Source organism: Eulemur rufifrons, chromosome 2 (genome assembly GCF_041146395.1).
Source record: "Eulemur rufifrons isolate Redbay chromosome 2, OSU_ERuf_1, whole genome shotgun sequence".
Taxonomy (NCBI): domain Eukaryota; kingdom Metazoa; phylum Chordata; class Mammalia; order Primates; family Lemuridae; genus Eulemur; species Eulemur rufifrons.
In genome coordinates this window covers 60,261,638-60,480,282 of record NC_090984.1, presented here as the reverse complement: position 1 = coordinate 60,480,282, position 218,645 = coordinate 60,261,638, and the positions used below count along the sequence as shown (strand labels likewise).

Genomic DNA, 218,645 nt, shown 5'->3' with positions numbered 1-218,645 from the left:
TATTTCATTTTTAACTTTATACATCATTCTTTTTACAGGTTGCATGATTTGATTAATTACCTTACTTTAATCAATCCCATATTGATGTACATATATAGTTTTTCCAATTTTTAACTATTGCAAAAAATGCTGTAATAAACATTTATTTATCTTTGAGCAATCATGTCTAAAAGTAATTTTCTAGAAGCACAATTTTTCATTGATCATACACATTTTATAAATATATCTTGAATCCATTTTTACCACTCTTGCTTTCTTTTAGTCCTTCTTTATGCCTTGTTCTGATTCCGCTGATGGCCTCCTAACTGTTCCTTGCCCCTAGAATTGCCCAGCCCCATTCCGTCCTACCACTGCTACCAGATCTAATCACTGTTCCGCCTAAACTTACCCAACAGTTCAAAGACAATTTATTGACCATGTCACTAAACTCTTCATGATCTACATTTCTTTTTGCTTCTTTTACCAAACTTTAGTCACATTGAATTTAAGTCGTACTCTCTCACTTGTGTGCCTACATACAAGTGGCTTCCTTTGCTTGGCATATTCTCCTTATTAACTACTTTTCTTTGGAGACAGGGTCTCGCTCTGTTGCCAGGGCATGAGGGCAACTCCTGGGCTCAAGTGATCCTCTTGCCTTAACCTCCTGAGTTTCTGGGACTACAGGCACTTGCCACCACATCCAGCTAATTTTTCTATTGCTTGTAGATATGGGGTCTTGTTATGTTGCTCAGGCTGGTGTTGAACTCCTGACCTCAAGCAATCCTCCCGCCTCAGCCTCCCAAAGTTCTAGGATTACTGGCGTGAGCCACCGAGCCTGGCCTCCATTATTAACTTCTATTTTTCCTTCCAGGCTCAGCTCAGAAACCACTTTCTCCATATGCCTACTCTGACCTGCCCAACTGAGATGTACTCTAAAAATATCCTTTGCATTCTCTATCATAGCTCTTGTCTCACTGTGTTATAATTGTTCATTAATCTCTCTCTAACCAGGCTGAGACTGTATCTTCATTTTGGGATTACCAGACTTTCTATGGTGTTTGATATGTAGTAGATGCTCAGTAAATATTTGGGGAACGATGGGATATGAAAAGAAATGACTGGGGAGGATCTTACTCCACTTCCAGACCCACGTTAGCATACCCTAACGGGAATACATCTCAAGAGGAAAAAGAAACTTAGGGATAAAATGAAGAAGATTGGTAGTTATGTAAAGTTGCCACCACTAGGTAGCCTAGGAGAAGGATCCATCTAGCAATTTTTCCATTCGTTCAGCAAATATTTCCTGAGCAGTTGTCATGGACCACGCGCTGTTTTAACCACTGGGAATATAAGAAAGAAAGCAAAGTCCTGGCTCTCCTGGAGTTTACATTCTCCTGGGGTTCTAGTGGGGTAGTTTTATCTAAGCTCCCACTGTCTCCAAGGCACAAAGCTAGGTGGGGGTGGGGTACAAAGACATAAGAAATATTAATATCATCTATTCCTTCAAAAAGCCTATTATCTAATTGGGAATCCAAATGTACATTACAATTTCACATACTACAGAGTATATGATAATTTCAGAAATATTAATTCACCCAGTCAACAAATATTGTGCTTCTATGTTATGTTTCAACTGTACATGGTAACAGATATGGTTCTTGCTTTCAAGGTACTTCCAGTAGAATAGAACAGAAAGACTTTTTTTAAAAAAACTTACAAATAAATATGTAACCATTAAGCATGTTAGGTACTGTGATAAAAGACAAAACACCAGGAACTATGAGAGGATATAATTTGGGAAGACTTCCCCGAGGAAGCATGGAATACTGTGAGAGCCCAGAGAAAAGAAAGATCAAGTCCATTTGGGCAGATTTCCTACAGGAACAGGTATTTGAATGAGCCTTAAACAATGCGAAAATTTCATCCCACAGAGATGGTGGGGAAGGGCTCTCCAGGCAGAGAAACAGCATAAGTAGAGCATTAATATGGTCAAAGATAGGGTGGTCTAGTGTGGCTGAAGGAACATCAAGAGGGATGGTAGAGATGTTATGGGACAAAACTGGAGAGAAAGATTAAAGCCTCCATACGGGAGTTTAGACTTTGTTTTCTGAGTTGGTGGTTCCCCCAAGCAAAAGGCAGATCCACTGACTTGAATCTCAGAGGGAATTTTGTGGATAAAATGAAGATTGGCCATTGCAGGAAGTTGCCACCAGAGGGTACCGCAGGAGAAGGTCTACCTGAGAAATTATTGAGCACTTGCCTGGGCCAAGGACATTCTTAAAAGTTCTTTGGCTGATTGGGATGCTCACCCAGCTAACTTAGGACCATTGCTTTGTGCAATGGGGAGCCAGGAAAGGCTTTTAAATAGGGCAGAAACATGATCAACCCCATGTTTTGTAAAGCTGCAGTCCCCAACCCCGGGCCATTGGTCGGGATAGTTCAGTGGCCTGTTAGGAACCGGGCTGCACAGCAGGAGGTGATCGGCAGGAGAGCTAGCCCATGAAGGTTCATCTGTATTTACAGTTGCTCCCCATCGCTGGTATCACTGCCTGAGCTCCACCTCCTGTCAGATCAGCAGTAGCATTAGATTCTCACAGAAGCATGAACCCTACTGTAATCTGCGCATGTGAGGGATCTAGGTTGCCTACTCCTTATGAGAATCTAATGCACCGCCGTCCATGAAAACATTGTCTTCCATGAAACCAGTCCCTGGTGCCAAAAAGGTTGGGGACCACTGTTATAAAGCATAACGCTGGGGACAGAATGAAGGGATGGAAGGCCACAGACAGGGAGATTAGTTGGTAGCCTACTGCAGTGGGGCAGGAGAGAGATGAGCAGATCTGGAATAGGGCAGGGCGGCAGCTATGGGATGGGAAAAAGGACAGCTGTGAGACAATTTTCAGAGGTAGGACCAACAGGACTTGGTAACTAATTGGATACAGAGCTTAAAAAGGGAAGAGGGAGGGAAAAAGACAAAAGTCTCCAGCCTCAGTGATTCAGAACACAATGCTGTGGCTACGGCTGGAAATGGGAGCACAGGAAGAACAGCTTTGTCCGGGGAACTGAGAACAGTTTGGCTTTGAACCCAATGACTAGGATGTCCTGGGCTTGGAGCTGGATCCTAACTAAAGTCTTCTCACTCTAGGACCCTTTCTAGGAGATAACATCAGTGACCACTTCTTGTATGCTTTTGTATCTGAATTTTTAGCCTAGATCTTTTTCAAGGGCTACAGATCCCATATCCAGCTGACCACCAAGTGTCACCACTTATATGTCCCATATTCATTCATTCAGCAATTTTTAATTGACTGTCTGCTTTGTCCCAGGCACTGTACTGGGCTCTGGAGACATTAGTAGGCCAAAAAAAAAAAAAAAAAGCCTTTGTTCTTGCACTCATGGAGTTTGCAGTCTAGTTGGGGAGGTAGGCATTAATTATAAAATAACTCTAGTTAATGCAAGCACTGTATAATTAATGTATAATTACAAATGAGTACTCTGAAACAAAGAACAATCTAGGGCAGGGCTGGGGAGGGTGGTGACTTCTATGAGAAAGTAACATTTTTGCTAGATCAGAAGGATGAAGAGAAGTGAGCCAGGCTAAGAGGGAAGAAAAGCTCTAGGCAGAAGGGCATGGGCAAAAGCCCTTCGGTAGGTTCCTCTGAGGACTGGGAGGAGGCTGGTGTCGCTGTGGTGCAGAGAGCATCGTGAAGCAGAGTGGGCTTGGAAGCCAGCCAGAGGTTGGGCCATGCATTTTGGCATGATCACTCAAGCCACAGTGAAGAAAGCGGGAATGGAGGTGCTGAAGAGGGAGCAGAGAGAATAATGATGAAGAGCTGGTTTATTACAAAGGAGACAATGGGAGAGTCAAAGGATTGGTAGTTACAATCACAAGAAAATTTTCAGCTTCTGGTAAAAGGCAGTTTTTTTTGTTTTGGGGGTTTTTGTGTGTGTGTGTGTGTGTGTGTTTCTGAGACTGGGTCTTGCTCTGTTTCCTATGCTGGAGTGCAGTGGCATGATCATATCTCACCACAACCTCAGACTCCTGGGCTCAAGGATCCTCCTGGCTCAGCTTCCTGAGTAGCTGGGACTACAGGTACATGCTACCATGCCCGGCTGGGGTTTTTTTATTTTTTGTAGACACAGGGTCTTGCTATTGCCCAAGCTGGTCTCAAGTGATCCACCCACCTGGGCTTCTCAAAGTGCTAGGATTACAGGCATGAGCCACTGCACCCAGACAAAAGGCAGTTTTATACAGTGCTTAAGTATCTAGGCTCTGGTCTGGCGAGTAAATGCTAAGCCAGGTGCTCAAGTCCCTAAGGAAGTTTTCAGAAGTCAGTAGATAGCAGCAGTTGAGGATGTGACCAAGTAGTACAAAGTATCCAGGGAAGAATTGAGATATAGTAATGGGACAATTGTCTGAAAGTGACAGGGATGAAAAGGCATGTTGTCCCTTCTTTCTCCCATGACTCGGTGAAAAGAGCAAATGCAGTGGCATCAGTTAAGATTTAGAGTCAGATTATGGCTCTGCCACTGTGTGTGTCCTTGGAAAGTCATGTAACCTTTCTGAACCCCAGGTTCCTCATTTGTAAAATGCAAAACAACAGTGTTTACGTTGAAAGGTTGTTTGGGAGGTTAAATGAGATTAAAACATAATAAGTGCCGTGCTCCATGAAGTGTCTGGCCCTGGGCGGTCTGGCCCCGGGCGGAATCTCTTCCACCATCCAGGCCTCATTAGAATAGGGCAAGGACCCACCTCTACTTAAGTGTATTGGGAGGGTGGTGCTGCTGTCAGGGGAGGGTAAGGTTTCATTTATGGTGTGTAGGTCCAGGGAGTGTTGGAAGAAGATACTGAGCACATGAGATTAGTGTGTGAAGAATGAAAGAATTAGCACTAAATGGGATTACTGAATAGAAATGAGACCATGATGAAGGAAGAGACAAAACAATTGAGTCTCTGAGTAGTGATGGTAAATGATAGGAACCAAGGAGATAGGAAGCTTAGCAGTGGACAAGGAAGACATGGTGAAGATGGGCTACAAGTAAAGCAGCTCCCCCATAGGCTAATTCATTTACATTAAATCTTTCATGTTTCCTAAATCAATAAGACTTTACATTTACCTCAAAATACTACTTTAGCTGCAACTCACAGGGTTTTTATTTGTTTGTTTTTGTTGTTGTTTTTGGCTTTTGGGTATTTTTGTGGAGACAGAGTCTCACTCTGTTGCCCTGGCTAGAGTGCAGTGGCATCATCATAGCTCACTGCAACCTCAAAGTCCTGGGCTCGAGAGATCCTCCTGCCTCAGCCTCCCGAGTAGCTGGGACTGCAGGCACACACCATCATGCTCGGCTAATTATTTCTCTTTTTAATAGAGTCAGGATGTTGCTTTTGCTCAGGCTGGTCTGAACTCTTAAACTCAAGTGATCCTGATCCTCCACCTCAGCCTCCCAGAATGCTAGAATTACAGGCATGAGCCACCACACCCGGCCTCATCTCACAGGTGTTTATATGCAATACTTTCATTGTTGATTAACTTCTAGTTATTTCATAATTTTCATTATTATTATTTAACCAAGTTATTTAACTCATTTTTTAATTTTCCAAATGTGTTTTTTTACCTTTTTAATTTTAATTATTGATTTCTAATTTAGTTGCATTGTGACCCAAGAATCTGTGTGATAGATGTGTGCTCCCAAGTCTTTGAAATTTCAAGAGTTCCTTTGTAACTCAATAAATGAAAATGCTTGAAATATTCCATGCATACTTGGAAATAAAGCGTATTCTCTATTTTCTCCATGCAGGGTTCTTTGAAGAGCTATTAGACCAAGCTTGCTAATTGTGTTATTCAAATACTTTATATATTTACTAATTTTTCTTTGCTGCTTGATTTACCAGCTTCTAACAGAGGTATATTAAAATCTCTCCCAATGATTACAAATTTTTCAAATTTGTTTTCTGATTCTATCGTTTTTTTCCCTAGCCACTAGACAATCAAGAACAATTCTATCAATTTTTGCTTCATATATTTCAAGTCTTATTTTTAGGTTCATGGGGGTTCAAGATTGTATTTTTTTAATATATATATATTACAGAGGGCCGAATTTTTGTGTAGATTGCTATATCTTCTTGATAGTTCTTTTTATTATTTGATGTTGGCCTCCTTTATACAAATTGATGCTTTTTGGTTTAAATTGCAATGTGACTGCTAATACCACTGTTTTTTGCTTAGTACTTGTCTGCTATCTATTTTTCCCTTTTCTTTTTAATTTTTAAATGACAGTACAAAAAGTCACATTACACTATAAAACTTATAATAATTACCCCATTCTTCCCCTCCTTTCATCTTTCCTTAATTTTTTGTTAAATCTTCTATCAGTATACATTATTATGTCTAAGTATTGTTCATTACTGAGTCAAACTCAACTTCTTGAAGTTAATACACACCTAATATTTTCATCTACTTGGTTTTCTATGCCACTATCACTAGTTCTTCTTAGACTCATTTGATCAAAACATAAATCTACCCTCTGTATCCTATGTTGCAGGCTTGAAAACATCACGTAATCCTCAGCTGCATTTTTTCATTTCTGGGAGACGTCCTCTTGTGTCCTCCATTCTGCTCCATCTCTAGAGGAGTGGCTGTCTAGGCCTGCTAAACACTCTCATTCTGAGACTTCCCTTTGAGTGTCTCTGGTTTGGAATACCTTGTTCTTGGAACCAAGGATCTTCCTCCTCCTTTTTTTATTCCCTTGTTTTGGTGGTGCACATTCCTCAATAGCTTCCTGAGAAAGGATATGAGGGAGGCAAATTTGAGATCTTGTGTTTTGGTTTTTTTTTTTTTTTCTTTTTTTGAGACAGAGTCTCGCTTTGTTGCCCAGGCTAGAGTGAGTGCCGTGGCGTTACCCTAGCTCACAGCAACCTCAAACTCCTGGACTTAAGCGATCCTACTGCCTCAGCCTCCCGAGTAGCTGGGACTACAGGCATGTGCCACCATGCCCAGCTAATTTTTTGTATATATATATTTTAGTTGTCCAGATAATTTCTTTCTATTTTTAGTAGAGACAGGTCTCGCTCTTGCTCAGGCTGGTCTTGAACTCCTGACCTCGAGCGATCCATCCGCCTCGGCCTCCCAGAGTGCTAGGATTACAGGCGTGAGCCACCGCGCCCGGCCTGAGATCTTGTATTTTGAAAGAGATTTTATTCTATACCCACACTTGACTGATAATTTGGCTATGTATTATTTTGTAAATTGAAATTCGCTTTCCTTAAAAAATCTGAAGACATTGTTCTATCCAAACATCTAGTATTGCTGTTGAGAAAGGCAATGTCATTCTGATAACTTTTTTTTTTTTTTTTTTTTTTGAGACAGTGTCTCACTCTATCACCTGGGCTGGAGTGCAGTGGCATCATCATGGCTCACAGCAACCTCAAACTCCTGAGCTCAAGCGGTCCTCCTGCCTCAGCCTCCTGAGTGGCTAAGACTATAGGAGTGCACCACCACGCCCAGCTACTTTTTCTATTTTTCATAGTAGAGATGGGGTCTTGCTCTTGCTTAGGCTGCTCTCCAACTCCTGGCCTCAAGTAATTCTCCTGCCTCTGCCTCCCAGAGCGCTAGGATTATAGATATGAGCCACCACACCCAGCGCATAACTTACTTTTTGGAGGTATCTTTTTTTTCTTCTCTGGAAGTTTTCAGAATTTCTCCTTGGTCCTCAGTTTTATAAACTTTCTTTGTAATGTGCCTTGGTGTGGGACTTTCTTTTTTATCTTTCTATTGTTCTAGGCATTCAGTGTGCTGTTTCAGCCTGAACACTCATATTTTTCAGTTCCAAGAAATTTTTTGGCATTATTTACGCTATTTCTTTGCTTTTTTTTTTTTTCTCTCTCTATTTTCTCTGTTCTCTCTCTCTCTCTTTTTTTTTTTGAGATAGAGTCTTGCTCTGTTGCCCAGGCTAGAGTGCCGTGGTGTCAGCCTAGCTCACAGCAACCTCAAACTCCTGGGCTTAAGCAATCCTTCTGCCTCAGCCTCCCGAGTAGCTGTGACTACAGGCATGCACCACCATGCCCGGCTAATTTTTTTCTATATATATATATTTTAGCTGTCTAGATCATTTCTTTCTATTTTTAGTAGAGACGAGTTCTCACTCTTGCTCAGGCTGGTCTGGAACTCCTGCCTCGGCCTCCCAGATTGCTAGGATTACAGGCGTGAGCCACCGCACCCGGCCTGTTCTCTCTTATTTTACTCTTATTAGTCAGATGTTGGGAACTCCTGAATTACTCTAATTTTCTTATATTTTGTCTCTTTTTAAAAAAGAGATTAAATTAAATTTGAGATTTCTCAACTTTATATTTTCTAAACCTTCTATAGAATATTTTAGGCCGGGCGCGGTGGCTCACGCCTGTAATCCTAGCACTCTGGGAGGCCGAGGCGGGTGGATCGCTCAAGGTCAGGAGTTCGAGACCAGCCTGAGCGAGACCCCGTCTCTACTAAAAATAGAAAGACATTATATGGACAACTAAAAATCTATATAGAAAAAAAATTAGCCGGGCATGGTGGCGCATGCCTGTAGTCCCAGCTACTTGGGAGGCTGAGGCAGTAGGATCGCTTAAGCCGAGGAGTCTGAGGTTGCTGTGAGCTAGGCTGACGCCACGGCACTCACTCTAGCCTGGGCAACAAAGTGAGACTCTGTCTCAACAAAAAAAAAAAAAAAAAGAATATTTTAACTTCTCTTATCATATTTTAATTCATTCATTCCTTCCTTCCTTTCTTCCTTCCTTCCTTCCTCCTTCCCTCCCTCTCTCTTTCTTTCTTATATAGACAGAGTCTCACTCTGTTGCCCAAGCTGGAATGCAGTAGCACAATCATAGCTATCTGTAACCTCCAACTCCTGATGTCAAGTGATCCTCCCGCCTTAGCCTCACAAGTAGTTGGAGCTACAGGTGTGGGCCAGCATACCCAGTTATTTTTTTAAAATATATTTTTTAGAGACAGGGTCTTGCTATGTTGCCCAGGCTGGTTTTGAACTCCTAGGCTCAAGCTATCCTCCCACCTTGTAATCCCTCACAAAGTGTTAGGATTACAGGCATGAGCCACCACACCCAGCCTAATTTCTGAGAACCTTCCATTGTTTTCTTTTCTTTTGGTGTTTTTTTCTTTTCTTTTTTTTTTTTTTTTTTGAGATAGAGTCTCGCTCTGTTGCCCAGGCTAGAGTGCCGTGGTGTCAGCCTAGCTCACAGCAACCTCAAACTCCTGGGCTTAAGCAATACTTCTGCCTCAGCCTCCCGAGTAGCTGGGACTACAGGCATGCACCACCATCCCCGGCTAATTTTTCTATATATATTTTTTTAGCTGTCCATATAATTTCTTTCTATTTTTAGTAGAGACGGGGTCTCGCTCTTGCTCAGGCTGGTCTCGAACTCCTGACCTCGAGCGATCCTCCTGCCTTGGCCTCCCAGAGTGCTAGGATTACAGGCGTGAGCCACCAAGCCCGGCCCTATTGTTTTCTGATATTTCTGTTTTTGCTTCATGGAAGCAATACCTTCTCTAATGTCTCTGAGTATATCAATTATAATTTGGGGGAAGTTTTCTTCTTCTAGCATCATCTATGTTTGCTATTATCTTTGGCTTTCATGCTGGAGCTTTCCTCAAATATCTAGTGATCTTTTTTGGTGTCTCCAGGTAACTAAGCTGTACCTGGACTTCAGGAGGAAAGAGAAAGATCTTGTTTGTGTTTAAGGTCTGTGAATTTCTGGAAGGCAGTCCTTGTTCACCATAATATCGCATTGTCTAGTACAGTAAATAGTTGATCATTAATGACTGAATATGCTAATGAAATTAATTGACAACACCCAGGTATTTACAATCCAATTTTTATTAAAATTTCTTTCTCTAATTGTGCAGCATTGGAAATCTCCTAGAAGACCACATTCTTTTACCATGAATTTTATATTCTATACCAGTGACCTCTAAACTACAGTCTGGAATAATTTTCAAGAGACTGGGTCCATAAATTTTCACCTAACTAGACTTTTGTGTTTTCTTCCCAACTTTGCAATACATTTCAGGTATAGGAGAGTACAGTTAATTATCATGATTTGATGAGAAAGAGGTAAGACAAATAAAGCTATATTTTTAAAAATTGGTCTTACAAAGAACAATTAAAGGCATAGCTATGACCACATTTTTGGCGTTCTCAAAATTAATAATAGTATAATCTTGGATGTGTGGCCTGGAAGGGCAGTCTCTTTGTAAAATATTCGTTTGGAACCTACAATTTAGATTTCCGATAATTGGAAATATATGATTAAAATTTATCTTTGAGCTGGGTGTGGTGGTGTGTGCCTATAATCCCAGCTACTCGGGAGGCTGAGGCAGGAGGATTGCTTGAGCCCAGAAGTTTGAGCCCAGCCTGGGCAACATAGCAAGACCCTATGTCTAAAAAAAATGTTTTTTAAATAAAAAAGTTTAAAATTATGTTTATCTTGAAATACACCTCTGCTTTCCTGATTCAATATACAATCAATATTGAATAAATATGTATTTATTGAGTGCCTCCTATATGCCAAGCACTGCTCTAGGCATTAGGAAAATAATGGTGAAGAAACAGGCAAGGGTTTTGTTTGTTTGTTTTTTACTATGGAAAGATTTAAATATATGCAAAAGTAGAGAAGACAGTATAATGCACTGTTAACCCATCATGCAGCTTGACAATGTAAACTCAGCCTTGTCTTATTGATAACCCACTCTCTTCGCCATATTATTTAAAGCAAATCCAAGATGTCAGATTATTTCATCCATAAATATGTTGGCATATATCTCTAAAAGATAAATACTCTTTAACAATAACCACAACATCATTAACCCACCTAAAAAACAGACTGACAACCACAAATAATCTGGAGCTTATGAATACTTTTTTCAGTGCCTATTTTGAACTAATGGAGCTTATATTTTAATAGGAGAGACAAGGAACAAATAAGCAAGCAAACAAACAGATAAGTAATGATAGGTATTAACAAAAGCAAGATGTAGGTGATGGGAGAGACTGCTTTTCTATTGGGTGGTCAGAGAAGTACCCTGTGAGGGGGTGACGTTTGCTGGGGACTGTGCATAACATGAGGGAGCAAGGCATCCCTTGTGACTGTCTGCAGGAAGGGTGTCCCTGAAGCAGAGCTTAATGTTTAAGGACCAGCCAGGAGGCCTAGGAGACTGGAGGACTAAGGGAAAGGAAGAAAAGAAGGGCATAAGTTTACAGTGGTCACCCAGACCATGATAAAGATTTCAGGTTGATTCTAGTTAGGTGTGAAGGGCAGCCAGTGGAGGATTTTGAACAGGGAGTGACAAGTTATTTGTGATTTATGATTACAAAGGATCATTCTGGCTGCCATGTAGAGAATAGAGTGTAGAGGAACATTTGTAGGAGGAAAGTGTGCAAACAGGGAGACCAGTTAGAAGGCTATTGAAATAGCTCGATGAGAGCTGATGGTGAAGTGGCCATGAACCAGGTGGTAGCTGTGGAGATGGTAAGAAATGATTAGTCTGTAGATGTGATTTGAAGCTATAGTTAATGGGATTGGCTGACAAAGCAAATGTAGGATATGTGAGAAAAAGATAAGTGAAGAGTGACTCCAAGATCTTTGGCCGAACAATTAGTGCCATTTACTAACGTGGGGAATACTGGGGGAAGATCAGGTTTGGAGGGGAAGCATGCACCCTCTTTTGGACATATTAAGTTTGAAGTGACTATTAAACATCCAAACAGAGACATCAGTTAGCAGTTAGATAGCTTACTCTAGAGTTCATGAAAGAGATGAAGGCTGGATCTATACATTTGGGAAATATCAGCATATAGATGCTGCTGAAAACCACGAGACTGAATGAGATCACCCAGGTAATGAGGAAGGATAGAGGAGAGAAGAGGTGGGAAGAGAAAAGGATCCAGCCAGGAGCCCAAGAAGAGACCAGTGAGGTTGAGGAGAGCCAGGAGAGTGGGTGCTCTGGGGCCACTGACTGGCCATATGCTGCTGTGAGATCAATAAGATGAAGACCGAGAAATGATCATTAGATTGGACCACATGGTGGCTATTGGTGACCTTGACAAGAATGGTTCCATGGGGCCATGGGGACAAAAACTTTGGTGTAGTAAATGCAAGCAGGAATGGAGACAAGGAAGTGGAGACAGGGGAGCAGGGAAGTTGGGTGAGCTGAAAAGGAGTGTGGAGTCAAGAGAAGCTCTGTGTTGTTGTTGTTGTTTTTTTAATGGGAGTTATTACAGCATGTTTGTATGCTGACAGAAATAATTCTGTAGAGATGAGAACCTGATGATGCAGGAGAGAGAGGAATAATTCCAGGAGCAAAGTCCCTGAGTAGGGAGTTAGGATCGGGGATCCAGTGCACAAGTCAGAGAGATACCAGGAGCACTGACAGCACAACCACATCCATCCAGAGGGAGGGAAGGTGGAGCACATGTGTAAAGCTATAGGCAGAGGGACAGATTTAGTGGATGGGGGGTATGGAAGTTCTCTTCTGCTAGTCCTATTTTCTTCATGAAACAATAATAGTCAAGAACATCAACTGGAAGTGATGATTTGGGGGGTGGTGTTGGTTTGAAGAGAAGAGAAGGTGAATGGAAGGTTCAGTTGACTACAAGATTGTGGTAGTATTGCTAGGCGGTTTTGAGGGCCTGCTTGAGGTCTGTGCTCTACATGAAATCATCTTCCAAGTCAAAACTTTGATTGCGTTTTTCTCCTCTTTCCACGGTCTAGCCCCTGTCCAGGCACTGAGGGCTACATCTTACTGCAATTAGTTGGTACATTAACCCGTCACTTGGAAATTATTTTATTTATTTATTATTCATTAATGTACATCAACATTCATTCATTCAATCATATTTATTGAGTGACAGGCACCATTTTAGGTACTGGGGTGATTGCGGTAAACAAAGCAGATCTCTGCCCTCAGGGAACTTATCTGCTACATCTTGAAAGACATTGAGCCCTCATCTTGGTAAGCATAAGAAAAACCAGTTAGGAAGTAGAAGTTTCCATATTTAAGTACTCATAATAGGAGTTGCATAATTCCGTAGAAATAAAGAATTCCTTGACAGATTGGGCCCAGAAAAAGAGTCAAAGAAATACAGGCTGCCACAGGAAGTGCATCTTCATTTCTTTCCCACTAGTACTGGGCTGGCTCAATGGAATCTGACCAAGTGCAGCAGACAGGGGCATAATCTGCTGGAATTTTTGTCTCTAGTGTCAGAGCATAGATTCATCATTATCTCCAGAAGAGCATGACTTAATTAACCACCATAACAAAGCAGAGTCTGCTCCATCCAAATTCTCAGGACTGCGTAAACCTTAGAATATACAACTTCCTTTGAACTTACGAATATGTCCAAAAGACAAACAGAGTATACACTAAAAAGAGCTTATTAACTGACTAAGCCTCCTCATTTTATCTTCCTTCCTTTCTTTCTGACCTGTTTTGGCCTTTTATTTTTTATTTCCTTCCTCTTTTCTCGTTAATTTTCATTTGCTTTCCATTTTTAAATGAAACAAAAGTTTCTAGAACCACTGGCTCAGGAAACCCCCATCTAATTGACAGTGGTCCCTGGGACTCTGCTTTAATTTAAAGCAGGTTTTCCTTCCGACCTTGGGTGTGTATATATGTGGGATCATGGACTGTGAGCTGACTCTGGGGATAGATGTGGGTCCTTTGTTAGTGACCTCAACTTCACAACTCTGTTACAAAGAACAAGAATAAGGCGCTGCCTACTGGAATCCAGAAAAAAAAATCAGGAAAGGAGTGGATGAGCTCTGTGCTCTATTACTTTGCGTTAATAGACACTTCTTAGCTATTGTTTGGAAAAGGGAATATTGGAACATAACAGTGTTTTGGTTTAACTATTTTAAGCAGCAAGTCCACATGCCATATCCCGTTTTTCCAGTAGGTGTCAGCCACACACAGCCTTTCTATTGCTGAATCCACATTTGTAAGAAAATGACCCTTTCACCCACCGTTTCCCTGGTTAAAGAGATCAATTTCTTCCTATCTTAAGCACCCAAAACAACTGAAACAGTTGTTCAGATATTGGAAACAGAGTACCTGGGATGTGGCCACGCTGAGAACTGTATGAAGGGGTTGACAAAAACACGGAGGCATGGCCATGATCCAAAGTCCTCTGTTTCCCTCAGGTGAAAGAAAGTCAAGGCTTTGACCAGTAGCTACAGCGTCTTGGTAAGTGATGAGTGTAAGCCATTGATCTCCCACTTGCCTTTGACTAGATTAAGTGTCTTTGATCTCAGGTAAAACACTTCTTTGAGCCTCAGCTTCCTAATCTTTAAAATAACTGCCTTATCTACCCAAGATACTTACTCAAGAGAGAAAAAATTGAGATATTGTTCATGAAACTGTTTGTAGTCTGTAAAGCACTATTTAAATATAAAAAGTAGAATAAAAATATGAAGGTAAATGTAGAATAGAGTTATGAATAAAAAGAATTCATTAAAAAGTGCTCAAAATTTAATGAACTTCAGTTAATAATTTCCTGCAGATTTTTCTCAACATACATTACACCAAGACTTTTCTTTCTTTCCTGTGTTAAATGTTAGTCCTGTCAAATTCTGACACACCTTCGAGTTTATATCACAAAAAGATCCCAACCTAAATGGTACTTAATATGAATACTAGTCCCTTTGAAAGAAGGGAGATTCCTTTCCTAGCTTTTACATCGCACCACTAATAGACAGTCATAAGGCACTTGTAAATTCCAAGTGCTAAAGAAACAGAAATTTTAATCTTCAACCACCCTTTGCAATTTTGCACACTTAATACCACTATATCTCAAGAATGTATTTGATCCCATAAACCCCGCTTTGCTTGTTAGTTCATAAATTGAGAGGGCTAAAGCTTACCATATTGTTGTCAGTTTGCACTGGTTTTGTCAAGAGACCTCAAATTCATCATATGCATGTTTTATCCCATGTTAAGTCTTCAATCATTTAAATTAGAACTACAAAACATTTCTGAAAGAACTCCCATTTGAGAAGCAGAAAGATTATTTGTTTTATACCTTAATGTTGAAATGTGAGCAGAAGTCTTCAGATCAGAATGTTTAAAAATGAATCCATCAAGTTTTTCCCTCTATTCTTAATAAAGTTGTCAGGACAGGCCAGAGGTGATTCAGAAATTTTTCATTTCTCATGACTCATCTCCTCCTGTGGAGTTTTGGGCTATATATTCCCTGCTTTGTCTGGTTTTTTTTTTTTTTTTTTTTGATGTTTTTGAAAATCCTTTCTATTCTACCCCAACTTTTTTCTTTTTTTTTCTGCTGAGGCTTTCAATTTGCTATATCTTGAACTAGCAGAAGGAGAAGGAGAAGAGGTTGAACTTTCAACCTTTGAAACCTCTTAATACTTGCTGAGTGATCAAGCGGCAGACTCAAAAAAAAAACTGCTGATCGGACTTTACCCCATTTGGAAAAGTCTTTGCTACAATAGCTCTACCAACCTCATTTTAAGGAATTAAGTATTTATTTTCCTTAAAACCCCAAAACCTTTGGGAACATTTTTCAGAAAACGAGGCCACATTTTTATAGTTAGTGGTCAGTATATATAATATATTAAATAATATTTAAAATAACTTTATTTTAGACAGAGTGTTGTCTGCTATATTGCTTCCTGCTGTTTTTTCAAAATACTTAACAATTATAGATAGACATCATTGCTTTTACCTTGAGGCAGCATTTTCTGAGTGAAATTCTCCAGGGAAGCAGCGGGACAATATTAATATGATAATAAGTTAGTTAGTCTCTTAACATCAACAAGTCTGATGGTCATTGAGGTGCTGATAATTCCCCATATGTTACTGCTTTTCAAATAACTTACAGATGCAAAAATATTAGAAATTATGGGAGCGGGTTAGAGTCATTTCTTTCGTGTTTCAACCACCCCTAAATATAAGCTGTGAACAACCAGGTTACCACCTTTTCCTGGTGATTTTGTTTCCTCTGTACTCTTCATAGCTCACAATTACACTAAATGAACCTCTCTTCCATTATTCTTGATTCCTTCCGTTCCCCTCCCCCACCCGCAGGTTCCTCCTACTTTCAAGAAACTTGAGGATGATGTCCTACAAGCTTCTCTCCTGTATCCTCAAATGATCCAGACCTAAATATTTTAACACATTGGCCAGTTTATTTCTGATGGCATTAAAAGCGTCTGCACAACTGTTTCCTTATTTATAAAGCTCACAAATGCTGTATGACCTGTAACGTTATACTAGCTAATGAGCTCTCCCGGAACAGTTGACGTGAAAGGATTTTACTTCCACTTGGTTACAAGGAGAAGGATGGAGAAAAGGAGAGGCGATTACAAAGAGAAATCATTTAGTCCGTTTTCTCAGTGATCTCTGGGGGCTATGTGCTAATATTTAAATTGAAGAGGAGGGAGGAGACGCGACTGAGGATGGAGAGGAACCGAGGAGGAGGGGGCGGAGCCTTGTTCCGCAAATAAAACCCCTCGCTAAAAGGGAGTCACGTTCGTGTGTGGAGAAACCACTCTGCTGTAACCCAGAGGGATGGGGCAATCTGTGCCGTAGGACGGCGATCGGAAGAAGGAAAACAAGGACAAGACGATCAGCGAGAAAAGAGGACATCTGGAAGAAGCGGAAGCAGAAGACCGGGCAAGGAAAAGAACCCCACGGCAGGTGGAAACCAGATTTAGAGCAAAACGGTCAGGTCCACGGTTTTCTGTTTTTCGTGTTTCTGCAAGAGAAGAAAGTACCTGAAGATTGCCTCTTTTTCCGCTCCCCCCGCCCCGCTTCTACAGTTCATGAAAACTACTTTTGTCCTCTTCATAAAAGAAAAGACTAAGGGGAGGTAAAGGCGGTCTCTGTTTTATTAGGAGAGCTGACGGGAAAGCCAGACTCTGTTTTTGAAGCGCCTGAGATAAGCCACTGCCTGGTACACAGAGCAGACCATCCTGGTTTCCGAAGATACATCCCTCTCGGCAGAATCCCAGCCGGAGTCGCTGGTACAGTTCTATTTTTATGTTTAAATATACCTGTCTTTCCCGCCCCTCTTCACCCTTTAGGCAACATTTTCCTTGTTTTTAAACACGAGTGACGAGAAAGCGTCAATCCGGAGGAGGGATATTTTTCTTTTTCTTTTTTATCTGCTTGTCCTTTTTAGAGGGTAGGAGCGGTCCCTGTTTCGGGAAAGGGCGTTTTAATTTAAAGGCTCCCTCTCAATATATTTACACGCACCCGCATTTAGAAAGAGAGACAGCTTTTGGAGGTTGAAATCCTAACTGAGAAAAATGGAAAAAGGAGCCAGGCACCGAAACAACACTGAAAAGAACCACCCAGGTGGGGGCGAGTCGGACGCCGGCCCGGAGACTGGTTCCGGAGGGGGCGGAGTGGCCCTGAAGAAAGAGATCGGATTGGTCAGCGCCTGCGGTATCATTGTAGGTGAGTTCGAGTCCTCTTCCCACCGAGGACGCCTCTCCCTCTCCGGTGGTCCTCTCGTTGGACCTTAACCCTTCGAAAGCACTCCTTAGAAATGGGTTGTCAGTCACCTGTGCTACAATCTACCTCCGCTGGCTACGTCGGAGTGGTGTAGGAAACGATTTACGTCATACATCTGTTCCTCCCAACCAGGCAAACAGTTCTGCCCTGTGTTCACAGAATGGTGCAAATAGGGGCCGCGAACCTGGCTGATTGGATCAGAAACTTGGCGTTTCTGACGCAATAGGTTTCAGGCGGGCTGAGGGACTTGCATTTTTAACAAGCTTTTATGCAGCCACCCTCACCAGGCTGTGCACTGGCTTTGAGACATATTTGGTAGATATTTTGCTGTTTTATGTTATATGAGACTATGGGATAGGTAATAAATATAGCAACAACGATGCCCTTTTATAGCGTTTTCCTTCTTACGCAGCATTCCCACTGTGTGGAAGAGATGTGACAGGGCTGTTTATTCCCATTTCACAGATGAGGAAATTATGGAAGAAAAGAGGGACAGCCTGTACCTTTCTGTAAATGAACAGTTTGTAGTTTCTCTAGTTGCCTGGTGGGATTCACCTGGCTGTGAACACCCACAACAGACCCTGTGAGGGTCTCAAAGAGTATTGGCAGTAACTACAATGTGGAGTTGAGGAGGAACTGATGGTAATGCGTGTCCCAGCTGGGAGGCTCTGAAGGTAGGGAGCCCGGGTGGCCCTGAGAGTGCCAGTGTGGGCCACTCTGACACCGCCCCCCACCCCGCCCCCCCAACACACACACACTGCACTCCACAGGGCAGAGGATCCCAAATACAGCTTTGCCTCTGGACAACACATCCTCCTCTTTCCAGAGAAGCCCAGGAGATTGATGGCAGGCAGTGGTTCATTCCTGCCCTCACTTAAGAGGGTGATAGTTTCTTCTGCTCTCTTTGGTAGAGGGCTTTACCTTCTTCCCAGAGAAAGGGGTGCAGGACCATCAGGCCCAGGTATGTTTCTGTGTCATCTCTCCAGAGTTACTTTGTGAAGGCTTATTGTGTCCTGGTGCCCATGAACCAGTTTCTCTGGATGACACCGTGTTCCGTGCAGTAGCTAAAGACGTTTTGGCACCTGACAACAAGAGTGACACTGGAGAACACCCTTGAAATCAAATAAAATCAGAACAGAATTCAGATAATCCTCTTCACTTTTACACCTAGACTTTGGTGATCATATTATATCCAATCTCTTTTGAAAATGGAATCCCATTTTATCTAATTCTCTGACTCTGGGAGGTTTTCAGGCATCTATAGTTATAAGAAGGATAATGGTATAAAAAATTATAGTCATGATCTGAATCTCTCATTACTTTTTCTCATTACATTTTCTTTTTCTTTTTTATTTCAGTCTTGCTGAATTAAACAGAACCTTTTCCTCTTTTCCTCTCCTTTACTTTATCTCAGTTGCTGTAAAAAATGAGATCAGCCAAGTATCCAGTATGTATAGCACGTGGCAATTTAAAGTCTATAAATAGCCCAGAGCCTGTTACCTCTTCACCAGTTTGATAGATTTAAGCATTTTCCTCCCTTTGAGAAGGTTCTGATTTACAAACAGATATGCATGCCCACATGCACACAAGCACAAACTTCTTTCTTCTTGCCTTAGCGATTTTCACCAATCCCAACATATGTGCAGGTATTCAAGGATAGAGGGTATTTTCCTATATACTGAATTTTTTGTCTCTGTAACATTTTTTTCTAAAACTATGAAGAAATAAGAGTGTTCAGGTATAATAAGTACAATATCAGTGGGGTGAATGTTACTACTGATTTGTCTATGACCTCATGGGTGGTACTTCAATGTGAGAATTGTCCCAAAACTCCCCTTGGTGGCATTACAGTGACAAGAATGGCAACTCTGGTGTTCTGTGGTGAAAAAGATTCCAAATATGTGACTTCAGAGAAATCAGTATATTTTTCCAAAATGTGAGAATACTTATAGGGTTAATAGGCACTATTCTGCATCCCTTCAAGCTAGGATGAGACACAAATTTCCCTTTTAGGGTGATATAGGGGCAAAATCCTTTCTGCTTTCCCTCCTGCATGGCTATTGAGTTGCAGATGTGCTGAGGAGCTGCCCTGTCCTCCTCTAGAGGAGTTTCCACATGGATGATAGTGATTCAAGTTTTTTTGAGACCAAATACAAAAATAGAAATGGCATTTTCCATGCAGAATAAAGTCATTTGGTGTTCACATCCATCTATCTCATACCCAACTGACTTAGATAAGTTAAACTATGTGCGTCATATAAGCTCATAAATTTAATTCATAATCATCATGGATGATTGAAAGTAGGAATAACAGAATGGCAGGTGTCATGGGAATATAGAATACTAGTAGAAGACTCGTGCCATAGAGTGACTTATAATCTGATTGGGAAGATGAGACTCATAGGCATTAAAGAGAAAGCATTGAAAATCAATGATATGGTTTAGTGGTGTAAGAGCTGAAGGAGGGAAAATTTAGGTGATTGCTGGGAAGCAGAAGGAAAGAGAGGTTCTCACCAAGAACTAGATTAAGAAGCATCTTAGGCCAGTGCAGTGACTCACCCCTGTAACCCAGCATTTGGGAGGCCAAGGTGGGAGGATAGCTTGAGGCTAGGAGGTAAAGACCAGGCAATATAGCAAGTCTCCCTTCTCTACAAAAAAATTAAAAATAAATAAATCAGCTGGGTATGGTGGTGTGTGCCTATAGTCCCAGCTATTCGGGAGGCTGAAGAAGGAGGATCACTTGAGCCCAGGAGTTTGAGGTTGCAGTGAGCTATGATGACTCCACTATACTCTATCACTGGCAACAGAGTACACTGACAACAGAGTAAGAGACCCTGTCTCAGAAAAAAAGAAGCATCTTGAAGCATCTTTTTTTTTTTTTTTTTTTTTTTTTGAGACAGAGTCTTGCTTTGTTGCCCAGGCTAGAGTGAGTGCCGTGGTGTCAGCCTAGCTCACAGCAACCTCAAACTCCTGGGCTTAAGCGATCCTACTGCCTCAGCCTCCCAAGTAGCTGGGACTACAGGCATGTGCCACCATGCCCAGCTATTTTTTTTTTTCTATATATATTTTACTTGGCCAGATAATTTCTTTCTATTTTTAGTAGAGACGGGGTCTCGCTCTTGCTCAGGCTGGTCTCGAACTCCTGACCTCGAGCGATCCACCCGCCTTGGCCTCCCAGAGTGCTAGGATTACAGGCGTGAGCCACCACGCCCGGCCTATCTTGAAGCATCTTAACAGATGTGGAGAAAGGTGTAGGGAAGACAATTCTGGAAGATTTTGTAGGTAAAAGCATGATGACTAAACTGTTATTTCCTTGATCAAAAATTGTGTCTTACATATGTCTGAATCTTTAATGCTTAGCAGAATGCTTGATATGGAACAATTACTCAAGTAATTGTTGAATTTAATTGACTCTTGGACAAAAATCTGAAGACAGTGGTAATAAGAAGTATTTATGTAAAGGGCTGTTGGGAACCTGGCTTGAAAATCTTTAAGCTGGGAATAATTTCATCAACCTGGACAATTAGGTTGGGCCATTTTAATTTTTTTAAAATCACCCTTGCCCTAACCTAACCAGGCTTTTGCTCTCCATGTACTTGGGTAAGGAAACCTGATGGCAGCAGATGAACTTAGATTCCACCATGAACTTGGAGTCGTCCCTAAAATCTGAAGAGGGTGTGAAGGACAGCAAAATTCATTTGCTAATGGTACCAAAGCTACTGCTAGTTGTTATTACTAAACACTTACCAATTACCTAACATACCTTAACTTATTTGTGCCTCATAATAATCCCTGTCTGGTAGGCCCTTATTATCTCTTCCCCCAGATAAGGAAATAGAGGCTCAGAGGGATAAGCAACTTGCCAAAGGTCATACAACTAGAAAGTATTGGAGCTAGTATTCAAACCCAGAGCTTGTCTGACTCCTGAATCCAGCTCTTAAGCATTATTCTCTACTATTTCTATTTTTATCTCCTAAAGGGGTATTTTCCTTTAGAACCTGGACAGAGGTCCTTATTGGTTTTTGTAGATGAAATAATTAATGTTGCGTTCCCAGTGAGGAAGGTTCCTAGCATCAAGGGGAGCTGGGCAGTCAGCTGGGAATGGAAGAAGGTAATGTTCCTGGTGCAACTGCAGGAAGACTTGGAGCGAGCCTGAGGTGCATCTGGCCAACACAGACCACGTTCCCATTAACTCCCCCACATGCACACCTTTCCTTTATGGCCCAGTGTTCTTCCCAGTCATGTTAGAGATACCCACAGAGTTCCTGGCTGTTTGGGTAGCTTTATACCAGTCATGTGTTTAGATATGTAACCAGAATCTATGTCTTAAAGGCAAACAAGCTGGCTTCAGAGCCTAAAAGGAAAGTTTAAGTTGGGCTCAGTGGCTGACAACTGTAACCCAGCACTTTGGGAGGCTGCGGCAGGAGGATAGCTTGAGGCTAGGAGTTTGAGACCAACCTGGGCAATATAGCAAAAAAATAAAATTAAAAAATCTCTACAAGGCCGGGCGCGGTGGCTCACGCCTGTAATCCTAGCACTCTGGGAGGCCGAGGCGGGTGGATCGCTCAAGGTCAGGAGTTCGAGACCAGCCTGAGCAAGAGCGAGACCCCGTCTCTACCAAAAAAATAGAAAGAAATTATATGGACAACTAAAAATATATATATATATAGAAAAATTAGCCGGGCATGGTGGCGCATGCCTGTAGTCCCAGCTACTCAGGAGGCTGAGGCAGGAGGATCGCTTGAGCCCAGGAGTTTGAGGTTGCTGTGAGCTAGGCTGACGCCACGGCACTCACTCTAGCCTGGGCAACAAAGTGAGACTCTGTCTCAAAAAAAAAAAAAAAAAAAAAAATCTCTACAAAAAAATAAAAAAATAAAGCAGCCAAATGTGGTGGCAGGCACCTATAGTCCTAGCTACTCAGGAGGCTAAGGTAGGAGGATCACTTGAGCCCAGCAATTCAAGGTTATGAACTATGATTGGGCCACTGCACTCCAGCCTGGGCAACAGAGTGAGACTTTGTCTCTAAGACAATAAGAAAGAAAAGTTTATAATTTGTCAGACCATTTTGTTTTCAGCACAATATATGTTCATAGGGGAACTTGGGATGTAATGTATGTTCATGGGAGAACTCGGTATGTTTGCTGTAGGACAGCACTGGCTGCAAGTCTAGCTACTAGACCACTATCTCTCAACGAACACAAACTTTTTTAAAAATAGTATTTATTGAGCTCTTACTAAATGACTGTTCCTGTGCCATATACTCTTTACATATTTAATCCTGACTACAATTCTATAAAAGTAGATATTATAATTATCTCTATTTTAAAAGTGGGGAAATTGAGTTACAGAGCTGGTAGGTAATTTTTCCAGAATCACACAATTGATAACCGAAAGGATCTGACTCCATAGCCAAAATGCTTAACAAGTCCACATTTCTAATTGGTAACCAAGAGAGGCGGGAGGAAGGCGGATGTATATGCAAGAATCTCGAGGTCATGGAGGAAGAAAACCCTGAGATCGGAGTCTAGAAAGACAGTGGATGTCTGCTACGGAAAAAGTTGGTAAAAAACATTTTTTAAAGGATATTTGTCAACAGAGAAATGTGGCTATAGGAATAACTGTACTAAAATGGCACTGGGCTGACTTAGGAATATTTCAAGTCTAAAAGATTTCAGACCCATGTGATCCATACCACTTTAGAAGATTTTACATTTTAGTTTCTAATATGATGTATTAGCTTCTAATCTCAACAATGTTTATTGGATGTCGACCAGAGAGAGTGTGAAAACTACTCCTTGAGTGTGTACTTCAATTAAACACACACACAAAATATGGAGGGATTAGGATTTGGTTCATTCAGGATGAAAACATGATTAAAATTCTCATTGTTCTCAACGAAAACTCTGGGACAGAAGCCAGCTAGGAGTTATTTCAAAACAAACATATCTTGGTGAGTAGGGAAAGGCTATACTTGGCAGTGTAATAATAATAAGTAGCTACCACTTACTGAGCACTTACTATGCACTGGGTCCATGGTACCTGATCAGTACTTTATGAATATTATCATCTAATCTCATGCAATAGCTACTGTTATAGAAATGAAAGGTCAAAATAGGTAAGTAACTGGTAGGGCCCAGATTCCCCCCGGTCATTGAACTCTGAAGTAACTGGGCTTAACCAAACAAAATGCTCCATAGCATGGAGCGCAGGGTGGCTGGGACCAGGGATCCTGTTGCATGCGTCCTGCCTCCAGGAATCAGAGGGCTCAAGGAGCAATTTGGTTGAATCTGTTACTGTCAGGGCTACAATATGTTCCTTCAAAGAGCAGAGTTATGCAGAATGAGTGGCTAGCAGGAGACGCTTAGAGTCAGGGAAAGAAAATAGAAACCCAGCAGGTAAAAACTGTGTCCAAAAGACAGAACCAAGCAGCCCATTTTATTTAGGAAAACAACAACAAAAACACCTTGTACCCAAATCAAATGATCTTCTCAGAGAGGCCAGCACCATATATACAACTTTTCTGAATTAAATCGGCTTACTGAAATGAAGGAGAGGTGCATATTGGTGGGGACTTCTCAAGTTGCCAGGCTACCAAGGTTTTCTGCTTTTTTTGAGTGGTAATCTAGCGGTATGGCTGCCTACAAAGAAATGCCTTAGGAATTTCTGGTGTTGTTTTGTTGTTCTTGTGGGGAGGGGCTGGATTTAGAAAAGCAGACGTGAGCAAGTGATCCCAGGAGTATATTCTGAACTACAGAAAACAAGAGCCATTCAGGAACCCAGGAGGCTAGAAATCGTTCCTTTCCAATTTTTAACTCCCTCCTGAACTTACAGAGTAAGGAGGACAATGCCTTGTTCCCCTCCCCTACAGAAGAGGCCCCTGAGTCCCTTCTCCCTGGAGACTGGGAAATGGCAAACTGCAGGCTACTCCCTGGGACAGGGGTGAGGGCTACTGGTCATAGGATTCAGGTTTGTTCCATATTCTAACAAGCACTCATTGAGCATATTATATGCTAGGCCCTGTGTTGAGCACTGGTGAATTTTATTTCTGAGAAGCAAAATAATTGCTCACATCTATTTTAAGCTGTTTTATTTATAGAATGAGTGAAGTTTGAACTGAAAAGCTTTATCCATCACATCTCATCCCTCATCCTTTGTCACCGTCACAAGTCTTCCCATTGGTTTGCTTCCTGCTTTAAATATCCTCAGCGTTAGCAATGATGTCACTTCTGGGGAGAAGGTTTCACAATATGTCTGAAGATGTACCAGGCAACCTCACGCTGAGCTGCACGTCATGAAGGCATATTGCTCAGAGAGTATCACTGCTGCAGAATTATTAGTGTTCTTTTCTCATCTATGTGCATATATATATATATATATATATATTTTAAACTAGGCAGCCTCCAGAATCACAGCAGAATCAGAGAGACTTCATCACACATTTTTTTAAAGTGCCTGTTTGTACATCTATGAAACACATAAATACTTTTGCTGCTTCTTTAGAATACAGTTCTGCGTAAGATGTTTAGTAGCAGTTGATATACGCAGGTCAGGTTGCCTTAAGGAGGCATCTGGGCCCTGATACTGGAAGTAGAAAGCTTAACATGGATTTCTCCATGACTTGCATCAGTATGTTGTAGGAAGGGAGGACCCACCCATGATACAGCAGAAGAGAGTGGGCTTTAGAGATAGTCTTAGGCTTCCAGTAAACTGCTTCCCTCTTTACAATCTTCGTAACCTTGAACAAGTTAATGATCAGTTTACTTAGCTGTAAAATAGAAGTTTCCTGTGAAGTATTAAAACAAAGTGGCCAGGCATGGTAGCTCACACCTGTAATCCTAGCACTTTGAGAGGCCGAGGAGGGAGGAGCACATGAAGCCAGGACTTCTAGACCAGCCTGAGCAAAAGCAAGACCTGTCTCTACAAAAAATAGACAAATTAGCCTGGCATGTTGGCAATGCCTATAGTCCCAGCTACTTGGAAGGCAGAGGCAAGAGGATTGCTTGAGCCCAGGAGTTTGAGGTTGCAGTGAGCTATGATGATACCACTGCACTCTAGCCCAGGTGACAGTGTAAAACTATGTCTTGAAAAAATAAATAAATAAAACAAAGCCCTACCCTATGGTCTATGTTTCATAAAGATTGATTTCTTTCTCTCCTTGAGCTCATCCTCCACCACCCCCACTTCCCCTCCTACCCCCAACCCTCACACTCAGTAATTCTGGTTCAGAAATTTAGATTGGATTGATCAGGTGATGAGAAGAACTGACTATTCAGCCCAAGCCTGATCTGCTTAGCAACCAACCAATTGCTTTTCCTTTCCTCCCTGTTAAATTGAGTTTACTTACCCATCAGCATCCATCTTGTGCTTCCCTCTTCCAGGAAGCTCATTCTGAACAGTCTGTGCCAGTGACCTTTTCCACCCTAATATCTTGTCATATATTGTAGTAGCACTCATGCAACTTCTGCTCTGCCTGGTGATGTCAGCTCTGTGTCTGCACGCATATCTTCACTTTTCCACACGGTTCCTTGAGAGCAGGGACTGAGTCTTACTTTCACATCCTATAGCCTAACACATGGTGAGTGCCTGCAAAGTATTTGTGGGGCCAGGCATGGTGGCTTATGCCTGTAATCCTAGCACTTTGGGAGGCCGAGGTGGGAGGATTGCTGGAGGCCAGAAGTTCGAGCCCATCCTGAGTAACATAGTAAGACCCCATCTCTACAAAGAGTAGAAAAATTAGCCAGGCATGGTGGCACACGCCTGTAGTCCCAGCTATTGGGGAGGCTGAAGCAGGAGGACCGCTTTAGCCCAGGAATTTGAGGTTGCAGTGAGCTATGATGACACTACTGTACTCTAGCCTGGGCAACAGAGCAAGACCCTGGTTTTTTTTTTTAAAAAAAAAGGAATTTGTGGAATAATAGCAGTCAGTCAAAAACAAATTGTCCTTTAGAGATTGTTTCACAACAATGTCAATATACTTAACATTACTAAACTGTAGCCTTAATAGTTAAAAATGGCAAGTTTTTTAATGTGTTTTTACCACAATAAAAAAAATTGTTTTAGTTTAAAAATGAGTTATTCCCACGAACAATACATGTTTGTGCTTAGCAAAAAAAAAAAAAATCCAGGGAAGGGATTAGGGATGAACCAAATGATGGCATTGAAGCTTGAAAGTAGAATAGGGTTTCTCATCCTCAGCACTATTACCTTTTGGGCCAGAGAGTTCTGTGTTGTGGGAGGCTGTCCTGCTCATCGTAGGATGTTTAGCAGCATTCCTGGCCTCTACACACTAGATGCCAGATGCACCTCCAGCTCTGTTGTGACAATCAAAAGTGTCCCCAGGCATGGCCAACTGACCCCTTAAGGTAGGGGGGCAAAATTGTCCCTAGTTGAAAACCACTGAGGAAGACAAAGCCTCTTACTGTAGGGGCCTGGATCCCCAGTCTGGCAGGGAAATGCTGGAAGTAAGAGGTGAGTCCTTCATGGGCTTATCTGAAGGCTCAGCACTCTTGGCCCCTCAGGCTACAATGCCTGTCTGTCAGTGGCTGATGAGTGGGTTGTTGGCTCCATCTGTTTCATTAAAAGCCCATGTGTGAACAAGTGCTTCTCAATTATCTTCCAAAACAGGCATGTACAGAGTGGGTGCTCAATAAATACTTTTTGAGGTGCAATTACCTGCTGCCCACCCACCTGCAGCATCTAAAAATTATACCTAGACAAGCAGACAAATGACTCAGAGAATACTTCATGGTCCTGGCTATACAGCACTGTTTTGGAGCCAAGCCTCCAAAGGAAGCCGGCCAGATGCTTCTAGGACTGGTCTCTGTCCCTACTGCTACAAATCCTAGTAATTGCTTCTATTTATTAACATTTCACAAATTATAAAGTACCTCACATATTTATGCTCTCCCTTGATCTCCACAACAACCTTGTGAGGTAGGCAGGGCAGGAACAAATATTTCCATTCTGCAGACAAAGAAAGTGATTCTCAGAAAAATTCAGGCCACATGGCTTGTGGGTAGCAAAACCAGGACTCAGTGGCTCCTCCAACTCTAAGTCTAGTGCCCTTTTCACTCTTTCAGTAAGGATCCAGAACAGCAGAGTCCTGCAGCACCTTCCACATCTGTTCTGTAGGAACTGGCAACTCCTTAGGGCATGTGTTGGAGTCACAACCTGTTCACACCCAGGTAGCTGTTTGTACCTGTATGCATGGTAAGAGGCATGGTGCACTTCCCAGGCCTGGTGAGAAGCTCAAAGCCTGGCCCCAGCATGCCAGGCCCTGCTCTCATTCTCTTCCCCCAGTCCTGAAAAGCTCTGAGATCCTCCCAAACATTTATGGAAGGAGCACACAGCAGATTCACCTCAACTTTCCCTGGACATCATGGAAATGGCCAGAACTTCCAAGTCCTGGGAGGAAGTTGTGGCTAGATTTCAAGACTAGCATGAGGAAGGAAGTAAGGCCATAGCCTTTTAGATCTGAGGTTCTGCTGGGCTCTGGAAGTCTGTAATTCCATGCCCCAGGAAATTCTTTGATGGCTACAGCATTCTAGTGTGGACAGGCCTGGGTGTGAGTAATGATTTTATGGGAGTCACATGCATATTGGCCTGCAGATGGGGTAGTCAGTGATTATTCATGGCAAACATGGATTTTCTCAATTCTGGCAATTTTTCTAGTAAGGACTTGCCGGCTGATAGGTTTTGGCCCCTTTTTAATGGAATGAATGGTTTGCTTGGCTTTCTTTGACAGAACAAGCCAAGCTGGGCCTCATTGTCCAGGCATCCTAGAATCCATTTTTCACTAAGGAAGATCTATGCGATAAGATGATTACTTTATTAATTGGGGTAGATGTAAGTAGGGCTAAAATCCTGACCTTGAGTACTCTGGCAATGCCCGATGGGTATGCATCTCATTCTTAAATGGCTTTATAGACAATGGAGACAAATCTCTCCACAATAATCAACTTTCTTCCTATATCTCATCAGGAACTTTTCATCATCAAGGTAGAAAAGATCTTTCCCAGTTCTTTTACAAAGCCGCTCCAAAAAAGTCTCATTTGGACAATGTCCAAGTTTAAAAACCCTGCAGTTAAAGTGTCTGTTGTGCAATTTCCAGAGGTTGAGGCGGCATGGAGTCGAGGAGAAAACCCTGGGCCAGGAGTCCAAGGCCTCAGCCTCTTATCCCAGCCTTGCTACCTGAGCAGTGCATGACTCTGATCAAGTCCCTTCACCTCTCTGAGCCTCAATTTTCACAAAGGTAAAATAGGAATGATAGTACCTGCCCCACACACCTAAGAAAGTAGTTAAGAGAATCGAGTGAGGTGATGGATGTGAATGTTTTGTAAATCACCACTGAAGGTGCTGCTGTACTAGAAGGAAGGAATCAGATCTGTGTTCCAATTCTTTAGTAAGTGCCTTCTGTCACCTATTCTCATTGCTTATGGAGTGGAGAGATAAGACTGACCCCAGTGTATGTAGGACAACCTTTCATTTTCAGGGAAAAGCTTGAGGCTGTGACAGAAGATTTAGGTTCCAATTCAGCTATTTCTAATTTACCCTGTGCTTTAAGCAAATAACTACCTCTCTGGGTCTGTCTCTTCCTCCATAAAATAGGGATAATAATACCTCCCTCATTTCCCCCATTTGGAAAGTGAGAATAAGTTGTCCTACTTTCTTCCCCTATAAATTGGAGGTGGTATTGATAGCCAATCTACTCTCCTCAGCAGTGAAATAAATGGGTTGCTTTACTCATTTGCCTACAATACGCACTCAACATTCTCACAGGATTTGGAAGTTCCAAAGAAATAGGTATATTAAATTCCTCTGTGGAGATGCTATAAGTGATGTCAGACACTATGTATTCATTAAGCATTTATGGGATGTCTATTAGATCAGTGGTCCTCAACCTTTTTGGCACCAGGGACCAAAAAGACAATGGAAGTTTCATGAAAGACAATTTTTCCACGGACCGGGGGGCATTAGATTCTTATGAGTGCATAGCCTAGATCCCTCACATGCACAATTTATAGTAGGGTTTGCGTTCCTATGAGAATCTAATGCGCTGATCTGACAGGAGGCAGAGCTCAGGCAGTGATGCAAGCGATGGGGAGTGGCTGTAAATGCCCATGAAGCTTCACTAGCTGCTAACTTCCTGCTATGCAGCCCAGTTCCTACCAGGCCACAGGCCAGTACCCATCTGCAGCCCTGGGGGTTGGGGATGGCAGTGCTAGATGATCCTTCACAGGTGAGGAAAGCAGCATAGTTCCTGCTCTCCTAGCACTTACAGTCTAGTGGGGGACATAAATATTTATTAAATAATCACACTAAAGATTCCTCTCCCTGTAGAAGTCCCAGAGGCTGCCATGGTGGAGGAAATCTTCTCAGATTCTGGTTTTCTAGGCAGTGGTTTCGTAAGAATCAGAGAGAGGCACCCCTCTCTTTCCCTGTTCCCTGGCACTCAGTGTAGGCTAGCGTAGCCCAATTTCTTTTTTAGCTTTTATCTTTGTAATTTTAATTTGGTCAAAATTAAGATTTTTGGAGGGTAAGAACGCAGTTTTTACAAAGTGAGGACTCTTATCCCAATGCCAATCTACTATGACTGTCACAATCACTCTGGCAGCTTCCTGGAAGGTCATGGAGCCTCCAAGAATAAGTGGAGGCAGGAAGGGGGTCAAACCCTTCACAGGGCGGTTAGTGTTGCACATCCCATATTGCAGTGGCTCCTGTGACCCAGAACCAGGGAAAGAGCATGCACACCACGGAAATGTCAGAGCAAAAACATAAGAGAAGCACTTACTGATTCCGATTTACTGATCCTATTGCAGTGTTTGTTTCCCAAGAACCCTTAGTAGAACATTGACATTCTTCATTCCTGAAAAGATCAAATCTTTCAAATAACACCCACCCCCGACATTTCCCCTTGCAACAGCCATTGTTGTATCTAAGAAATGCCTGGCTGTACACCCCTCCCTTTTCAGTGCCTTAAGGACCAAAGTCAAACCTTATTTTTCTCCCGGTAGTGATTGTTTTTCTAACCCCTTGAACTGGTTTTATGACTCTAGTTCTATTGCTCTCTTCTTGGCTGGCTTTGAAATGCCCTATAGATCACCCTTTTGATAAATTCCTGCTAGGCAAGGAATTTACTATCATCTTTCAACAGTATTAGCAAGCTTGTCCCTAGTTTTCTTATTTCCCAGCACTTGGTGTCTTCCAGGGAAGAGCCACACATTTCGTTTTGGCAGGTGAAGCGTCACTGGACGGAGTGAACATGGCCTGAGTCCTAGGATACTACAGGATACTACAGGTGGATCGATTTCTTTCTTCCTTTCTTCCTTCCTTTCTGTCTGTCTGTCTTTCGTTCGTTCCTTTCTTTCTTTTTGAGACAGAGTCTCACTCTGTGACCCCGGGAAGAGTGCAGTGGCATCATCATAGCTCACAGCAACCTCAAACTCCTGGGCTCAAGAGATCCTCCTGACTCAGCTTCCCCAGTAGCTGGGACTACAGGTGTGAGTCACCATGCCCAGCTAATTTTTCCACTGTTTGTAGAGATGGAGTCTCACTGTGTTGCTCAGGATGGTCTCGAACTTCTGACCTCAAGTGATCTTCCGCCCTTAGCCTCCCAGAGTGCTAGGATTACAGGGGTGAGCCACCACATCCAGCAAGTGGGTCTTTTAGTCTCTGCTAACCCAACACTTCTGCAAAGCCCATATGGGGACTGATTGAGGAGAGCGGAGAGCTGAAAGATGTACTCTTGTTCCTATCGTAGGACTTTACATAAACCTACAAGAAAAGGAAGGGTCTGTAAGGACTGGTGGCACTCAGAATCTTCTTCTCTATCTTCTCTTGGACTGAGAGTTGTATCACAAATTTAATGATGAGAGATTTTTTTCTTCTTTTAGTTTCATTTCTATAATCAGGCCTGTTCTGTAGGGATAGACTGTTAGCACTAAAGGAAGGAAGACATGTTAGAGGCAGAAATGTGATTTCGTTTCATCTGTATCTAGCTTTGGCCTGTGCCCTCTGAGTCTACATTTCTCTTCTGGACCTCTTTCCCCTCCTCATTACTCATCTCACACTGCAATTTTTTAGTATGGAAAAGGAGAGCATACTCTGTATCCAAGAGGAATAGAAGGTTATTGCTTTTAGAATGTGAATGTTCTCTTCTCTTCCGCTTTAACTAAAAGAGCTTAATAAAAAACTGAATTTTGGTTTAGAAACAGAAGTTCATGACTGGATTGATGTTGACTCATGGTTGAGATCTGAAAGTCAGTTTTTGAAAGTGGAGCATAGAACCCTATAATCTCTATCTCACTGGTTCCAGACCACTGTAGAGCGATGGTGGGAATTTGAGATGTTCTCAGAACACTGTCAAATCCAACTGGCCTCAGCTCTACTCCAGCTCTGCCTTTCCATCTGGATCCATTTTGTCTCTGCTTCTCCCCTCAGGCATTGAGGGGTGCAGCTGGGCAGAGCATGAAGGGAGAACTTTCAAAGCACCTGCCCCATGGACCCTGACTACCACCTTTAATCACAAGAAGTGGACAAAGGAAAATTTGGGAGGAAGCGTTTCAGGAATGCCCCCCACACTCCTACTGCTCTCCTGCCCAACACACACAGCCCAGTAGCCAACTATTCAGTACCGGCCACTGGCATCTGCTCTCAGGAGAAAGCCAGCCCTCGCACACACAAGCAGAAGTGGATTAGCGAAAGAGCACTGTGTTAAGCATCAGGAGACTGACTTCTAGATCCAATTTTACCCATCAGTAACTGTGGAATTTGGAGAAAGCCACTTAACCCCTCTGTGTTTTAGTCTCTTAGTTTGTAAAACAGAGAAAGAAATACCTGCCCCTCCCCCTCTCCCTGAATTCCATAGGTTGTTGTGAGGGTCACATGAAACACTGGGAGACAATGAACTTTGAAAGAAGTGTTGAGGCTTTGCACGTACTGCACTTCTACACACTACCTCCAACCAACCAGGACTGTTTTTATGGGGTTATTTCATGTTCTTCACCAAGGGTGGGGCTGTCATGTCTGGAGTAGAAGCCAGCCTCCAGGAATCCTGTCCACACTCATAGGTCTTCAGAACCCCTAGTCATGGGGTGTGACCACAATCTGTCCAAAAGATATTGCCCTTTGGCTCATTTCTAAAGCCACCTAGCTGGCAGATGGTCTCTGAGAGCAGCCCACTTTTCCAGTCCTGCCATTTTCAGCCAATCCTGAGGCCCTTGTCACCTTGGGTGGACCAAGTGTAGCTGAGTTAGGGGATCCTGAGATTCAACACTTGTGCCATAACTTACTACTGTGTGGATGTAGGCAACTTCACTTGGAATCTCCGAGACTTTGTTTCCTCCTCTGTAAAATGTGAGAAATGATATCTGACTCCATAGGGCTGTCATAAGGATTACAAGAGACATGCAAAGTACCTGACCAAGTTCCTGGTTAATATGTGTCAGTTCTCTGGTCCTCTTTACCCTGACTTTAGGGAGAATTATTGCTAGGCAGGCCTGCCTAAAGATCATTTACACATCTCAGAGGCGCTTTAGAATCAGACCAGAGGTGAGACCACCTGCAAATGCCAATCCTTCTGGCTGTCCTGACTCTGCTGTCTCCCCTCCTTACCCTTGGTGCTTTGTGCAGGGAACATCATCGGCTCCGGAATCTTTGTGTCGCCCAAGGGCGTGCTGGAGAACGCCGGCTCTGTGGGCCTCGCCCTCATCGTCTGGATCGTGACAGGTCTCATCACAGTTGTGGGAGCCCTCTGCTATGCTGAACTTGGGGTCACCATCCCCAAATCTGGAGGTGACTACTCCTATGTCAAGGACATCTTTGGAGGACTGGCTGGGTAAGAGGATCTGCGAAAGCCTGAGTGATCTCGGAGAAAAGGAGAAAGATGGTACAGAAAGAGGTCAAATTGGAGGAAGCCAAGGCCAGGGGTTTCCAGTCTCCAGTGTGCCAAGGGGGACTAGAGAATGGGATTTCTCTTTTGCTTCCATGTCATCATTGCTAGTGTAGCCTTGTGTCCCCTTGATGTTTCTGAGAGTGACAGAGGAACCAGGTTTATAATTTTAATCTCTATGTTGATCTTAGTGGCAGAGATTCTATGAGTGCGAGCAAACAGAACTATATAACAACACTGACTGTAGACTCCCAGAGAAAGCACATCACAAAAACAAAGCCTTCTATCTTGACAAATGATAGTGACCACCTAAGATACAGTGTACCCTCTTCTCACATTACCAAGGATAATGACCTCCTTTTAGAGTCAGGCCCCGATCTTGAATTTCTCAGCTTCTGAAACCCTGCCATGGAAGAGCTCAACCCTCACCAAAGGGCCAAAGCGTGTGGAAGGTGCTCCTCCTGCAAACCCCCACTCATTGCCTCCCCTGGCAGCTGCTTAAGTAGCCACATGTTTAGCACGTCCTGGCTATCACAATTCTGGGGTTGCAAATTTTATATTTCTACCATTGGATGCCAGGGGCCAGAGCGGTAGAGAAGAGTTGACAAAAGGAGAGGGAAGAGAGAAAGGATGCCAAGACTTATGTTAGTGCTAGTTGAAACTTAGCTCTTCATCATTAAACCATTTTATGGTCATTGTGGAGCGCTGAGGGTGGGGGCTGGGCTCTTCAGCATCCCTGAAAACAAAAAAAGAAATGCATTGCTGCCTCTCTAACGGCGGCCCACCTACTTGCCCAACTTGCCCTGGCTTTCCCCTGATGACTCGGAAACCCTGCCATGCCTGCCAGCGGGGGTGTCCTGTTCCCCCTTCAGGTTCCTGAGGCTGTGGATTGCGGTGCTGGTGATCTACCCCACCAACCAGGCTGTCATCGCCCTCACCTTCTCCAACTACGTGTTGCAGCCGCTCTTCCCCACCTGCTTCCCCCCAGAGTCTGGCCTTCGACTCCTGGCTGCCATCTGCTTATGTAAGTGTCATGCGAGCACTGTTCTCAGAACAGCCTCTTTTAGCCTCCCTGGTGGTCCACATGTCTCTGATTCTTCTTTTTCCCCTTCTTTTTTTTTTTTTTTTTTTCCCCCATTACTTTTCTTTCAATTTCCTACAAGTGAGTTTTGGATGAATGGATTCTGCCTACAATTATCTGGTGTTAAAAATAGAAGAAACTTAAGTAGTTCCTTGGAGGCACAATAATTTTCACTGGCAGGGTTCTTTACATTATGCGAACACTTTCACCTATATTATCTGATTTGAGCCTCATGACAAATCCATGAGGTAAGCTGGCCAGTGTTAACATTTTCCTAGAACAGATAAGGAAGCGGGGAGCCAGGCAAGTGACTTGCCCAGGGAGGCAGGCCCCGAGTGGAGCGCAGGTCTCCTGATCCTGCTCTCTCCAGCACTCCGCACTGTGCCGGCTTCTCCCAGCCACTGATAGGAAGATTATTCCAGCTTCATGGAAGAGGGTCCATGTTTACTTCAACTTGCCAACTCACGCTTTTTAAACTCTTTTAGAGGAAAGTTTGCCCATGGTCCTAACCCTTGATGAGTTTTCTAACTGGAGAAAAAGCCATATAGGCAGATCTTATGCTTAGGATTCAATGGCAATAAAAATTCAGAAAGGGGAAAAGAGCTCTGTGAGCTGGAGTAGGTTAGAGAGGCTTTACAGAGAAGTTCTGCAGAGGCATGTTTCTAGGAAGTCTCAACGCTTAATCTCTGATATGAGTGACCTCAGTGGGTTGAGGTATTTTACATCTTTAATCAAAAACTAATTTCTAAAGTAAACACTTGGATATGTTGTAGAGACTCCACCTCTAGACTTAGTTCAGTCCCTGCCCTCCCACACCTTCCAACACACACTCTTAGCTGAGGGTAGTGATCCTCCTGGCCATACCCTTTCCTAGGTCCTGACACTTTCCTTCTGTCACTCACCCACCCCAATAGCCTCTCAGGGAGCAGATAGTTGGGATCTAAGAGTTGCTCTCTTTGGCAAGTATGCCCTCTTTGGCAGTGGTGGGTGGCCCTGGAATAGACCCCTGCCACCCAGGCCAACTGTAGTGTGGGGCTAAAATATTGTTTGGAGCATATTCCTTGTGCTTTATCAGGCCTGCTCACAGGTCTGGAGGCAGAGGAATGTGGGCTCCCAAACCAGGCTGCCTGAGCCAGCATCACCAATCCACCACTTTCTAGCTGCCTGCCCCTCCCCACTGTGAGATGGGCATTATAATCCTAGCTGCCTCAGGAGGTTGCGGTTGTAAGGATTGCCCTCAGCACAGTGTTGGGCACCTAGTACCCAGTCATGTCGGTCACCGAGGGTGGGCTGGCATGTCAAGCTGCTGGGGCCACCTCATCCTTGCATCCTAGCTGGATTCAGAGCTGGGGGAGCAGGGAGGAAGGAGGGCGTGGGAATGCAGGAAGAGTTACTGTTTCTACCATCAGACAGGCTAATGGGGGGCGGGGTGGGGGAACACATGAGTGCTGGCCACTGCTGTTTTGGCGTCTTTTGCACACAGACAGCTTCCTCTTTCCTGCTGATGCTGCTAAAGTGCCTCAGACAAGAGGCCACCCTGACCCTCTTACTAGAAATCAAGAACCCTGAGGCTGTTCAGTCCCTCCCCTAGGAGAGGAGCCAGGCCACAGGGTGGAGTTCTCTGGGTGGGTAGACTAGACCCCATGGCTTCCTTTGTGTTCTCCAAACCTGCTAAGAGTTTGAACCCTCACACAAAGATCCTCCAGAGTAGTATAGCCCATGGGCCTCCCCTCAGACCAGAAAGGTCCAAACCCTCCCAGGAGATAAGAATGGCTCCAGCTTGTAAGCCCAGGTCCAGAAAGACAGGTTGCACACAGTCATCTCTGCAGCCTACCCCTCACCTAGACCCTGTTGGCACCAAGCCAAGGGAAAATTTAGGTACTCTGGCTGATGACAAAAATGACAAGCATCCCCACTGCCCCCATCTCTGCTGGCAAAGATCCAATAAAGCTTATCTGGTCTGTCCTCTGCCTCCTAAGTAGAACTGCAAGGAAATTATCTCCAACTTAACAGTACTCGATCTTGTTCTCCAAAGAATTTTTCAATGTCCCTGAGATATGTGTTCAAGTATTTTTTTTACTTCATAAGCAGAAAAATGTTCTTAAACCCTTCTTATTCCCAAGCTTATTCCTCCTTATTTTCTTTAGGGGAAATAGAAACCAGCTCGGTACCCGCCACCCCCTGCAGTGTCCTTTCCTCCTAGCTGGGAAGGCCTTGTGGAGCCCCCACTGCAGTCCCCGGCAGGGTGCACACGTACACATCCATAGCCACACACACACTTCCTCTCTCCTCTTCCTTAAGCCAGACACTCCCAGCTGCTTTGAGTCTGTGTACAGAGGTTTTTGTTTTCTGGTTTGTTGAATACCACTTCAACAGACCCCTCAAATCATCTCTTAAGGTATCCAGTAAAACAGAAAGCAGATTGTCAGGAAGGCTTGGTGGATGCTGTCTTTCATTAAATGCTGATATCTTTTATTCCAGCATCACCCATCCATTCTCCTACCCCCACCATCATCTAGCCCACCCCATCCTCTTAGCAGGTGCCGGGCAAGCCAATTGCATAAAATAGGCCCAGCATTCCTTGGCAGTAGAGCCAAGAGTGGCCCAGCCTAGCCATACTCCTAAGAGAAGCAGTAGAGCGCTCAGGTCTGACATGAATGTATATTTCCATAGGAAACTGCTTTCTGCTGTCTCATTTTGTCATGCTAACAGGCTTGATCCACTGTGCCATGAGAGGCTGTGAGGAAAGGCCGCCCTCAGTGGAGAGGACGCTGGTGTATAGTGGAGGGCGCTGGAGGACAGGGCTCAGGGCCCAGCAGGGAGGGCCAGAGTGGCAGAGCCCCCAGTGAGGGTTTGCTGCAGGACAGAGGAGGTGAGGTCAAGTCTGGTTCTGTGGTGGGGCTGTTTTGGAAGAGATCTGATGAGAAATGAAGTTGGGACGAGCCAGATGGTGGGGGTGGAGAGGCGGAAAGAACCTGCTGTAACTGGCTTGCTTGCCCAGAGCCTGGAGGGGGTGGGGGAGAGGAGAAGGAGAGAAGGAACTGCAGATTTGGATCGTGCTTATGCAACTGCAGCTGCCACTTTGAGTTATTCTATTATTCAGGTCAAAGCTGATTATTCACTGCTGAGTCAGCACAAAATCCCTGGCCACCAGGCAGTTCAAAAAAGAAAAAGAGAACAGAAGAAAGTATTTTACATTTTAATTAAATGACAAGCCTTTCTCCCTTCTCCAGAGCAAGCATATTAGTGGGAGGGGGGAGGAAGTTAGGAGGTGCCTGGGAGGTGTTAGAACTTGGTTTTGGTGCCTTCTTTTGTGATTTGTTTGGGTGTTTCTCTTTCTCTCTCTCTCTTTTATTATTTCATAAGTAAGTGATTATATTCTCCACGTAAAAGATTCAATAAGATACAAAGGGAGTCATAGTGAGAGCTACCCTGCCCCTCCCCTGCCCAGGAGCCCGGTAATAGTGGATAGGTGTCCTTACAGTTCTAAATTAAACGCATGGCCTGGCGTGATGGCTCACGCCTGTGATCCTAGCACCCTGGGAGGCCGAGGTGGGTGGATCGCTTGAGACCAGCCTGAGCAAAAGCAAGACCTCATCTCTACTAAAAATAGAAAAAATTAGCCAGGTGTGGTGGCAGCCAGGAGTAGTCCCGGCGGCTCGGGAGGCTGAGGCAGGAGGATCACTTGAGCCCAAGTGTTTGAAGTTGCTGTGAGCTAGGCTGACACCACGGCACTCTAGCCTGGGCAACAGAGCAAGACTCTGTCTCAAAAAAAAAAAAAGAAAGAAAGAAAGAAAGAAAAGAAAAGAAAAAGAAATAAATAAAACGCATCTGCAGATGGACATATCTGCGTATAGAGACCTACATGTTGACAGACTATTTCTGCAGCTTGCCCTTGACCATGTAGCCGCATCTTTTGACTGTTACCTGGGTTTCCAGGCACAGTGACACAGTGGGGGCACCTGGCATCAGAGCCCTTCCTAGACTCTAGTCTGTGCGTGTTGCTTCCGAACTCTGGGTTTTCCTTTGAGATCTGTTTGTCCTCACTTTTCTTGGGGACTGGATTATCTTTCATTCAGACAACTCCTGGCCTCCTTCCTTCCTCTCTTTTGGGGCTGGGGTCACATCCACCATCTGAAGTAGAATTTCCATTCAAGTCTCCCTCTTCTCCCTGAATGTCTTTCCCCACCCACCCCATGGAAATCTCCTACAGAATAATTTTTAGTCTTAATGCATCACAAAAATGAAAAATGAGATTTTAGTCAAATTGATAATTGAGGTAAAATCAAGAGATTTTCGGTACATTTAGATTTTAAATGCTGGCCAGTTAGAAGATGTACAGAGAAAAACAGGGGTCTTGGATGTATGGGAATCAAATCTAGGCCAGTCTGTATTTGTCTGAATTCATATATACAAGGTTGATCAGACACCCAAAGAACTCTTTGGGGCCTACTGGGTAGGGGCAAGAAGGCAGCACTGCCTAGAGTCTCGCTCTGTTGCCCGGGCTAGAGTGCCGTGGTGTCAGCCTAGCTCACAGCAACCTCAGACTCCTGGGCTCAAGCGATCCTACTGCCTCAACCTCCAGAGTAGCTGGGACTACTGGCACGTGCCACCACACCCGGCCACTTTTTTGTTTCTATTTTTAGTTGCCGAGCTAATTTTTTCTATTTTTAGTAGAGACAGCATCTTGCTCTTGCTCAGGCTGGTCTCGAACTCCTGACCTCAAGTGATCCTCGCACCTGGGCCTCCCAGAGTGCTAGGATTACAGGCATGAGCCACCCCGCAGGCCTTCCTGAATGTCTTGATCTAAAGAAGCTCCTTCCCCTTCCTCTCCCTGAGGAGAAAGGAGTACTCTGCATGCATTTCACAAGGAAAAAATGCTTCTTATCTTGTTTTCTATCTTTGTACTGAGATGCCTAAGAGGCTAGTTTTCCAGGGCTTCAAATTACTCATTCTTCTTTGACCTATGTGGAAGGGAAAGGACTTCAATATTACTTCTACCCCTGAGTTGCTCTACAGAAAGCTCCCAGCTGCCTGGTGCAGGATGCTGCGACAGAGAAACATATGCAGGTTGTTTTGTAAGTCTCTTGCAAATTAATCAATCCCTTGACATCGGAGGCTTCAACAGTCTTTCCTAGCATCTAAATCCCTTAATCTCAGTTCCCTTGAGTTCTCTTCTCTAGTCCCAAACTTCTCATCCCCAAACACTAAACATACTGCCTCAGATACCTGGGCAGTGCTGCCTTCTTGCCCCTCTCCAGTAGGCCCAAAGAGTTCTTTGGGTGTCTGATCAGCCTTGTATATGTGAATTCAAATGCAGACTGACCTAGATTTGATTCCCATACATCCAAGACCCCTTTTTTCTCTGTATATCTTCTAACTGGCCAGCATTTAAAATCTAAATGTACTGAAAGTCTCTTGATTTTACCTCAATGGTCAATTTGACTAAAATCTCATTTTTCATTTTTGTGATACATTAAGATTAAAAATTATTCTGTAGGGGACTTCCATGCCTGGGCTAGAGTGCCATGGCGTCAGCCTAGCTCACAGCAACCTCAAACTCCTGGGCTCAAGCAATCCTACCGCCTCAGCCTCCCGAGTAGCTGGGACTACAGGCATGTGCCACCATGCCCGGCTAACTTTTCCTATATATTTTTAGTTGTCCAGTTAATTTCTTTCTATTTTTTAGTAGAGATGGGATCTCGCCCTTGCTCAGGCTGATCTCGAACTCCTAACCTCGCGCGATCCTCCCGCTTTGGCCTCCCAGAGTGCTAGGCTGCATGAATATGTTTTTTAAAAAAAATTTTAAACATAAAAACCACCGTATTGAACTTCTACACTGAGTGGAGATAAGGCATAATTTATAGAATTTTGGAAAAGATTAAAAGTCTAGTGAAGAGATTGGCATATAAACAAATAATTGCAATACAATGTGATGAAAAAATGTGTGCAACACAAAAAATGTGCTTTGAAGTTGGGAGGGGAGTGCTAGGGAAGGCTCCCAGATTGTGCTAAATCTTAAACAGTAAGTAGGACCAGATGGGCATACGGTGAGAGGACAGCCACGTAGAGGAAGGGCTCAAGCAACACTTGGGGTCCAGAGAGAAATGGCCTGTTTGAGGAAAGCAAGTACTTCTGTGTGGGTGGATCCTAGGACAGTGACAAGAAATGAGGCTGAACAGGTGGGCAGCAGCCGGATCTTGAAGAAGCCCGTATATCATGCAGAATAGAGCAGATTTTATCCAATGAACAGGGAATCACTAAAGGATTTTGAACAGAGGCATAACATGATTAGGTTCACATTTGGGTGAAGAAAGACCATGAAACTTGAGCCAGGGAGACAAGCAGGCCGAGTCCAGGCCAGAGTGAAGTAATGAGGATGGAGAGGTGACGAAAACAAGAAAGATTTAGTAGAATCAGCTGGACATGTTGATTAATTGACTACTGAGAGGAAGAAATCTGGTTTGTCTACAAATCAAAATGTTTCAACTTAAATGTGTCCAGCATCCATGATGGGCAATTAGTGTTCTCTCTATTTCTGCCATCCCTGTCCTCCCCAGAGGCCTGAGGGATGCGGAGCAGGTCTCTAGTTAGAAGTCTTCCCCAGGGTGGTTACCCTAGGATTCTGCTGGAAAGCCTGTTTTAGAGCAGCATTACTTAGAAAAGGATTGGGACTCTTGGGAAGTATATAAATGAAAATTGCAACACTTTTTTCTTTCAACAGACATTTATCAAGCACCCATGGTGTGCTAGATACTGTTCCTGGTCCAGGACAGACAGCAGTGAACCCAAAAAACCCTCATTCTCATTTGAAGCAGCAGCAAATTAAGCCTTCTCTCTTAACAAGTGCTATATAGAGTCCACTTGTGTGTCCTCTATTGATACTGAAGGTGACACAGAATTATTCAATCACTATCAAATATTTGAGTGTTCTGCTGTAGACACTGTGCTAGGCAGGAGGTTACGTCCGTAGCTGTACCAAGGAACTCACAGTCCAATGAATAATTCTGACAAGTATAGAGGGAATTTCATTTCAAAGTCGTACGTTCCGAAGAGGACAACATCCAGGGAGCTAACTGTAAGAGAAATGGGGGCACGGGACTGGGTTTGAATAAAATCTTGGAGAAAGTGACATTTAAGGCTGGGCACAGGCTCATGCTGTAATCTCAGCACTTTGGGAGGCCAAGACTGGGAAGGTAGCTTGAGATCAGCCTGGGCAACAGAGCAAGACTCTGTCTCTAAATAAAAAATAAAAAAGTGCACAGAAGGCCTTATGGACCATGCTAAAGAGATTGGGCTTTACCCTAAGAGCACTGGGAAGGCATTAAAGGATTTCAAGCGGAGGACTAACATTATCGTATTTGTATTGTAGGAGAGTAATACTGTCAGGGTAAAGGATGGATTGGTAGGGGAGTGAGATCAGAGGCAAGAAGACTGATTACAAGGCAGTTACAGGAATCCAGGTTAGAGATGACAGTGACATGAATCAGGGATGGAGCAGTAGGAGTGGAGAGGAGTAAATATATTTGCCATTTAGGAGGTATTAATAGAATTGGCAGGACTTGGTGATCAAAGGTGAAGGAGTCAAGAATGACACAGTCTTGTTGGGGATACAGGTGAAATAAATCAAGGACAACACTGGATCATATTTTAATGTTTTCTCATTGGTGTGGTTCAGATTGGTTGAGTTGGCCCCTCTATCTTTGCCACCTTCCTATTTACTCTCTATACTTAAGATCTGTTGCTGGGACTTAAGGAAGGTTTCCCCTGTGCTTTTGGACTCCTGTGTGTATAATGGCAGAGTAAACACCCATTCTTTAGTGCTATTTCACCTCCCTGCCCTATAAGGCCTCTGGAGTGTTGCTGGTGCCTATATCCTTGGGAATGAAGGTATTTCCGTTATCCTCATTTTACGTTTCTGTAACAGTGACTCAGTCTTGAGCTCCAATAAGAACAATTATTGGTGCAGTGCTTGTAGTTTATACATCATAGTAAGCAATTCCATCTATCACAGAGAATTTAAGAATTCTACAGAGGTCTTCTTCCCTGCAGATCCATTTGTGCTGCACTCTTCTGTCCATTGGTTTAAACCCTCTTCTCAGACCAGGCTTTCCTTCCCCTCCCCGCAACTGGCAACCTGAGAAGTCAGTCTTCTTTTTAGTTTTAATGTGGCTCAGTTGCTGGTTCAGATCACCTCCTCTTTCCTGACTTCCCACAGAATCTTCTCTGGTCTCCAGCTTTTAATCTCAGACCGAAGTTCTGCTGTTCAAGGGTGTGCCCATATAGACCAGGCACTGGAAATTGAGGAATGAAGGGCTTATTTCTGGGAATGTGTCCACCACTGCTAGGGAGAATAATGAATGGGACTGAGGTTCCCTGAAACAGGAAGTTTTCCTAAAGTTCAGCTTCCACCAAGTATGGGAACAATTTGCTTACTTTCTCAAACCAGCCTAAAAACTTAAATTCTCCTTTGGCCTTTTGGTGCTGACTTTCAACGATCACTGTTTTTCTCACAGGAGCTGGTGCCTGTGGTTTATGAAGTCACTCGCTAATTGTGTCTGGTGAAACTTTAGGGTTAATGTGACATATGAAATTCCTATCACTTACCCAAGACCATAAAATCAGAAGACTTATAGGAATGAGGCCCAGTGGTACTTAGAGCTTTGGGGGAAAGAAGAAAGGGCAAGGTTTGTTTTGATAGTTTAGCAAGTTTGAGTACTAGCTACTTTTGGAATTGGGTTACAACTGAACCATTTTGGAAAATTTTGCAGGCTAGGTCCAGGTTTGTTTTTTTTTTTTTGTTTTGTTTTTTGTTTTGAGACAGAGTCTCTCTCTGTTGCCCAGGCTAGAGTGAGTGCCGTGGCATCAGCCTAGCTCACAGCAACCTCAAACTCCTGAGCTCAAGGGATCCTCCTGTCTCAGCCTCCCGAGTAGCTGGGACTACAGGCATGCACCACCATGCCCGGCTAATTTTTTCTATATATATTTTTAGCTGTCCATATAATTTCTTTCTATTTTTAGTAGAGATGGGGTCTCGCTCTTGCTCAGGCTGGTCTCGAACTGCTGAGCTCAAACGATCCGCCCACCTCGGCCTCCCAGAGTGCTAGGATTACAGGCGTGAGCCACCGCGCCCGGCCCAGGTTTGTTTTTGATTTTTTTTTTTTTTTTTTCTTTCAGAATCTTGCTCTGTTTCCCAGGCTGGAGTGCCATGGTGTCACCCTAGCTCACAGCAACCTCAAACTCCTAGGCTCGGGCAATCCCCCTCCCTCAGCCTCCCGAGTAGCTGGGACTACAGGTGCATACCACCACACCTGGCTAATGTTTTCCATTTTTAGTTGCCCAGCTCATTTTTCCCCCCTATTTTTAGTAGAGATGGGGTCTCGCCCTTGCTCAGGCTGGTCTCCTGAGCTCAAGCAATCCTCCTGCCTTAGCCTCCCAGAGTGCTAGAATTACAGGCGCGAGCCACTGTCCCAAGCCTGGGTCCCGGTTTCTAGACCTTGGTGAACACTAGCAGAGCCCACAAGCCTTCTGGTACAAAAACCAACCGGACCTCCTAGGATCCACACCCTATCTTCCAAGACTGAATACAATGCAAGGTCAGACTAGGCCTCCTGGGTTCAGTGCAGACCCCACAGAACCCACCCTCATCCTCCTTGCTCTTTGTCTAGGATGCATCAGCCCTGAGAATTGGGGCATGAGTTCCAGGCTCCCCAAGGTGGCATGGCATGCCACCCCTGGCTTTCCTGGTGTCTTCAGTTTTTCTCTTCTCTACCACAGTCAGCTCAGGAGCCATGTTTAGCTAACGCTGAGAGAACTACTTGGCTCCTGGAAAATGCTGAGCTGGCTGCTCGGCTTCTTGGCTAAACTAAGTACTGAATGGTGATTCAGCAGAAAGTCCAGGTCCAGCAGCTGGCACGAGCAGGAACAGGATAAGAAAGAAGAGAAGGGGGAGGGGTGGGGCACTGGATGTGGGAGCTCAGCTGGAAGTGTCCAGCAAAGGCCCTGTGATTCGGGACCACAGGGCACTCAGCACTCATGGCTTCTCTGTACCCCTCCTCCTCTGCTGATTTGTCCTCGGAGGAGAGAAGCCCTTCTGGAAGGCTCAGAGCACCTCCTCTCCTTTAGAGGGGTTTCTGAGATTTCTAAAACTTTGTCAGTGCTTCCAGTTGAAAAGGGCTGCAGAAGGGGAAATGTTACTGTAGTATGATAGGCAAGATCTGTTTCAAAACCAAACTTCCCATTGTGTACTTTACAGAAGCTAGGATCAAAGCGTAGTTTACAAGGAAGGCGTGCTTTAATTTTTTTGGTTGCTGTTACATGTATAACTTCACCAGTCAAGTTATTTACATATACAATAGTACCTTTGTTTTAGGTAGGCAGGGTGCCTGAAGACTTTACAACGTGGCCCCTCACCCCATATGAGAAATGTCTTGGCTCTGGGGGAGCAGGAGGATTCTAGGAGGGTTCTAGGAAGCTGACTCCATGTCTCCTCACTCTCCCCAGCCCACACCAGGCCTTTCTGAGGTCTCTGAGGAGGAAAAGTGGCTCAGTCTGGCCTGCGAGGGCAGAACTGGAACCTTATCAGAGCCTTGGGTTGTGTGCGTTAGAACTCAAACAGGCCTGCGTATTTTTCTGGCCTATCAGTGCTTTTGGCAGCCGGCACTGGTTACCTCCTTGATCTGGAAAAGGCCAAGGTGGGACAGGCCAAGCTGAAGCTGCTTTGTCACAGTTGGAAACACGTGCCCAGTTCCTTCCAGGAGCAGGGAGGCCCAGGAGCCCCATCTAGCCTATCACAGAGCGGAGCGGCACCACACCCCCGCCCCGCAGGCTGGGCACGCCCACAGCTCGCTCTGCAGGGGCACTGGAGGGCTGTCGGAGGCTCTCCCTGTGCCCCAGAGGGGAGGGAGTCGGGGGAGCTGGACAGAGCCTGGTAGAAGGCAGAGGAGTGCACGTCCCAGCAAAAGGTGAGGCTAAGAAACAAACCCTTCTGGCAGGCCCATGACCCAGGTGAAATTTATGGCTGTTTCTGAGGGCTGGGGCGCTCCATCTTGGCCCATCCTGGAAAGGTGCCTATTTTGAAGGTCTGGAGAGGAACAGGGCGTTCTGATTTCTACAAGGTGGCGTCACTGCTTCCTTTTTCAGCAGCTGTCTGCTTAGTACATTCCATCTTTCTCTTTTTCTGTCCTGGACTCCTCTCTCTCTTCTGCTCTCGAGCTCTTTTCTCCCTCACTCCCTCCCACCTTGTTGTTTCTTATGCTCGCTCTTCCCTCTCTTCTAAACTGTCTGTCTTTATGGACTTTGGCAAGTCTGGACACTTCTTCTCCTTGCTACTGCCTGTTTTCACTTATCTGAAAAGACCAGGAGGAAAGGCCTGGTTCTGGAAATGTTAAAGGAAAACAAGCCTTTCCAAGCCGCCTCCAGCCCACCCCTGAGAAAAGTGCAAGCCAGCAAGACCAAGAAATCCAAATGGAGTTCCTGGAGTTTGGAGGGAACGTGAGACGGTGACTTATTAAGGGGGCTGGTGAGAGGGGACACAAGGCAGAGAAAGGAAACTCTCTGTGGGGGACGATTTTTCTAAAGCCCTGGGAGCAATGGATGCAAATTTCTTGGTTTGCGAGGAGTGGCCATCTTAGTCCTCCCCTTTTGCCATCTTGGCATCTTACTTCCTGCTGCCCAGAAAGCAACCTGGGTTGGGACCAGGCCAGTATCTTCAGGTGACAGACTCAGAGTCCCAAGTGGCCCTGACGGGAGCAGGGGGGAGAGATGATGTGGGAGTGGGCCAAGGGAAGGCAGAACAATGCGTACATGATAAAAGGGAGGTGGGGGTAATGGGAATTGGGGCCATCCCAGTCCTCTCTTTGCCACTGATTAGCCAGGGTCTTACTTCACTCACATATAAAATGAGTTTCTGGATCTCTAAGGTCATTCCTGGCCCTGATTGCCCATCAAGGCTGGAAACATCCCTCTGGGCAGTAAGGTGCAGTCTCCAATATTTAACTTTACAGTCAAGAGTTGGCCACAAGGAGAGCCCCAACTGGTTCCTTCTTCTTAGCAACTATTCTCATAGCAAGCAATCCAGCCCCTGTCCAGATGGCTGCATCCCAACTTTTACCCTGTCAGACCAGAGAGTGGGGTGAAGCCCTGCTTCATGGGGCTGTCCTGTCATGTAAAAAACCCTGATATTTATGCCCTAGAGCAGCACAATGGCTCCTATGGGCACCCTCCCTGAATGGGTGATATATCTATTTTCCACATAGATATATCCATCTATCCATCCTCCATTCAGCAAGCTTTAGCATTTACCATGTGCCAGACAGTATCACAGGATCTCAGCGCCACACTGGCCAGCAGGTGTTGTTTATGGCTGTGCGCTGCTGGCTGCAGGAAGCAAAGGGCACCTACATTTCCACTGGGCCTGAGGAGCAGCAGCGCTCTCGGCTTTCTACAGGGCATTCCTTCCCCGCACACAGACCCTCTTGACTTAGAATGCTCGGTGCAGTTTTCTCTGTTTGTGGAAACTGAGGCACAGGGACATGCTTGACCGTCTGGGCTCGAGTCCAGGGCCTCAGCCTACGTTCACCAGCCCCACAGCCCCCAACTTCATCCTAGAGCCGTGACACCCTCCCCACTTCAGACAGCGTGGGTTGAAGGACCCCAGAGCAGGTCATTGGTGGAGGAGCATCTTCCTGAGAAAAAGATGAAACAGATTAGAATTTGAGGAGAAGGGTCAGCGGTACAGGAGGAAGTGACAAAGGAGAAGCAATGCAACAGTGCAGGATATGGCCTGATGCGTGACACGGCCGCTCTGAAACCCTCCGAACCATTCCCTTTCCCAGCCGCTCTGTTTTGCCTCTGATTGTCAGCATGATTCTGAGCAAATCACATCCTCTTCTTGTTAGTCTATGAACAAAAAAAAAAAAACCACTTAATATTTTATGCAGCAATACACACATTACAGAGTATCTTCCCAGGATTAAAACTGACCATACATTTTACAGAGAAGGAAGGGAGGCTCAAAGAGTTAATTAACTTGTCCAGGCTCCCTGAGAGTAAGTGACTCAGCTGCGGAGGGCTTGAGAACTTGAGAACATTGAGTTCCTCAAGTTCTGAAGCTGAATGAATGATTCCTGAGTTCAGACCTGCCAGATCCCTCTGAGGGAGCCATCTCTGCCAGGCTGTGAACCATCCTCCTCCCCATTCTTACCACTTTAGTCCTCACACAAGCTACTCTGAGCTCTACTTGCTTGTTCTGCACTCGAAAAAGACACCAGAAACCCACATGGTCCTTCACTCAGCAGGTGCTACTAGGTAGGGCAGAGGGGAGAGTGATACGGCCTCAGCCCTGGCCCTATGATGATTGCAGGGACTCAAAACCAGCCCACAGCTCTCCAGTCCATCCTTAAAACTTTCTAAATGAAGATTTATTTGTTTATGCTAAAGATTCACTGGTGTTCTATTTCAAAATGCACTAGAGAGATTAATTTTAAATTGCCTCCTTTGCCTGGAGTCTATAATGCTGCCACACATGGATTAACAATGGGGATTCGTTCTGAGAAGTGCATCCTTAGGCAATTTCCTCATTGTGTGAACAACATAGACTGTACTTACACAAACCTAGATGGTATGGCCTATTGCTCCTAGGCTACAAACTGTACAGCATGTGACTGTACTGAATACATTGTAATACAGTGGTAAGTATTTGTGTTTCTAAACATATCTAAACATAGAAAAAGTACAGTGAAAATACAGTATTATAATCTTATGGGACCACTGTCATATATGTGGTCTATGGTTGAGCAAAATGTCGTTTTGCATCATATGACTGTATTTTAATATAAGGTAAAAATTCCCCAAAAGTGTTGCTCCTTTTCTTCCCTTCCAAAATTTATAATCCCCTAACCTCACGTGCCTCACCACCTACTGAATCAGGTTGTATTGACTCAGCCTAGAAAAATCACAGCGGGAGCTCTGCCAAGGTTTGTTTGGTGTTGTCCACTATAAACTAGTACACAGTGTGGCCACTCTGTACCCTCTAACTTGAGCAGTGAACTCAGACTCATCACTGTTGAGATCATCTTTTGACGTTCCGTGTTGACTTCCTTTGTGGACTTTCATTGTGGCCTCTGGTCAGTAAACTAGGAGACAAAAAAAACCACAGTGACAAAGAACAAAGCAATTGTGTCTGTGAACATCCTGGCTCTCTACTTGCCTTGCAAGAAGTTTGTAACCCTTGAGCTTGTGTTTGTATGTGTGTCTACATTGCGTATGTGGGCCTGAAGTTATACGGAATATGGAGGAGACTGGAGGAGAACCTAAGATTGGGTAAAGGAGAGATATTGTGTCTTTTGCCCTGGAGAAGAGAGGAAAAGCACTGCTAGAGTCATTATAGGACAAGACTGTTTGCTACTGTATTGAATTACCAAGGGGAGGAAGAGGAGGTAGTAACTTAACTCTAACCACAGCTCTATCCCAGCTAGAGTTGAGAAGCTGGAAGAGTTGGAATGCTGTCATGTGATGTGAGTTTGCCAACTAGGTTAGCACACTGATGACCTTACCTTCCCTACCCACTTCTAGAGAGCCCCACCACTTCCCTCCACCTGGTGTCCTGCAAAGCCTGTGGACAGAGACTCCTCTGGGGTCCTGGTGTGTGTTGCCTGGTTGCTCTCTAAAAGCTTTTCTCTTTAAGGATACGCCCTTTCTTTCTCGTCTTTCTGCTTGATGTCTATTTCTGTATTAGTTCCTTATTACTACTGTTACAAGTTACCACAAACTTAGTGGTTTAAAACTACACAAATTTATTAACTTAAATTCTGGAGGTCCGAGTCATAAACTCAGGCATTCGCAAGTTTGCCTTCCTTGTGCAGGTTCTGGGGAGCCTTCTTGCCTCTTCCAGCTTCTAGGGACCTCCTGTGTTCTTTGGCTCACAGCCCCTTCTTTCATCTTCAAATCTCTCTCTCTCTGATCTCTGTTTCCATCATCACATCTCATTTTGTAACTCTGACTCTCCTGTCTCCTGTGATTGCACTGGGCCCTTCTGGATCATCCAGGATAATCTCCCCATCTCAAGATCCTTAACGGAATCACATTTGCAAAGCCCTTTTGCCATTTCAGATAACATATTCCCAAGTCCTGGAGATTAGAATGTTGACATCTTTGGGAAGGCCACTGTTCTGCCTTCCACAGGCCCCATGACACCTGCAGTCTTTGCCAAAGGGAGGGAGTGAAGGAGAGGCTCCTGTGATCCCCCAAGACCGAAGTCTGAGGGCCAGGGCTGGGTGGGGCCGAGAGCACCTTCTCCGCAGGGAGCCCACCCGCTCTACAGTGGGCAAGCAAGCTGCAGGTTGGCGGCGATGATTCTGCATCTCTGCCGGTTCCGCAGCTTCCACGGGCAGGAGACGTTGAGCCACCTCTCCCACTTGTCAGCTGAGAGGGCTTGGCTGCTGGGCAGGGCTCTAGATTGCTGGATTCGGAGTTTCCCTCCTCCTGCCTCATTCTTTGTATCTCTCTCGTCATGTGTCATGTTGACATTTAGTTCTTCAAACTGGGTAGATTAAGTAACCAACCTCTGAATTCAGCATCTTCTTGAACTCTTGTCATCTTTTTTTTTTTTGAGACAGAGTCTCACTCTGTTGCCCGGGCTACAGTGCTGTGGCGTCAGCCTAGCTCACAGCAATCTCAAACTCCTGGGCTCAAGCGATCCTCTTCCCTCAGCCTTCCCAGTAGCTGGGACTACAGGCATGCGCCACCATGGCCAGCTAATTTTTCTATTTTTAGTAGAGATGGTGTCTTGCTCTTGCTCAGGCTGGTCTCGAACTTGTGACCTCAAGCAGTCCTCCCGCCTTGGCCTTCCAGCGGTCTTATCTTAATAGACTTTTCCTCTTATTTTTTACCCAGGTAGCAAAAGAGAGGGGAGAAAATGCCCAAGAAATGCAGATAAGCCTGGGATTCCGGGGGCTGGGGGGTGCCTCTAGAGAAGCAGTGACTACTCCGCAGCTAGATTAAAATGGACAAGAGCCAGAGTCCTATGCCTTTTTATTTTGTCCAGCTGGATGAAAATTGTAACATTCTCCATGTTGCTAGGGTCTCTTCCTCCTAAAGGAAGCATCTCTGACTCCCCCAGCCTAAGTCAGGGACTCCTCGCAGACCCTACCTTCCATAAATAGCTCTGCCGTCGCCACATTGTTTTGTGGTCATCTCTTAGTTCACCCATCGCCCCCACTACACTGTCAGCTTTCTGAGGGCAGGGACTTGTGTCTTGTGTGTCACCTCCCCACCTGCCAGAGTGCCTAGCCCATGTAGGCCCTGTGCAGATGATGGACAGACAGATGGATGGAACCCCCCACATTTCAAGCTGTAGTGGCCACTGGTCCCTATCTATGTGTGCCTTCCCTGAGGTCACTGTATATCCGGCAGGCAGAATTCAGGGTCTAGCTGAGAAGAGAGAGAGAACATAGTCTTGAGCAACCAAAAGGAGTGCCGGGTAGCAGACAGGGAGCAGCAGGACTCCTGAGTGGGGTCTTCACTCACTGACCCTTCCTCTCTGGATGGAGGCTCCGGTTTCAGCCTGCTGTGAGGGAAGCTGTCCTGTGGTACCGGGAGCCTGAAAGTGCCCTCTTTCCCCTCAGTCCCATGCTGTGATCCCCCAGCTGCAGGGCGAAAGGTCAGACCTGGGGCCTGCAGCCATTGTTCCAGGAAGACAAGGTGTCACAGGCAGCCTGCCAGTTCCCACCTCATTCTCAGAATTTCTCTTTTTATTTCTGAAAGATCTGTGAAGGTGAAAGGTTAAGTATTGTCATGGCTGGGTTCTTGGGAAGTTGTGGAGATGAGGTGAGGCAGGACGGAAGACACCCACAGAGAGATTATTTGACAAAGCGTTGCTGGCCTCCAAACATCTCTCCTCACCCCCAGGAGCACCGTGGAGCTGACAGTTTGAAGGAGTGAGTCTTTATCTGCCTCCACAAGGTCATCTTATAAAGAGATGATTTTGTGTTTTCTATCCCAGCACCCAGGGAGGTGGCCACCTTCCCCCTCCTGCTTGGAGGAGGAGGAATTTCTTTGAGTTGTCCTACTCTGCCCTTATTTTCCGTAAGTATTTTCTGTCACCACCCTGCCTGCCCTCTCTGCCCAGGTTCCTTATTCTGTAATCCTTACCTATCCCTGAGGCTCATGGGTTTTGTTTTCTCATCATCCCTCCTGTTGTTATAAGTCAGTCTCCTTTATCCTTTAGTCATTATTGCTGTGTCTGCCTGAATTCCTGGGTATGGGGACCCAGCCTCAACCCTGCATATCTCAGGGCCCTGGGGAAAGGCTGAGATCACAGACCCAGTTGCCGAGAGTGATTTGGGTTGGATTGTCACCAGGCACATGATCCTGAAATCCTTACTGAATTGAGTAAGATAAACCAAGGGTGTATTATCAGGATGTCTCCATCCATCTGGAACATTAAAGTATTTACAAAATGTTCTCCCTGTTCGGGCACTTAAAATCCTTCCTCTGACAACATGTTTTGCTTCTCCTTATATGACACCATCTTGGATAACAGCTCCTCCACGAGGAGTGAAGAGTTTCTACTCTTAAAGTCAAGCTTCCTGTTGCTCTTTTGGCCCCGTGAAACCAACTGGGGAATGTGTCTCCTTTTGATGAGATTCCTGGGAAGCAGGGAAGATTGGTGTGTGTTGTATGGAAGTGTAGACTGAGGTGATATTGGAAAACTAATGAATTGTGGCATTTTAAAATTCATTTATTGAATATTTGTTGAGCACCTACTATTTGCAGACAGCAATAATATGCCCTGGGATTAAAAACATGAAAAAAATCACAGTCCCTGCCCTCTTAGTCTACAAAGAGAGGGAAAATAAGACACAGACTATTTTAATACAAAGAAATAAGTGTGAAGATTGGATATAAACAAAGTGGTCAGGGATTGTTCTAGGGAAGAGGAACAAATTTTGTTCGTTGTCTATAAAACACAGCTGATATATCTTCCCTTGCAGGCATGTTGTTAGGAATAAATAAAATTATAAATTATAAAGACTCACAGAACAGGTGACATTTGAGCTGGATCTTGAAAGATGAGAAGGAGTTGGCCAGGTGCAGATGGTGCGGGAAGGAAGGTGGGAAAGGTTACAGATGGATAATGTCAGGACCTCCCTATCCTGCCAAAATGTTCTCAGAATTCAGTAAGGTTGGGGAATACTTGGAAAGTAAAAGCACAGTTAAAGGACAGAATATTGATAAAACTTGATCAGCCATTCAAGTGAAGTCAGAGCCCTGGTTAGAGGCTTGAGGAAACAGAAATTGTGTCATGCTTTTACATGTGTGATGTGTACCTTTTGAGGACTAGAAGGTGTCCTGGTGGCTGTTCCAGGAGAAGGAGAAACAAGAGGATTTTTTCCCCTTTTATTCTTTCTTTCTTTTTTTTTTTTTTTGAGACAAAGTCTTGCTCTGTCACCCAGGCTAGAGTACAGAGTGGCATGATCTTAGCTTACTGCAGCCTCAAACTCCGGGACTCCTCCTGCCTCAGCCTCCTAAGTAGCTTCTCCTTTATTCTTAAGTGTTGGGATCTCTGTAGGAACCCTGTCACTCCTGGGTAAGGAGACAGAGCTAACCCACCCACCCTCACCGGCCCCACCAAACAAGATATATAGATGGAAGGCAAATGAGCATATGAAAACTTGCTCAACACCATTAGCCATTAGGGAAATGCAAATCAAACCACCATGAAATACTACTACATGCATATTGGAATAGCCAGATTTTTCTTTCTTTCTTTTTTTTTTTTTTGAAACTGACAATACCAAATGTGTGCAAGTGTACACAGCAATAGGAACTCCCACGTGGCTGGTGGGGAGGTAAAATTATACAGCCACTTTGGAAAAAACAGTTTGGCAGTTTCTTATAAAGTTATACATATAATAACCATATGACCCAGAATCCCATTTCTGGATATTTACTCAGGAGAAATGGAAAACCCCACTCAAAGACCTCTTCATGAAAGGACTTCTATCCAAGTGTTTACAGTAGCTTTATTCATAATAGCACCTAACTGGGAGTAACCCAAAAGTCTCTTGGCTGGTGAATGGAAAAACAACTGATACATTCACCTAATGGAATACTACTCGACAATAAAAAAGAACAAATTACTAGTCTATGCAGCAACATGAATAGATCTCAAAAGCATTATGTTAAGTGAGGCCAGTGTGATAGCTCAAGCCTGTAATCCTAGCACTTTGGGAGGCTGAGGATTGGGAGGATTGCCGAGGCCAGGTGTTTGAGGTTGCAGCGAGCTATGATGATGAGACTGTACTCTAGCCTGGGGGACAGAGCGAGACCCTGTCTCAAAAAAAAAAAAAAAAGCAACAGGAACATTATGTTTTGTGAAAGAAAGAAACCACACACAAAGGGGCATATATTGTATGATTCCATATATGTGATATTATGGAAAAGGCAAAACTATAGGGACAGAAATCAACTTAGTAGTTGCCAGAGGTAAGGGGAGAAGATTGGCTAATTGACTGCAAAGGAGCATAACACATAGGGGAACTTTTTGGGGTGTTGGAAGTGTTCTACATATTGAGTGTAGTAGTGATTAAGCAATTAAATACATTTGTCAAGTCTCATCAATCTGTATATTTTATTTATTTATTTATTTATTATAATTTTTTTTTTGAGACAGAGTCTCACTCTGTTGCCCAGGCTAGAGTGAGTGCCGTGGCGTCAGCCTAGCTCACAGCAACCTCAAACTCCTGGGCTCAAGTGATCCTCCTGCCTCAGCCTCCTACGTAGCTGGGACTACAGGCATGCGCCACTATGCCCGGCTAATTTTTCTATATATATATTTTTAGTTGTCCATATAATTTCTTTCTATTTTTAGTAGAGACGGGGTCTCGCTCTTGCTCAGGCTGGTCTCGAACTCCTGACCTTGAACGATCCACCCGCCTCGGCCTCCCAGAGTGCTAGGATTACAGGCGTGAGCCACCGCGCCCGGCCCTAATCTGTATATTTTAAAAGGTGAATTTTACTAGATATAGGTTATATCTTAATAAACCTATGTAACAAAAGATTCCCCTAAACCTGTTCCCCCAAAATTAGGCTTGGGAAGGTGACATCCAGGATACCACCAGCTGCTCAGGGCTCTTCTTACAAAGATCATGACTTGAAGACAAAGCCCAGACCTGGTCAGATGCTAATTTTTTTCCCCCAAAGCCAGTGCTTACATTTCCATACCTGCTTCTGGCTTCCAGGCTTGGGCAGGACATGCTCTGACCAAGCTGTAATTTGGGGCATGTAATCCCTATTGGCATGTAACCCATTAACCTAGCCAATGTTTCTGGTCACCAGGGCTGAGCATGCCTACCTGTGAAATCCCACCTTCAGGAGCAAGGAGCACTTCTGCCTCTGTGCAGTGGGCAGTGTGCAGCCTCCTGTAGTCCCGGAGTGTATGTTTAGGGGGTCTCTCGTTTCAGTGCTTCTCACATGGGTCAACTGTTCCAGTGTGCGGTGGGCCACCCGGGTTCAAGACATCTTCACTGCTGGCAAGCTCCTGGCCTTGGCCCTGATCATTATCATGGGGGTTGTACAGATATGCAAAGGTGAGTGTCTTGGGAACAACAGGGGCACACCCAACTGTCCTCCACCCATTTCATGTACACACCCTGAGATCTCCCAGTTCTGGTCTTGAGTGACTTCTCTTCTTCATCTTCTCTTGCTTGACAAATGGGAAGAGAAACCATTTTCCCCAGGGTGGTTGAAAGTAGGAATTGCTTCCCCTAGTCTGCAAAGTTCAATCCTACCATGCTCAGCCCATGGCCCTAGCACAGCTGAGTAAAGACCCCAGCTCTCTGGACTCCTATTGCCCTTTTACCCCAACCAGAGGGAAGCTCCCTGTGTCTTATATAGTGTGTCTTGTCCATGTAAAATGGAGGACAGAAAAGGAGAATTTTATATGCTTCAAAATTACTTATAATCTCTGCAAGAGAGAGCTCTACATTCCCGGGGCCCCTGCCAACATTCCCCACTGGATTTGTTCCTTTCCAAGACCGAGTCTGTATTCGGTTTCCATGGGACCCGTGGCACCACGAGGCTCTGCCCAGTGTCACTGCCTCGTGGAGAAAGTCAGATGACAAACAGGGAGACCTCCCACCCGCCCACAAGCCCTGAAGGCAGTGTGGGGAGCCTGGGTTTTTACTCCAGGACACATAATTAAGTCTCTGCTATATAATGAGCCTGATTATTTTAATCAGTTGGATTAAGTGCCTCAGCAGGTTATATTGTTTTCAGGAATTTAGACTTAAGGAAATCACTGTGCTGTCATTTCAAAGATAGTGAGTCCCTTCTAATCTGGTTTCAGTTCTTTCTCCTGGTCACTCTAATTTCCTAATTTCCTGTCTAAAGCTGGATTACAGGTGAATAAATAACATATGGTCAGTTACTCTGTATCTCATTACAATCTTAGTTGGCAACCTGTTTTGAGGGCCCACTGTGTGCTGCACCTGTGATAAGGGCTAGGAAGGCAATTTAAAAGCTCTTTGCTAGGGGACCCCTGTTGTCAGGAATCTATACTTTGAAAAGAGAGACCAAACACACCTTAGAGATAGAAGGATATCAACAAAGCAAGCAAAACAACCTTGAACTAATATAGTGTTATGGAAGCTTATAGCTGAGAGTTTCTTGTTCATGATGCTTTCTTCATGAAAATGTACAAACTTAAGCTATCAGGGAAGGGAGTCAGGAGATTGCCGATGACTCCAATCCTGTTTCCAAAGCCCAGTTTACCTAGCCTTTCCTGCCAAGAACCTTTGCCTTTTACAAAAGGAACATCCAGAACTGTGCTTTGAACCTGACTCCCCATTTGGAGCTCCTAGACCTGTATTTCCCCTTCTCCAATGATTGGGTTCACTGGAGACAGGACAAAGAGCTGGCATTTTCACCACAGGAAGGAGTAGGAGACCAGCCAGGGGAGGCCAGGGGTTGCTGGGTCTCTGATATGTCTCTCTGAGCAGCCTCCTACTGGTTGTGTCCACAGGAGAATACTTCTGGCTGGAGCCAAAGAACGCATTTGAGAATTTCCAAGAACCTGACATTGGCCTCATCGCACTGGCCTTCCTTCAGGGCTCCTTTGCCTATGGAGGCTGGAACTTTCTTAATTACGTGACTGAGGAACTTGTTGATCCCTACAAGTGAGTTGAAATCGCCCAACTCTTCCCCTCTCCCTGGCTGGGCCACAGCACCTGCTGCTGGGAAGAGGAGACAGGTGTCCACTGCCTGCTTCTTCCCCTGCCCCATTCTGACTGTGATCAGGTCTGTCCAAAAATAACAGTTCATCTCCCAGGAACTTAAACCATGTGCCATCCACCCTGCCAGGAGGAGGAAAATGATCCAGTGACTGTCCCAGAACAGATTAAAAGCTGAAAACCATATTGCAGTTGCACCACTGCCTTAGAGAATGGACTGTGCCCCGAGAGGCTTCTGGGCATCTTACCTGTGTCAGGACAGGCTAGTCTTTGTGTCCTAAGGCAAGGAAAAAGGTGTATTATGGAGATTCGGGTCAAGAGGAGATCAACAGGTGTGGAGCATATTTCCAGCCTGAGCTGTTTCATTTCCTTTAAATTATCCTGCCCATATGGAACAAAACCCACCTCCCAGGGAGAGGAAGCATCACAGGAGGCCGCAGGGTCAGGCTCGCAGGAAGGTGGAGGGCACTCCCTGGGCCCCATGGCGAGGTGGGCGTCCGGGTGCCAGCCTCCCTCACCCCCTCTCCCTCCACAGGAACCTTCCCAGAGCCATCTTCATCTCCATCCCACTGGTCACATTTGTGTATGTCTTTGCCAATGTCGCTTATGTCACTGCAATGTCCCCCCAGGAGCTGCTGGCGTCCAACGCAGTCGCTGTGGTAAGCAATCAAAGTCCCGGTCTCGCACCCCAGGAGTGCTGGCGTGGACTTGCCTGTGTGGCCTCGTGGAAGCGGAAATCACCCCAAGTCCTCAGGGCAGAAACCAAGTGTCTTCACTGGGGCATCTTCAAGTGCCCAGGAGCAAACCAGTGGCTGGGTTGTAGCTAGAATAGCCACAGTGGCAGAACTGAGTCATTGCCACAGAGACTGCACTGTCCGAGAAGCTAAAATACTGACTGACCCTTTGCAGAAAAAGTTTACTGGCTCCTGATCTAGGGCACTTTATATGTAAGAGTGAGGATGGTATAAAAGAGACAGGCTCCTCAGAAAGACACGATCTTGCCAAAACACGCCATTTCTCTCTTCCTTCGTTTCCTCCTCTAGAAAACATGCAGCCCAACTCCTTCCTTCTGCAGGGAAAAGTGGGTGCTGGTGAGCGATTTAGAAGTAGGAATGGGTTGTGCTCTTTGGAGAAAGAGATTGCACAGGTCCGAGGGCCTGGGTCCTCTATATCCAAGAAAGACCTGGTATCTGTGTCACCCCCTCACCTGGTTTCAGGCTGGGCCACCACCCTACCCTGCCAAACCTGTGGCTTCCCTGGTCTTATCTCTGAAGACTGTAAAGAAAAGAGCCCTCCCTTCCCCCCAGGTGGCCTGTTCCTACGACAAACAGCCTTCTCCAGTAAAGTGCTATGATCCTGGCTCAGAGAATACAGAAAAGCTGGTCCCAGCCTTTCACAGTCCTTCAATACGTGAAGACTAGTCTCTAGCTTCACAATCTGTTCTTTCTCCGCCTAAGTAGGAGCTTGTGCTTATCATTTTATTCCCAATTCATCTGTTTCTGTGAATTTAGATATTCTCATCCTATGAATTAGAATTCACCCTGATTTTACAAACGGGAAACTAAGGCTCAGGGCCGGGCGTGGTGGCTCACGCCTGTAATCCTAGCACTCTGGGAGGCCGAGGCAGGCGGATCGTTTGAGCTCAGGAGTTCGAGACCAGCCTGAGCAAGAGCGAGACCCCGTCTCTACTAAAAAAAAAAAAAAAAAAATAGAAAGAAATTAACCGGACAACTAAAAATATATAGAAAAAATTAGCCGGGCATGGTGACGCATGCCTGTAGTCCCAGCTACTTGGGAGGCCGAGACAGGAGGATCGCTTGAGCCCAGGAATTTGAGGTTGCTGTGAGCTAGGCTGACGCCACGGCACTCTAGCCCGGGCAACAGAGTGAGACTCTTGTCTCAAAAACAAAAGAAAAAGAAACTAAGGCTCAAAAATCGTGAACCTTGCTCAAGGTCTCCCAGCGCCTAGATGTAGGAGTAGGATTTGAACCCAGATCTGCCTGACTCACAAGCCTGTGCCCCTTCCTTTGCTGGAGAAATCATGTAATGTATATGAGGCCTGGACTCACAGCACCTGGCTTCCAATCCTGTCCCCTCCACTCCCTGGGCGTGTGAGCTTCGGCAAGCTACTTAATCACTATGCGCCTCAGTTTCCTCAGCCATAAAATAAGAATAATTATTAATTCATTATTATTATTACCACCACGCACTGTCTCTGTCAGTTAATTAGCCCGAGACACGTATTGCTGCCCCCTGTGTAGCTGTTACTGTGGGAAGTGGCGGTTCAGGCAGGGACTCTCAGGGAACTTAGCCGGAGAGAACCTCAAGAGTGGAGATGGGGAGAAGCTTTCCCAGCCAGGACGTTTGCAAGAGGTGGAGAGCCGTCACCTTTCCTTCCCTGCTTATCCCTTTTGTTTTCTCTCCCAGACTTTTGGAGAGAAGCTCCTTGGGGTCATGGCCTGGATCATGCCCATTTCCGTTGCTCTGTCCACATTTGGAGGCGTTAATGGGTCTCTCTTCACCTCCTCCCGGTGAGTGCTGCCTCGCCCTTCCCGGGCCAGGGGCTGCTCTGCTGTGCACATTGCTCTATGCGTATGTGGCGGGCTTGTCTCTGTCAGTGGGGGTCTGTGTGGGCACCTGGATGGTGGACTTGCACCAGGCAATTGCTCATGTGAGGTGTGCGTGTCAGTGTGGACACTGACGGGTGTGTGCTGCCCATGTGGTCACCCATGACATGTGTGACACACAGATCCTAGGTGTTTCACAGGTAGTGGCTTACCTCATTTCAAAATTAGCAGAAGACTGAGAGGGCCTGGGGCCTGCCTGAGGCAGTCCCGGTCAGGGGCATGGGTAGCAGCTTGGCTGTAGTCCTAGGGCCCCCATCACCACTCACCTGGAATGAGGCGCTGCTGGCTAGAAAGGAACCCCACTCTGAAAGGGACCAGGAAGAAGACTTGTACCTGGGGCCTGTGGGTCTGGCCTCTCATGAATGTTCTGGAACCAGACTACAGGTGGATGGGATCACTCTGATGGCCCTGAGGATGTAGGGCTCCTGCCCGCTCAACAGACAGGCAGCTGGGAAGGCATTCATGTACCACCCGTGGGCCTTGGGTGGAGAATGTGAAGTGAGAGAGAGCACGGGGAGAGTGGAAAGAAAACATTCCTCCAAAGAAAGAACCTTTCAGCCATGACCTCCACCCCAAAACTCTCTGGGAAGCCAGAAGCACGAGTGGGCCCGGGAGTCCCAGCTCCTGCCTCCACACATCCAGGGACCCAGGCCCTCCTTTGTGTCCTTTCTTGCTGTCCTTAGACTGGACTGTTGAGACTGGCGGATGTTGCATGATTTCCATTTGCGTGGTTCAAGGGGTCCTCCCAGGGTTCTTAGAAAGCCCCCATCCCTCAGGGCACAGTCCTGCTCACAAGATGAGTCCCTGAGTTCAGCTGCTTCCAACACCGTCCCATCAGGCAGGAGTTCCTGTGAAATGACAAGGGAGTGCCATGTTTTCAGGACCCAGGGCAGGAAAGAGGTGGTGTGGGTATGCCTCGTACCCCAGGACCCTGTGACGCTCACCCACAGCAACCTCATGTGCGTGTTACACAGGAGCAGTGGCCACCTGGAGGCCCCAGCCGAGGGCGAGCAGTGGAAGAGCAGTGACCCATGAGGCTCCTGGGGATCTGTTGGAGGAGAGCGACTGGCTACAGTCGCTTTAGAGTGGGGTCTGCAGAGGCCAAGCAGCGGTCTGCATGCATGTGGTGTAGCTGCCTGTGCATGCAGGAGATGGCGCATGGTGTGCTCGGCCTCTGATTCTGAGGCCAGACCTCACCCACCCAGGCCTCCTTCGTTCATCTTCCCAGTTCCTTCCTTCCTTCCACCTCCTTCCCTCCTCTCTTTCTCTCTTGTCTTCTGGGGTATCGAGAGGATGGTTCTTCCTGAGGAGTCGGAGTGTGTAGGGGTGTGTGCTATGCTTAATGTCATCGTCTCCTCTGTTGTCGGCTAACTGGGCAAGAATTGTCTCTTGTGAACTTGACACTTGCAAATGCAGTTGGACCTGGGCAGTTACACTTGGTCCTGGCTGCATGTGGAGGAAGGATGTGAATGCGGGGCCCTGGCTATGTGCACGATGAGGCCCACAGAGCAGCTGGGGCTCTGTCTGGTGCATGAGGCTGCACTGTAGAGGGGGCAGGAGCATGGGGGGAGGGGCAAGGATGCGTGTGGCTGCATGAAACCAGTGATAGTAGCCTAGGTAGTTCATGATGGTCACTGCTCATGGGTACTTGGGGCACAGTCAACTCCCACACTGCTGATGAGCTGCTCCACTCTACCCATACACAAATTACAAAGTAAGTGACAATTCTCTTCAGAGCTCCCAGCGTGCTGGGCCTGTACCTTTCTGTTCCCATCACACTATCTCCTTCTTCTCATCCCTTAAGTGTACCTTTCCCTAGAAAAAAGAACAATGGTCTAATTTGCACTAATATATAAATGATTACTAACAGCTTGTAGTATTCTTTTTTTTCTTAGGAGTGGGAAGAAGTGCTGCTTTTTATGTTAAAATTGCTCTTTTTTATTGATACATAATAGATGTACATATTTTTAGGGTACACATGATATTTTGATATATTTGCATAATATGTCAAGTCAGGGTAATTGGGATAGCATCACTTTAAATATTTATATTTATGCTAGGAACATTCAAATTATTCTCTTGAAATTTCTCTTTTAAAAAATACTTTCAGGCACAATGGCTCAAGCCTATAATCCCAGCATTTTGGGAGGCCAAGGTGGGAAGATTGCTTGAGGCCAGGAGTTTGAGACCAGCCTAGGCAACATAGTGAGACCCCCGTCTCTACAAAAAATTTTTTTAAATTGGTGGGTGTGGTGGCTCGTGCTACTGGGCAAGCTGAGGCAGGAGGATTGCTTGAGCTCAGGAGTTCAAGGCTATAGTGAGCTATAATTGCACCACTGCATTATAGCCCAGGCAACAGAGCAAGATCCTATTTCAAAAAAAAGAAAAAAAATACTTTTTTTGTTTTATTTTGTTTTGTTTTGAAATTACTCACAATCCTACTACTCAGAGATAATCGGTTAGCATTTTAACATATTTTTACAGGCCCATAAATAATTTTTAAATTAATTGGAATTACAGTTTTCTGTTGTGCTTTTTTTATTTAACATTATATTGTGAGCATGTTCTCATGTAATCACTTTTTTCAAAAACATTATTATGACTATAATATTCCATCTTATACCAAATTCTTTCTTATCAGAATATCTTTGTATACGTACATTTCACCAACTCTGTTCATTTTTCTTAGATGGCTTCTTGGGAATAGCATAAGTAGCTTTAATGATATAAAATTTAAATACAATTTATATAAAATACACAGATCATAAGTGTTCAGTTTGATGGGATGTTTTTTTTTTAGAGACAGGGTCTTACTATGTGGTCCAGGCTAGCCTTGAACTCCTGGGGGCTCAATTGATCCTCCTGCCTCAGCCTCCCAATTATTAATAGCTGGGACTATAGGCACACATGCCACTGTGCCTGGCTCCAGTTTGATGAGTTTTGACAGCTGTAGACAGCCATGTAACCACCACCCAAAATAAGGTCTAGACTGTTTCTACCACCTATTCCCCACCCCCACAAAGGCAACTACTCTCTGACTAGGATAAGAATGTTCTTAAAGCTTTCCATGTACAGTTCAGTCCCAGCATAGCAGGGAATCTGTATCCCTTGGGGATGGGGAGGCACGCTTTTAAAGGTTTGAAGACCTTAGGCAAAAGAGAGAGGCTGCTCCTGCACCTTCCTCACACTGGCAGCAGCAGCCCGAGGAGTGACGGTACAATCGCCTGTAACCCTGAGCCACCCAGACCACACTCGGGGTTTCCACGCACCCGGGACTCATCCACATATCCACTGGCTGCCTCTGGTTTGCCTGCACCTGCATTTGTGAACACAAGTCCCGGGATTAGTGGTCTAGAAGGTGTGCACGCAAACGTGGGTACCTGGTTGGAGGGGGTGCCCCTACGTGGGCAGAAGGTAGACATGGAGGAGGGAGCCCCGGCTTGGTGGTCCATGGGCTACCCCACACTGACCTGCGTTTCTCCCTGCCAGGCTGTTCTTTGCTGGAGCCAGAGAGGGCCACCTTCCCAGAGTGCTGGCCATGATCCACGTGAGGCGCTGCACCCCAATCCCAGCCCTGCTCTTCACAGTAAGGGCCCTTCCTGCTGCCAACCCTCCACACATCTTCCCTCTCTTTGTGCCTACTCTAAGCTAGGGGTTCACACTTTCCACACCTGTCCCTTGCACCCTGCTGGTCTGCTCCTAGGTCTCACTGGGTCTTAGAGAATCTGACAAATCGATATTCATGAGCTTTAATAATATCATGGGATCCAGCAAGGAAAGACCCTGAGTCCTGAAACACCTAAGACCCTCAGCCTGGCTCATTTCCATTGCCCTGTCCTTTTGGGTCAGACTGAGCAGGCTGCCTCAGGATTTTCCAATCTGACAAAGAAACTTCTCTGCCCAGGTCCTCCTCGCACCTGTAACTGCAGGGTTGCAACACTGGGCCTCTGCTCCTGATTGGTCCTGGCAGACACCTGCCTTTCCCCGTTAGGTTTCTTGCATCAGGGCACCCAGTCTCTTGAGAAACGTCATTGAAACAAATTCAAGGTTAAGGGTACGTTAAATAAGAAAAATCATAAAGACAGGAAGACTGGTAAATTGAAGAGGGAGGAAAGGAAACTTGGGATGGGGAAGAAATGGGGGTCAAATGTGCCCAGAGTGGAACCATTTAGAGAGAGCTAAAGGAAGGAACAAATTGTCCTCACTGAGTCTTTTGAGTTATTTCTGTTCTCCTTATGGATCCTGAATAAAGCATTAGAAATGACTGGTCCACCAGAGAGGCAGCTACAGATCAGGATGACAGAGCCCTGGGGAGTCAAGAGCATCATACAACACCAGGAGGAATTTCAGAATGTTCGGATACAGGATGAAGGTCACCTTGATTGGTTAGTTGTGAAAGATGGCTGGAGAGATGATATGCCCAGTGGGCCACACACTTTTTTTTTTTTTCAGTTTGAGCTGTCGGTGCAGTACTGTGACTGCAAGGCAAGTACAGCAAAAATCAGGCCTATTCACCTGGTAAAATCTTCTCGGTTATTCTCTCCATCAGACCTCATGGGAGAACTGAACTTTTTATTGGCCTTCACAAATCATCAGAGGGAAAGAGTGTGGTTTTGAGAGAGAGCCACAGAGATGATTTTGAAGTTGCAAAGTAGACTCCATCAAGAAAACCTCATGGGGATGTTATGAGGGTTAAATGAGTTAATATTTGTAGAATGCTAAAAATAGGACCTGGCACATAGTAAGTGCTTTGTAACTGGTTATGAAATTAAGAAAGAGGCCGGCACGGTGGCTCACACCTGTAATCCTAGCAATCTGGGAGGCCAAGGTGGGAGGATCACTTTGAGCTCAGGAGTTCGAGACCAGCCTGAGCAAGAGGGAGATCCTGTCTCTGCTAAAAAAAATACAAAGAAATTAGCTGGACAACTAAAAATATATAGAAAAAATTAGCCGGGCATGGTGGCGCATGCCTGTAGTCCCAGCTATTCAGGAGGCTGAGACAGTAGGATCGCTTGAGTCCAGGAGTTTGAGGTTGCTGTGAGCTAGGCTGATGCCACTGCACTCTAGCCCGGGCAACAGAGTGAGACTCTGTCTAAAAAAAAAAAAAAAAAAATGAAATTAAGAAAGAGAGAGAGGAAAGGAAGGGAAGGAGGGAGGGAGGCAGAGAGAGGAAGGAAAATAAATTAGATGACTCAGCCAGGAGGAAAGGATAAGGGCAAGAATAAAGCATTAATCTGCAGTTAACAATCTTCCCTAGGGGATAAAAAATTAGAAATTAGCTTGAGCTATAACCAAGAGAGAAATGTGAATGAGACCAGGGCTGACAGAACCAGGTAACAGCAGTGTGGCCAGTTTGTGGCTAGATTGGTTAGTGCCCATGCTATACCAGTGGTTAAATATTTTGCTTATCACCCCTGCAATAAGAAAGAACTTCCAAGCAATGAAGGTGTTAGTAACAACCTGGTTACTAAGAGAGGTTGTAAAGTCTCCATTTTGAGACATGGCATCGTGTGCCTGGAGGCTTGGGAACAGCCGCTGACCTGTACACACTCCTCTCCACCAGTCTCTGAATGCCTTTGTGATCACTGATGAGCTCCTCCCCCTTCCCCAGTGCATCTCCACCCTGCTGATGCTGGTCACCAGCGACATGTACACACTCATCAACTACGTGGGCTTCATCAACTACCTCTTCTATGGGGTCACGATTGCTGGACAGATAGTCCTTCGCTGGAAGAAGCCTGATATCCTCCGCCCCATCAAGGTGAGAGAACCTCCCATGGGGGTCCCCTCCCCTTCCTCTGTGGTTCTAGCTGTAGGTCATATTTTTTTTTTTTAATATTTTTTCTTTCTTTTTAAAAAAAAAATTTTTACTTTTTTTTAGTCTACCTATAGATTTTCTACCTCAACCACACTGGAATGCATGCAGGTCATATTTTTAAATCACCTCTGTTTTTAGCTGCTGACCCCAGACCGTCATCTCTATGAAGGTAGCAGACCCTTTGGGAAGCAAGGATCATGTGTGAATGGGGCAGCCATGTCCGTTCTCCACGGGGAACAGGACCAGAGCAAATTGCAGCTGGGGAATAAGATTTAATGTCACTTTCATCATGTCATTCCTTTCTTTCCTACCACTCTAGGTCTTAAACTCCAACTGATTTTTTTCAAGATTCTCTTATCTTTACAACACTTCTCCCTGCCCCTCCAGATAGCCGGCTTCTCCATGTACTGTGTCTCTATTCCAGAATGCGTTTCCTCCTCCCGTCAGCCTATCCAAAGTCTAACCATTTTCCAAATGGGCCTCAAGTACTTCCTCTATCTTGAAGCTTTCCAGTTCCCTTTTACAGCCCTCCATGATCCTCCCTTTTTAACGTCCTGTGGCCCTACGCATAGCAGGCTGCTCAGAGAACCGAATGATCGCTGTAAGAACTAACTTTGCCGTAGGAATGAATGGGATTGCTCAGAACAAGATATGCTAGAGTGTTATGGGCTCTCCTACCAATTAGAACAGAGAATAGCCTGGAGCTATTTGAACAATCCTATTCTAGAAGCAGAAACTAGATGCTTCTAGAAGATTCTTCTAGCTGAGAAAGGCTCTCAATTCCCCACTGGCATTTTCACTGCTACTTTTCTCCCGCCCTTAGAAAACATGCTAGAGTAGAGGGCAGAGGAGGTAGAATGACCCCATGTCCCCACCACATGCCTCAGAGGGGAGGATGAGGAGGATGGCAGCTGAATCAGGGCTGCCCCTGGAGTCCTGAGGAGGACGCTCTTGGGAACGCCCGGCATGTGGTCAGCAAGGAGGGAACTGATGCTTCCTTCTGAACGGAAGTGAAAACCCCAGGCTGCTTTATCCTATGCTGGGTTTCCTGATTTCTTGCGTCTTGGCAGATTTTTCTCAGACTGCTTCAGAGAAACAGTTTGGGGATGATCTTGGTGTGAGGGACACTTGCCACGTTGTGTCCAGATGAGGCCTGTCTAGAAGTGGGCCAGGAGCAGGGAGCCTGGCTGACCTAGGTCACGTTCTTCCTGCACCTCTCCTCCCCGCTAGGGCCTCAGCAAACATGCACGGATGCGGGGCAAGCTTCTCAACCCCCATGAGCATCTCTGGCCGCCGCGGGCATCTCTGGCCGCCACGGGCACCTGGCCCCGATGATGAGGCCTTGTCTGAGGCCACCTGAGAGGGAGGACGTGGGCAATGAGGATCCTTCCTTCCCTAGTCCCCCCACCCTCTCCTGTCCCACTGCTCGAGTTATCAACATTGGTTGCCATCGCACCTGCCCTATCAGGGCTTGGGCTGTGGGAGCCGCAGAACTGAGTGAGGCCCAACCTTTGCGCTCAAGAACACTCCCTGTGGGGAAGAAGAGAGAGGGTGCCCTGAGCCTGGGGCTGCGGGGACCACACAGCTCACAGTGCCTCTTCTCCACAGATCAACCTCCTGTTCCCCATCATCTACTTGCTGTTCTGGGCCTTCCTGCTGGTCTTCAGCCTGTGGTCGGAGCCGGTGGTGTGCGGCACCGGCCTGGCCATCATGCTGACAGGAGTGCCCGTCTATTTCCTGGGTGTTTACTGGCAACACAAGCCCAAGTGTTTCGATGACTTCATTGGTGAGTTGCTGGAGGCTCTGGGGTGGCTAGAGCAATGGAGTGGTCAGCGACAGGGCGGGTGAGCCACCAGGATCGGGAGGTCTAGGCTCACCTTCCCCCGAGTCCACAGAGCTCTGGAGAAGGAGTTGAGGTCAGGAAAGGCAGATGTCTTCCCAGAGACCTCTGAGGAGTCTCCATGCAGACCTTAGACCCACAGGCACAGGCGACCTGTCAGCCCTCCTGCAGGAGCTGCCCCAGGCTGGGCGGAGACCAGCAGAGACTCTGGAATTGGGGTCAGTAGGCATAGGGAAGGCGGAAGGCTGGGCCTGGATGAGCGAGGGGCAGCTGACAGAAGATGCAGGAGCAGATGAGGTGGCCGTCCCCTGGAGAGGGAGTCTCCAAAAGGCATTGACTGCTGAGGCCACACCTGGGCGGGGAGAGCTGGGAAGGGCCAGGCTGGCGGGATGCTCAGCACCGACCTGGTTTCTGTGTGATCTCCTTCTACAGAGTTGCTAACCCTGGTGAGCCAGAAGATGTGTGTAGTCGTGTACCCCGAGGCAGAGAGGGGCTCAGGGACAGAGGGGACAAATGATGACATGGAGGAGCAGCGGCAGCCCATATACCAACCCACTGCCACCAAGGACAAGGACTTGGTGGGGCAGCCCCAGCCCTGAGGACTGCCTCCCTCAGCAGCTACTCTCCCCTTCATCCCCTTCCTGCCTTCCTTCCCTGCCTGGGTCCCTCCAACACACACACACACACACACACACACACACACTCCCCTCTTTGCTTCTGTCAGGCAGGGCAGGACCTGGGTATGGGTGGTGAGAAATTGTAAACAAAGACACTGACATTTGTACCCAAAGAACCTGCCTCTCACCCCAGTGCTGCCCACACTCAGCTTTTAGAGAGGAACGGAGAGCCAAGGGTGCCCGCAGGGCCTCCCTCCAGGCCACAGACTCGGGGGCCTCTTCAGGAACCTGAGTTCACGGCTGCCCTTCCCCGCTACTCCTGACCAAGGGAGGCCTCGCTTCAGAGAGCAGTGGCAGCCACAGTGAGTTGGCTGGGGGGACAGACTCAAGGAAATGTGTCACCAGTAAAGGTTGGCTGGAGAGACCCAAACCCCTCTCTGTCCACCAGGGGCCCAAAGTCAGGGGGATGCTGCCCTCTGCCCTCGTTGCCCCGCTCCTGCCCTACCTCCACCCCCCCCAGCCTGGACTCCCTGTCAGAGTAAGGCTCCTTTCAGGGTAATACCTCCCCACTGAGCAAGGGACCAAGGACAGGGAGAGCTGCCCCAACCCCTCCCCTCAAGCCAGGCCTGTGGAATGGATTGAGAAGGGTTCAGACTGCAGAGACCCAGCCCTGCCCCTGCCTCCTGCCTCCGGCCCCAACATGGTGCCAAAGCTTCTGGAAGCCAGAAAGTCTTCTTACGCTTAATGTAGTGGACATCTCTCTCCTAGTGACAAAGCCGCTCAGCAGCTCCCCTCCCACCCTAGGGAAGGAGCAGTCACCCTCAGCCCTGCAGCCACACCCCGGCACAGTCACCCCGAGCCAGCGCTGCCAGCCGCCCCCAGCAGGCCCTCATCCTCCTCTCTGGACCTTGGCTCAGGGACTGGGTGTGAAGGATCCCCAAGCCCTTCAGGCCTGAAATCAGAGCCAAATCAGCCTTAAATCGCACCCCCATCCAAGAACTGGGCCTAAAAATACTCCTTTATTTCTAACCCTCAGGACAGACCTGGTATTGAATGCCTCCCCCGGGAGGAAGGGTACTTTCCCACCTCCCCAGAGGGGCCCATTCCACGTCCTCAGAGACTGCTTGGGGAGAGCCGTTTTCCGAAGGCCAGTTGCCCACCCCTCCCTAAGTCAGATAACCCTCCCTCCTCTCCAGTCTCACCACCGTCCTGTCTTGGGGCAGGATGGGAGGGCAGTGGCAGGATGGCACCCACCACAGAGACCCTCAGAAAGGCCCCCTGTGGCATGCGGCCTTCTGACTGTCCCCTGTGCTCCAGAGGAAGCCTTGGTGTTAGCCCTGGGCCTTGAGGCCTCCCCAGCGACACCTGCTGTGCTAAGGACACAGCAGGATTCTCTCTGCACCCCCCTCTGCATTCCGTCTGCTTAAACTGGAGTACCCAGGAGCCCCTCCTGGCCTGGGTCATGCCCCCAGCTCCCCACCCGGCTTGCCTGCCCCATAGGTGGTGAGATGCCACGGTTGGTCCGAATTATGGCCCCTTCCATGTAGAACCAGGCAGGCTGGGGTTGGCCCCTAGAGGGTCAGGGGACCATCTTCCTGTTCCTTCCCATTCCTCCAACCTCCTCACCTCCTTCAATTATTATTTTTTTGTAAAGTGGATGCCTTACTTTTTGGATAAATATTTTTGAAGCTAGTGTTTCTATTTCTTTCGGATTTTTAATGTAAGGTTGTTTTGGGGGGTGGACTGAGTTAGAACCTTGATAATAATCTTCTGTCTTTAACTTGGTTTAGGTTTTAGGGTTGCGTTTGTTTTGTGGAGAGTTTTTTTTTTTTTTCTTTTGATGTAATAAAATTTTAAATGGAAATGAAGTTTGTGGTGTTGATAATTGAGTCAACTTCTGAAACAGGAATCACCAGGCATTTCAGGTGCCTTCCAGGGTGGCACTCCTAAAGCCGTGCTCTCCGTGACTTCCACTCTCCAGGCCTCAGTGCCAGCACATTCAAACAACTCTCTTTGAACCAAAAACACTGTCAAAAGACAAAATTGCAATAAATTTTTTTTCCCCACCCCAATAAATTTAGTTTAAAGATCTCATTGGCTTTATTCACAATTCCAGAATCAGGCAACACCTCATTCCATAAAATAGAGTAAGTGTTCCCATGAGCTGAGGGGAAGAGGTTGGGTTTATGGAGAAGGGCTGAAGAAAGCCGGTAACTTTTCAAAGTTAATTTTTATTGTAAGGGGGAGACTAGGGGACAGAACAATAGAAAAATAAGCGATGAGTTAACATCAGGTTACTTCAGGCTACCTTTTTTGTGTGAGGATTAAAACAAAGGGAAGTTCATTATCATGCTGATTGAAGATTTTTAACTGGTATGTTTGGGAAACTGTCTGTTATCTGTATCTCAGAGGTCCAATAGCAACTTAGTTTAGTCTTGGTGACATGGAACTTTAGCATGGGTGAGTCCGTTTAGATTTTTGGTCTGATCTGTGAGGGCCTCGTGCAGGAGCTTAGTCCAAAACAATGGCCTCCTATAACTTTTATCTAACAACACTCTCTCATTCCTTCTGTGGAGTCACGAAGTATTATTAAGTTCCTGCTCTGAGCACCATACTGAGAGCTTGCAAACTGGGAAGAAGAACTCATTATTACCCAAGGTGGGAATGTGGCAAGGCAGAGACAGCACCAAGGTGAGCTGGGGGAAGAAAGGCAGGGACAGTCCTTCCAAAGCCCAGCCAGCAAAGGCTTCTCACACCGAGACAGCCAGGGTGAATCGGGAGAGACTCAGGGTCCAAGGGGCTTGATGGGAAGGCGTGGGAGGTGGGGCTGGGTTCACTCAGCTGGAGACACCTGAGAGGAAGACTAGTAGGACCGTTGGACTAGGACCAGGGAAAAGGAGGAAGCAGGTGAGGTAGGTACTAGTACTTCCTGGTGTTTTGGGTTAATTGCTAGAGGAAGTTGATGGGATTAGACTCAGTCATCACTTCCTGTCCCTGCCTTTATGGGCAGCTGTCCCAGGGTCCTGTCTGGCATTATTCCAGAGCCAGCACTGCTGACAGACATGTGGAAGGTTGTTAAGACATCACCCTTCACCATCTGGGACACTGTGAGGACACAAACAAGCAAGACACCTCCTCTGCCAGTCTTGGCCTGGCCCCAACACATCTGCTTTGTGGCTGTCATTCCTCCAGACAGGCTGGAAGCACCATTCACAGGGGCAAACACTTGGCTCCTAGTCCCAGGCCAGCCAGTAAACAGCTGTGTGTCCTTGGGCAAGTCACCTCACCTGTTTAGCATTTTGAAGGGGGTAGGGTTGGACCTAATCTCAAACGGTTCCTCAATCTTCCAACTTCAGGTTGTCCCAAAAGGGCAGAGGCCAGTCTTGTGCAAGAGGCTGTTCTCCGAGCCTCGCATCCACCCCTCGGGACCCCTCTTCCCCGACACATGCACCTTTCCTTTCCCTGCCTGCACCGGGTCTCCTCCGTGTCGCCCCATTGAGGCGGGTCCAGCCCCCATCCCCTCCCACTCCACGGAGACATGTGTCCCCAGGGGACCCCTCTCTCTCTCCGTAAGATGACACCTGCTGATCTTTTCAAACTGATCAAATGGGCAAATGTGGGGCTCCTCCTGGGCAATATGCATTTATTTTTAACCTGGGCCTTCACCCTGTCTTGGCCTGTCAGTCACTTTAATGCTAGGAATTTCACATGCTCTGAACTTAGACTCTGGGAACTTTTTAGAAGTCACTGAAATCATAGCTGCTTGTGGATTCATTTATTAATATAGTCACACAACAAATCTTTCTGTGACCATTGTATCCAAATACTTTACTATATACTGTGGGAATAGCAAATTTATTCCTGGATTTTCCAAGTCAGCTTCAGGCATCAAATATTTTATTCCATGGTCCCCATAAGAATTTTCAGATGTATCGACCCACCTGTCCTTAATTTTTAATTCAGGAAATATGATCACCATAGCTGAAGAGGTCCAAAAGATGTATGTGACCCTACCCTCAAAGAGCAAATAGTGTGCGGGGGAAAGAAGCCAAGAATGCACATGGTGCACGTGTGCACTTCGTGGCATCACTGACCACCCACGCCACCTGGGAACCACCTGCCTGTGGACCTCCCCCTCCCCCGCTGAGCTGTGAGCTTCCACTGGCAGGGGCTGAACCCGACACATCCCTAGAGCCTGTGCAGTGCCTGGTAGCTCCGTGCTCAACAATTCTTGTCAAATTGAGGCATCGGGCAATAGGTAGTGCATCTGTTTAGGAGACACAGATAAAACCACAATGGGAGGTCAGAGGAAGGAGACTCAGCATTAACTGAGACCATTTGCTTTACAGACATTATCTTATTTACAGTTTCATTAAACAACATTGTGAAGCAGGCATTACTATTGCCACTTTACAAGTGAGATTAAGTAACCTGCCCAAGGTCATCAAGCTGGTCAGTGACAAAGGCCGGATTTGAGCCCGGTTCTCTCTGACACTTCACGGCCATGCTCGGCTGTCTTCCTGTTGGGAAAGTCTTGGCTCACTAAGGAGGTGGCACTGGAAGGAGACCTGTTACACAGTCACTAAGATAATACACATGCATTGTTTCAGTTAATCCAAACAGGTAGCGACTGCAGCGGCAAAGGGAAAATGACCCTGCTGCCTGGGGAGGGCTTCTTTCCTCTCCTGAGCAAGAATCCCCCAGCCCTTGACTGCCGCTGCCCACCCCCTTCCTGTCCAGAGTCCCCACCCTGCCCTGACATCCAGAGTGCTGCCCGCCTCGGCCAGACCCCTGGATGCCGGCACATGGCGGCAACGTCAGCGCCAGCCAGGGAGGCGAGGCCATCTCGCCACGGCCTAAGCTGCTGACTTTCTCGCCTCCTGCTGGCTCTATTTGCACACCTCCCTTTGCACACCTCCCGCTTCCTCCAGGGCCCAGTCACTGCCCAGGTCACTAGCTAGTGACGCAGACTTCCCCTCCCTATGGTGGCCCTTGGTGAAGAAAATTCTCTGAAAGGTCTCTGAGTCACACAGCAAACCCTTCCCACCCCTCAGTCCCAGGGCCGTTTCCAGAACAAGCCCAGGGCCCTTTCTTCCAAGGTGAACCAGGCATCCTCAAAATGACCTTGGGCAGCTCAGCCTCTCAGCCTTGTTTTCCTTGTTTATAAAAGAGGGATGAAAATACGGTCTGCCTTGCCTATTTTCCTACTTAACTTATGGTCAGCACAAAAAATCATATGTTTCAACAAGAGAAAAAGCGTTAATTTATCAGAAAGCGCAAGGCCTAACCATTGTCATTATTTCAAAGTAGGGGAGGGGACAGAATTTCTTCTCATTGGGACAGGCCCTGGGACCAGCATTCCCAGCCTGCCCTTTCTCCCTTTAACTGCCCTGCAGGCCCCCATGCCGGCCACGTTTCCTCTTCCCGCCTGGCGATGCCCACGGTGTCTTGCGCGCTGTGGGACGCTGCCCTCTGCTGTCCACCTGACTCCCGACCACATCAGCCCCTCGAGTCTAGACATTTGGACCGATGTTGCCACCTGGTGGTCAGAAGAGGCATTGCCGCCAAGCTGTCCTCAGCTTTGAAATGGGGGGCAGAAATCTCCCCTTCTGGTTCCTGAGATCTGTCTCTGGGACGCCCGCAGATCTCCCCACGCCAGCTCAGGACTTTCAGAGAAAGCAGATCTGGCCATACCTCAAGCCGTGCACAGAAAGCACCTGGGGTAGGGAGGATGGAAAGAGGATGCTAACCAGTTACATTTGCATTTTTTGTTTTAGTGTTCAATGCCACACATATCCTCTGCATTTGCCCCGCTGTGGCCCACTCACAGTGACCCAGCCCTTGGTGTGCCCAACTTGTAAAAACTTCTGGCCCCACAGGGCACCCATGGCATTTGCTGGTGATAAAAGAGCCAGTAATACATTCCTGTGTGTCCTTTTCTTTTCACTAGACCTACAGCCCCTTTTGGAGATGAAATCCAACAGGTTAAATCCACCACAGGTGCCTCTGGCAGGAAGGAGTGAGGAGTTCCCAGAGAAAAGAGAAAAGGGAAGTGGGGGACAGGCCCAAGAGGTGCAGAGAGGGAGGCAGGAGCTTCTCCTAAGAGACCCTACAACAGAGCCCCAGAAAGAGGTGATGACATAAGAGGCTTCTCAAGCCTCACAAGAGGAAGTAGACCCAAGAGACACACATTGGAGGTCAGAGAACGGCCATGCAAAAGGAAAGACAGCAAGCTGAGCAGCAGCGAGCTCCTGAGCCCTGCAGCCCAGGGCACAGGAAACGGGAGGCAGAGCCTCAGGCCCAGAATTGGGGGCAAAGTGCCAGCCTGAGCCTTGCAGCATAGGGCAGCTGGAAAAGAGAGGCGCTGGAGCCACCAGAGGAGGACATCTGTTCTGAGGGCAGCAGCCTGCCTGGGCCTGGGGTGCAGGGCCCAAGTCCTGACCAGGTGCCTCAGCCAGGCCCAGGCATTCAGGGACTGTTCCCGTCTGCTAGAGGTAGTGAGGGCTGGAAACACGTTAGTACGTGGGCTATTGCACAGACTCTGAAAAAACGTAGCAAATGAGCATACTCTGGACCACGACACAGGCCCCCATGTACGGCTTGTTCGTAGAACCTATCACTGCACCCTAAATCCCTCAAACGACATCCCCCCTGGTCTGCACCCAGGAGAATGCTCTGGGAGGTGGGGCTACAGAAGGAACTGACTGTCCCTGGGGGTAGGTGGAGCCCAGCACTGGGGGGACCCAGAGAAAGGCGTGTCAAGGGAGGAGCTCAGACCAAGCTGGGGGTCGGCACTGGAAGAGGGCTTCCTCTGTTCACTCTGACTTGGCACCTCATTCTGCACAGAACATTTCGGAAGTCAGAGGGAGGAGGACACTCAGAGTGAGGTGTTACCCTCGTTGAGGATTTGGAATCCCCTGGGCTTAACAGGGAGTGGGGAGGCATTCCCAGAAGCATCAGCTCCTGGGCATCTCCAGAAACCTGGCTTGGACGCTGACCAAAGGATGCCCCCAACTGCTGAATAGACCAGGGCTCCCCTCTCTCTAAAGCCTGCATCCCCCCCTCTGGGGTACGCCCTGCCCCTCCCTGAGTCACCCCAGGGAGAGAGAGGGGGAAAAAAGGGAAGAGAAGAGAGGCATTGACTACAGAGGAAGGAAAAGGAAGCAGAGCAGAGGAGGGAGGAGAGAGGCCACACAGGAGGAGACAGAGGAGAGTGGAGAGGGCAGGTCTAGGGCAGGCCCAGGGCAGGAGGAGATCGAGAGAGGGCAGGCCGAGCACCCCAAGGGGCGCCCCGAGAGCAGGCGGGGCGGGGAGCCGAGGGGGCGGGCCGGCCATGTCCCACGGGACCTACTATGAGTGTGAGCCCCGGGGCGGCCAGCAGCCACTGGAGTTCTCAGGGGGCCAAGCCGGGCCCGGGGAGCTGGGGGACATGTGTGAGCACGAGGCCTCCATCGACCTCTCCGCCTACATCGAGTCTGGGGAGGAGCAGCTCCTCTCCGACCTCTTTGCCGTGAAGCCTGCATCTGAGGCCAGAGGCCTGAAGGGCCCTGGAACCCCTGCCTTCCCCCACTACCTGCCTCCTGATCCGCGGCCCTTCGCCTACCCCCCACATACCTTCGGCCCAGACAGGAAGGCGCTGGGGCCTGGCATCTACAGCAGCCCGGGGAGCTACGACCCCAGGGCTGTGGCGGTAAAGGAGGAGCCTCGGGGGCCCGAGGGCAGCCGAAGTGCCAGCCGAGGCAGCTACAATCCCCTGCAGTACCAAGTGGCACACTGTGGGCAGACAGCCATGCACCTGCCCCCGGCCCTGGCAGCACCTGGCCAGCCCCTGCGTGTTCTCAAGGTAAGAGCAGGTCAGTTCTCCTCCCTGCCACCCAGGGCTGGAGAGAGGCCGCTGAGGGTGGGGGAAGCGCGAGCTCCCCGTTTACGCCGCCAAGTCTGTGTGGTGCTGCTCTGTGATATTGCCCCACCCCGAAGACCTCTGTGCTCACTACCGGACCACGACCCCCTTTTCCTTCTCTGCCACCTGGCCCAGCGTGTCCTGAAGCCCCTGTGGCCAGCTGACTTACCTATCTGAGGTCCCCACCAGCTTCTCTGCTGCCCACCGTGCCCCCTCCTCTTGTTTCTCTGCCGCCTGCCTCTAGAAGAGGAAATGCCTGCTGACCGTAGAACAGGAGACTCGAGATAGATTGAAGGACAGTGTCTGCAGAGAGTGTGAGAACACGAAAGGGCGTTTGGTCTCAAGCAGAGGACCCCGTACGTCTGGGCCACCATCCATCCCAGAGGCAGGGCAACGACAGTCTGACCTGGGAGACAGGAGCTGGCTCTGAATCCAATTCCTCTGATGCCCCAAGTGTGCCCTGGCTGCTGCCATTCCTCCCCCGCCTCCCCCGCCTCTGCCTCCGGCTGGCCCTCACCTCTCTGTCCCTCTCTGCTTTCCCCTCAGGCCCCTCTGGCCACTGCCGCAGCCCCCTGCAGTCCCCTCCTCAAGGCGCCCTCCCCAGCTGGCCCCATGCACAAGGGCAAGAAGGCAGTGAACAAAGACAGCCTGGAGTACCGGCTGCGGCGGGAGCGCAACAACATCGCCGTGCGCAAGAGCCGCGACAAGGCCAAGAGGCGCATTCTGGAGACGCAGCAGAAGGTGCTGGAGTACATGGCAGAGAACGAGCGCCTCCGCAGCCGCGTGGAGCAGCTCACCCAGGAGCTAGACACCCTCCGCAACCTCTTCCGCCAGATCCCTGAGGCAGCCAACCTCATCAAGGGCGTTGGGGGCTGCAGCTGAGCCTGCCTGGCAGACTGTGGGCACCAGGGCCCCCGGCCGGGCATGACCCTCGGGCCCCCGACCCTGCTGGGGCCCTAGAGCCCTTCACAGGCTGAGCCTGAGACATAGACCATGGACAAATGGCAGGGGGGTGGCAAGGGAGGGCAGGACCCAGCATAATGATTCTGTGGCTCAATAAAATTGCACTGTGACTCAGTGCTGGGGCTTTCGCTGGGCCTGGGCCGTGTGTGTGTGTGTGTGTGTGTGTGTCCTTGTGTGTGTGTGGCACGGAGGACCCCGAGGGCAGGGAAGCAGGGTTCTGGGTCTCACACCTGGTTTCCATGCCCAGAGGAGCACATGGGAATACAGATGTGCTGCCCACAGCCCTTCCCAACACCACACAGCCCACTCTGCTCTCCTCCCACATCCTCATCACCCCTTCTGTGAGTTGAAGGCACACCCCCCACCCCCCACAGGGCCTGGAGCAGCCTATGCACACTGTCCTAACAGTGTCCTAACACACTGTGGCTTGCAGGGAGAGCCAGCACCATGCAGTCCCTTGTGCCTAGGCCTGCTCTCTCTCACCTTGAGGAGTAGGTCTGGGAGCTCCTGCCCCAGGTGGCCAAGGGAAAGTTGCTGATGGCTCTGCCATATTCCCGGTCCCCTAGCTCTTGATCCAGCACTGGATCTCTTCTCCCCAATTCCACAGCCTCAGTCTACTAGACAGACAGCCCCCTACACACACACTTCTCCCGCCCACGCTCCCATCTTTGTCCCTCATCCCCTGGGGCTCTGGTTTCCTAAAGCTTGAGAATCTGAGTGCTTGGGAGAGGAACCAGTTGGGAAAGGCCCAGTGAAACCCACATTCAAAGCATTTTCTTTTCCATTGAACTGCAGAGGCAGAACAGTACAGTAACTAAGAGCCTTGGTTTGAATCTTCCTCTGAGACTTACTAGCTGTGCGACCTTGAGCCAGTTACCTCTCCTCTCTGTGCCTCAGTTTCCTCATCTGCAAAATGGGAGTAATATTAGTAACCACCTTACAGTGTTGTTATATTCATAGAAAAACAGGGCCTGCCACATGGCAAGCATGAATATTTGTTATGATTTCATTTTGCTAGATGTTGAAAGGGCCGCAGGTATCTCACCTAAACTCTTCATTTGGAGGAAACTGAGGCCTCAGAGAGGGGAAGGGAGTTACCCAGAGTCACAAAACTGTTTGGAGGCACAACCAAAGTTAGGCACAAAATCACAGATCTCAAGGGTTTCTGATGAGACCTCAAGAGATCATCTGGAAGGCTTTGTCCTCAGACAAGCAAGATAGTGTGAGCCACATTTGATAGATAAAGCAGTTGAGGGCCAGAGGGGATAAGAGGCATCTTCTGGAGCTCACTCAGTGCTTTTGCCGTCTCTCTGTTGCGTGCTGCACCCTCCCCTCAAGGATACACAGCACAAAAGGGCACAGGAATCACATTCAGTAAGTAATCATGAGTTGGCCCACTGCGTCAGAGGCCCGGGGACAGCCTGAGCATCAAGGAATAAGTTTCTGAGAGGGAGAGAGACTGTGTCTGGATCATCCTGGTCCACCCCCCAGTGGGAGAGTGCCGCAGCTCAGCACCTGTGTGCACCACGTCACCATGTTTGTCTCGCCCAGGACCCAGCCTCTTTCCTTCCTTTGCCTCCGTGTCTCTCGGGCACTGTCCCTCCTTCCTCCCTGTCCTGGGGCCCCTTCAGTGGAGGGACTGATGGGAGCCTCCTGAGTCTGGAAGGGGGGAGGTGACAGAGGCTGTGGGTGCCTGGGAGAATCCTTGCACCTTCCTTTCAGCCCAGGGGGATGGGTTGCATAAGGGGGGTTTGTACAGAGCACGGCAAGTGACTCAACCTCCAGATTTCCTCCTCTCAGCTCGAGACCACTGCCCTTTGACTTATTTTCAAGGTGTGGGTGATGGGACCTGGGTTGCTTCAGCATCAAGCCCAAGCTTCTTTCCCATAGCCCCTCCACCCTGTCAGCCCTCAGGGCCAAGTCTGGTGGAGCCTTTCCCCACCTCCCCGGCGTGATCCCCACGGGATGTGGAGCAGCTGAGCACATCCCAATCCTTTAGGTCACATCATGTCCCAAGGAGATGACACTTAGCCGGAAGGCACACTCTCAGAAAGAGGCTTCCAACCCTCAGATGGTTTGGGCCAAAGCAATTTATTCAATGACTATTTGTTGAGCATCTTTTCTGTGAATAAGACACGTTCTCCGCTGACGAGGTAGGAAGAAAAGTCACTAGGCAAGCATGCTGGATGTCTTCCTTGGCCCCTGCAGATGCCCTCTCTGCCCTCATCACCCCACTGGGTCCCTTGCGGGTGCCTCCCTGCCCTGTGGGTGGGGGTGACACTGGCAGGAGAGGGAAGGTGGGGAGAGGGTGAGAGGACAGTGGCGGAGTTTTCTCATGGGATTCCCACCCTCTCAGCCCCTGGAAGGTGGCAAGGGCTCCCCTGCTGGGCTGGCACCCCCCCCCCATAAAGTACCTTCATTAAATTCTCTTGATTGCTCCACCTGAACATGCCCACTGGGAAAACCAAATAAACAAACAGGTAGGGAGGCTATTTTAGCTGGGGTGCTCGCGGGCCATCTCTCTGGGAAGTGGCATTTAAGTGGAAACCTAAAAAATGTGGAGGAAGCAGATGGCCACTGGGGGAAGGTGAGCAGAGGGAAGAACAAACGCAAAAGCCCTGAGGTGTCTGGGTGGCTGAGAAGAAGACAAGAAGCTAAGAGAGGCTGGATGGGGGGGAAGAGGGAAGAAGGGGACAGGCAGGAAAACGTGTCCTTCTTTCACTCCAAGACGGGGTTACAAATGACGTCTCCATTCCTTCTGCCAGGAGGACAGTGCCTGAGCAGCTAGGGGGTGCAGCTCGGGCTTATCGCTGCCCCTTGCCCCTCCTCTCACCCAGGGAAGGGCAGTGAGCCAAACCCTGCCTGGAAAAGGCACCAGGGCTAGGGACTCCATGACTTTTGAAACCAGCAAGCCAAGGTCTGAGCAGCACCCACATGCCATCCTTTTGCTTTAGAATCCACAGCTCTGGCCCACTTTTCCTTCTTGAGCAGAACTGGGCAGCGGGATGAGAGTCCTGCGCTGAGACAGGGTCTAGGCCACAGGGAAGCTGCAGAGGAGAAGCGGGGCTGTGGGGAGCCGGCGAAGAGGGAGGAAGCTGCCCAAGGTGAGTCTGCCGAGGTCAGACTTGTGAAAGCCGCCCCCCTGCTCGGTGCACACCTCCCCCCCAGATTGCCACATGCCAGGGCCCCCGGGGGCCCCCATCCCAGTGTTGCAAGATCCCGGTTGGGGTTGTGGGGTGGAAAGGGGCCTCTTCACCTCTACCCTACCCTGCCCCGAGCCAGTGAGGGGACGATGGGGTGGAGGGGCTGAATAGGAGAGGCCGAGGCAACCACAGCCAGGGCTGGTTGGGGGCTGTGCAGGTCCTCTGGAACAGGTCAGTCCCTTGCCATCACCCTCACCATCCCCCACTGGGCAGACCCCTCCTCTCAGGACTCAGCAGGGCTGCGCCACAGTGGAAGTGGTCTGACCCGGACAGGACTCCGGCTGGCCTCTGCCAGCTGCTCCCATAAGCAGGCCTGGCCGGGCCTCAGAAAGCCTCAATGGCACAGGAGCGATTCTCCCCAAGGGCAGAGCGTGGGGGTTTTCCAAGGAAAACAGCTGCAATTTGACTTCATCAAAATGGCCATCAGTTCCGACCTCAGGGAGCAGTGGGAGGGTCCTAGGACCTGGGAAGGGGCAGGCTTCCTATTAGGGAGCAACCCACCCACACAGCTGCAGCCTCTCACTTCTCTTTTAGAAAGCAGCAGGGCCCTGAGGTAGGCAGAGGCCGGGCATACATAAAATGGATCCATCCCCCACGCCCAGGCTAAACTTCACCCTGAAGGCCCAAACTGTCCAACCTCTGTTGTCCCCACACCTAGCACTGTCACTCCCAGCCAGGGCATCCAACCCTGCCGCAATCGGGACGGTTTGCAAAACGCCTGCTAGCTCCCGCTTTGTCACCATCTGAGGTTAGGACTGTACCCAGGAGATAAGCTCAGGCCCCACCCACCCGTCCCCAGCAAGGCTGCTGGCCTGCTGCAATCGGGACGGTTTGCAAAACCCCTGCTGGCTCCAGCTCTGTCACCATCTGAGGTTAGGGCTGCACCCCAAGATAAAGTCCAGCCCCGCCCACCAGCCCTGCCTTCAAACCTCACAAGCAGCATGGCCCCAGGAGACAGAGCGCTGGGAAGACCACTCAGGGGCTGGAAGCCTTCCTTCCTCAGGTCCAGCACAAAGACCCCTTCTCCAGGGCCCTCCCTAGCCTCGCCTTTTCACACTGCCCTCATTACCGCCCTCTCTCCTCACTGCCAGCTACTCTCACCTTCCGTCTTCTGTCCTCACCCTTCCATCCCCCACTTCCCTCCTGCCTTCTCACCACATTTGTCCATTCGTTCATTTGCTCAAAAAATACCTACTAAACACCCACCTGAGGCCAGGCACTTTGCTTGTTATAGGAGCTACATGACAAATGAGGACAGTCCCTGCCCTTATGAGACTGAAGATCAGTGAGGGTGACAGACAGAGTAGTACCACAAACAAATATATAACTCTAAATTGTGGGCAGCGCTATGTGGCAAGAGTGAAGGGGTGACTGGTGGCAGGTATCAGCAAGGGCATCTGATTTCAATGTGAGGGGCAAGAAAAGCCTCTTTGAGGGAGTAACATATAAGCAGATATCTAAAAGGCAAGTAGGAATTCATCTGCCAAAAAGAGGGTGTTTCCAGCACAGAGAGAAGTAAGTATATGCAAAGGTCCCTGAGCAGGTCCTTCCCCTTCACTGACAGAAGGCTGGGCTTGGGGCAGGGCATGAGGGAGAGGCCTGGGCTGAGGCAGCGGGGCTGGGAGGAGCCTGAGACCAGAGCCCCTTCGGGTGGGATTCAGAGCATCAGAGGGAGGACTGACCCTCCGAGGGAAGAGGACATCTCCTGTCTCGTAACAAGAAAGAGGAAATGGCTACAGATCTGAATAAGAATAGGTCTGTAGCAGGCTGAGGCTGTTCCTGTCTTAGGGCTTTTATTTTTGCTGTGGAAGAAGAGGTAACTGAAAGTCAATGAGCAGGAGGGGGCTGGAGGCTTGAAGGTGTAAAATTCTAGTTGCTGAGGGTGGAAGAGAGAACTAATTGCTGAGGTTTCTGACTTGGGAGCGCCTAGCTGGAGTTGATGATGACAATTTTAGAGTGACAACAGTCTGTGCTCTGGGATGACTTCCTCCAGTGGTTCCCAGCTGCTCGGGAGCAAGAGCAGAGAAGACAAATGTTAGGTCCATCTAGGGCTGGGGCTTAACCAGGGACGTGGGATGGTCAAGAGGAGTTGAAGGCATGTGCGATGGAGGGGTTGCCATGGTGAACCTGGAACCTAAGGCGGAGAAGGGCAGATGTGAGGGCGGGGAGGGCCAGTGGTTCCTCAGTGAGATTGTAGAACAGCTGCAGTGAGGCGACTTGAGCAAACAAGCCATAAGGAAGGGAGATCCTATCAGAGAGAGGGATGTTTGGTTCAGTTATTTCATAGGTGCTGCAGTTTCTGGTGATGATAAGGCCTGGGTATGCCCCCAGGAGCGGCTTGCTAAGTGGCACGGGGGAGGATGTTAGCAACAAGAGGGTGCAGAGGCTGAGGGGTCAGCCTGCCAGATGGAGCAGCCACATGGATGCATGGATGATGACCCCACCAGGGGTGACATCCTCATCTGCATCCTCTCTCCTTATTCCTAATGTCCTACATCCACACCTGTTTCTCCCTTTCATCCCTTTCCTCTCAAACACCTGTTCTTTTGTCTAACCCAATTCTCTCTTATCACCTGCTCCTTTTTTTTTTTTTTTTTTTTTTTTTTTGAGACAGAGTCTTGCTCTGTTGCCCAGGCTAGAGTGAGTGCCGTGGCGTCAGCCTAGCTCACAGCAACCTCAAACTCCTGGGCTTAAGCGATCCTACTGCCTCAGCCTCCCAAGTAGCTGGGACTACAGGCATGTGCCACCATGCCCGGCTAATTTTTTCTATATATATTTTAGTTGGCCAGATAATTTCTTTCTATTTTTTAGTAGAGACAAGGTCTCGATCTTGCTCAGGCTGGTCTCGAACTCCTGACCTTGAACGATCCACCCGCCTCAGCCTCCCAGAGTGCTAGGATTACAGGTGGGAGCCACCACGCCCGGCCAATCACCTGCTCTTCTTATCCCCACTCTCTCCTCACCCCCATCTTCTCTCCTCATCCTCTTCCTCTCCTCACAACCTTACTTCCCTTCCACTTCAGGCAGGGAGAAGCATATTGCATAGTGGGCTACAGCCTGTACTCAGGAGCCTACCTACAAGGGTTGGAATCCTACGCTGCCGTTTACCATCTACGCACAGTGCCTCATTTTGCTGTGCCTCAGTTGTAAAACTGGGACAATAATACTAATAGTAACCACCTCATAAGGTTGCCGAGCGAATTACATGAGTATAAAGTAGTCGGAACGATGTATGGCCACAAACGGGTGCTCCATAGTAATGGTCATCACGCTCTCTTCTTACCTCCTTGCTTTTCCTCACGTCCATCTTCTAACCTCCATTGTCCCTCCGCATTTACTTCATACCTCCTCAAAGAGGAAGAGGCAAATAAGACTCGGGCCCACCCATGGTTCAGCCGGGAAACCGACACAGAAATACATGCCAGGATAATGTAGTAAGTGCTACTTCAAAGATGTGAACGAAACGCTATTGGAAAACAAAAGATTCACAAACTAACTCTGCCCGGGGGAGCAAAGAAAAGTCTCAACAGGCAGATAAGCTCTGAGTTGGATCTTGAAAGATGAAGGAGAATTTGCAGCGTGAAGGCAGGAAAGATGGATCGCTGCCCACGCTGACGGTGGGCCCAGCCCCTGCCCTGGAAGGGTAAGCCTACCTCAGTGTGGCCACGAGGGGGCAGCCGAGCATCAGGAGCCGCCGCAGACAGGCCAAACAGACCTCGAATTCATCACGCAAATCCTAACCAGTTCCCCGCCAGCCCCGAAATCTTGGAGAAAAAGACTTAGGCTTATCTTAGAGAAAGAACAAGAGTCCCCTAAAGATTTGTACACACTATGATAAGAGGATAGTACTCTTCTGAATTGAAAGTGTATATATAATATGTATTCTTAGGCTGGGCGCCGTGGCTCATGCCTGTAATCCTGGCACTCTGGGAGGCCAGACGTGAAGGATCGCTTGAGCTCAGGGGTTCAAGATCAGCCTGAGCGAGAGAGAGATCCCGTCTCTAGCCAGGCATGGTGGTGCACACTTGTAGTCCCAGCTACTTGGGAGGCTGAGGCAGAAGGATTGCTTGAGCCCAGGAGTTCGAGGTTGCTGTGAGCTAAGCTGATGCTACAGCACTCTAGCCTGGCAACAGAACGAGACTCTGTCTCAAAAAAAATAAAAAATAAGTATATATTCTTTACTTGATTTAGTATTTACTATGAGCTGGACACTATTCTCAGTGATTTACAAACATTCACTTACTGCTCATAACAACCCTGTAAGTTTTAATACAATCATCCCCATTTTACAGATGGGAGAATTGAGGCAGTTGGCCAAAGTTACCTAGACAGAAAGTGGCAAAGTGGGTTTGGCTCCAGAGTTTGGCTGTCTCCCTTGTAATGCGTAGTTCCAGCCATAGTTCTGATATGTAAAAGTATAAGATCAAGCCTCCCTGGGAAGTCAGCAGCTCTTCTCTAAATTCTAGTCCTTGTCTGTCACCAATTAGCTATGTTGCCTTGAGACAGGTGACTTCACCCTTGACCTGTTTCTTAAAACATTAAATAATGAGGTTAGATTCTGCACCTTCATCCATACACTGAGACTAGGTCCTACGGGCTGTTGCAAGTGCTGTGGACAAAAGGGCCGGCGGTGCAGAGTACTATGGACAACCTCCAAGGAGTTCAGAAGGCAGAGGGAGAGTCGCTAAGCCAGCAGTGACAACAGAGCATAACAGTGTTCTGTTAGGAGCTGGGAGAGGCCCCTCCTGTGAAATGGTTCTCCTCCCCTCTGGCAGGTGTGGAATTTGGGCGGGGGGTGTTAAGAAAGGCCTCCCAGAGTAATTACAGGAAAGGCAGGAACTAGCCAGGCAGGCGGGGAGGAGGAATACCCAAGCAGAGGAAACAGGATATGAAAGCACAGCATGAGCAAAGAAAACAAGAGTTCCCCAAGAACATCTTTGAACATCTACTGATGCCCACTTTAAAAGTTTATTTTCCCTCCCCTGTGGGTCTATAAGCAACTCCTGTGACGCCTCACAGACCTAACACAACAGCACAACAGCGTCTCCTAGGACGTGTCAGCCAACTAACATGTATGCGTTGAGCGCCCACTAACAGCCCTACACAGATGCAGGAGATGCCTGAAAGTCTTACAGTTTGGTTATAGGACACCCAGTTCTGGCCCCGGGGCAAGCAAAGTGCAGAAGCCTTGTTTGCCCATCCCCAGTGAGGCAGGCAGGCATCTACAAAGCACAGAATGTCCCCCTCCCACACCACCCAGTATGCTGACACCAATCTTTTATTTTTGGGAAGCTTCCAAGGTTTTCTACTCAGAAAGGCAGGGGAAATAGGATAAGGGATGGGAGAGGGTTAGAAAAGGGCTCCACTGTGGATAAGGCAGGCTTCTCTTCGGAAAGGTCAATTGAGGCCTCAGAGTAACACTTCCCCTCCCCCAGCACTCCACCTCTGGCACCCCCGGAAGAGGGTGGCTTTGGCCCTTGTGGTTCATATCCAACTTCCTGGCAGGGAACTGTAGATTTAGTCAACAACATTCAAATCTTGAAAAAATAAGCAACAGTGGTGGAGGGGATATGGAGAGAAACAGTGAAGAGAGGAAAGCCAGAGATAAATGAGCCAGGGAAGAAGGGGACAGAAGGCAGCATCCAGAGCAGGCTCCAGACAGATTACCGAAGATGCTGCTGCTGCTGCTCCTCGGGGTTGCCACAGGCAGATGTCTACATGATGAGACTCAGAAGTCTGTGAGCCTTCTCAGGCCCCCTTTCTCCCAATTGCCCCCGAACTTCCGCTCTTCCTCCCTCACCCTCCCTAGTTCCAGAGAGCCTCAACCCCTGCGCATCCAAACCTGCTATATAGGAGACCCTACATCAGATAGGGCTTGGGATCTTGAGGGAGACAGGATGAGAGGGAGGTCCCGAGCCCTGGCCGCAGTGAGAGAGGCCACTCAGCGAATCCAGGGTGTCCTAGCAGGTGAGTGAGGGGACAGGAGGAGGGAGGGAGGGATGAGCAGTACAGAGGTGTAGGGGTGGAAGACTTAAGCAGAAATGGAACTGGAGCTCTCAGGCGTGGAGGGGAAAATTGACCTCTCATCTTGTTAAGTCCCTCCAGTGCAAGGACCCCTGCTTCTGAGTCGAGACCCTGCACGATACTGTCATGCTGTCTGGGGAGACCCAGATACCCCAAACTACCACAGGTGAGTTCATGTCATTGAGCATATATGTAATACTTCTTTAGGGACATGCAGAAATGTCTCCAGCTCACCGACAGATGTTCATTCTTGGCAGGTGCAGCCTCTTGAACCCAGGGTACGAAGGAGAGAGTTGCCTGGGGGCAAAGGTGAGAGCAACTTCTCAGATTTAGGGACCTGAAGATCTCTAGACCACCAGCATCATAATTACTTAATGTGCTTCTTTACTGTGTAAATTCCTGGGCCCCCTCTTCCCCACCCCAAAAACTTATTAAATCAGAGACTGGGGGTGGGGTGGGGGGAGAACTGTGTATTCTAGCCAGGTGCCTGGATGACACTAAGACAGACCCAAGATGCTCGTCCTCCCTTACTCCTGGCACCCAGGTTCCTGCTGTCCCAGCCCAGCTGCTATGTTTCACTCTCTGCCAGATTCCTGACGCCCATCTCCGTGGTTATGCCTTGTGGCCGGAGCAGGGTCCCCCACAAGTGGTCCAGCCAGATGGGCCTGGGGTCCAAAACACGGACTTTCTCCTGTATATGCAGGTTGCCCACACTTCCAAGTGCCACCAAGAGGTGAGGTTCAAATCAAATCCCTTTTCCTTGCTTTGCCTCTCTTAATCTTTAATCTCATGAGGAGGGGTCGTTAGGGAGCATAAAACAGTTTTTATTAAGTTGTGCTTATTTGGGATAAGTTGGGACATGCTGATAAAGTTTAGGTAGGAGCTAACCCCCTCCTGAGCCATTCCTTAATACCACTCCTGCAGGGTCCCCTGGTCCTCCCTTTCCAGAAAGATTTCTTTTATCTGTGTTCCCCCTGCTTCCCACCCTCACCCTGTCCCGGCCCATCCACAGCCCTCCATCATAGCCTATGCTGCCTGCTGCCAGCTGGACTCAGAAGACAGGCCCCTTGCTGGTACCATTGTCTACTGTGCCCAACATCTCACCGGCCCCAGCCTCAGCCACAGTGACATCGTCATGGTGACTGCTACATGATGAACAGGGAGAAGCCCACAGCTTGGGGGTGGGGGGCAGGTCCTTCAGCTTCGTGTGAAGTAGAAGAACCTACTGAGGGTGGAACAGAAAGTGCCTCAAGCTCTACAAAAAGCTGATTGGGCAGAAGGGGCACACACTGGTTAGTCGGTCTTGCTACAGACCCAGCCCCTCTCACTTGGCAGTTGTCTGTCCTCAGGCCACACTGCATGAATTGCTCCATGTCCTGGGTTTTTCTGGACAGCTCTTCAAGAACTGGCGGGACTGCCCCTCAGGACTCAGCGGTAAATGAGGAATGAGGGAGGGGACTTCCCCAATGCCAACCAGAGGGAATTCACTGTCTCATTACCTCCTTCCAGTTTACCTCACCCTAAGTTTTCCTCTCCTCATACTGCTTTCTTCCCTTTCTGTACTCAGTTAGAGAGAACTGCTCCACAAGGCAACAAGTGACAAGGCGAGATAAGTGGGGACAGCTGCTTCTCACCACCCCAGCTGTTAGCCAAAGCCTGGCCAAACACTTGGGGGTACCAGGGGTTTCACTGGGTGTTCCCTTGGAAGAAGAGGTGAGAATGAGAATGCTTTGGGGTGAAGGAAGAAAGAGGGAGTAGGTAGGTAGCAACCAGCTATCTGCCACCTCCTTCAGTAGGGCCCTTTGTCCTCACACTGGGAGGCCAGACTACTCCAGGGCTCTTTAATGACTGCTACCTTTGATGGTGCCCAGCGCACTCGACTTGACCCAATCACTCTTGCTGCCTTCAAAGACTCAGGATGGTACCAGGTCAACCACAGTGCTGCAGAGGAGCTGTTGTGGGGCCAGGGTAAGAAATCAGGGGGAACTGCAGAGGGGCACTTGTCACCCAAGTCAGCTCTAGGGGAAGTGGGCAAAATTGGAAGGGATTATCTGCTAAGGTATAATTGAAGCTGTTAGCATAGCCAGTGCTGAGGGATGTTTGTGGCTTCGCTCGTTGAGGACTCTTTTTCTCTCTTCCCATCTCTCAAGCAGGATCTGGCCTGGAATTCGGCCTGGTGACCACATGTGGGACTGGCTCCTCAGACTTCTTCTGCACTGGCAGGTGTGCGTGCTGAGTAGGTAGGGGACTGTACAGCTGTCATTGATCCTAGTGTCACTCTATCATCCCTTACACACAGTGAGCTGGGCTGTCACTACCTGCACCTGGACAAGGGAAGCTGCTCCTCAGACCCCATGCTGGAAGGCTGCCGCATGTACAAGCCCTTAGCCAACAGAGTGAGTACACTAGAGAGCAGAGAATAAAACTGAGTGGGCTTGGAAGGGAGTCAACTTCTAAGGCATCTAGACAAACACTTTTCTACCTCCTGCCCTGCCCTGCCCTGCAGAGTGAATGCTGGAAGAAGGAAAACAGATTCCCAGCTGGGGTGGTGAATCCCCACGGGGAGATCTACCATTCCCGGAGTCGTTGCTTCCTTGCCAACCTCACTTCACAACTGCTCCCTGCGGATGAGACCAGGCGTCCTTCTCAGATCCCACACCTCAAGGAAGTGGAGCTCACTGGCCGCTGCTACTTGCATCAATGCACGGAGAAGGATGCATACAAGGTGCAGGTGGAAGGATCACCTTGGGTCCCATGCCTTCCAGGAAAGGCTATTCAGGTGGGTACCCTAAGAGGAATAGTTGTGACACAGTGGCAAAAAGAAATTGGCACACTTGTAGTTTTCAATGTTTTGATATTCATTCACTTTTTATGAAGTACTCACTGAGTCCATGACTCTGATCTAGAATGTACATTTTCCTTAGAAGGAATGCTTGAGCAGATAATTGAGGCACAACTATATCCTACCACATATTTCCTTACAGATACCTGGGTACTATGGTCTTCTCTTTTGTCCCCGGGGTCGGCTGTGTCAGACCAATGAAGGTACCAACGCTGTTACTTCCCCTCCTGTGAGTCTTTCAACCCAAAACCTGCTATTCCAGCTGTCCTTAGGTTTAGCTGGACCTCCAGGCCACTCTCTGGGGAATGAACAAGAAGAGCTGGCTGAAGCAGTACTGCAGGCTCTGGTGAGCAGAGGTGGCAGTGGCAGGTAAAGGGACAGTTCAGGCTATTTATACAATGGGCCAGGGAAAATGCTTAGGTCCTTTACTTCATAACTCTCCTCTGAAGACTTTCTATTTATCTCACTCCTAAACCTGCACCTGTTTCATGAGATATACTCTTCCAGGGATTATACCTTCATTAAGAGATCCTAATGTCCATTCAGGTGCTATTTCCACAGCCCATCAATTACTACTAGTTTGGTGTTCACTGTGCGTATGTGGAAGTCCCCTGGCTGCCAAGGGCCTTCAGTTTCTGTGCTGCACAGGGCTCTGATCCTGACTCTCCAGGAGAAACCCCTAGAAGTATATCATGGAGGAGCCAGCTTTACCACAAAAGATAACCAGTAAGATAATATTCCAAGTAGTTTTCTTTCAAACCCATAGAGTACAGATGTTTGAAACTGCCATTTATTAAGCACTAGCTCATGTGTGTATATTGTCTTCTGAAATACATAAGCCTGCCTAGGACAAAAATCCCCGACTAACATGATCACCTCGGGCCCATCATTACATGACTTTCTCCTCCATACAATAATGGTGTTTCTTCATTTCTAGGACATAGGGATCCTAGACCCCTTCCTTTCTTAAGGACTACCCAGGGACTGTGTCTAGCTACCTGAACACCACAGTCTGACTCTTCTCTTAAGCCACTTCCCTAACTGGCAAATTAGGTCTTCTTCCAACAATTTAAGACACTAGAAGACTTAGATCTTGGTCTTATACCTACTTTGATGTTTCTATAATAACTCAAAATGATTTCCTGTTTAGCTTAATGCTTACATTAAGTAGGGCTTCATGAGTTCTATGCATAAAGGTAAAACTCTTCATTTCCTAGGTCTACATATTATTCCAGGCCAAATATTACCTCCTATCTTCCTAGGTTGCTGGTTACCTCAGACTATAATCCCTCCATGACCCATCTAAGTCTGACCATGGGACTCTGCCTAATGCTGCTAATCCTGGTGGGTGCACTGGGAATCATAGCCTATCAGAAACGAGCTACTCTTCAGGTGGGACCATCTGCCCCTTACCACTTACCAGAGCTCCACAACACAAGGGGCCCACATGGAGGAATAAGGGAGGTGTGATGTTACTTTCTCCTGAATGCCTCTTTTCACGGGTATCAACTTTATACTAGCCTTGCAATGAAGAAACGTGAAATCTTACGGTTCTGAAGATCCATTCTCTATTTTTGTACAAAAAATAAACCATTCTATCTGTAAAGAGTGTCACTTGTTTTGACACTGTTGTAAACTTAGCACCTGCTGCCAGCTCCAAGGATATCACATATGCTTTAGAAAAAAGTCACTGCTATTTGGATTCAAACACAGTGTGGAAGGAGTAACTAATTATCTTCCTTTCTTGATTTTACATAATTTTACTAAATCATCACTGGGAAAGCTAGTGGTTGGGATGTTACATAATTATGCCAGAGTCTGATAAGTGTGGAAAACCAGCCATCTGAATTCAGCTAAACTATAAAAATATGACCTTTTATTGTCCTTCTCTCCTATTTCTGGGGAAGGAGGACTCTACTTTATACAACTCATAGGCCAGCAGTAGGCTTGAGTTATGTGTAGGTTCCTTTCGGTACAGTTGCAAAAGAAGTCATCAAATTCTTGAGGGTTTGACATCTCTTGGAAAGAAGCAAACTAGAAGACAAACTGATGATCTGTATTTGCTTAGATGGATAACATTTATACTAGGAGTCCAGCTGACATGGTGTTAATGTTGAAATAACCATGCTTGTGCTAGTCAGCAAGTTCAGCCAGCTAATCAGAATATCACCCCCAGACTTTTAGGTGACACATGTGAATTGAGTTCTCACTGTAGAGTCATGGCCTCGGCTCCATCAGCTGTGGTTATCTTCTTTGATCTCAATGCCTATCAGTCCTTACCAGCTGTAGCAGCCACTGCTTGGTAAAACTTTGCCACGAAGTCTGGCTCACTGATTTCCAGCTGCCTGACAAATTCATTGCGCTCCTGCTCAGCCCAACCTCGAAACCACTGATCCCAAAGACGTAGCTGGCACTCAAAGATAGAAGGTGGTCCATTTGCCCCCGATACACTAAGCTGCTCCAAACCATCCAGTAGTGGCTGTAATTTTCCTGGCACTGCCTTAGCTACCAGGTCTTGTAGGAAACGTTCACGCTGGGGACCTGACCAACTGGCAAACCAGTGAAGAATACACTTCATCTCCTGGGAAGTGATGTAAGACATTGGGGGAAGGGAAGAGTCGGTAATATTGTCTGGTACTGAGGGTAAGAGAGAAGGGAAGGATAGTGGCATTGAAGAGGAAGATGATTCCAGTGGCATCCTGAAACATAAAGGCACTGTTATACACTCTCTAGATGCACAACCAAAATATAACTTCTCAGCAACAAGCAATCTCTACCAGCATCTACAGAGAAAATTACTTTTCACCAATTCAGTTTACAGGAAAACAACAGGGTCCTTTAGATCTGTGGTCCCCAACCCCCCCCCCCGCCCCCCGCTTTAGATTATTCTCCAACTATGTTAGAGAAGTCACCTAAGAATGACTTCATTTCATATTTGCCAGCCTTCCTCTTTCTCAAACCCATTACTCTCCCCAACCACTGCCTCCTTCCATCTTTCTTATAAAGAACCTAAAAATAACCAACATATTTCTTGTTCACTCTCTCCCTCCTCATTCTATGTTCTCGGTTGCACAAAGAAAATAGCAACAATTAATGTTGGCCCATCACATCTTATCTAACATGAAAAAGTATACTTATTAAAATCTAGTACATACAGTTGGTCAGGGCCTAGATACTAACTGTTTGGAGCTACCAACAGCTGGGGAAAAAAAGAAAAGAAAAAACATCACATATGATGAAAGAGCCTTCTTTGCATGTGCATGTAGCCTCTGAAATTGTGCCAAGAACTTCATAACATCCGTTACCTCCTAATATTTCCTGTAAAGTACTAGGAAAAATCAAAGAGCAGAGTATGTGAGGACTTTACCCAAAACAGGTAACACAGTAAGAAAACCAAAAGGTTGGTGTTTATTCAAGACTCTGAAAAAACAGTGCAGCTGGTTCGTTGGCTTAGGGATCTAAGAAGTGTTATACTATTGTATGATAATTCATGTCGTTGAACAATTTTCCTTAATGTTTAATATGATACCTCTTGGTGTCCTGCAATTGATTTGGATCATGAATGCAACTGAAAGTCAGCCAATTTGACTTTAATAGTTTTCAGTCCCATAGTTTGAATCTCTAACAATGAAAACCTCAAGCTATTTGTCTGTGATCTATTTTACTGTTTGTGTTTCTTCTGCTCCGGGCTGGAGGATTTGCAGTGATAAAGAAAGCAGGCCCTAAAAAATTTACTAACATTAGTTCAAGTACCAAAACAGGTCAGGGTGCTTGCCTTTTTCAGTTCTTGCCCTATAATGAGCAGTTCCTCCTAAAAGAACTTTATTCTATTTTTCGGAGGAAAGCAGAACTTTTCCAGAGTCTTGCCACGTGGCTTCCAAGGCAAACTCAAATTCAGTGTCATGAAATCAGTTCACAGTCTGGGTCCAAAGATACAGTGCTGCTTCTTGCCCACGTTGGAGGCCACGGAGCCTGTTATTCCGGTCCCCCCAAAAAAGCAACGAAGCCTTAGATGGGAGTGGCGGGATTCCGGGGACTGGAGGCAGCGGCCGTTTCCGTGAAAAAGTGGGAGGCTTGCCCTAGTAGGGCAACCCACAAACACCGAGTCTGACCTGGTCCAAGGAGGGACTTCTACCCAGCTTACCTCCCTTTCCTCTTTGAGGGCACTCGGAGATCGTCACAAGAGTCCTCAGGCTTCAACTACCGCCGCCGCTTCCATGTTTCCTGAAAACCCAAAGCAGGGCCAGCCGGACATCCCACGCACTTCCGGTCCCGGACCAGCCCCAAACACCCAGGCGCCCCAGCGGCTCAGCTCTACGTCCGGAGATAGCCGAATATCTCCGATTACAGTTATGCCAGAGTCGAGGGCTTCCGAATAGATTCGACTCAAAGCCTCGGCAAGTCGAGGATAACCGAGCCTGAAAGCAGGGCGAGGGAGGGGCAGGAGAGGCCAAGCGGATGGAAAGAATCGATTGGTGCCGATGTCGACACGGAAACAACCGAGCAGTTCCGGAGGAACCCGGGGTGTTCTGAGTGGTAATCGAGGGGTAGACTATGGCAGTGGGCGGGGTCAGCCCGGTACGTTCGAAGGGCGTTGGCGGAAATTACCGAAGATGCCCGAAGCCGTCGGGACGGACCCGAGTACCTCACGCAAGATGGCGGAGCTGGAGGAGGTGACTCTGGACGGGAAGCCTCTTCAGGCGCTGCGGGTGACCGACCTGAAGGCCGCACTGGAGCAGCGAGGCCTAGCCAAGAGCGGGCAGAAGAGTGCTCTGGTCAAGCGGCTCAAAGGGGTGAGGAGTCGGCGTTGCCGGGGTGTCGGAGGGGAGCGGACCCGGTAGAGACGAGTCTCTGCCGCGGCGCAGGCGCAGTGTCCGGGCTCGGCGCGAGCTCGCTCAGGCCGCCAGCGCGAGCCTCTGGATCCGCGCGCTCGGTGGTTGGTGAGGCTCGCGCTGGAATAGAGATCGCGCCGGTTCCCGCCTTAACGGCAGCAGCGCGAGCCCAAAATGGGAGGGTGCGCGCTACTCTCCTGGAGTGTCCTAAGCTCCTTCCTCCTTCCCCCACCCCCTCCTTGTTTGTGTCTGTGGTTTCGGCGCATGCGCTGCAGAAGGAGTTAAATCCCACTACAACCACCGGCGTTGCTGGCCTGAGGGGGGCGAATTGGGCTGGGTCGGAGTTAGGGGTATAGTTGGACGGAGGGGTGGATGGGGCTGGTATCCGTATCCACGAGAATAGAATTGGGCTGGTGTAAAATGTCCGTCTGCTTGATTAGATTAGGAGGTGAGATGAAGAGAGACCTTTATTTGAAGGGACTTGGTGAGAGAGGTGTTTGATTTATATGGCATCCAGAAGCAATTTGAATATATAAGAGTTTGGTGAATATTGAGAGGTGAGGCAGGTTGGTGTGTGTTGGGGATTTTGAATCGGTCTGAGTAGATTAGGGTAGGATTGTCCTGAGGTAGATAGATTGGTATGTACAGGTTTGGTGTAAATGGAAGGAAGATGAGGATGTCTTGATTTTAATTAGACTTCATCAGGATACGTGGCATGTAGTACAAATTAGGGCTGGGCTGGTTCAGGGGTTGTGTTGGCAGACCGTTGCTTATACAGAAACTGACAGGTGTGTGTGTGTGTGTGTGTGTGTGGATTAAGTGAGATCACAGTTTACAGGGTCTGTGGTCATTTTCTTCTGTAGCCTTCTCTTTCAAATTTTTATAAATTTGATAAATGTAGGTGCCATTCTGCTGGACATTATACAAGTTTATTCAAGTAGATCTAGTCCTGGGTAACTCTTTGACCAAGTAACTCAGTCAGGCCCAAACCAGCAGCCCCATGTTGGTTTCGTGTACTTAAAGCTGATTGAAGTATTTGAAGTAATTTTACCTGCATGGCCAGAAGGGGCACTTGTCAAAAGTGCAGAAGATAGTGGGGATTGTAGTACTGGTTCTGTCACTGATACTATGACATAGCCAGGTCACTGATCTCTGTGTGCCTGCATTTTACATGTGAACATTTAGTAACAAACCATAGTTACCTTTAAGGATCTTCTGAAGATGAATGAGAACTGTGTTAGTGTAGGGCTTTTAGGTCCCTGGAAAAGGAGTACAGTTAAAGTGTGTATTTAAGTCATTGCATTTAATGAAGAGGTTGTGGGACGAGTGGGGGTTTGTTTTCTTTTTTCCTCCTGGTTTCTGACTTTTGCCCTTCTCTATACTAGGCTCTAATGCTAGAAAATTTACAGAAACACTCAACACCCCATGCTGCATTCCAGCCAAATTCGCAGGTAAGAAAGAAAGTTTTTTAGGTGGAGTGGGCTGTTTGGATGTACAGACACATGGAATAACATGTTGTATACTTGATGCTTAATTTCTCACTAATATTTTCCTAAATTCCCTGGGTCAGGAATGTTCTCATACCATGACAGCTGAATTCTAATCAAGTCCAGTTGTACACAAGGGCTGGAGTAACGAACTGAATCAGGAGTAAATAAGGAGTTAGTAGTTAATTTCTGATACTTGAAATAGTATGTGTAGAAAAGTGTGGCTCTGATTAAGTGTAGTGCGGGGATCTGAAGTCATTTATTTACCATTGATTTGGGAAAAGTAGTTGATATTTTTGAATATAGATATGAAGTAGACCACTAATAGGGCAGTGTAGGAAAATACTTGCTGATCAAGAACTCTTTTGCTGACAGATTTTCCAAGGATTTAATCCTTTGTAAATCACCCACCATTACAAGTGTTAACTACTAACTCTGTGCAGTCACTCTTAAACTTTACTAATAGTTTACTTAGAATAAGAAATTTAACCTTTGGAGGCCTTGGTTTCCTTTGTTTCCTCAGTTTCCTTATCTGTAGTATGAGAAAAGATTAGACTAGACCCATAGTTTTATATAACTCCTTTTCTGGGATTTTGTGGAACTGCTTTTGGGGGCTTCCTAGGGAAGATATATTCTTCTCAAGTAAGCAAGGTTTATACTTCTGTCTTATCTAGATTTGATCTACTTTTATCTGCTTTATATATTGAGTTTCTGCATAAGATTTCTTTTAAAGAAATCATTTCATAGTTAAAAAACAAAACCAAAAATTTTTAGACTATACAATCTCTTAAGATTCCTTTCGGCTTTTAAAATCCCCTCATTACAGTCACTCAATGAAAATCCCAGGTCTTTGTTAATGCAATGATGTGGAGCCCCAGTACTAGGTGAAGTCTCAGGATACTGTGGAAAACGAGAGAGCCTTCCTACTCCCTTGTTACCACCTCATTAAGCTGCAAGTATCATAATCTAGCCAGCTTTCAGCGGTTTAGTTAAGTACTTTAACAAGCATAAGAAACTGCATAAGTTAATCAGTTTAATTATATTCCTTTTGCCCATTGCATTTTAGTCTTTGAAGCTTTCATTAACATAGGATTCTTGCAGCAAACAAGCATATTCTCTAATGTATGTAACCCACACTTCATCAATGTCCATTGAGTACAAAGAAACTCATCTATACCTTAGGTGAAAATAAACATTTACTATGTTTAGAAAATATGAATAATAACATAGAAAGTATTAAGGTTTTTTTCCTTTTTCTGGAGTTCTCTAATAGGACTTGCTAAACAAGAAGGTTCTGGGGAGGAAGACCTGTGAAGAGAAAGCTGAAGGGTAGAACAGTGACATGGGAGTCTGTATTATAGAGGAAAAAATAGCAAAAGGAATAAACTCCTGGGTTTTCAATATTGTTACCAAGGATTTTTTTTTTTCACCTAAAGAAAATAGAGTTATAACTCTGTCAAAATGGTGAATGGATATCCCTTTTAGTCTCTCAATTTCATAACTTAAAATGCTATACTTGAATTTTGGAGATGTTTGACAGAATGTTTCCTGGATAGGTAGAAATTGATCTTTTGGAAGAACTAGTATTTTTTTCTTTTTCTTTTCTGAAATTACTAACAGGAAATTTTGGATTTATCTTTAGATAATGTTGCAGATTATCTAAAAATTTAGATTAAAAGGTATGGTTACAGGAATTTTGATTTCTTTTTAAGTTAATTGTATACCAGCATCACTTTATTTCAAATAAAAAATTATGTGTGGTTCCTCCATTTGTCATTTTTTATGCCTCATGGGGCCATTTATTCCCATCCTCAATATAAGAGTAGCTTAGAAAAGGGCCTTCCAACATTCTAGTTATCTTTCTTGGGTCTAGCTACAAGGGGTAGGCCTTTGCTCCATGGAATTTTCTTCCTTGTATTTTCCTGGTTTGCTTTTCTAGACCATGTTTTTCCATTTCCTCTACACAGATTGGTGAGGAAATGAGCCAGAACAGTTTCATAAAACAGTATCTGGAAAAGCAGCAGGAGCTGCTTAGGCAGCGTCTGGAACGTGAAGCTCGAGAAGCTGCAGAATTTGAAGGTAAGCCCAGATTGTCACTTGTTAACAAGTTCTTCGTTCTTATCCCTGTCACCAAGTAGCTAGGCCTGTCTTACCATGCAATTTCAGGAATAAGTCAGGTAGAAACTGCTACTTATTTGCTTTGGTAGTTTATGGAGCAAGTGAATTACTATTTACTTTTGTCAGGGAAGAGGACACTTAATTTGACTGTCCTGTTAGAAGAGGATTCCTGCCAAAAGGAAGACTTATAAGTAAATTAAGCTACCATTTAGATGAAGTAGAGCTTAATCCTAGGATGTTTTTTCTTTATGTACGGTGCTCTTTTTGGTATGTATCTCTGTATCTGTGACTTTGCCTGACCTCCTTCACACCTCTACGTATTCCCACATGCTGAGCCCTTCACTCCCTCCCTGCCCCGACCCAATCTGTACTTTGCAGAAGCTTCAGCTGAGTCGGAGGACGAGATGATCCATCCTGAGGGAGTGGCTTCCCTGCTGCCTCCTGACTTTCAGAGCAGCCTGGAGAGACCAGAGCTGGAGCTCAGCAGACATTCACCCAGTACGTATCTCCCTCCCCACTGCGCTGTTTTGTCAATCCTGCGTAGTTGGTGGGGGGAGGTAGTTAAGCCTCCTTTCATGCTAAGCCTCCCTAAAGTCCCAGGGAAATTCTGTGACATTGATATTTGATGTCTGTTTTTCATGGAAGTTATGTCCTTCTTGAAGTCTGCTTTCACTTATATTTTGTGTTACCTTCTCAGTGTTTTATGAGGCAGTATGATTTTTCTTCTCATCTGTAGCTCTTCGACTCTTCTACCTCTGCATTTAGCAAACAGTACAACTCTTTCAGCTATTCACCAATTGTATATGTTATGTGTTACATATCCAGTCATCCCCCTAGATTGGGCATCTGCTGCAATTTGTTAATTTGTTCAACAAATTTTTATCAAGCACCTATTGTTCTAGGCACTAGGAATATAGTAAAGAAAAAGACAAGTCTTCCCTAAGAAACGTACAGTCTACTGAGGAGATGGACATTAAACAGATAATTATATAATTGATTACAGTTGTGCTAAGTGCTGTGGGAGGCAATGCAGAGTATTATGTGAGCATATCACATACAGGGAGCTCTAACCTAGTGAGTGGGATTGGTTTGGGCAAGATTAATTCATAAAAATTTTCTTTCTTTTTTTTTTTTGTTTTTTGGAGACAAGGTCTCTCTCTCACTCATTGCCCAGGCTAGAGTGTAGTGGTGTGATCGCTCACTACAACCTCCAATACAACCTCCAACTCCTGGGCTCAGGCAATCCTCCTGGCTTAGCCTCCCAAGTAGCTAGGACTGCAGGCATGTACCACCACACCTAACTAATTTTTTTTATTTTTTATTTTTTGTAGAAACAGGGCCTTGCTATATTGCCCAGGCTGGTCTCCAACTCCTGGTCTCAAGGGATATCCCTGCATCTGCCTCACAAAGTACTGGGATTACAGGCCACTATGCCCAGCTATAAATAATATTAAGCACCCAGTTTTGCATAGTATCTCAAACAAAAGTCTATGAATACAGCCTTTGTCTTTTGGGAACTACCTGTCTAAGAGAGTATTATTTGAGGAGAACATGTACAAGTTAAGCATTCCTAATCCAAAAATCCAAAACCTGAAAAGCTCCAAAATCTGAAATCCAAAACTTTTTGAGCACTCACATGATACTTGAATGAAATGCTCATTGGAGCATTTCAGATTTGGTATTTTCGAATTATAGATGCTTAACTAGTAAATATAATGCAAATATTCCAAATCCAAAATACTTGTGATCCTGAGCATTTCAGGGAAGGGTTACTTAACCTGTATATAAGGCATGTGGATAATCAGTAGATATATTTAACCAATGTGTAAGTTATCAAGTATTTTGAATCATCATTAATGTTGGGGGTACGGTACCCTCCATGATCAGTGCTTTTAGAATGTATGGAAATTTCCACCTTTGCTGATTAATACAGAATTATTTTATGAAAATAGATTTCTAGGTGATATTTAATGGTGGGAAGAAATTTCCTGAAAGGATAGGAAAAATGGAGAGCCTTTGAGTCTGATTTTCAGGTCCTAGTTTTCTCAGTGCCTATTTTTGTTGATCATAATCTTAGACCTAGAGGGAAATTTTTAGAAACAATAAATTAATACTGGCCAACACTTTGGAATTTTTAAGTTCCTTAGGGATGTCTTTTCTCCCCAGATATAAGAGTAGTAGATCCTCAATTGATCCACTTTGCTGTTAGCACTTTTTTCCCCCTGATTATAAAGCCAGGAGGAAAGGGAAAGCTCTTCTATAAATTGTCTGTGTTTTTTTCTCAAATAAAAGTCAGTCAAAAAATATTTGTTGAATTCTTGCTGCATACATGTGTCTGCACTAGAGTATAAGGGGAATTAGCACACTGTAAAATGTGCTACAATAATAGAGAACAATTGCACATGAGACTAACAATAGAAGTTAATATGTGACAAATGATACAGATGCATGTACCATAGGAATTCAGAAAAGTAGAAGGGCTCTGGGGACTTGAGTGTTAGAGAGAGCCTCATGATAGAGGTATAGGATTTGAGCTGAGCCTGGAAATGGATAGGATTTAAATTGGCAGAGAGGAGACGAGAGGGTATTTTTAGGAAGGAACAAAAGCATAGAGATAGCAATGAATGTGGTATTTTTACAGGAGAGGAAGTAGACTAATCTAGCCAGAGTAAAGTATTTCATATTTGAGAATAGTCAGTGAAACGTTTTAAAAGGGATTGGGATGATATTACACGGGGCTTTAAATGCCAAACCAATAAATATGAGCTTTTTTTTATTTTATAGGTAATGGGGGAACCATTGAAAATTTTTAGTAGGACCATGATTTGATAAGGATCTCTCTTTTTCTAAGAAAAGAGAGACTCTGAGTTCTACATGTAGTTTGAAATGAAAATGAAGAATGAATTCTGAAGTAGAATTAAGGTATCAAAATAAGCAAAGATTTAGAGTGAGGGCAACCAGTCTCTTCAGTGCTTTATGTCATCAGCAGGTCTCTGCCCATGGCTATAATTGATGGAGAAAGAAAACCCAGAGATAAAAGAAAAGGAAAGAGGTGAAAAATAAATTAGAAAATAGGAATGTAGTAAATTGTAGAGTGCAGCTAATAATTGCATTAAGTGCTTTTCAGTGTACTTTATGCCATAAACTTTCCTACCTCTGATCTTGGCTAAGATATGAATCTCATCATAGATATGGTACAAATTTTAGTCAAAGTCCCAAATAGGGTGATAGTTTGGAGTTCTAGTGTGTTTAATCAGCATTAACCCTAGTGTTTACGCAGAAATCAGATTCTTTCAAGTGTGGAATGTCGGTCTGTCATAGGCCAGTAAATCATTGCAATGGCAGCTTATTTGTTGGCTTTGGATGTTTGGGGGTTCTCTCTTTAATAACAAGATTTTGATTAAGGTTTCTAGTAACATATTTTGCTAATCACTAGTGGCACCTGAGGATTTTTTTTTTTTAGTATTACTATGTTTAAGAATATGGATTCCTGGGCCCTACCCCAGGAATCTCAGGGAGTGGGAGTCCTGGGATTCCACATTTTGTAAAAGGCCTCAAGTGATTCTGTTGACCAGTTCAATTTGTGAATAACTGAAGGAGGAGTTTTTATCAGGATCTTTGGCTTATGTTCCAGCAGCCTCCTGTTTATGTGGGGTAGGCAAAATTCCAAATAAGAAAGAAGAATTGTCTTATAAAATCTTCCCTGACTTTCCCCCTTGACTTTTTCTCTCTCCACCACTTTCTTCAGATTTTTGCAAGGTGTTGGGAGTCATATTCACCTGCCATAATCAGAAGTTTTCTGGATTCCCTTCTATATCATGACTATGTGTCCAAAAATTCTTACTTGCCCTTAGTTAATTTTTTCTAAAAGAGCTCAACCTAGGAAAATACAAAAATATTTACAAATATTCAGAATACTGATTCTTCACTAAAGGTGTAGCCACAGGTGATATTACCCAGGCCATGGCTTACAGAGCATGAAGCCCTTATTCCTTTTTCTTGTATTAAATCTGGATGCTGAGATTCTAGAGAAATGCTAGGTAAATTACTTATAGGGCTGATATGAGTCACATTTAGGTTTGGCATCATTGCCAGATCTCTCTTCTCTTAATTCCTGTTTCTCTTATTATTACCTAAGGTTACTCTTTGGCCACAGGCTTTTCTGTGATCTCTAACTGCCTTACTTGGGTCCCACAAATCCTGCTGAGGGATTTGTTTTCTAGGATGAAGAAACTACTTTCCTATTTGGCCCTGAGGCATCCTTTAAACATCCTGCACTAACAGCCACCTTTTCCTTTCTCCTGAAGGCTTCTGGCTTTGGACTCTTGGACATCTTACATTCACCCTTACTTGTTTTTCGACTCCTGAAATATATTTATTAGCCTGTTATCACTACTGGCTCCACCCTTAGCTTAAGTGCTCAGTTTCTGCATGTGCTATTAACATCTGCCTTAAGACACTCAGTGTGGCCATGTGCTTGTAATTAATAGAAGATATCTCCTTTCCCAGAAGTTTGTCTGTATCACATCAGCTCCTTCCAAGAAATTAGAAAGAGATCCTTCACCTCTTCTTTATATTTTGTATTGCTTACTAATACCTTGTTTCATGTCTGAGGGTCCCCTCCAGTTTTCACTTTTTTTTTTGCATAATAGTGATGACCAAAACTTTCTGAACAGTCCTACCCATTTTCCCAAATATCTTTGATGACTTCTTACTCAAGTGCTTCCAGGGGAGTAATCATCCAGAATCCTATCACTGCAGTTTTACAATATCAAAAATAACATTATAGTCCAGTAGAATAGCATACTGTTTACAATAGGTGGAGGAAAAGGTTGTTTTTGTTTGTACATACCAGTTTTTAAATTGCAACTCTAAATCACTCATTTGACCTTGTTTTGTTTTTTTTTTTTTTTTTTGAGACAGAGTCTTGCTTTGTTGCCCGGGCTAGAGTGAGTGCGGTGGCGTCAGTCTAGCTCACAGCAACCTCAAACTCCTGGACTTAAGCGATCCTCCTGCCTCAGCCTCCCTAGTAGCTGGGACTACAAGCATGCGCCACCATGCCTGGCTAATTTTATATGTGTGTGTGTGTGTGATATATTTTAGTTGTCCATATAATTTCTTTCTATTTTTAGTAGAGACGGGGGTCTCACTCTTGCTCAGGCTGGTCTCGAACTCCTGACCTCGAGCGATCCACCCGCCTCGGCCTCCCAGAGTGTTAGGATTACAGGCGTGAGCCACCGCGCCCAGCCTTGACCTTGTTTAACATAGTTATCTCTGACCAACCTTGTACATGCCTCTTTTTTCTTTTTGTTTAAATTAAGATAAATTATCTTTTGCTTATACTTGCAAAGAAGCTTTGCCTAAAATTCATGAAAATTATTTTCTTTTGGTTTTATTCATTTTATAATTTAACCTATTTTGGGTCACTGAGTTACAAAATTATCATTGATTATTATAGCCACTACACTGCTGTTTTACAGATGTCTTCAAATGTTTGCTAAAGAGTCTGGCCTGTCAGAGATAAAAAAAAAAAAAAGAGCCTGGCCTGTCACTGTATCCTAATCATATATCCTATACATAAAACCGTAATGCAAAGTCTTTATTCATTTACCCAAATATGAAATGATACGTATTCAGAGGTGATCATAGAGTAAAGTGTTGCAAAATATGTGTAGTCTTCTAGTTCATTTATCAGTTTCATTTGGTTTTTTGTTTTTTGATTACAGAAATAAAACATAGTTCATTTAGATTGTTGGGATATAAAAATGAGAGAAGATCTTGGATTAGAACTCAAACCATCTGCTTTATTTGCACCAATTTAAATACTATTAGCGTAGAACATGGTTTTGTGGATCATTTAAACCTTTTGTACTATATTAAAATTGAGGCCACTCTAGCTGATTAAGTATCTGGAATATAACGATCTTATGCTGTGTTCTAAACGGGTTCTTGTCAATATTTGCATTGCTACTCTATGTAATATTTTAATGCTGGTAGGAAACTTAGAACTGTCATCCAGTGCAGCCTCTCCTTTTTCTCAGTCAAGACATTGAGACTCAAATTACTTCAGTGATTTACCCATAGTTACATTCCTTCATGAAATGTGAGTAGAAATTTCTTTCAGGGTTTTTTTTGTTTTGTTTTGAGATAGGGTCTCACTCTCTTGCCTGGGCTAGTCTGCAGTGGCATCATCATAGCTCACTGCTACCTCAAATTCCTGGGTTCAAGCAATCCTCCTGGTTTAGCCTCCCAAGTACCTGGGACTACAGGTGCATACCACCATGTCTGGCTAATTTTTCTTTTTTTTTTTTTTTTTTTTTTGAGACAGAGTCTCACTCTGTTTCCTGGGCTAGAGTGCGTGGCGTCAGCCTACCTCACAGCAACCTCAAACTCCCGAGCTCAAGCAATCCTACTGCCTCAGCCTCCCAAGTAGCTGGGACTACAGGCATGCACCACCATGCTGGGCTAATTTTTTCTGTATATATTTTTAATTGTCCAGCTAATTTCTTTCTATTTTTTTAGTAGAGATGGGGTCTCGCTGTTGCTCAGGCTGGTCTTGAACTCCTGAGCTCAAATGATCCACCCGCCTCTGCCTCCCAGAGTGCTAGGATTACAGGCGTGAGCCACAGCGCCCAGCCTAATTTTTCTATTTTTGTAGAGATGGGGGTCTCACTGTGTTGCTCAAGCTGGTCTCAAACTCCTGGCCTCGGCCTCCCAAAGTGCTAGGATTATAGGTATGAGCCACCACTCCCAGCCTCTTTCAGTTTTAATGGAGTTATTATTCAGGATGACCTAGATTGGTGGTTTTGAAGCTTTCTTTTAATAGAACTTTTTTTTTCCCCTAAGAAGAAAAAAGAAATCTCACCTTGAGCTCTAGTATATAAAACAAAATTGAGAGGACCGAGTTCTGAAGTTCTGTCCAGTTGGCTTAAAATAATTTCTAGGAACTTTAGGGCCCTAAGAACCATTAATCTAAGCACTTAATTCTTGAGTGTGTCATTGTACAAATTGACTTGTATATTTAACCATAACATTTTCATTGAAATTAGCAAGTAATAGCAATAGACGATCCAAAAAAATGGACACAGAACCTTTGGCCACACAGTGAAGTCTTAAGCTTTATTCAGAGTAAGAAAACACTTTGTATAAATAAGTGCACTTTGTATTTGTGCATCCCTGCTAGAAAATTGGAAGAGGAAGTTATTTTACTTTTATTTGAGTTATTTATAATATGTGAATTGGCTTTGCAGTGTTGAAAATATTCTACATAGGCACAGCAAGAATGATCAATAGGACCCTGGCTCTTAGGGCTTTGTTTTTTCTTCAGCATAGATGTTAAAGAAATGTAGATAGGTATGTATTGATGAGTTCATATGCTATAATTGGTTGGATTTTAGAAAGCATGATTTTAAAAAGCCGTGAATTGAGTGCTCATGTCATAAATTTGACTTGATTTTCTCTCATTCACTAGGAAAAAGCTCCTCTATTTCTGAAGAGAAAGGTGAATCTGATGATGAGAAACCAAGGAAAGGAGAAAGACGATCATCGAGGGTCAGACAGGTAACACAGATACCTCCTAAAGCATCTATCACCTCTTTAGTAATGCTTTGGATATCTCCTTCTCTTCTTCCTCAGACTGTTTTACAGTTACTATCTCTCTAGATTTCTTTGTAGTCATCATCTTTCTCCTCTTCATCGTCTTTCTGGTTTGGTTTTTTTTTTTTTTTTTTTTTAAGATCTGCTCTGGCCTTCAGATTTCTAAGTGAATATATATTTTAAAAAACCTAGGCCAGGTGCGGTGGCTCACGCCTGTAATCCTAGCACTCTGGGAGGCCGAGGCGGGTGGATCATTTGAGCTCAGGAGTTCAAGACCAGCCTGAGCAAGAGGGAGACCCTGTCTCTACTAAAAATAGAAAGAAATTGTATGGACAACTAAAAATATATACAGAAAAAATTAGCCGGGCATGGTGGCGCATGCCTGTAGTCCCAGCTACTTGGGAGGCTGAGGCAGGAGGATCGCTTGAGCCCAGGAGTTTGAGGTTGCTGTGAGCTAGGCTGATGCCATGGCACTCTAGCCCGGGCAACGAAGTGAGACTCTGTCTCAAAAAAAAAAAAAAAAAAAATCCTAAATTTGAAATTTTTAAGTCTGGTCTATATTCTTAAAGCAGCTTATTAGACAAGATATAACATAATTATTCAATTAAAACCTTAAAGCTATGTGATAAGACATTAAGTGAGCAAAATGCAAAAGTGTTATGTGTAGTGTAATTATGATGATGCAAAAAAGTGATGGGAAAAAAGAATGAAAAGAAATATACCAAAATGATAAAAAATAAACATATTAAGTGATAATAAGTCAGTTCCTCCCCCCCCCACTTTCTAGATGTTCTGTTTATATTTTATCTTAAAAACTTGAAGCTAAAAAAGTAAACTAGAAGCACCTTCATTATTGTATTCCCTTTGGTAACTCTATTTTGATTCCCTTGAGAGCCCACATTAGTCATGATTGTCGACTGTCACACCTGTTTCTGTTGTTGAGCGTGTATATCATTGAATTTCTCCTTCCTAGGGGTATATCATCAGATGCGTTTTCTCCTGTGTTGATTGTGAGAGGATATATTTGGAGCCATTGTGTATCTTTTCTTTCAGGCAAGAGCAGCCAAGCTCTCTGAGTGCAGCCTGGCTGCTGAGGAAGAAGAGGATCAAGAAAAACCTTCCAGAAATCTGAGGGTCAGAGCAGATCGAAATTTGAAGACAGAGGAAGAAGAAGAGGAGGAGGAGGAAGAGGAGGAGGAGGAAGATGAAGAAGAGGAGGAAGAAGAAGATGAGGGACAAAAATCTAGGGAGGCACCAATCCTGAAACAGTTTAAGGAAGAAGAGGGGGAAGAGATACTCAAAGCAAAACCAGAGGAGGTGATAGATGAGAGACCCAAAACCATAAGATCCCAGGAACAGGAGGGGTTAGAGAGAGGAGGGAGAGTTACAAGATCTCAAGAAGAGGCAAGAAGAAGTCATCTGGCCAGACAGCAGCAGGAGAAAGAGATGAAAACAGGTTCTCCCCTTAAGGAGGAAGAAAGAGAAATAAAATCTTCACAGGGTTTGGAGGAAAAATCTAAGTCTCCTTCGCCTCCTCGATTGACTGAAGATCTAGAGAAGGCCCCACTTGTGCTACAGCCCGAGCAAACTGCCAGTGAGGAGGAGACTCCTCCACCTTTACTTACCAAGGAAGCATCTTCTCCACCACCTCATACACAACTCCAGAGTGAAGAAGAAATAGAGCCTGTGGAAGGCCCGGCACCACCTGTCCTCATTCAGTTATCTCCTCCTAATAAAGATGCTGAGACCAGGGAGATATTAATATCTCAGCATACTGTCCAGTCAGTAAGACGCCTGTCTCCTTTGTCAAGTCCTACAGACACCAAAGCAGAATCTCTAGCAGAGAAAGTGCCAGAGGAGAGTATCCCGCCTCTAGTTCAGAAAAGCACGCTGGCTGAATACTCAACCCAGAAGGGTCTTGAAACTGAGTCAGACAAATCTGCCCAGCCACTCCTTCTAAAAATTGAGGAATTAGCACCAGCCAAAGGGATCACTGAAGAGTCTTTGAAACAACCATCTTTGGAACAGAAGGAAGACAGAAGAACTTCTCATACCCTTCTCCCAAGCCACAGATTGAAACAGTCAGCAGATTCATCTTCTAGCCGGTCCTCCTCATCTTCATCCTCCAGTTCTAGATCAAGATCTCACTCTCCTGACAGTTCAGGCTCTCAGTCTCACTCACCTCCAAGATCTAAGCAGAGAGATGTATCCCAGGCATGTACTCGTGTCAACCCTCATGGTAGACCCAAGATGGGCTCCAGATCAACATCAGAGTCCAGATCACGTTCACGTTCACGTTCTCGTTCAGCATCAAGCAACAGCAGAAAAGTGAGTATGAGAGAATCCCAGGTGCATTAATGTTCTGTCTGTACTCCAGTGTGTTTCAACCCCAGGAGAACCAGTCATGATTGCTGACAGGAACAGGAAAAAGCCTCCTTTAATCCCCAGTTCACTGATGACTTTGCCCTGATTTTAGAGTTTTGTTTTCAATTCATTGCTTTCCTAAATGGGGTCCTTTTTTATTCTGAGTCCCTTTGATTCTAGAGAAAGTTGAATCCATTTACTCATCTCCTCCACTAGATGTAAACTTCTTGAGGGTATGGGTATGCCTTTTTGTGTATCTCAGGACCCAGCACCTAACTGGAACTTAATAATTTGTTGAATAAGCAGTCAAGGAGATCACTAACTCAAACAGGAGTAAACACATACAAAAAGATCCAAAGTGTTAAATTTGGTCAATGGAAGTTGGAACATTCAGTGATCTACTGAATATATACCATATACAATAATTTTTCTTATTATATGTTTTATTTCATTTGTTTAGTCTCTGAGCCCTGGAGTCTCTAGGGACAGCAGCACCAGCTATACTGAAACCAAAGACCCCTCTTCTGGTCAGGAGGTTGCAACTCCACCAGTGCCACAACTGCAGGTCCTTGAGCCAAAGGAGAAGGCTTCCATCTCCTCATCCTCTATCCAAATGAGACGTCTGAGCCAGCCTGAGCCAGCTGAAAAGCATGTGACCCAGAGGTTACAGCCTGAGCGGGTAGGCTATTATAACCCCTCCCCAGAGGGAGATGGAGGATTAAGCAAGATTTTTCCTTTTGTCTTAGCTATGCAACTGAAAAGTTAGTCTGGTTCAAAAAGTTGTGGGTTTTTTTGTTTTCGTTTTTTTTTATTTTTCTCACTTGTCCGACTTTTTGGGCCAAATGGTTCAAAAAGTTTTAAAGAAACCTTGTAAAAAGTTACAAGTTAAAAAGTTACAAGGTTCAGTAGAAATGTAGACAAGGTTGGGGGTACCTGTTAATCCTACTTAACTCGTTTCCAGCTGACTCCCTTGTTCATGGAAACTCTGCGTGAGGCTGAGAAGGGAGGTTCTTATCTCCAGGGCCCTCAGGGTCAGTTCTTCCTTTTATCTGCCCAAAAGGAAGTCTTTTCTAAATTCTCTCAAAAAAGAATTCTAATAAAATGATTACTGATATAGAAATTCTTGAAGTACCTATTTTTAAGCCATATTCCATTTTATGTTCTAAAATGATGTAAAGATATAGAGGGCTGTGTGTGGGGCTAGTGCTGTGTATGTCCTTTGCTGCCTTATTTTAGCTCCAGGTTGAAGAAAAGGCACCAAACAGATTTAAGTACTTTGCTATGTTTGTTTTTGCTGTCTCCTGACAGGGGAGCCCAAAGAAGTGTGAAGCTGAAGAGGCAGAGCCACCAGCTGCCACACAGCCCCAAACCTCAGAGACTCAGACCTCTCATCTACCAGAATTGGAAAGGATTCATCATTCTGTGTAAGTGATATATGTCAACTGGGGTATAACAAGGAACTACAGGTGTGGGATAGTTTTTTGCTCCCTGTGGTTCTTTGAGCAGTCCTAGGTTCCTTTTAAAACCTGAAGGCAGAACTTTATCTGGACAAAGGCTAGACTTCAATTACTATGTTGGGAGCTGCCACCAGAACTTTCAAGGTGATCTGAAAAGTGGTCAGGACTTAAGGAAAACACATCTGGAATCATCCAAACCAAAATAGCCACCTCCTTTGAGGTGTAGGCAACAGAGGCTTCTGATTCCACACTCAAGAGCATGTAATGGGATTGACTCAGGGCATCTTAACTCAGTCTTTAACTCATATTTACCCAGGAACCCAGTTTAATAAAGGATGTTGAGGGTCTATAAAGAGAGGCACAGCTGGGTACTGTTTTTAAGTTCATGCATTTTCCCTGATTACTACCTGTCATTTTATTAATTACAGTCTATCCTAGTTAGTTCTCACAGCATACAGTACAGCAAAATATGAAGTCTCCATCAAGTGAAGTTTATTCCTGGGCCCCTGAAACCCTTTGATTGATCTTACCATTTATACAATTAATGTGAGTTTTTTAATTCTCATATTAAGTCCTAGAGAAATAATCTTATATCAGGTTAAATTTGTAATTGAATATGTTATTTATTCATTCTGAACTAGGTATTGTAAATTAAGAAGCCATTGAACCAAAATTCCTGGCTTCGGAGTCTTATGGGAAATGAAAAAAATGAAGCATTGTGGGAATAAGATGCCTAGCTTTTAGACATCAGGAATCCTGAACTGCTTTGAAGAATGTCCTGTGTAGACAGTTGGCGTAAAGTTGTTCCATACTCGTTTTTATGTCATTTCAACACTAATACTACCAGTATGATTTTTCCGTATATGTAATAGTCTAATAATTTATGCTCTTCTGAGAGCTTTAAACTATCTTTTAACTCTGATTTTTGGGGGGTGGTGGGCAGGTGACATGATTTATCTCATTTCCTTGTGACTTTAATGATAGTTTATACTCCTTTACTATAGAGCTTTTGCCTTGGATATACCCTTGCTACTGTCCCTTCTGATATTCTTGCCTTTGCTGCCATCTTGTGGCCATTGCATTTTTCGTTTGGAACCCAAAAGTTCACCTATTTCCTTTGAAAACTTTTTGTTTTTCCCTTCTGGGATTGGCACATTATCCTCTGGAAAAGGGTTTTTCTTCTAGGACCATAAAGTGAAAACTCAGCGGATTCTGGAAGGTGTTCAGGATTCCTCAGCTACAACCATCAATGAGGAAATGGGGTGACATCTTCCCTTCCATATCTCTGAACCAAACAATACCAGCCTTCCCCCATTCCATGGAGCATGCCCTTTGTAAAATGGCAGTTTTGACGTGGGCATTGACAACCTGCTACTAATTGGGCCTGGGGAACTGCCTCTCTTACATTTTGAGAAGGAAGTGATTTTCTGAAAAGCTCCTTGCTAGCCTTAAAATTCTGTGGGTTTTTGAGACCCTAGCAAACAGAAAGGCATTTTATGTTGTTTTGAAGTACATTTTTTTTTTGGACTTTCCCATGCAAGTCCAGGATAAATGAAGCTAAAAGTCATAGAGGTTTTTCTCCCTAGGTAAAGGTGGCTTTGATTTTCATTTTATGACTGAGATAATCTAGTCACATTGATTCTGATAAGGTGATAGGCAAGTGGGACACCTTGGGCGGCAAGTACTAAGATTGTCCATTGTTGCCTAGGCAAGCTTCAGTTGAGCAGTCTGCACTCAGGAATAGCTTACACATAACCCTCTTACTGCTTTCCTTCTACTTGCCTAGATGGTCTGTTCAACAGCCTGATAATAAGACATGCCCAAAGACCTAAATCCACATGCTATTCTGACACTGGATTTGGTAAAATGAATCTTTGAGCAGTTTGCCTGCATTTCTGGAGGCCCTACTACAACTAATGCACAACACTGCTCCTGATCTTTGATGCCTCTGAAGTGCTAGTGTTCAGCCTGACAGCCCTCTAGAGTCCTGGCCAATTTTAAAAGTGGGATCAACAGTGCTAAATGGAAAAGACCATTTGTGGCTTAACCTTGGTTTTCCCGTCTGTCCCAACAAGAAGTCACATGACTTTTAAAAACAAACCAGTAAAGTGTTAAAAAAGAAAAAATTAGACTCTACCTCAAGGACCTCTCACCACTTGGAAGAGATTGCCTATCTTTTGCTGTGCTTGGTTAAATCCATTCTGATTCTGATTGTGCCTGAAGAATTCTAAATTTATGAGGTAAGGTGTCTTTTTCATTGCTTGGAGCAGGAATTTGTGAGCCTCAGTTCTGTTTCAGTTGAGCCCTGTTCCAAAATCTGTCCTCTGCCTACTATGGATATAAGGAAAATGTCTTCATATAGCAGAAAATAGTGGTACACTCTTTTTACATTACAAAAAAAAATTGTGGGAAAAAAGGGAGAAAAAGTTGTTTGTGTGGGTAATTGTATCATTCATTCAGCTGTAATTAATTCATACCTGAATTTTTCGAAATACAACCTTCCTGTGTATACAACCTAGCAAGCAATAGCAACTTTAGGCTCTTGGTACTATGCATATTTGTCCTTTTGCCTGTGTAGGAGGAAGGAAACTGTTCTTTAAGCCAGTATGACAGTGTAATTGATATTCCCCAGGGGACCTACGATGCCAGTATCCCAAATGATGCATAATTTTAAAAAGCAGAATTTGTTACCAATAGAGTTTGCTCACTGAGAAATTGGCGTCTAAGGACATTACCCTTCCCTCCCCCCCCAAATTATACTGTTCCTGGCTGTCTCGGAACTAGTGTGCTCCTAGAGGTATCAAGTCCCACTATTTATTGAATTTTCACATCAGTTCCTCAGCTCCTCATGAGTCTTCTATAATAACTAAAATTTAAACATACATGCCTGTAGGAGTTTCCTTTTACATTTGCTTCTCTGATCTCATTCATATTCACAAATGAATTGTAATGTGATGTTCTTAGTCTCCAAGTAGTTCTATCCTTATCTTCTGGGCTACTAATGCTTTGTATGCTGTTTAATTATGGATAGCTATCACTACCCCTTATTCCCTGTGCAATTTCACAGATTTTTCAAAGATTTCAGAAATATTTTTGTGCAAGAATTTGAAGGGGGAAGGAAGATGCCTTTTGTCTGAAAGAGATTTCAAAGAAAAGCTATGTGGTGCTCCGACATAGCTAACAAGGCTTTGGGACTGATTCTGCAGGTAGATGGAGTCTACTTTTTAAACAATTTCAAGTATTCCTAATTATCTTCTGAAAATAAAATCAGGAATTCTTGGATCCCATGGAATTGATCATGGGGAAATAGAAAGCACAAACCTCCTATGTGTTAAGAAGACCAAGGAGGGTGTGGTAAAATGCTTATTCTTGAAAAAAGGAAATAGAATTTCCAATAACAGAAAATTCTTCCTCCAAATAAGCTACTTTTTTTTCCCCGACCGGCCCCCCCCCTTTTTATTTCAAATAAGCTACTTCTGAAGCAGCATATTAGCAGCTGAGAGTGTTTTAGGACAATGAATGGACAGGGAACATTTATTTGAGGATGTTTGAAGGTAACATTTCCTGTGGAATAACATTCTCTGTGGGATTCTATCCAAAAAAAAATTGTCAAGAAGAAAACTTTTAGGTCACCAAGCATTTAGTAAGTGTCCACTTAGTACCTACAATGACACCCTAATTGAGAAATATTTGTGGAACATTTCTTTGTGTTAGGCCCTGGGCTAAGGGATGCAGTCCCTACCCTTGAGGAATTCTGCAGGGTGGAGGTGGGGGACAAGTAAAGTAACGGTTATTATATAGGACTATGAGAGCATTGCTGAAAACCTGTCAAGTCAATCACTGAATGGCTTTGTATCAGAGAATGAGCCATCTACTTTTTGAAGAAACTCTAAAAAAGCTCCAGAGGTCCATCAAATGAGATAATGGCCTATTGAGTGCATGTGTGTTTTATGTATATCCTGACTTGAGGTGTCATCCAAGCCAGACTCTTAAGAGCTAACACTTAACTACTGTTCATAAGATGAGTATTGTTACTGTCCCCACTTTACAGATCAAGAACCAAACAGAGAGGACCAGGAACTTGACTAATATCACACAGTTCGTAAGAGGGTGGGGCCAGGGCCAGGATTTGGCACTCCAGAGTGCTCTTATTCTGAGCAGACAGGGACCACTATGTGTAAAGAAACGTCTAAAGTAATATGTAAACACATCCACTTTAGCATGTGGTTGGCATGTAAGTTTAAGATTTTAAGGAGCAGTGGGAAATTTTCATTCCTAGCTAAACGCTTGAGTGTTACACATGAGATACTGAGCTTTTGGTTAAGGTCTCAGAAGCTTGCCTTAATGTTAAACCTCTACTGCCGGTAGGATATAAAAGGAGCACTTTTGCAGTCAACAAATTAAGCATTTTGTGTATCTACTGAGTGCTTTTTGAATTGTTAGGGTCTGTTTCCCACTTCACATTTGGTCTGGTAAAGATGCCCGTGATTAATATTTTCTGCTTAGTTCACAATAACTTTCTGCCCCGCCGATCTCCCTCTCCTTTGCCCCATGTAATGGCTCTCTCACTTTACTGTCTTATCTCCTTCAGAGCTATCACCTTGGAGCCCAAGCTTCAGCTACCCAAGGTCCCCTTGCCCTGTTTATCCTTTTCCTTTTCTGACTGCAGTGGACCCTGGGGCAGGGTGACCTTATTAAAGACTCTATGAAACAAAGTTGTCTGTCATCTCTTCAGAGACACCCACCCTCCCCCCATGGGTAATTCAAAAAAGAACTCTACTTGTTTATCCACTTACCTCTACCATCCCTGGGAAAAGGACAGGTTGGAGTAGTAACATGCTCTTTGCCAGGGGTGAGCAGCCAGATACTATCGTGATTGGATAGTGACAGTTACCATCCCACCTTGAGCATCTGACTGGCTGATGTGGTTTCAATCAATGTTCCATGCCTGGCTTCCGGGACAGGGTGGTGGGCACATAAAACTGCTTATGCCCCTCCTTTCTATGAGAGGAATGGAGGCTTTGATTATCTTCCTTCTTTAATCATTTTTCAACTTTGGCTTTATCTTTCTTCTTTAATCTTTTTTCACTCCCAAGTCTGCTGTTTGCCTGCCTTCTAGTCTCTGGAATCAAGCAGCTGTAACTTTGCAAGTCCTCCACACAGCCCCCTCTCCCGCCCCCTGGGAAGACTGAGAGGGAGCTTGCTTGCCCTGTGGGGTTAGGCCTCTGTAGCTGTTGTAACCTGAGAAAAGAAGGCCAGGCCTCTAGAGCCAGCAGTCAGCTCCCTGTGGCCTGCCAGAGGATAAGAACCTTGCTCGCTCCGCTCCCTCCCTCTTTTCTTTCCCCTCCCCTGCTGCAGCAGGGCCCTCCCCCATCCGCACACACGGGCTGCTGGGTAAGTGGCAAGATGGCTCCCCTGCATGTCTCCGGCTGATCGCTGCCGCTCCGCCAATACAATAGAGCCAGCCACTACCAACAGCCTGGCCCTCTTCCTCCTCCTTCTCCAGAGAGACCAATCCAGCCGAACTCGGGGTTTGCCGTGAGGACTTAACGCTTATCTCTTAAAAGCCAGATCTATGTTAGCCTCCCCGCACCACCACCACCTCCCCTTCCATTTACCATTTTTTGGATCCCCAGTTGCTGCATCTCGATTTTCTCTCTCTGGATCGGGTGGCTGGGGAGGAGGTGATGGGATTTTGGGACAAGGAAGGTGGTTTTTAAAATTTTTTAGGATTTTTTTTTGTTTGGTTTTTATTATTTCTTCCATTCCAGAAAGGGATAAACAGCACTTCCAGGGGGAGAAAAAAAATCATGTTATCAGAAAGCAAAGAAGGGTGAGAGCTTCACATTTCCATGTATGCCTTTTCCCCACCACTCTGGCTCCCCTCATCTTCCTTCTCTTCCCCATGGCTTTCAGTCCGTCTTTCGTTTTGGTTTGTTTTCAGTCATTCTGCTTTCCCTCTTTGTCCTTCCTGCCCGATTTCTAATTGGCCCCACTTGCCCTCTCTGTGTGGGAAAATAAGGTATTTTTTCGATAAGCCTTTTCTGTAGATTTAAGCAGCTGCATCTCGTGTTTCTGTGGGGGCCTGTTAGCTGGGGGCACAGTTCCGATTTTCCCCTCCCCCTAGCCCATGCATCCCTCCCTGACTGCTCTAGGGAGGTTCTTCTGACCTCTGAGTGTCAGTCAGCCTGTTGGGAATGCTGAGTTTTCTGCTGGTGATTGGCCTGGGGAGGCTTGCTTTCCCCTCTCACAAGACTTAGGCCTCTCATCGTCTTGATTGGATTTTTTTGCCCAGTGTTTGGATGGTAGAGGGGGTGAGATTTGAGATAGAAGTTAGGGATGAAGACAAAACGAAGGTGGGAAGATAGTTTATCTGAAGTGAATCTCTGGGGTTCTTTGCCTGAAGTGTGTGATTAAGAGTTGGGGGAGTGGGTTCAGTGTTGGTGGGGGGAAGCTGCCTGGTGTGGGGGAGGGTGTGTCCTGACTGGGAGGCCTGCTCTCTTTATCTCTTGGAAGTTGGAATGAGGGAGTGGGAGAGACTGGGTGAAAGCCGAATGTAAGAACAGTTCCTACACCTCTGAGCAGGTAAAAGCGGCCTGATTCTTCTCTGAGCGTTCATATTCTCTTCAGCAGTTTTAGTTTTTCCTTTTGGATGAGAGAGGGACCTTGTTGAAGCTTGAACCTTCACCAGCCCTACTTTCTCCCTGCAGCCCCTACCCCCACCATTTTCTCCGTTCCTGGTGTCTCCAGATCCTGTGGGCCAGCAGGCCTTTACTTATTAAGCAGTTGATTAAACACAGGTCGGATCATTTGCCACAGCCATGGCTTCTTGTCTTTTTAAGGACTGGGGCTTCCCTTAGTTTCTCATGTACTTTTGCTACATAATGGTGCCTCTGGCCAGGGGATAGGGAGGCCACAGGGTTGTAGGCAACACAGTCACTTTTGAGGGACATTTCCAGAGGAAGGGTGTTTCTCCTTTCATGTAAGAGTACTTTGGTGAGTTACTGCCTAAAAACAGGTGGAGTCCTAACCCCAGACATAACAGCTTTATCCCATCTGGGCAGTGGGCGGATATGGTTGCTGTGAGCCATGCTCTTTCCCCAAGGAAAATGGTTTCCCACTTTTCCCGTGGGGGCTAGGTCTCTAGTCTTGATGTGAAAAGATCCCTCCCAATCTCACCCAAGTATGAGGCATGGGGGGGTTCCTGGCCCAAAAGCTAATGTCTTGCTCTCTCTTCCCCTTGGTTCTTCCCTGCCCTTCCCTCCCAACCTTTCCCCATCCTGTCAGTGAGGAGAAGGAGGAAGTGACCATGGACACAAGTGAAAACAGACCTGAAAATGATGTTCCAGAGCCTCCCATGCCTGTTGCAGAACAAGTCAGCAATGATGAGCGCCCAGAGGGCAGTGCTGAAGATGAGGAGAAGAAAGAGGTAAATATTCAAGCCACCTGTTGGGGCGGGTGGGCAGAAGTGGACCTAGGGGAAAGAGTAGACCACTCTGGTGATCCCTCTTACACAGTGGGATAACTTAAAGAAGGGATGAGGCAGAGCCTTGGATCAGGATAGGGCCAAGACAGAATTCGCTGGTTTAGCAAGGGAGACCCCTTGTGATGGGGACAGGGCTCATTCGTTCTTTCCTTGTTGGGGAAGTAGTGCAGTCCAGACTCCTAGAAGCTTGTAACTAACTGGAAAGTCTGATAATGGCCCTTTATTTAAGACCCAGGCGCAGTTTTTCCTGCTGTCTTCCCAAGCTTCTCCCCATGGTAACTTCTTTAGCTTTCCCTCCTTTTTGAAAGCCTGATGGAGCCCAACGCCATCTAGTGGGCTTTCGTGGTTCTCACTGAACCAGCCATGCTGAGGAATTTTTGTTCCTCATCTGCCCCCCAGTGGTCTCATTGTAGAGCTGTAGCTACTTAGAAGCCAGCACTTGTGATCCAGAAAGCCCGTTCTCCCTATCTACAACCCCTCTGCCTCCTTTTTGGACATATATATTATCTGTGTCCTGCACCCAATTCAATGGGCTCCCCCCATCAGAGCCAGCGAAGTCTTCTTGGCTCTTAAAGTGATAGAAAAAGAAGTAGCTGGGTTTGGGAGTCAGGTAACAGGGTGGGAGGGACTGTTGTGTGTGTAGCCTTTCTCTGGTGTGTGTTGCGGGGGTGGGGGCCGGTGAAAGTGATTTGATGTGCAGAATATTATTTATTACAAGGTCCTTCTTCCCCGTAAAACTTTGTCCAAGTACCTCATGTACGGTAATCCGCCCGTAAAATATAACCCTGCCCAACTGGCCAATCGCTGATGCCGCCTCTTCCTCTGGACCCACCCGCTGCTACTGAGCTGCCCAATCAGAGCCAAGTCTGCTATCCAGGTGTCTTGGCCAGAGGGGGGCATGTATATGGGCTCCTGTGATGGGCCCCCTTTTGCCTCCCTGTCTTGCTTACATCAGGGGGCCGAGAAGAACACTGTTCTGGAGAGACTTATATTGAGAAAGCAAAAAGCATTTGGAAAGGGGTGGACTTGCATCATCTCCCTACTTGGGACACCCCAAGAAGAGCTTGTGCCAGTGCTGGGGCGTCTGCCCACATGCCCTTGCCCTTTTGAGGACTGTGGGTTGCCTTGTTTGCTACAGACTGTTGGGATCCCCATCTAGGGCGCCAAGACCTCCTAAAAAGTCAATGTTTGTGATCACAGTGCCATGCTGTAAAACGCTGAGTGGGGCCCTCTGCTTAAGCTGTGACGACTAGGAACCCTGCAGAGGAGTCTAGGGTCTGAGCCCCAGGGATTTAATGCTGATGACAGCCCAGCCCATGTATCACCACTTGCTCATCAGATGGACTTTTCCTTTGGTCCCTGTTGTCCATGGTGAAGGGCAGCATGTTGGTTGCTCCAACTTCTCCTCCATCCCTGGAGGCAGGGACTCATTCATCTACCTGACTGGAACCACTGTCTCAGCTGGAGTCCCTGAGGATATGTCACCCACAACTCTGAGAAGAAAAGCATTCTGACCTTGCTGCTGAGTGTCTGCCAGGTCCTGGGGATATTCACCTACTACCCCCAGGCTACCTTCATCAGAGGCTCCATGATCCTACTCAGTGAGAGGACCCCCTCCTCAGTTACAGGCAGAGGAGAAAGGGACTCTGAAGTCATCACCTGGATCCAAGTATTGGGTGGTGTTATTGCTACAGCTTGCCACTGCTGGACATAGGGTCCTGCCTGCCTCTCAGGATAAAAGGCAAGGATCATTCCTGCTACTCACAGGCCATCTCATCAGGGACTGCAAGATGATGCCCCTACAGGGCCAGGACTGATGTCTCTGCCCCTTTTCCCCCCTCTACCCCTCGCTGAGCCTGGCCACCGCCAGTGAACTGTCTTGACATCATGGAAACTGGGCAGCGTCCCCCCACACGTTTCCCTCCCGCCCCCCCTGCGCCCCTGGGAGGACTCTGGCAGTGCCGTGCTGACTACCACGCCGTGCGCCCACCTTTTTTGCCAACCCAACCCCCCACCAATTGCACAGCGCCTAGCAGGGAGGGCTCATTCTGATTGGACCGGCGGTTGACTAGATACAGTACACAGTGAGGTGCGATTGGCTGAACTGAAGATCCCAGGTGTGAGATGGTACCTGGAACATTTGTCATATTCCTAGTTTATTTTCTTCTTTATTTTCTTCCTCCTTTTTTAATCTTTTATTTTAATTTTTTTCTTTATCTTTGTTTTTCTGATTTCTTTATTGGATTTATTTATTTATTTGGTTCATGTTTTTCCTGTTTTAATTAAGACCTTTTTTTTCTCACTAACTTACCCATCAAGAGCGGCCTGGCTAGGGGTCAGGCTGGCCCTTAACAGAGACCAAGGAGACTTGGTTAGACGACACAAATGGGGCCGGGGGGTGGATGGGGAAAAGGGATTTCATCAAGAGGGTTCTGCCCTACCCTTTAGAAAGGTGGTAGGGTGGTCTTAGTTTTTCCAGAAATAAGCACCTAAATCTAAAAATGCTCTGTCCCCCTTTTCTCTCTCTCTCTCTCCCTTTTTTTTTTTTTTTTTTTTTTGGCCTGTCTGTAGTCTTTCTCCCACTGACTGCTGTCTTCCAGTCCTTGGCAGAGCCCCTAAGGCTCGAGCCCTGGTTGGAGAGGAAACAGTAAAGCTCTACGGGAGCTACAGTTGGTGGTTGGAAAGTCTGAGAATCTCCCTGGGGATGGTCTGCCCTCCGTAAAAACATTCCATTACCAAAAAGACACCTTTTAAGTTCTTTCTGCTGACACTTGGCTCAGGAGCCTCATCTCCAGTGGGTCTGGTGCTGCCCTTTTCCACACTGTGGTGGGGGTCTGGCCAATCTGGAAATGACCGTCTGCTGTCCAGGCATTTCAAAGGCATCGTCAGTGAGCATCAGGCTGGCCATTGAGGAAAAGAGGGGAGTTGCCTTATTGCCATCGAAAGTTCATTTTCCTTGTTTCCTCGTGTTTTTCTTGAGTTAGCAAAGAAGGACCTAGGAGGACTAGATGAACCGAGTTCTGGGCACAGCTTGTTGGGCCTGGTGTCCTCTCGACCCATAGAGATAGTAGAAGAGGGCATGACCAACAGGGCTGAGGGGCTACTGAATTCCTCTTCCAGCTTATTTCTGGTAAAGCTAATACATAGGTGTGGTGTGGACTAGATGACTTTTCCCTGCTGTGATGTTTGGTTTTATTTTTTTCCTCTAACTTGCATTGATTCTGCTTCGTTTTTGCCGTTTGCCGCTTCTGTTTTGGTCTCTGTCTGTCTCTGTGTCTCTCTACCTCTCTCTCTCTGTCTCTCTATGTCTTTGGAGCCTATACTAAGACTACCCCATCTAACCTCCTTCCCCCCTCTCTGTGGGGTGTCTCTCTTTCTCTTTTTTCCCCCCTTTTCTTCTCTATACAGAGCTCGCTGCCCAAATCATTCAAGAGGAAGATCTCCGTTGTCTGTAAGTCAGCCCCAAATCCCTGATAAAGGTCTGGAATACCAAAAAATAGCATTCATTGAGAAATAGATTCCCATTCTCGGGTCCAACCCCCTCCCCAACCCTGCCCCCTCTGCCTAGCAAATGTGCCTCTTCTGTATAGGGTTCCATTTTGAAATTTAGAACTTTAGGCCGGGCGCAGTGGCTCACACCTGTAAACCTAGCACTCTGGGAAGCCAAGGCGGGTGGATCCCTTGAGGTCCGGAGTTCGAGACCAGCCTGAGCAAGAGCGAGACCCCGTCTCTACTAAAAAATATAGAAATTATTTGGACAACTAAAAAATATATATAGAAAAAATTAGCTGGGCATGGTGGCGCATTCCTGTAGTCCCAGCTACTCGGGAGGCTGAGGCAGAAGAATTGCTTAAGCCCAGGCGTTTGAGGTTGCTGTGAGCTAGGCTGACGCCACGGCACTCACTCTAGCCCGGGCAACAAAGCGAGACTCTGTCTCAAAAAAAAAGAACTTTAGACAATCCCTGTCGTATTTCCCCAGTCACATTTTAATGAGATACACCCTGAGCTGTCTCAGACCGTTTCCCATTTCGTCTTAGAGGCGGTTGTTGTTTCAGATGTCTGAACATTGAGAACCAGGAGTGAGTTTGAGGGACTTCTGTGGAATGCCTACTAGTTTATGCTTTATTCTGAGAGCATCTGAGGAAATGAAAGTCCCCACACCCGAAACAATATTTTAACATTTTCCCAATGAGGAACTATAAATCGCAAGGTATAATAGATGTTTATAACTTAAATATCAATCTGCGGTAGGGAAATTAAGTTAGAGGATGACCACATCACATCATGATCTTCAGTTCTGCTTAGGTTTTAGTGTCCCATAATCATCTTGTTTATTCTGCATTCCTGTGTCATCCTCGGTTTTTCTTCCCTGCTACTTCATATATTACTACCTACAGCTAAAAGTTTAAACTGCTAACCAACTAGCTACCCCTCTCTTACTGTTTTTAGAGATTAGTAGTGTCCATCTGTCAGGAAGGGACTGCAGCCCTTTTATTGTTCACTCTGAAGCCATGGTTTTCCCAGTCCCCAAATATGATTTCCTTAAATTAACCTTTTACCAAAACTCCAGCCAAAGGTAACCTGTGGGTGTTAAGGTGTGAACTAGCAGAGGTCCTGAGACCATCTAATTGTTGGGTCCTATTTCTTGGGGACAGCAGCTACCAAGGGGGTGCCAGCTGGAAACAGTGACACAGAGGGGGGCCAGCCTAGTCGGAAACGACGTTGGGGAGCCAGCACAGCCACCACACAGAAGAAACCTTCCATCAGTATCACCACTGAGTCACTCAAGGTGAGGTGGGAGGAGCCAGGGAAGGGAGGATAAGACACCTTAAGGTGGGAGTAGACATGGGCCCAGTGTAACGGGGTGGGGGGGTATCTGTGTCCCAGAGCCTCATCCCCGACATCAAACCCCTGGCGGGGCAGGAGGCTGTTGTGGATCTTCATGCTGATGACTCCCGCATCTCTGAGGATGAGACGGAGCGTAATGGTGATGACGGTACCCATGACAAGGGGCTGAAAATATGCCGGACAGTCACTCAGGTAAGGCTCCTGCACCCCAGCACCAGGGGAGGGGGCAGTGGACACAGAGCAGGCAACTGAGAAGCTAAGGTAAAGTCCTAGGAGGGAACTCTTCATCTGTGCAGAGGGATGGGTTAATTGCTACTTTGAGGGGTCGGATACCAAATCCAGCTGGCTGCCTGTTGTTGTAAGTAAAGTTTTATTGAAACATCGCCACACCAATTCATTTACTCTTGTCTGTGGCTACTTATGTGCCACAACACCAGAGTTGAATAGTTGCAACAGAGACTGTGTGGCTCACAATGCCTAAGATATTTACTATCTTGACCTGTACAGAAAAAATTTGCCAGCCCCTGCTTTAGTTTTTCTCAAGGCAAAGGTAAGGCACTAACAATCCCAGGATCTGGTGGAGGTGAACTGAATAATGAAATCTGCCCACTGGTAGAGGGAACATGCTATGCTAGGTTGGCTCTGATGCACGCTCTCACTAGGGAACCCGAGGCAGAAAATATGCTAGTTTGGTATTTAACTCCCTCTGTTTTCTGATGTCTTTACAGGTAGTGCCTGCAGAGGGTCAGGAGAATGGGCAGAGGGAAGAAGAGGAAGAAGAGGAACCTGAAGCAGAACCTCCTGTACCTCCCCAGGTGTCAGTAGAGGTGGCCTTGCCCCCACCTGTGGAGCACGAAGTAAAGAAAGGTGGGTGTCATATTGTGAGAGAAATGTGTCGCAGCAACCTGAATTCCCAGAGCACTTCATTTGGACCTCTTAAGGCATTTAATGTTTTCTCCGTTTTATTGTAGTATTTTTCCATATCTGTCATCTCCTCCTAGATATTAAGCTACTTGGGGGCCAGGTTTGAGTCACTTTAATCTTGGAGGTTAGCCTCGACTTTGCTATATCACTATATTGTTTTGCACATTATAGGTGCTCAGCTCTTTTAGATGGAAGAGTGGCTGCTTGGTAGGGAATCGAAAGGGAATTGTGAGAGTTACATATCGGAGGTGAAAGCGCCCGCATTTCTCCTACTGAAGGCTGTTCTTGTGCTCTCTTTCATAGTGACTTTAGGAGATACCTTAACTAGACGTTCCATTAGCCAGCAGAAGTCTGGAGTTTCTATTACAATTGATGACCCAGTCCGAACTGCCCAGGTGCCGTCCCCACCCCGGGGCAAGATCAGCAACATTGTCCATATCTCCAATTTGGTAAGTCGTTGGTTCTCACATGTCAGACTTGTTTAGTGGTAAAGAGTTTGAGCTTTGGACTTATGCTTCCTAGGTTCAACTCCTAGATCTGCCAGTAACTTACTCACTGACCTTCAGTGAGTTACTTAATCTATTTCCTCATCTGAAAAATGGGGAGTGGGGAACTATCACCCTGCAGGGTTTTTTTGAGGACTTGTGTCAGAGGACCTGGCACATATGTCTCCATTAGTGCTGCCACTCTTCTCACATTCTTACTACAGGGTTCCTAACATTGCTGCCCTCACCCAAACGCTGAAACGACTCCTGTGACGGTAGCCTGGGGCAACTTAAGGCTGCATATAGGGGTGTTGTCTTCTTCAAGACCCTGAACGTCCGTTTTCATTGGCAGGTTCGTCCCTTCACTTTAGGCCAACTGAAGGAATTGTTGGGGCGTACAGGAACCTTGGTGGAAGAGGCCTTCTGGATTGACAAGATCAAATCTCACTGCTTTGTAACGGTGAGGGGAAGAAGCTGATTCTAGAGGTTGTGGCAGATATTTACTTTTGTGACCAATGTGAGCAGGTTAAAGGGCGTTGCAGCAAGTGGGAAGGGTCGCAGACACACTTTGACCCTCTGTCTTCTCCCTTTTGTCCACCAGTACTCAACAGTAGAGGAAGCTGTTGCCACCCGCACAGCTCTGCATGGGGTCAAATGGCCCCAGTCCAATCCCAAATTCCTTTGTGCTGACTATGCTGAGCAAGATGAGGTAAGAAACCTAGGGAAAGGAAGGAGGGGAGGGGCAGAGGAGGCCATTGTCTGCTAGATTCCGGCTGAGATCCTGGCCAAACTTGCAGTCACTGCGATTCTGTTCTTCCTTCTTCCCTACACCCCCACTTTGGTTCCTTTAGTTGAACTATGGGGCTTCAAAGTGTCTGTATCCCTGATACCTGGGCTCTTCGGTAGAAGTGGTTATCTCCATCCTGACTGTCCTTGTCCGTCCTCTCTGTCCACAGCTGGATTATCATCGGGGCCTCTTGGTGGACCGTCCCTCTGAAACTAAGACAGAGGAGCAAGGGATACCACGGCCCCTGCACCCCCCACCCCCACCCCCGGTCCAGCCACCACAGCACCCCCGGGCAGAGCAGCGGGAGCAGGAGCGGGCGGTGCGGGAACAGTGGGCAGAGCGGGAACGGGAAATGGAGCGGCGGGAACGAACTCGATCAGAGCGTGAATGGGATCGGGACAAAGTTCGAGAAGGTCCCCGTTCTCGATCACGGTCCCGTGATCGCCGCCGCAAGGAACGAGCAAAGTCTAAAGAAAAGAAGAGTGAGAAGAAAGGTATTTAGCTATGGGGCACACGTGCCCACTGGTAGGTGGGAAAGGATCTAAATGGGATGGGTCAGAGGGTCATGTGCATCAAATCTGATTCACTTCTACCTCAGAGAAAGCCCAGGAGGAACCACCTGCCAAGCTGCTGGATGACCTTTTCCGAAAGACCAAGGCAGCTCCCTGCATCTATTGGCTCCCACTGACTGACAGCCAGGTGAGTGCTTTCCTTTGTGCCCTGTGCAAAATCGCATCAAGGCTTGGGGTCAGTGCCCAGGGAGATTCATATGGCTGTGAGAGCGAGTAGGCCAGGTATTTATTAGCTTAGCATAATAGGGGAAGAAACTAATAATCACAGAAAGAGGCAGTTTTAAACAGTTGATGAGTATGCCATAGAGAAACCAAGCCCAAGCGGGTGAAGATGGACTCACAGACAGGAACTGAGTGAAGTGTGTGGGCGTCTGGGAAGCTGGCTGTGCCAACCAAGCTTCTTGCAACTTGATTTTATAATAGTTAGCTGAGAAATCATGTTTTACAAGCTTACCCATTTCTCTGTTTTTTAAGTTTAGTTTCTTAGTGATAGGACTTTTGGGAATTTTAGGCTTATGTTAGTCAACTAAAGAGAAAAGAAATTTGTTCCTATTTAGGGTTGATGGTAGCTAAGAAAATACCAGAGGCCAGGCCCGTGGATGGTGCCAGTACCTGTCATGTGTATAAAAGTTGAAAACTTGGAGGGAGAGAGGCGCTCTGAGACAGAAGCAGTTGCTGAGCCCCCACCCCCTCTCCTGCTTAACAGGGAAGCTAGGAGTACAGGATCCAGGCACGGGTGCACTGATGTGCTCAGGATGCCTGCTCTCTGCCTTTCTTGCCTGGCTACAGATTGTTCAGAAGGAGGCAGAGCGGGCTGAACGGGCCAAGGAGCGAGAGAAGCGGCGAAAGGAGCAAGAAGAGGAAGAGCAGAAGGAGCGGGAAAAAGAAGCTGAGCGGGAACGGAACAGACAACTGGAGCGAGAGAAACGTCGGGAGCACAGCCGAGAGAGGGACAGGGAGAGAGAGAGGGAAAGGGAGCGTGACAGGGGGGACCGAGATCGTGATAGAGAAAGGGACCGGGAACGAGGCAGGGAGAGGGATCGCAGAGACACCAAGCGCCACAGCAGAAGCCGGAGTCGGAGCACACCTGTGCGGGACCGGGGTGGGCGCCGCTAGCTGGGACAACACTAGGAGAGCTGCAGGTACCAGCCACTGCCCCAGGGGGGTTACAGGCCACACAGGGATAGGTATAGTTTCCACCACTCTGGAACCAAGAGTCTTTCACACCACCTGTCCCCACATACCAAATGGAACAGTGGCCATCCTTCCCCCCACACCCCTTAACCTGTCTCTTGGGCCATAGCCCTCTCCTCCCTCTCATTTCCTGTTAAGTCTGTGAGAGGCAAGAGCTAGGTTAGGGAAGGAGGTGGTTGACCAGAGGGGAACAGCCAGGTGCCCCAAACCTTTCATTTTTCCTCCATCCTGCTCACCACCTCCCTTGGGTACTCACAGCCTCCTCTTGGGAACAGCCGGGGCCAGGACTGGGTCACCTATGAGCTGAATCAGCATCTCCTCCTGAGTCCCGGGGCCCCTGCAGTTCCCAGTTTCTTCTGTCCTGCAGCCTTTGCCTCTTGCCCACCGAGTCCCCCGGTTCCACTTTATATCCACCTTTTCCTTTTGTTCAATTTTTATTTTTATTTTTTTTATTATTAAATGATGTGGTCTATGGAAAAAAATAAAAATCTGACTTAGTTTTAAACTGTGTGAGTGGCTTTCGTTGAGCAGGGCCTGGGTGAGAAACTGAGTTGAAGAGGATGTCTGTAGCATGGAGCAGGCTAGGCTGCCTGCTGCTTCCTGGAGCAGGGACTTGCACGGTCTTCCATCCCTGCTTTGGCTCTAACGAGCCGAAAGCTGGGACCTTCCTCACTTGAGGGTGGAGAGGAAAACCCCCTGGGAAATGGGGAGGCCTAGTTCCCTGGTGGAACCCCAGCAGGGCTAGGAAGCTTCCTTTCCTGGTCCCCCAGTCGCGTGCACGATTAGGTTAGGCATTTGGTCACCTGCTCGCCACCTTGGAGGTGCTTCCCACAACTGCCACCAGGGGGCGGCAGTCCCTCGCTCTGTTATCCCCTGTACACGAGCTTCCCCAAAAAGGTTCCACTCCCCATCTCTGCCCTCCCGCCGATATCGTGCCTGTCCCTGACCCATTCCCTGGGCCCGCGCTGCGGACTCCTGGGACCCTTCTGCCTTCCTTAAGCGCTCCCACATCTGCTACTGTGCTCTGCACGGACTCCCAAAACGCCGCCGCCTTGTAGCTGGGGTTCCACACCAGTCCCAAAAGCCGGCCCGGGAGCAGGGAGCGGGTCTCTCCGTAATGGGCTCCTAATTCTCCGTCTCACAGCGCGCTCGCCCTTCGTCCGCTGCGGGGACGTGCTGGCCGCCTTGTGCTCCCGGGTACACCCTCCTGCCTGCGCTTCGGAAATGGCCTGGCGCCGTGGCCTGGACGTCCTCCCGCCCGAGTGCCCTGCCGGCGCTGCGGGCACGGCCTGGGAGAGGCGCCGCATCTGTATGCGCCCGGCAGCCCGGGAGCGCCGAGGGGGCGGGCGCGCGGCGCCGCCCCCGCCCCCGCCGCGCGGGCCCGGCTGGCCGGGGAGGGTCGGAGGCTGGGCTCTCCTCTCCCGCGCGGCGCGGAGCCGCCTCGCTCCTCCGCAGGCGGAGCCTCCTTCCCCCGCCCCCTCCGTCTCGCTCCCTTGTTCTCGCCGGGGCCGCTCAGACCTGCAGCGGAGCCGCGGCGCCCGCTCGGATCGGCTCGGGGCTGCGCCCCCGGGACCCCGCGACGGGGGCGGGCGGGGGCGCTCCCCGCCGGCCTGGGCCCCTCGGCAGTGCCAGGTAAGGGCGCCTGCCCCAGAGCCCGGGGTCGGGGATCCGCGGAGGGGCAGCGGGGGGCCCGCAGCCTGCGGGTGTCTTCAGAGCGGTGCGCTCCGGGGCTGGGAGCCCACCGCCGGCTCCCTTCTCCCGCGCTCTGCCTCTCCTCCTGCCCTCGCACCTCTCTCCCTCTTTTTCCTCTCTCGATTTCTCTTCACCCTTCCTTCTCTCTGCCTGTTTGCCTTTCCTGCCCCTTCCTCTGTCTCCCCAAGCCTTCTCTTTCCCTCTTGTCCGGTCTTTTTCCATCTCTTCTCCCTCTTTGCCTTTTTCTTCCTCCACCTTACCCCCTTTCCTGTCTTTCTCTTCTCCCTTTCTCGCTCTCCTTTCCTTCCCCGTTCCCTCCCTGTCCTCTTACCTTCCCGCTATCCTGTTTCCCACTCCTCTAGCCCCTTCCTTCTCTCCTCCTCGTCCCGCCTTCCTCTCTGGTCCCCAGCTTCCCCCCGGCTTCCCTCTTCCCTCGGGAACAAACGGACTGTCAGGTGTATTTCTGCTCTGGGGGAGGTGGAGGGGCGGAAGCACAGCTACCTGAGGGCCCCCCCCCCCAGGAGGAGAGGAAGAGAAGCGGTGGGAAGGGTCCTCTCCCCAGCTGCCTTCCCGCAGCCCCTCCCTACCACCCTCATCCTGGCTTCTCCCTCTCCCAGAATGAAGTTCCTGAGGCCTGGTCTGACACCCCCCGCAGCTGAGGGCTGCCCCTGCCTGCCCATAACACATGCTGAAGGGCCCTCTGCCCCAGGTGACCCGTTCCCAAGCCTGGTACTATGACTCCTCTCTGCCTCTCAGACACCCAGGCTGCCTCCCTGATCTTCTTTCATTCAGCCTCTTGCAGCCGTTCTGTCTCTGTCTCTCATGCAGTCATCTCTGTCTCTGCCGGACAGTCACTGAGTCTTGGTGTAGCCCTTAATCACACTGTCTCTGGCCTCCGGGTCTGCTCTGCTCCCCCATTCCCCAGTCACCTCACCCTACCCCCAATCCTGTCCCCTCTTCCTCTAGCTCTGGCCCCCCACTCTGTCTCATGAGCCCAGTCCCCCTTCAAGGACTGCAGCTGGCAGTGTGGGCTGGGGGCAGGGTCTGGCAAGGTGGGGCTCCCCCTGGGGGGGTAGGGACTTTCACAGGCTCTCAACCCTGACTTAGACTGCACTTCTTGGCATCTCTCAGCTTGATCCTAGACACCTTAAGGCCACACCTCTATGAATCTCAACCCCTTGATTTTAAGTCCTTTCTCTGGTAGCTCCAACTCCTCCAGTCCCCTGGTTACATGCCCAACCCAGGAGGACAGGGGCTAGATTTGGGATCCTAAGCCCTCCCAGCATCCCCTCTCCTGTTTTCCTTCCCAGCTTCTCGGAGTTGACTGAGCAGAGATTTATCAGCTTGGAGGGCTGGAGGTGAATACTGGCAGAGCCTGGGTGGAGGGAGGGATCAGTCTGTCTGCTCTCTGTCTTAGTCTGAGTTCTGGGCAGTGGGGTGTCTGGTTCCTTAGAGGTCTCGTCTGCAGCATCTAATTTTTGGGGGGAGGAGGATCAATGGTTTCCTTGGCCCTGAGCAGCTACCTGTCCTGCAGGTGTGGATCCATGGGGTAGCCCCAGCGCATCTGCCCCTCTACCCCAGCCAGCTCAATGGGCCACCTGGCCCAGCCCAACCTCAGCACACAGGGCCAGTGAACAGAGCCCTGGCTGGAGTCCAAACATGTGGGGCCTGGTGAGGCTTCTGCTGGCCTGGCTGGGTGGCTGGGGCTGCATGGGGCATCTGGCAGCCCCAGCCTGGGCCTGGGCCAGGTCCCAGAGGCACCCAGGCCCTGCACTGCTGCGGACCCGAAGGAGCTGGGTCTGGAACCAGTTCTTTGTCATTGAGGAATATGCCGGTCCAGAGCCTGTCCTCATTGGCAAGGTAAGGATCAATCCCTCCCAACTCTACTCTGACTCGAGGCCCTTAGGCCCTGCCCTGCAACTTCATCACTTCTGCAATGACCTTGGTCCCTTGAGACTCCCAACACCGTACCCAACCCTAGACTCTTTGATCCTCTGTCCCTGCACTTGGAGCCTCTGCCATCTTTCCCTGACCCTTACAGCTGCACTCGGATGTTGACCGGGGAGAGGGCCGCACCAAGTACCTGTTGACCGGGGAGGGGGCAGGTACCGTATTTGTGATTGACGAGGCCACAGGCAATATCCATGTCACCAAGAGCCTGGACCGGGAGGAGAAGGCACAATATGTGCTACTGGCCCAAGCTGTGGACCGAGCCTCCAACCGGCCCCTGGAGCCGCCATCAGAGTTCATAATCAAAGTGCAAGACATCAATGACAATCCACCCATTTTTCCCCTCGGGCCCTACCACGCCACAGTGCCAGAGATGTCTAATGTTGGTGAGCACCCAGCTCTGAATGTCCCAGGTCCTGTCTCCTGGAACTCCCTCACCTCTCCTTCCCTTATTGCTGTCTGCCCCAGAACCCACCTCCTTCAATTCAGCCTCCCTCACATCTGGGTCCCCCTCATCTGCTGTCCTTCCCCATCTGGCCCTGCTGCTGCTGAGTGGGGTGCCGGGATCCCCCACAGGGACATCAGTAATCCAGGTGACTGCTCATGATGCCGATGACCCCAGCTATGGGAACAGTGCCAAGCTGGTGTACACCATCCTGGATGGACTGCCTTTCTTCTCTGTGGACCCCCAGACTGGTGAGGATGGAGCTCTGGAGCCCAGTGGGGCAGCCATGGGAACAGACACCCCCTGACCCAGTATCTGTCCCTAGGAGTGGTGCGGACAGCCATCCCCAACATGGACCGGGAAACACAGGAGGAGTTTTTGGTGGTGATCCAGGCCAAGGACATGGGCGGCCACATGGGGGGGCTGTCGGGCAGCACTACGGTGACCGTCACCCTCAGTGATGTCAACGACAACCCCCCCAAGTTCCCTCAGAGTAAGGGGCCAGTGCTGTCAAATGAGCTATCCTTTGGCCACCCCACCCCTACAGCCTCTGGAGAAGCCTTCCCGCCCCACCCCTACCCCAGTTAGACCCTGGGAGAAGGATGTGCAGGGGGCAGGGAGAAGGGCTGGGGACCTCTCTGAATGTATCTCCCCTCCATCGGCCCCAAGGCCTGTATCAGTTCTCTGTGGTGGAGACAGCTGGGCCTGGCACGCTGGTGGGCCGGCTTCGGGCCCAAGACCCAGACCTGGGGGACAACGCCCTTATGGCATACAGCATCCTGGACGGTGAGGGGTCTGAGGCCTTCAGCATCAGCACAGACTCCCAGGGACGAGACGGGCTCCTCACTGTCCGCAAGGTTAGCCTCATTCCTGTCGGCACTGCAGACTCATTTATATCTGCCTCCTGCCCCACCCGCCGGGCACATTCCTAACTGTTCTCCTAGAACAGACTCAGGACCCTTCTATTGGAGCCTCCTCATGGTCATGGTCATGTCCTCACCTTTCAGATGAGGCCTTGGGGCCTAGAAAGGGAAAGTGACTGGCTCAAGGACATATAGCAAGTCCACCATGAAGCTGGGGGTAGACCTAGAGTTACTAAGTAATCTGCCTGACCCCTGAGACCACCACACCCACCCCCCACCCCTGGTGCCACCTCTCCTCACATGAGGACTGAGCCCTGGATATATTTGGGGAAGGGACTCTTCACCTTCCAAGGGCCTGGGGCCTGCCCTGGTCTCCACATGCCTCACTCACTCTGACTCCCCTCACCGTAGCCGCTAGACTTCGAGACCCGTCGCTCCTACTCCTTCCGCGTGGAGGCCACCAACACACTCATCGACCCAGCCTATCTGCGGCGAGGGCCCTTCAAGGATGTGGCCTCTGTGCGTGTGGCCGTGCAGGATGCCCCAGAGCCCCCTGCCTTTACCCAGGCTGCCTACCTCCTGGCTGTGCCTGAGAACAAGGCTCCTGGGACCCTGGTGGGCCAGGTCTCAGCTGCTGACCTGGACTCCCCTGCCAGCCCCATCAGGTGAGCAGGCTGGGGGCTGGGGAGGGCGGGGCCTCTGGGAAGGAGCCAGGGGGCCGGTTATTCCCACCCAAGGATATGTAAATGTGCCCCTTACCTATCTCAGATCACCTCCCAGCAAAGTCTCCCTCCCTGCTAACCACTCTCCACCTCTCTACCCAGCCCTCTGGGTAGGTAATAATGGCGCCTCCCAGTGGCAGTGCCAGCAGATGTAATCTCATCTGATAAGTGGATCTCTATTGATCACGCCCTAAATGCTTCACATTTTACCCACTTGATGACATTTAATTCTCACAGAAGCCCTGTGAAGTAGGTGTCATCATCACCAGTTGTTTGAGAGGCCAGCCATGGGTGGTCACACAGTAAGTGGCGGGACAGCCACTCTCCCGCTCCCTGGCCAGCACCCCCTCACAGCTCTGTGAGGGAGATGCTGGTGTTACTCCCACTTTGCAGTTGAGTAAACAGAGGTTAAATAATTTGCTGGAAGTCACACAGCCAGTCCAAGGCAGAGCAGGGCTGAAACACAGGTCCCTGGGTCCCCGGGTCCCCAGGACAGGGCTCAGAAGTCTGAAAGACAGTAGAGTTTATCCGACTTCCACCTCTTTCTCTATCTCCTCCTCTGACCCACACGAAACCCAGTGGCCCTGAGTCTTAGGACAGGTATTTAATGGTGGTGACCTCCCAGGGACATCTGCCCTTTAAGGGGACTCCAACCTGAACTATTGCTCCGGTTGCATAGGGCAGGCTCTGCCCTGGGAGCTATGAGGCCTAGCAAGGTGACAAGAAGAGAGTAGGGGGGCAGCAAGCTCTGCCCCACCCCCAGATCAGCCCCCAGCTCGGCTCCATCTTCCCCAGATATTCCATCCTCCCCCACTCGGACCCAGAGCGCTGCTTCTCTATCGAGCCCGAAGACGGCACCATCCGCACAGCCGCGCCCCTGGACCGGGAGGCTCATATCTGGCACAACCTCACCGTGCTGGCCACAGAGCTCGGTGAGGAGACCTGGGCCCATGAGGTGGTGGCAGAGGGGCTGTCCCTGAGCATGGAGGTGGGAAGGGCACTCAGTGCCATCACCCGTCACCAGGGCACAGCCTGAGTCCCCAGCCTGGATCCTCACCACAAGGCAGGCTTCCTGGTCCCCTAGGCTGGGCTGGGCTGGGCACAGTGGGTCTGCCTGAGCATTCTCCTGACCATCAGTTCACCCCCTTACCTGACTTGCCACACCCCAGATCTTAAATAGCTCCCAACCTGTGCGCTGGCAGACCCTGCCCTGCCCGCTCTCTGTACAGGCTGGAGCTGGGAGCTGGAAAAGAGCTGGCACCTGCTCTGGGAGCTAAGTGGGAGTGCACCCGCGGCCCCTCCCAGACAGCCCTCTTGGGAGGCCTGCGGGGACCCCCAAGGTAGGGAAAGGGACCCCCGAGGTGGGGGAGGAGGGGTGCCAGCTCCTTGTGCAGGCTCCTCTCCTGCCCCATCAGTCCCCAGCAGTGTGGTTCTGCTGCCTCTGGGCTGCTCTGGCCTGTGGAGACAGGGAGGACCTCCCTCCCTTCTGCGAATAGCCGTATTCCCTGCTATGCCCCAGGGCTCCTGCCCCTGCGGTTGTCGTACTGTATATGAAAGTTGTCATTGTATATGTGGACGTCTATACATGTCAGTGAAGAGCTATATGTATGTGTGCATGCAGGTATGTGCTCAGGTATGCGTGCAATTCTGTATGTGGGAAAAATATATACACATGTCTATATTTGTGAGTGTCTATAACTGGCCATATATGTGTTTACAGTTGAGTGTGTAGAATTATATTCATATTTGTGCGTATGTGTGATTGGATGTATATAGCAGTACATACAAGTAGCTGTGTTTTGAGTAGGCAGGTGTTTGTGGACAGATGATAATTTATTACTTATTGTGTATCAGGCATCGTTTTAAGTACCTAAAATGGACTAATTCATTTAATCATCACCACAACTTTAGGAGGGAGGTGTGATTATTTCCCTACTTTGAAACGAGGAAACTCAGGCAAAGAGAAGTTAAGGAATTTCCCAAGGTCACACAGAGATTACGTGGCGGAGCCATCAAACCCCGTCAGTCAGCAGTCTGAGCTGTTGCCTCCACCACCACACTGCCTTTCATATGTATTTAATCACATGTGTCTAGGTTTATGTTTCTGTGTATGCAGCTGGGTGCCACCTGGCAGTGCATATGTATGTATCTATAGTTGCGTGGATGTCCGTGCGGGTGGCCCTGTGTGTGTATGTGTGTGTGTGTGTGTGTGTGTGTACACAGTGTGTTTGTGGCTACTTTTATATATGTAGGTCTGTGTTTACATATGTATTTCCCCCACTGTCTTCTCACCTTCCTGCCAAATCCTGCTCCTACCCCTACCCCAGCATCAACTAGCAGTCCTGGGCCCTTACTACAGTGGAGGAGTGGACCCCATCCCCATCCTGTCTCTGGGGCATCCCAGACCCTTAGCCAGGCAGTCCACTCGGCCTCCCCAGCCCCTTTCATCATGGCCAGCCAGCTTTCCCCCTGCCTAGGGGAAAGACTAAAGGAATTGGGAGACCCAGCCTAGGAGAGGTGACAGGGCTACACACTCTGCATTCTCTCTTGGATGGCATTGGCAGTGAGAAGCAAGGTAGGGTAATGGCGGGAGTCACCTGATGAAGGGACGGGTGAGGACGAGGCCTGTGTCTGGCTGCGGTGCCCAGCCTGGCTGGGGCTCTACACCTTGTAGGTCATGCAGCTCCTCCCTCCCCAAGGTCAACTCTTAAGTGATACTCACTGCTGCACTACAGCCTCCCAGACCTCTGATGGGGGGTGTGTGTGTGTGTGTGTGTGTGTGTATGTGTGTCCATCCCACTGGCGCTATGCATGACATCTATGCATGAAAATGCATTCTATTCTATGGGCCCTGGGTATGGGGGGTGACACTGTATTCACTGTGCATATCAAACATCCACTTCATATATGTTACATTTGTTTTAAAACACTGAGTGTACATTGGATGTATGATATGAATGTGTTTGTATATTCATGGCTGTTGTCTGTCTGCATGCAACCTGCACACACCCTCTATCTACTTCCACTTTGCTGCATGTGCCCTGCACATGGGTAATTGTACATGTGTGTCACCGGTGCCACATTCCTGTTGGATGTCTGCTGTGTATGACGCAAATCTTGGGTACTACATGAATGTCATATGCACTTGGTGTTGTTCCATTTATTTCACAACATTGCTTGCTACTTGTGCATTACATGCATATTCATGTGCTGGGTGTGCATTCTGTGTGCTGCATGTGGCATCCATGCCCTGTACCACGTATGTGGTGTGTAAACTATGTGGTGTGTACATGTGTGGTGTGTGTGTTGGTGTTCTGGCTTCAGACAGCTCTGCACAGGCCTCCCGAGTGCAAGTGGCCATCCAGACCCTGGATGAAAATGACAATGCTCCCCAGCTGGCTGAGCCCTATGACACCTTTGTGTGTGATTCTGCAGCCCCTGGCCAGGTGAGCAGTTGTGGCAGAGGGGTTGGAACCTCAAGGCCTCCAGCCGCCCACTCCATACAAGGCCTCGATTCTTCCTCCCAGCTGATTCAGGTCATCCGGGCCCTGGACAGAGATGAAGATGGCAACAGTAGTCGTGTCTCCTTTCAAGGTCCCCTGGGCCCTGATGCCAACTTTACTATCCGAGATAACCGAGGTGGGTGGACTCCTACTGTTACCCACCTCACAGTTCTTGGTCCACAAGTCAATAGAAATTGGCATGAGACTGAAAAAGGAATTTAGACAGGCAAAGCTTTATGGGGGGGAGCTTTTGTTCCAACAAAAGGGAGACAGTGCTGGTTAAGGAACAACCAGACTGGCTCTCCGAACAAAGGGCTGGGGAACTTTTAAAGGGCAGGGGAGAAAGTTTGACGCCAATGTGGAAATCATAACATGTAGAGGTGGAGTTTTGTTGGCAGCTGCCCATCTGGCAATCATGCTTCTTCATACATTGCATGTCTCATTAGCATGTTAAATCTCCACCTTTGGGTGTGATTTTTAGCATTAAAATAAGGCAACAGATCTACGAGTGGTCAACTTTGGGCTTCATCTTGGTAGTAACCAGTTTGTGCTGCCTTTGACTGGGGCTGGCAGAACCCTGCTCCGATGGTTGCCGTGTCCTGTTAAAGAAAGCAGGACTACCTTCTATTGAAGCTGGGTGTTAATCATTTTCAAAGCTTTTGTTCAGTATCATAAGCAGACTTAAGCTTTGGCTCAAGCCTCAGGCAGGTAGCCAAAGTCCACCGACCTATACTATCTCACTGTGACCATGCCCTTGCCTGCGTCCCTCCTCCTCTCCCCCTCCACCACCCTCAGCCCAGCCTGCCTGACCCCCGCCCCACCTGTCCGGGCCCTCCACCCAACAGAAGGTAGGTGAGGATTTACACTTGCTTGGTTGCTCTTTGCAAACCTTCCCCATGGGAAGCTGGCTCTGTGGGCTGGACTGACCCTACCGGGACGGCGTCCCAAAAGGTGCTCCAACATCTTCCCTCTCCCACAGATGGCTCTGCCAGCCTGCTGCTGCCCTCCCGCCCTGCTCCACCCCGCCAGGCCCCCTACCTGGTTCCCATAGAACTGTGGGACTGGGGGCAACCCTCACTGAGCAGCACGGCCACAGTGACTGTCAGCGTGTGCCGCTGCCGGCCTGATGGCTCTGTGGCATCCTGCCGGCCCGAGGCCCAGCTCTCAGCCGCTGGGCTCAGCACCGGTGCCCTGCTTGCCATCGTCACCTGTGTGGGTGCCCTGCTTGGTGAGTCAGGCCATGGCGGGACATAGGTGTGGGATCTGGGCCTGCAGGGGTATGGAGAAGAACCAGGCCCCTGGGCATAGGGAAATCCACCCTAGAGCTTGAAGGACCCTCGTGCCTGGACTTTGCCATCACCTGATGCATCCAAGAGAAAAGCTTGGGCCTCATATTCTTAAGCCAATCCATAATGACAGTAACAAGCCATAAAAATTATTTATTGAGCCCCTACTCTGTGCCAAGTATGGTGCTGGGTACATCACTTGTGGTCTTTCATTTTATCTTGTCAACAACCCTAAGAGGTAAGTATGTTTTCCACACAAGTAAACCAAGGGTTCAGAGAAGTTAAGCAACTTCCCATGGTCACACAGCGAGTAAGGGGTGAAGTCAGGATTCAAAGTAAGGTTTTCCAGGTGTCAAAACTAGGGCTTGCAGCCCCCTGGGCCACACTGCCTCCTCTATCGCCTGTTGGGTGGGCGGTTCAGCATGGAGACAGGCGCCCTGGCCCTGCCGGCTCAGCGGCCTGTGTGCCCCCATCTGTCGCGCAGCCCTGGTGGTGCTCTTCGTGGCCTTGCGGCGGCAGAAGCAAGAAGCACTGATGGTACTGGAGGAGGAGGATGTCCGCGAGAACATCATCACCTACGATGACGAGGGCGGCGGCGAGGAGGACACCGAGGCCTTTGACATCACGGCCCTGCAGAACCCCGATGGGGCAGCCCCGCCGGCGCCTGGCCCCCCAACGCGCCGCGATGTGCTGCCCCGGGCCCGGGCGCCGCGCCAGCCCAGGCCACCGGGCCCTGCAGACGTGGCGCAGCTCCTCGCACTACGGCTCCGCGAGGCGGACGAGGACCCCAGCGTGCCCCCGTACGACTCCGTGCAGGTGTACGGCTACGAGGGCCGGGGCTCCTCCTGCGGCTCCCTCAGCTCCCTGGGCTCCGGCAGCGAAGCTGGCGGCGCCCCCGGCCCCGCAGAACCGCTGGACGACTGGGGTCCGCTCTTCCGCACCCTGGCCGAGCTGTATGGGGCCAAGGAGCCCCCGGCCCTCTGAGCGCCGTGGAGGGGCAGCCGCACAGGCCCTCTGAGTGAGCCCCACGGGGTCCAGGCAGGCGGCAGCAGCCCAGGGGCCCAGGCCTCCTCCCTGTCCCTATGTCTTTCCTTCCCCAGGGCACCCTTGCTCTTCCCTCCTTGTCCTCTTGAGTCTGTTTGTCTCTCTCCAGGGATCCTTGTCTCTGTCTGTGACACTGTCCTGGTCTGGGTTTTGTGGCTCTGACCCTGAGCCTGCGTCCTCTCACTGTGATTCCTCTCCGTTCTCTGTGGCTGTTTGTCTCTGCAGTTGGAAATCTCTCTCTCTCTCTCTCTCTCTCTCTCACACACACACACACACACACACACACGCTCTGTCTCCCTTGCCCACACACATGCTCTGTTTCTGTCTCCTGCCCACATTTCCCTTCCTTCGCTGGGTCCCTGTGACTGGCTTTTTGGTTTTTTTCTGTTGTCCATCCCAAAAATCAAGAGAAACTTCCAGCACTGCTGCCCACCCTCCCGCAGGGGATGCTCTCTGCCCCAGGTCAGTGCCTCCAGACTGTGGGGCCAGGGGAGGGCCGAAGCCCCTCCCCACTCACTGCCTCTGACCGGCTCTCCTGTTCTTACAGACCTGCCCACACGGTTCCATCCATCACTCATGGCCTCATCCTGGCTCCACTGGCCTCCAGCAGGGAGAGGGAGCCAGCCGCCTCCCAGGGCGAGAGCTCCAGCCTCCCACGTGGCCGCCTCCCTGGAGCTCTGCCCAGCTGTCAGCCGCCCTGGGCATCCCAGCTCTAGGCATTGTCTTGTGTGCTTCCCAGGCCCCAGGGGGAGCAGGGAAGGAAAGGGGGAGGCAGCTGGGGAAGGGGAAAGAGGGAGGAAGGGGAGGGGCCTCCATCTCTAATTTCATAATAAACAAACACTTTATTTTGTAAAGCTGGAGTCCTGCTTCTGTTTCTGCACTCAGGTTTCTGTACAGAGCTTCGTTGTGAAGGGTGGGAGGAGAGCCCTGTCCCCTCCCTGCTCATTCTCCTTTCTCCTTGGGGGAAAGCCACTTCGAGTCCCTCTAGAGGAGGATTTGGGGAGTCAGGAGGTGAGAGCTCTGTGCCCCACTCCCACCAGCAACTCTCTGGGTTCCCTGTTGGTCTCACACTGTCCAAGGAGAGTAAGATGTGGGGATTGGCCAGAGGGGAGGATGGGCAAGAGAAATAGAGGATGAGAGCTACTGAGAAGAGAGCAGGAGTTGACAGACTAAGACCAGGGGGTTCCAGACTAGGAAAATAATGTGGGTGGTAGGCAGCAGAGGGAGGCAAGCTAGCCTTTCCTGGGGCCGGTAGTGCCAAGTGGGGAAAGGGTGGGCCAGGGTGAGATGGTCACGTTGAATCTTGGCCTGCAGCCCCCCGCTTTAATTTTCCCCCTGTCCACGGTCTTAGTCTTTGTGGAGCACAAAGGAGGAGGAAGAGGGACCAGGGAGGCACCTGTTGAGGTGCAGAATCAAAGTCAACTGTGGTGGGAGCTGAGCAGGAACTGCCAGTTTCTCCCAGTGTCCACTCCCTGATGCAGAGAAAGGATCTGCCCAGGAACCAGCATAAGAACCCAGGCCTCTTAGCTCCAGGCAGTGCTCCTAGAGGCATGCAGCCAGTGGGTGGCTTAGGAAGTGTGGGGTGCTGGCAATGGGGAGAGCTGTTTCAATGTGCATATGCCTTCTGTCACACCTTCCATACCTGCTTGGTTAGGGCAACCAGGTGGTGTGGGAACAAGCACATGCCTTACTCTTCTGAAGGCTGGAACCCTGGACCCCTAACAGCCCAAGAGGCTGTGCAAGGCCTCAGGAGACTGGGAGAAGGCAGCATCCCAAGCAAGGCATCAGAGGGGACAAGGTCTTCCCAACTCAGGGCAGGAAGGGCAAGATCTCTGCCCCTTTGGTCTCACCCTGATTCTGCATCCAACCTTCAGGGGTTATTGAAGAGATGGAGGAAATGATCCAGGCCATGCTTAGGCAGGGAGGAGTGCATTGGAATGGGATGCTGACCTTGGCCTGCCCAGCCCTCCCTAACGCCCTCCTGGGGTCCTCCCCCAGCTCATTAAAAACTTAGAGGCAATTATCAGGGCATATAGGGCAACAGGCTTGTCAGCAAGACCCATGGGCTCACCTCTGGTCTCAAACACCTCATCCTCTGGAAGGCAGAAGCCGTCAGTGGAGGGACATGGGCAGGACTGTGGAAAGAAGGGAGAGGGGAAAGGGGGAGAGGAGATGGAAGCAGATGCAAGACAGGGCTCCGCCTCCGGTTCTGCCCTCTCAGTCTGGGTTCAATCCTCCTTCTCCAGTTTGGGAGGGGGAGGGGCGCAGAGCATCTCAGGCGCAGGGAGCTGCCATGCCACTCCTCCCTCCCTGAGAGCCTCAGGATAGGATTGGGCGGATGAGGAAGTGGCGAACTGGTGGGTGAGTCCTGCCCCCACCTCCTCTTTACTCTGGATCACAGCCCCAAAAGAAGTGACAAGGCTGGCATTCTTCCCATAAGAGGCTGCTGTCCTTATTCGGGTGTTGCTCTTTTCTGTAAGTCTGTTTCCTGTCTCCACACACAGGAACTGCACTGCATCACCTGCCACACGCACGTGCACACAGCCATCCTGTATCACTCTACACCGGGACACAAGACCCACCTACAACTGTGGGCACGAATATGCACCCTCTCGTGCCTGCACCAATCAAACACGAGGACCCTGTGCAGAGGCTGCCCCTGCACATGCGCTCCTCCAGGGCGACACAGCTGACCTCCGGTTATGGGTCCCAGAGTTCCACATTTCCTCCCCTGAGGCTGGGGAGTGGGCAAGGGGAGGTTGCTGTGGAGGCCACCAGCCAGACTCCCTGACTCTGGCTTGAAGGCCAGTCCTCTTGTATTGGGCACATTTCCATGATCCCCTTTCTCACCACAATGCCCCCCACCTACTCTGTCACCACTGCTGTCCTTTCTGGGTTGGCTCCAGGACCTTTCCTTCCTCCTTCCCAGTCATCCCCTCAGGGTCAGAGTCTGGAGGCCTCCTCCTGTCTGGCCAGCTCCTGCTAGAGGAATTCTTAGCCTGGGGTGCCGGGTTGGGGCTCAGGGCCCAGGCTGGAGCTAGGACAAGTGGCTGTTATTCTTGAGACTGGGATGTGGGATGAGAGAACAGAAGCTTCAGTAACCTTCCTCCAGGCCCCATCTCCTAGTGTTTTCTCTCCTATGTGGCCTGGGGAGAGGGGGCGGTGGCCCTCCTGGGGCTCTCAGCCTCCATCTCCAAGTCAGGGCTTCCAGGGGAGCTGGAGTGGGGACTGGAGGGGCAGGAGACAGTTCCCCCTGGCACAGCCACTTCCCTCTCCACTTCCTTCTCCAGAGGCAGCATGAGGAAGGGGAGGCTGGAAGAAGGCAAGGGAAGAAAGGAGGAGGGCACGGCTGGCAGTGGAACCCAGGCCCAGAGGGCGGAAGAGCCAGGGTGTGCTGTGGGGGCTGTCTTTGAGCCTGGAAGATAAGGCCAGATGTGGGGGCTGCCCTGAGCTCACCCCTGCAGGCCCTCGGGGTCCACTCACCCCTGCCACTAGGCAGGGGCTTGGCCCAGCTACTCTCCGCCTCCACATCTCTCCCCAGAAGCCTGCAGGGAAGGAGGAAAGGCAGGGCAGGGGGCTGGGAGGAGCTGTGCTGAGTCAGCACAGGCCCTGGCAGGGAAGGCCTGGGTCTAAGCCTCCTTCTGCCCCTTACTGTGTGACCGGGCAAATCACATAACCCTGTGAACCTGATTCTCCTTCTATAAAGTGAGGAAGGATCATTTTTACCTCAAAGGGCTGTCAGGAGAACTGCTGCCAGTAAAGGAATAATCATTCTCCTCCTTACGGTCAAGGCGGAGGAGGGCGGATGAGACAAGCCCACCACACCAAGAGACGTCCACCACTGTACCGGGCGGGGCCCCCATCCCCTCCTCATCCTGAGAGGGGCTGCTCCCCTCCCCGCCCCTCACCAATGTGAGAAAGCCACCAAGAGAAAGAAACACTATGGATAAAGGACCAAAACTAAGAGAGACTGGGGATGGGATGGAAAAAAGCAGAAAAGAAGATGGCAAGAAAAGAGGGTCTAGCACCTAGCGCGGCACCTGGCATGCAGCAGGCACACTGCAAGTGTTTGTTGGAAGACGGACGTGGTGCCCAGAAGGAGGCTGGCCCAACCCACTGGGCATCAACAAAGAGCCATCAATAGCTCTGGGAGGCAGAAAGGATGGAGACTTGGAACAAATGAAGCCAGCAACTCGTCGGGGCTGGAGACGGATGCTGTGAGGCCGCTCCCGGGGGGGCCCACCCCTGCTGTACCTCTCCCACCCACTCCCTGGGCCTGGATCTCCTCAAGTCCTGGCGCTTCTCACAGCATCTCAGTCCCTGTTGGCATCCTGGAGTCTCCTGGAGTCACCTCCCCGGCTCCCGCAGAGAGTTCTCCATCTTCCTCAGCTCTGTGGGTAGTGGCAGGCTCAGGATGGGCCTGGCTGGCCTCCTCCTCTGGCTCTGGCTCCCGGAGTTTCTGCAGCTCCGCGTACAGCACACAGGCATCGTTGCGTGACACATACTCCCATCCACTCTCCCGCACATGGAAAAGGTCTACAGAACCCCCTGAATAGGCATCTCGGTGGGTGGCATGTGCCACAGCGCATCGAGCTAGGGCGTAGGCTTCCTGGGTGGTCATGTCATAGTGGTAGCCACGGTCCAGCACGCCGTAGGCATAGGGAGATCCAGAGCCCACCGAGAAGATGTCCCCCTGCAGGCGGGTGCCATCGCTATAGACATAGAAGAGGGCAGGACCAGAGCAGTCCCAGCCACACAGGGCAGTGGCCACACACAGATCCAGTCCCCGGTAGCGGGACATCATGGCTGACAAGAGCTTGGCAGCGCTGGCCACGCTGGGCAGCTGACCCTCCCTCAGTGCCCGAAGCCGAAGCTCCCGCTGTAGCACCCGATACCATGTGGCACAGTCAGCGGAGGTGCCAGAGGTGGTACCCAGGAGGTGCCGGTGCACAGGGATGACCTTGCATGAGGCTGGACATGCCACGTAGCTGCCACAGGAGGAACGTGTGTCGGCCGCAGCTATGACTCCGTGACGGAAGCGGAAGGCCAGGGTGGTGGTGCCGTGAGCCAGCCGGGGGCCATGGGTCTGCAGGAAGGCTCGAGGGTCACAGCCCCGGGGCACAGCCCAGCCACCAGACTGAGGCAGGTGAGGTGATGGTCTCTGGGTGTCCAGCGCCTGCCACTTGCACACATCCTGCAGAGCCATCGTGGGGGCTGAGTGAAGGTTGGAAGGAGCAAGGCAGGGATTTGTGGGCTGGGGTCAGGTGGGGGAGAGGGACGCTATGGAGAAGCTGGGCTGCAGCCAGAACCAGTGAGGACGGCATGTGAGCTGACGCTTCATTTCTCCCAACCTCAAACCAGGCCTTGGGATTGGCTGACAGAGCAGCCCCCTCCTCCTCAGAGGACTGCTGAGGGGGGACAGGATGAGGCCAGGGGAGTCTCCAGCACCGGGAAGATGCTGGCCCATCAGTCAGACCTTCACCTTCTGTTGCCCATGATGCATCTGAGAGTCACCCAGAGCGTCTCCTGTCTGTCATCCTCCAGCTCTCTGGAGTGGGGTGGGGGCTGGGGCAGCTCAAAGGAAAGCAGACACAGTGGAAGGAGCAGGGCGGGGTTCCCTTTTGTTGCCCACGCAGGCCACTGGGCATTCAAAGCAGAGAAGGCCCTTCCGGGCGAGGAGGAGGTAAAGGCAACTTGGTGCTCTGCCGCAGTAATAGAATAGAGTGCTGCAAGCCCTCCGCAGCAGGAGACCCTCGGAGGTGTGGGAGAAGGGGATTCTGAGGCTCAGCTCACACTTTCAACTTACGGGCAAGACAGGAAAAGAAAAATGGACCAAGGGAAGGACAAAAGGGAAAAGAGCAAGAGAGTTTTGCAAGGGGGAAAGCAGAAAGAGGCTCAGATACCTTCCAAAAAGGCGGATTAGTAAGTGAGAGAAACTAGAATCTGGAGCACTCTTTCTCCTCTGCTTTGTGGATAAATATGTCCTCTATCTGCATACAGAGACAGCATTCCTGACAGTTCTCTGGCAGCATAGCTTCTTTGACTTATTAAAGTCCTGAGGATGTAGCTGAAAGGATCTAGTGGCTCTCTCTTTCAGTCTCTCTTCTGCCCAATAGGTAACAATGGCAAGAGAGCTGTTTGTGTTAATATTAATAGTTCCAAGGCAGGAGAAACAACCGACCTTGACCCCATAACATTGAGTCTAAGTCTTACACCAACGAGGGGTGGTCTAGGGGTGGGGTTGGAGGACCTGATAGCTGGCCCTTAACAGACCCCACACAAAGGAAAGAGCCTGGATCCTACAGACATCATGAGGGTGGGGCTGTGCCATCACAGCTTCCTGGGATCTCAGTAGCAAGGGCAAGTGTAAACATGTCACAGGAGGACTGGAGAAACAAGAAGGGCATGCTAAGGTCCAACCAGTCCTTCTCCCTTCCTTTGTGTAAGACCACCTGGGAATATTACTGAAGACAAAAGATTATGTCCTCTTTCTAAAGACTAAGTCTTAGACTCTATTAGAGAGGGACTGCCACCTCTCTAGGCCGGGCCATTATTAACTCAGCTCTGGACAGTTGAACGTCCTCCTAATTGGCCACCCTCCAATCTCCCACCCTAATTTCATCTTCCCTATGGATATGTTTTCCTAAGGCATCACTCAAATCCTCTGTCTCTTTGGCTAAGAAACCTTGAAGGGCTACAAGATAAAATCAAAACTACCTCTTCTGCCTCAAGCTGGTATTTAAGGCAAGCTATAGTTGAATCCAAATCCATCTATCACAACCTCTTATTCCTAACACATTTTCTACCTTCCTTTCACCTATTTAAATCTTATCCCATAAAATCTCGCTTAAATACCGCCTATTGTGAAAATCCTTCCCAAGTATGGGCTGAGAAAGGAGAAGCTGTGGGTTTGAGGAGCAATGGGACCCAAGTTTTATTTAGAGAAATTAATCCAGACTTCCTTGACAAAGCCATCCAGGACCCTCAACCTCTTCCCAGTCTACACGGACCTCCTCTCCGACCTCTGAACTACAGCACTTACCTTTTGTACTTCTCCTTTGTGAGGTCTCCATGAGTAGGGATCCTGGAGCAAAGAACTAATGTCAGGTAGATCGGGAAGAATCACTGAAGGCCTTGAATGCCCATGCTGAATAACTTGAACTTTAAAGAACATTTTTAGGCAGGTAAGTGTTAACGTTAAAATGATACTTTAGGAAAATCAATCTGATGCTGTGCATAATGAATTAGAGTGATAGTTTAGGCCCAGAAAATCAGTTAGGAGAATATTTCAGTCATTCAAGTATGAGGAAATAAGAACGCAAAGGTGGTATCAGTTGCAACGAAAAAGAATGTGAGAAACGTTGCAGACAAAAAAATCAACAGAACCTGGCAACCCACTGGATGTAGAAGAAAAGAGGAGTTGTCAAAGATGATCCAGGGCTTCAAGCCTCTGTGCCTAGAAGAACATTGTTGTCATTCTTTCATGTGTTCATTTGGCAGACATGTATTAAGCATGCAGTGGCCACAGAGATGAACGGTAGAGAAATATCTGTCTTTAAAAGCTCACAATCCAGTAGGAGATAAATGTACTCTTCTAACCACGTAAAATGTGAAAGTGCCTTAAGGAGGCACAAATGCTATTAGTGCAGAGTGAAAGAACCACTAAAAGCCAGAAGGAGGACTAGTTGCATTGCAGGAGTGAATGCAAAATCATACGGGCTCAGTAAACAGAGGCACTCTTCATTTCCGCACCATCCAAGTGTGAGACACAGATAAAGATCTCCTGCTTCATTACATTCTGATGATTGGGCTTGGAAAGGGTTGTCAAATTTCAGCATTAAAAATACAGCCATGCAGAATCTGCTGAGGGAGAGGAGGGGCTGAGTGGGGCATCTCAGGAAAGTGTAATTCTGATGTTGACAGATGTTGCCCCTGGAATCCAACAAGGAAGGCCAGACACTGACTTCATAGAACCATAAAGCAGGAGGCAACATTTCATACGTATGCCCACTTCCTGGCTTGTTATAGTTCCCAAAAGAGTTAAAAAGTGAAGGAGGGAAGAATAGGCAATGAAATATAGCACATTCCTGAATAAAGAGCATCGTCTTGGCAAGCTGAAGTTAGAGAATCTCTTGTACATCTTTATGGAGCCTCAACTCTCCTCCAGGCTCTGAGCTGGTAAATTACTATTGACTCAATTATTCAGGTGCTGAATTGAGAATCCAGTTTGTGGATTAACTGGGTCATTTGTTTTTCCTTCTTTATTCTTCTATCTACCTTTTAGGCAATTCATTACTTATTACAATTTCCACCAGGCGGTGGGAGAAAAGAGAATGAATATCGAATCTTAAAAATTGGTTCGTTAAAGAACGGTTGTGGTGTGGCAACTAACAAAAGCTACAGAACTTTAGTTAGTTGAACTTTTCACCACAAATTACTGAGGTTTAACTAATATCATAGGAAAATGGCCTCAGAGTAAATCACCAGTTTACCCAAACTTAGAGGGTGCCCTTAAACAAAATGGCAACCTCAGGCGCGTTAACAGGGTGCTGAGAAAGTAGAGATGTAAGGTGTTGCTTGGATACCAGGCTGGGCGGGAACAACTTACCACTAAAGGTTCAGAAGCGATTTTCAACCAGTCACGCCCTTCTCAAAGATGGCCGAACCCACTTCCCCCACGCAACCTGGGCGTTTCCAATCACTTCCTATGAATTTGAGGTTAATCTGAGCAAGTACTGCTTGCAAGACCAAAGTCAAGATGACAGCTACATTCTTTTAGAATTTAAGAGTAGTAAAGACATTTACTTATTTTTCTCTCGGTGAAAACGGTCCCTTGAGGCCGGCTCTTGGTTTTGGAGGCGTGGTTGCCAGGAGTCAAAATGACTCCTCCTTAACATAGATTTAATAGGAAGTGAAGCTGTGACGGCGAGGCGTTGCCCGGCCTATCTTTGCTAGGTGGTCTCGGAGTTAGTTTCGTTTGCCCTCAGTAGACATGGCGCTGGCCAGCGTGTTGGAGAGGCCGCTACCGGTGAACCAGCGCGGGTTTTTCGGACTCGGGGGTCGTGCAGATCTGCTGGATCTGGGCCCAGGGAGTCCCAGTGATGGGCTGAGCCTGGTCGCGCCCAGCTGGGATGTCCCAGAGGAGCCGGGAATCGAAATGCTTCATGGAACCACCACTCTGGCCTTCAAGGTGCGGATCCAGCGGTACAAACACCCGCGCCTTTCCTGGTCTCCCAGCCCGACCGGAGTCCGCGGTGGTCGTAGGCAGAGGCTACCAAGCCGAGGCAGAGGCTCAGTCTCCTCTCGTCCGGACCTGAGCGGTTTCGCTGTCTCATTACCCCGGGAGGCCTTGGTCCTCGCTCTGGCCGGAGAGGGGGGCGGTGGGGATGGGTGTAAGTGGGGGAAGGAACCCGAGGCAACTTGGTGACCCCAGGTTGTACCTGTACAGGAGCTTCCAGCTGGGAAAGGGGAGAGGCCGGAACAATGAACCTTGGCAGAGGGAAGGCTGTTGTAACTATTCACTGGGCGGCCCCCCTAGGCAAGGGTAACCGAAGTTCTGTGGCATGGGGAGGAATGCTTGGTGAGCACTGTATGTACTTGGGGTTGTACTAAAAGCCAGACAATTGGGGTTCCTAGCCCAGCTCTCCTATAACTAACTCTAGATCTTGGGCAATTCGCTCTCACTGAACCTGTTTCCTCATCTATAAAATAAATTTAGTACTAGTTATACCCATGTCAAGGATTGAGGTGAATCTCAAGTGACACTAATACGTGGGAAAGTATTCTGTGAAGTATAAAAGGACAGAGAAAGAAATGGGTTGCACTCGTGCAAAAAGAAATGTCAATGTTTTTGTGGTCTGATGTGGCCTGTTTTGTGTTTTCCTCTGATCTTAACAGTTCCGCCACGGAGTCATAGTTGCCGCCGACTCCAGGGCTACAGCAGGGGCTTACATTGCCTCCCAGACGGTGAAGAAGGTGATAGAGATCAACCCCTACCTGCTGGGCACCATGGCTGGGGGTGCAGCAGATTGCAGCTTCTGGGAGCGGCTGTTGGCTAGGCAATGTCGAATCTACGAGCTTCGAAATAAGGAACGCATCTCGGTAGCAGCTGCCTCCAAGCTGCTTGCCAACATGGTGTATCAGTATAAAGGCATGGGGCTGTCCATGGGCACCATGATCTGTGGCTGGGATAAGAGAGGCCCTGGTAAGTTAAGCTACAATCACATAATTCTTGGGCTAACACTACAGTGAGGAGGGGTTGGATGGAGAGATGGATGAAAGGGCTTTGTGTCAGTGCTGAGGATATGTTGATTAGGTTCTTAGCCCTTCCTTCTCTTTGTTCAAGAAAGGCACTGTAGTGTAGGAAAAGGGATAGAATTAGACCTGCTGTGTCACTGACTACCTCTGTGACCTTAGACAGGTGCTTATTTTCTTAGCCTCTGTTTCTTCATCAGCTACATTGGTTAAGTGAGGTAAATGTAAAGCAACTAGTACAGTGTCTGGCACACAATATTTTTCCTTCTGTCTTTTCTCCTTTAAAATTATAAGACCTGGAAGGAATTGTATTTGAGAATTAAATTGGATAATAGACATAAAAACTCTAGCCAGCCCTAAGAGAAATATATAATGTGAGCCACACATGTCATTTAAAATTTGTCTCATAGCTGAGCTGGTGGTACACAGCTGTAGTCCCAGCTCCTCAGTCACTTGAGCCCAGGAGTTGGAGGCCAGCCTGGGGAACATAGCCAGACCTTGTCTCTTAAAGAAAATAAAAGAAAGAGAGAGAGAGAAAGAAGAAAAAATTTCTCGTGGATTTTTAAAATTTTTTTTATTTTTGGGACAGTCTCACTCTGTCATCTGGGCTAGAGTACCATGGCATCAGCCTAGTTCACAGCAACCTCATACTCGATCCTCTTGCCTCAGCCTCCTGAGTAGGTGCAATTACAGGCACACACCACCACCACGCCCAGCTAATTTTTTCTATTTTTAGTAGAAATGGAGTCTCGCTCTTGCTCAGGCTGGTCTCAAACTCCTGAGCTCAAGCGATCCTCCTGCCCCGGCCTCTCTGAGTGCTAAGATTACAGGCGTGAGCCACCACGTTCAGCCTCTCATGGATGTATTTAAAAAGTGAAAAGAAACAGGTAAAATTAATTTTAGGAATTCATTGAATCCAATATGTGGCAGTAGCACTATTCCAAGTGCTCAGTAGCCACGTGGCTAGTGGCTACTGTACTGGACAACAAGGTTCTTTTTTTTTTTTTTCTTTTTTTTAGAGACAGAGTCTCGCTCTGCCTGGGCTAGAGTGCCGTGGCGTCAGCCTAGCTCACAGCAACCTCAAACTCCTGGGCTTAATCGATCCTTCTACCTCAGCCTCCTGAGTAGCTGGGACTACAGGCATGCGCCACCATGCCCGGCTAATTTTTTCTATATATATTTTTAGTTGGCCAGATAATTTCTTTCTATTTTTTTAGTAGAGACGGAGTCTCACTCTTGCTCAGGCTAATAAGGTTCTAATACATGGTAGTCACTCCAAAGTTAATCATTTCTCCTCCCTTTTTCCTTCAGAGAGTCTTTGGCCTAGAAGAGGCCTTTTGGGCTTCTTTCTTTCCTTGCTGGATATAGTCACCCTGACAATCACCCTTAGTCCTGTTCTATCATTTCTGAAAAGAAATTCCTTAGTCTATTTTCTTTTCCAGTATTTAAGAAACTTGCCAGGAAGTTCAATCTTGTAGTTGATGTTGTTTCCTCTTCAGCCCATTTTGAATCATCTTTTTAGTAAACCTGGACTACAGCTAGTCACTTTCTGTGTGATTTGCCCTTCTGTATGCTTAAAAGTAGTTATTCTTTCCTCCTCTTATTTTTGTTTCATTCATTTACATGCTAAGTGCCTAGTTATTCTGCAGAAAAATTACAGGATACTATACTTCTTTACTTGCTTTGGAATGAGAATAGAAAGGAGTATAGAGAGAGATCTGTTTGGTACCCAGTGGAAGATGAATGAGATTAAAAAGTGGATGTGAGACAGGAGCTCAGGTTGTTACTTTGGAAATCAAGACTTCTTTTGGGGCCGGGCGCGGTGGCTCACGCCTGTAATCCTAGCACTCTGGGAGGCCGAGGTGGGCGGATCGTTTGAACTCAGGAGTTCGAGACCAGCCTGAGCAAGAGCGAGACCCCATCTCTACTAAAAATAGAAAGAAATTATATGGACAGCTAAAAATATATATAGAAAAAATTAGCCGGGCATGGTGGTGCATGCCTGTAGTCCCAGCTACTCGGGAGGCTGAGACAGGAGGATCCCTTGAGCCCAGGAGTTTGAGGTTGCTATGAGCTAAGCTGACGCCACGGCACTCACTCTAGCCTGGGCAACAGAGTGAGACTCTGTCTCAAAAAAAAAAAAAAAAAAGACTTCTTTTGGAAGGTGTGAAAGAGCAGTTCCATTCATCTTGCATGGCCCAGGGAAGCATTTTGGAAATGTTGCTTTGAACCCTTAGTTATTGAGTTTGTGTCAGGTGATGGAAACAGTGGAAGAGAGTACCGGGACCGGGTAGCAAGGAAATCCCCAAAGCTACAGCATAACCTAAATTACATCTTCTTCAAGAAGCCTTCCTGACAATCCATGTCATTTAATGTGAATCGGCCCCTTGCCTCGAGAGTCAGATGCAGAGAGAGTCACAGATTCCTTAATCCAAGGCCAAATGACATGAATATCATTTTAAAAAGAACCAGTCAAATGCTGAAGGAGTTTTAAGGCAGTGGAGATTACTTCTTCTGATGAGAGGAATTGGGGAAGACTTCATGGATAGGTAGAAATTGTCCTGGATGTGAAAATGAGGGAAAGGGAACATAATGAATAAAGGAAGGGAGGAAAGAAGCATGAGGTTTCTGGGGAGTAACTAGAATTCTAGTTTAATTGGAACTAGGAGGGGTGAAGGGGAATAGGAAGCCAGAACGGTAAATTGGAAACAGATGGTGAACCAGCTAGGCAAGATAGTGGCACTGGCACTGAGAATTGGCTAGAGGAAGGACTGGGGTTGACATTAGAACCATCTGAACCTAAAAACTGGTAAAGGCAGTGGTTTTCAACTTGGCTTGCATTAGAATCACCTGAAGAACTTGAAAATCTGTCTCCATGCTTGTCCCTCCCCAGTTGAAGAAAGAACACCTGGGGTAAGTCCTGGACATGTTTTTAAAAATCTTCCTTAGATGATTCTGATGCACAGTGAGAGTTGAGAACCACTAAAATAGGGGGGGAAAGTAGTGATGCCGTTGGCAGGAATTGAGAAAACAACCAGAAATGTGGGTTGGTGGGGCACAAGACAGTTGAGTTTAGTAAGTAATGGAGAACCACTGAAGGTATTTGAGGATAGGAAGTTTGAATCTGAACTTGATGACAAAGGCTTCCAGTTGGAGCGATCCAGCAGGCACTTGGGATTGATAAAATTTTTTTTTTTTTTTGGAGACGGAGTCTCGCTCTGTCACTTGGCCTAGAGTGCCGTGGTGTCAGCCTAGCTCACAGCAACCTCAAATTCCTGGGCTCAAGTGATCCTCCTGCCTCAGCCTCCCAAGTAGCTGGGACTACAGGTGTGCACCACCACACCTGGCTAATTTTTTCTATTTTTAGTAGAGACAGGGTCTCGCTGTTGCTCAGGCTGGTCTCGAACTCCTGACCTCAAGCAATCCTCCCACCTCGGCCTCCCAGAGTGCCAGGCTTATAGGTGTGAGCCACCACACCCTGCCAATTTTAATAATTTTTAAATTTAACCTAATATGTTCAAAATATTATGATTTTAGCATGTAGTACTAGCTTCATTTCAAATGCTCAACTGGTTACTTGTGGCCAGTGGTTACCATATTGGACAGTGCAGATCTTTACAATATGATTAAGAACTCTAGGCTTTATTATTCTCCTGTGTAATATATGCTTATCCCCCAGATAAGTCTAAACTCTTTGAGGGCTGGGATTATGTTTTAAATGTTATCTCGAACAGTGCCTGAAGTTCTGTGCTTGAAACCTAAGTCATTGGCTTATATTTGCTTTTTGGATGTGCTGAGAGGACAGGCAGGGTAGTTAGTATAATGTGAGGGGAATGGTGGGTTGATAGGTTGTAGAATCCTGGAGTCTTAATATTAAATTTGAATCCTTTAGCTTTTTTTTCTTTTTTTGAGACAGAGTCTCACTCTGTTGCCTGGGCTAGAGTGCTATGGTATTAGCCTAGCTCACAGCAACCTCAAACTTCACGCCCAACCAAGCTTTTTTTTTAGACAGAGTCTCGCTCTGTCACCCCAGCTAGAATACAGTGGCATCATCGTAGCTCACTGCAACCTCAAACGCCTGGGCTCAAGCCATCCTCCTGCCTCAGCCTCCCAAGTAGCTAGGACTACAGGCGCGCACCACCACGCCTGGCTAATTTTTTATATTTTTAGTAGAGACGGGGTCTCGCTTTTACTCAGGCTGGTCTCGAACTCCTGAGCTCAAGCAATCCTCCTGCCTCGGCCTCCCAGAGTGCTAGGATTACAGGCATGAGCCATCGTGCCCCGCCTCCTTTAGCTTTTTTTAAAAGTAATTTTATAGAATTCTTATTTTCTTGTATTTATGTTGGTTTCTTCTGGGTTTCAAGAGGGACAGAGAACTACTACCTTGGAATATGAATTAGATGTCACAAGGAGTGGTCATTTTTTTTCCTGCTAACATCATCTTCTTTTCCAGGCCTCTACTACGTGGACAGTGAAGGGAACCGGATCTCGGGGGCCACCTTCTCTGTAGGTTCTGGCTCTGTGTATGCTTATGGGGTCATGGATCGGGGCTACTCCTATGACCTGGAAGTGGAGGATGCCTATGATCTGGCCCGTCGAGCCATCTACCAAGCCACCTACAGAGATGCCTACTCAGGAGGCGCGGTCAACCTCTACCATGTGCGGGAGGATGGCTGGATCCGAGTCTCCAGTGACAATGTAGCTGATCTACATGACAAGTATAGTGAATCAACTGCCTGAAAGAGGGTGGATGTGGCTGCTTGCATTTCTTGGGGTGACTGTCATTGGTAATTTGGATATAGCACCTCATCCTATCTATAGTGGAGGGGTCCTCAATTGTATTGATACTTATTTTTAAGCTCTGGAATATTGGCCTCCTTATGTTAGCAGTTGTTAATGAGCTGCTGCAGAGGCAACTATTTGTTTTACTTTCCTGGATGTTAACATTACACTACTCACTACTCGACCTCAGCCTGTATTGAGTCTTTTGTCCATGCTGTCCCTCCTCCAACCACTCTACAGTCAAGTAAGCCAGGACGGTGGGAGGGAAGTGACTGTAATTACAGGAAACAGTGGTGTGAAGACATTGTCTAGTGAATACATTAACGTCCCCACTCATGAAGCTAATAACAAAGGAGAAGGAGAGAGCGGCAAGGAGGAGGGAGAGACGTCCCCGATTCGGTTTGCAAAGAGATGAAAAGTTGATGAGGTGGAAAGATGCACAGGCCTGGACCAGGCAGGGCTGCAGAGGAAAAAGCTCTCACCCTGTGGTGGGGGAGGAGAAGCTGATGGTATATGCAGAACAGAAGGGTGAAGAGGGTAAATCTTGGCTTTTAAACCAATTGGAAAGGGAAGGCTTGGGCCCTGGGAAGGAGAGGACCAAAGGAGTGAATGGGAAAGCGATATTGACCACAGGCTTGGTGATCCTTGTCCTTTTGGTCCTCCATTGTGTATGTGTGTGGGACAGAGGGAAGTGATGGTGGGCTTATAGCCTCCTAGGCAGGAAACAGCACAAATTTGTCACTGGAATATGTGGGTGGGGAAGAGGCCCTGCTGAGAGCAGAGAGACAGCTGATTTATCACACCCGGCACTGAGGAGGTTCCCTAGCTGTGGTGGCAGCAGATGGCAAGGCCTTCTGTTAAAGAGAAGACATCGGAGAGAGAGAGAGAGGTTGATGGGAGAAACCTTTTAAAAATGAGAGAGAGGAGGGTACAAACAATATCACCTTCTATTTAATTAGCCAGAAGGCAGAATGGTTGGTGAGAGTGACAACCCAGTGTCATGTCTTGAGACTGAGAGGTCGGGAGGGGTCGTTCATAGAGATAGAGGGGGTGAGGCCTGTTCTCCCCTGTACCGTGGCTACCTTCCCTTCTCACACCTTCCCTTCCCCCTCAGCCTTGTGCAGCCTTTGTATTGATTGATGAGGGCTGTCGGCCAGGAACTGATCCAGGCTTGTTAATTGCATTTGTCAAATGCAGGGAAATTGGGAATTAGTGAGATCGGAGAAGGGAGTTTGGAAAACAAATGACTCTCATGCCTAAGGGAATTTTTTTGCTGAAAGTGTCTCAGGAGCCCCTGGAGTCAGGGAGCTGCTAGCATGGACCCAGACCCACTCACAGTGGAAACAGGCAGGAGTCACACGACATCTCCCTTCTGCGTAGACCCTCGGCAGTGGTTAGCTGTGAGAGAGGCACAGGTACAGTCATCTTCCTCTCATTTAGGACACTGGTTTGCAGATCTTTTAAACAATTAGAACCTTTTTAAAAAATGAACTCTTAGGAGAAATCCCAACACCTGAAAGAAATGAAGTAGAGTTGAGAGGTCCCGAGCATCAGCCATTGAGCTTCCTGCATCTAGGCACTCCCCACCACACCCCTTTGTTATCCCCATACGCATATATTCCCTGGTACTTCTTGGAACACAACTTGAAAACTACTGCCCTGGCTTGAGGGTAGAAGGAGAGTTGAAGATTGGAATTCCCTCATATGGCCCCAGAGAGCCTAAGACTCCTGAGCTTCACCCCATGAACAGAAAATTCAGTCTGGAGAAAAGATGATCTTGAAACGTGCAACCCTTTGCCCTATTTCTGTCTCACACCTTGCTTTGGCAGTGGTCTAACTGCTTAACAGAAACACCTATTCTGCACAGATGGAGTCTTTGTGTTCAGGAGAGAAAATGCATAACCTGTAGTCCTGTGTTCTGTTTTGGCATATTCCTATTTATCTGCCTTCCTGGGTCTTGGATAAAGACTCATTTAATGGAAGAGCCCAATTTGTGGTAGCTTTTCTGGAAAGAAAATAAAGCAGAGGTAAGGAAAAATTGCAAGTCTCTAGGCCAGTGGTATCCACCCTGTGCATTTGTGATTTCTTGCTGCTGGGTACTGGTGGGGAGTTGGCTTTGCAGTGATGTACGTCTCTGCTTGTGTGGGGATGATGGATGCCACGTAGCATTGGAGAGATGCTGTCGAGTGGAGTGTACCAGTTCAGGGACTCCCATCAGATTCATTTCCCAGTACAGTCCTCTTGACAAAGGATGATGGAAAAGAAATTGCCTTAAATAGCTGGAAGATTAATTTCTCTCGGCAGTTCCCAGGCGTCCAAGGGACCGAGCTCTTTAAGTGATGTCTGACAATTTCTCCTCCCTCCACAAATAGCTCAGTAACACCAAAATCTGGCTCCTCAGGGTAGGTGATGGGACTAATCTGATTAAATAGGGAGCAAACACTCCTAGAGGGCCGAGCTTTCTCTTGCTAGCAGGGAATGCTGCAGGATTGAAGGCAGATGTGCCTTCCAGCATCTGCACACCAGGCAAGGGAGGGCTGTGGGGAGTAGCAGTGCACTGCAGGGTGAGTAGAATGTTCACGAAGGAAGGTGAAAAGGTAGATGATGATGTGGGGGAGGAAGGAAGAAGCGCACAGTTAAAGCAAATCAGAGACTGAAGCACAATAGTTACTGAGTGTTCCCTCTTTAGGCAAAGCAGAAGGTCAACGTCTCTTGATAATCCTCCTCAGCTAGCAAATGAGAAAACTGTCAAAGCCATTTGGGGAGTGGAAGGTCACATCCTCTGAGGGGAAATAAAACAACTGATTTATTCTGGCCCACAGATTCTACGTGGTCTGTTAGGGGAAGGAAGCCAGAGGTGGGATGAAAAGGGAGTAATGTAGGGGAAAAAATAAGGTGGAGGGAAATTCAGAGTGGAACATTTTCCTTGTGTCATGACTAACAAGGATACGATGATTGGGTCAGTGGAGAATCTATATGACCATATGTAATAATAATTTGGTGAGTACATTTTAGGTTTTTCATTTTCTTATTTTTGTTTGTTTTGTTAGAAGAGCCCCCCTGGCAGGGCAATATCACAAGATGAGTTATGTACTTTGAAACTGACCAGCAGCAGTAACCTCAAGACGTGATTAAGTGCTTTATTATAAAAAATACACATATATTGCAACCAAGTAAATGTGTCATTTTGTGTTTGTTTCTTGTTTGTTTTTATAAATTCTAGTTTCCCTTCAGGAAGCCAGACTCATACTGGGAAAGCTTTAATTATAGCAGGCAAGAGGAGAGCGCGGACGCAGCAATCAGGACTGCCCTATCAGCAGCTGCTGCCGCCTCCTTTCCCCCAGTCAGCCTGCAGTGCTCCCCAGGCCTGGCCTCACAGCCAAGTTCTGGCTTCCAGGGGCTGTGCCCCACTGAAGCATTTCAATAAAAGCCGCTTCTAAAATGTCCCTTTCGCAGCTGTTAGTGGGTCAAGCAGAAGAAATTCTGCCCGCGTCAGCTTCTTGGGCTTGTTTAACCCAACTCATTCCTCCTGGAAGCTGTTGCCTCTGTGTTAGGTGCCAATCCTAACTTGGTACTTAACCCTTTACAGTCCAGATAGAGCTGTCATCAGCCGTAAATATCAGACCTAGTTTATTTGAAAAGAAATAAGATACCGTGGGTTCAACCTCTTCTGATGCCTCCCCCTACTCACTCCTCCCCACCTTGTCAGGCTGTTCCTCCCTTTGCCTCATCTCATGTTTTCTCTCTGCTCTCTCACTTTATATAAATTCCCTTTTCTTTCCTCCACGGAGTTTAAATAAAAATGAATCAATCAATAAACCAAGTGCTGTTTATGGGCATTAATATAACAAGAAAAGGTTATCACAAGCTGCAGGGTACCCAGAAAGCTGATGTTACAACGGAAAACAAAGATGGAATGGGAGAAAGTGAGCTAGAGAGAACAAGAGACAAACAAGAGACAGGGACAGAAAAGCGACTCGCAGATGGCAAGTGTGAGATTGAGCAAAGCGCAGTGAGATGTGGACGTGGCAGAGCAAGACGGATGGAGGCACTGACAGGCAGAGCTGGACTGAGAGTCGGGGGAGGCGGGGTGGGAAGGGAGACCGAGGACAGTGATAGAGCAGGCAGAGAAACAGGAAGGAAGCGGTTCGAAGCTAATGCACAGTGAAACATGTCCCCGTGGAGACAGATAATTTCTCCAGCCATACATAATGAACACGTGCCTCTCTGTGTGTTGTCCCTGTACTGTCACAGTCACTTACATTCCACAAGGATCTCTCCACGTCTACACCACTTACGAAAGGTTGGAAAGAAGGTTTGAGCTCTCTCAACCCGCTTCTCAATCTTGCCAAGGCCAAAGGCAGAAAAGTAGAAAACTCGTAAGAGTAACAGGGTAAATGAGGCAGGTTCACAGATTCGGTACCTCTGGAAGTTTCATTTTTAGGTTCACTAAGAGGCCTTCTCTCCCCTCTCCAAACTCCATGGTCACATACATCACACACACATAATTCGCCCCCTTTTTCATACATGCCCACAGGTCAGAGCCATGGCTGTTCAAGTGGGGAGGGGAGAGCCAGGACCTCCCAGGAAGACTGAAGAATAACATATGCTTCTGGAAAGAAGGAAATAAGTATGTCCAAGTAGGAATGTGTGTAGCCCACAATGGACTAAGGTGGAGGGGAGTTTTTTGCAACTCCTGCAGCTTTTCTCAACCTAGCCTCAGTACCATCGCTATCCCAGGACATCTGTGCACTAGAGCTTCCCCATGCTTACAGAGTTTCACTCAACACATTTCACGGCAGCTTATCCCGAGTGGCGATATGTGGTGGTGTCTGCTTAGAGGGAATCCTCTGAGCAACCAGGGTTATGTGGCAGGGGTCATAATCACCATATCTCCCTTCAGTCTGGAGTTTGCACTCATGGCTTAGTCTTTAGAAAGGAAAACAATGGAACCTTTTAAACCAGCACAACATATTCAACCTAAAGAGGAAAAATGTGCATAAAGGTGGACCAACGTTGAGCCAATAGAGCCCAAGCATGGTCCTCAGCTAGGGGTCAGCAGTGTTCTACATCTCATTTAAACGCCTTAGGCATGTGCTACATCAAACAGCATCTATGGGCCAGGTGGGTGGCTCACGCCTGTAATCCAAGCACTTACGGAGGCTGAGGCGGGAGCATTGCTTGAGGCCAGAAGTTCAAGACCAGCCTGGGCAACATAGCAAGAGGTTTCTCTACAAAAAATAAAAAATAGCCAGGCATGGTGGCACATACCTGTAGTCCCAGCTACTTGCAAGGCTGAGGCAAGACGATCCCTTGAGCCCAGGAGTTTGAGGTTGCTGTGAGCCATGATCATGCCACTGCTGCACTCCAGCCTGGACAACAGAGTGATCCTATAAAAAAAAAAAAAAAGGCATCTATTCGGGGTCTGTGGTTGTTTCATGCTATATTTGCCTTCTCTTTCAGTTAAACATTTACTATACTATACTTTTTATTTGTTCCCCACAGTGTCTAGCATGGTGCTGGCTACTCAGTGAAGATATGTAATAAATGCATTTTAATAAATAAATGAATGAATAATTTCACTATGGTGCCATTATACCAGTGATTCTTACCCTTCTCAGCATTGTGACTCCCTCTATTGTTTAATTTCAAGATGCTGTTAATGTTGCTCTTAAACATACTATGAAATATATTAATTTAAAAAATGTAGACAGGCCAGGCGCGGTGGCTCACGCCTGTAATCCTAGCACTCTGGGAGGCCGAGGCGGGAGGATTGCTCAAGGTCAGGAGTTCGAGCCCAGCCTGAGCAAGAGCGAGACCCCTGTCTCTACTAAAAATAGAAAGAAATTATCTGGACAACTAAAAATATATATAGAAAAAATTAGCCAGGCATGGTGGCACATGCCTGTAGTCCCAGCTACTTGGGAGGCTGAGGCAGAAGGATTGCTTGAGCCCAGGAGTTTGAGGTTGCTGTGAGCTAGGCTGACACCACGGCACTCTAGCCAGGGCAACACAGTGAGACTCTGTCTCAAAAAAAAAAAAAAAAAAGAGAGGAAGTTATGTCACCAAGTCCCGTGCACTAAAAAAACAAACAAGCCATTTTTCTTTGTTTTGGTTTTTTTCACAACCTAGAATTATCATCACTTGTTTTTCTTCCACCTATTTAAAAAATGCTTTGACAGCCTAGGTGGTATTCATTTATGTGCACTTTGGAATTTTCTGAATCATTACAGTGGAGTCTAAAATAAATCAGAGAACCCTAGAGTCCATGAGATCATTTTCTTGACTCTAGAAAGGGCTGAATGTAAATATCTAACGAAAACATGTTATCTATTTTTTCAAATTTTAAAATGTTTCAAAACTTCAGAAAAATTGAAAGAACAGTAGAATAGAACAACAAATACTCATATAACCTTCATATAGATTCATTGTTACTGTTTTACCACATGTGCTATATCTCTATATGAATATGTCCATTTATTTATCAATATTTCTTCATTTTACCAAACCATTTGAAAGTAAGTTACCACTAAATGTGTCTCCTAAGAACTAAGATATTCTCTTATAAAACCATGATACCATTGTCATACCAAAAATCTTAACATTGATATAATCGTATTATCTACTACCAGTCCATATGCAAATTTCCTGATTACTCCAATAATGTCCATTATAGCTTTATTTTTTTTTCTGATCCAGGATCCAATCAAGGTTCACACATCACATTTAGTTGTCATGTCTTTTTAGCCTTTTTTTTTTTTTTTTTTTTTGAGACAGAGTCTCACTCTGTTGCCCAGGCTAGAGTGAGTGCCGTGGCGTTAGCCTAGCTCACAGCAACCTCAAACTCCTAAGCTCAAGCGATCCTCCTGTCTCAGCCTCCCGAGTAGCTGGGACTACAGGCATGCACCACCATGCCCGGCTAATTTTTTCTATACATATTTTTAGCTGTCCATATAATTTCTTTCTATTTTTAGTAGAGATGGGGTCTCGCTCTTGCTCAGGCTGGTCTCGAACTCCTGAGCTCAAACGATCCGCCCACCTCGGTTTCCCAGAGTGCTAGGATTACAGGCATGAGCCACCGCGCCCAGCCTAGCTTTTTAAAAACTTTTTTAGTAAAGATGAGGTCTTGCTATTTTGCCCAGGCTGGTCTTGAACTCCTAGCCTCAAGAAATCCTCCCACCCCAACCTCACAAAGAGCTGGAATTACAGGCATGAGCCACAGTACCCAGGCTTAGTTTCCTTTAATTTAGGACAGGCCCCATATTTGTGTGTATTTTTTTTTTTTTAACTGTGAATGACACTTTATTTAGTCATTTTTGTTTACAACTAAAACTCTGGGAATCCAAAATTGACATCCTTGCCCATGAGCTACTTACACTCAAAAGTTTCAACCTACAAGAAAGGAAATAATTAATCGCAAAACTTTTTTTTTTTTTTTTTTTGAGACAGAGTGTTGCTTTGTTGCCCTGGCTAGAGTGAGTGCCATGGCGTCAGCCTAGCTCACAGCAACCTCAAACTCCTGGGCTCAAGCAATCCTACTGCCTCAGCCTCCCGAGTAGCTGGGACTACAGGCATGCGCCACCATACCCGGCTAATTTTTTCTATATATATTTTAGTTGTCCATATAATTTCTTTCTGTTTTTAGTAGAGACGGGGTCTCGCTCTTGCTCAGGCTGGTCTCGAACTCCTGACCTTGAGCGATCCACCCGCCTCGGCCTCCCAGAGTGCTAGGATTACAGGCGTGAGCCACCGCGCCTGGCCGCAAAACTTTTAAATACACACACTCATCTTAAAAACTAATGATTTTGTGAAATTGTGCCCTGTATGGTTTTTCCTCAGCAAACAGGTACTGAGAAGATAAGGAATATACAGAGCATGCCCACGACAGTCCCACGCCTGGGGACAAGCTCATCCCCAATGTCGTGGGACAGGATTCTACACCATCGCACCCCAACGCTGTGCTCGTTTGTGCCACGTGGATGTGTGTACATCTTTTACGATGTTTATACTTTGAAGAGTCCAGGACACTACGTGCAATTTGGATTGGTCTGATTGTTTCCTCATGATTAGATTCAGCTTAGACATTTTGAGCAACAATACGACTTAGGCAATATTGCATACTTCTTATTGCATCACATCAGGAGGCACATAATGTCAATTTGTTCCATTATTGGTGATGCTAGTTTATTCATGTCTGCTAGACTTCCCCATTGTAAACATGTTTGTCATTTGTAATTAATTAGTAAACTAATAATAAGTAGAGTGATTGTTATGGGCTGAAACATGTTACCCCAAAGTTCATATATTGAAACTCTAACTCCCAGTATCCAGGATGTCACCATATATGGAGATGGAGTCTTTAAAGAAGTGATTACGTTAAAATGAGGCCATTAGGGTGGGCCCTAATTCAATCTGACTGGTGTATTTCTAAGAGGGAATTTGGACACACAGAGACATCAGTGATGCACACACACAGAGGAAAGGCCATGGGAGGACACAGTGAGAAGGTGGCCCTCTGCAAGCCAAGGAAAGAAGCTTCAGAAGAAACCAACCCTGTTAACACTTTGATCTTGGATAGCCAGCCTCCAGAACTGTGAGAAAATAAATTTCTGTTAAGCCACTCAGATTGTGGTACTTCGTTACGGCAGCCCTGGCAAACTAATACAGTGATTATCTGAGATCATGTGTATATCCCATTCTCTCACAACCTGGAACCTTTCTGTATTAATTTTTGCACTGGATGACAAAATGGCAACTTTTCAAATTCTGTCATCTCTTCTACATATAATAGCTGGCATCTGCCTGTCCATCTTTCTTCTCCCCTTGCTTCTTTCTCCTCTTATTCTTTGCATTTACTTGTCTTTAATTTTTTTATGTTACTGCATTTTAATTTTTTGATATTTATTATTTTTTACTAATTTTAAGAAAGATTTTACAGCTGTTCATACCATTTCTTTTGCATTTAATAATCAATCAAATTCAGAACTTTTTTCCTTGAAAATCTAATCTACCCTTGCTCCTGCTACAACACAAACCCCTTCTCTACTCTTCTTTGAGTGCTATTCTCTGCTGTCTTTCTTTTCTGTCTCTTCCTTTGCATTATCTCCCACCTTTCTGTAACCTCTCTAATCTCTGAATTTCAGCTATCTCACACTTTCCTCTCCAGTGTCCCTTAGGGCTGCTGTCCCCAACCTTAGGGCCATGGACCAGTATCTGTTAGCACAGCAGGAGGTGAGTGGCAGGCCAGGGAGGCTTCATCAGTATTTACAGCCACACCCCATCACTAGCATCACCACATCAACGCCTGAGCTCAGCCACCCCCTGTGCGCGTGCCGGCCCCCCGCCCCCCATCCATGGAAATATTGTTTTCCATGAAACCAGTCCCTGGGGCCAAAAGGGGTGGGGACTGCTGTCTTAGGACATATTCTCAACTGGCTGTAGGATTTCCTTCCAGTCCTCTTCTAAAATGCTCTTGGGTGTGTTAATGAATGACTGTCAGAAACAGCTTCGTGGCCTCATTCCAGGAGAAGTTACATTTCACTGTATGGGAGGCCCCTTTGGGATCTCACTGAACAGAAAAAGCTTAAAAGATCTGCTTGATTCAAAGCCAAATAAGCAGCTTTTTCTCAATCCACAAGTCATCTGTAAAGTCTAACATTTGAAGTCTCAAATGTTTTAGAGTTGAAAATTATAATTTTTTAGTTGAAAAAGGTACATTTTCTCCCTATTCTCATTACCTACTAGCACAAAAGTGCATTACTCAAATTTTCTACTCAAAGATTCCCCTATGACCATAGGGAAAAAAAGGAAACTTAAAAAAAAAAATGCCTTTTCCAACTTAACTCTGACCTTTGTAGAAATGGACTCATAAAAATATATCCCAGGAGACTTTGTATGTGGGTTATGAACATTCCATTGATCATCAGAGTGAAGACAGCTTGTCTTTCACGGACTCAGAACAAGAGAGCAAAAGAGGGTAACAGCAAGGCAGAGTGGATTTCAGTTCAGGCAGAGACTAATGAATAACCACGAGCACAGGTTCTGTGGCCAGCACACCTGGTCGAGCTCTGACTCTACTGCTGACCACCATTGAGTTAATGAGCTCAGAGACCTTGAAGTAAGTTTCCAGTCTCTCTCTGAGTCTCAGTTTCCTCGTCAGTAAAAGAGGGAGTATAATAGCACTTACCTCATAGAATTGATTAAATGAAATAAAGTGTCTGGCACCAAGTAAGCCCTCAATGACTGTTGATTATAATAATTATTAACATTTCTGTTTTCCCTTCATCGTAACGTTTCTGAAACATATCACCTGTACATTTACGAATATGAAATGTCCTAGTATAGTCCCATCAAAAGTTAATATTTTCCTAGTGAGCTCATGACTGGTTTTGTTACAGTTTAAATGGAAAGCCAGGCCAGACACACGGTGGGCTACATCTGTAATCCTAGCACTCCGGCAAGCTGAGGTGGGAGGACTGTTTGAGGCCAGAAGTTAGAGACAAGCCAGTGCAATAGCGAGATCCCCATCTCTAAAAAAAATTAAAAAATTAGCGAGGTGTGGTGGCACATGCCTGTAGTCCCAGCTACTTAAGAGGCTGAGGCAGGATTGCTTGAGTCCAGGAGTGTGAAGTGGCAGTGAGCAATGATGATACCACTGCACTCTAGCCTGGGCAACAAAGTGAGATCCTGTCTCAAAAAAAAAAAAAAAAAAATTTAAACCAAAAACACACGAAAAGAAACACAAGTAGGGCATAGTGGTGTGCACCTATAGTCCTAGCTACTTGGGAGGCTAAGGTGGGAGGATCCCTTGAGGCCAGCCTGGGCAACATAGTGAGAGAGAACCTGACTCCAAATTTTTTAAAAAGGAAGAAACACAGAAAGTCTATGACCCTTAATAACATAAACACTAGCACTTCATTTTCAGGTAAAAGGCAAAACTATTGCCTACGTTGACACATAAGGTAGGGTGCCTCCTAGGATGAAAACAACAGGTAAAGCAATGGGCCTTTCTGCTGAGAACTAAATCCTACCAAGAACATTTTGGACTTTGAGAACCAATAGTGTATGGATGAGGCCTGATGGATGGCCAGTGCCAAAATGTGTGTGTGTGTGTGTGTGTTGGGGGGCTGGATAAGACAAGAGGCTTGGGGGTTCAGTCTGTCACCTGTTAGCTATGTGATCTTGCAGTAAGCACTGAGTCTCAGTTTCTTGTAAAATGGGGATGCCACTAATCTGCCTGTTTAATTATGCTACAATCAAATTATCTAATATCCAAGCCATAATCAATTTTCCCCAATTATCCTGGTAATGACCAAGAAAACTTTTTTTCAGACTCATGAAATTTGCATATAGTTGTCATGTCTCTATATTGTTCTTTAATTTAGAACAGTCCCCCCACCTTTGTGTGTGGTTTCATTAACAATGGTATCTTGCAGGCTGGAAGCGTTCAGGTTCAGGCCATTTGTGTTGTGCTATGTTGAGAGGATCAAATCAGATACAATTTTTTTTAAACTGTGCTATGAAGCCAGTGAGGCATATTGGTTATGAACCTGGACTATTGAGTTGGATTTTGTAGGTTCAGATCCCAGGGCTGTCTCTACTAGCTGTATAACCTTAGTCAAATTATTATACCACAGTGTGCCTTAATCCTGTCTCTAAAATGGGGATAATAATAGTACATAAATTAACACATGTAAAGTGTTCAGAACACTTCCTGCACAGCAAGTGCTCAGAAACTGTTACTTACTATAGAAGACAAATTTTTGTTGTGGGATATGAGCTTCAAAATCTGTGTCTTAGCTAGAAAACAAATTCGCTCACTTAATCATAAACGATTTTTTTCCAGTGCTTACTAAATATCCACAATTAGGCACTCTGCTGCAGTAAGAATCAAACAGTTCCTGGATGGAAAAAGAAGTTCTAAGAGGCTGGGCATGGTGGCTCACACCTATAATCCCAGCACTTTGGGCGGCTGAGGCAGGAGGATCCTTTGAGCCCAGGAGTTCAAAAATCCAAAAATTAGCTGGGCGTGGTGGTGCATGCCTGTAGACTCAGCTATTCAGGAGGCTGAGGCAGAAGGATTGCTTGAGCCCAGGAGCTTGAGGCTGGAGTAAGCTATGATGACGCCACTCCACTGCACTCAAGCCCAGGCAACAGAGTGAGACCCTATCTCAAAAAAAAATATATATATTTTTTTAAGATATGATCTCTGATCTCAAACAGTTTACTGGAGTGAAATTACTCAAATATGTGAAACAATCAAGGTGGAGTTAAATACTGCTAATCTGAGTAAGCCTGAAGTTCATGCTGATAAGAGCAGAGAGAAGGAAGTAAGCGGTCTGTTGACCAAAATAGCTGAAGAAGAATGGATAAAAATTGACTAGTCAGAGAGGAGGGATTGGCATTATTCAGGCAAACAAGACCACTTCAGCAAAGGAACAATACAAGGGCAATAAAGTGAGGGTAGTGGGAACTAAGAACAAATAAGTGGCATGGGACCAGATTATGGGAGGCTTAAAATCCAGGTATAAGCCACTGGTCTTCATGCAGGAAACAATGAGCCATTTTAGTTTCTTGAGAATGTGGTATTAGCCAAGTAGAGAAAGTGAGAGTTCAGGCTGTGCAAAAACAATCCGCAAAGTGTAAGACTACTTTGTCTTTCACCTGAAAGATGTCACATACTTACGTGAAAGTTCATTAAAAGGTGGGGGTGTTAAGCAACAGAGACATTGCACCTGGAAACCAGGAGTTGGGTCCCACGCACCAATTCCTGATGTTTAGTCCCAGTCTAGGATGTTACCGACTAGTTAACCAAATTTAGCAGCGTCAGGTGCTCGCTCACCGGATTGTTATGCTGGTGATTGGGCCTTGTTTCACTGAGGAAAAAAAGATGGGAAAGGGTGAGAAAGTGAAAGGAAGGGCAGAGACGTGGGGAAAGGCACAGGTCCGAGGGTCGCTCCCAGATCCGGGCGGGGTCGGGGGTCGGGCGGCCCTCAGGGGCCCCCGGGGGCCGGCGCCTCCGGCGCGGCGCGTGTGCTCGCGGGCGGGGCGCCCCGCGGCCGTGGGCGGCCAATCCGGGCGGGCGTCGGGGGAGGGGCGGGGCTTGCAGGCTCGGGCTCCGCGAGTCCTCCTTTTTGCACACACACGAATACAAAGAGCCATACGACCTTCGGGTATCCTTTTTCCATTTTTTTTTCCTCTTAATCTTGTGTGCGTTTTCAACATTTTTAAAAATAGAGATCTGTGGCAGTGCTGGGGTGAGGAAACTGTTGCTAAGGGGAATTTGCTCTTTCCCCCATTTCTTTTTCTGTCTCTCTTCCTCTTTCTTTTTCCTAGTCAAGGTTTCAAATATACCAAGAAGTTGAGACGCAGGATGGCCGTGTACTAACTACCGTTTCCAGCCAAATTTATAGAGATTTTTTTTCTTTTTGTTATCACATTTTAAGAACTGGTAAATTTTTGTGGTTAAGGGATTTTAAAAATTTAGCCTCTTGGGAAGTATAGATTTCTTTTTTTAAGCGGGCTGAAGGGATAATGTAAATTTCTGCCACAGGCAACGTCGAACGAAGCAGAGAGAGATTTGAGGCTCCCCTCACAAAGCCGTTGGCGTGCGCGTTTTACACACCCTCCCCCAGAACCAAAACCAAGTGGCTGGGATGTGGCAATTGTCCAAGGCCAATAGGTTAAAAATATTGGGATATTATAATTGAGACACTCATTTCCCTGGGGAGGGAGGGAACCCTTCTTACAGTGTGTCTTGCATACACATTTTCATTAGGACATTTCTATGTGTGTGTATGTGTGTGTATTTCTTGAAACAAGTAATTTCGTAAAGATTTGTCTTGGGGGTTATTCTTTGTGTATATGTACAGTATGTGTATATGTGCCATATCAGATTTTATTTTCAAAAGTGATTACCTTTGGTTTTATGTGTGCAAAGTAGCCCCTTGGATGTGAATTTTTTTTGTCGTCTTCCTAAATGTGATCAAAACAGGATTTCGTGTGCAAAGTAGAGCTTAGAAGAAATCCTATGCTTAGCATACTTGGGCACTTTCTTTCTGTGTGCGTTTACCAAATTTTTCTGCTCCTCTTCTAAAGCATCATATTAGTGAATAATTAAATAACTGCCAAGGCGTATGTAGTCCATGTGGCAAATGAGAGTAGGCAATTTATTGAATCTGCGGTCAAAGCCTTCTTTAGTGACTGTTTTGCCTAAGTGGTTTTGCTTTTTATTGTCTCACGTTCTTACGTGTACAGATGTGTATATTTTGGCCTTCATGTGTGGTTTGGTTGATGTGTTCAGAAGGCAAGTTCTCTCTTGGCTTTTTGACAAAATGGTCGTTTATTGGTTGGGATTTGTTTGAAAAGCTTCACAGCTGGCAAAGTATCAGGAAAAGAAATCCAGTCAAGTCCAATTCTCAAAAACTATTCACGGTGGTGGGGGGGGGGGGACCAAGAGGAGGCAGAGGCAAATACTAGGAGGGATAACAAGTGCACTTTGGTTATCTTGCTGCATTTTTGGAATGGAAACTTTCTCCCTGTGTCTAAGAGTCACAAAGAGAAAAGTGTATGAATTAGAGGACAAGAAGCTCGGAGCAGAGCTTCCAATTAGAGGAGCCCTATTCTCACTTAATTCTGTTACAGAGCCACTGTCTAGGAGTTATGGAAAATGCCCATCTCCAAATGTGTATTTGCAGATTGGAGTGAAAGCACAGGAAATTTTGTGGGGTGATGAGGGAGAAACTGGAATGTCACAAGTGCAGTAGCAACCAGGAGGTAAAAAAAAAAAAAAAAAAAGGATCTATAGAGTTCAAATTTCATTACAACAAAACCTCTGTATGATGATAATACATTTCCATTTCTCAGCTAATGTGTTACTGTTTCAAGCAGTATTTAAGACTCCTAAGTAACCCTTGCAATAAAATTATTTGTACAAATTCTGGAAATTCTTAGCAAGTGGCCCTGTGGGGGGCCCCCTCTGGTTTCTTACCTGAATTAAATGTATTTTTATTCCCTAACAATGCAAGTCAGATCAGTGCTTAATAAATACTGGTTTGAAGGTGGATCATTCTACAAGTTTAGACCTGCATTTCTTTGAAATCTAGTCAGATTCTAGTGACCTTTGTGATTGTCATAGCAGTGATGAGAGGAATTTTTAATGGAGTTGTACCCTAACTCTTCTGCATCACTGCAGGTCATCACATTTACTTTTATAGCTTCTCAGAAAAGGGAGAGCTCTCCTAGAGCAGTACACAGCCTGTGCCCTTGAGTTCCTAGGCTGATTTCAGTATGTAGGAACCTAAGCACATATCCACTGTCCTCTGCTTTTTCTTTGTAAGAAAGAGAACTCCTCGCACGAATATATCGTTGGCTTGGCCTTTTTTCCAAAGCTAAGTCAAACTAAGCTCAGTTGATTTTGCGTGGGAATCCTCAGGACCCCTAGAGATGAAAACTTCTTTGAACTAAGAGGAACTGCTACTTTGCAAGTGATATCTGAAAGATTTGTAATCAAGGCCAGCAGGAACTAAAAGCTGGCCACCACCAAACGTATAAAGTCGATTTGTGGCCACTGTACTTATAATCGTGTACACACCGCTTTGTGAACGGCAAAGCACAAAAGCGAGTAAACAAAAAAACAAACTAAAGATGGCGTCTGTCGGCCTTGAAAAAGCCTCGCAGTCGTGTCTCTCCCTGAAGAGGCCCCTCCCCTCCCTGGCTCCTTGAGTGACTGTGAATTGCGGCCAATAGTGTCCCTGGTTCTGCTCCCCTCACCTCGTCCAAACGCCAATCAGCCGGAGCCAGAGGGCGAGCGGGGCGGTGCCTCCCCGCGTGCGCGCTCTGGGCGAGTACACGGGCCGGCGCCGCGGATTCGTCGGTCTCCCGCACGCCCGCCTCGGCTTCGCTGAGTCAGCCGGCGCGGTAACGCGGGGCACACGCGGTGGAACACCCGTAGGGCTGCTAAGGCGGGACCCCTGCGCCAGTTCCCGCGGCGAGCGCCGCCCTCTGCCCAAGTCCTCCGACCTTTCGTGGCCACATAGTCTACCTGCGGTGACACAGCGAGATCCCTGAGTGCATCTCGGGCCATTCCACTCTCCACCGCCCTCCTTGAATTACCCCTTTCCCTGGGACCTCCAGGACACACTGTGTGGTTGGGCACAGTTGCATGTCGCTCTGTTCCTTGTGGCCTGGAGAGCAGTGGCCGATCTCTGGGCTTTCTGCGCCGCTGCAATCGTTTGCCTGTAGCTGAATCACACTGTCTCATCGGAAATGATTCTGCTGTCCCTGGTGCCCACCTTGTCATCTTTGACTAATATTTAATCAACTAACATTTACCGAGGCCTCGCTGGCCAGAGAGTTCTAGGAGATGGTTTTTCATTTTTTAGTTTCTCCAGAAATGCAGTTAGAGTCCTTTATGTTAGGCTCGTTTATATGAAAACCTGAAACGGCAAATTTTAATCTTATCAACTTGCACTTTAGCAAATGTGAATAAAAAGCACCGTGCTATGCTGGGTTAAAAACTCTCGTCCTACTTCTACAAGTATACTCGGAATTTTTGGATTCCATGGAATACTTTTGTTTAAGACCCCATTATGGCCTCTGGGTCTACAGTCTCTTTTTTACCACTAAAAATGAGGTGTGGGAAAATACTGTTTTATGGTATTTGCTTACCTGCCTTTGTGTGATAAGGAATTCATTTCTGATAGAAATGGATTTTGAGAGGACCTTTTGACAGGTGAGCCATTTTGCACCTTGAAGTGGAGGAGTAGGGCTGAACAACACAGCAGGAGCTTTAAGTGTCCATTTTCCTTATTTATTTCTTAAAATGAAGATTATGATATGAATTGCCATGCTTTCAGTAATCACATTTAAGGAAGTCCATTGCTAGCATGACCCTGAATGAGTCTAGGGCCCATTATAAAAACATATATCATCTAAGTGATATCAAATCATACATATCTATTACATAGTGAGAAAACTTTTATTTTTCATAGTTTGGAGGTGAATTCAGTCAAGCAGAAAATTCAAACTCAGAACAGGGAGAACATAAGCAAGGGAACTGCCAAGAGTATGATATATTTAGTCCTAACAAAAATACATGTGACTTGGGAGGAAAGGGATAGTTAAAATTATGGACAGTCTCACCCTGAACTGTCTGTCTAAAGCAGATGAATTTTCTTTTTCTTTTTATCTAAATATTTATGAAAAAATATCAAAATGATTGAAAAGTACATTTTCCAGGCCCATTTCACATGTATTTAAATTAGATCAATACTGAAATGAACCCCAAACACATATTAATATTTTTATGCAAACCTAAATTTGACATCTACTGTCATGTTGTGTTGGCAATTCATCATAAACTTGAAGATCTTTTTCTTATTATCCAATTCTAAAAGTTGATAGCATTTTGCAAAAGGCATGTATATTATTCTATGGTGGTTAGTCTTTGTTTATTCATCTTTTTCTTGAACAAAAATATGAACTCTTGGTTTTCAAATAAATTATCTAGCAATCTGAAATTGCAGAAATTGACAGTATTAATAATTTAACAATAATGATATAGATATTACTAGTGTTAGCCATTGCTTTGCCAAACATTCCATGGATTATTGAATTAAATAGTTATGCATTTTGAGAAGTAAAATAAAGATATCAGAATAAAGTTGGGTATGTTAATGTTGGCAGTGTTGAGTGGGCTGGAGAGCCTTAAGCCAGTGATAGAAAAAAGCAAGAGTAATTATGTCAGGTTTGGAATGTTAGAGGAGAAGAACTTAACAGGTTGTAACAACAGATAATACAGTAGTGTCTATAATAAAGTTCTATTAACATTTTGAATTATTCATACTGAGAAAAATCTGTCTCCAAAGTAAAAAGAGTGTCTGTATAGTGTACAACTTACTTTCCTCTCTCCACCCCAATAAATCTTTGTCCTCCTGCATTCATCTTTTTCTTCTCTGAAGACAAGGGGAAGAGCTTGCCCTCCTTTCTTACGTTGGGAGGCTCCTTGCTAAAAGAAAACTTATATCCTTTCCTAATGTCTTCATTCATTATTTTCTTACGGGCCATTTTCCTTCTGCTTTTTAAATATACCGAAGTTTTCTATCTCTTGAAATACTTCAGTCCCTAAAGCCCCTTCTGACTTCTTTACTATTTCCTTCCTTCCTTTCATAGTTAAACTCTAGAAAACTTGACTTCCTGTCTTGCTTCCATTTTGTTTCCACCCAATTCCTCTTTCATTTACTGCATAATATTACCCTCATTACAAAAAAAAAAAAAAAAGTCTCTCTGGTCATCACCAATAACCATCATGGACAAATAAAATTTATTTCCTTAATTTTCATCTTTTTTAACCACTTTGCTGTGCTTGTCACAGTTGATTAGGTCCACTTTCTTGACATTTTTCTCTGCTTTGGCTTCCATGCACTCTTTTTTCTCCCACCTCACTGACCATTCTTTCTCAAGTTTCTCTTTTAATGAAGCCTCTTCCTTGGATTGGCTTAAAGTGCTGTCCTTGGCCTTTGCATTTCACACTTCACACTTACCCTTTGGAGAGCTCATTCACTCTCTCAGTTTCAACTACCATCATCCTCTTGCTAAAGATTCCAAATATGCATTCCAGCTCTGACCTTCCTTTTGTTTTTGTTTTTCAGTCCCAGTCAGTTGTTTTCAGGACTTTCCACTTAAATATGCTGCCATCAGTTGAAATTTAACAAGTTAAATAAATACAATTCTTCTCTAACATACTGGTGCCTCCTCTAAACTGCCTCATTTTTATCATTGTGTGGGTGGTACCATCCTGTGACTCTCAGGTTTATAATCTTGTAGTCGTCTTAAATAACCAATATCTCTACCCCTCATATTTACTAAGTAAAGAAGTATCAGTTCTTCCTCCAGGATTTTGAACCTTCATATCCACAACCCTCATTCTCATTAATTTACTTCTGGGACACTTAAGGAGTCTCTTAATCTTTTTTTTTTTTTTTTTTTTTTTTGAGCCGGAGTCTCACTCTGTTGCCCAGGCTAGAGTGCCATGGCATCAGCCTAGCTCACAGCAACTTCAAACTCCTGGGCTCAAGCGATCCTCCTGCCTCAGCCTCTCGAGTAGCTGGGACTACAGGCATGCGCCACCATGCCCGGCTAATTTTTCTATGTATATTTTTAGCTATCCACATAATTTCTTTCTATTTTTAGTAGAGATGGGGTCTTGCTCTTGCTCAGGCTGGTCTTGAACTCCTGAGCTCAAACTATCCTCCTGCCTCAGCCTCCCAGTGTGCTAGGATTACAGGCGTGAGCCACCGCACCCGGCCGAGTCTCCTAATCTCTTAACCATTCCACTGCAGGTATCTAAGAGAGGAACTGGCAAACTACAGTCCATGAGCTAAATTCAGCTTGCCACCTGTTCTGTATGGCTTACCAGCTATGAATGGCTTTTACATTTCTTAGATAAATAATAAATATCATGTTTTTGTGACATTCCAGCATCCATAAACAATGTTTTATTGGAACACAGCCATGCTCATTTGTTTACGTATGGCTGCTTTCATGCAACAATGCGGAGTTCAATAGTTGTGACAGAAACCACATGGCCTACAAAGCCTAAATTATTTACTATCTGATCCTTTACAGAGGAAATTTGCTGACTCCTGCTCTAAGAGTTTCCTTAGCTTGGTTTCAAAGTCCTCTGTCAACTCCTCACCTTTCTGTGTAAGCCCCTTTGCTCTGGCCTCTCACATGTACCATGTTAAATCCTATGATGTTTGTTTTTTCCTCTCTAGAATGTCTTACCACCCTACCAGTTCATCGTATACGTGACTCAAGGATCAACTGGAGGCTTTTCTTCTATAAGAACTCTTTCTTTTTTTTTTTTTTTTTTTTTTTTTTTTTGAGACAGAGTCTCACTCTGTTGCCCAGGCTAGAGTGAGTGCCGTGGCGTCAGCCTAGCTCACAGCAACCTCAAACTCCTGAGCTTAAGTGATCCTCCTGTCTCAGCCTCCCGAGTAGCTGGGACTACAGGCATGCACCACCATGCCCGGCTAATTTTTTCTATATATATTTTTAGCTGTCCATATAATTTCTTTCTATTCTTAGTAGAGATGGGGTCTCGCTCTTGCTCAGGCTGGTCTCGAACTCCTGAGCTCAAACGATCCGCCCACCTCGGCCTCCCAGAGTGCTAGGATTACAGGCGTGAGCCACCACGCCCGGCCTATAAGAACTCTTTCTTAGCATGATTTCATTCTTTTGATCTTTCCATTATTTTGAACTAGCACCTCAGGAATTTTTCATTCTATGCTATCTTTTTAGGACTTGTATTTTGTTTTGTTCTTTAGATAGTCCATGTTTAAAACATTCCATGTTCTTTAGACATTCCCGTTTTCAAAAATGCTGTAAGCTCCATGTGTGTAGGGACTTTGTCTTCCCTTCATTTGAGTACTTGGTAGGTGGCAGTCCACTCTGGTCAATCATCCTTTAGCATGGTCTTGCATATAGAGAATTTTTAGAAACTGGAAACACCTCTTTTTTCTCCTCACTTGCTCGCCTTCTCTAAGGGGGATATATGCAGCTAATGAAATTAGTATTTTGTTGGGGTTTTAATCACTTACCCAGCATTTAAGTTGTTGTTTGGTTAGTAAATATAATGTAAAATACTCCTTTATTATCTGCCGATCCCAATTCTTTCCATGTCTTAGAGTTTAGGTGACAGACTATAGCAGGGGACAGGGAAATTAAGTCAGGAGTAGAGTCCCTGGAAATCAAAAAAGAGTTATTTGAATGCCCATTTCGCTACACTACACTGTAGGTTTTTACAGATAGGTCCATTCAAGAAAACATCTATTTGTTGCCCTGAATGTGACATTCTGAAATGGATATAGTATGGTAATATACAAAGCAGAAAAGCAGAAAAGAAATTGAGGAGCAAATTGAACTCACAATAGGAAAATATATTTAGCATTAAAAAGTGGCAGTTAAGTATTAATATTATCCATAGTCTAAGGCCAGGTCATGATAGTAAGTACATTGTAAATGCTCTGCATTACCTTTCTAATTTGCATCACAGAAGGTTTTATACCTATAAATACATCCTTGTAGAGTTGAATTTATTGTTACTTAGAAATTTGATATTAAATTTAGGGGCTAATTTCCCCAAATTCTATTTGAAGCCACTGTATTTTATTCGAGATTAGGGAATCAGGATGGGTGTCTGGGAATGGAGCACAAAAAGGTTACAAGAATAATCATAATATGATCCAGCTACTATATGTGGAGCACTGGCCATGTTGCCAGCACCCTGTAGGTGCCTTACATACATTACGTGTTATCTTCCCAAAGACACTCAAAGTAGGCAGTGATGAGAAAACTGGGACTCAGAAAAGTGAAATAATTTGCTCAAGTTCACATAGCTCATAAGTGGTACAGCCAAATGAGAACTTTTTTTTTTCTTTTACCTACAGGGCAGTGCTGTGTTGGAAAGATGACCAAGGAAAGACCATGGAAGGGGAAGGAGAAGGGCTTGAGGCAGGCACAGACCTGGTAGGGGGGAAGGCCTCTTGCAAGAAAGAGTAAGCGTGTAAGGCAAGAAAACTGAGTGTAGCAGATGTCAGTTTGGTACCAGAAAGGGATGAGAGAACCCGGTGTCCCAATGTAATGCATCTTAATTTCTGACTTTACAAATACTAAACCCAATTGGCAAGCATTTGTATAGTATCATCTACTATCACCAAAACATAACTTTCTTTTTCTCACAGCATCCATGTTATGATTAAACTCCTTGCATGATGTTGATTAAAAAAAAAACAAACACAAAAAACCCACAAACAAGCCTTGCAGGAGCAGTGTAGGCCCTTATTTAGGAAGGAAAAGAATACATAAATGATTCTTCTCTAAATTGGTATAGAATTGCTTAGTGCTTTCCTTTAACCTTTAGTTTTAATTTGGTTTAACCTTTAGTTTCAGGTTTAGCTGTGCCTTCCAGTGACTCTAATGACAGGGAAGCTGTAAATGGAATTGAGTTAAGTTCCTGCAAAAAGTGAATAATCAGGCACAGAAAAGCCATTTCTTCAATATAAAGGGTGGAAAGAGCAAATTGAAGACTAGTCTTTAATAACCAAATGTAATTAAAATTCATTGTGAGATTTATGTTTTAGTACCTCAGAGGCATTGATATGGCCTGTTTCTGAAATGAGATTGCCGATTCCAAAGAAAAAGGAAAGAAAGCCAGCCTTCAATATATAGAAAATTCTCATAGCCTCCTCCTCTCCTTTTAATTGTGATATTCTCATATAATTTACAGGGTAAAAGAGAAATGTGTCTCTGGAGGAACTTGTAAACATACTTAAGGTTTTGTCACTTATGGAACTTCAAGCAGAAGGATTCTTTTTCTATAATCAAGTATCATTTAGAAAATGACAATATTTATTAAGTTCCTTGGAGTGTTTTCTGTGGTACAAATCAAACCCTCCTCTTTTTTTTTCTCCTGGAGTAGTTCAGTTGCTTAACTACAGTCATTCAAAGGACAGGCAGTTTGGCTTATTACTGACATTCTGGTTTCTCCTTTTATGAGGCTGGTCATGTGGGCAAAGTGGCAGCCTGGCTGTCAGACATTCCTGTTGAGCTTCTGCTCCTCCCTCCAAGGCCGTAAGAAGTGGAGAGGAGGGGCCCCAGAGGTATTTCTCTGGGCAACTGGCTGGAGGACTCAGGACAGCTAGTTTCCATTGCAGGGGCTGCAGGCCATGGTATAAAATGGAGAGCAAGGGGGCTGCACAGCCCTGGATTACCCCACTTCCCTGATCCCACTTTTCATTTCATTTCCCTACCCGCATCCCCAAAGCATTAATGATGTAATAGCGAGAGGCCAGTGACATGCTGAGGGCTGCAGTGATCCATGTATTCCTTATTCAGGAGTCTTACCCTGAATGCATCTGTATGAAAATTATAGAGAGGGTAGAATCATGATTGTTTATGTCAACAGAAAGTGTTATCAGTTAAAAAATAATACAACACTAGATTGAAAGTAGCAATAACTGGATTCTGCTGTCTTCCTCTGACCTTGAAAAAGACATATAACTCCTCTGCATGTCTCTTCTGAAGACTTGGGGTAATGTGTGTTTTCTAGTGCTGTTGTGTAGATGAGGTAACGTACGTGAAGTGTTCTGAACTCCTTAAGGAACGATGTCCAAGCAGTGAAATGCAGTGCAGTTATTACAGTAAAGATAGTGACGGGGAGGAGGGGGAGACAGATCTACAATTTCTTCCTTAATCTTCTAATCTTTTCAGATGCTGGTGAGTCCTTTGAGTCCCCTCTCTGCTCCTTAGATTGCAGTGGTGGGGGGCTTCCGTGCTGGGGTGCAGGAAGAATGCCCTCTACCCTCTGAAACTGTGTTCATCAGGAAGGCCTTTGCAGGCATCACCCAGTGTGTTGTGCTAGGGGAGCACAGGATCTGCAAATAGAAGGCATCTCTCTCCCCTCCGCAGGCCGAGCACAGGAAGCCATGGACTGTGTGTGCCTCCAGGGCTTGGCTACTCCTCTTTCACAGAACCCACGGCCTGGTGCCCAGGCTCCTCTGAGCACCCTTGTTGAGAAAGGAAAGTGAATCCAAAGAGGCCAGTGCTTCCCACGGAGCTTGTGAAGTCCGGCTGACTGGAAGTCCTTTTGGAGCAGCCCAGCAGTGTGAGCACAGTTGTTACTGCCCCATCAGCCATGTCCTTCAGTGCCACCATTCTCTTCTCCCCTCCCAGTGGCAGCGAGGCCAGATGCTGCTGCTGTGGCTGTAAGAGTGAGACTGGTGGGGGCAGCGCAGGCTCTCAGGGCGGGAATCCTCCTCCCAGCACCCCCATCACAGTGACTGGACACGGCCTGGCCGTTCAGAGCTCAGAGCAGCTCCTGCATATTATCTACCAGCGGGTGGATAAGGCAGTGGGGCTGGCTGAAGCCGCTCTGGGGCTTGCCAGGGCCAACAACGAGTTGTTAAAACGTCTCCAGGAGGAAGTGGGTGAGCTAAGGCAAGGGAAAGTGTCCACCCCTGACGAAGATGGGGAAAGCCGGGCGCATAGTTCCCCACCTGAGGAGCCTGGGCCTCTCAAGGAGAGTCCTGGGGAAGCCTGCAAGGCTCTGTCTGCCGTGGAAGAGGAGTGTGACAGCGTGGGCAGCGGCGTGCAGGTGGTGATCGAGGAGCTGCGGCAGCTGGGAGCAGCCTCGGCTGTGGGGCCTGTGCCTCTGGGCTTCCCAGCCACGCAGAGAGACGTGCGGCTCCCAGGATGCGCGCTGGCAGCCAGCGAGGGGGCCCCGCTGCTCAATCCCGTGAGTATGGCAGAGGGTTGTTGCTCCCGAGCACTTTTCCTGGCCTCTTGCTCTTTTTTTTCCCTTTTGCTTATTTATTCTTTTCCCCATCTTTAAACCTTTCTTTGTGGTAAAACAAAACAGTACCAAGTTTCCTTTGCTTTTGGAGATAGCCAGCACCCCTATTTTCTTCCTGATCCCTGAGGCTCTTTGGCAGAAGGTCATTTTTTTGGCGTGTGTGGTGAGCAGGTGCCCCTCCCTCCCTCTCAATGGCTCGCATGGCACCTTCTCCTCTGCAGCTGCCTCGGCTGCTCCATGGGCTCTGCCTCTCCTGGCGAGAGTGCCTGCCGTGCACAGACGGCTCATTCATATTTTATCGTGGGCCCTCTGCTTGCCAAGAGGAGTTCAGTACAAAGAGAGATGGGAATGAGAGGGAAGAGAGGCAGAGGTGGAGGGACAGGAGGAAAAAGTACAAGGACAAAGGTAAAGACAGGTATAGGGAGGGAAGGAGCCAAGTGGAAATGAAGGGTTGAGGAAGGAGAAAAAGTGGGAAAAAAAAAGGAGCGTGGAAGAAAGGTGAGTCTATGTGAAAAGAAGAGAATTTACATGGGAGAGAGACTATCAGGTAAGGTGGGAGGGAGGTAGAGGAAAGGAATGTGAAAAAGAACTGGACAATTAAGAGTTACTAGTAAGAGAATAACATATAGGGAGAGAAGGAAGAAAAGAAAGAAGCAAGTGAGCATATTTTGTGAGCAGGAAAAGACGTAGAAATACATTGTGCTATTTCAGTTTCTATACTGCTCAAGGGCCATATGAGCAGGAAAATCCTGGCTGCTTGGAGTAAGAACTGCGGACTGCCACACAGGGAGGTCTGAAAAGGAGCTAGAGCAACCACAGAGACCATAGAGGTGGGAAACTAACAGATGTGGTGGCACTTGAGAGCCAACAGGAGGTCTGTCAATCTCCTCCACCTTACTCTCCGTCCGCCCTCTCTCCCTCTGCCCCCCAGACAAGGCATAGACACCCAATAAAGAGTAAAGGAGCAGAACACACAGGGTAGATGGGAGGGATAAAACTCCCAGCCCATCTGCTGGATCTGAGAAATGAATACATAAACTCCCCTCTCCCCCTCCAGTGTAACACAGCAACTGGCCACTGTTCTCCGGAAGACACCCCGTGTGGGTATGCCCACTGCTGCTCAGCCAAGGCTGGGCCAGGTCAGGACGCTCAGTGGTTCGGGCCTGAGGGAGGAGGACCTGGGAGGTGGGAGGCAGGAGGGTACCATTGCCCTGGGCTGTGGGTTCTTTGAGGCAGGGAAGGCTTCCAAGCCAACAGGATGGAATTAGATTTCACAGCGCAGAAAGGAGCTCACAGGTCTATAAATCTCAGCCTCCTCCCCCGCTTCTTTCTGTGTGTGTGTGGGTTTTTTTCCCCCACTTTCACTGTGTTGTTTTCTTGGCTGCAGAGATTCCCCCCCTCCTTTCTTCTTCCCTCCCCCTTGCTCCCTCCTTCCTTTCCCTGCCCTGTGTGTCCTTGAGTGAGGGCACAGGCAGTCAGGGGCAGGATGAAGGTGAGGGCACAGACTGGCCCTGGGCTGGAGGGTAGGTGAGGGCACCTGTCGGTGCCAGCCTCCCTAGGGATTTCTGACTTTATACCTCCCTCCTTTGCTCTCATTTTCTTTTATTTCACCCTTTATTGTTGTTATTGTGTTATTTTCTTGTTACTTCTCTTGTTTGGTTTCCCTTTCTAGTCATCACTTCCTCTCCTAATCCCTTTTAGACAAAACTTACCTAGCTACATTTCTTATACCTGAGACCAAACCATAAATGACTACTCACAAATACAGCGTCGGAAACATGCCTTGTCCTTGTGAGCAGCCCTGTGGTAATGACGCAACATGAGAGGTCCTGTACACCCAAGAAATACCTGCCCATCACTCCCATAGGAGAGTCCCAGAGAAACAAGCTGTTGACCATTAGAGACTGTGCTAGATTCTCTCCTTCTTTCTACTTTCTGTTCACTGTTCTTGGCCAGAGAATGATGGTTGACCAGGTTCCCCTAGGCCTGGGTGGCTAATAAGCTATTCTTCTTTATACTCTTAGCTGGTGGATGACTATGTGGCCTCTGAGGGTGCAGTACAGCGAGTGCTGGTCCCTGCTTATGCCAAGCAGCTTTCCCCAGCCACACAACTGGCTATCCAGCGGGCAACCTCAGAGACAGGGCCAGAAAATGGAACCAAGCTGCCACTACCCCGCCCCGAGGACATGCTCAATGTTGCTGCTGCATTGGACGGTGCCTTGGAAGAGTCAGGCCCTGGGAGCACTGGGGAGCTGAGACACTCTCTAGCGTTTACTGCTTCCCCGTGCAGGACCAGAGGAAGCGGGCAGAAGAATTCCAGGCGCAAGCGGGATTTGGTACTCTCTGTGAGTGAGCTCAATTTCTATAAATTTTTCTTCAGTCTGGAGAGATAAGGGAAGAGTGAAGGGTGGGTTGATTTTAAGCCTTCCGTAATGAATGAATGATATACTGAGTCCCACTAGAGTGGGAGGGGCTAGAGGAGATTATCCGGTAACCCTAGAGATAGGCAGTTCCCCTGCTATAAATTCAGCTTTTAGGCTTTTCCAGATAAAATGATATCTTCCTTTTAAAGAAAAGGGAATCTCCCAGTGTTCTAATAATCCTGATGGGATGATCTTCAAGGGATTGAACAGACTGATCACCAAAAGGTAGCACTGGAAACTGCCTGCAAATTTAGCCAGTGTGCAGGGTCAGTGGCAAAGGGCCCCCTGGGTGGAAAAGGCAAGCTGTCTTCAGGTGGTTACAAACCTCAAAGATGCAGAGGGCCAGTAGACAGCTCAATTTTAAAGGTTTAGAGAGTCTAGTCATTCCAAGAGCTCTTTGCAGGGAAGGGACTGGCCTGAACCAGGTCTCACCGAAACCTCCTTGGAGTGGCTGGGAGCCCCCAGCCTGGCAGCTAACACAGACCTAGAGATCTAGGGCAGTAGTTCTCAACCTGGGGTGATTTTGCCCCCGGGGACATTTGGAACTCTCTGGAGACATTTCTGGTTACCACTGGTGGCGGGGAGAAGAAGGTAATGAGAATGTTATTGGCATCTAGTGGGTGGAGGCCAGGTGTTCTGCTAAACATCCTACAATGCACACAACAGCCCCCCAAAGGATTATCCACTTCAAAACGTTAATAGTGTGGAGGTTGAGAAACCTTCTTCCAGTCTTTTGGATCAACTCTGTGCCCCAAAGCTTCTTTCTGATAACCATGGGGATGTTCTTCAGCCATACATTGTTCATGTTGACTGTAATGAGTTTCCATCCGCTGGATAACGGCTGATGTGAAGTAACTGGAGAGTCCTGGTTGAGAGTGGAAGTCACCACCTATATCCAGCCTAACTCCCATCCTTATGTAGATTCCATTTCTTCTTTTTTTTTTTTTTTTTTTTTGTTGAGACAGAGTCTCACTTTGTTGCCCAGGCTAGAGTGAGTGCCGTGGCGTCAGCTTAGCTCACAGCAACCTCAAACTCCTGGGCTTAAGCGATCCTACTGCCTCAGCCTCCCGAGTAGCTGGGACTACAGGCATGCGCCACTATGCCCGGCTAATTTTTTCTATATAGATTTTTAGGTGTCCATATAATGTCTTTCTATTTTTAGTAGAGACGGGGTCTCGCTCAGGCTGGTCTCGAACTCTTGACCTTGAGCAATCCACCCGCCTCGGCTTCCCAGAGTGCTAGGATTACAGGCGTGAGCCACCGCGCCCGGCCTCCATTTCTTCTTGTTACAAATACTAAGATTGAAAACAGAAGATTACCATTTATGCCCCCTTTATTTATATTACTTCCTTATTCCTTTTCTTTTCTCAGAGATCCTGCTCTTCCTATCCCTTTCATTTGATTTATTTTTACTCTGATGGATTCCACTGGCCCCATCAGAAAGACACCCATTCATAATCAGTATCAACTTGTTTCTAACTTTCATTTTGAATTTTGATTATGTTCAGGGACATCTCCTCACTTATCAAGAACAGGGGATGAGTTTAGTTTCCCTGTCATGGATTTATGGCCCAATAGGGCCACTCCTGCTGCCAGTTATAGGATTGGAGGTGTGTACCTAAAAGTGCATTTCAAGGGATTTCCCAAAACTTCATAGTGTTTAATCATAAATACATGTGTGATAATTATAATTTGCATAAAATCAAGATTTTCCATCATTTCCATTCCACTCCTGCCTACTGCCTCCTGCCTCCAGAGAGAGGTACAGTGCTGAGGCCTGGCTTCTTCCTTCCTTTTGGAGAGCTCGGTAGAACTGAGGGACTGCTGGGAGGATAATATGCTCACTCATCATGCTTTCTCTGTTATTGTGCTTGAGAAGGATCTAGAGGACCAGTCAGGGAATTTTGCTGCCCATTGCAGAGGAAGGTTTAAAATATTCTTGTGCCAGACTATGGGTTTAGAGGGGGAGGGATAGTTGCAGATTTTCACTATTCCGATCTTTAGCTTTGGGAAGGAATCAAAGAGGCACCTCTCCAATCTGCTGGGTCTCCTTTGGATTGCTGCTAGGGATTCTGTGAACCAAAAGCACCAAACCAGAACTCTTAATTCCATGGAATGCTGCAGATCCCAGCCACCCCTTGGGGAAATGTATTTATTTTTAGCTCACTCAGGAGGTATGTGAGCCAGCAGCCTTTACAGTCTTAACACTTATTATTGTCTAGAGTATTTTCCCTTTCCACTTCAAGCCTGGTTTGATTTTTATCAGCTGATCTCTTCCAAGCCACTTGAGTTGGAAGCTATACAACTCCCTTTTTCTTTCTTTTTTTTTTTTGAAACTCTCCCAAATACTTTCTGAAACATTCACCCATTCCTTTATGATTTCTTAAGTTTGGACTGCTAAGAGGTAAAATAACCATGTAAAATATGAAGCTAGTAAAACAACAGTCCTTTTTATAGTGTGGAGACCCTAACCTAGAGTTGACAGTATGTTCCTAAATTGGTATGGTCAGTCAGCCGTAGAGGCAGAAGGATAAATTGGGCATTTCTGAATACGGAGCTGAAGCCTTTAGACCACGATAGGAATCTGTCAGTTTGGGAATGGGTAACTTTCACTGACTGAGGGAACTTGAGATGAAAATATAATTAGAAACAAGAAAACTAAATTTAATAGAAGGAAGTGTAGAATCCAGCATTGGAGTTCAAAAACCAGTTGCAGAATGGTAGAGACAGTATCCATGTGATAAATGGACTTGAGTTGACTATAAGCCTGCCATGAGTGAACGCTGTGACACTGTGAGTGGCAGTGATGTTGCTGAGAAAGGTAACACCCTCTTAGGTTCCATTCCTAGAAGTGTAGGGTTCCACTCAGGGAAGTAGCGCTCCCTTTGGCCAGACCTCAACAGATGAGTTGGATTCTGTTCCAGGTGCCTCTTTGTAAGAGGGAGACTGGAAAACCAGAGAGCTTCATAGTCTGATGAGGAGTCTGTCTGGAAACTGTGTCATAAAGAATGCCTGAATGACTTAGGGGTATTTAGGCCAGATAAGACTTGAGGAGTACATGAAAGCTATATTCAAATATTTCAGGTGCTATTGTGGGGTTAGATTTTGAAGCATCTAAGGCAAATCTTTTTAATAATTAGAAATGTTCAACACTAGAATAAGCTGACACAAAAAGGAGAACCCATTATTAGACATGTATAAGCAAAACTGAAAGACAGCTTGTTTAATGACGTAAAAGGGAGATTGGGCGATATAGTCTCCCGGTTCCTTTCCAGTTCACATCTCTGTTGTTCTCTATTTCTGTTTTTCAACTATGGTGTGTATACCCCTGAGATCTGTGGTAATGTGCAAAGGGATCTATAAAGCCATGGACAAACCTGGGGCATCTTCCTGGGTCATCAATTTTACTGGAAGATTTCAGATGACATCTTTATATTAAAATAAATACGGATATATTTTGAAGACAAATGTGAAATTTGCAAGAGTAGGAGACTTCAAGAAATGTCCACTTGCAGTAGTCCTGGTGTATCTTCGCTCTCTCCTTGCCATTAGGGGTATGTTCACAGAAATGTTTGAGACCCTCTGCTCTAGTGACCACATTACTCAGAAGCAGAACTAAGACCAGGGATGATCCTGGAATCCTGACTCAAATTATAAAAGAAAAGGCCCTATTAGAACATTAGAAATACTAACTTGGCTAGGCTCTCTGGCTTAGAAAGGGTATCTACAAATATGGTACTTAGACTACGGGAAGTATTCAGGCAGAGAACCCCAAAGGGATGACGCTCTTTACTTCTAGGGACCAGAGGAGAGTTTTCATAGTATCCACTCCTGGCTTGATTCTGTTGTTTTTGTTTTGTTTTTTCCCCTAGAAATTGGTCCACAATGTGCATAACCACATCACCAATGACAAGAGATTCAATGGCTCTGAAAGGTATGGTCCCCTTGAGGAAAAAGAATCACAAGGTCCTTTGCAAAGGAGAGGGAAGTCGAGGGGGTGCTCCGGTACAATGATACTAAGGCTTTGATGTCACCGTTGTGCCTTGTATCCTGTCTTAGGCCATGGAGGGATATGCCACAAAGTTGATTAGTGCTGGGTATTTCTGTTTGACTGGTTCTTTCAAAGCTGACTGCCTTAATCACTCTCTTCTCTTTCTGGCAGCATCAAGTCCTCTTGGAATATTTCAGTAGTGAAGTTCCTTCTGGAAAAGCTCAAGCAGGAGCTGGTGACTAGTCCCCACAATTACACTGATAAGGAGCTGAAAGGTGAGAAAAACTCACCTTTTAACTCCAAGTCCCTCCTTTCTCCCCCGCCCCTCACACTCCCACGTTCTTGGTCAGAGGGGAAGAGGCATAAGGGAAATGATTTGGGTGGTTTTGAAAACAGTGAATTTAAAAACTTTTTTTTTTTTGGCTATTCTTCTCAACTACAATATATTCATAGGATTACCTCAAATTGCCTTTTTATTCTCCTACTCAGTCTGAAATGAAAAAGAGAGAAGGGCTAGAACACCATCATGCGTTCTGTTTATGCCAGGCCTGAATCTGAGGTGTTATGAAGAAGTCAGAAGCCAGGCCTGCCCTTTTGTCCCTAAATATTACATCCTCGGCTTTCTACTTTGTTTGCTCTCTTCTGTTAAAATGACTGAAGAGCTAACCCTGAAGTATTATGAAAGCTTCTGTTGAAAAAGTACTTGTAATCTGCTATCAGAGTAACAACAAGGGTAGGTTTAATTGGCAGGGGCTGAGGGAGAGGGAATGCAGAGGCCATTGGAGTTTTCTTTTTCCAGCGGGAGACAATCTAGAGGAGTTAGTGTTGGAGGTGAGGGTGGACAAAGAGAGCTAAACCAAAGGGGAGTGAATAGATGCTGACGCGTATGCCAAGAAAGCCCATTGTCTAAATAGTGATTCCCAACTTCCCATTCAGTAGTGTTAGGGCAGAAAAACGGGCTGAAGACCACTGCTCTAGCAGACCCTCCTTCTTGCTCCTCTCCCACCCCCTCTCCAGGAGCCTGTGTGGCCTACTTCCTTACTAAAAGGCGTGAGTACCGCAACTCCTTGAACCCCTTTAAAGGCCTGAAGGAAAAAGAGGAGAAGAAACTTCGAAGTCGCCGATACCGGGTAGGTTTCTAGGTCTCCCTTTCAAGATGCTAAACTCTAAACCCTAATAAGCCACAGTGGGAAGGGCGAGAGGACATGGCATCTGAGAATAGGGTTGAGAGCCAGGAATGTAGGCAGAGAAGAAGGATGAGCCAATTCTAAGGTTTGACTTGGAGACTGGGTTCTCTTAGGCACTGATCTTACACAGCCTTCCCCACTCAAACTCTTTTTCCAAATCCAATCTGTTTCTCTTCCTAATCTTTGTCCCGGGCTCCTCTCTTAGCTTTTTGCCAACCGATCCAGCATCATGAGGCATTTTGGACCTGAGGACCAACGCCTGTGGAAGGATGTGACAGAAGAGCTGATGTCAGATGAAGAGGACAGCCTTAACGAGCCAGGTGTCTGGGTGGCCCGCCCTCCCCGTTTCCGGGCCCAGCGCCTCACAGAGCTCTGCTACCACCTGGATGCTAACTCTAAACATGGCACCAAAGCCAACCGTGTGTATGGGCCTCCCTCAGACAGATTGCCTTCTGCTGAAGCCCAGCTTCTTCCACCAGAACTTTACAATCCTAATTTCCAAGAAGAGGAAGACGAGGGAGGCGATGAGAATGCACCTGTCTCCCCATCTTTTGACCAACCTCACAAAACCTGCTGTCCTGACTTGAACTCATTCATTGAAATCAAGGTGGAAAAGGATGAATGAACTCTGTAGCTACAAATAACTCTGGCTTCTGCCACTCCCCATGTCCCAGAAATGGACAGCCAGGGGACTTCCCAGAGTAATGAGGTGCCCTCTGCAGTCTGAGAAAGCAATTTGCCTCTCTTCTTAACACAGTCTCCACTGGAAGTGGAAGCTGGAAGATATGGTGGGATAAAAGAATTTATCTAGAAGGGGAGAAACTCCCTCCACTGTGAATGGCAAGCCAGAAAATGCTTATTCCTCAGCATAAACAGTGCCTCGGAGGAGCCTGGGATGAGAAAAGGAGGAGGATGGGTCTAAAAAACATGAGGCCTTCTTGACATATGCCCTGTCTCTGAGTTGTTTCTGCCCCCGCCCAGTTCCACCCAAGCTGTGGGGAAGCAGCCCAGGTTGTACCTTTTGCTTCCCCATGACTGCTGGTCTTGCTCTGCAGTGGAGGTAGAACAGGGCCAGTCCAGGGAAATACTGCCACCTGGTGGGCAGTTTCAATTATGGGCTTGATTCTTCTGACCAAGAGAACATGGGTTCAATGTTTGGGAATTGGGATCTAGATACAGTAGCTATTATTTATTGAATTATATAAGGAAGATTTTACCATTCCTGTCTTACAGATGAGCAAATTAAGGCTTAAGGAGTTCCCATATCTCACCGGCCAGCTTCTCTCACACTGTGTGACCAAGCTGAATATATAGCTTTGTAGCTATTTCTTAGTCCTGTTAGCCAGGCTGCATTTTAGGGAAGAGCTATGTGTATGTGTGCACACACACATTTTGACTGGATTGAAAAGTAAAATTGACTCCATATTCATTCATGCAGCCATATAACAAATATTGATTGCTTACTAATGTCAAGGTACTGTGCTAGGTGCTATGGATACACTGATAAAAGTCAGATGCTGATCAGAGGTTTTATTGGCTAGTCAGGAAGCCAGGCAGTTGAGTAGGCAATGAAATGAACTGTGGTAAGGGTGACCATGCGGGCATGCAGGGTGCTATGGCAGTATACAGCAGGGGTAGCTAACCTACTCTTGCAGTCTGGAAAGGCTTCTCAGAGGAAGTAATGTTTAAACTGATTCCTAAAATGGGAGGAGTTAGCCAGGAAAAGGCAAAGGGAAGCTGAGAGTGTTCCAAAAACAGGAAACAGCAGGTAAAAAAGTCCAGAGGCAAGAGATTATGGACAAGGTCCAATTCTACTGCAGACCAATTTTGGGAAGGGATAATGCTAAGAGGAGAGGCTGGAGAGGTATAGACCTTGTAAAACATCTTAAAGAGTATAGACTTTAGCTCAAGGGCAGTGAGAGATCGTTGAAAGGTTTTAAGCTTGGAAATGAAACGATCAGTTTTGTTTGTGATCAGACAGCCCCCTACTTATGATGGTTCAACTTAACGATTTTTCAACTTTACGATGGTGCAAAAGTGACACGCACTGGGTATGCTCCTCATCTTGCTATTAGGTTACATCCAGATAAACCCATTGTAAGTTGAAAATATCGTAAGTTGAAAATACGCCTTCACCTTATGGTATTTTCAGCTTACAAGGGGTTTATCGGATAAACTTTATCCAGATGTAACACCATCATCACTTGACAAACATCTGTGTTAGAAGAATCACTTGACCTCAGGGTGGAAGATGGATTGAAGGGAGCAAGCCTTGGCTGGGAAACTTCTGCATTGGTTTAAGAGAGAAAAGATGGTGACCGGACATACATTGTGATGATGAGGGAAGGACTGATTTGAAAGATATTTAGGAAGCAGAATTGACAGAACTTGGTGACTGATAGGACTTGGTTGGATTTGAGGTTAAGGGGGAAGGAGGACAGAGGGTTGATGCTCAAGTTTCTGGCTTAAGCAGCTAAGTGGTTAATGATGTCATTTACTCAGGGAATGCTGGGGAAGCTAGTTTCAGGAGGCAGGGAAGATGAGATCAGTTTCGTGTTGGGCGCCTCTGAGGCAACCGAGTGGAGATGCTGGTAGTCAGTTGAGTTTTTTGGTCTAAGAAAGTCTGGGTTAGAGATATGGATTAGGCAGTCATCTGTGTAGGCAGATTGTAATTAAAGTCTTGGGGATGAAGAGGGAGCTCCCAGCTCCAGTTCAGACTGTGGAGTGGCTACCCTGGGGTCATGAGCACGGCTGGAGTATGCCCTGTCAGTGTACGCTTCCTCCCCTCATTCCTCTCTACTTCCTGTTATCCCCTGAAAACACAGGCTCTTCGTCCCAACTGTGCCCACTGTTGCCAACCACTAGCTCTTGGATGGGCCTCCTTTAATAGCGTCTCAACTTTTCATAAGATTTAACTCTCTTATCCTTACCCCAAAGGGTCAAAGCCAAATATTAAGGGCTATGCGGATATTTTGGATGTGAGTAATTGAAAGGAAGAATCTAGGTTCTCCTTTCCCATCTGGAAACAGGAAAGGAGGGAAAGCATTATGGTTAGTTCTGAAGATGTTGCTCATAGCAGTTTCTAGATGCAACCTGACAGCTCCCTCTGTTACGAGTGCTTTCAGTCTTCCCCGCTTCCAGCCTGATAGTAAACTCTCCTCAAGATCAGAGAAAAGCTGTAGGCTTGGCCAGGGAAACAGGCTGGTTCTCAGGAGAGAGAAGGTCAGGGAGACAATGCAGCTAGGACAAAGACACCAAATAGTTTGTGCCAAATTAATTTCCCAAAAGATATTAACCTCCTTTCTTTCCCCATTCCCTAAGGCTACACTAAGACTATAAAAGGTGTTCAAAATGTTGATATGAAAACAATATGCATGATTTGTTTGCATATAACTTTCATACTCATTTACTATCTAAATACAAAGGAGTCATTTTGCTTCTCCATTCTATTTCCTCCACCCATTGCCCCTGATGGGCTAGTCTGGGCAAAAAAAAATCAATTGGCTGATATTTAATTAGGTATGTTTAGCTTCAGCCAGGGTTTCTTCTTTTCTTTATTCTTGATCATTCTAGAATGGTCAGTATCAGCCTCTCTTTCTTTTCCATCCTGACCATTTTCACTTGCTACTTACTCTAAATGACATTTCTTTTCTTCCTCTTAAGTTAGTACTTACTCTTTATCACCAATCTTCTGTGGGCCAACCAAGGGGGAAGGGTATTCGTCAGCCCTGAAACCAGGCCTTCGGTGATCCCCACAGTCACCTGAAATATTTGCTAAAAATCTCATTTCCCAACACCAGGGGGTGTCTGTCTATCCCTCTATCTGTCCAACCGTTAAGGTAGAGGTTAGTTCCAAACCTTTTTCTCATTCCATTTCACTGCTTTTACAGACATGCTAAATCTCCCTTCCTCCCTCTAAAAGTAGACATTAGTCCCAAACCTTTTCCTCACTCCTTTTCACTGCTTTTACGAACACACAAAATCCCTCTTCCTCCCACCCTCCCTCTCCACCATCACAAAACTTTGGGTCCAGAAAGTGGTGTCTCTTTATTGCAGTTTATATGTCTCTCATTCTCTCTGGACAAACTTGCCCATTCCTTTGTCTATGTATCCTTTGGTCTCTGCACCACCCACACTCCTCTTTGCTCTGGTTCTCCCTTTCTTTTCGCTACTTCCACCTCTCTGTGTGCGCTTCCTCGCCTTTCAGGGCTGTCTTTACATACATACACGTCTGAATCTCTTTATGAATCTGCCTTTCTTCCTCCTGTTTGTCTTCCTCTGTACGGCTCTCTCCCTGCTTCACCACTTCTGTACCAGTCTATCTCTATCTCTCCCCCAGTCCCCACACTAGGAACAAAGTCACGGTGTTTGCGCAGAACATGCCTCCCCTCGCCCGGACTCGGACCGTGACATTCCACCGTGCTCCTCCGCGCATTCCAACTGCAAACAAAGAGTCCCCGTCCCCCTTGCTCCCCACGTTTTCCTGTTCCAATTCTTGAGTGTCGTAGTGGCAGCTGTCCAAACTGTCCCTTGCCCTCCTTTCCCGTCCGGTTCGCAGATCTCCACCTCCAGGACAGTTAGCACTAGCGACCCCCAAAACACACACACATCAGAGATCCCTGCGCGGACACCCCCGTCGCTCCCGTACACACCGCGCTCCGCCCCTCCGGGAAAGTAGATCCGGCCAGGCAGACAAAAGTTTGGGAGAGAAGTTCGGTCTGAGGCGAGCGTGAGAGCGAGGGGGGCGGGGGCCGAGGATAGTGGGGCGGTCTGGCGAGTCAACTAGTGAACAGATAGACCTGCGGACGGGACAGCTGCGGCTGCAGGCCCTTCTAGCCCCGCTTAACCCCAGATGCGCGGGGGGACGCAGCCCCTCCCGCTGGGGGATGCTGCGGGATTCTTGGCGCCGGGCATCCGGGCCGCCCGCTAAGCCCCTGTGCCTACCCCGTGCCCCTGGGGAACCGGAGTCCAGCCGCAGGGAAGGAGAAGCGGCCGCTGAGAGGCTGCCGGGTGCCGGGCGGGGAAGGGGCTGGAGGCCGCAGGCCCGAGGGCATGGAGCGGTTAGGGGAGAAAGCCAGTCGTCTGTTGGAGAAGCTCGGCCGCAGAAAGGGTGAATCTAGCCGGTCTGGGTCTGATGGGACCCCCGGTCCGGGCAAGGGGCGCCTGAGTGGGTTGGGGGGACCTAGAAAATCAGGGCCCCGAGGAGCTACTGGGGGACCCGGGGATGAGCCATTGGAGCCGGCCCGGGAGCAGGGTTCCCTGGACACTGAGCGGAATCCGCGCGGCTCCTTTGAGGCGCAGCGCTACGAAGGCTCCTTTCCTGGGGGGCCGCCGCCCACCCGGGCCTTGCCTCTACCTCAGTCATTGCCCCCCGATTTTCGGCTGGAGACAACAGCACCAGCCCTAAGTCCCCGCTCCAGTTTCGCCAGTAGCTCAGCCAGCGACGCGAGCAAGCCGTCCAGCCCCCGGGGCAGCCTGCTGCTGGACGGGGCAGGGGCTGGCGGAGCCGGAGGCAGCCGGCCCTGCAGCAATCGTACCAGCGGCATCAGCATGGGCTACGACCAGCGCCACGGGAGCCCCTTGCCCGCGGGGCCGTGTCTGTTTGGCCCACCCCTGGCTGGGGTACCGGCAGGCTATTCCCCCGGAGGGGTCCCGTCCGCCTACCCGGAGCTCCATGCCGCCCTGGACCGACTGTGCGCTCATCGGCCCGCGGGGTTCGGCTGTCAGGAAAGCCGCCACTCATATCCCCCAGCCCTGGGCAGCCCTGGAGCTCTGGCCGGGGCCGCGGTGGGAGCGGCCGGGCCTTTGGAGAGACGAGGGGCGCAACCCGGACGACACTCGGTGACCGGCTACGGGGACTGCGCCGCGGGCGCCCGATACCAGGATGAGCTAACAGCATTACTGCGCCTCTCGGTGGGCACCGGTGGGCGAGAAGCCGGCGCCCGCGGGGAACCCTCGGGGATTGAGCCGTCAGGTCTCGAGGAGCCGCCAGGTCCCTTCGTTCCAGAGGCTGCCCGGGCCCGGATACGAGAGCCAGAGGCCAGAGAGGACTACTTCGGTGAGTGAGAGAGAACTGGTCAGACGCGGGAAGGGACCCGTCACCGCATTCGGTTCTTCACTGCCCCGACGGCCCAAAGTGCCGGTGTTCAGGGGTCTGAGGCGGAGACGAGGGACCAGAACAGAAACAAGAGGGATGGATGGGGGCGGACCCCAGAGCACTTTCCCCTTCCTACTGGGCTTCAAATGAACCAGGGCTCCTCATTCCTGATAAATTCATCCCCCTGGTTGTCTCATGAGTCCCAGTTTGTTGAGCATTTGAGGCTCGCTTTTCGGCAGTACGAGGCCTTGTAGGGAAGGGACCAAGCAGGGCAGTGAGAGCATCCCCCCAGCTTGTTCCCCCCTTCACGGCGGTGCCCCTACAGGATTCTGAGCGCCGCTCCCCCACCCGGACCCAGGCTCCGCCCGCAGGAATTCGGGGAATGCGCGGGTGGGGGGGCGGGGCAGGCGGGCCGCGTGCGTGCCGACTCCTGCCCGGGCGCTCCAGGTGCCCGCGGGCGGGGCCGGCCGCAGCCGCGCTGCCGAGGGGTGGGGTGCGAGGTGGGGGTGGAGGGGTGCTTTCTAGCACGCGCGGAGCAGGGGCCGCTGTCGGGGGTATGGAGCTTGGAAGGAGGATGAAACGACCTGGGATGGAAAGCAGGGGACCCAACTGCTACCCCAGTCCTGCCGGCTAGGTGCGTGCGTGGGCATTTATGCAGAGACCGGGCAGGACCAGCCTCTGTTTTCCCTACCCTCCGGAGGAAGTCAGGACAAAAGCCGTGACCACTGGTACACCATCGTCCCTGGATGGACAGCGACCCTTTGTAACTGCCAGAAATAACCTGGCCTTGAGTTCTGGCCATAACCTGCTCAGAATTCAGGCTGGAAGTAGGCCCTTACATCCTGCTACTGTTAAGGAAACCTGGTCGCTGTTTCCCTCCCCCACTCTGTTCAAGAAGTATTGATTGATTATACATTTCAGCTACAGGGGATATTGGGGTCTTGAATGATCTTTTAACCAAAACTCACAGGCACTAGTTTGCTATGTAAAGAAATGCTGATCTGATTGTGATTGGAAAGAAGTGGAGGGCTCACCGCCAACCCCCCCCCCCCCCCACCCCGCCAGGGCTTTGGGCCACTTAAGTTTTCCAAGCGTCTCCTTTTCACCTTTCTCCCTGCCCTGGACCCCGTGCTGTAAAACTCAATGGCTAGAAATGGGAATAGGGAGATGAACACAGCCAGGTGGGGATGGTTGGGGAGGAGGTTCAGGGGCAGCAGGGCTGCAGGCTGGAAGGGTCCTGCATAGTTCAACCCCAACCCGTCCCTATTCTTGTTTCCCACCCCCAAGCCCACCCTGAGAGAGGAAAGCCCAGAGCAGATGATGCTAAACTACTTTGATCAAGGGAAACTGAGTGACAGGGCCCATTTAGCAGTTTCCTTTTGAGGCCCAGGAGAGGTGGCTGGGAAAGAAGTCTCTTAGGCTGAACCATCAGAGCCGAAAGGAAGAAAGGAACTCAGAGAGAGTGCAATAAAATGGCAGGAAGAACCTAGGTGTGGATATGCTGAGTTAGAGGAGGTAAGGCAGACATGCCTGAACAGTTTCCTCTTATCTTCTCATAATGTCCACGGCTTCCCTAAGATTGGCTCTGACAGGACCCCCTGGCATGGCAATCTTGAGGCATATATCCATCCACTTCCATGAGGAGGCCACAGTTTGAATTCAGAGGTGGGGGCCTCTTCTCCCTGGGGTCAGGTTGCCTCCCTTGACAGTACCCCTAAAACCCCTTTTATCCCCAGCCCAAGCCCAACTGTACCCTCCTACTTCTGCCCCTACTAGGGGCCCTCTTCTTTGGCTTCAGCCTTGCCCAGCTGCCAGAGGGTGGGAGCAGGACAGGCCCGGGCCCATCAATTACTGCAGCTGCTGCACAGGCTCCCAAGCCCCTGGGCAAAGACTGGGATGGGCCCCAACAGGCAGGGAGTGTGGCAGTGTGCCGAGGGGAAGAGGTGGGGCGGGCCCGTTGGGATCTGCTCCCCAAAGACAGGCCCTAGCCCTCACTCATAGGCCTGGAATTGGGGAGTGGAGGGAGGGAAAAACACACCCAGGAAAGGCTGGTGCCAGAGCCAGGTGTATGTATCTTAGGGGGAGGGGTTGGGGGGGTTGTGTTGGGGAAGAGCAGTTCAGTTCTGTATCCCTCCCATGATAGAAGGTGACATGGAGGCTTTAGGGGTTCTACTACCCTTCCTCCCTTCCTATGCAACCCTGGTTCCTGGAACCACCCTGCATTTTCAGCAGCCACCTCCACCTCCCCGCAGGAGTCATGCTCACATGGTCCCCTCTGCACAGGGCCCTCTGCTGAACCAGATTCTTCTCTCCATCCTTGGAAGCCTGCTGCAGAGAGAAATGTTGTAGCTGAACAGCAGCTTGTTTTACTGATGGGAAAAAAGAAGTCCCGGAGAGGCTTTCTGGGCCTGGCTTTCTTACTCTAGGAAGTTCTTTTTATCTGCTGCTGAGCCCCTGTGGATCAGCATTTCTGACCGTTTGTCTCATGTGCTATAACAGGGATCATACCTTGCCCTCGTAGTCTTTTCTCCCCAACAAAAACTAGGCATCTGAAGGCCAGGACCATGTCTTTGACTTTCTTCAGTAGTGCTAGGCACAAAATAGATACCCAGAAAATGAGTAACCAAATGGACAAGAATGGCTCTCCCCAGCCAAGATCTTGCTGCATCCCATTACCCGTTATTCTCTCTTCCCAGAAGGTATCCCATCGGAGGGAGGCCGTGTCCTCTGGTACATCAGGAAAGCTTAGGAATCCCTGGTTTGAGCTAGGGGAGTGGGGTGTAACACTGACAACCTCTTCTCTCCTCTTAGGCACCTGTATCAAGTGCAACAAAGGCATCTATGGGCAGAGCAACGCCTGCCAGGCCCTGGACAGCCTCTACCACACCCAGTGCTTTGTGTGCTGCTCCTGTGGTGAGTGCAGCTCTGCCACTCTAGCACCCCCTGCCCCACACACACTTACAAGTGCTATGGGGAGCAGGAAGAGATGTTTGCTCACAGAGCAGCTGTTGGGTCCCCACCAAGTGTCTGGAGGCCCACCTTCTCTCTTGCTTCCCCTCTCTGCTCTACCTGGCTCTCCCTCCCCCATGGGAGGTCTGCTTTCTGGAGTCCATCCTCCCTTCCTCTGCTCAGACTCCTTCGTCTCCTCTGTTCCTCCCTCTTTCTTATGCCTCCCTGCTTGCCCAGCCTGGACTCCTGCCGGCCCTCCAGCCTCTCTTTGGTGGGGCTTGGTCTTGGGCAGCCCAGTTGCCTGGGGCGACAGTGAAAGACTGGAATGTGGGAAGGGCTGGGGTGGGCTGGGGGAGTGGGGAGCTGTGGGGGGTGGAGAGGGGGGTTTTCTCTTGGCTGGTCAGAGTTCAGCCACCTCCCTAGAGTGCAGGCCACCAGGCCATGCCAAGCTGATGACATCACGCTTCAGGAATGCCTGCTGTTAGCTCCGGAGGCCCGCTTGGGGTTGGGGGGGTGCTCACAGCACTTGGGGGGGGGGTTCTCACAGTGGCCTTATCTCCCCCCTCACCTCCCTCATTACCCCTCCCCACTGCTTACCCATTCTGATTCCTTTGCTAAACCTTTAATCTCCTATCTCTGCCTGACTCCAGCACTCAGCTTTTCTCTCACTCCCCCAGCTTCTGCCTGGTTCTCTTTAGGCTCATCTGTCTGTCTGTCTGTCCTGTTTATAGGGCCTTTCTGGCTATGTCTCCCTTTCCCTCTTTCCTCCCCTGTATCTCATGAGTTTCTAAGTCAGCTTTTCTAAACTGTTGAGGAGGCAGGGGCTGGAAGAGCAGTGAGCAGAGGAGAGGGAAGTTGGCTGGAAAGAGGCCAAAGCAAATTGGAATTGCATCAGGTGGGATTTTTGTGTGGGAAGGGAGGATAGACAGCAGTTAGGAGGAAAAGCACTAAAGTCCAGGTTTAAATATATCATGCAACATTGGGGAGCAGTGACCCCAGAGTGGGAGAAGTCCTGTGCCTGTGCTGTGGGATAGGTTCCAGCCCCTTCTCTGCTGTTCTAGGGCGAACTTTGCGTTGCAAAGCTTTCTACAGTGTCAATGGCTCTGTGTACTGTGAGGAAGATTATCTGGTGAGTAAGGGGTCCCCTGGACCTGGAGTTGGCACCCACACTGGGACCTCCTTTTCTTGGTGGCCCATTGGGGTTCCACCCATAATTCTCAGCTTAGTAACATCCTCCCTTTGTCTTTTCTTCCTAGTTTTCAGGGTTTCAGGAGGCAGCTGAGAAATGCTGTGTCTGTGGTCACTTGATTTTGGAGAAGGTAAGGAAAGTGCCTTTGGCTGAGACTCTGTGAGTTGCAGGCTGAGGAGTGGAATCAGGGACACTGGTAGAAGGTTGGGGGAAGAAACCTACCACCAGATGAATCACTTTCATCCTATTCTTCCCCAGTGGAACTGTTGACAGTGACTTCCCTCTGCTTGTGGGATCAAGTCTGGGCTCCTAAGCCTGCCATCCCAGGTTTCTGTGACCTGGCCCCTCCCTAATTCTGCAGGCACAGCCAGGCCCTCTAGCTTGAGCTAGGAGTGTGGGGTCCTGGGTCTTAATCTCCTTTCTGCTACTGGTTGGGAACATCTGGAGCTCAGTCTTCTTTCCTGTAAAAAGGAGAGATTTGATTAAATCAATGATTCTCAATCCTAGCAGCCTAGCAGATCACCTGGGAAGAACTTAAAAAAAAACAAAAATACAATGCCTGGGTCCCATCACCAAAGATTGTGATAATAGGTCTTGGGTGGGACCCAGGCATTGATGTTTTTTTAAAAGCTTCCTAGATGATCCTAATATGCAGTCAGGGTTGAAAACCACTGGCCTGAATGTTCTCTAAGGCCTTTTTCATGGTTTCTGCCTCCATTTTAAGACTTTTTGGTTTTCTCAAATTACATAGCATTATTCTAGTAGTTTAGCAGGGAGTTGGATGAGGTTAGCAGGAGTAGCAGGGAACATAATGGGCAGCTGGAGAGCTGCAACTGGAGGGAGACTGATTCTCTTCCTGCCTTATGAGCCAGATCCTACAGGCGATGGGGAAGTCCTATCACCCAGGCTGCTTCCGATGCATTGTTTGCAACAAGTGCCTGGATGGCATCCCCTTCACAGTGGACTTCTCCAACCAAGTGTACTGTGTCACCGACTACCACAAGTGAGTCCACCCCTTGAAGTGTGGTGTGGAACTGGGCCCAAGGTTTGCCCAACCTCAGCTCATCTCTGCCCTCTGTCTTTCAGAAATTATGCCCCTAAGTGTGCGGCCTGTGGCCAACCCATCCTCCCCTCAGAGGTCAGTATGTCTGGACAGTATGCAGGGCAACCAGTGCCGATGCCCCTGGGGAAGGGATGGGGACATGCTGCCTGGCCTCCCATGGGAAGTGGTGGTGCTGAGGAATGTACTCTGCAAAGATTCCCGTGTGACTCTGCTCTTGGGGTCACTACCCTGACCCTAACATCCGGGCCTGGACATGTCTGACAGCCTCACTGGGCCCGGGCTCTATCTCTGCTATCCCAGTCCAGAGGAGGAGACTTTCTTTGAGGTCAAGGTCACCAGATCCCAGATGTAGGGGCTGGAAGAAGGTGGGGAGAATCCTCAGGGCTTGCAGGAAAGGGTCAGAAAAGATTTAAGCTGTGTGTGTAGAGGGTGTGCCTAGGGAGAGAAGCCAAAAGCCAGTGAGGAAGCAGACCCTGTTGAATCTCCTTGTCCCCAGCCTAGCCTACTTTATTTTTGCCACCTGCCCCTTTCCCTTTGCTCTGCTTCCCCACAGCTGGGAGAGCTAGGTCAAGGCCAGGCCCCGTAGAGAGGGAGTGTTCCATGTGGGGGCATGCCCTCCTGGGGCAGCCCAAGGAAGAAGACGGGGAGAGTTCTGGTAGGATTTGTAAAGGCATCTCAAAGCTACAGATGATTGCAGAGAAGCTCTGGGACCTTTGTGATCATCCCATTGGGGTGAGAGGGGTCATGTATGGGGGGAGGGTGGAATTTGGGTACATCATGCTGCTCTTATACTCATGGGGGTCTGCATGTTTCAGGGCTGTGAGGACATTGTGAGGGTGATATCTATGGACAGGGATTACCACTTTGAGTGCTACCACTGCGAGGTGAGTATTGGGCTCCAGGACTGCTAGAGAAGTGGAACCAGGGAAAGGGGAGGAATTAAGTCCTACAACAGCCAGGTGTCTATGGGAGAGGTGTAGGGCGTGGGAAACCAGAAGGGTGCTGTGACCTCTCTCCAATCTCTTTCTTGTCCTCCAGCAACTCTCTTTGGTCTTAGTACTTTAGTCCTTTCTGAATCTGACTTCCCCAGAGTCAAGACTCTAAGACTAGGGATTCCTGGTAACTGCTGGAAAGGCGGTTTGTCTCATTATTTCTGCTGCAGCAGCGACACCTGGTGTCCGGCTGTGGTATTTCCCCCAGGTTTCTCTTCCATACCTTCCATCCTTCCCTCCCCCCAACCCTTTCTTCCAGTTATTAGGAGTCTGGTGTTGAGCAGGGCAGACTCCCAAGATGTTCTCAGTGACCAAGCTGCCTGGGCTGAGGTGAACTAGGTGCCTTCTTCCCTAGGACTGCCGGATGCAGCTGAGTGATGAGGAAGGCTGCTGCTGTTTCCCTCTGGATGGGCATTTGCTCTGCCACGGCTGCCACATGCAGCGGCTCAATGCCCGACAGCCTCCTGCCAACTATATCTGAGCTGCATTCACAGCTGCTGCCATCACAACACTGACAAACTCCTCTGGCAAGTGGGCCCTGGGGCCAGCAGAGGCAAGGAATGCACTCTACAGGCCTGGCAGAAGAGTTCTTTGGGGAGGGCCCCAAGGGCCAGAGACCCAAAGATCATGACATTCCAAATGGATTGTGGAGGAGGAAGCTTCTAATTGCCAGTGTGGGGTGACTGGAGTTCTTTCTGTGTGTGCAGCCTGTGCTCAGGCACATACAGGCCTGTTCTAATACTTTCTGACCATCTGATTCTGGTCTATATCTTCACTATATGTTTGTGCTTAAGTTAAGCAATGATTTGGGTTACAGGAGGAGAGGACCTCCCTTTAGGTGAGCTAGTTTCAACCAAACTGACAAGAACTAAAAGTGTTTTGCTCTCTCCAGCTCCCCAAAATCCTAGAGTTTGGGGGTTTTGGTTGTTGTAATCTGAGATCCCTCTGAGAGGTAGCAGGTCTGGAGTGGTGAGTTACTGCTAGGGAACCAATTGTAAGAGTGATTCAAGAAGAAGAAAGAAGTAAGAGAGAGAGAGAGAGAGCCTGCACGCGCTCCTGTGTGTGTGTGTGTGTGTGTGTGTGAATGCACCTGTGTGCATACACTGGGCTGTAGGGCTCAATGCACCTAAACTTGGGAGTGTGGCTAGCCTGAAGTTTCCTGGACATCCCACCCAGTAAGTTCCATATCCACAGAGACCCATTCATTACCTCCCCCAGCTGAGAAGAAGAGCAGCCAAATACAGGCACCCACCGAACCCCCAGGTCCATGTGAGTCCCTGACAAACAGGCAATACAGGCAGCAAGCTCACCCAGAGCTGGTCCCCATTCCCAGCAGAGGGATGAGGAATTCTCCTAGTCCTTAGAAGAAAGCCAAGAAATAGCTTATTAAGAGGGTCCAGAGTTTCTACCTCTTTATCTAGATACAGAGATAGGATACTATGGTAAGCACCTGGCCGACCCCATATCTGACACCGTGTGTAGGGCACAAAAGCATGAGGAGCTTACACTTGGTTCCCCAGCTATAGCTCACTCCAGACTTGTTAACTGTCAGAGGGATCCCAGATTACATCAACCACAACTCCAAAATTCTGGGGTTTGGGGAGCTGGAGGGAGCAGAACACTTTGATTTAGTTCTAGTCCGTTTGGCTGAAACTAGTTCACCTAAAACTAGATCTCTTAAAACCAATTCACAGAAAACTTGTTTACTTAAAGTTCAGTTCACTTAATGACCAATTTGCCAAAAGCTCAATTACCTTTTCGGTGTTTTATATCCATGTAGGCGTCCTATTCTTTTTTGTCGTGCTTCGGGTCTTTCAAAGATTTCTATCTGTTCACCCAAGAGTACTTCTGAATTATTATCAACAACATAAATTTATTAAATTTGCAGCACTTTGCAAATGATGAGATTGTTTCCTGCCTTTATGGATGTCTTTTTCTATGTTCTCTACTTTTCAAACACTTTTTTAAAAAAGTTTAAAGTTTCTAGCAATAAATACAATTGGTACAGACATTTTGTGTATCATTTTTTTGTGCTTCTTAATCCAATATTCCTTTACAAATTAGATGCCTTGAAAAATACGATGGAGGTCAATATGATTTTGATACTTTGGTCTAACTTCTACATTCCTACTGTTAAAATGCCAGTCTATCTTAAACAAATGAATAGGCATGAGGCATATTTAGTTGACTAACAATTAAAGGTTATACAGACAACAGCAATAAAAAGTAAAAGGGTGAATCTGCTAAGTCCTTTTGATATGCTGCAGATTTAATAAATATTTTAGATTAATTTGCTTTAGGTGAATTGACTTTAGGCAAATTAATCTGGTAATCTTTGAACCTTAGTCTCCATTTGGTGTCACTCAGTGAGTTTCATAATGTAAATGATGACTCCCGAGGACAGAGAATTTCCACATTTAGGGGTTCTAAGATGACTCTGCTAGCCAACCTGGGAATTGCATAGACAGGACCTCTGAGTGAGAGGGAATGAGTTCAGATTCACAGAACTGAGTGCCAGAGGGGGAAACGCACTTTCTTGGAGAGAGAAATGTTATGAAACTGATTACTTGTTCTACAGCTGAATTTGCTGCTTCTTAACTATTATTATTAAATAAGTGAATACAAAGACCCTGTGACTGGGAAGTTTTCTCACAAGGCTGTTCCAGGCCTGGGAAATCCAAACAAGCTTGTGTAGCTTTACATCCAACCCCTTGGTTCTGTTACTCTGGGGATTTTGTCCACTCTGTCACTCTGGCCCTTTCTTACTCTGATTTTGGCCTCTCTCTGTTCCTGACCTGACTGGCTCATTCGTTTCTAGGTCTATGCGGATCTGTCCCAGTCCTAGGGATCCCCAAGATTCTGTTCCTGCCACTGAGCCTACTCTCCCTTCTTCCTGAGGAAAAATAAGTGATAATAGCTGGTAAGGGGCCTGGTGCGGTGGCTCACGCCTATAATCCTAGCACTCTGGGAGGCCGAGGCAGGCAGATCCTTTGAGCTCAGGAGTTCTAGACCAGCCTGAGCAAGAGCAAAATCCCATCTCTACTAAAAAAAAATATAAAGAAATTAGCTGGACAACTAAAAATATATCAAAAAAAATTAGCCAGGCGTGGTGGCGCATGCCTGTAGTCCCAGCTTACTTAGGAGGCTGACGCAGTAGGATTGCTTGAGCCCAGGAGTTTGAGGTTGCTGTGAGCTAGGCTGATGCCACCGCACTCTAGCCCGGCCAACAGAGTGAGACTCTTGTCTAAAAAAAAAAAAAAGTAGCTGATAAGGGCAGGCCATGGCAGAAGAGCAGCCCCAGCCACCCGACAAGACCTTTCCTTCTTCCTGTTTGCTAGAAGACAGCTCCTCCTTAATATTTTTCTTTTTTTCTTTCTTTTTTTTTTTTTTTTGAGACAGAATCTTGCTCTGTTGCCAGGGCTAGAGAATATTTCTTTTTTCTTTTTGAGACAGGATCTGGCTCTGTTGCCTGGGCTGGAGTAAGTGGCACAGTTGTAGCTCACTGCAGCCTCAAACTCCTAGGCTCAAGGGATCCTCCTGCCTCAGCCTCCCTAGTAGCTGGGATGACAGGCATGCAACACTGTGTTCAGCCAATTTTTCTTATTTTTTTGTAGAGATGGGGTCTTGCTGTGTTGCCCAGGTTGGTCTCAAACTCCTGGCCTCAAGCAGTCTTCCCACCTCGGTCTCCCTAAGTGCTGGGCATATAGGCATGATGCACTGTAGCTGGCTGCCTCCTTAATATTTCTATTAATACTTATAGTTGATGATGAAAGATTCACGGGTGCTGCCAAGTATACAGCAAAAGATAGACCTTGTTTGGTCAACTTGCCACCTGAGTTTCATCAGTAGCCATTAGTCCTGAGATGAAGAAAGGGAGAAAAATGGAAGAATTATGAATCCATTCTGTGTCTCTAGATGAGAGTCTCGGCACAAGGGTCAGCCTTTTTTTTTTTTTTTTGGCTTTTCTTTGTTTGTTATTTCTTTCTAACTTGTCACTAACTTGAGAAGGGGTCAGGCTTGACTACAGACTTCAGCTCTTTGCTCTGGCCAGCCCTGTTCACCACAGGACTGAGTGTGGGTTATCAAGAATAAAGCTGGTGATGGTTTTCTCTGCCTTACTCCTTAGAGACTTGACTGTCTCCTTGGAGCTCCCAAGGCCAAGGAAAGGGTAAGATTCCATTTATAATCATGCTGGAGACTGTCCTCAGTCAAAAAGGATGTAGAGAAAGAGCTACTTCCAGGCACATGAAGCAAGTTGGATGAGGTACCTATAATGAAGGGAATAGGCCAGGCACGGTGGCTCACACCTGTAATCTTAGCACCCTGGCAGGCTGAGGCGGGAGGATCACTTGAGCCCAGGAGTTTGAGGTTGCAGTGAGCTATGATGACACCACTGCACTCTAGCCTGGGTGACAGAGTAAGAACCTATCTCAAAAAAAAAAAAAAAAAATAGCCAGCGGGGGTGGGGAGGAATAAAAAGAGGGAAAGGAGAACAATAAGACTGAAATAGAAGGATTGGAAAAAACAGGGAGCTAAGACATTTTTATTTAGTTTTGTGTTTTAGAAGCTCCCATACCCAGAGCTGGCCTGGGATCCATTCAGAGCCCTTCTGGTGAGGTTCCACAACAAGGGTCTAACTCTAACCGAAGCCAGTCCTCTTCCTCCTGTCCTACCTTGCAGGGAGAAGACCTAAGACTGGGCTTCTGCTACGCCAACTGCTTCTATAGGGGCCCTTGGAATATCCACACTGGGCCCAGTTGTAAAGGACTAAGGTTTGACCTTGAAAATATAACTGGGATATATGGATTAGACCAGTCAACTATGATGGTAGAAGAGTCATCGAGACAAATTCTGTTCATTATGGTGTTATTTCACCTATGCTACACCTTACTTGGAAGGGATAGTGCTGACCTGTGTGAAGGGAGCCAGGGTGCCATCCAAGCAGGGAGGTGGTATGCTAGTTAGGCTTAGAGGTTTAGAGCCAAGCAGCGTGTGAGTTTAGAGATAATTTAACCCAGTCACTTCATTTTACTAAATGAAGAAATAGAAACTCTTGAGTGATGATGTGACTCACCCAAGGTCACATAGGTGGATAATGACTTTTCAACTTTTGAAGACTAACAAAGGGCTATTTCCCTTTTTCCTTCCCACCAGCCTCCCACCCCTTCAAAGGGACTCCAACAGCACAAGTAAATTGGAAAGGTTTACTTGTCATTGAAAATGAGAAAAGCACTTTATTATAATAGAAAATTAGGGAAAGTTTTAGTGGAAAAGCCAGGGAACACAAGCAACAATAATGAAAACTTTTGGTTCTTACCATTGCCTTTTTTGTTAATTAGGACTACTAGAAGCCAAAGTACCTTTAAAAGCACATTAGGTTAGGACTTGATGCAGTGGCTCAGGCCTGTACTCCCAGCACTTAGGGAGGCTGAGGTGGGAGGATTGCTTGAAGCCAGGAGTTCAAGACTAGGCTGAGCAACATAGTGAGACCCTATCTCTACAAAAAAATGAGAAAAAGTAGCTGGCCATGGCGGTTGAGGCAGGAGGATCGCTTGAACCTGGGATTTCTAGGTTGCAGTGAGCTATGATGACACCACTGCACTATAGCCCTGGCAACAGAGCGAGACCCGTCAGAAAAACAAAACAAAACAAAAAAACCCCACACACATTAGGAGAGGAAATATACTGCAGGAGAGTCCCTGCCCTTGAGGAGTCACAGTCTAGCCAGGGAGACAAATGCACACATAAAATGACTTGAAAAGATTACAAGCAACATGTCAACATGTGCAAAGTAATTGATTGTTACAAACAAAATACCTAATGCCACAGGGTACAGAGTGATGACAAGTAAGACTTTGTCCACCTTAGAATGTAGATCAGAAGGTGGCAGCCAATAGGCTAGGTCCCAACCCCAAATGCATTGAGTTTGGCCCACTGGGAGGTATTTGTTTGAGACAAAATCTCGCTCTGTTGCGCAGGCTGGACTGCAGTGACACAGTCATAGCTCACTGCAGCCTCAAACTGCTGGGCTCCAGTGATCCTCCCACCTCATCTTCCTGAGTAGCTGGGATTACATCGTGAGCCACTGTGCCTGGCTAATTTGTAATTATTAATTAGAACCCTGTTGAAGAGGGGAAAATGCTAGCTAATAAATGTAGAAGGAATGATAGAACTGGGAAAACAGCATTTTGTGAACTTTAATTAAAAAAAAGTATTGATTCTGGCAAATATTTTTAATTGGTGTTAACAAATATAGGTGAAATGGTTGATGGACAAGTGGACATTCATATAGTGGCAAGTAACACTACACCGTTTATAGTCTTTATTTATTTATGTTTTTAGAAGGCAGGATCTCAATCTGTCCGCTAGGCTGAAGTGCAGTGGCATGATCATAGCACACTGCACCCTCAAACCCCTGAGCTCAAGCTATCTTTCTGCGTCAGCCTCCTGAGTAGCTGGGACTACAGGGTGCATGCCACCACATCCGGCTATTTTTTTTTTTTTTAATTTTTTTGGTAGAGATGGGGTCTTGCTGTGTTGCCCAGGCTGGTCTTGAACACCTGGCCTCGAGTGATCCTCCCACCTCTGCCTCTCAAAGAACTGAGATTACAGGCATGAGCCACTGTACCTGGGCCAGTTTACAGTCTTGAGGCTGGAAATGTAACTATGATGGAGGGATCAGACTTCATCACCCGTTTCCTGGAATTAGTCTTAGCATCACTCATGATAAACCAGTTCTGGTGTGATGCTGGTATGTAATTCAACTAGTATATACTCTAGCTGCTTGCCATCCCAAAAAACAAGTATTAGATATAACTTGCAGTTTATAGGAAATACTGGAGATAGAGAAACTAAAGGACACTGGGAGGAAGGAACCAGACAAATCTAGGAGGTGAGGCATTCTGCAGGGCAACTGGCCGGTGCTCTTCAGAGAGTCAGTATAATTTTTTAAAAAGTCAAACTGTGCTAGGGCTGATATACAAGTAGTTATCTTGATTGTTCACAGTCAGTTACAGATTGAATTTCTTGTTTTACTCTCTCCTCTCTTCTCACTACTGCACTTGACTATTAAATTTTAAAAATTTTTAATAAAAATAAAATTTTTTAATTAAAAATATAGGCCAGGCACAGTGGCTCACACTTGTAATCCCAGCACTTTGCGAGGCTGAGGCAGGAGGCAGGATCCTGCTGAGGCAGGATCACTTGAGGCCAGGAGTTCAAGACCAGGCTGCGCAATATAGCAAGACCTTGTTTCTACAAAAAACTAGAAAAATTAGCCAAGTGTGGAGATGCACACCTGTAGTCCCAGCTACTTGGGAGGCTGAGGCAGGAGGATTGCTTGAGCCCAGGAGTTGGAGGTTGCAGTGAGCTATTATGATGTCCCTTCCCTCTAGCCTGGGCAACAGGGCAATAACCTGTCTTCAAAAAAAAAAAAAAAAAAAGAAAGAAAAAAGGAAAAACTGTGCTAAAGAGTCTTTATAGATACATATATGTAATATATATATATATTGTATATATATATAAAAGGTGTGTCTTTTTTTTGAGACAAAGTCTTGCTCTATCACGTGGGCTAGAATGCTATGGTGTCAGCCTAGCTCACAGCAACCTCAAACTCCTGGGCTCAAGTGATCCTCCTGCCTCAGCCTCCCAAGTAGCTGGGACTACAGGCATGCGCCACCATGCCCAGCTAATTTTTTCTATATATATTTTTAGTTGTCCATATAATTTCTTTCTATTGTTAGTAGAGATGGGGTCTCACTCTTGCTCAAGCTGGTCTCGAACTGCTGAGCTCAAAGGATCTGCCCACCTCTGCCTCCCAGAGTGCTAGGATTACAGGCTTGAGCCACTATGCTCGGCCTACATTTTTTGTTTTTTTACAATGCATGTGTACTGGCCTCTGTAATAATAAGCTGGTACAAATAAAATAACTGGTTGCCAATGTTAACAATTTAAGAGATTGCACATAAAAATCTAAATATTATATATGATGAGCTGGGTTTCTAAGGTTTTTTGAATAATCAGAAGATCTGTTACCCCTGGGCTTCCATTCCCACATAGCAGCAATCACTATGTCATCACTCTGGACCTGTTATCACTCTAGACCATGGGGCATTGGTTCCTGTGGTCCATTGGAACTGAATGATGGCTACTTCTTTATTTGGTGTTTTCCCTTCTCATTTTGTCACAGTCCCCACCACTGCAAAGTCTGTGCCCTTCACACATTGTTTATCTGCCTGGCTCCTGTAGACTTTTGGGTCAGGAACCCATGATTTGGATGATTCTGGTGGGCTCCCTATCCAGAGCCTTCCGTTATCAGTCATTTGAAGGAACAAATAAACTAGTTTTGAAATTCTGCCTAAGAAAAGCATCCATTCCAGAATTATCTGTGCCTGGGTTTTTTATAAATCAACCCAGTCATAGGAAACTGAGATGTAATAATTTACTTAGCTACCATGGCTACATACTGTAAATTAACTGAGGAAAATTTCTCTTTGGGCTGGGTGCAGTGGCTCATGCAAGTAATCCTAGCACTTTGGGAAGCCGAGGCAGGAGGATCACTTGAGCTCGGGAGTTCAAGAACAGCCTGGGCAACAGGGAGACCCCATCTCTACAAGAAATAAAAAAATTAGCCAGGGATGGTGGTGCATGCCTGTAATCCCAGCTACTTGGGAGGCTGAGGCAAGAGGATTGCTTGAGCCCAGAAGTTGGAGGCTGTAGTGAGTGAGCTATGATGATGCCACTGCACTCTAGCCTGGGCAACAGGGTGAGACTGTCTTAAAAAAAAAAACTTTGGTAAGTGGAATATAGAAAATATACTAAATTGCTAACTTTCTCAAGGTTTTACTTTTTGCCATAGACCTTAATCATAGGAGGCATTTCAAAATTCACAATACATGTTCTTCCCAAGCATGAAACTCCAAATAACCTTTGGCTGGTCTATTTCTCCCACTTGTTCTGATACAAATTTTAAAGGAGAGAATCTCTTTCATATGCAATTCAGTGTAAGACAGTGTCACAATCAGTTCAAAATCCAGTTTAAAAGCCTGGCACATACTTTCGAGGTATAGCAGCACACTCAATTGTTATAACAAGAATTGTGCACATTATGCTTCATGTCTAACTTTTCAAAATCATACTAGTCTTCCTCTCCTGAATCAATTTCCTTTATGGTCTCATATTCCTTTGGTAAAAATGGTTTCAATCTGTCCCATTTTTGAGCCCAAATTTTCAGCTTTTCTTTGAGATCTAAAATTTCCTATCAAGCCTAGTTTATATACTAGTTCACAATACTGTCTCAAAGTAAAACTGGGCTCATTCCAGTTTGTATAACAAAAGTTTCTGTGAACAGGCAACCCTTGAAGCCTCAAGGGGCTAGGTCTGAAATCCCCTTGGAGGTGTGAAGCAATTACAAAAATGGTGCTTTATGAACATTTGTTCTGAAATTTTCATTTGATGTCATAGGTTGATTACACATTTTCTTTATCCACTTGTTTTCTTCTTAAATCATGTACTTACAATGGGCATGAAATTTTCTAGCTTAATCATCAATAGTTGTGGCTCTGAATACCTTCATTTTCCAGTGAACACCCTTGAAAATAATTCTAAATCTCTTGACTGTGTGTAAATTTTTTTTATTCCTGAAACTAGTTTCTCAGTCCATAATATCATGACATATTCAAATCCTTTCAAAGTGGCATGGCTTATTTTTCATGTTTTTCTAAATAATTGGTCAATTAAATGTGGTTCCAAGTTCCAATGGCTATTTTAATGTCCTAGCCTTTGCAACCAATTATTTAAGCCCATATTTTTAATGTGAGAACATATTCTACACAAAGATTTCCATTAGTATAATAAACAGGATACAATACTAAACACTCACCTGGTATCTCTCTCTTTGGAGCACAATTTTATTTCCTGGCTAGAGTGTGGGAGGCAGAATGCTTGCAGTGTTCTTGCAAATGTCCATTCTTCTCTGTAATTCTAAACAATGCAGCAAAGGAATGTCCAAGTCTGAAAGGTTGAGTAGACTTTTTCTCAGATTCTCATTCACATTTCTCAGCAGGTTAAAAACATATACATGATTATTTTTAGAAGACTTGATCAACAGCAATGTCTCCAAGACAGTACAATTAGATTGAAGGCAGGAGTTATGTGTAACTTATCTTCCTACACTCTGACCTCTCACCCTTGCAGGAGTCTAGCTCAGGAATACTTGAGCATATTCTTGGCTTTATCTTTAAAGAGCATTTAAGAAGTGAGTGATTGTATTTTGCATATGGCACAGCAGAAGGTGAGATGAACAACACTGATGAAGAGACAAGCCTGTAAAGGCCAAGCAGTCCATGGGAAAACAAAATTATGTAAGGTATTAGTACTGTGGGGGTGGTCAAAAATTCATTTTTGCAACAAGTAAGTGCCTCTATATGCCAAGCACTGAGATAGGTACCTGGAGGTGATGGAGGAAGCACCTCCTTAACTACAAACCCAAACAAATTAAGGCTTTAAAGATAATTCCATACTACTCCTTAGCAATAAAACAACATTAACTTAAAAGATTAATTATTGATACTAGTAACAACATGTATGGATCTCAAGATAATTATGCTGAGTAAAAGAAGCCAGACAAAAAAGAGTGCATCTTTATTTGATTCCATGTATATATTATAAGATTCTATAAAGTGACAGCAGATCAGTGGTTGACTAGGTCAGGGAGGGGCTAGAGAAAGCATTACAAAGGGGCACAAGTAAACTTTTAGAGGGTGATGCATATGTTCACTATCTTGATTGTGGTGATGGTTTCACGGATGTATAGTTGTATCAAAATTTGTTGAATTTTACACTATAAATGTATGCCTAAATACCTCGATGAAGCTGTTTTTAAAAAAAAATCTTGGAAAAAAGGAAGAGAGGGAAAGAAGAGAGAGGCAAAGGAGAGAGAATATGAATGAATTCTAGGACCCCTCTTGCAATGTTTTCTTGCTCAAGGACACCAGATGGTGTCTGATTGTGATTGTTTTTTCAGTACTTTGCTGCATTTTTAACTGCCAGGATGGTCTATAGGCTCAACTTTCTAGCCTATAAAATCCTTCACTTCAGCTGGTCCTATCTCCTCTTGGACCTAGAATACAGCTTATACTCCTTGTTTCTGCTTCCATTTGCTGGGATATTTTCTCCATTCTAAATGATCCACATTTTCTCTAACCTTTCAGGCCCAGTGAAAATAAGATTTATTTCATAGTCTTTTCTATTTCTGCAGAAAGAATTCTGTACCTTCTTCAAGTTTCTCTAATATTTATAATCTAAACGGCTCTTTTGACACCTATTTGCTGCCTTGTATTATTTGCTTTCCATGTGCATATGTCTTATCTTCTAAACTAGATTATGAACTTCAGGGCAGAGACTGGGTCATATTTATCTTTGTGTCTCTCCCAAGGCACTTAATAAGTGCTTAATAAGTGTCAATTTAAAACACCCCACTTTTATAGTCTTTCCAACGCACTTTCTCAGCCATTATCTCATTTGATCATTACATCAACACTATGAGATTGAAGGAGCTAGAAATATGTTATTTCCTCCTTTTGACAGATGAGGAACCTGAAGCCCAAGGTCACACGGCTTGTTAGAAACAGAGACAGAACAGATAATTGCACATGAAGGTCTGATCTAATTCAAGGCTTCCCATCACTATCCCCTCTATCCTCCTACATGAAGACAGGCTTCTGCACCCTTCACCTCCTCATTCACCAAGTACTTTAGCCAAGCTAAATAGTACCATATTAGAGAACTTGTCAAATCCGGAAGACAAAATTTCAGTAGACTTCTGATCAGCTCTGAGTCACCAAAGCATGCTTGTTCTAAGTGCCGTTTGTTAGGGACATTATGCCTGATATTTAATATTGTTGCACTACGGAGTTGAGGAAGCATAAATGATTTTTAAAAGCCTTAGAAAATGACAGCACTCTACTAGTAAACATGGAAGGTGGCAGCTGACGAGCAGATCAAGGATATAATATTTCTGCACTGGACCACACCATTTCTCTAGAATTCTCTAGCTGGTACTAAAGGAAGAGGTGAAACTCTCCATTTCCCAGCACATCTGGCCCTGAAATTCTTTTCCTACCACCCCAGGCTATCGGCTTCTCTGATCCGAGAGCTTTGATAACCTTGGTGCATTTTACTTAGCATCAAATATTAATATGTTCTTTATTTTTTAATTTTTTTTTTAGAGACAGGGTCTCACTGTGTGGTCCAGGCTGGAGAGCAGTGGCAGGTTTATAGCTCACTGTAACCTCCAATTTAGAACTCCTGGGCTCACGCTATCCTCCCGCTTCTACCTCAGCCTCCTGAGTAGCTGGGATAACTGTCACCACACCCGGCTTTATTTTTAAAAATAATTCACCTCGGACTAGATGCCAGTCAAGTTTGCAAAGAAGAGGGTGTAGGGGGTGTGGGTGGGGGTTGGGTTCAAGATTAAGAATTAGGTGAATGAAAGATGAGAGATAAAGGGGGGCGGTGAACAGTGCCAAGCTCCGGGCTGGGCTGTGCGGGCAGTGCCTAAGAGCCATCCATGCCCAGGTGAGGAGACCGGCGCGTCGCGGTGTGGGCTGCAGGTTTGGGAAGGTTCAGAGGGCCATTGGGACAGGTTTACACCTTGCAAACGGGGACTTGAACTTAACCTCTTTGTGCCTTAGTTTTCCCCTCTGTAAAATGGGTATGATAGTGACTTCTTCACGGGGCGCTGTAAGAACTAGATGAGGCAGGGCAATAGTGCCTGACCCATCGCAGGCCCACAATAAATGCTAGCAATTGTTACCATTTTCCCAACATTTGCCCTTCACTGGCAGAGGGACTAAGGAGAAGGGGCAAAGAAGCCTTCCTAAGGCCGCCCTCTTTCCCAGCCCGGGTGCCACAACCCGGGTTCGCTGACGGTTGGGGCCCAAGGGCGCGCGCCCGGCGAGGGGCGGGGCCTGCCGTTCCCGCCTCGAGTGCGGCCCCGCCCGCTCCTTCCTCCCTCGCGGCCCCTCCTGCACTTTCGGCCTCTTCTCCTCCCCGGGCCTTCCTGCGCGGTCTTCTCCGACCTCGCTTCCCCCGGCCCCAGCGCGGGGCCGCAGTGTGAGGTTCCGGAGCCCCGGCGCGGGCGGGGTCCCGGGTGTAGACGCTGCCGCCCAGCCCGCCCCAGCCTCCTCGGCACTGCCTCGGTTGCTTCAGCTGCCCCAGGGTTTGCAGGTTTGCTTCAGAGGTTGGGCGGGCGGCGCTGCGGGGAGGAGGAGCGCCGGGAGAGTCAATCTGGCCAGTCCCCGGTCCCCGGCCTCGGCCGTCCTCGCCCTTGGGAATCCTTGGCCGCCCAGACAGAATGGAAGTAGGCGCCGGAGAGCCCGTTCTGCATTTTGATTCATCTTGGGCCCTGTAAGGGTCATATCTTGTGAAAATACCTGTAAAATCAATTTAACGTTCAGTGCAGCGTGTAAAGACAGCTCTAAGAATTTAAAAGACGCCTGAGTCAGAACATTTAAATGCTTGGGTCCCTGTAGCAGCGTTTTAACACGTCTGAGTGCAGAGGGTGGAGACTCAAGCCTGATTGCCAGTCTGATTGCCGTTCACGCCCTGTAACCTTTAAAAAGGGTAAAGAAAAGCACCCTGAAACCCCCCCAAGTGGGCAGTTCCTCCAGGGAGGGAAAAACAGCTAACTTTTTGAAATTTAGGTTGGTCCTGATTGCCGTGTGCAAAATTTGCCTGCAAAACTTTTTATTTGCAGGCTTAGATCAGCATCAACGATAAACAGAATTGTTAAAACACTGAGCTTAACTAAGTAGTGGCTTTTGTTGACAAGTCAATTGTGCTGTTAATTCTTAATGTCTCATCCAAGGCAGGAATCATTATCTCAGCTTTGCAGGTGGAAAAAAAGTTTGGCACAAAAAACGAATTTCCCTTAAATTCACACAGAAGCAAGGGCTGAAAATTAAGTCCTAGCATTCTGCCTCCTCGGCTGCGTCCCCCTCTGGACCATGTTACAAAACAAATGAGTAGTTACTTTGATGTTACTCATAAAACGAGCAAGTAAACCAAATGTTCTGTGAACATGAAGTGTTAAATCATCATAACCTTCACTGTCTGTTCTGCTTTGGGAGGCTCTTCTGCCCTTTGGAGTTTGATACCCTACAAGAGGCGGGGATAGAGCACAAACATGGAAAATAATGTCAAGGGAAAAATTTTGTTTCCTGAGTCCAAACTCTGTCCATCTTTACTGCCCCTCTTTGTTGGTGTCACTCTTCAGTGTCCTCCATGTTCTGGCAAAACACAGATCACGTCCCAGCTGCAGCAGTATTAACTGCACCTGTGCATCACTCTGTTGGCACTGACCTCACTGTCAGTCTTCTTATGCTCTTTCCTCCAGGTGCTCTTTGCTAATGCTGTTATGTGAAAACCAGTTGTTGTTGTTGTTGTTCAAGTGTGGAATGATTTGTCACTCCTGAAGGATGATTTTAGAGTTAATGATCAAAAACTACCAACAGATCTCAGATGAAAGGACAAGTTAAAGAAGCACAAAAACACTATTATGGAATTTGATAGCTGAGTTATTTGACTGGGGAAAAGAAAGCAGACTTTGATTTTTTTCTCTCCCCAGTTCACTCATAACTGGAAAGCAGCAGCTTAATTTTAACTGACGTAATGGTGGTGGAGAATCCTCTTGTTTAGACTCTAGTGAATTGGAAAGTTTTCTTTCTTTTTAGGAGATGCCTTTTAGACAGCTTCGAACAAATGGACACCTTTATATGCTTAGAATGCAAAATGGTTTGGCACTTGTAAGTCTGTCGATAAAAACTGCATAAGAGCTTGGGACCCTGAATATGTGATATAGTTGTGCTCTATAAAAGGCATCCCTGAGGTTCCTTCCCAGCTGTGGACAACAAAATTCAAACCCAAGGTAGTTTCACCTGGAGCAGCCAGCTGTTTATTCATCTTTTTTTTTTTTCACTTGATTCCATAGATAAGAATCCCAAGCAAATCAAATGGCTTCTGGAGATTTCTGCTCACCTGGAGAAGGGATGGAAATACTACAACAAGGTAAGTGTAGCCATTTGCAAAAGTTTTGATGATTTATTCAAAGAGGTCTTATTTAGGTTCTTGCCTTCTGTAATAAAAAGGATTTATAATGTTCACCAGTTTCTTTCACAGAAGCCTAGAATATGTGGGGATTCTTGAACGCTCTCTTATTGGAAAACAGATGATACCAACTCGTGTTAGTGTAGCTTCAGTATCTGCTTGTGCAGTAGACTAAAAACTCAAGATGCTCCCAGGCTGTATTAGCAGACATTACAAAGATAAGTGTGGCCAGCAAATTCCTTCAAGGCTTCCTTCCTACTTGTGTCTTGAATTTTCTCATCTTTTGTTCTCCAAAATCGCAAATCCTTCTATATCTTGAGTTCTTTTTATATCTTGAATCCTTTTTATATCTTGAATCCTTCAAGAACTTGCATTTTCTACATTTAGACTCTTTCCATATCAAATCCTTCAGTCAGTATTCTCTAAAAGGACGTTGGGTATAATGTTTGAAAGAATGAAAATTTGAGTGTTTTGGTAAGTACAAGTAAAAGACCCCAGCAGAGAGCATATGGGAAAAGAGATGGAAAGAAAGCCCCTTGAGCATAGGGAATAACCAGAGGGCCTCAGTGTCTTGTACTTTTTCTCATGTTTGTGCTGTTCTGTACATACATGGGTTACTTAACTCTACTTACACTAAGAACTGGTTAGTTAAATATTTGCTTTAAGGGTATACTTTCTGTCAGTCTTGCTTATGTGACTAGAGATCACATCCAAAGTTTGAGCCTTACATGTGTTTTTTTTTTCCCTTCCTTAAGAACTCTAGTAATTCTGGGTGAATGAGGCATTTTGAGTACTGTGGTGATTTCTACTAAAGGTCCCTTATTCTTGATTCTCTTTGTCTAATATTTACCTACTGCATTTCTATTTTCTAAGATCTTAGTTTTATTGGATACTTATTCCCCCTTGACTAACATCCCCATATATAACGTAAATGCTTGTTACTTTGAGTATCGACTCTAGTTTATTTGTGGATTTTTTAAAAAGTCTCACTTGATTTAGAAAACTTTCCTATGAAAAACCTAGGTTTTGGGGGTTTTTTGGGAAGTGAATATTAAGTTATGCTCAATTATGTAAAGTAACAATCCATACCTTTTTTTGTGTCTGTGGGGGACATGCCATTAAGTGTGCAGCAAACAGCTTCCTCCTTGTAACCTGAGTGAAAAGGACCTGTTACAGAACCCATACTTTGGCAAGCTGCTCCTGAGTCTCTCACAGCATGTGGATGAGAGTGGCTTAAGCCTCACCCTGGCAAAGGAGCAGGCTCAGGTAAGGGCCCTGGGAGAAGAGATGGTAGGAGGAAGGGCAAAATCTCCTGAGAGAGAGGTTTTTACCTGGGATTTTTGGGTTTTCTAGGCATGGAAGGAAGTGCGACTACATAAGACAACGTGGTTGAGGTCTGAGATTTTACAGAGAATCATTCAAGAGCTGCTTGTAGACTACTATGTGAAGACACAAGACACAAATTTAACTTCTGAGGACAAAAAGGTAAGGCAGAAGAAATGAAGTGGGGTTCAGGTACCATCTATAGGAATGACCGGGCCGACTGTGGCTTTGTCTGATGATGTGATCTAGGAGAAATAGGAGCTTTGAGAAATGGGTTATCAAAAAAGATATGGACTTTAATTATGGGGGAAGGAACAGGTGTGTTGTCAGGGTTTGAAATAGAACGATTGACAGGAGAAGGCACTTGTAGCCGAGGAGGTATCTGAAGAGGATGATGTGTCTGAGGACTTTGAAAATATGTGAAGAACTGGTTCATGAGGATGGAAGAGGTGGAGTGGGAGTTGTTTTATAGTCACCTCTTTCTTTTAAATTCTCTCTCTCTTTCTCAGTTTCATGAGACCCTTGAACAGCGGCTACTTGTGACTGAACTGACACGGCTCTTAGGTCCTCGCCAGGAGAGGGAGATACCTCCACTGCTAGGGCTGGAGAAAGCAGACCTTCTGGAACTCATGCCACCCTCAGAGGTTGGGAGTGGGCAGATATTGGGACCAAGAAGTTAAATGGCTTAATTTCTCCCATATCTTTAAAATTTTTTGTTAAGCTTTATTATTTTTATAAAAATGATACACTTTTAGGGTGGTGAAACTCAAATAAATAAGAAAACATTACACGGAAGCCAAGTAAAAGCTGAAATACTACCTATAGGAACACAATATTATTATAAACAGCTTGACATAAATGGTATTATACCCTCCATGCATGTATAGAGAGTGTGTAGTCTGTTTTCATGTAACATATTTTGGACTTTTTTTCAAGTCAATAAATAAATGTAAATAAGATGGTACCTCCTGGCCGGGCACGGTGGCTCTCGTCTGTAATCCTAGCACTCTGGGAGGCCAAGGCGGGAGGATCACTCAAAGTCAGGAGTTCGAGACCAGCCTGAGCAAGAGCGAGACCCTGTCTTTACTAAAAATAGAAAGAAATTATCTGGACAACTAAAAATGTATATAAAAAAATTAGCCGGGCATGGTGGCACATGCCTGTAGTCCCGGCTACTTGGGAGGCTGAGGCAGAAGGATTATTTGAGCCCGGGAGTTTGAGGTTGCTGTCAACTAGGCTGACGCCATGGCACTGTAGCCCGGGCAACATAGCGAGACTCTGTCTCAAAAAAAAAAAAAAAAAAAAGATGGTACCTCCTATAGCACTCTCAGCATGGTGTCTAGACACAAGAGTAGAGCTTACTTTTCTTGTATCATCAATTTAAATCACTGCTAGGATTCCATTGTATGGATGTAGCATAATTTGTTTAACCTTACTGATACATATTATTTCTACACTTTTGCTGTTAGAAATCACCCTGAATGAACATATTAGTTCACATGTGTCTTTGCCTTCATGTGATTATTTCCCTAGTGTTGGTGCCAGAAGTGGGATCCCTGATCAGAGCTTGTACACATAGAACATATTGGTACCTATTCCCAAACTGCTTTCCAGAAAGGTATTTCTAGGGCTCCTAGCTCCCCACATTTTCACCAACATGGGATCTTGACACTCATTTTATTCTTTGCTAATTTGATAGGAAAAAATGGGTTTCCTTGATGTCTCTCAAAGCATTTTCTTTGGTTATCATCATGTATTCATTGGCTGGGTCTTCCTAGTTCTGAAAGTCTATTCGCATTGCTCTTTTTGCTTCTGTGGCTGTAGGACTTTGTGTGGATGAGAGCGCGACTCCAGCTAGAAGTGGAAGAGCAGCTGAAGAAGAAATGTTTCACTCTCCTGTGCTACCATGATCCCAGTTCAGGTGAGTGCTAGCTCTCTGTGTTACGCTGGCCTTCAGGGTTCCTGGTCTGCTCTTTTGAGAATAATGTAGTTGAATTTTAGATTTGAGACAGAAGCTTAGAAGCATCGGAGACGCTCATTTGTTTCCTTGCCTGTGGAATAAAAACAGGGATTTTTGTAAGGACTTCCTTTCTTCAGCAAGATGCCGAGTGGGAGTGTCCTCCTGCTGCAGGGAAGGATGAGTTCTGTCTTCTTAGGAGGATCCAGATGACATAGGGAGGAAAGTTCAGGCTTGTACGTGTTCCCTTCATCTTTATTTCTATGACTTAAGAATTAAGAGCCAAATCTGGAATAAAAGGTATGAAGGAATAGAACTAAATTATGAGAATGGACCATTTCTAACGGGCATCAGAAGAAAACATGGAAGAAAGCAGAATTTGTAGGACTAGATGTAGAATCAGGGCACCGAAAAATGGCCTGAAAGGGGCAATAGCAATTAGGGTTTTCCTGTCAGTCCTCTGTCCCCTTGCCCAGATTCTGACAGTGAAACCCTGAAGGCAGCAAAGGTGTGGAAACTGGCAGAGGTCCTGGTGGGTGAGAAGCAGCAGTGCCAGGATGCCAAGAGCCAGCAGAAGGAGCAGATGGTGCTTTTGGAGAAGAAGAGTGCCACCTACTCCCAGGTTTGTCAGGGCAGTGGGATAGCCTCCTCTCTCCTCTACCCTGAACCCAGGGGCATCTTTGGGGAAGCCAAGCATTTGTAGTCTGCCCTCCTTTCTGCTGTCTTTATTTATGCCCTCTTCCTCCTTCCTCTTGGGGGCTCAGGTGCTTCTCCGCTGCCTCACCTTGCTGCAGAGGCTTCTTCAGGAACACCGGCTGAAGACCCAGTCTGAGCTAGACCGCATCAATGCCCAGTACCTGGAAATCAAGTGCAGTGCCATGATCCTTAAGCTGAGGTGAGCCGTGACCCCTGTAGATCTAAGCGATTCTGTCTCACACACCAGCCCTCCCTCCCTCACCCTCATCTCTTTCCTCTCTACCATGCCTAGCACCTTGTGTGTATCCAGTCAGTGTCACACAGCAGCATGAGCCTTTGGATTACCCAAAAGCTCTCAACATTCTTTTTTTTGTTTTGTTTTCAGACAGAGTCTCGCTCTGTTGCCCGGGCTAGAGTGAGTGCCGTGGCGTCAGCCTAGCTCACAGCAACCTCAAACTCCTGGGCTTAAGCGATCCTACTGCCTCAGCCTCCCAAGTAGCTGGGACTACAGGCATGCGCCACCATGCCCTGCTCATTTTTTCTATATATATATATTTTTTAGTTGTCCATATAATTTCTTTCTATTTTTAGTAGAGACGGGGTCTCGCTCTTGCTCAGGCTGGTCTCGAACTCCTGACCTCCAGCGATCCACCCGCCTCGGCCTCCCAGAGTGCTAGGATTACAGGCGTGAGCCACCGCAGCCGGCCTCAACATTCTTGAGTCTTTTCTTTTACAGCCCTCTGAAATAGGCGCTTTACTGTGAGATCAATTGCCCAGGGATTCAGAGTGACCTTTTTTATCCTGCCACTGGGTAGCCCACACCTTGACCATGGGTGGGGACTGTGTCCATTCCTAACTTTGCTGCTGTCAGGAATCTTCCACTTGACATTTCTTTCTTCCCTCTGTCAGGATGGAGGAGCTAAAGATTTTGTCTGACACTTACACTGCCGAGAAAGTGGAAATTCATCGTCTCATTAGGTGAGATCTCTCAAGAGCCTGGTATGGCTGTTCACAGATGGTTCCCCACACTCTCCAGACTCATTCATTTAAAAACATTCTCATTCTTGTCTACTATCTGAGGAGCAAGATCCTTATACTGTACCTTCTCTGCCCGGGCTCTTAGGGACCGTTTGGAGGGAGCTATTCGCCTACAGGAGCAGGACATGGAAAAGTCAAAACAGGTCCTGAACACCTATGAGGTCCTTGGGGAGGAGTTTGACAGGCTGGTAAAAGAGTACACCCAACTCAAGCAGGCAACCGAGAACAAGCGCTGGGCCCTCCGGGAGTTCAACAAGGCCTACCACTGAGTGCTGGCAGGGCCAGGAAGCATGGCTCCTGCACAGCCTCCTACTCTTCCTGCTAACAGGACCATTTTCACCTGGGGCTGCCTTCTTTATAAGAGAGTGTGGAGATGCTTGCTTGAAACACCGCAGGCGTTTAGGCACCCTCCTGGTTTCTCTTTCTTGTCTACAGTGACTGGACCTCTTCTGGAAAATGTGGCAAACAGGTTTATATAATTTTATGCGTAGTTGTTTGTCTGTGTCAGCCGGTATTATATTTGATTGTCTCCTGAATAAAGTGATGATATTATGTCTTGGGGTTTTAGTCATTTTCCTTGGGCAAAGGTGGAGAAAGAACGTCGAAGGCTATGTGGGTAAGGAGGGGTTGCTGAGTGGATCCAAATAGAGACAGATCTATATTGCTTACTGTATGCAAAGAGTAGGAGGTAGAAGTGCCAGCTTGCCCACATCAAGTCTTAGAGGCTTCATTCTGGGAGAGCAGAAGTGTATTAAATGTAGGCTTGCTTTTTTTTTTTAATTTTTTTTTATTTTTATGTTTTGGATTATAAAATTGGTTAGTACAGTTTTTTTTTTTTTTTATCTTTTTTTTTTTTTTTTGTTGAGACAGAGTCTCACTCTGTTGCCCAGGCTAGAGTGAGTGCCGTGGCGTCAGCCTAGCTCACAGCAACCTCAAACTCCTGAGCTCAAGCGATCCTCCTGTCTCAGCCTCCCGAGTAGCTGGGACTACAGGCATGCACCACCATGCCCGGCTAATTTTTTCTATATATATTTTTAGCTGTCCATATAATTTCTTTCTATTTTTAGTAGAGATGGGGTCTCGCTCTTGCTCAGGCTGGTCTCGAACTCCTGAGCTCAAACAATCCGCCCACCTCGGCCTCCCAGAGTGCTAGGATTACAGGCGTGAGCCACCGCGCCCGGCCGAGTACATTTTTTTAATAATTTTTTTCTTATTTCAGCACATTATGGGGGTACAAAAGTTTAGATTACGTATATCGCCCTTGCCCCCCACCCCTCCGTGGGCTTGCTTTTGAAAAACTGTCATCTCCAGAGGAGTGCCAGGTGCTCAGGCAGGTATGGAACTATTTTGTCACTGTGGCTATCGGTGGGGCAGTTATAATAAAGAAGGTGGCAGCCAGCTCAGTTATAGGAAAGGACACAAGCTGTTTGTGCTCCTGGTTCCCTCTGGTGTGGTTTGAGAGCTACATTTCTCTTCGAAGGCAGAGGATGGGAGGAGATCACTCTGAGGAACCAGGTTCAATGGTCTACTTAGCTAAGAACAAGACAGGGTCCTGGCTGGTGTCAAAATTGGGAACTGAAAACAGAAGCAGAAGGCCTCTACCTTTATTTAGAAGATCCTACTCAGCTTCTCAAAATACTTTCCAGGGAGACTGTCTGGGGCATTCTTCTGCTAAGATCAAATGATGTTCTGCATTGATTTATAGAAAGTGTTAAGATCTTCAACTCAACTTCAAATGTTTTTATAAATGGTGCTTACCACCTGCTATAGTTGTGATGTCCCCTCCAAAACTCATGTTGAAACTTAATCCCCAATGTGGCAATACTGAGAGTGGGGCCCTTATGAGATGACTGGATCATTCATGGATTAATGGGATAATGGATTAGTATGTTATTGTGGGAGTGGAACTGATGGTTTTATAAGAACAGAAGAGAGGATATGCTAATTACCCTGATCTGATCACTATATATTATATATATTGAAACATCACTATGTACCCCTTGAATACGTACAATTATTAATTAAAAAATAATATTGATTCTGTATGAGGAACAGAGCAAAAAAATGAAGGAAAAAATGAAATTAAAAGAAAAAATGTTTAAATAAAATATCTAAATAGAAAAAAAAAAAAGAAAAGAAAAGAAAAAGGAAAAAAAGAGGAATAGAAACTTAAGGTAGCATGCTCAGCCCCTCACCAAATGGTAGATACCCTGTGCCAACCCCCTCAGGACTTTTCAGAGAATCCTCACCAGCAAGAAGGCTCTCATTAGACGTGCCCCCTTGACCTTGGGCTTCCCAGACTCTATAACTGTAAAAAACAAATTCCTTTTCTTTATAAATTACCTAGTTTCAGGTATTATAAGCAACAGAAAACAGACTAATACATCATCAGTTATCCATATGCAAATGTTGGGCTCACACAAAATGAACAAATGGCAAATTAATGGAAAAATGGCCAGGCGTGGTAGGCCATGCCTGTAATCCCAGCACTTTGGAAGGCCAAGGTGCGAGGATCGCTTGAGGCCAGGAATTCAAGACCAGCCTTGGAAACATAGCAAGACACTGTATTCTACAAAAAATACAAAACTTAGCCAGGCATAGTGGTACATGCCTATAATTCTAGCTACTTGGGAGGCTGAGGCAGGAGGATTGCTTGAGCCCAGAAGTTGGAGGTTGCAATGAGCTATGATGACACCATTGCACTCTAGCCCAGGCAACAGAGTGAGACCCTGTCTCAAATTAAAAAAAAAAAAAAAAAAAGATTAATGGAAAACCTCAGAAATAGCCAATATTTCTCTCTCCCTCTACCCCCAATAAAGATTTAGATATAAATATACAGACTTTTTTTCTGAACCATTTTATAGTAAGTTACAGATATCATGACCCTTCATTTTCTAAATATTTCTACAGGCAAATCCTAAAATTAAGAGCACTTCCCTGTGTAACTAATAATATTATTACACCTAAAAATTTAATAATTCCATAACATCTATTACCCAGGCCATATTCAAATTTCTCCACTTTTTTCCTCATCTAGGGCTCAATAAAGATTCAT

General features: G+C 46.9%; 10 protein-coding genes across 21 annotated transcripts; 9 read left to right on the top strand and 1 right to left on the bottom strand.

Annotated features, from left to right (window-relative positions):
- Positions 1–17,201: 17,201 nt before the first annotated feature.
- On the top strand, positions 17,202–69,396 carry SLC7A8 (solute carrier family 7 member 8). The gene is made up of 11 exons (XM_069463497.1): positions 17,202–17,444; positions 33,132–33,336; positions 34,263–34,414; positions 54,937–55,062; positions 56,496–56,649; positions 57,239–57,362; positions 59,131–59,234; positions 62,820–62,916; positions 64,942–65,091; positions 66,757–66,934; positions 67,421–69,396. The coding sequence occupies exons 1-11, from the start codon at positions 17,294–17,296 to the stop codon at positions 67,585–67,587; spliced, it is 1,608 nt and encodes a 535-aa protein (XP_069319598.1). The 5' UTR covers positions 17,202–17,293; the 3' UTR covers positions 67,588–69,396.
- Positions 69,397–74,796: 5,400 nt separating this feature from the next.
- On the top strand, positions 74,797–76,580 carry CEBPE (CCAAT enhancer binding protein epsilon). The gene is made up of 2 exons (XM_069463486.1): positions 74,797–75,448; positions 76,052–76,580. Exons 1-2 carry the CDS (start codon positions 74,939–74,941, stop codon positions 76,385–76,387), a joined length of 846 nt encoding a protein of 281 aa, XP_069319587.1. The 5' UTR covers positions 74,797–74,938; the 3' UTR covers positions 76,388–76,580.
- An 8,763-nt stretch (positions 76,581–85,343) lies between these two features.
- On the top strand, positions 85,344–90,804 carry CIROP (ciliated left-right organizer metallopeptidase). The gene is given in 14 exon segments (XM_069492673.1): positions 85,344–85,638; positions 85,768–85,861; positions 85,953–86,004; positions 86,285–86,428; positions 86,708–86,833; positions 87,045–87,129; positions 87,263–87,408; positions 87,489–87,663; positions 87,849–87,918; positions 87,995–88,091; positions 88,202–88,474; positions 88,680–88,906; positions 89,084–89,263; positions 89,800–90,804. Coding segments are annotated over 14 exon segments (2,172 nt in total). The 3' UTR covers positions 90,008–90,804.
- A 1,907-nt stretch (positions 90,805–92,711) lies between these two features.
- ACIN1 (apoptotic chromatin condensation inducer 1) lies at positions 92,712–125,192 on the top strand. Of its 7 annotated transcripts, none has more exons than XM_069485448.1 (19): positions 92,712–93,330; positions 94,755–94,820; positions 96,824–96,935; positions 97,353–97,472; positions 104,446–104,534; positions 105,624–106,898; positions 107,395–107,613; positions 108,243–108,358; positions 115,679–115,820; positions 119,286–119,328; positions 120,536–120,666; positions 120,801–120,917; positions 121,454–121,592; positions 121,953–122,098; positions 122,487–122,594; positions 122,736–122,843; positions 123,091–123,415; positions 123,520–123,620; positions 124,283–125,192. In XM_069485448.1, the coding sequence occupies exons 1-19, from the start codon at positions 93,019–93,021 to the stop codon at positions 124,607–124,609; spliced, it is 3,996 nt and encodes a 1,331-aa protein (XP_069341549.1). In that variant the 5' UTR covers positions 92,712–93,018; the 3' UTR covers positions 124,610–125,192. The 7 variants fall into 7 exon arrangements, with proteins under 7 accessions (XP_069341549.1, XP_069341528.1, XP_069341551.1 ...); XM_069485427.1 differs by having other exon boundaries at positions 120,533–120,666; positions 120,765–120,917; XM_069485437.1 differs by having other exon boundaries at positions 92,984–93,330; positions 120,765–120,917; positions 124,283–125,132.
- A 2,846-nt stretch (positions 125,193–128,038) lies between these two features.
- On the top strand, positions 128,039–136,684 carry CDH24 (cadherin 24). Its single transcript, XM_069463473.1, has 12 exons — positions 128,039–128,239; positions 128,421–128,715; positions 128,906–129,025; positions 129,100–129,267; positions 129,444–129,631; positions 130,049–130,302; positions 131,155–131,291; positions 131,589–131,699; positions 133,684–133,805; positions 133,887–133,998; positions 134,842–135,090; positions 135,633–136,684. The coding sequence occupies exons 1-12, from the start codon at positions 128,039–128,041 to the stop codon at positions 136,130–136,132; spliced, it is 2,457 nt and encodes an 818-aa protein (XP_069319574.1). The 3' UTR covers positions 136,133–136,684.
- A 3,811-nt stretch (positions 136,685–140,495) lies between these two features.
- Positions 140,496–141,398, bottom strand: PSMB11 (proteasome subunit beta 11). Its single transcript, XM_069463460.1, has one exon. It carries the CDS (start codon positions 141,396–141,398, stop codon positions 140,496–140,498), a length of 903 nt encoding a protein of 300 aa, XP_069319561.1.
- A 3,733-nt stretch (positions 141,399–145,131) lies between these two features.
- Positions 145,132–151,412, top strand: PSMB5 (proteasome 20S subunit beta 5). Of its 2 annotated transcripts, none has more exons than XM_069463450.1 (3): positions 145,132–145,382; positions 146,090–146,396; positions 150,181–150,260. In XM_069463450.1, exons 1-3 carry the CDS (start codon positions 145,185–145,187, stop codon positions 150,258–150,260), a joined length of 585 nt encoding a protein of 194 aa, XP_069319551.1. In that variant the 5' UTR covers positions 145,132–145,184. The 2 variants fall into 2 exon arrangements, with proteins under 2 accessions (XP_069319551.1, XP_069319544.1); XM_069463443.1 differs by lacking the exon at positions 150,181–150,260 and adding an exon at positions 150,900–151,412 and having other exon boundaries at positions 145,136–145,382.
- Positions 151,413–174,483: 23,071 nt separating this feature from the next.
- C2H14orf93 (chromosome 2 C14orf93 homolog) lies at positions 174,484–183,818 on the top strand. Of its 2 annotated transcripts, XM_069463431.1 has the most exons (7): positions 174,484–175,523; positions 177,605–177,925; positions 181,876–181,937; positions 182,166–182,269; positions 183,012–183,124; positions 183,387–183,501; positions 183,622–183,818. In XM_069463431.1, exons 1-7 carry the CDS (start codon positions 174,924–174,926, stop codon positions 183,804–183,806), a joined length of 1,500 nt encoding a protein of 499 aa, XP_069319532.1. In that variant the 5' UTR covers positions 174,484–174,923; the 3' UTR covers positions 183,807–183,818. The 2 variants fall into 2 exon arrangements, with proteins under 2 accessions (XP_069319532.1, XP_069319527.1); XM_069463426.1 differs by having other exon boundaries at positions 183,387–183,818.
- A 4,104-nt stretch (positions 183,819–187,922) lies between these two features.
- On the top strand, positions 187,923–197,429 carry AJUBA (ajuba LIM protein). 2 transcript variants are annotated; one of them, XM_069463409.1, is made up of 8 exons: positions 187,923–189,239; positions 192,090–192,191; positions 193,289–193,356; positions 193,484–193,546; positions 194,289–194,419; positions 194,503–194,554; positions 195,295–195,363; positions 195,827–197,429. In XM_069463409.1, the coding sequence occupies exons 1-8, from the start codon at positions 188,234–188,236 to the stop codon at positions 195,950–195,952; spliced, it is 1,617 nt and encodes a 538-aa protein (XP_069319510.1). In that variant the 5' UTR covers positions 187,923–188,233; the 3' UTR covers positions 195,953–197,429. The 2 variants fall into 2 exon arrangements, with proteins under 2 accessions (XP_069319510.1, XP_069319518.1); XM_069463417.1 differs by lacking the exons at positions 192,090–192,191; positions 193,289–193,356; positions 193,484–193,546; ... (2 more) ...; positions 195,295–195,363; positions 195,827–197,429 and adding an exon at positions 191,531–191,574.
- An 11,090-nt stretch (positions 197,430–208,519) lies between these two features.
- Positions 208,520–216,148, top strand: HAUS4 (HAUS augmin like complex subunit 4). 3 transcript variants are annotated; one of them, XM_069463391.1, is made up of 10 exons: positions 208,520–208,690; positions 210,461–210,537; positions 211,700–211,842; positions 211,930–212,061; positions 212,409–212,543; positions 213,724–213,820; positions 214,333–214,478; positions 214,621–214,751; positions 215,462–215,530; positions 215,676–216,148. In XM_069463391.1, the coding sequence occupies exons 2-10, from the start codon at positions 210,483–210,485 to the stop codon at positions 215,857–215,859; spliced, it is 1,092 nt and encodes a 363-aa protein (XP_069319492.1). In that variant the 5' UTR covers positions 208,520–208,690; positions 210,461–210,482; the 3' UTR covers positions 215,860–216,148. The 3 variants fall into 3 exon arrangements, with proteins under 3 accessions (XP_069319492.1, XP_069319483.1, XP_069319499.1); XM_069463382.1 differs by having other exon boundaries at positions 208,520–208,698; XM_069463398.1 differs by lacking the exon at positions 212,409–212,543.
- Positions 216,149–218,645: the final 2,497 nt, after the last annotated feature.

Excerpts from the sequence above, each read along its gene's own strand:
- AJUBA (XM_069463409.1), top strand. The coding sequence starts at position 188,234 with ATGGAGCGGTTAGGGGAGAAAGCCAGTCGTCTGTTGGAGAAGCTCGGC. Across the intron at positions 189,240-192,089 it reads GGCCAGAGAGGACTACTTCG|GCACCTGTATCAAGTGCAAC; the intron begins GTGAGTGAGAGA and ends CTCTCCTCTTAG. Across the intron at positions 194,555-195,294 it reads AACCCATCCTCCCCTCAGAG|GGCTGTGAGGACATTGTGAG; the intron begins GTCAGTATGTCT and ends TGCATGTTTCAG.
- HAUS4 (XM_069463391.1), top strand. The coding sequence starts at position 210,483 with ATGGCTTCTGGAGATTTCTGCTCACCTGGAGAAGGGATGGAAATACTA. Across the intron at positions 212,544-213,723 it reads AACTCATGCCACCCTCAGAG|GACTTTGTGTGGATGAGAGC; the intron begins GTTGGGAGTGGG and ends CTGTGGCTGTAG. Across the intron at positions 215,531-215,675 it reads GAAATTCATCGTCTCATTAG|GGACCGTTTGGAGGGAGCTA; the intron begins GTGAGATCTCTC and ends CCGGGCTCTTAG.
- SLC7A8 (XM_069463497.1), top strand. The coding sequence starts at position 17,294 with ATGGAAAAAGGAGCCAGGCACCGAAACAACACTGAAAAGAACCACCCA. Across the intron at positions 17,445-33,131 it reads CGCCTGCGGTATCATTGTAG|GGAACATCATCGGCTCCGGA; the intron begins GTGAGTTCGAGT and ends TGCTTTGTGCAG. Across the intron at positions 57,363-59,130 it reads CGTCCAACGCAGTCGCTGTG|ACTTTTGGAGAGAAGCTCCT; the intron begins GTAAGCAATCAA and ends TTTCTCTCCCAG.
- C2H14orf93 (XM_069463426.1), top strand. The coding sequence starts at position 174,924 with ATGTCCTTCAGTGCCACCATTCTCTTCTCCCCTCCCAGTGGCAGCGAG. Across the intron at positions 175,524-177,604 it reads GGGCCCCGCTGCTCAATCCC|CTGGTGGATGACTATGTGGC; the intron begins GTGAGTATGGCA and ends TTATACTCTTAG. Across the intron at positions 177,926-181,875 it reads AGCGGGATTTGGTACTCTCT|AAATTGGTCCACAATGTGCA; the intron begins GTGAGTGAGCTC and ends TTTTTCCCCTAG.
- PSMB5 (XM_069463443.1), top strand. The coding sequence starts at position 145,185 with ATGGCGCTGGCCAGCGTGTTGGAGAGGCCGCTACCGGTGAACCAGCGC. Across the intron at positions 145,383-146,089 it reads CCACCACTCTGGCCTTCAAG|TTCCGCCACGGAGTCATAGT; the intron begins GTGCGGATCCAG and ends TGATCTTAACAG. Across the intron at positions 146,397-150,899 it reads CTGGGATAAGAGAGGCCCTG|GCCTCTACTACGTGGACAGT; the intron begins GTAAGTTAAGCT and ends CTTCTTTTCCAG.
- CEBPE (XM_069463486.1), top strand. The coding sequence starts at position 74,939 with ATGTCCCACGGGACCTACTATGAGTGTGAGCCCCGGGGCGGCCAGCAG. Across the intron at positions 75,449-76,051 it reads AGCCCCTGCGTGTTCTCAAG|GCCCCTCTGGCCACTGCCGC; the intron begins GTAAGAGCAGGT and ends CTTTCCCCTCAG.
- ACIN1 (XM_069485427.1), top strand. The coding sequence starts at position 93,019 with ATGTCGACACGGAAACAACCGAGCAGTTCCGGAGGAACCCGGGGTGTT. Across the intron at positions 120,667-120,764 it reads TCACCACTGAGTCACTCAAG|AGCCTCATCCCCGACATCAA; the intron begins GTGAGGTGGGAG and ends TCTGTGTCCCAG. Across the intron at positions 122,099-122,486 it reads TTGTCCATATCTCCAATTTG|GTTCGTCCCTTCACTTTAGG; the intron begins GTAAGTCGTTGG and ends TTTCATTGGCAG.
- CDH24 (XM_069463473.1), top strand. The coding sequence starts at position 128,039 with ATGTGGGGCCTGGTGAGGCTTCTGCTGGCCTGGCTGGGTGGCTGGGGC. Across the intron at positions 128,716-128,905 it reads GCCAGAGATGTCTAATGTTG|GGACATCAGTAATCCAGGTG; the intron begins GTGAGCACCCAG and ends GATCCCCCACAG. Across the intron at positions 131,700-133,683 it reads GGCCTGCGGGGACCCCCAAG|ACAGCTCTGCACAGGCCTCC; the intron begins GTAGGGAAAGGG and ends TTCTGGCTTCAG.
- PSMB11 (XM_069463460.1), bottom strand. The coding sequence starts at position 141,398 with ATGGCTCTGCAGGATGTGTGCAAGTGGCAGGCGCTGGACACCCAGAGA.